Genomic DNA, 276,374 nt, shown 5'->3' with positions numbered 1-276,374 from the left:
TGCAGCAGGCGGCGGCTCTTCCTGCAGACAGTTCCCCAAAAGCCTTCCTGGTAATTCTGCCCACTTACAATCTATGAAAAGATTTTGTAATTGAACTTGGGGATTACACCCTGTGCCCCTAGCCAGGTTTTTGATTGAGTCTGAGGCCAGGTAAACTCCGCTCTAATTAAAGCCGAGTTTGTAACTTGGTGTTAGAGCTCAGAGGCCCTGGGAGGTCACCTACAGAGAGACTGATTATAAGGGATTTGCCATTTCCCATAGGAAAGCCATCAGGGACCTTGAGTGGTGGGAACAGTCAACAGGGAGTTTGTCAAAGTAGCTCAGGACCAAGAATATACTTGTTAAACAACAACAGCACAACTGTTCGGTTTCTTTTCTCACACTATTGGGGACCTACTAAACAACTTGAGAATGCTGAGCCGCTGTTTGAGACTGATGCAGAAACAAGCATAAACTCCATCTTTCCTTGTAGCTGTAAAATCCCACAGCTGAAGTGAAGTGCAGGTAAGCTATGTATAGACCTTCTAAAACAGAGTAAGTTCCCTTTTCAGACGCGGAAACAAATAGGCTTGTCTAAGACACACACCCCGAATCTATATACAATAATAAATAGCCATTACTCAGGGGTGTAGGGGAACACGATACCAACGTGAGTAACCCAACTCCACAGCTAGACAGAGAACGGCTCGACAGGATCCGCTGGTCCCTTTCTTTCATAAATGAGCCTGTGAAATTACCCAACTTTGATCCAACTTGGCTGTCTCCTCCCTCTCCTACTGCCAGGCACCAGGATGCTGGATCTGCAATGTTTAAGAAGCCTTCCCCAGGACACTGTACTAAGAGTCCCTGGAGAGCTCCAGGTCTACACTGCACAGCAGGCAGTCAATTCTGGCTACATTTTGAGGCTGTCCAACTGTTAACCCCGGACCACATGTACCTCAGGTGGTCTCAAGTTGCAACTGTCTGCTTCCACCTCCCAAACGTTGGGATCACAGGTGTATACTACTATGGATGCTTAATACATTTTCAAGATCAGCATTAAAAAAAACTGGGGGTTCTGGCTCACTGGTAGAGTGATTGTCACACAAGATGAGGACTAGAATTTAGAACCCCAACATTCACATACAAAGTAAGCCGCGCTGGGGGGGGGGGGCACAGCTGTAATTCAGGTGTTGGGAGACAGAGGCAGGAGGGACCCTGAGGTTTCTAGTTATACATAAATCATTTAAAAATAAAGCAAACAAACACTGCTGGGCAGGGTTTAATCCTAGCACTGGGGAGGCAGAGCCAGGTAGGTCTCTAAATTTGAAGGCAGCCTGACTGGTCTACAGTTAGTTCCAGGACTACAGAAACCATTAAATAAATAAAAACAAACAAACATGAATCAGAGGTGGGGTTTTATCCACACCACATTCTTCTTTACACTTTCACTCAGCTGTCAAAGAGGTCTTGGGGTATTTTTTAAAAAGATTTAATTCTGTGTGCATTGGTATTTTTGCCTGTGTGAGGGTGCCAGATCCCTTGGGATTGGAGTTGCAATCATGAGCCGCCATGTGGGTGCTAGAAATTGAACTTGGGTCCTCTGGAAGAGCAGTCACTGCTTCACCACTGAGCCATCTCTCCAAGTTTAAATTAACTTAGGTTGTGATCTGAACGAGAATGGGTCAGGTCTTGTAGGTGTCACTGGGACTGGGCTTTGAGGCTTCGAAAACCCACCCATCCTTTCTCGATTAAATCTCCACTTCACGGCCGTCTCAAGATGTCAGTTCTCAGCTACCAGTCCAGCATCACGCATGCCCGCTGCCATGCTCCCCACAATGGCATAGACTTACCTTCTGAAACTGTAAGCAAGCCCCCAATTAAGTTGCCCTGGCCATGTGTCTCTTCACATTAAAGTAACTAAGACAACTTCTCAGAATGTTTAATCATTGCCTAAAAATCACGTGGCTCACAATAGGTGTTATATCATAACAGATCTATTTTCCTGTCTGTGAAACAAAAAAGCAGCATTATAGATCAAGAGTCTCACAATCTAAATTTAGAGCTTCACCTTTAAAATAACAGGATTCAGGTATGGTAGATCTGTTTGTCAATTTCACAAACCTATCTGGGACTCTTCACACCTCTGTGGTGGTTTGAACAAAAATGGCCCTATAGGTTCATGTACTTGAGTGCTTGGTTCCCAGTTTGGTCAACTGTCGTGTGCCTTGGGGTTTCAAACGCCCAGGCTTGATTGTGTCTCTCTCTGCCCATTGTCTACTGATAAATATGTAAAGCTCCCAGTTACTTGGGAAACATCACCACCACAACAGACTAACCGTCCGAAACTATCAGCAAGCTCCCAGTTGCCTTGTTCAGTGTCTCTTCACAGCAATAGAACAATAATTAAGATAGCCTTCATAAGAGTGCCTGGTAGACAAGTCTGAGGACACAGCCACTACTGAGCTGCAGAACAAGGCATGAAAAGCAAGCAGTAAGCAGTTTTCCTCTATGGCCCCTGCTTCAGTTCCTGCTTCCTGGTTTCTATGCTAACATTCAGACCGTTGACACACTAAGGACAGAAATAAAGAGTCTAAGCTGGGCTGTGGTGACACACACCTTTAATCCTAGCACTTAGGAGGCAGAGGCAGGCAGATCTCAGGCCAGCCTGGTCTACAAAGCAAGTTCCAGGACAGCCAGAGCTGCAAAGAGAAACCCTGTCTGAAAAAAACAAAAATAAATAAAAAATGGGAATGTGGTGTTTTGTAGTATCATCTGAGAAGCATGTTCTGCATATAAAAGCACTCTGACCCTTTGGCACACTAAGGACAGAGGGAAATGGTCTAGAGTATGACATAGTAACTCCAGAGACTGTCAGGCTTGGCAGCACATACCCTTACTACCCATCTAACCTACCAGCTTGGATATATAACTCTCAAAAATACTGTTTAAAGCTTCTATCTGGACTTTTTGAGTTCCTCATAATTCTGTAAAGTTGTTTTATACAAGAGCCAGGTCTGACTCTTCCCACAGATAATTAAATCTTAGCATGGACATCCTAGTACTGTGGACATTCGATTCAAGTTCAAACCAAGACATGAAGTTCTCTGCATGTCAGCTGTAATATTCATTTATTCTTCATTCCCCACCCCAGTTCGTCAAAATAAACTTACATCATGTTCCCATAAAGAAAATTTTATATTTTATGTACATGGGATGTTTTTGTCTGCCACTAACTGTGTGTGGTGTGCTTGCCTGGTCCCCAAGAGTACAGATGTTTTTGAGGTGTCATATGCATAGTCCTGGGAACCCAATGTGGGTCTTCTGCAAGACCAGTCAGTGCTCTTAACAACTGAGCGATCTCTCTAGGCCCTGAAAAACACTCTTACCAGAGACCTTTAAAATAAAACCACAGAACAGCTCCTTTTATTTTCTAGTAAGACTAAATTTATTCAATACCCTAGAGTAAAAGTTTTGATTATAAGTATCCAACAGTATAAAAAGTACAAAACAGATCTGTAGATTTCTAATATATTAATACAAAGTGCATGACTACATACAGTACATCCTACGGCAGAGAGTGGAGGGGAGAAGACTGTGGTTGAGGTCTAGTAATAAATAAATAAATACAGAAGTAGAGATGATCCATCAAAGTATATTCTACCACCAATACTGCAGCCAAAATGTACAAAAGAAACATCCCGCGTCGAAGCAACGCGGGAGAATGGTAACGGCTGGACTCTGTACTACACCAAGGGCTGTGGAGAACCAACCCACTCACTGGGCAGTCTGTGCATGCGGTGGCTTGTACTAGGTAGGTTTTTCCAAAAAGGAAGAGACACACAAAATGTAAAACTATAAAACTATAGGATGCCACAAACGGTGGCCCTCCCCGTTGTGAAACACCAACAGACTCTTAAAAATCCAGTTTTTAAAATATCATGAGCGACAGAATACTAAGGCAGCCACACACCCCTCCCTCTAGGAGAGGTCTGAAATGGCACTATTTTTCCTGAACTTTGAAAAGAGGCGGTCGGACAACTTCAGTCTGGCTCAGCTGAGCGCCCTCACTGAGGTCTCCACACGAGGAGCTCCACTCAGCTATCTTGATGTTCAGAAGCCCAACTCCAAGAAGCCGACCCAATCCAACCAACCAACTTAGCCTCAACACACAACTCTTTTCTTCTAATCAAACTTTAAATAGAGGGAGAAAAACAGTAAGACAAAACCCAAAACCCTAATAAAGTTATAACAAGGCAAAGAGCTACTCTATAGATAAAAAAAAAAAACCTCCACAAAAGGTCAACTGAGGTAATCCAGAGCTAGAACTGAATCGTGCGGATTTCAGTGAATCCCAGACAGCTGTGTAACACCAATGTCAATTATTTACACACTGCAAGCCCTCTAAGAAATGCGTCCCAAGCAGCACCCACTGTGCCCCTCGCATCCCCAGGACTTACACATCCTGTTTAAGTAGTTTATAACCACGTGTTCTCTACCGCATGGTGATGCTTTGGTTCTGTCCCTATAGGACCTTGTTCATCCTACAGGCTGGCCTTCCCCAGAAGGAGCTCTGGTTCTGTTTTATAAGATTCACATAGGACGAGGGGAGGCGACTCGGTGCTGCCTGTGTGTGTTCAGAGATTGCTTCGTCCTCCAAGCTATTTGCAGAAAGCTCAGTCTGTCCTGCTTAATCATCAGTAGTACAGGTCTGAATCATCAGAGCCTTGGCAACACCTTAGCATTGAAAAATTCTTAACTACCTCTAGGGGGCAGGTTGTGCTACTGAGTTATGACAAATCATCATGAGGGGAAACAAGTGTAGCCAGCCATTTAAAAATGCCCCAACCACTGCCTCTCCACAGAAAGACTAAAAACTACATATGGTTTATCACACACAAATCCCATCTCTGTCCCCTGAAATTCCCCTACTTCCATTCATTAGAGGGGATTAAAAAAAAAAAAGACTTTAAAGAGCACTTTACAGCAGCATTCAGCTTTCCTATGAAATACCCAGCATCTTAAATATTATGTACACTTCTTTCTTGTATTAAGCTAGAAACTGGCTTCAAAGTTTGTTGGATGGGGAAGATGGGTAACCCATGAAACTATTCTAGAAAAATGTCTTTTGGCAGAATAGCAGGTATCCAAGTTAAAAATAGGAGGGTCAGTTTGTTGCTTTGTGGTCTTTTCAAAGTTTAAATTCGCTCTTTGTTCCCTTCTCCATGAACCTCAGTCACCACTCCTGAGTAGAAATGGGCAGAGGCGCTGGCCCCTGCTCCTCGGGCTTCTCAGCAGCTGCCTTCTTACTGCTGCAGCAGGGCTTGAAGAGATGCGTGTCGATGAGGACCTCCCCAAAGCGGCCCTTGTAGATGATCCCACAGCAAATCTTCTGTCTAAAACAAAGGAAAAACAAGACATTACGAGCAGGCGTTTTTACAACTCAAGTTGTCAAGTTTACCCACCGAGCCATCCTTCCGGATATATATATATATATATATATATATATATATATATATATATATATACACATACATATACATATACATATATACATACACATATATATGTATATGTATATATATACACACACACACATATTTTTATTGTTTGTTTAACTTCATTTTATGTGCATTGGTGTGAAGATGTTAGATCCCCTGCAACTGGATCTTCAGACAGTTGTGAGCTGCCATGTGGGTGCTGGGAATTGAACCCCGGGTCCTCTGGAAGAGCAGTCAGTACTCTTAACCACTGAACCATCTCTCCAGCCCCCCTTGCAGCTTTCTTGAAACACTCTTTGGTCACTCTTTTTAGCAAACACCACTCTACTCTGACTCTCTTCCTTTTGACTCCCTTTATTTCTATGCTGACCAATAGAATTTACGTGCATTATTGATCTTAGATACTCAGATTATTTACAAAAAACAATCCTGCTCAATCTACCTCTATACACTGCTCTAAAAGCAGTGACCATTCACCCATACACCCTGACGTGGAACGTAGCTCAACACGGGTGTCTTCCCCAACTGTTCCTCACCTTATTTTTTTTTTTTTTTTTGGTTTTTCGAGACAGGGTTTCTCTGTGGTTTTGGAGCCTGTCCTGGAACTAGCTCTTGTAGACCAGGCTGGTCTCAAACTCACAGAGATCCGCCTGCCTCTGCCTCCCGAGTGCTGGGATTAAAGGCATGCGCCACCACCGCCACCGCCCGGCTTCCTCACCTAATTTTTGTAACAGTACCTCACCTGGAGTCCACACCAATCTGGAGAGACTAGCTGGACAGCACAGCCCTGGAATCCCATCTCTGCCTCCCAGTGCTGCGATCAAGGATCAGCCTCAAGCTCACAGATATGTTCCTTAGCATGTTCCAATTTATATTATACTTTCACTTCCATTTATATGGGTTGGTTTCTACTATTTTGTTTTGCTGGATGGAACTTTCCTGACTCTTTACCTTGTATAGAATATACTTTATTTTGCTAGAGTCTTTGTTTATCCATCTTTTCGGTGTTGCTATCACCATGGTCACTAATTTGGGTTCTAGTATTTCTTTCTGTTTAGGGCCGGGCTAGGTATGGACTGAACGTAGGTCCTTACACATATAATTAGGGAACCTATGCCCAGCCCTATTCTACCACATTACTTCACCTTTTCTGTTCTACCTGTATTTACCATTTACCATTACCACCGTCGGTTTTTTAAGACAGGGTTTCTCTGTGTAGCCCTGGCTGTCCTGGAACTTGCTCGGTGAGCCAGGCTGGCCTCGAACTCAGAGATCCAGCTGCCTCTGTGTTACAAGTGCTGGGATTAAAGGCCACACCTGGCTCGGAGGTAGTATCTCCTAGCAACTGAAGACCTTAATATACTGGTTTCTAGCTTGCTTTGCCTTGGCTGTTCCTATTAAAGCAGTGTATTTTCTCTGCAGTCCTACACTGTCCTTCCTTCATATTGTGTAGTTTTAGGCACATCTACAGGAAATGTGTTAACTGTTTTCTGTGTTCCAGGGATACTACCTTTCCTTTGAAAACACTCTCCCCTTCCAGTTTATTGTCTCTTCTTGCTCTCTGGCCACATGCCCACATTTGAACTGGTCCGAGTGTCCCTGTCACCATGACAGTTTGGACCTGAGGTGGGAAACCGTGCCCACTGTGGGCAGCGCCGACCCTAGACCATGTAAGAGTAGAGAATCTGGCTGAACATGAGCACATACGGATTCATGTCCTTTGCTCTGCTCTGCCGTGGCCAGTTCTCCAGTTTTTATTACCGTGACTTCCCCATGGTGACAGACGCTGTAACCTGAACTGACTGAGAGCTAAAATAAACCCTTTCCCCTCATGTGTTTTATCATCACAGCAAGCAGAAATGAAACCAAGACACCTATTAATGGAACTTAAAGAGACTTGAACCACTTACCCTTTTTTTCAGTGGTAACTCTCAGAACAGCTAGTCTTACTCATCAATGTAAATTTGAGTCTTACACCCAAGGTCTGCTCAATGTTCAATTCCTGCTCACCCGACTTCCAGATAACCACCAGTTATCTGTCAAATATGTTTAACTGCTCTACACACGGTACGCCGCAGCCAGCGGTGGAGATGGGCTGGTTGCTTTTACCTTTTCCAGTAGGTAAGATCTAAGAAGGAAAACACTGGAGTCCTGTTAGAGCTGGACGCCATCTCTGTATCTGAGCCGTCGTCTGACTGGTTACTGTAGCAGGGAGACTGGGCTGGGGAGGCACTTGAGGTGGTGCTGTGAGCATCCGAATCTGCAAGGAAGACGGAAGACATTTGAGTCTCATCATGTGCAAAGTCCAGGTGCTGCTCTACTTCTCTAAATATTTTTTTTATTATTATGTATACAATATTCTGTCTGTGTGTATGACTGCAGGCCAGAAGAGGGCACCAGACCTCATTACAGATGGTTGTGAGCCACCATGTAGTTGCTGGGAGTGGAACTCAGGACCTTTGGAAGAGCAGGCAATGCTCTTAACCTCTGAGCCATCTCTCCAGCCCCCTGCTCTACTTCTCTCAACAGGAAAATAACCTCAGGAATAAAGGTGATTTACCAGCCTAGAGCTACACCAGCATATGTCTGCACCATGTATATAAAAGCCAGAAAATAAAGCCACACGTGGTGACACACACCCTTTCTCCCAGCACTCAGGAGGCAGAGGCACACATTTCTGTGGGGTCAATTTCTAAGTTTGAGGATACCTTGGTCAACACTGTGACTTCCAGGACGGACAGAGAAAGGTAAAGACCCAATCTCAAAAAAAAAAAAAAAGTAAAGAAATAAAAGCCAGAAAACACACCTTTCGGTTGACGGTCACTATGCTGTAGCACTGAATATCACAACCACCATTTAAACTTGTCTACAGACGCGGACACATGGTCCTCTTATCCGGAGAAACAATTGGTATTTATGAAACAGCAAAGCTTTCAGATTTTGTGTTAGGAGAGAACCAGGCAGGCACGTCTGCCCAGTTTTGGTTGTTGCTGCATTTATCTGTGTATGTATACAGGCACACACATGTCACGTGCACATGAAGAGGTCAGAGGACAACTTGTGGAGTTGACTCTCTCCTAACACGCTGGTCCTGGAGACCAGGGCTGGGCAGAGACTGCCTTTCCAGACGAGCTCCCCTGCAGGCCTCCACCCAGCTTGTTTTATGTGGGTGCTAGGATCCGACAAGCCCTCACGTCTCTGCAGCAAGCTCTTTATCCACTCCAGGATCTCCCAAGCCCCTTTAGTTTCTCTAAGATATCAAATCAGAGTCTATTTCACAGAAATAAGAACACATTCACCAAGTCAAAAGTACCTTCCAAAGGCCAAGGCTCAAAAACAGGAAGTGGACCACCCCAGTACTTATTAGACAGTAAGCAGGAAATGGATTCGCACATACTGTAAACCGGTCAAAAATAAAACAGTGAACTCACTGTGGCGTTTAAACTCCTTCTGCAGTTTACTGATCTGGTTGCTTTTCATCCTGTTTCCAGACAGAGTTTTCACTTTCTTTGGTTTCAACGTTGTCTTCAGACTGGGTCCTGCCCTTGCATCTACCACCTGGAAGGAAACACTGAATATTTAATACCATTTAGGCCCACGCTTACTCGAGAACCAGTTTATACCAGTGTTTGAGGGTTTGCATCTACCTTTGACTGTCACATGACAAAGAATAAGCACTACTTATGACCGTTCTGCATGCTAAGCCCCAAGTTTACCAACCACAGCATTTCCTCTCCCCTGTCTAGGGTGGCCTTCAACATAGAAGATTGTCATCACCTTCAAACATCACAACTGTGATTTCCTCAGGTAAGCTATTAAAGAAAAACTTCTTTATGTATTAAGGTAATAATTCCCTAAGAAACCTATTGCAGCAATTTAACATTATCAATGGACAGAACTGTGCTGGGTAAAGAAAAACGCCTATTTATGCAAAATATTCTATGCAATGTAAATTTCATAAACCTTGGCCAGAGATGGTGACTCACACCTGTAACCCTGGTGCCTGAGAGGCAGGGAAGTCAAAACAGAAGGTCAAAGTTGTCTTCTGCCATACTGAGCTGGGGCTACATGAGACTTTGTCTTAATAAAGCAAAAGCCATGGGGCTGGAGAGATGGCTCAGTGGTTAAGAGCATTGCCTGCTCTTCCAAAGGTCCTGAGTTCAATTCCCAGCAACCACATGGTGGCTCACAACCATCTGTAATGGGGTATGGTGCCCTCTTCTGGCTTGCAGGGATACACACAGAATATTGTATACATAATAAATAAATAAATAAATAAATAAATATTTAAAAAAAATAAAATAATGCAAAAGCCAAAACAAATATCTGAAAAGCTAGCAAACATTATTAAAGAATTTAACAAAACTGTAGACGAGGGGATGTGAGTAGCACAGGTTTAATGTAGCTCCAACACCCTAGTTCCACCTCCAGCACCAAAAATTAAAAAGCGCTAGGGGCTGGAGAAATGGTACAGTGGTTAGAAGCCCTTGATGCTGTTGTAGAAAAGTGAGTTCAGGTCACAGCATCCACCTGGCGGCTCAGCACTCAGTAACCAGTACCAGGGAACCCAATGTTATCTTTTGGCCTCTACAGGCACACCATGGGCATGCGGCACACATACATAAACGTGGACAAAACACACAAATTTTTAAAAATAAAATAAATACATCTTCCAAAAATAACATTAAGAAGTGTTGTTCAGATCACCTCAATTAAATGGGGGGAGGGGCTGCTCTTCAGTGGACTCTGAATGCCATGCCTGGCATCCACATCAGACACAGCTCACAGCTGCCTGCAACTTCAGCTCCAAAGGCTCCAACAGCCCCCACCTCTGGTACACTCACAGAGTAATAATTAAAAAAAACCAGATCTAAATATATATTACATGATTCTAGCGACAGGGGCAATAAAGTGAAAAGGGTAACAGGACTCACACCGACACCGCTGACCTAATCACAGCCTACACAACAGTGTCCACCTTGTATTTTGTTTTATAGGCACTGCCTCATTCAGGTAGCTCTATGGATAGCTGACAGCTTTGTAGCCAGAAGCCTACAAGTAGTAAGTAGTAAACACAAAACACAAGACTAAACTTATGTGCTCACGCGTTCAAAGCAACACGTCATTCTAAGGGGTGAAGAGGGATCCACGTGTAACATAAGGACACTGTAAACATCCCGGGAAATGCTACACCAGGCTAGTGTTTTTCTTTATTCTTGTAGTCTTTTCTATCTTCCTAAATTGGGAGTGCTGACGTTAATGTTATTTTAATAGAGATAGAAAAAGACCAACTAACGTGATTCCAGTTTTTTTTTGATCCCGCCGGCAACTTCTTCCATCTTTTCACAAGCAGCACACAGGCATTGCAGATGTCTCCCGAGCGAGTCTCGTGCAACCTGACAGGAAAACAGAGCATTATCTCGCTTTCCACTCATGAGGCTTCAGATGTGGGTACTTCTCTTGGAGAAAAATACATCTATTTACGGCTCATGGATGTGATTTCTGACTACCCTAACGCGATCTATTCCACTGTTCCTCCACTGCATTTCAGACACGAAACTAACACACCAGCAAGTCCTACACCCATGTACATACATACAGGCAGTACCATTTTAAAAGAAATTCTTCTCTTACTTTTAACCTATGTGTTTTATTTATTAGTCACCCCTGGCTGTCCTAGAACTCAATTTGTAGATTGGTCTGAACTTATATTCGTAGAGATCTGCCCGTCTGTCTCTAGAGTGCTGGGATTAAACAAACGCATCAGGGCTCTTCAGAGAGAGAGAGATAGAGAGAGCGAGGAGCCTATGTAGATGAAGTTGGAAGAGAAATATGACAGGGAATGGTGGGAAGGAATGATCAAAATACGCACACAAACACACACACACACACATGAAATTTTCAATTCTAAGAAACCATTAGCTTCTAGAGACCCAGTCAATATCAATGTATTCCATTTAAAAGTCTCTTTTAAGCCAAGTATAGTGGTGCATGTCTTTAATTCCAGCACTTGGGAGGCAAGGGCAGGTGGGTCTCTGTGAGTTCAAAGCCAACCTGGTCTAGAATAGTAAGTTCCAGGACAACCAAAGCTACAAAGTGAGAGCAGAAGGGGGGGGGGGGAAATAGAAGACTCAATCAGATTTAATGTTTACGTGTATCTGTGTGTACCATGTGTATGCCTGGTGCCAGAGATTAGGATTAGGATTTCCACCAGGGTCCCTGCAAGAGCAGCAAGTATTCTTAACTGCTGAGCCATTCCTTCAGCCCCAAGATTTAAAACTGAAGAGTGCCAAGTATGAGCTGTGGCGATGAGACCCTACAATCTCAGCATTCAGGAGGTAGGGGCAGGAGGGCTACTATGAGAAACATGGGCTAGCATGATACACACTCTTTAAAAACACACAGGAGGCCAGGTATAACACACACCCCTTCAATCCCAGTAGTCAAGAACTTACCTACACGGCAAGTTCATCCAGTCTCAAAAACAAAACAGCAGGACAAAGTCTAAGTCTAGAACTAACAATGAGCAATCAGTAAGCGCTTAAAGAAAAAGTGGTGTGTGGTCTGGGGCTCAGTGGGTAAAAAGCACTCGCTGAACAAACTCCAGGAGGATCTGGGTTCAAATATGCAGAATTTACATAAAGCCAGGTGTGGAGGTGTGCAACGCAAAACAAAACACCACCAAGCATGGTCATGTGCATCTGTAATCCCAGTTCTCATTGTAAGTAAAAAGGTAGAAAGAGGAGAATCTCCGGAAGTTCACAGGCCAGCTAGCCTGGGCCTAACAAGCAAGGAATAAATAGAACGACCATCTCTAAGGCAAGGATCAACACCAAGGTTGCCCGGCCCAGCATGAATCACAGCACATACAAGCACTCAAATGTTCACATTCAAACAGTGGTGATGCACGCCTTTAATCCCAGCACTCAGGAGGCGGGCAGAGGCCAGCCTGGTCTACAGAGAAGCCCTGTATGGAAAACCAAGTGCACATGCAATCAAGCAAAATCAATCTCATGCAAATGCACGCTCTCTCAGGCATACTATCTTCTATCATAGGAAGTGGTTCAACATTAAATATTTTATTTCATCTAGGTATCCGTTGGAAAGATACCCCGGTAGCATTCCCTGGTAAATTTCAGGACAGAATATTAAGTATAATGCTATCATCCTCCTCAGCAAGTTAAAACATATAAACACAACGTAGAAACAGCACTGGAGGCCCACTATTGGTAAGAGAATAAGGATACATTTTGAAAATTTACTTATACATCCTACAGTTAAGAACAAAAGGGTCTGTCTAATTGGAACCATAAAAGACTTCACAACTAATTAGGCTGGGTAAGCTGTCAGGATCGTATCATTTTAAGAGCATGGAATCCTCACTAACCCAGGTATTAAAAAATGGGTGTTTTTAGAAATTAGCACATCGTTCCCCTTGCTTTGCGTGGAAATATTTCCACGCACTTTTGACTATTTTCCTTCTAAGAATGGAACATAACTAATCTTACCCAAAACAGCTCTGGAAGTCCTTTTCGTAGCGTTTGCTGTCCGTGAACCGAGAACTGGAGGACTTGGCTCTGCAGATACAGCAGCCCTCTATACTTCGGTACATCTTTGGCTTGTGAAAACCAAACATCTTCTCTTCTGAGCAATAGCTGTAAGGACAAGGAGATTGACACAGCTTTTGTGAGGGCAATGACAAACCATGCAAGGACTTCCCTCTGCTCTGTCCACCGTACCCCCAAGTCAAACAAACTAGAAGGGCTCCCCAGATCTGCTACTCCATAGTACCAGGGCCAGGACACAGAACATGCAGAAATGCCTGGCTAGCTACACCCACCACCTCCTTTGTTTCTCCTGGCAAATATTCTAGAAAGAGGACAGAATCTTTCTTAAATTACATACCCTAACAACTAACTATACCACATCCTCAAGGAACAGGGCCCCTATCAGCAAGCCCATTCTGGACTCCAGGGTCCCTCAGCATCACAAGCACTTGCTATAGGCTTCACACTCACCCTTCTCATCTCTTTTACCCTAACTCCCTCCAGCTCAAGGTTTTCCTTCCCCCAAATATTCATCCTTATAGCTGAGCTATGCTCTCTCTATTCTCTCTTACAGAACCCTGGACATGCCCAGTTTGCCGGTCATGTTCAAACTACCTTCTCCCTCTGCTCTGGACTCTTCCAGATGCCTCTGGCTGTTCTCTCTCATATCCACATAAAAACCTTAATCAGAGAATGGAGCAATCAGTCACGTTGGCACTTCCTTTCACTGTGCCTCCTCGCACACACACGCCACTAAGAATGTGACTAAAACTTCCTAACAATTTTGGTATCTTGTGCCTTTGTATTATTAATGCAGCTCCACTCTAGACACAAGAAACTCCACGCATCAACCGTGCTCTATGGAAGCGGGGGTTAAATGGGAAATTTATCACCTTGAGCTGAAAGGAAGATATGAAAATCACAGAAACCCAACCTTAGAGTTTAGAAATGATGTCCCCGTGCACTAATGAGTGGAATTAACCCCTCTGGTCAAAATCCCGGTACTAAGGAAGGTAAAAACTATCTTTAGGTTGGAGGCCACTGAGACTCCTCAGCTAAGTCAACTTCAGCAGATGTGGATTAGGGGACACAAGAGGCAATGAATGATGGGCATGAAGGCCCACGCCTGCAATCTCAGCAGCAGCGTTAGGGACACTGAGGCAGGACTGCCACGGGTTCAAGGTCAGCTTGATCTGCCAAGCGGAGGGAAAATAAACATGGAAACTTAAACTAAACCTCAATGGACCAAACTACAGGAGGTGTACACCCAACTACCAATTACCACAAAACACCATGCAAAGAAAGAAAAAAAGTACAATTCTCTTTGCACATACAATGCTGGAATTTATAACCACAGACCATGCTTATATATGAGCAATGAGGTTTTCCTCCCGCCATTAGTTTGCGTCTGGCCTGAGCCCAGTGCTGGTCAGTGGACCACAGCAGAGTACAGAGGCTCACAGGTAATCAAGTATCCAGAGGCATGTGTATCTGGAGTTTGGTTGTTTTGGAGACAGGGTTTCTCTACGTAGCCCTGGTTGTCCTGGAACTCACTCTGTAGTCTAGGCTGGCTCTGAACTCAGAAAACCGCCTGCCTCTGCCTGTGTCACCACATCCAGCTAAACAGGCAACTGCTAATCCAGTGTTTCCCGGCGTTTACTTTGTATAGAAAGCAAAGGTGGATGAATAAGGCCACTAACACACTTATTTCAGTTACTACGTCTGAACTAACAGTTACCTGCAAAAGCTGTTAAGACAGAAAAACCAAGTAGCTGGACCACTAGAAGCGAGAAAAGTACTCTACATAATACAAAAACCCTGAAGAAGGAGACTTAAGATGAGGCTTTTTCTCTGAACCTGAACTCACAGGAAAATTTAAAGAAAATGTCCTCCCAAGCAAATAGTCACGCCACATTAGCCAAAACATTATCAAATGACAAGACTCAAGAAAGCAGCCGTGTAAATCCCTGTTTGTTCTCTAAACACCCTTGCCATCAAGGTTAAAAGTCCACAGTTCCTCTTACAATCATCAATAGCGCTAGGAAACTTCAGCCTCTTCGAGCAAGGACAAAGGAAGTACACAACAAAGCTCCAAGCTGGCAGTGTACAAACTCTACCCCCACCACGCCAAAACTACAGGGCACCCACGCGGTCTCTAAGCTGGGAGGCTAGCTGCCTTCAAGACTGGATTTGCCAAGAAGCCAGTCTGGTCCACTTGCCACACTGACAAACTGTGAAGAAACACTATGGCCAGTACTGAATCGTGAAGACAGACACAAAAGCAACCCCTCAGCCCGTCAAGACTTAGCAGTCCACCACATTCCTGTGGGCTAGCTTTGCCTTGAACAAGGGAGGGGTGGGAGCAGAAACCCAGGATCCATCCTCTTCTAGACAGTGCTGTGAAAAACAAAGCAAGCATCCAAGTTGTCTCTTACTGGATGACCACCACTTAGCCTTTAAATTCCCTTCCTAGCTCCCCCATTGCCTTAAGAGGAACCGGGAAATCTGCAGTAAAACCACAGGGGTGTTCATTGCTCTCCTTGCTTACAGCGGCCTCCTTAAGTAGTGGCTTGGTTTTTTTTGTTTTGTTTTTCGAGACGGGGTTTCTCTGTGTTGCTTTGGAGCCTGTCCTGGAACTAGCTCTTGTAGACCAGGCTGGCCTCAAACTCAGAGATCCGCCTGCTTCTGCCTCCTGAGTGCTGGGATTAAAGGCATGCACCACCACCGCCGGCTAAGCGGTGGTTTGTATTTAACCACTTTAATATTTGGGGAGCCCTGAGAACTAACTGAACATATTTTCATAAGATCTGTGGAGTCACTTATGTTCAAACCAAAACATCCTATCAGTCTCTGTAGTGAAGCCAGACACAGCACAGCCCCACCTCAAATCAGGTTATATCCGAGAAAGGTGGTGTGTAAACCTGGCGGCTGTTTTCTTCTTTCCAAGTCCCACCTTGGTAAAACAGTAGGTAGTTCCTCTGGAACTGCCCCACTTGCTCAAACAGCTTGGTCAGCTATGCGCTTATCTGTACTGGGAGCGTTCTCACCACACCATTGTGCAGAGGCAATCACCTGCCTCCTGACTGAGGGTTAAGTCCACTGCAGGTCAGCAGAACAGACACCGCACAATCTCATCTGTAAGAGTGTGTCTGAGGGACAGGAGAAAATTGAAGTTAAAAAGGACTCAAAACTGTAATTTATTTCCTAAAGTTATAGACAGTGGTGGCGGCGACAATCTAAGTACCTAAAACCAGAGAACTACAAGCATAATAGTAAATCTTAAGGCACACAAATCGCATCTGAAAGTCATAAATGCATGGAGAACAAACAGAAACCACAAGCTATGATTTCAATTTATTCCACAATTAAATAGTTAATAGCAATAATGTATTCATTCAATACACACACGCCTTCTTACAACTTCCTTGTATAAATATCTAGTATTATAGGATGAGTCGCTATAAATACTATGCTCAATAAATAAAAATCAAACAACAAAAAAAGCAAGCCAATCTCCCATATGAAAGGTACGGGCTGAACTGGAGAGATGGCTCAGGGGACCTCTTGTTCTCAGCATTCAGGAGGGTGGGCTCATGACCTCCTATAATTTCTGCTTCAAGAGGCCTCCACTACACACGCATGTGCACAGCACCTCCCTACACACACACTTTGTGGCTACAGCATTTGGAGCACAGAAGCAGAATATGCTGAAGCTCAAGATCAATATCACCATACACAGAGAGCTCAGAGTAGTTCCTCCACAAAGAGGGGCTGGAGAGATGGCTCGGCAGTTCAATTCCTAGCACTTACTGGTGGCACACAACCATCTTTAACTCCAGTTCCAGGAGAGCAAACACCCTCCCTTGGTCTCTTTAGGCACCAGGCACACACGTGGGTCACACACACACACACACACAAAACATAATAAAAACAAGAAAAAGCATCTTTTCTGTTCACCTTCACTGGTGTCTCAAATAATAAAAGAGAGGAAGGCTCAGCATCTGGGGAAAGGGTCAAAAGCATCATCGCATCCAGTCACAAAGATGGTAAAAAGCAGTCCCTGAAACAGGTCAAGGCTTTAAAGCAGAAACAAAGAGAAGGAAAAGCAAAAATCAAGGACTCAGGTTAGTGCCCAGCCCCCCTCCAGCCATAGGTAAAATTATGAAAAATAGTCAAAAGTAAGCTGTTATTTGCACCAGACACGGTGAACCAATCCCACTTTTAAATATACGGATTCTGTCTATAGCTACAATAAAGTAATATGCCGGAGCCTGTTGTGCACTGCAAAACACTTTCATTTTAGGTCATAAAGTATAAATTATATAGAAAATAATGGTGTCCCTCTAGAGAATGCAAACATGAAACTGACTTTTGCTTTATTCTCTTCTACAAGCTACCTATTCTTAACCACGAGCACCACAACCCAGATGTTATTATTATTACCCCTTCATTCACCTCAAGAACCCAAAAGGCAGAGAGCTTGAGTAAATTTCTTAAAAACCTAACAGACGGAGCTGGGCGGTGGTGGCACATGCCTTTAATATCAGTGCTTGGGAGGCAGATATACAGAGGGAGGAGGGAGGATTTGAGTTCTAAGACAGCCTGGTCTACAAGAGTTCCAGGACAGCCAGAACTACACAGAGAAACCCTGTCTTGAAAAATAAAATTAAAAAAAAAAACAACAAAGCAAACAAAACAGATGGAAAGATACCTACCTGTTAGACAACCCACTCTACTGCAAGATACAACAGGACAACAGAATAACCCGTGTAAAGTAACAAAACAGCTATGGACAAAAGAAACAGACCCAAGAAAAAAATCCAAAGACAACTTTTAAAACAGAAAAGGAAAACGGGAAAAACAACATAAAAAACCCACTGGTGACCACATGGTATGGGGATCCCCAAGTTGCTGCAACTGGTAACACGGGCTCTTTAGTCAATGCTGTGCTCTCTAACCAGCTGTGCCCACAGAAACCAAGGGTAACTGGAGCAACACCCTTCACAAAGGGGCAACAGAAGAAGCGTTTTGTTTCTCCCACTGCCAGGCCACTTGGCTGCAGAACTCACCAACAATGGAACACATTGCATCAGTGCCTAGGGAGAGCAGGAGAGCAATAGACTAATATTGTTTCCTCCCTCTTCTTCTAGGTATCTGCATTAAAGCTTTCAAATTTACTTCAACACTTTTTAAAGTGATGGACTTTAATTTGCCTGGAGGCTGAGCTCCAAACACGTACTCCATCTCTAAGAAGCCATATGCCTCAGCATTTTCAACTGTGGTTGAACTTGGCAGAGCCTAAAACTCACTTTGTAAGAAAGGGGTCCAAACTCATTAAAAAAAAAAAAGTCTTCCACTAAGACAGCACAAGTTAAAAATTAAATCACAAACCCAGGCCTCTGGAATTTAGATGATATTCAAAAACAAAAAAAGCTAGTTCTGCCCATTTGTGCAACATAAAGGGACAAATAACGGTACCACCTAATTCTAGATTAAGAGAGATGTAGGAAGGGACAGGATCTTTGTAAGCTTTAAGAGGCAATTATGTCACAGAATTTATTTAACCATACAGTAAATGGTAAAAAGGTTATCTACCAGTTCTTCACAATTAAGAAATTGCTGGACGTTAGGGGGCTAGAGAAATACTTGTACTCATGTGCACATACCCAAATGCATAAACACGCTTAGACATAAATAAAAAATCTTTTTAGAAAAAAAGAGAAAACATGGTAGCACACACCTTTAATCTCAGAACTCAGAGGTAGGCAGATCTCTGAGTTCAAGGCCAGCCTGACCTACATTATGAGTCCAAGGACAGCCAAGGCTACAGACAAACCATACCCCGAAAAAAACCAAAAACAAAAAATTGCTCCTAATTCTAAGGGCTCTTTGATAACATTAAAGTGAAATCTCACTTCTTGCCAAGTATATGAAAATACCAGGGTACATTTTTTTTCTTGAATGTGGTTAAGAGCTGCACATTACTAAAACAAACTTTTACAGTCCCAGATACATATCCTAGGAATTCAACTGAGTGTTTTCTACTCCGTTGAAAAGTGAAACTTATGGGGTGGGGAGTGTCATAGGAAGATCATAAGTAATCCACTCTTAACAAAAAGTTAAGTAGGGACAACAGGCAGGCAGACAGACAGACAGATACACACACACACACCAGACACAAACTTCAGAAACATTCCTAAACTTCGATGTCATCTTAAAATAAGGCTAAATCCCAACTCTCAAATATTTCACACCAACACACTGGACAGGATGGAACTGCATCCAGTAAGCTACACCTCTAAATGACAGTTTTGTTTTAACGCCAGCTCTTCTCTCTCTTCCTCTCATCCTCAACATTTCATTTTCCCATTAGTTTTGGACTAGTCCACTCTCAGGAAATTCTTCAATATCCCTGACCTGAACCAGTTTCTTCCTTTTGCTCTGGAGAACAAAGTGACTACCAAACCATTCTAACCTTTAAATGCCCCACACAGATGATATTATTATTGCCCCTTCAAATCTGTTGTTCAGTGTCCGCTTCCTTGGTTATGATTCACAGCAAGACAAATTCTGATCTCTTCTTACTCATGCTCTCTCCGTGGCCCTCCCATATAATCTCACAGAGGTCCTTATGCTGTTTCCCTTACCTCCTGGACCTGTCTTTGTAAGGACTGACTTCCTACAGCTCAAATATTAATCATCCATCCAGGGTACCAACTCTGGCTGCAGGATAAGCTCTGAACCCCTTGGCAAGAAATTCAAAGCTTTTCGGGATCTAGCCCTGCCTACCAGCTGCTCACAATTTTAATACTGGTATTCAAGGAGGGCCAAATCAGCTCTGATAACTAGCCACTCCAGCGCTCCGGCTGGTGTTTCTGTCTGAGATGGCTTCCTTTCCATCCCTCATCCAGGGAAGTTTACTCACAAAACTTCCATGTCTTTACTCTTTTAAAACATATTTAAATTGTATTTATGTGTATCTACATGTGTGAACACATTCTGTGTGGGAACCCAGGGAGGCCTTAGAAGGGAGTATTACTGGATCCCCATGGAGGAGCTGGAGTTGCGGGCAGTTATGTACACTGAACTCAGACCCTCTGAAGTCTCAAGTGCACTTAACTTTTGAGTCATCTCTCTAGCCCCTCATCATTTCAATATTGTTTTGGTTTTTGAGACAAGGTTTCTCTGTGTATCCCTGGCAGTTCTTGAACTCAGATCCACCTGTCTCTGCCTCCTGGTTGCTGGGATTAAAGGTGTGCGCCACCACTGCTCAGATCAATTTATTGTTTTGTGCAGAGTCCATGCCTAGGATGACCCTGAACTCAATTATAATGGAAGATGACCTCAAACTCTTGATACTCCTGCTTCTATCTCTCAGCCACAGGGATTACATGCCTGAGCCACAATGTCCAGCTCTTACCTATCAAACACACTTGCCTATGTACTGCATTGTCTTCTCTGTTCAGTAGTAAACCTGACAGGACACACTCTTGCAGCACACCCAAGCACTAACTCTACACACGGGCATCTGCTTGCTACCAACAAAGTAGAACAGCAAAGATGAACTTAAGGGCGGAGACTGAGAAACAACCACCATAAGGAAAATTTTTTAAAAAAGAGCAAGACTGTGGACATGGCTCAACACTTTTGATCACCCTAGGTTCAATTTCTAGCACCCACACGGCAGCTCAAAACCATCTATTAACTCCACCAGGCACACACCTGGTGCACATACATACACACACATGTAAAACATGTAGACACACAAAACAAATGAACATCTTCAAGTTTTCAAAAGTAATTTTTCCTTAATATTTAAGCTTTTAAAGACTTGCAAAAATGTAAACCAAACGAACTGCTAAGATTATTAATGGTAAACAATCTTCGTAACAAATAGCAGGAAGATATTTCATGCTTATTTCAAGAGGAGAGCAATTAGAGAAATGAGTCTCACAACTACTCCAATCAATTAAACTTATAATAGACAGAAACAAAATACACAGCTAGAAATGAATTATTTTAGCTTAGGTTTCAACTCTTGTGTTAGAACAAAATATCTGTAATAACAAGTATCTGTGGCCTGTGACCTTTGTATTCCTGGTGGACAAAGACAGCCTCCTCACCTGGAAAACAAATGCCTTTCTTTTTGGACTAGATGTTTGGATTTATTCCTACACTACCAAAATTCTTCATATTTCTAAGAACCCAATTCTTACTTAGTATTTCCAATTTAAATCTGCAAAGAATGCAAAGTGCAGGGACACGCAGGGAAGGGCTGTAGAGAAACCAGGAACAAAGTGGTGACATTTACTAGGTATTCACCGGACTTTTTGATGTAAAATGGTTGAATCAAATCTTGAAGGACAAACAGAAGTTGAGGGCAGTGTCTTCCCAGAACTGGTTTCTGGTGGTGGGGGAAGGGACCAAGCACCCACTTTTCCCACTCAGCACTAACCGCTTCTCTGGGGAAAGCAACTGACCTAAACTTCAGCACTGCCATCTGTAAGATACGTACTACCCACATAGCGCTCACTGTCAACACAGGTGTCAGTACCACACAAGGAAAAACTGGACAAAGTGAACCAAAGGATTGCTGCTTCCCACTTTAGGCATTCTTTTCCTACAGGGTCTCTCTGGGTAGCCCTGGCTGCCCTGGAGCTGGATGGATAGCCCAGGCTGGCCTCAAACTCAGATATCCTTCCTGTAAACCTCTGCCTAAATGCTGGGATTAAATATTTAAAAGGTGCATTCGGCCCCCATCCTAGGCATTTTTTAATCCCAGAAACTTCTGAATGTGTTACCTTTCTTCCCAGTCTTACCATCTCTGGTTGCGGGAGGTGGGGGTGCATGATTTTTTTTTAATTGTTTTTCGGGAGTTGAAAGATGGCTCAAATGTTTAAAAGATTTGTTATAAACTATGTGTATTGTGTCCATGTGGTGTTAGCACAAGTGTGAGGGTGCCCAAAGAGGCTGCCAGGAGAGACCCGCTGGATCTCCTGAAGCTTGAGTTACAGGTGCTGGGATCCCAATTCAGGCCTTCAGTAGAGCAGCAAGCAAGCCAACTCTACGGCCAAGAGGACATAGTTCTAAAGCAACAGCTATGGGGCTTGCAGTGGAAAGTTAACTGTTCTCAAAGCAAGCAGCCTTAGGAAGCTGGCTTAAGATTTTTCCATTGAGGTTGGAGAGATGGCTCAGCGGCTAAGGGGCTGCTCTTCCAAGAGACCCCAGTTCAATTCACAGCACCCACAAAGGCAGCTCACAATGGTATGCACCTGCAAGCCTAGGTTCTGGGGGGCAGGACCCTCAGACAAACACGCAGGCAAAATGACAAAGCACATAAAAATAGTCTTTGTAAAGAAGAAAAAAAGAACATTTTTTTCCTTTTAAATGTTTATTTCAGCCGGATGGTGGTGGCACACGCCTTTAATCCTAGCACTCAGGAGACAGAGGCAGGCAGATTTGAGTTCGAGGCCAGCCGGATCTACAGAGAATTCCAGAACACAAAGAATGCCCCCCCCTCGCCGGAGGGGTTAGTTATTTTATAGTTGTGGAGGCAGCACGGTGGTACAACACTTATGTGTTAAACATGGGGTTCAAAACACAAGCATACCAAGTTTTGGGGGTGGGTGTTTAAAACACAGCTACTGCCGGGCAGTGATAGGGCAAGCCTTTAATCTCAGCACTCAGGAGGCAGAGGCAGGTGGATCTCTGTGAGTTCTAGAGGCCGGCCTGGTCTATAGTACAGGCTCCAAAGCTAAAGCAAAACCCTGTCTCAAAAGACCAAAATAGGGCTAGCAAGTTGTCTCAGCCAATAAAGCCTGACCACCTACCTACCTGAATGTGATCCCGAAACTATTGTGATAGAGATACCCAACTCCTCCAAGTAGCCCTCTGGCCTCAAGAATGCAGATACAAGAGAAACCCTGTCTCGAAAAACCAAAAAAAAAAAAAAAAAAAAAAAAAGAATGCAGATACAAATAAATGCTCAAATGCTGTTTAAAATCTCCAACCACCCACAAAAACAACACAAGAAGGGAGTCAAGACCTTGCTTTTATTTTTCTCTTAACTCATTAAAGTCTCTTTTACAGACATCATTCGATTATAAGAACAGAAACATTTAGTTCTACATGGTGTGTTGACTTTCCTAGTCTTTCCACTTACGGTAAGTGGTCTATGAAATACCAAAACAAAACAAAAGAAAAAACAGGTCAAATGTTTGCAAAGTGTCCCAGAAGTCACCCAAAAGAAAGTTAAGGCCATAACATCCAAGGCTTTTCATTTTCTTGACGTGCTTTCTCTAGTCACTTAGGGGAAAAAAAGCACCCCAAGATGCTTTTTTAGTATTGTTAACCTGGTCAACCAAAACGTGAAAGGAAAGCGTTTCCCTAATAACAAAACAATAAACAGGAAAGAACTGATTTCAATTTGTGTGGTGGCATAGTGTTTCTCTAATAACAAAACAATAAACAGGAAAAAAACTGATTTCAATTTGTATAGCGCACGTGGGGCAAAGCATTTAACGTTATTTCCCAGTCAATGCCACACCTAGATGCTAACAAAGTCACTGAGACACCTGAGAAATAAGGAAAGCAGCAGCAGATACCGCCTTGGTGAAGTCTAGACTGCAGGCAAACCCCAAATACCAAAGAAGCATCCATGTGTCAAACCAGCATAATTTTTGAGCTATGCCTGGAGCCACATACCAAAAAAGTTAGGTTAAAAAAAAATGTCTAAGAGGGGTAACCCGAAGGTCAACCCAGTTCCCAGGGACTGTGAAGCTAGCAAGGGCTTCACAGCCACTCCAGCTCCAGCGCCTCCTCCCAGCATTGCCAGAGCCGACTCCCCAATTCAGAAGCCCTCAAGGTCATCTCTGAGAACTGTGTGTCCTGTAGTTCTCAATGCCAAAACACAAAACATCCTCCGAATCATCCCTTGAGTACTTGATACTCTTCTTTGCTTTGCGGACTCCAAAGCGAATTCCAGACCTTCTCTTAGAGTGGGCAATTTAAACGTGTTCAGTTTTGCAGTACAGATCACTAAAAATTAATTTCAAGTCTGGCAAACTTCAGTTCAAAAGCAGGTGCTTTCGGTACACCGCTAATAACAAGCTGCACGTCTATCTCTTACTAAAAGAAGGCAAAAGTTGCCTGAATCTTTACAAAACATGGGGCGACATAGGAGAAGAAGAGCCTACAAGGAAGGAACTCCTAACATGGGTGCGGGAGGTGTGGGGGTGGTCGGTGAGCGTCTGTCTCTGCAGTCATCCATCACCTGCAGTAATGCAAGGTAAGAATAAAATAAAAACAAGAGGCGGGCTGGGGTGCTGGTCACCAGAACACAGTGCACCGAGTCTGAAAGCCGCCCTGCCAAACCTGCCCTGCGCTTCGCCGCTCGCCCCACGTGTAAACACACAAAGGCGGCACGGCACGCACCCCTAGTTCCTCAGCCGCCACTTCCCGGAGCCCAGAAACTTCCGCGCGTGTAGTCGGAGGTCCGGGGGCAGGGCGCGGAGCTCCACTCCACGAAGGCGTGCGGAGCGCGGGGCTGCCGGGCCCCACGCGCCCCTCGCCGCCCTCACCTGCGCGGAACAACGGCCCGCGCGCCCCGCCGGCGCCGCCCGAAGGCCGCGCCTCCGCTCCCGGGCCGCTCCGCACGCTCGGCCTGACGTAATTCAAACATGGCAACAGTTCCACTTCAAAGGCGGATGCACGGACCTCCCAGACGCGGCCTCCGTGCCTCCCCGGAGCTCGGGCCACGCGTGCGCCCCGCCGAGCCGCGCTCCGTCGCGCCGCATCGGTTACCCACGGGGCCGGGGCGCCCCCACGGACACAGGCTCGCCCGTTGTGCCGCCGCTGAAGTTTCCGAGAGGACCCGAGGGACAAAAGCCGCCCCGCGCCCCGCCCGGCCCGCGCCGCTCGGGCACACACGGCCCTTTGTTGTCCGGCGGCGTCGGGGCGACAGGGACCCTGCGCGCGAGGCCCCCGGGAGAGCTCGGGCGCCCTCGGCCGCCGGCCCCCGGGGCCAAACTTTTGCCGAGTCCTCCGTCAGGAACGCCCGGAGCTGCCCCGCCGCGCGCACGCCGCGAGTTGGCGACTTTCGCTGTGCTTTGGAAACTGGCAAGACGCCATCACCAGGAAATCATATTGTCCTGCTCGCGACGGCCCCGACGGCGACCGCAGTCCCAGGCTCCCGGGGAGCCGGACACTCAGGACGCAGACCGGCCGCGGCCCCGAGCACGTGGCTTGTCAGGTGGAGCCCACACACACGCGCGCACACACGCACACACACACACAAAAAGAAAGGAAAAAGAGTTGGGTGCCTCCTGCAGCGGACTGTGTCGCCGCCTCCATCAGAACGACTGGGCTCCGCGCGCGGGCCACGGTTCCCCCCTCGCGTGACGCCCGCACCCACGCTACAGGTGACCAGACCGGCGGCGAACTTCGGGGCTGCAGAGACCGCTGGCGCCGGCCCGAGTGCAAGGGACCGCGTGCTGCGCGCTCATTGTCGCAGACGCGTCCCTGCGGACTTGGCCAACAACGCCACGCCGCGTGCGTCGCGCAGCCCCGGCGCTGGCCCTCGCCGGCTGCCCTTAGCCCCGCGTGGCCGCCGGCTCCAGGCGGTGGCAAGTTGAAGTTTCCGAGCTCCGGCTTTGTTGTGCACCCGCGTGCAAAGCCATCGCGAGCGCCGCGGGAGTGCAACATGCGGGTGGCTCCACGGCGCACGAGACCACGGCCGGAGCTCACATGGGCTCCGCGACCCCGACTCGGCTCTCGGGGTCGGTGGGGGGGGACACTACTACTGAGGAAAGTCATTGTCACCTTCAGCGTGGATGCAACTCCGCCGCTGCCCGTTCGTTTCCACGCTGCACTCACTTTCCCCACACCCTGACTTTCGGTTTACCTCCAATACCCTCCCCAATTAAGACGCGCACATCCAACACCTCTGTACAAAGGAATCCGGAGTCCGCGGAGCACGAGGACAGCGCTCCACGCAATGCCATCTCCAAGACAAAACTTCCTGTGTGTTTGTGTATGGGAAGGACGGAGGGAGGCGGGGGAGGTAAAGGGAGGAAAGAAAAATCGCAGAAAAAGCGGAGCCTCGCAGACAGTTTTGCACCACTGTCCCGGCTAGAATCACTCACCTTCCACGCGCAGCAGCGTCCCCACGGTGCGGACTGCACCAGGCCAAACCCCTGCAAGCACTCCCTCCGCCTGCGCCGAGTCCAGAAAGATTGTCTCCAGCAGTTCTTCAGTTGCTACCGCGGACGGAGGTGTAGATTCCGCTTTCGCTCTGCGCACGCGCGGCTCCCAGGGACCAAATTCTCTTGAATCGAGCTGATTTGCATACGGGCGCGTGCGCGCCGCGGGCTGGGCGGGGAGAGGGCAGGGCGTCCGCGCGCGCTCCCGCGGCCTCTATTGTCCTTTTATGGGGAGAAGCAGCGCGGCGCGGGAAACGCGGCGGCCCCGCAGGGGCGGGGGGCGGTGCCTGACTATTACGCAAAGTCACGTAAACAAACGCCCCGGGGAGGGAGGAGACGTGTGGGGGTGTGGCAGGGCGCGAAAGGCGTAAAGGTGAGCGGTTCTTCCTCAGCAACCGCACCCGTTTAGGACGCTGCAGAACTCAGAAAGTTCTGGAAGGGACTTTTGCAGCATCCGGGCACCAATGCTGTTTCTAGTTTGAGGTGGCAGAGAGGGTTTTCTTGGAAACACCCACTTAGTTTATCCCATCCTCACCTTTCCTAAATTCTGTTTGCAGGTGAGCTTTCCATTTCTTTATATATTTCTTTATATCTTTAAGGGCCTGGCTGAGTATTTATTTCCAAGACCACTTAAAGACAACCGACTTCTGCAAATTCACTTCCCCACACCCCAAACACACATACAAAACAAGATGTCAGTTCTCCAGCAGAGATTTCGTTCTTGTAGTTTTAATGAGTCATTTAATAAAGTCCCGTTTTGATACTGTCCATTACCCTTCTCAAACCCGATCCAACCCATGAGTGAGTTGTTTTGCTTTGCTCGCTTGCACCTAAGTTTCAAGCCTCCGCGAACTGCATAGTGGTAATTGCCTTGGGAATGGTGCCACTTTCTGAAAAGACACAAGTCCTCCAGCCATGAAGAGCTCCTATCCCCAGAAAAACCACTTATGAATAGAGAAAGTGGAAGCAAAATACACACCGGTCCTTGTAGAACATACGGAAATCTAACATCTAAATGATTCTAAAGAAAATAAAAAGGGAGACAATTCTAGAAGGACTTATTCTAGAGAAAACAAAATGGAGGTTCCAGAGAATGAATGGAGGGGAAAAGGGAGAACGAACCCGAAGTGACTTTTCAGATGGAAAAGTAGGAAATGAGAGAAAGACTGTGATACTGCCCTTTAGCCCAGTGACCCCAACACCAGGTCGAGTGATACTGGGAGCCTGCTGGGGAGAGGATGGGGAAAGGGGGCTTTCACTGTGGAGCCAACAATACAGGTTCAAATAAATACTTAGGAAGTGCTGCTCCAATTCAATAGCCAATTCCTAGAACACAGTTCAAACCTACTTGTGAAGACCTCAGCTTTTTAAAAAAGTGCTGTGACCCTCTTCCTACGAGGACCGGAGAAATGCCACCTCTCACTAAAATACAACTCCTTAAAGCAAAGGTGTTTTGTTATGTTTGTATTCCAGTGCCTAAAAGAATGCCTGTCACATAATCACACACTGGATTCTTTTCTCTTTTTTTTTGTTTTGGGTTTTTTGTTGTTGTTTTGTTTTTGTTTGTTTTTTGTTTTGTTTGTTTTTGAGAGAGGGTTTCTCTGTGTATCCTTGATTGTTCTGGAACTTGTTCTCTAGACCAGACTGGTCTCAAGATCTGCCTCTGCCTCCCAAATGCTAGGATTAAAGGCCTGTGCCATCAAGAGCCTGGCTACATAATGGATTCTTTATAACTCCTGTAAAATATACTTGAATTTAGCTGGGCAGTGGTGGCAGATATCTGAGTTCAAGGCCAGCCGAGTCTAAAGAGCAAGTTCTAGGACAGGCTCCAAAGCTACACAGAGAAACCCTGTCTCCAAAAACAAAATGAATATTTATTATAGGTTTGTTTCAAGTTAAAATACCTTATAGTTTTTGTTATTTGACCTAAAATGAGTTTGGAGGTTATAGAGCCATCTTTGTCCTTAGGTAAGAAAATTTTACAGCTTTAAGAACTGTTTCCAGTCTTCCATTGGTGGCAAAAGGCACTAAGCATAAATTTCTACTTTCTTCTTCTTTAGATTTCTTTCATTCTGTGTGTGTGTGGTGTGTGTGTTTGAATATGGAGGTCAAAGGACAGCTCAGTTCTCTCCTTTGACCATGCATGTCATGTGGTCCTAGGGGTTGAATTCAGACTGTTACACTTGGCCATAAGCACGTTTATGAACTTAGTCAACTCTCTTCGAAAAATGTTAGAATTTATGAATTGTGTCAAATACTTATTTGTTTGTGACTGAGTCTCCAAAACTAGTTTAAAAGTATCAAACGCCTTAAAAGTATGAAAACTGCAGTTGTCAGAGGCTGGAGAGATGGCTTGGTAGTTAAGAATACTTGCCGCTCTCCCAGAGGACCCAAGTTCAATCCCAGCACCCACATGGCACTCACAAATGTCTTTAGCTCCACTTCCAGAGGATCTGACATGCTTTTCTGGCCTATCTGGGCACCAGGCACAAACATGCATACAGGCAAAATACCCAGGTACATAAAAATAAATCTTAAAAAATTGCAAGGATCCTATTTTTAAAACTTCTATTACTTAAAAGAAATATATCTGCCTGGTGTGGGGTGCAGGCGTTTAATCCCAGGATTCAGGAATCTCTATGAAATTCAGGCCAGCCTGATCTATCAAAGAAGAACCTAGAAACTGCAAAGCGTCCTCTACTCTCAAAGTACTCAAAGTAGAGGTCAAGAGATAATTGGGGTAGTGTTCTTTTTTCTACTAGTGTTTTGCCAAGGGTTTTGGATCCCCTAGAACCAGAGTGATAGACAGTTGTGAGCTGCTATGGGGATGCCAGGAACTGACCCCAAGTCCTCTGGGAAAGCAGTCATGCTCTTGACTGAGCCATCTCTCCAGCCCACGGGGTAGTTTCCATAGGAAGAATAGCAACAAAATCCTTAAGAGAAATCTTTTGTTGTTGTTTTGAGACAGGGTTTCTCCATGTAATAGCTTTGGCTTTCCTGGAACTCACTCTGTAGACCAGGCTGACCTCCAACTCAGAGATCCACCTGCCTCTGCCTCTGAGTTCTGGGATTAAAGGTCTGTGCCACCACTGCCAGGCTAACAGTTCTATTGTTTGTTTGTTTGTTTTTCTTCTCTATTACATCCTGACCATCCTGGAACTTGAAGATCTACCTGCCTCAGGAGTGCTGGGATTAAAGTTGTGTGCCACCACCACCCAGCTATAAAACAGCCCTTAGATATCGTTTAATAACAACCAGCTATTTTTTTTGAACATCTAGGTACATTCCAAAGGTACTTTCTTCATTTTTTTGCTTGAACATGTTATAACTGGCCCTACCCAGGGCTAATAGTTCCTTTATGAGCTATCTTTAAATTACTATTACCTAAATACCCTAAGTGGATTTTCAATCATGAAGAAAGGAAGAAATGATTCATGATTATATAAAAATTTGGGTAAGTGACTGAATTGTACAATGCTAGGGAAATGCCTGTGTATTTTTAGTGGCTATAGTGCCATGCTGAACTTATGAGTTCTCAAAATGTTTTTAGTTAACTAGAGAGATACTATGGTTAACCCAGTTACTTTAATAATAACATACTGAGCCAGGCGGTGGTGGCGTACGCCTTTATTTTTTTTTAATATTTATTTATTTATTTATTATGTATACAATATTCTGTGTGTATGCCTGCAGGCCAGATGGTTGTGAGCCACCATGTGGTTGCTGGGAATTGAACTCAGGACCTTTGGAAGAGCAGGCAATGCTCTTAACCTCTGAGCCATCTCTCCAGCCCCCTGGTGTACGCCTTTAATCCCAGCACTCGGGAGGCAGAGGCAGAAGGATCTCTGTGAGTTCGAGACCAGCCAGAGAAACCTTGTCTCGAAAAACCAAAAAAAAAAAAATAATAATAACATACTGTTCTTGCTACCCGATAGCCTTAATTATGTGAATATTTGTGTTTGTTTAGCCAACATTTAATGAACATAATTATATGCCAGATAGTGAAATCGTTTCACAACTGTATGGCTCAGGCTTCCTCAACTCTTCTAATCTGTTTCTGTATAGTTCTGTTGGTTTTTCTTTTATAGAATTTATTCTTTTATTTTCATCTGCCAATTACTTGGAATTTTAATATTCTTGAAATTCATGTTATATAAAAAGTTGAAAAGATCAAATTTCTCCTGATTGTGAAGGAGATTATTTGCAACCTAGAAGTGTCTATAATGACAATTATGTCATATCTATAATGGCAAAAATAAATTCATTTTTTATTTATTTTTTATTTTTTTAATATTTATTTATTTATTATGTATACAGCATTCCTTCCATGTGTGCCTGCAGGCCCGAAGAGGGCACCAGACCCTATTACAGATGGTTGTGAGCCACCATATGGTTCCTGGGAATTGAACTCAGGACCTTTGGAAGAGCAGGCAATGCTCTTAACCTCTGAGCCATCTCTCCAGCCCCGCAAAAATAAATTTATATGCCATACCTATGACATATAATCGTGACAAAAATCAATGATTGCTTTCTAATAGCTTTCGTTTGAATTTCATTAATTTATCCAGCAAATGTTTTTTAAGCACCTGCTACACTTGATAGAGTCACTGGTAATACAGCACTAAATAAGACATTTAGCCAGGCAGTGGTTGCTCACGTCTTCAATCCCAGGACTCAGGAGGCAGAGGCAGGCATATCTCTGTGAGTTCGAGGCCAGCCTGGTCTACAGAGTGAGTCCCTGTCTCAAAAAAAAAAAAAGTGAGTGAGGGTGACCCTCAATAGAAGAGTGCTTGGCCAGCATGCACAAATTTAATTTCCTATACTGAAAGAAAAAAGGAAAGAAAAAGAAAAATCAGAACCAACTAAGACTGTTCATCAGTTATTTTTTTAACCTCATACAAAGCAAGAATAGTATTTTGTTACTTATTTAAGTCTCTTGGATGTCCAAATATCAAAGGATTTGAACAAGTCAAATGATTTTACACTCTGAGGTACAGCATCGGTTATATCATGTGAAATGCCCTGGTTCTCCCCAAACCATCAACTGCTGCCAAACAAAGATATTACCTGGAGTTGTCTAATGGTACACACTTGTAGCTCCAGCACTCCGGAGGCTGAGGCAGATGGGTCTCTGTGAGTTCAAGGTCAGCCTGGTCTATAAAGTTCTAGGACAGCCAGCAAGGAAGTATACCAGTGTTAGCGAGTGTGAGTGGCATTTATTTTGCACTCTTTAAATTTTGTTGTTGCTTGTTTGTTTTAGTTTTTGGAAACAGGGTTTCTCTATGTAGCCTTGTCCTGGAACTCACTCTCTAGACCAGGCTAGCCTAGAACTCAAAGAGATCCACCTGCCTCTCCTTCTTGAATGCTAGGATTAAAAGCGTGTACCACCACTGCCCAGCTACTCTTTTAATTTCTTTAATTTATTTTTATTTTATTTGCATTGGTATTTTGCCTGTATGCCTGTATGAGGGTGTCAGATGTTGGAGTTAAATAGTTGTTAGCTGCCATGTGGTTGCTGGGAATTGAACCCAGGTCCTCTTGGAAGAGCAGTCAGTGCTCTCAACCGCTGAGCCATCTCAGTTATAAAAACATAAACTGTTTTTTATAATTTTAAAGATTATTTTTCCAGGTATTTTTTTATTATGTGTTTGTGTAGGTCTCTGTGTGAGCACACACACTTGAATGCTGCTACCCACAGAGGCCAGAAGAGAGAATTAGACCAGCTAGGTTACAGATGGTTGTGAGGCACCCAGCACTAGAGCTAGGAAAAACTGTTCCTTCCTAAGAGTAGTGTGTACTCATAACCACAAAGTCACTCACCCACCCTATCAAACATGGGGTTAGTGTTTGACGATAAGTACCTACCTCTGTGCTGAGCCACTGGAACAGGCTTGCCCCTCCCTGGTGCAACCAAAGGCTTTATCTCACTTCTTTGCCTAAAATCCCCCCAGGGACCCTCTAATAAAGGAGGCAAGTCTTTCTCATTTACATATGAAATAGGCCTTGGTAGTGTTAATCCCACCCAACAAGAGTAAAGACCATTACCCATAGTCTTTAATCAAATTATGTAAGCTTTATTTTCTGTCAGTCAGAGCTGTCTCCCTAAAGCAGAGTTTGAGAAAATAGCATTGCTCACAGAAGGTGGGGATTATATAGTCCCCAACTGCAAGGCTAGGGGGTTTTTCAAGGGTTTTGGTTATGTAGAACTTGGCAGAACATCTCGAAATTATCTGGCAAAATATCTTATCCTCTCAGGGCAGAGGTTAAGGTATAGACTGTGGAACACTTCAAATTCCAGGAAACAGGTGTAGACATGATCAAACCTAAGTTCTACAGAACACAGGAATGAATGGATTTTGACATTGTAATAAGTTGACTTTTTGGTTTTTCAAGACAAGAGTTTCTCTGTGTAGCCCTGGCTGTCTTGAAACTTGTAGACCAGGCTGACCTCAAACTCAGAGATTCTCTTGCCTCTGCCTTCCTAGTGCTGTGATTAAAGGTATGAGCAACCACACCCCAGATTTTAGTCTTTTTTTTTTTTTTTTTTTGGTTTTTCGAGACAGGGTTTCTCTGTGGTTTTGGAGCCTGTCCTGGAACTAGCTCTTGTAGACCAGGCTGGTCTCGAACTCACAGAGATCCGCCTGCCTCTTCCTCCCGAGTGCTGGGACCCAGATTTTAGTCTTAAAATAGTCAGGCTAATCTTTTTTTTTAATATTTATTTATTTATTATGTGTACAGCATTCCTTCCATGTGTGCTGGCAAGGCAGAAGGGGGTGCCAGGTCTCATTATAGATGGCTATGAGCCACCATGTGGTTGCTGGGAATCGAACTCAGGACCTCTGGAAGAGCAGTCAGTGCTTCTAACCTCTGAGCCATCTCTCCAGCCCCAGGCTAATCTTTCAGCAGTTAAACTGCTTCAGCATCTCTCACCTTCAGTGTTAAGTGGTAGGGTGAGTAAGGAAGCTACTTTCCTCTCAGTCCTTGTGAATTCTTTCTACTTTGCCTGGCTTTCTCGGGCAGGAAATAATAGTTTTCTTTTTTTTCTTTTCTTTTTTTTTTTTTTTTTTTTTTTTGGTTTTTCGAGACAGGGTTTGTCTGTGGCTTTGGAGCCTGTCCTGGAACTAGCTCTGTAGACCAGGCTGGTCTCGAACTCACAGAGATCCGCCTGCCTCTGCCTCCCGAGTGCTGGGATTAAAGGTGTGCGCCACCACCGCTGGGCTCTTCTGTATTCTTTTTTAACACTCTGCCAATACCTCTTAAGGTACAAATTAGTTTCTACTTTATATTTCAGTTATTTGTTAGAGCCCAGAATCTGTATGAGGGTGAGAGCTGACTCTCATAACTTTGGTTTTTGGAGAGCAAGAGGCTCACCTATGACTTTAAACCAGAAGAGTTGAGGGGCTCCTAGTGCACCCTGGAGGTGAAGGACCTGAGTATGCCTCAGCAAAGCTGGCTCAGTAGTTAAAAGTACTGGATGCTCTTCCAGAGGTCTTGAGTTCAATTCCTAGCATCCACATGGTGGCTCACAACCATCCTCCATAAGGATGGTGTCCTCTTCTGGCCTGCATGCATACATGCAGGCAGAACACACTATACATCATAAATACATAAAAATTATATATATAGGGGGCTGGAGAGATGGCTCAGAGGTTAAGAGCATTGCCTGCTCTTCCAAAGGTCCTGAGTTCAATTCCCAGCAACCACATGGTGGCTCACAACCATCTGTAATGGGGTCTGGTGCCCCCTTCTGGCCTGCAGGCATAAACACAGAATATTGTATACATAATAAATAAATATTTTAAAAAAATTATATATATATATATGTTAGTAATCATCTATAACAGTCAATTTTGTAGTCATGTTAGGTAAGTTTTCAAGGTCAAACAGATGTATTTTAGATAGATAGGTGGTCTTCAAACACTTCCAAGACCTACAGAACATGGCATTTAAATTATTTTGTTAAGATAAGGCTTTTCATGACTGTGAGACACCTCCACTCCCAGCAGCACCAATCGATTTCATAAAAGGATGATGGGCATTGAAGAACCTCAGTATGGAGTTTGTTTTCTTTGTGGCAAAAGCTAGTCATTTGGGCTAGAAACTGTCCTTGCCTCGCCTGCTGACAGTAAAGAAAGTGACTGCTGAACTTTGCCATCACAGGGTAGAGAAGTCCTTCAAAAATCCCTGCTTCACAGAACAGTCTGTCAGATACTCTAGACCCATAGGCTGAAGATGGATGCTGTAATGTTATAAAGAAACTTTGAGTGACTGTTCAGGTAGCCAGATGTCTCTGCCGTTTCTATGTTTTGGGAAGTTATTTTCAATGCACTTTGTTTATTCAGGTAATATTTTATCCTTCTGAGATCGTTCATGGAGTAGAAGACTAGATAGTTAAAGCTATATTTTTCCTTAGTCATGATAGAAGGTAAACTAGGTACAAAGCATTGGACTCACCAAGATAGGATAAATAATAGAGTATTTTCTTTGAAATTGCCAAATACAAATGGATGGAGCATTGTAAATGTAATTCTTACCTGATAATTGTTCTTATTGTACATAGTTTTACTATGTCAAAGTTAAAACCCTTTCCTCTTTATTTAGACAAAAAGGGGAAATGTTGCGAGATACATGATTACATTGTGGAAAAATATGTCACTGTGATTGGTTTAATAAAAAGCTGAGCCAGGCGGTGGTGGCGCACGCCTTTAATCCCAGCACTCGGGAGGCAGAGGCAGGCAGATCTCTGTGAGTTCGAGACCAGCCTGGTCTACAAGAGCTAGTTCCAGGACAGGCTCCAAAACCACAGAGAAACCCTGTCTCAAAAAAAAAAAACTAAAAAAAAAAAAAAAATAAATAAAAATAAATAAAAAGCTGAATGACCAATAACTAGTCAGGATTTTTGGGACAGAGAGGACACTGAGACAGAAAGGGTTGGAGTCACGGGATGCCTCCAAGAGACACAGAGGGAGCAAGACATACTGGAGGACAGATAAAATGACAAGCCAGATGGTAATACATAGATTAATAGATTAATAGAAATGGGTTAATGTAAATTGTAAGAGCTAGTTAGTAATAAGCCTAAGCTGTGGTCGAGCTTTTATAATTAATAATAAGTCTCCATGTCATTTCTGGGGAGCCAATGGAACCTAGGAAGAGGTCCAACTATAAAGAAGCCTTCCTCCCAGGGTCTCTACATCAGCTCCTGCCTCCAGGTTCTTGCTCTGATTGAGTTCTTGCCTGGCTTCCTTCAATGATGAAGAGTGATATCGAATGGTAAGATACCTCCTCAAGTTGCTTTTGGTCATGGTGGTTTCATCACAGCAATAGTAACCCTAACAATTCAGGGGTTGGGGGTGTGTCTTACCCCAGCCCCTGGCATCCATATACCCAAAGAGTCTACAATGTTTGGGTTCAGACTTTGCCCCAGCCCCTGGCATCCATATATCTAGAGAGTCTGGAATGTTTGGGTGGAAGTTCCATCCCAAGCCCTCTCCCCTGGGAATTGCCTTAGTCCAGACTCCACCCCTGAAAAAGCAGGCCAAATGATGACCCTTCCCAGAGATGCTCAGAACTATTTCCACAGGGCATTTAAACTGCCTCTCAGAGAACAAACCTAGTTTTCTAGTCTTCCTTCCCCAGCTCCTCTGGGGGTGGGGGTGGTGTTTGGAAGGTCATCCTGGAGTGTTAGTATCCTTTAAACCTGGGCTTTTTCTAATTCGATTTGATTTGGTCTGATTTGGATTATTGCGTTCAGAGGAGAGGCTTATCAGGGTGCAGGAACTTTTCACTTACATGTGGGCAAAACAGTCATAAACATAAAATTTAAAAAAGAACGTAGACTCATATAGCTACTATAGAAGTAAGTAAAGCTGAAAATAGGGGTTGGCAAGATTGCTTAACAAAGGTGTTTGCTGCCAAGGTTGACAGTCTGGGTTTGATTCCCAGGATCTACACGGTGAAATAGAGAACTGACGTCTGTCTGCAGGTTGTCCTCTGGCCGCTACAGACACACCTTGACACACCACATACCACACACACAAACAAATGTAATTTAAGAAAAAATTTTAAGTTGATAATAAAACCACTATGTGACCCAACTCTCCAACTCCTGTGTGTGTACCCAAAGGACCCTAGGAGGTCCCTAAACCCCATGTTCACTGTGATAGATTCACAATAGCCAGGAAATAGGAGCCAGCCTAGCAGCCAGATGAGTGCATAAAGAAACTGTGATACAGACACAATGGAAGCTTTGAATGTTTATTTATTTTTAATATGTGTGTCTTATTTATATGTGGGTGGCATACCCCTGGGAGTAAGAGGGTAACTCGGGAGTTAAGTTTCTCCTTCTCTCATGTAGGGTCCAGTCATCGAGGTTGGTGACAAGTGCCTTTACCTGTTAAACAAATACATGCAAAATTGAAAACCTTTTTAATTGGTGTGGTGTGGTGTGCGGGTGGGTGGGTTGGTGGAAGTGTGTGAGATGAAACTAGAAAGGGGATCTTGAGAGCAAAGGAAGAAACGTTCTGCGAGAAAAGAGAAGGTAACAGGATACACCCAATAAGAGGACAGAGAGGTAGATTGTCTGGGGGCACGAAAAGGGACCAGCTGATCAGGACATGGGTCCAGAGAGAGGGCCATGGAAGAGCCAAAGGACAGCAAAGTATAATGACAGATGTGTGTGAAAACGGCACAATAAAACCCAGCATTTTGTAAGATCATCTAAATTCATAGAAAAAAGTTCATAAACCCAAGTGTGGAATGAAAGCGGCCTTTCTGAGAAGATAAGCCCAAATAGGTGAGGGGCTGCTCTGAGGATGGAGGGGATTACAGAGATCAAGTTGGACCGTAGGCTAAAAGGGTGACGTGAAGGTATGCACAAATATACCTGAGATGTCAGCTAGAAAGCACCACAAAAAAATGAAAACAGGCTCCCTGGCTGTGCTTAGTCTAGAAGCCTCTTTGTCATGACAGTCTTTTTCCTTTGAAGAATATTTATTTTGCCCAGCTTTTATCTGTTTGAAAATGTTTATGACCGTGGAAGAATAAACACCTTGCTCAACTCCCTAAACTCTTCCAAACTTGTAGGATAACAAAAATACTAGGTCATGCTGACTGCACTTTGAAAAGGAATCGTTGATCTAGGCTGGGGAAGGGGATTAAGGAGACCAGGGCAGGAATGTGGTTGAACAGAATGGACCATACATGCAGTGTGTAAAGACCTTTTTTATCCAAGGAACCATTTTAGATTAGATCACTGTTTCTCCACTAGTAACTTTATAACAACAAAAACGTGTGTGTGTGTGTGTGTGTGTGTGTGTGTGTGTGTGGTTTGGTGTGGTGTGGGAGGGAAGAGGGAGACAGGCGGGGGAGGGAGGAGAGAAGAGTTTGCTTTTTCTCAAACAACCTTGTATATTAAACATCACGGGCTGTGAACATAGCTCTGTTGGTACAGTGCTTGCCTAACAAGCAGCAAACCTGGCCGATTCAGTTCTCAGCTCTGCAAATACTGGGCGTGGAGTCAAATGTCTACCATTCAGCGCTAAAGAACTGTTGGCAGGAGGATTAAGAGTTCAAGATCAACCTGGGTATATGTTAAATAAGAAACTAACTGTGGTACCTGAGGCCCTGTCTCAAAAATAACAAAGACCACCATAGCCCATAGTCCTTGTTATTGGCTAAGTGACAAAAACAGGAGACTAAAGCTGGTGTTGTTGGCCTCAGCAAGAAAAATCCCTGACCTTCTCTCTCCCTTTCACCTGCTCCTTTCCCCCTAGTCAGGGCTTAGAAATGCTTATCTCCTCCTGCCCTGGAACTGGCTAAGAGTTCCTTTGGCCCTTTGGCTGATGGGGGATGATAAGACCTGCTTCACAGGGGCCCTGTCCCAAACAGAGAGGAGAACGGCTGAAGAATCCCAACCAACAGGCCTGGCTGGGTTTCCTACCTGACAGTTGTCTGTTAGGACTTGGTTATAATTATCTTCTTTTGGTTCAGTCCCATTGCAATGTTGTTGTGCCTTGTTTGCTCATGCCTACCCAGGGAAGTTTCCATAAAGACCAAATGGACATAGTTCAGAAAGCTTCATTTTGGCTAAGCACAGGGCAGCTGGGACTGAGGCTTGTCTGGCAAGGGTAGGGGAAGCTCTGACCATTGCCCCACACTGCCCAGTGTATCTCATCCTTTGTATCTTTCTCAGTTTTCATGACGAACGTGTTTCTCTGAAGTCTGAGAGCATTCAAGCAAATTAGTTGAAACTGAGACATTTTGAAAACACTGGCAGTGACTGGGGGGAAGCTGTTGAAACTATCTAGGGCTGGTGATAAATATTCACCTTTAGGGTTGGACGCTCTCTCCAACAGAGAGTTGAAGTATTATGTAAACTAAGGGAAAGGAGGTGGGCATGATGGTTAATATCTGTGATCCCAGCACTCAAGCAGCTGACGCAGGAGGATTGACACAAGTTCCAGGACAGCCTGGGCTACGCACTAACTGTGAAGAGTAGACGTTCAGGTCATACTCAGCTTCCTAGAGAGTTCAAAGCCAGGCTGGCTTACATCCTGAGTTAGAGAGCTCCCAGGCCTACTAGTGAGTGACCCTCTGCCTCAAACTAAACAAACCTAGGGGACACAGTAGGCTCTATGTAGCTCCGTAATAGGGCACTTGCCTACTTCTGGGTAGGTTACCTGAAATGCCCTGGGTTCAGTTCCTAGGACCACAAATAAACTAATAAAACAAATTAGGACCCAGCCAGCCAGGGCCAATTACAGACCTGCTTGCTTTGTGTCTTAGCAAACCCCACACATCTGGTAACAGAAGTGACCGATGAGTGACAGGAGAAACTGAGTCTGGTTTTGAGCTGTTTTTTTTTTCTTCTCCATCTGTAAGTAGGCCTTTCAAGGCCATACACCTGAAAGCTGACGTTGGTGTCAATATTTTTGTAAAGTGCCGAGATCTGAGAATCAACCGTTATAGGGAAAAAAGCCTCCTTGGCCCTTTCCCGCCTGACTGAAAACAACTTCAGGGAAATGGAATCACCTTACATCCTCTTCAGGACTGAAACTTGCCTGAGTTTCTCCTTCAGGGAGCGGCAGACCACAGGAGACAAACCTGTGAGACTCCCAGAAGTCCTTACCTCTCGTTCTGAAAACACTCCCCATCTTTCCCCAAGTCACTGGCTTTGCTCCAAGTGTCTGCCTTTCAGACAATAGAAACAAGGAACCCTGACTGCCCTCTCCAGTAACTCACCACTAGGTGCTTCCTCTTGCATGCCTATTGGATATGAAATAATAAACCGGCACTTCACCAGCCCCACTAACGTATTTTGTGTATATGTAAATTTGTCTCACAGATCTCAGCTAATCAATCAAAGAATGAGGAAATGTTTCTCTCAAAGACACTTTCAAACGATTGGGTAAGGTTTACCCCCACAAAATACCTTCTCAAGGGGGCCTAATTCTATTAAGGATGGTGCTAAAACCTAGCTAAACTGATACATGAAACTACTGTTTGAGGGAGGATTGATGATCCCTTCCTAAAACACCCCCCCCACTGAGGTATGCATGCTCATGCATACATATATGTTTTAAAAAATGGGACTACAGAGATGTCTCAGTGGTTAAGAGTACTTCTTACTCTTACAGAGGACCAGTGTTCACACAGTGGCTCACAACCATCTGTAATTCCAGTTCCTAGGGTCCCAGTGCCTTCTTCTTCTGTCCCCCACAGACACCAGGCACACACAAATGGTACATACACTCACACACACATATACATACATGCAGGAAAAACACACACATAAAATAAAATAAACAAATCTAAGAAAAACTTTTTTTCTGTTCTTTTTTTTTTAGAAAAACTTTTTTTTTTTTTTTTTGGTTTTTCGAGACAGGGTTTCTCTGTGGTTTTGGAGCCTGTTCTGGAACTAGCTCTTGTAGACCAGGCTGGTCTCGAACTCACAGAGATCCGCCTGCCTCTGCCTCCCGAGTGCTGGGATTAAAGGCATGCACCACCACCGCCCGGCTAGAAAAACTTTTTAAAAAGACAACAAAACCCCTAAAGAAATAATAGAATTTATCAATTGGCCAAAAACAAGGAAAAACAAGAAAAGAAAGTTCAAGGTTTTGAGGCTCGGTAGCAACGGTTCCCAGCTATTCATTTTTATTCTTGCTCAGTCTTGTCCTTGAACACTGTATATATGCCTAACATCTGGCTGGTTACAGATGCAGTGGTGGCCAAGTGACAAAGTTCCACACGTTGATAGGCAGGGAACCCCAGTCCCATGGGTGCCGTGGTGGGGGGTATAGTCCATCCCAATGGATACTCTCGTGGCTGCTCTAGAAGGGCACTATGTTACCTGAAGACCAATAAGCACACAGGAGGAGACAAGTAGGGAATAAGAGGAAGACATTTTCCAAACTGTGAGGCTTGCCAGCTTCCTTTGGATGGTGGCAGACTGGCCAGGGAGTGCAGCTGCTTTAACCAGTTGGGATTTAAGTAATTAGTGTAACCCTGAGCACAGGTTTATAGGCTTTCTCCTTTGGACATAGATTTATTTATCTGTGTTTTCCTAAATGAGATATGGGTATGGCTTGTATATGGTAAACTTGGCACTTGGGCAACTCTAATAAAGAAAGCCGGCAGCAGGAAGATTAAACTACCACATGACACGGTTGTAAATTGAGTCTGGATCTACTTCACTTACTCGGTAAGCCGGTGTACGGTAACTTGTTGCCAACAGAAACCTAAAGAAACACTTTCTGCAATTACTACGTTAACTAGCATTAATGGCTTTGTTTTCTGCAGACCAGCCAACAGCGTTGGTCTTGGTCTTGATAAACAGGTTCTGAGCACATGAGCTCGGGAAGAGCAGGACCAGCAAGGATCCAACTGTACGTGTTGCCCGCTCCCCAAGATGAATAAAAGACTCAAAACTTAGAGGCACTGCGACTTCATCTCCTGTGTCAGGATTGATTGGCTGCCAGCCCCAGATTTTCCTAAACACACATATCTTTTCCTGCGATCCTAAGGATCGTGTGCCTCTCTTGTATGCGCAGCTCCTCAGTTCTCCAAACAACACTCCTTCCACTCCTTACCCCTGAATCATTCTCAAAAGTTCACAGGAGCCGGCTAGGGTGGTGTATGCTTTCATCCCAGTTCTTAGAACCTCAAGACAGGAGCTCAAGACCAGACTTGGCTACACGAAATCCTGTCTCCAAAAACAAAAAGAAGGAAAGAAGACAAGGAGTGGGAAAAGGAAAAAAACACTCTTGAATTCCCAGTTCTTCCTTGGAGGTATGTGAGACCCACGGCTAAAGCAGACCTAGGAAAGAGAAATTAATGCTGACAAGGAACCCTGAAAACAAAACACAGGACCAGTTGATCAACTTGATCTCATTAGGGCACACCTGCCCTGGGTGCTAGGCATCTAATCTTGATGCTCATTTCTTGTATCACTGCACAAAATGAGCTTGGGAGACAGCACAGCTCTCATGACTGATGAGCGCAGAATCAGTCTTTTCACACTGGTCTTTATATAATGTGTGTCTGTGTGTTCATACACATGGAGATGAGATCACGGGACAAGCCACAGGAGCTGACTCTCCATCCCCTCTGTGTGCCCCAGTGATGGAATCCTATCAACAGGCTTGACAGCAAGTGTCTTTACCTTCTGAGCAATCTCTTCTGCCCAGTGCTAGTAACTTTTGATTTTAAAACATCCTAGGCTTAATTCGGCTGCTTTCAAGCCAACATTTTGCCTACTTAGTGTTTATGGACACCTTCCTGGGAAAGGGCCGCCTCTTTTCAGCCTGCGGCTTATTACGAAGTACGTTGAGATTGGTAGTATAGCTTCACTGTGGAGGACACCTCCCCAAGCACATTGGTTCGCTTGGTACGGACAGGCCACCTTGGACTTCTGAACTGTTCTATTGGCATTCAAAGGACACAAAAGAGATTTCTTTTCTTTTTGTTCTTTTTGTGTGTGTGCTGTGGTGGAGGTGGTGTGGTGAGAGAATGGAAGGGAGGGTGATTGGTCTACCACCTGCACCCTACATAGGCCAGGCTGGCCTTGAATTTACAGAAATCCTCCTTCCTCAACTTCCCTGGTACTAGAATTACAGGCAAGCACCACAGCCACCGAGCTCACACCTCAGCTCTCCTTCTCCTGTCTGTGGTGAGAAAGACAGGGTCACATGGCAACACGACTCTTTTACACGTCAACCAAACAGACACCCTGCTCTGAACACAGAGGTAGGAACAGCTCCCCTGACAAGGATACCAGCATGTTCCTAGTAACTGCTGCAGGTAAATGCAAGAATCCAGTGTGACCGAGGAGGGACCTAGAATGCTTTGTGTTGCTGGGACTTCCAAAACAACGGCTGAATTACAAGAAGCAAGGTTCACCTGAGAAAGAACCCTAAATGATGAATTCAGGACCCTCACACACAGCCACCTTTCCAAACTGCACAGGACTGTAATCCCTGCACTCAGCAAGCAGATTCAGGTTGTCGCAAACTTGAGGCTAGCCTGATTGACACACATGGGTGGGTTCTGGGCCAACAAGGACAACATAGTACGACCCCATCTGAAATAAGCACTCCTTTCTTTTCTTCTTCCTTTTTCCCTTTCCAAGCCCCTCTTTCTTACCACTGAGATGGACTCCCAGTCCCCATTTGACTCTTATTTTGACACATAGGTTTATGAAGACACCTAGGCTGATTTTGAGCTTTCTCTTCTAACTCAGCCTCTGAAGTAGCTGGGATTACAAGTCTGCTCCATGGAGCCCAGCAAATTTTTACATTTCTTCTTCTAGCTTCTCTTTTTAGATATTCTTGGCTGATGGATAGTCAAAATATCTGGGATTACCTCAGAGATATCAGCTTCACGTGCCATGACACTCCATGTGGAAAGATCCACCAGGAACTTTTCTTGACATTTGGGTTTCTGTTATCCAGAATCTGCCATGACACAGGATATGTGACCTTACAAACCCTGAGGATCTGCAGCTCAGCTTCTTCATTTCTACAAAGAGACAAGTATTATATGAAAGGAGAATCTATTTTTAATAAGATTTATTTATATATGTATATACATACATATATTTAAAGAAAGGGATAACAAAACATACTTCACAGAATTACTGTGAAGATTAATGAGGAAATATCTGTGGCGTTAAGATGCTTATTAAATATAACTCCCCTACTTAAGGTTAATTATTTTTAGCTCTTATTAAATGATACTTGAGGGAAGATAAATTTTACTAGGTTGTTGAAATCACACCTGAACAACTGTTTGCAGAACACAGTTGTGTTGGGGCAAGAACGTTCTCACCAGTATAGTATAACTAAGACACTGGAAATGCTTCTTAAAGAACTAAAGTTGGTCATGGTAGAACATGCCTATGGTCTCCATACTCAGGAAGCTAAGGCAGGAGTATTGTTGTAAGTTTGAAGCCAGCCTGGGCTACATAGCAAGACTTGAAAGTGAAAAGAAAAGAAAATGAGCTCCTCCTATGATTTCTCATTACTCTCCTTCAGAATATTTACTACAGTCGGGCAATGGTGGCATACGCCTTTAGTCCCAGCACTTGGGAGGCAGAGGCAGGCCGATTTCTGTGAGTTTGAGGACAACCTAGTTTCAGGACAGCTAGGGCTGTTGTACAGAGAAACCCTGAGTTGAAAGACCAAATAGATATATGTATTTCCCTCATAAATGAAGCATTCAATGATTAGAAATCACATATCTTTTTTTTTTTAAATATTTATTTATTTATTATGTATACAATATTCTGTCTCTGTGTATGTCTGCAGGCCAGAAGAGGGCACCAGACCCCATTACAGATGGTTGTGAGCCACCATGTGGTTGCTGGGAATTGAACTCAGGACCTTTGGAAGAGCAGGCAATGCTCTTAACCTCTGAGCCATCTCTCCAACCCCCAGAAATCACATATCTTTTGTTATTTTATACTACTCATCTTTTCTAAGGTAGCTGGGATACACCTGTGTTATTGATCTTAGCAATTCTGACAGGTAAGATGGAATCTCAAAGTAATTTTGATTTGCATCACCCTGATAGCTTAGAATGTTGAATATTTCTCTAAGTGTTTCTCAATCATTTGAGATTCCTCTATGAGAATTCTCTGTTACACTTTTTGTTTGTTTGTTTGAGACAGGGATTAAAGACATGTGCCACAGTGCCTGGTGTACCCTATTTTTAAACTGGGTTACTTGGTTTGTTGATAACTATTTTCTTGAGTTCTTTCTATATTAGATGTGGAGTTGGTGAAAATCTTTCTTTTTTTGGCTCAAAAGATTTATTCTTTATTTCTAAATGTTTAACACAGACATTTGGAGAGCAAGATGCAAGTCACCTGCATCATCTATAAAATATGAGTTCAAGCCGGGCGGTGGTGGCGCATGCCTTTAATCCCAGCACTCAGGAGGCAGAGGCAGGCAGATCTCTGTGAGTTCGAGGCCAGCCTGGTCTAGAAGAGCTAGTTCCAGGACAGGAACCAAAAGCTACGGAGAAACCCTGTCTCGAAAATCAAAAAAAAAAAAAATGAGTTCAATACATGTTTAAGTTAAATTAACCTCAGTTTGAGTTTGCTGCTACAATATTCAGCAGATGACAGAAAATATATTTTTAGAGAAGAAAACTGATTTTTTAAAGAAAATATAGATCAGAACTGAATACAAAATTATTCCATTTCACCCCAATTTCAAGGCTTTAACCCCTCAATATTATTTTATTTTTAAACTGTTTTGATTGAGTTATATATTTTTCTCTGCTCCCCTCACTCCCTTCCCCCTCTTTCTTCTACCTTCTTCCATGATCTCTATACTCCTAATGTACTAAGGAGATCTTGTCTTTTTCTACTTCCCATGTAGATTAGATCCATGTCTGTCTCTCTTAGGGTTCTCTTTGTTGTCTAGGTTCTTTGGGATTGTGAATTGTAGGCTGGTTTTTCTTTGCTTTATGTCTAAAACTCATTTTTGAGTGAGTGCAGATTATATTTGTCTTTCTGGGTCTGGGTTACAATATGATATTTCCTAGATCCATCCATTTACCCACAAATTTAAAGATGTCATCATTTTTTTTCACTGTGTAGTACTCCATTGTGTCAATGTACCATATCTTCTTCATCCATTCTTCAGTTGAGGAGTATTTACATTGTTTCCAGGTTCTGGCTATGAGAAAAAATGCTGCTAAGAACATAGTTGAGCATGAGTTGGTAAAAATCTTTCGCATTTTGTAGACGGCAGCTTTGGAGTCTTTTGCCTTACAGAAGGTTATTGGATTCATGAGGCCCAATTTATTAATTGTCGATCTTAGTGCCTGTGCTACCCATGTTCTGTTCAGAGGTTGTTTCTTGTGCCAATGCATTCCAGGCTATTCCCCACTTTCTCTTCTATCAGGTTCAGAGTTTCTGGTTTTATGTTGAGGTCTTTGATCCAGTTGGACTTGAGTTTTGTGCGGGGTGATAAACATGGATCTATTTGCATTCTTCTATATGCAGACATCCAGTTAGACCAGCACCATTTGTTGAAGATGCTGTCCCAGCAAGTGTGTCTGTTTTTATGCCAATACCATATGGGTTTTATTACTATAGCTCTGTAATAAAGGCTATAGCTCTGTAATAAAGCTTGAAATCAGGGGTGGTGAGACCTCTGGATGTTCTTTTATTGTTCAGGGTTGTTTTAGCTATTCTGGACTTTTCGTTTTTTCCATATGAAGTTAAGTATTGCCCTTTCAAAATCTGTAAAGAATTGTGTTTGGCTAGGCAGTTGTTACATAAGCCTTTAATCCCAGAACTTGGGAGGCAGAGGCAGGCAGATCTCAGTGAGTTTGAGGTCAGCCTGGTCTACAGAGTTTCAGGACAGCTAGGACTGTTACACAGAGAAACCTCGTCTCGAAAAACCCAGGGGAAAAAAATAATAATCGTGTTGGAATTTTTATGGGCATTGCAATGAATCAGTAGATTGCTCTTGGTAGAATGGCTGTTTTTACTATGTTAATTCTACCAATCCGTAAGCATGGGAGCTCTTTCCATCTTCTGCTATCTTCTTCAACTTCTCTTTTTCGTGAATGAAGAAAGATGTAAAAAGGAAACCAAAGGACATGACTGGAGGCCAGGTCCCAGCTTTGATGTTAAATAGGAACAGCAGCCATTTCTCCTGAGTTTGAAACTTAACACTTCAAACACTAGAAGTTTGTATTATACAAGTCTTTAACTTGCTTGGTTAAAGTTACCCCAATGTATTTCTATCATCTGTGGCTTTGTGAAGGGTGTTACTCCCCTGATTTTTTTCTCAGTCTGTCATTTGTATATAGGAGGGCAACTATTTTTGTTTTTTTTGTCTTTAAAGTTGATCTTGTATCCAGCCACTTCACTGAAAGGTGTTTATCACCTCTAGGAGTTCCTTGGTAGAATTTTGGGTGTCACTTATGTATACTATCATATCATCTTCAAAGAATGAAACTGACTTCTTCCTCTCCAATTTATTTACCCTTGATCACCTTCAGTTGTCTTAGAGCTCTGACTTGAACTTCAAGTACTATATAGAATAGACATGAAGAGGGGAAATAGCCTTATTTTAGTGGAATTGCTTAGAGTTTCTCTCCATTTAATTTCATGTTGGTTATAGACTGGCTGTAAATGAGGCACGTTCCTGGTATCCCTACCGTCTCCAAGATTTTTATAATGAAGGGGTGTTGGATTTGTCAAAGGATGATCATGCAGGTTCTTTCAGTTTGTTTATATGGTGGATTTTGTTGAATTTCATGTTGAACCATCTCTGCATTTATGGAATGGTGTTCTTAGATGAGTATGAAGTGTCCTTCCCCATTCCTTTTGATTAATTTTGGTTTGAAATCTACTTTGTTAGACATTAGAATGGCTATGCCAGGTTGTTTCTTGTCTGTTTGCTTGGAAGATCTTTTCCCAATCCTTTCTCTGGGGTAGTGTTTATCTTTGATGTTGAAGTGTTTTTGTATGCAGCAGAAGGATGGATCCTGTTTTCCCATCTATTCTGTTAGCCTGTGTCTTTTAATAAGGGAATGGAGGGGCTGGAGAGATGGCTCAGAGGTTAAGAGCATTGCCTGCTCTTCCAAACGTCCTGAGTTCAATTCCCAGCAACCACATGGTGGCTCACAACCATCTGTAATGGTGTCTGTGCCCTCTTCTGGCCTTCGAGCATACACACAGACAGAATATTGTATACATAATAAATAAATATTTAAAAAAAATAAGGGAATGGAGTCCGTGGATATTGAGAGATATCAATGACCAATGGTTGTTAATTCTTTTTTAAAAAAAATATTTATATATTTATTATGTATACAATATTCTGTCTGTCTGTATGCCTGCAGGCCAGAAGAGGGCACCAGATCTCATTACAGATGGTTGTGAGCCACCATGTGGTTGCTGGGAATTGAACTCAGGACCTTTGGAAGAGCAGGCAATGCTCTTAACCGCTGAGCCATCTCTCCAGCCCCCGGTTGTTAATTCTTTTGTTGTTGTTGTTGGTGGTGTGTCTGTGTTTCCCTTCTTTTGGTTTTTCTGGTGTGATATTACAAATTGACTGTGTAGTTAATCTCCTAGGGTTGGATTTTTTTCTTCTAGCACCTTCTGTAGGGCTGGATTTGTGGCTAGAAAATTGTTTAAATTTGAATTTATCATGGAATATCTTGTTTTCTCAGTCTATAGTGACTGAAAGATTTCTGGGCTGGGCATCTTTGGTCTCTTAGAGTCTGCAGGACATACGTCCAAACCCTTCTGGCTCTTAGAGTCTCTAGTAAAGTCGGTGCAATTCTAACAGTCTGCCTTTATAAGTCACTCGCTCTTTTTCCCTTGCGGCTTTTAATAATAGTTTCGTTGTTGCTGTTCTGTATGTTTATTGTTTTGATATTATGTGGTGAGGGGACTATCTTTTCTGGTTCAATCTATTTGGTGTTCTGTATGCTTCGTGTAACTTTGCACTATAATACTATTTCATAGTCTGAATTCCCACATATTACAAGGAAGGCCTGCTCGGTCTCATGGTTTTCAGCTTCCATCTAACTTCCATCATCCCAGGGTGACTTGGTTTCTGTACTGTTCATAGTATTGATGTTGGGAATCTGGGCTAACCATCTGCTCTTTTTGGCACTAGATTTCTTACTACATACTGTAAATTGGCAACTGTTCTATAAATACATCTCTTATTTATTTATTTATTTTGATTTTTCGAGACAGGGTTTCTCTGTGCAATCCTGGCTGTCCTGGAACTCGCTCTGTAGACCAGGCTGGCTTCGAACTCACAGAGATCCACCTGCCTCTGCCTCCTGAGTTCTGGGATTAAAGGCATGTGCCACCACTGCCCGGTTTTTTTAAAAATGATTTTATTTATTTTATGTGCATTAGTCTTTTTCCTGTGTGTATATCTTTGTGAGGGTGTCAGATCCCCTGGGGCTGAAGTTACCGACAGTTGTGAGCTTCTGTGTCTTGCTATAGATGGAGTCTAGAGTCTCATGTGTGCAAGACAAGCATTCTTCCAACTGAGCTACATTCCCAGTCCCTCAACGTGTTTGGATCTTTTTCTGATCATGCTGGGCAGCAAAAACACTGTCAGGTAATAACCATGGCTGATTTGAAGAAAAACAAACACACACACACACACACACACACACAAAACGGAGTCAATGATCTTCCTCACAAGTTCTAATCTGAATAACAAGCAGACACTCAAATGTGCTTAGCATAGAAAACAGGTTTGTTGACTTGAAAACGGAATAATGCCCGTAGGCCAGCTGAGTGTGGTCCAGGAGTCTGTCTCTCTGTTGACAATGACAGCAGAGACGATTTCATCACCATTGTACTTTGTGTGGCTCGGGATCTGCCATGGCCACTTCCATCTGTGGCAGGACCAGACAGCAAAGGTGCCAAGGAGATCTCACTACAAATTGGGGAAATACCTCCCCTCCCGAGAGTCAGGGGCAGGTTCAGACATATCTGTTCTTTGTGTTAGAGCAGCTGGTTTCAGTGAGGCTGAAAAACCAACAAAACAGGGAGAGCGCTCACCTAATGGGAACAAGGCTCAGGGTTTGATCATCTGTATCCAAACAAAAAGTATCAGAAAAATAATATAAAAAAACAATAAAACAAAAGTCATAAAGTATGATGGCACATGCCTTGTAGGCCAGTATTCACAGGCAAACCCAGAAATCTGAGGCCCACCAGGCTACATACTAAATTTGAGGCTAGCCTAGGCTACATAGCAAGACCCTGTCTCAGAAAACAAAACACAACACAACCTGCAATACAAATACAAAAGTTCCTTAGTGACATTCAGCCTTTTCCCAGTACACAAAAACAAAACAAGAAAGTGTCACCTTGTCAACTAGACAGCAGAATCTGTTAAAGGCTGGTGGTTTCACTCAGCAGTCAATACAAAAAATAATAAGATTGTTACGCTCCCTTTAAAATATCCAAGAATTTTCATACCTCGCAATGTCGTACCTGTGGTTTAATTTTGTTTCTGAACAATCTTGGGAAATTAGCTTCCCAGCCAACCCAGAGAACAGAAGGTATGGTGGTCAGGTCAGGTCATCGTATGTGACAACACTGGAATTCAGAATTCTCTCCTTCTAACCCATTCCCTTTTGTAAAAATTCAGCCACGAATGATTAGCACAGTTCACACTCCCTCACAACCTCAGTATTAGATATCCCAGGAATGCCAGGACGACCCAGGACACCTGGGTGCAGAAGCACAGCAGGACTTCTTTTGTGTCCTTGTAGAGCTGGGGAACCACTGCATTCCAGCCCAGCGGAACCCAGCGACAGACAGGCCAGGTCAGGTCAGGACTCCGATGCCCTAGGGCCCTTAGTGTGTGGCAGGGGTGGGGGTGGGGGCCCTGCTATGCAAGCTCCAGAAAGTGAAAGCGGCAAGAAAACACCCAGGTTCCACGTTCCAGTTTCGCTTTTGCAGGAACCACACTGTCACGGAGCTGAGCGCTCCTGCCCCACCCAGGAAGGCGCCCTCCCTACCTCCATTCAGAAAGTCGGAGCGACCAAGGGGCTAAGCGAGCTCCTGTTCACATTAAGTGGATCCGTGTGTCCCAGGCACTATTCTCCCTTTCACTACAGTGTCGCAGTCTGGAGATTTGGGTATGGACTGGACACTGGTCGCTTATGGGAAAGGCCACGGCTAGAAACGTAAGATGCAGACATTTGGCGCTAGAACTCAGGACAGTGGATCTGGTGTGGAGGCAGGCAGGGCTTCACTGGATTATCCATTACTGGGTAATTAGCTTACCAAACACACCAGGTTTAAGACACCAGGCTTGCTTGGTTGGGCACTGCCTGGCTGATCTTCCCCGAAGCAGCAGCCTTGCTGGGGGCTGGGATGCTCCTTAGAAGAGAAAGCACCCAGTCCGGGTCCACACACAGCTGCCGCGATTTCTTTTCCTGAGTGCTGCAGACTCCACTGCTCACGGGTAAAGGCTGTGTAGAGCAAGGGAGAGCTACAAGAAAAAAGCTACAGTTTCCTGATACTGCGTTGGTATACTGTTATTCAGAATTGCACCCAGAAACACAGGCTTAACAGGCATAATTCAGTGCGGCTGAGTGGAGAGGTACCCACAGGTAGAGATGGAGCGGGCAGGTATGTAGATCTGAGACGTGCAGCGTCTTTTTTACAGAAGCACATGGAAGAACTGGCTTTTTTCTTTTTCAACCTCTTCAGGGTCTCAGCGTAATTCTAGAGCTAAAGTGTTATTACACATCAGCAAAATTCAGATAATACATGCCAACACATCGTTGACCAAGAACAGGCCTTTAAAATATTAACCTGGGGTGGGCGTGGTAACGCAAGCCTGGAATCCTGGCAGTACTAGACAGACTGAGACAGAGGCAGGTGGATCTCTGTGAGTTTGAAGCCATCCTGGTCTACAAAGTGAGTTCTGGGACAGTTAGGGCTGTTGCATAGAGAAACTCTGTCTCAAAAACAAAAACAAAACAAATCAAAAGATTATGCTGCTTTGGAGAGAATAGATTGGAGGGAGTAAAATAAAAGAGAAAGCCAGCTGGTTGTGCTGGCACTTGCCTTTAATCCCAGCACAAAACAACACCCCCACTCCTCCAAAAACAAACAAGCAAAGACAAAACAGAGAGAAAGAGAGAGAGCACCGTTAAGTCCAGATGGCAGCATCCGCAGAAACTTGCGAGGAGACTGAGTTCCTTTGTTCAAGTTTGAACTCAGGACCCCTGATTGACATTTGTCTAGGGGTGTCCTGGTGAAAAGGGGATGGGTGTGTGCTGGGTTTTGGAATGTTAGGTATTTTCTCTTGGGTGGTGCCTGGGTGGTCTTTCTTGGAACCAGGTTTTGCCTTAGGGTGAACTGAAACTCAGGCCTCTGTTGAGCGTGTTGTGGCTGGGTCCTACAAGTGCCAACTGTAATAGTAAACCAAGCTGGTGACGAAGAAAGACCAAGAAAGGACTGGGGATCAAACTCAGGGCTGCACGTATGCTCAGCAGGCACTCCTACCAACTCCCAACCCTGTTCCGAGACTGTGTCTGACTCCTCTGAGTCCTAAACGCTGGGGTTATGGGTACAGCACCATGCCCAGATGAAAGAACGAAAGGTTTGGGTAACTGGAAAAAGTCATTCTCTGAAACGAAGCCCAGAAGATGAGCGTGGTCAAAAGGAGTCCATGTTGAGGGGCAGATGAATAGCAGAGATCTGGAGAGTTCCTCAGAGGAATGGGGAGCGAAGGAGGCCAGAGCATCAGAAGTATCAAGATGCCAATTGTGGGGATAAAAATACAAGGGAGGCAAGGTATGGTGGCACACACCTTTAATCCCAGCGTTTAAGAGGCACCGGAGACAAGCAGATTTCTGAGTTCAAGACCAGCCTGGGCTACATAGAGGGACCCTGTCTTTAAAAGCAAAGCAAAGCCGGGCGGTGGTGGCTCACGCCTTTAATCCCAGCACTCGGGAGGCAGAGGCAGGCGGATCTCTGTGAGTTCGAGACCAGCCTGGTCTACAAGAGCTAGTTCCAGGACAGGCTCCAAAACCACAGAGAAACCCTGTCTCGAAAAACCAAAAAAAAAAAAAAAAAAAATAAATAAATAAAATAAAATAAAAGCAAAGCAAAGAAAAATACAAAATAGACATTAAATAATGAATACATTTCTTTCTTTTTTCTTTTTTTGGTTTTTTGAGACAGGGTTTCTCTGTGGCTTTGGAGCATGTCCTGGAACTAGCTCTTGTAGACCAGGCTGGCCTCGAACTCACAGAGATCGGCCTGCCTCTGCCTCCCGAGTGCTGGGATTAAAGGCGTGCGCCACCACTGCCTGGCTTAAATTTCTTTCTAAAAAAGAATTCATCTTTAAAAACAGAATAAAGTCCTAAATCTGTCAGAGGCAACTCAGGAGCCATGGTGACGCCAGAAGGGAACAGGAGGGGTGTGTGGGACAGCACTGTGCTCTAACGAAACCTAAAAGACAGGATAATTGAAGCCCGCAAAGAATGTAGAGAGAGAAGAGAAGGAACAGTTTAGAATCATAAAGTATTACTAAATACTTCAGAATGCAAAAGCATCATTTCCAATCCTCATTAAAACAATAAGCCAGGAATCAGGTGTGGTGGTACATGTCTTAAACCCCAGCATCCAGGAGGCAACAGCAGGAATATCTATCTCTGTGATTTCAAGCCCAGCATTGTCTACATAACAAGTTCAGGCCTGTCAGCAGTACATGGACCCTCTCTCAAGAAAACCCAGAACTAAGTCAGGAGCTGGAGAAACGGCTCAGCAGCCAAGAGCATTTGTTCCCTTGCAGAAGGTCTCTGTTCACTTCCCCCACAAGGTAGCTCACAATTGACCACAACTTCCCGTCCAGGGCATCCGGTGGTGCCTTCTTCTCAGCTCTTCAGGCACCAGACATGCGCGTGATATACATACACACTTGCACAGGATGAATGAAAATGAGGACATGGCCACTCCAAGATATGGTTAAGGAGGTTTTTATCTTAGACATGAGGGCGTGAGCATCCAGAGGTATTTTTAAAAATCTAGATTGAACAGAGCCAGCAGGACAGACCCAGACCATGAGAGGAGAGAGTGGGGGAGAGCAAGAGAGGAAAAGAAGAGAGGGGACTAGGAGAAAGAGAAGAACCAACAGAGTGTCATGGTCAAAGTAAAACAGTGCCAGCGAGCCACGAGGAGCTGCAGTGGTAAAATGCTGTGGTTTCTGAGTGGCCCACGGACAACAAGGGCCAGCGGGTCCCAGGCTGGGAGCTGCTCCGCAGGTGGGACACAGAGACACAGAGAAACTGGGTATTTATTTAGTAGATATGGAGGGGAAAGGGAAAGAGGGGAATGGGAGAAGGGAGATGGGGGGGATTGTGAGAGAGAGAGAGAGAGAGAGAGAGAGAGAGAGAGAGAGAGAGAGAGAGAATTGGTGGGGGAGAGGAGAGGAGCCATGGCAGCGACCCCTTCTGGAAAGAAACAGAAAGGAGGAGCTGGAGAGATGGCTCAGAGGTTAAGAGCATTGCCTGCTCTTCCAAAGGTCCTGAGTTCAATTCCCAGCAACCACATGGTGGCTCACTACCATCTGTAATGAGATCTGGTGCCCTCTTCTGGCCTTCAGGCATACACACAGACAGAATATTGTATACATAATAAATAAATATAAAAAAATCCAAAAAAAAAAAAAAAAGAGAGAAGCAGAAAGGAAGGAACTCAGACTGGAAGCAGAAGGAAGATCTGCTTGCCTCAGCAGATGGGGGAGGGAGTGGGTGGGACTTGTTTCTTAAAGGAACAGGACAGACCAATACAGAAAGCACAAGGTCAAAATGGCTGGGTTATGTAGGAGACAGAAGCTGGGGGAAGACAAGTAAACAAGTAAAGCTTAGGGACTGGAGAGGTTTTGTCCCGGCCAGCGGGACAGGAAGAGGAAAGGTAGGGCAGGGTGACAACTGCTTAGAGGACCCAGGACTCTGTAACACATACCAGCTATGCTGGGAGAGCCTGGCAGCCATCATTCACTTTGATATGCTTTTTTCTTTTTTCTGGTTTTTCGAGATAAGACAGGGTTTCTCTGTGTAACAGTCCTGGCTATCCTGGAACTCATTCAGATGACCAGGCTGGCCTGAAACTCACTGAGATCTGCCTGCCTCTACCTCCCAAGTGCCGAGATTATAGGTGTGGGCCACCACTTGAAATGTTAATAGGCACCTCTGTTAGACATTTGTCCAGGTTTCTTTGGGACCAAACACAAGCAAAACACTCATATACATAGAGTAAATAAATCTGAAAAATAAGATTGAAAATGAAAACCAAACCAGACCTGAAGCAAGCGCGAGCGCGCGCGCGCGCGCGCACACACACACACACACACACACACACACACACACACACACACACATCTTACTCAAAGATGTAAGATGGGGGCTAGAGAGATGGCTCAGCAGTTAAGAACACTAACTGTTCTTCCAGAGGTCCAATTCCCAGCAACCACATGGTGGCTTGCAACCATCTATAATGAGATCTGGTGCCCTCTTCTGGTCCGCAGGCAAAACAGGGTACACATAATAAAGAAATCTTCAGAAAACAAAACAAAGCAAGGAGAACTATATTGGAGACTAAAGGATCTGTGACATTTGTAAGTCAGTCATCCTCCACACAGGGTTTGTAAGTGAAGGGCAGGGAATGTCACGCCCACGTCTGAGGGCTCCTCTAGCGAGGGAACTCCCAGTCCATTCCCACTCTGTGCTCGAGCGCATGGCTTCTTCCACTGCTTCTATGCTCTTAAGTTTTTTTAAACCTTTGGATTATACTATAACCACATCGTTTATTCCTTCCCTTGCTTGCATCCGAGCTTGCTCTTGTCAAATTCATGGTTTCTTTCTTCTTTAATTTTGATTATACTCATATATGTATAGACATGTGTTTCTAAACACAACATTCATAAATACATAAATACAACCTTCTCAGTCTGTATAATGTTACACACACACACACACACTTTCAGGGCTGTATAGTTTTTCTCAATGGGGGACCAGGCTGTACAATTCTACATTTTGATTGGCTATGGTTTTCTGTAATAGTCCCTGTTGCAAAGAGAAATTTCCTTGATGAGGGGTGAAGACTACACTTATCTGTGGGTATGAGGACTAATGTTTAGATTGTAGTTAGGGATTATGCTGGTTTAGTGCTTGTGGATTCTCCTCCAAGTCTCAAGACTTCACTAGATGTAGGTTTCCAGTACCAGGCATGTTTTTCCTCTTGTGCAGTGAGTCTTAAATCCAATTAGAGAGCTGTTGGTTACAGCCAGGGTATATATGCCACTACTGCACCCTTGGGGTATCACGCCATGCTGGTCATTGGTGTGGCTCATAGGTGGCATAGCTGGGTAGGAGTGTTGTTTGCTTCTCTCCTTTGGAAGCTTGCATGATGCCCTCTGGTTCCATGAAAGCTAGTCTTCAGGAAGGAGACTTTCAGATCAATTCAGGCGCAGGAACTTCCGGGTCCTGTGTTTGAAGTACATGGTATCTTCGCCAATAGGGACTTACTTTCTATTTCTACGAAGCAACCAAGGGCAGTAGCAAAAGGCTGTATGTTTTGGGAGTCTCTTGGACAACATTGATCAACAGCTCAAAAGGCCAGTTTTATCTGGATTTTATTAAGTAATCTTTGGCTTTCGGGTGAGCACTGTTGGCCCAGATGAGCAAAGTTCTTTTTTTGTTGTTGTTGTTTTTTTTTTTTCCGAGACAGGGTTTCTCTGTGGCTTTGGATCCTGTCCTGGAACTAGCTCCGTAGACCAGGCTGGTCTCGAACTCACAGAGATCCGCCTGCCTCTGCCTCCCAAGTGCTGGGATTAAAGGCGTGCGCCACCACCGCCCGGCTGAGCAAAGTTCTTTTAAAACATGTATCTATACACAGAATTACATGTGTTAAGCTTCTTAGATAGTTAATAGTATGATTCCTTATGATATTTTCAAATATCCTGCTATTTTGCACTACTTCCTTCTTCTGTATTTTCTTCCCTCTCCCTCTCGCAAGAGCCTCCTCTTTTCCCATTTTCCTGATCCGATCACTTGTACTCTGCTATTTCCCTTTTTATTGCTTCCCAAATACCCTACCCCAGCATTGGTCTCTTTTATCTTTCCTAGTCTCTGCAGTTACTCCCAGATACCTGGAGATTTGGAGCTAGGAGCTTCAGACGAGAAAGAACATTTGACATTTGTCTTTCTGGGTCTGGAGTACCTCACAAAATAAATACATGTTAAAAATACTGCAAATATTAATTAATAGGGTTGGGGCTGTAACTGTGCAGAATATGTCACCAATGTTCATGGAGACCCTTTATCTCCAGAACTGCAAATTTTTTTTTTTTTTTTTTTTTTTTTTTTGGTTTTTTGAGTCAGGGTTTCTCTGTGGTTTTGGAGCCTGTCCTGGAACTAGCTCTTGTAGACCAGGCTGGTCTCGAACTCACAGAGATCCACCTGCCTCTGCCTCCCGAGTGCTGGGATTAAAGGCGTGCGCCACCAGAACTGCAAATTTAATAAACAAATTTAATAAACAAATAAGCCATCTTAAAATTACAAAAAATATTTTTGAGGTAGTTTAGGGTTGTCATGAATTCTCTGAATTGTACACATGTATGTGCTCACACCATGCAAACACGTGCACTTCCTTGTAAAGGCATTTGAGATCTTTGTTATAGAAGAAATATGCCTCCTCAGTGAGAAGTCAGTCTTTACTAACGCTCCTGTCCCACCAGGGCTGAGGCCCAAACAAGCGTTGGTGTTGAACAGAGGTTTTACTTACCTATCTATGCCATAGGCTCATACATTCCACAAACACTGTCATCCATAAATCTTTTTCGGGTGTCTGCTTCCAGGTTACACTTCAAACATTTAAACAGAGATAGGAAGCCAGCTGCAAGTCTGGTCGCTTGGGCAGATGGGAGTTTTACACAGCGTAGATATTGCCACAATTACTTCTTACATATACCAGAGTTGTTCTTTTTAAATAGTTGTTACCTGGGTCATCTTGCCCACTTGATAGAATTATATGTTTATGTATCTGTTCCTAGAACTAGATACTACAGTAAACAATGAAGACAGTGTTAAGTATTTCTTAGGACGAGCCTCTCCGTCGAAGCAAATTCCAATCGGACCAAATCTGACCGAATAAAAGATGCCCATGTTTAATGGAGTGTTCCCGGGTGACCCTGGCAAAATGTGGAAAGGAGGAGAGAGAGAAAGAGAGAGGGGGAAGACTACACAAAACCCAGAGACCACTTAATCCCAGCACTCGGGAGGCAGAGGCAGGCGGATCTCTGTGAGTTCGAGACCAGCCTGGTCTACAGAGCTAGTTCCAGGACAGGCTCCAAAGCCACAGAGAAACCCTGTCTCGAAAACCAAAAAAAAAAAAAAAAAAAAAAAAAAAAAAACCCAGAGACCACGAGTGTTCATTCTCTGGGGGGCAGTTTAAATACCCTGTGGGAGTGGTCCTGACCTTCCCTGGGGAGGGGTTACTGTTTGGTGGGCTTTCTCGACCTTCCCTGGGGAGGGGTCACTGTTTGTCGGGCTTTAGACTAAGGCAACTCCCAGGGGAGGGGACTTATGCCAGGAGCTGGGGCGAAGCCCCCAGCCAAACTATCCAGACTTTTTGTATAAAGGGGTGTTAGGGAGCTGAGGTGACGCTTTGGACCAAACAGACAGGTACAGTTCTAGGCACCAATAGTCTATAGAAAGTCAAATAATAAGATTTCAGAGAGAGATAATGACAAACTCTAGAGCCTTGGCTGGTATGAATAGCAGAGTTTCAGTCTCTGTCAGAATAGTTCCGGAAGCTAGACGTTCAGCCATGACAGAATAAAGCAATGGATAATGAATGTAAGTAATTGAAGGAAGGAGAGAAGACGAGAGGTGGCTCACGGTCAAAAGTACTTGATGCTTTTGTGACAACAACACAGTTTACTGGGATTAGAGCACGTGGTCTAATTACAGCACACTGGGGAGGGAAGCAGGAGGGTCTGGAGTTCAAGATCATTTTCCAGAATGACTAGCAAGTCTCTGGCAACACGCGACAGTTTTGTTTTTAGTGTCTTTGAGTTATGTTTTAATTTGTCTTCTTGTTGCTGGGATAAAATACTCTGGTTAAAAACAATTTAAAGAATAAAAGGTTAGCCGGGCGGTGGTGGTGCACGCCTTTAATCCCAGCACTTGGGAGGCAGAGGCGGGTGGATCTTTGTGAGTTCGAGGCCAGCCTGGTCTACAAGAGCTAATTCCAGGACAGGCACCAAAAGCTACAGAGAAACCCTGTCTTGAAAATCAAACAACAACAACAATAAAAAAACCCAAAAAACCAAAAAATAACCTTCACACTGTAGACCAGGCTGGTCTCAAACTCAGAGAGATCTGCCTCCTAAATGCTGGGATTAAAGGTGTGTATCACCATACCCTGTCATTTAAAGAAATAAGTTTATTATTCATTTTATTTATTCATTCACTTGAGACTGGGTCTCTCTGGCTGCCCTGGAACTCACTCTGTAGACTAGGGCCTCAAACTCAGAGCTCTGCCTGCCTCTGGGATTAAAGTGCGTGTCATCACCGCCAGCATAAAGGCAGAGCTCCGTGATAGGATGGTTATCTAGCATGTGGAAGCCCTTGGGTTTGACTAAAGTGTAAAGGCAGAGCTCCGTGATAGGACGGTTATCTAGCATGTGGAAGCCCTTGGGTTTGACTAAAGTGTAAAGGCAGAGCTCCGTGATAGGATGGTTATCTAGCATGTGGAAGCCTGTTGGTTTGACCCTATCATCCCACCCCTGCACCCAAAAAATTGGATTTACGTTGAGTAAAGCAGAGCACCTACCACAACATGGGTAGAACTCATCTAATTAAACTGAAACCCTTAATACAGCAATTCCACAAGGAACTGACTTTTCTATCTACATGGGGTAAAGCTGACTTCATGTCTTAGCTAGGGCTTCTATTGTTGTGAAGAGACACACCATGACAACAATAACTTTCTTTTTTGTTGCTTTTTTCTAAGACAAAGTTTCTCTGTGTAACTGCCAGACTGTCCTGGAACCAGGCTGGCCTTGAACTCAGAGATCCCTTGCCTCCCAGGTCCTGGGATTAAAGACATGCACCATGCCTGGCTGACCATGGGAATGTGTGTAAAGGAAAACATTTAATTGACTCTGGCTTACAGTTTCAGAGGTTTAGTCCATTACTGTCATGGTTGTATACAAGCAGAGATGGGGCTGGAGAGGTAGTTCAATGTTGGAAGAAGGACCACTTGTTGGTTCCTGGCTGCCTGGCTAGCTAAGACCCGAAATAATCACACAGAAGCTGTATTAATTAAATCACTGCTTGGCCCATTTGCTCTAGTTTCTTACCTGTAACTCTTACATCTTAATTTAACCCTTTTCTAAATAATCTGTGTATTGCCACGTGGCTGTGGCTTACCCACTAGTTTCAGCACATCTGTCTTTGGCAGAGGCTCCACAGCGTCTCTGAGTCCGCCCTCCTTTCTCCCAGCACACAACTTAGCTTTCCCTGCCTAGTTCTGTTCTGCCCTTGCCAAAGGCTCAAAGCAGTTCTTTATTCATTAACCAATAAAAGCAGCAGGTAGACAGAAGGATCTCCTGCCCCAGTTCAGAGTTCAACATCTTGATCCACAGGCAACAGAAGTGAACGGTGTGTCCTACACTGGGTGCAGCTTGAATACAGGAGACCCCAAAGCCTGCCCCCACAGTGACGCACTTCCTCCAGTAAGATCACACCTCCTAACAGTGCCACTCCCTATAGGCCAAACACGCGTCTGTGGGAGCCTTACCTATTCAAACCACCACACCGGACAATCATATGTTCAGCAGGTTTCTCCGGTCTTCCTTTTCTATGTAATGATTTTAGTTTTATCTCTGCATTTTCAAGGGTCTTATCTTGTGAAACTTAGTAAATCCTCCAACAATGAAACAAAACAACAAAGTATCAACCCCACCGTTTTATTTGTAAAGAACAAAGCATGAAAAGTCATATTTAAATCCAAAACCTGAAAAATCCATGTCAGTTTGTTCGATATGTTAAAGTGCTTAATATCACAATACTCTTCAGACTTTCTATTATGTTCAGATGGGGGAGGGGGAGAGAATTCCAGTTGTGACATACAGAGTTAATAATACAAAGGGAAGCAATATAATTTAAATGGAGAACTATTAAAAAACAAACAAACAAAAACACAGGGTACCTTTACATGTGGTTCAAGTGCAGCACATTCTTTTCTATGTTTTATATCCTCATTTGACCTTAATATTCCTTTCCACATCAAAATGTGTTTAAAATATACACTGGGTCCAACCCACAAGTAACTGGAACAAGCATGGCTCCTTCCTAAATAACTAAGGATATGACAGAACCCTTTCAGAGAGGGGGGACATTTACTTGATATAAATATGAATACCTCAGTTTGTCTTTCTGAAGTCAGTTTTGACCCTATCCTTGAGAGAGGCATCAGATTTGGGGAGGTATGATCACTGTTGAATTTCCTGTTCTCTTTTGCTGGGGTGCTGAGCCCAGGCCTGGGTATGCTAAGCACACGTATCAGTGAGCTCCACTCTAGCCCACCCTTGGGTTCCTTTCCTCATACTGTAACAGCACACGACTTCAAAAAGCTTCAAATTCGGTTTGATCCAGCAGATTTGTATATGTATTTTAATAGAAATAAGGGACATCTGTCTCCAAGTTATGCTAAATGATAATGCAATCGATACATTAGAAACAAAGATTTCTAAAAACACAGATGCTTGCCCAGTGTGGTGGTGCACACCTTTGATCCCAGTGCTGGGACGCAGAGGCAGGCGGAGTTCAAGGCCAGTCAGGTCTACCTGGTGAATTCCAAGACAGGCTCCAAAGCCACACAGAGAAACCATCTTGAAAAATAAACAAAAAACCAAACCAAATCAAACAAAAATATTAATTAATTAAAAAATAATAATAAAATAAATCAAACCAACCAGAGGCAAAAGACAGAGGCTTGGAAACAGATGAACTCTATCAAAGCAGAGGAGAGCTCTGCTGTCAATCAATCAAGGTGTGCTAATACTGAAATATGTAAGTTCAGAATGCTCTGTCAATACCATGAAAAGGGTCGACTAGCCTCTGTAGACCTCAGAGAAAATACAATTCCCTAAAAAAAAAAAAACCTATTGAAAAGACATCATTCCTAGATATTTTACGTTATGAGGAGCTCTGTCCCCAACGCCGTCAAACATTTTCCTGGGGATTTGATACTCTTGTCTGCTGCCTCATATTCTGAAGTACTTTAGAGATATTAACACATGCTATACAGGAATTATTATCTCCATCTATTTTTCTTTACATTTACTTATATGTGCTTACTGTCAGAAAAGTAGAAGCAACTTGGTATTATTCAGTGTTATAGCAGTTCATTAAAATAATTTCTGAAAAAGTCATGTTAAATAAACCTCACAGAGCTAGAAAAGGTACAGTAAGTATAAACATTTAAAATGAAATCTGCAAGTTTTAGGTTTCCTCTATCAGTGTTCATTCCGAGCGGGAAACAAGGTCATGCTGGGAGGCTCCACTTTGCTCTTGGGCAGTCATGGTAAGGTGCTGAGGGTCCCCTGCCTCCTGGAGCACAGACAACTTCTCATATGTAATATGCAAACCCAGTCACCATAGAGGTGACATGAAGGTGCTTGAAATTAGGGGCTTTAGTATTGAAGAAAAATACTTGGACAGTAAACTTGAAGAACTCAAGATTTTGGCAATTTTATTTTTGCCTGCTGAGGACAGAACCCCAGGTTTTGTACATGCTACCTAAACACTCTACCACTGCACCACATCTCCAGGCATAGCAAATTTAATAAAAATTAATAAAAGAAGCAGTTTTGATTTTCATTTACTTTGAGGTGATTCTAAAGTATAGTACTAGTTTAAAAAAACACACAAGAAGGGTGCCTGTTGTATGGTCCTTACAAACGTGGGCATGGAGGGCTATGTTTTGAGAAATCTGCTTCTGTTGTGATGTAAATATTTTCCATATTGACTCAGTTTGTTATAAACCACATGATAAGTCTTATCATTTGTGAGAGGTAACTCCAAACTCAGTGGGAGCATTCTTATCTATCACATCCGAAGGTCTTTACGGTGTTTCTACTCATTGATTTTATTCCATAAGGCAAAGGGAAACTCAGAGGAATGGCCATACGGGTCAGTCAGGATGCTCCCAAGAGGCCTACCTGTGTGAGCAGGTGCCGCACCTGGGAGAAGACCAGCCTTCAGGAGGATGTACGGTGGTTTTAACCAGTCACTTCACTAGTCCACCCAAATGACACTACACGGAACAGAACTTTATAGGTATTTGTTTGTTTGTTTGTTTTTTGGTATTACTGTAAGTAACAGTTTTAAGCGCACAAGTGGGAATGCAAGAGATGCAATGCCTAAGAGATTAAGGACAGTTTGTTGGGCAGGGCACTCGCTTGAATCCCCTCACTCAGGAGGCAGAGGTAGCTGGATCTCTGTGAGTTCCAGGTCAGTCTGATCTAAAGTGGAATTCCAAGGACAGCCAGGGCTACACAGGGATATTCTGTTTTACAAACGAAAAACAAAACAACAACAGAACCATTTAAGTATCAGTCCTTATTAAGTACTACAGGAATATTGCTTCATATCTGTACAGGTGAATGAAGATTCAACAGAAGAAATACGATTAGGTAAGAATGCTTTGAAGGTTGGTCTCAAGCAGCCTGGTGTGGTAAAATCCCTGTGTTGTCAAGGGGAAAAGGGCAAGAATGTAATCTTTGATTCTGTTCCCACGTATAAACCAAGAAGCCGTACTGGATGACTCAACTGTATAGCATACTAGCTTAGAATCTTCCTGGTGCTGTTTCAGGACGGTGGCCCTATGGGAAAAGGGAACAATAAAAGCCTGAAATGGACCGTTTATAGCTCCTGGATGTTTCCCATAGTAGGTTCGTGTCTCTAGAATACTTATTTTAGGTAAACAAATCTCTGGTTCACCCAGGCCATCTGGAGCCCTAAACCCTCCCTTCCCTTCCCATTCCCAGGAGCTGCTCCTCCTTGGCTGAGCTGTGTCTGATACAGGGAGGTCCCTCATCTATTAGCTTCTTCCTCTATAAATAAGGGAACGGCGCTGTTGGCAGGAGCCCAGGACCCTCAGGGGCTGCAGCCCCGCTCTTCGGCTACAAAGGGGAATAGACCCGGAGCTCTGCTGAGGCAGTTTTGCTACTAACAGGGTATCAGCGCCTAATTAGAGGTCTCCGACTTAGCAGAAGATGAAGACTTATGTAATTGCTAACATATTTATTCAGCGGCAGGGCCTGAACTGCCCTGAGCCAATCGCTTTACATTTCCCTGAACACCCAGAAAGGTTCCACTCTTTCTCCCGGCTTCTGTTATTTGCATTATCATGGTCAACAAATACTTTCACAAAAGCATTCCAAATCACACAGAGACCTCCCCTTCTTCCACATTCCTTCCATTTCCTGAGGGGGGCGGGGCAGGCGGAGAGGGTGGCTGGAACCTAACAAAAACAGGGCTGGTAGTCTAACTCTGGTTACAGACTTTAGATGGCCAAGTTAAAGTACCGAGTCACACTGGTTTTTGCAGTTATTATGACTAAACGGCTAATACTGAAATTCATTATCTCCACAGTGCTCTCAAATAACAGTAATAAAAATTCCAAGAACGAAGCTACTTCAGGCTAATCTTTCCAAAGTAAAGTAAAGAAGCTATAATCCCACACTTAAACACACTTCTCAGGACTTTCGTGTTTTCTTTCCGATGAGCCAAGCCCTTGGGACCTGGCATTTGCTGTCTGTATGTGTGTGCCTGTGTTCGGAGACAGAGCCTCACTTTATAGTCCTGTCTGGCCTGCAACTCAGAAAGATCTACCTGCCTCTGCCTCCCCAGTGCTGGGATTAAAGGTGTGCGCCACCTTTTAGTCTGCTGGAGTCTGGTATTTAAAATACTTTAACATTTCCCCAAACTGGAGAAGTGACTCATAATTCAAACGTATTGAATGGTTTATAACCCAAAGGTAGATGAGGACTCTTGTACAGTATGTAAAGCTGTGTACATTCACCACACACAGGACGGAACTCCAGGAAGGACGGCTGCTTCACAACGATGCATTATGGGTTCCTTTGTGATACCTGGAGGGTTGCGCTAGGGACACATTTACTGGCTTCTTCCTGACTAGCACCGCTCTCCCCACCCCCGACATTTTTAAGCTACTTATTTTAAGTCACAGGAATATTCAATCTAAGAAAAGTATCTTATTAGAGTAATATAATTTCTTAAAGATAGCATATTTACACACATCTAACACATGAAAATACTCTGTTTTATACTAAATTTCAGGTTCAAATGAACTACAATACAGCACTTTGCCTCGTGTGCAGAGTGGAGATTGTTCAAACTGGGCTTCTACTCCAGCACCGCCCAGGCAGTGCTCACTGTGGTCAGACCAGTCCAGAGGTCCCAGAGCTGGGGAGGGTTCAGGAGCCAGCGCAGGATGAAGAGTTTCTGTCAGCCGGTTACACGTCTACTCCTTTGATTAGAGATCCTTCCAAGACTATGGTGAAGTCCTGAATAGTCTGTAGAATTCGGATAAGGGAGTTGACAGTCATGTGGTCTCGGAGAAGTGCGCTCTCCTCATACATTCGGGTGATGGCGGGACACTCCGCTAGCAATGGAATCCACTGTGGGAGCAGGTGATCCCTGCAGATCAAACAGAAACAGCATCTGAGCGCCCTCCTGTCTTTCCCTTTAATTATCAGCCAATTGAAACAACAACACTACAATAAATTAAGAGTTCTCCTAGGAGCAGCTGTGGTGACTATGCCTGTTTAGTTCAAGCACTTGGGAAGCAGATGCAGGCAGATCTCTGAGTTTGAGGCCAGCCTAGTCTATATAATGAGTTACAGGTTAGCCACAGCTACATAGTGAAACCCTGTCTTAAAATAAAATAAAATAAAAGTTCCCCAAGGAATCTTCTCCTGGGAGGAGGCTGAAGTCTTGGGTGCAGTCAGAGGAAGAACTCACTCAAAACAAATACAAACAAACAAAAAAAAGGCAACTTGTCAAGTGACCTTGTAGGAGAGACTTGGCTCCTGACAAAGGTGGGTGGAATCCCACCTTGGTGGGACTACTTTGTAGTTATGATCTCTTATCTCTTATTCAATCCTTTTCCTTAAGTCAGAGCCTCTAGGAGATATATTTCTGTCTCTCTTCCTAATGTGGCTATATTGAATAAATAACCCTTTTTCTGCTTTTCACTACGTTTGTGAGCCTGTGTGGGTTTGTGCCATGTGCACACAATGCCTATGGAGGCCAGAAGCGGTGGCCACACCCTCTGGATCAGGGTTAGTGCTTATTTGTCGCTGGATGTGGGTGCTGGGAACTGAACTTGGGTGTTCTGAACTTCCAGAGCTGAGTCATCTCCCAGACCCTGATTTCACTATTAATTTGGCTTTTATTTGGTTTAACCAAGTAGCTGAACCTGGCTTGTAGCACAAGCTGTGACCCACAGGTCAGGCAAGAACAAAAATCAATGTACACACATTAGTATTTTCAATTGGCAGGGAAGGAGTTAGATGGTGACCAATCTGGCCAAATTCTGTGCTAATGTTAGCATACTTAGGAAATGAGTTTACATATTGGTCACACCCTGTTCCCCACCCTCCTGCCTGTCTAGGAATCAGGGTGCCCAGCTGCAGGCTTGTAATGAAAAAACTTCTCCATTCTCAGAAAGACGTAGGAATAGAACATACTTCCATCATCTGGGCTGATTCCCCTCCTCAGAGACCCTGCCATGCTGTCTGCACACGCAAGGGCCTGACCATGTAAATGTTAGGTCTCACTCCATGCCGACGGCTCCTCCCAGCACTTCTCCCCCTGCCCTTCCTTAAACCTCTCCATCTCAGGGGCTTTGCTTCCCTTCCCCCAGCCACCTCTCTTGATCACAGGGTCCTCTCTTGCGCTCTCTCCCTATGGTCCAGTTTAGTCTGTTGGCCATGTTCAGCCTGGACTCTTCCCTCTGCCTGCTTTCTCCCCGACACCTACAGTAAAAATCTCCATACTTTAGGAGTCATATCATCCTTTTATTTCATTTTTGTTGTTGCTGTTGTTTTTGTTTTTCTGAGACAGGGTTTCTCTGTAGCTTTGAGGCCTGTCCTGGAACTACCTCTTGTAGACCAGGCTGGTCTCGAACTCACAGAGATCCACCTGCCTCTGCCTCCCGAGTGCTGGGATTAAAGGCATGCACCACCACCACCTGGCTCTTTTTATTTCATTTCTTTGTTCACTTAATAACTTTGCCAATTAACTCAGCATCCCTTGCTGGGATCCACCTCAGTGTCCCTCTCAAAACCTCCTGTGTAAGTGCTGGCTGGGAAAGCTTTCTCTTAGCTCTCCTTATTTAGTTCATTCTAGCACCAAATTTACCCAGAGATTTGGGGTGGTGGTGAGAGAAATAATAAATGAGTTAAGGGCAGACATTCATGACTTCAAAGTTAAATAGTTTATCTCCTTTAATCTCCCCCCACCCCCAGGATTTCTTTATGTAGCCCTGGCTGTCTTGGAACTCACTCCGTAGACCTTACTGGCCTTAAACTGACAGAGATCCTCCTGCCTCTGCCTCCTGAGTGTGGGGATTAAAGATGTTCACCACCACCACCTGGTTTCTTTTGATTTTTTTTTAAGATTTATTTATTTATTTTGTTTACAGTGTTCTGTCTGCATGTGTGCCTGCAGACCAGAAGAGGGCACCAGATTTCTTTACAGATGGTTGTGAGCCACCATGTGGTTGCTGGGAATTGAACTCATGACCTCTGGAAGAGCAGTCAGTGCTCTCAACTGCTGAGCCATCTCTCCAGCCCTCTTTTAATGTTTTTTATATTACTACTATTATTATAAATATTTTTAGTGGTGCTAGGGGTAGAACCCCAGGGTCTTGTGCACGTTAGGCAAGCACTCTGGCACTGGTTTACATTTCAAGATTGTTTGCTTAAAAAATAAAATATCAGAGCCGGGCGGTGGTGGTGCACTTGGGAGGCAGAGACAGGTGGATCCCTGTGAGTTCAAGATCAGCCTGGTCTACAAGAGCAAGTTCCAGAATAGGCTCCAAAACTACAGAGAAACCCTGTCTCAAAAAAATAAAATAAACAAATAAATAAAATATCATGGCTCAGTGGGTAAAGGTGCTTGTTGCCAAGTCTGATTATTTGAGTTTGAGACTTGGTTCCCATATGGATTCTCAAAAATTGTGTTCTGACTTCCATTTAGATTCCTGCCATATCTGAGGCTGGAGAGACGGCTCAGTGGATAAGAGCATTGCTTGCTCTTCCAAAGGTCTTGAGTTCAATTCCCAGCAACCACATGGTGGTTCACAACCATCTGTAATGGAGTCTGGTGCCCTCTTCTGGCCTGCAGGCATACACACAGACAGAACATTGTATACATAATAAATAAATAAATAAATATTTTTAAAAAAGGGGTGGGGGCTGGAGAGATGGCTCAGAGGTTAAGAGCATTGCCTGCTCTTCCAAAGGTTCTGAGTTCAATTCCCAGCAACCACATGGTGGCTCACAACCATCTGTAATGAGGTCTGGTGCCCTCTTCTGGCCTGTAGGCATACACACAGATAGAATACTGTATAAATAATGAATAAATAAATATTTAAAAAAAAAAGATTCCTGACATATCCCCAACCCCACGCCCCTAGACACACACACAGAGAAATAAACAAATGTGGTGGTGGCACACGCCATTAAACCCAGCATCCGGAGGCAGGGGCAAGCAGATCTCTGAGTTTGAGGCCAGCCTGGCCTACAAAGCAAGTTCCAGGACAGCCAGGACTACACAGAGAAACCCTGTCTCAAAAAACAAAAAAAGAATTCCAGTACAATTAACAACCACTTAAAGCCTTTTTCTTTTTTCTAGTTGTAAACCTACAATATTCTACTATTCCAGGAATCTGGCCAGAAGCCCTATTTATAGGGAAGAGGCATATTCTAAACCCCTTATTGCACACCAGTGACTCTGGATTTTACCTAAACAGACTATAATTCCATCTAAGGCATCTCCAGAGCCACCCTATAATCTTAGCTTTATCAAAAGACAGAAAAATGGGGGCAGGGAGTAGTTTCTGAGACACTTTTTGAGATGTAATTTGAGACCCACCAAAATGCTAAAATATTATTTGAAGAGTTTCCTTGAGAAGCCTGGAGCCCGTACTCATCCTGGGCACACCTTACTCCTTACTACACAGCTACGGTTCTCCCTTGAGGAGTCCAGACTGCACACTCAGGTGTTTCTTCCACTTCTTTACTTATGTGCGTCTCTTTCTCCTAAGCCTAGCGTCTAAGATCTATATTAAGATATCTTGTTTTAATAACAAACAAAACAAAACAAAGCAAAACAAAACAAAACAAAACAAAAGAGCACACACCTGTAATCCCAGCACTCAGGGAGGCAGAGGCAGGTGAATTTCTGTGAGTTCAAGGCCAGCCTGGTCTACAAGAGCTAGTTCCAGGACAGGCTCCAAAGCTACAGAGAAATCCTGTCTTGAAAAACAAACAAACAAACAAACAAAAAACAAAACTATCTTGTTTTAAAAATGCTTTTTTTTAAAAAAAATTATTTTAAGCAAAGCATGGTGGCAAATGCATTTAATCCCAGCACTCAGGAGGCAGAGGCAAGCGAATCTCTGTGAGTTCGAGGCCAGCTTAGTCTACAGAGCAAGTTCCAGGACAGCTAGGGCTGTTACACAGAGAAACCCTGTCTTGAAAAACAAAAAGCAAAAGAGAAAACAAAAACAAACAAAAAACCCCAAAACAAAAAAAGTATTTTAATTTTTCCTGAATCTATTTATTTATTCCCCCCCCCTTTCCACCCAGTGCTAGGGACCGAACCCATGTCCTTTTGCACATTGGTCGGGGTTCTACCACTAAGCTCCACCCACCCCCAGCCCTTTTTCTGTATTTTGAGGCAGTGTCTCACGAATTCCCTAGTCTGCTCTTGAACTTGCTCTGTGGCCAAGGCAATGCCTAAACTTGTGGTTTGTCTGTCTTTGCCTCCTGAAGAGCTGGTATTACAGAGCAGTGCCATGAGGAATGACTGCTTTGTTACTATGTGATTTTGGGATAGTTTGCTAATGTATTTGGGTCTCATCTCTTTCCTATTTTCTCACTTATAAAACAGGTAGATGGGGGCTGGAAACATGGCTCAGTGTTAAATAGTACTTGCTGCTTTTGCAGAGGATCTAGGTTCAGCTTCCAGGACCCACGTGGTACTCACAACTGACTCCAGTGCTCTCCTCTGGTTTCTACAGGCACCAACCACTTAGCCCATATACATATGCAGGCAAAAGAACATACATGTATTTATTTTTGGTTTTTAGAGACAAGATTTCTCTCTGGCTGTCCTGGAATTTGATTTGCAGACAAGGCTGGCCTTGAACTCAAAGGTCTTCCCTTCTTTGTTTCCTGAGTGCTGGGATTAATGGTGTGAGCCACCACACCTGGCAAGGAAACCATTTACACACAGAATAAAAATACAGAAATCTTTTTAAGAAATGGGTATATCAGTTGCTATTGTAACACAAAGTTAATGAGAAAACAGCAGTCTCATAATAAAAGTTGGAAAGAAGAAACCCAAGAAAAATGGGCATAACCCGGTATAACTTTCCTAGACTCACGCTACCCACACACAGAAATAAGAAAAGCCTAACTCTGACTCTGTACCTTGTTCCAAGGCAAACTAGGATCTGGAATTTGCCGTCCTTCCCGATGCTCCTGGGTGCAGTATTTATAGCGTTCACATAGTGGCAGAAGGTTTTGCAAGATGATTTCTGAATGAGCACATCATCTTCATTGTCTAAAATCTGGTCAGTAGTTTCAAAATAAGCCACTGCTTTCTCTGAGGAAGACAAGCAGAATCACACCACATTACACTCTATATGTAGAAAAATCATCTGATTTACTCTGGAAACTCTACTGAGGCTTGGCACCATTGTTAGCCCTCTAATCCAAATCATGACTTTTCACTGACTTCAGAATGAATCGCAGAGATCTGTGGTTCGTGACATAACACTGATTTGGTGCCGGGACCTAAAGGAGCCTGGTGGAGCACTGACTAAATCAGCGAACAGAGATGCAGTAAACAGACATCAGAGCCAGGAGAAATAAAATAAATTCTAAGCTTTCCAGAAAGGGGGGAAACAAATCACTCTTAGCTGTCTTGTCAATTTTCCTTTCTTTGCTTAAAAGTTCTGAGTTCATGTAGGCCTGCTTTACAAACACAATACGGCTCACTGAACCTTTAAAGAAACTGGGAGCTAAAATTCTTCATAACTAAAGAAAAAAATCACAAAACTTAGGATCCTTTTAAAAAGATTTATTTATCTTTATTTTATATGTATGGGAGATTTGCCTGCCTGCCTGCCTGCCTGTCTGTGTACCATGGGAATACAGTATCTTCAGAAGCCAGTGAAGGGCATTAGATCCTTGGAACCAGTTAAGGAGAGTTGTACGCCATCATGTGGATGCTGGGAACCGAACCCAGGTTCTCTGGAAGAGCAGCAAGTGCTCTTAACTGCTGAGTCATCTCTCCAGACCCCTCCTTTATTTTATTAAATACTTATTTTATGTGTGTGTGAGGCAACTTGTGGTAGTCAGTTCTCTCTTTACACCTTGTAGGGCCCTGGGATCAGACTCAATTCTTCTACTCGTTGAGCCCTCATTACTCTAAAAACATATGAGTGTATACTGCTTTTTATTTATTTAAAATGTTAGCTTTCGGGGTTTTTTAAAGAAACATTTCAGTGGCTTTATAATAGCAAACTTCTACTTAATTTACCTACGAAGTCCCAGATGAAGACATTCTTGTGAAAGATGCGGGCAGATTTGAACCCATGATGGAAAACTTGTTCCAGTGCAGCAACCAGGCCATTTTCTCCACACAGCAGCACCGTGAGGCTTCCTCTCTGTAAACCATAAGGTTAACACAGTGACAAAACAAAAACAGAAACAACACTAGAGGGGCTGGACAGATGGCTCAGAGGTAAAGAGCTGGCTGCTCTTTCAGGACTGGGGTTCAGGTCCCACAACCACATTACAGCTCACAACTACCCTTAACTATAGCTCCAGGGGAATCACTGTTCGTTTCTATCTTTCCAGGAATCAGGCACGTATGTAGCACACAGACATACATGCAAGCAAAAAACTTATATCTAAGAAATAAAGTAACCCCCACCCCACCCCAAACAATGACCACACTAGAGAAACAAGAGCTGAGTGAGGCAGCCAGGCGGGGGTAGTGCATGACTTTAATCCAGCACTCACGAGCAGAGACAGGCAGAGTGAGGCCAGTTGGTCTGTATAAAGAGAGCTACAGGAGAGCCAGGGCTACACAAAGAAACTGTCTCAAACAAAACAAAACAAAACAAAACAAAACAAAACAAAACAAAACAAAACAAACAAAAGGGTCTACCCATAGGAACATAACAGTTTCACTGCCCCATAATACCTCCTTTTCAGGTTTGTGGAAGTGCTTCACGATGTTGTTCACAGCTTCTCCAATCCCTTCCTGGATCTGTCCAGCATTGGGCTCTGCAAAACAATCAATATTGTTGACATTTAAAAAAAAGATTCATTTATTATGTATACAGTGATCTGTATACATATATATGCATGCATGTATATGTGTGTATGTATATATGTCCTATTGTTTACATTCTTGTCAGAAATAAATAAACCAAAATACTATGGGATGATTAACTGTAAGTCTCTGTAGGAAAAACTCCATCTTAAGCAAGCTAGCTTTTTCCAGAGACTCAATGCAGTTTGCCAATGGACAAAATGGCCAAGTCCAAGGGTTTGATGCACTTGAAAGGAATCCAAGAAATCCTCAAATCCCAGCCACACTACCTACAAACTATAATTCAAGTCAAATTGGTGCGGGACAATTAATTGTCTGTATTCTGTTAATTATGCCTTAAATAAATGCTGACTGGCCAATAGCCAGGCAGGAAGTATAGGTGGGACAACCAGACAGGAAGTAGAGGCAGGTCAATGAGAACAGGAGAATTCTGGGAAGGAGGAAGCCCATTACTTCCCAGTCCTGCCCAGACACAAGGCAGAAGATAGGAAGATGTGACCTGCCCTGCTGAAAAAGGTACTGAGCCATGTGGCTAACACAGATAAGAATAATGGGCTAATATAAGTTATAAGAGTTAATAAAAAGCCTGAGCTAATGGGCCAATCAGTTTATCATTAATATAGACCTCTGTGTGATTTCTTTGGGGCTAAATGGCTGAGGGACCTGGTGGGAGAACAGAAATCAGGCAGGTTAGAAACTCCACCAACATCAAATGTCTAATTTTCTCTGGTTTTTCTCAATTGAAAATAACTTAAAAACAAACAAAAAAAAAACCTAACAAACTAACAAACACTCAGCCCTGAGAAAACAGAACAAGATATTCAATGCAATCACCTGGCACCTATCATGAAGCGCCAACAACTCTCTAGATGTGAGGGGTGGAGTGGGAAGACCCCTTCATCATTCATCATTACTCAGAGGTTCCCTGCCAAGAATCTTGTGGGTGTGTGCTAAGACAGCTGAGGCCCTCAATGACCCACGTGAAGTTCTGCTGCTGTGGTTTAAGGGAAGAGGCCAGGTGATGCCCTGGCTAGAGGTTAGGCTTTCTTCTCTTCCTGACTGGTCACTCTCCTTGCTCCATTTTACCCATGAGCACTTGTTCATCTAAGCCTCTTTCTAGACAGCTTGGAAGGCTGCTGGAATGGGACCTGAATCACTGTGGTAGTTAGAATGACTCCCATAGGCTCATATATTTGAATGCTTGGTCCCAAGTTGGTGGAACTATTTAGGAAGGATTAGGAGGAGTGGCCTTGTTAAAGGAAGTATGTATGTCACTGGTGGTGTGCTTTGAGGTTTCAAAAGCCCCCCCCCCCCCCCGTATGCCTCAAGAATGCAGTTCAAAGTACAAGCTTTCATGTACTGCTTCAGAGCCTCACCTACCTGCCTGCTGCCATGCTTCCTGCCAGACTGTCATGGACCTACCCTCTGAAACTAGCAACCCGAATTAAATGCTTTCCTTTAGAATTTGCCTTGGTCATGATGTTTTAATCACAGCAACAGAAAAGTAACTAAGGTAAAACAACCTTGCATACCACATACTAAAACTAATCATTTATTTTTAGGGTCTTATGTAGCTCCAGCTGCTATCAAACTCACTATGAATTTGAGGATGTGGATGGCTTTGTACTTCTGATCCTCTTACTTGGACATTTTGAACAGTGGAATTATTAACCGGAGTCACCATGCCTGGTTTATGTGATGCTGAGAACTGAACCAAGCACTTCCTTCTTGTTAGACAAGCCGTCTCGAGAGGTATGACATCCACGTCATGGTTTGGAGCAGAATGGCCTCCACAGCCTCATATATTTGATTTTTTTTTTTTTTTTTTGGTTTTTTGAGACAGGATTTCTCTGTGGTTTTGGAGCCTGTCCTGGAACTAGCTCTTGTAGACCAGGCTGGTCTCGAACTCACAGAGATCCGCCTGCCTCTGCCTCCCGAGTGCTGGGATTAAAGGCATGCGCCACCACAGCCCGGCCAGCCTCATATATTTGAATGCTGCATGTCTGGTTCCCAGTGGTAGACTGTTTATGAAGGAGTAGGAGGTATGTCAATGAGGATGGGCTTTGAGGTTTCAAAGATTTGTTTATTTGTATATATGGATGTTTTGTCTGCATCAGATCCCACAGGATTACAGTTATAACTGGTTGTGAGCCACCATGTGAGTACTGGGAATTAAACTCTTAACCATGGAGCCATCTTTCCAGCCCCATGGGTTTTTTTTTTTTCTGTCCTCATCTTGTGAATCAAATGTGAACTCTAAGGTACTGCCCCAGCACCACTGCCAGACGGTCACCATAGTAACAGTGGACTAATCCTCTGACACTGTAGGCAAAGTCCCAATTAAATGCTTTTCTCTCTTTCTCTCTCTCTTTCTCCCTTTCTCCCTTCCCTTCCCTTCCCTTCCCTTCCCTTCCCTTCCCTTCCCTTCCCTTCCCTTCCCTTCCCTTCCCTTCCCTTCCCTTCCCTTCCCTTCCCTCCTGTCTGTCTTTTTTTGAGACAAAGTTTCTCTACGTAGCCTCGGCTGTTCCGGAAGTTACTATGTAGACCAGGCTGGCCTTGAACTCCTGAATGCTGGGATTGAAGGAATATGTCACCACAGCCTGGCTTAAATCTTGCTTAGATCATGGTGTTTTGCCATAGCAATAGAGCAAGCAGTAACTAAGACAATCCTTGATTCCAAGAATAGTTTTAAAATAAAAAAAAGGTAAGCAAATTTTATCTAGAGTCAGAAGTATAGATAAGCAATAAGAGAAAAATGGGGTGTCTGTGGGCAGAGGTAGGCAATTCTTTGTGAGTTCAAGGACAGCCTGGTCTACTTAGTGAGTTCCAGACCACATAGGAATACAGAGTGAGACCCTGCCAAAAAAATAAAAAAAACAAAAAAAGGTGTGTGTATCTGTAGCTTGCAGCTCCAGGGGATTCACTACCCTCTTCTGGCCTTCAAGGGCATCCCCACCCCAGCCCCACAGATAAAATAAATCTTAAAAGGGGAAAGGAAGCTGCTTAGTTCTACAGCAAATGCTTGGCACACAAAGCCTTTCTTTCAGAGACCACGTGATATGATAGCTTCTTAGGCAAGGCATGGTAGGCCACACCTTTAACCCCAGCATTTGGGACAGAAGCAGGTGCCTCTCTGTAAACTCAAGGTCAGTGCCAGGGGTGGGGTGGGGTGTGGGGTGAGATGGGGTGAGAGGATGCATGCAGGCACACACAGGCATGCTCTTGCACACGTGAAGGTATTGGGTATCTTCCTTTAACAATCTCCACCTGAGGCTCCAAAGCCACAGAGAAACCCTGTCTCGAAAAACCAAAAAAACAAAAAAAAAACAAAAAAAAACCAATCTCCACCTGAGACCTCACTGATCTCAGAGCTCTCAGGCTGTGTTGTGTTAGGCATTAGATCTCTGGTTACAGGGTTCCTCTGCCGCCGATGCAATAAGCCAAATCAAGCAGAATTAATAAACCCAGATTTAATAAACAGGGCAATGCAAAGCAGAGCAGCCCTGGGTTACTCTTAGAAGTGCAGGAAAGAGACCACAAGGCAAATCTATGGGCTGGGCCTTAAACAGCCTGTAGGCGGTCTTGAGCAGTTCCAGGGGAGCAGCTGCCAATGGCAGGCTTTCCCAGGGGCGGGGTCTGGGATAGGAGGAGTGGGTGCTGGCCTGTGAGATACTTGACTAAAGACCATCTATCTTACTTGAGATACTTGACTCAAGACCATTTATCTTACTTGTCTACTTATTTACATTTTTTCTCCCCAAACAACTCCTTGAATCTTGCATTTTAAAATTTATTTTTATTACTTTAGCTATGTGTATGTATGTGGTTGGGGTCAGGTGTGTGCATACGAGTGCACTCTGCCTGTAGAGGCCAGAGGTGGTTGTGTGCTGCCTGATGTCTCTGGAAGAGCGGTATGCTCTCCACTGCGGAGCATCTCTCCGGTCCCCTATTTACCTTACATTTCTGAGACAGGGTCTCTCACGGAACCTGGTGCTCATCAGTCTGGCTAGGCCGGCTGGTCAATGAGTTCTACACCTCCCACACTGGGAATCGAACTCAGATTTTTATGCTTGGGAAGAAAGCATTTCACTTTCCGAGTCACTCCCCAGCCCCTTGTTTTTAAAACCCCTCATCATAATCCATCAACACAACTGGAAGATGGGCCACAGAAGCCTACAACACCCGAGGTACACTGGAGACAACTCACTGGCAGGCTTCCCCGTTAGGGAAGTAATACTGAGTCTCCTGGTTGTCGTGGGAGACTTCTGCTGTGGTGGAGTCCGACACTGCTTTCCCAGGTCTTCATCTGAAGCCGATGTCATCAATTCTCCAATAAGAATTCTCTCCAAACTTCCATCATCAATGCCTTTCCCCAGCCACCGCCCACATGGGAATCTGATAGGGTAGAGGGAAAAAAATCTTTTGAATCTACTTCTGTTGTTGTTGTGAATTTACTCCAGTCTCCAGAGATCCCATGAATCTCCATTTTTAAAACTAGATTTTAGTTTTCTTTTCATTTTGAGATAGGAGTCTTACTATGTTGCTAAGGCTATCCTAAAATTTACTATGTGAAGGCTATCAGGCTGGTTCCTACCTCCAGGCAATCTTCTGTCTTAGTTTCTAGAATACTGGGATTACAGGTGTTTCTGACATGACTGGCTTCTACTAGTTTTAATTAAAGGTTTAAAAATGGCATTGTAAGTAGCACAAATAATAAAAACCCAGAGGCAGATACTGGGGTTCAAGCTGAAGATCAGAAAAGCAAAGCAGGAAGGCAATGGTGGCACACACCTTTAATCCTGGCACTTGGGAGGCAGAGGCTGGGGATCTCTGTGAGTTTGAGGCTAGCCTGGTCTACAAAAGCTAGCTCCAACAGAAACTCTGTCTCAAAAAACCAACCAAAGTGGGGGGAAGGGGAGAGGGGTGGGAGGAGGGGGAGAAGAATGGGAGGAGGGGGAGGGAAATGGGAGGCTGGGAGGAGGTGGAAATTTGTTTTTTTTTCTTTCTTTTCTTTATTCTCCTTTTATCAATAAAAAAAAAAAAACCAACCAAAAAAACCAAACAACCAAACAAACACCCCCCCCCCCAACCAACAACAACAAATCAAAGCAGCCATGCCACCAGAGAGTTCTCACCTCTACCAAGGCTCAGACAAACTGAGGTGATCCTGTCCTCAGCATAGTGCTCTCCACCAAAGCTCAGACTGCAGACTGAGCCCTCAGCTCCTGTCTCCTCCCATCTCTCTAGTGCTGGAATTAAAGGTACCCACCACCACTGCCTGGCTTCTAAGGTAACCAGTGTGGCTGCTGGGATTAAAGGTGCGCACCACCACTGTCTGGCCTGGATGGCTGACTAGTGTGGCTGCTTTGCACTCTGATCTTCTGGCAAGCTTTATTTATTAAAACACAAATAAAATATCACTATAACTGTAGGTGGAGTCCATGATGCTAATATGAAAACACCAAGTCCTCTTAACCATCAAGCTGTTTCTGTAGCTTTCACAGTCCTGGGGCTGGACTCACAGGCAGTTGTGAGCTGCCTGAGAAGGCTGCTGGGATCTGAACCTGGTTTACCTGCAAGAGTATCAGGTGCTCTTAACTGCTGGGCCATCTCTTCAGACCCCGTATTAATTATTGTTATTATTATTTTCTCTCTATGTAGCCTTGGCTGTTCTGGAACTCGTTTTGGAGACCAGGGGCCTCAAACTTACAGAACTCTGCCTGTCTCTGCCTCTTCGGTGCTGGGATTTAAGATGTACTCTACCAGGGGCTGGAGAGATGGCTCAGTGGTTAAGAGCATTGCCTGCTCTTCCAAAGGTCCTGAGTTCAATTCCCAGCAACCACATGGTGGCTCACAACCATCTGTAAAGAGGTCTGGCGCCCTCTTCTGGCCTTCAGGCATACAGACAGAATATTGTATACATAATAAATAAATAAATAAATATTTAAAAAAAAAAAGATGTACTCTACCACACCTGGCCAATTTTAGGTTCTATAAATAGAACAAAATACCCCCCCCCCAAAAAAAAACAAGTTCAGGAGGTAGTGGCAATGCTTTAGGAAAATTTAAAACATTTAGCTACCTAAGAGCTCCAAGACAAAGATTCTGCTCCTCCTGAGTCCATTTACTCACCTGTATGTGTGTCCTGTGATTTCATTTCTGACCATGACACAATCCACCAGCCATTTAGCTAACAGTCCGGAGTTATCGTGGCCGATCTGAGCGGTGGTGAGCTTCCCCAGGTTCTGGCACTGTACAGACAGGACCACACATTATTCTGTACTCAAGTCTTTTCTACTCCCTTTCAGCGTTGGCAGCGGACTTTGGCTCTATCCAACACTCACAGAGACCTACCCTGTCCAATGTGCTAGGTTTAACGCCACAGACAATCTCCGTGTATTCTTTGCTCCGGGGCCCTCATACAAGGAGGCAGGGGTGGACACTGACTATGGGGTGAGGGCTTGAGGTGCTGGACTAGAGATGCAAACAACCCTTAGAAGAATACTGGAGAAGTAGCATTTGCTTCTACTGGAGAAACCCAGAAACAGAACCACTGATAAAGATTCACGCCTTGCCTGAAGGGTGAAGATTTCAGTAAGTAGGGAGGGGTTTTATTTAGATTGGCTTACAGCAAATAGCTCATTTAAAGAAACCACTAACTGATATTTGTACATTTTTAACAAGGGACTGGGGGTATAGTTCAGCAGTAAAGAGCTTATCTAGCATGATCATCTCACCTAAGAGGGATATTTTCTCCCAGTCTGTGCCTGAAGCTGCCCTAATAGCAAACCTACACATACTGTATTTCCCTACATGCACTGTGACGTGTCACAAATACCAGGTCTTTCCACGCTCTACGCTCTGGGTCCTTCTCTGCAACACTACTCTTAGGCTGTGGGGCCACTAGTAAGTGAAGTAAAGGCTACAACAACACAAGGCACTGCCACACCTAAATACTTAATCTGATAACCTAAATGCTAAGTGATGAATGGAAGGTTAGCACACACACACACACACACACACGCACACAAACACACAGTCACGCTAGACAAAGGCAGAATTCAAGGCCGACACGGGAACAGCCTGTCACTGTGCTAATCATAACAGTGCACAATCAGAAAACTTCTAATGTGGATCGAGGGTGTAGCTCAGTGGTAGAATTCTTGCTGACCATGTGTAAGGTCCTGGGTTTGTTCCTTTGTAACAAAAACCAAGAATGTGTAAACAACTCTCACACTCAAAATCTTTAATTTTTTAATTTAATTTAACTTTATTTTAGAGATAGGGTTCCTGTGTGTAGCTTGGGAGCCTGTCCTGGAACTCGCTCTGTAGCCCAGGCTAGCCTTGAACTCACAAAAGATTCATCTGCCTCTGCCTCCTGAGTCCTGGGATTAAAGGCATGAACCACCACCACCCGGCTTTTGTTTTGTTTTTGAGACAGTTTCATTATGTAGCTGAGGACGGTTTTGAACTTGCAACAATTCTTCTGCTTCTATCTCCTGAGTGCTGGGACTCCAGGCATATGCCCCCATGCCTGGCCTTTTATTTTTATTATTTTGCTTTTTGAGACAGGAACTCATGTTACCCAGGCTAACCTCAAACCTGCTACTTAGCAGAGGATGGCCTTGAACTTCTGACCCTCCTGTGTCTGTTCTCAAGTGCCAAGGTTACAGGAATACACCACAGTGCTCAGCTTCTATATTTCTGGACCACAACCGCAGAAAGTGAAATTATGAATGAACTGTAGAATAAATGTTCCTACATTTATGCTCTTTGTGGACAAGTAAAAAACAAAGCAATAGGCCGGGCGGTGGTGGCGCACGCCTTTAATCCCAGCACTCGGGAGGCAGAGGCAGGCGGATCTCTGTGAGTTGGAGACCAGCCTGGTCTACAGAGCTAGTTCCAGGACAGGCTACAAAGCCACAGAGAAACCCTGTCTCGAAAAAAAACCAAACAAACATAAAACAAAAAACCAAAGCAATGGTAATAGGAATTATAAAAAATGGATGAGAATTAAATTCTGACTGAAAAAGTCTGATAACGAAAGGATCACAGACGGACGACATGCTGGACTGAATGAAATGTCAGAGCTCTAAGTTCTGAAAGAATTTGCCTTGTTTATCAATGGAAGGCATCATGTGACCCAGCTGTGAGGGACATGCTGACAGTTTTTGTAAACCCTCAAGGTTTTAAACTTTTACATGCAAATAGATGTGAATCTGCCACATACATAAAGCCAAATGGACCGCTGGGCTATGGATTATGATTCCAAGTAAAAAGGGCTCTTCCTAGACCCCAACAGAAATTAATCAGAACTACTTCTTTTCTGAAATGCAAACAGGTTATCTTAGTCCTCGCATGTCAGGACCAACCCGAATGCAGGCTCAAACATATGGAAATACCTTACTAGTGATACGCAAAACTGCAACATGAAAAGTCATATTTACAGGGGCCGGGTGTTAGCGACACAGAGGCAGGCAGATCTCTGAGTTCAAGGCCAGCCTGGTTCACAGAATGAATTCCAGGACAGCCAGGGCTGTTACCCAGAAAAACCCTGTCTTGAAAAGCAAAGCAAAATAAAACAATATTCTTCTATAAATGCCACTATGTGCTTCAAAAGCCATAAGCATGGACGTCAGTTCTCTGGGTCTGAGGAGAAACCAGGGAAAACACTTATTTAATTACAGTTTCTGTTTGTCATGTTCTGTGTTAGGCACTGGGCATCAAGGAACAGGACCTGGTAAAGCCTACAACAAGTAGAAAAACGGGGATTAGCAATGAAACAAAAAGCAAACTAGTGTAAGCTGCTCCAGACAATTATAGGGACATAATAACAAGATGATCCTGTATGCTCGCATATTCCTTTATTTCATTTGCTTCACAAAAAAATGAAAAAACCAAACCAGAGTTCTTCTGTAGAAGTAAAAAGGTATTGGCTAACCTACCTCAAAAGTCATCTCAAGTAGGTTTTTTGGAATCTGCATTACTCCGGTGTCTCCAAGCTCTCCCGAAACACAGATCCACGGGTTTGATGTGATGATCGCATTGCTCAGCTTTTTAATTGGAATTATCACTGCTCTATAAGGAATCACTGAAAGAAAACCATGGAAGTGAAGTTAGAAAAAGTCACAATTACCCAGAACTAGTTGCATTTAAGATATATTTTGCTTTTTTATTGTTTTTATGTTATGTTTTGCCTGCATACATGTATGTACCTCACATCCGTGTCTAGTGCCCTCAGAGGTAAAGGAGAGAGTCGGATCCCCCAGAACGGGAATTATGTTACTAGAGTTGTGAATACCATGTGGGTGTTCAGCAAGAACAAGTGCTCGTAGCCACTGGGTCATCTCCCTAGCCCCTGATATTTGGTGTATTATGATCTTTTTTTAAACAAATATATATCTATATATATATTTTAAGATTTTATTTATTTATTGTCTGCATGTTTGCCTGCAGGCCAAAAGAGGGCACCAGATCTCATAGATGGTTGTGAGCAACCATATGGTTGCTGGGAATTGAACTCAGGACCTCAGGAAGAACGGGCAGTGCTCTTAACCGCTGAGCCATCTCTCCAGCCCTTATGATCAGTTTTTATGATACACTCATGACGGGCAGTGATTAAAGGCACTTGCCGCCACGCCTGACAACCCGAGTTCACCCTGGAGTGCACATGGTGGATGGAGAGAACCAACCCCACAGAAAGACAGGATTAGGTTACTGAGGTGAGTCCTGTGCAGGGGGAGTCTGGGAGAGCCAGACATGTCACCATCCTGTCATAGACCTTGGCTAAATGTAAAGTACAGGAAAATTTGGAATTTAAAGCAGAAACCATAGGGAAGGCTGCTGACTGGGGGGGTCACCCACAGGCTCATACGTAGCTTTCTTACACAGCCAAGGACCTGTGCTGGGAACAGTCCCGCCCAGACTAAGCAGGGCCCTCCTATATCAGTGTACAATCAAGGGGGAAAAGAAAAAGAAAATGAAAAACATTGCTCACATACATGGCTACAGGCTAATATGATCTGGGTAATCCCTGAATTCAGACTCCCTTCTTAGGCTGGATGAAGCTGCCAGTTAAAGTGAAATAGGGCGCTCACCTCTTAGTGGACAAACCAGCCCAGCCCAGCAGCCCTCCAAGGTTTCGCTTTAAGAATTTACCTGTTTGGGTTTCTTGCCCTGACTTACCTTGGTGGCAGACTGTAACCTCTAACTGGAATAAGCTCTCTATAAAGTCTGCATTGGTCACGGCAGACTGTAACCTCTAACTGGAATAAGCTCTCTCTCCCCTAGTCTGCTTTTTTTTTTTTTTAAATATTTATTATGTACACAATATTCTGTCTGTGTGTATGCCTGCAGGCCAGAAGAGGGCACCAGACCCCATTACAGATGGTTGTGAGCCACCATGTGGTTGCTGGGAATTGAACTCAGGACCTTTGGAAGAGCAGGCAATGCTCTTAACCTCTGAGCCATCTCTCTAGCCCCCCTAGCTTTTGGTCACGGCATTTGTCACAGCAGCAGAGAGGGCTGGGACCAGATTATCTCTTTACACATCCCAATGCTGCAGACAGAAGTTTCTCAGAAAAGGAGAAACCACACATAAGAATATCTTAAGAGATTATTGCATCTTATTATAGTGTCTGTGATGTGCCTACGTGAATGCTGGTACATGTGCTTACAGTTCATGTGTACATATAGGTTACAGGACAATTCTCAGAATTGGTTTTTTTTTTTTTTTTTTTTTTTTTTTGGTTTTTCGAGACAGGGTTTCTCTGTGGCTTTGTAGCCTGTCCTGGAACTAGCTCTGTAGACCAGGCTGGTCTCGAACTCACAGAGATCCGCCTGCCTCTGCCTCCTGAGTGCTGGGATTAAAGGCGTGCGCCACCACCCCCCCGGCTCAGAATTGGTTTCTTTCCATCTTTCTATGGGCTCCAGGGATTGAACTCAGGTCACTAGGATTGTATGGAAAGTGCCTTTTTCTGCTGAGATATCCTGCTAGTCCTTTTTTTGTTTTTTGGTTTGGGACTTGGTTCATATCCCATTCTTGCCTTGAAAATAGCTGAGGATGACCATGTTTTTAGTTGTCTTAAGTGACTTCTATTTTTCTTTTGAAATTTTAAAAAAAACATTTATGTGCTGGGTGGTGGTGGTGATCTCTGTGAGTTTGAGGCCAGCCTGATCTACAGAGCAAGTTCCAGGACAGGCTTCAAAGTTCAAAGAGAAACCCTGTGTGAAAAAAACCCCAACAAAACAAAACAATCCCCCTCAGCCCCCACAAACCCTTCTGTATGTGTGTGTGTGTGTGTGTGTGTGTGAGAGAGAGAGAGAGAGAGAGAGAGAGAGAGAGAGAGAGAGAGAGAGACAGAGCGTGCGTGAGAGAGACAAAGAGTGTGCGTGTGAGAAATAGAGAGTGTGCGTGTGTGTGCGCGCACACAAGTGTGCATGCCTGTATGTGTCACCTTGGTGCACGTTTGGAGCTCAGAGGACAACCTTCTACCATGGGAACTAAACTCCAGTTGTCAGGCTTTGGGGCAAACACCCTTACCCACTGAGCTATCTTGCTAGAGCTCCCTTTTTTGAGATAAAACTTTCCTATGTAGGCTAGATCAGCCTTGAAGTTTTGATCTTCTTGCCTCAGCAGGGATTACAGGAGCTACATGCCCGGTCTTACCTTTAGCAACTTAGATTCTTGTATGTGTACTAACTGAATGAACTGGAAATTATTAGGTTATTACTTATTAGACATTTTAAGTTGGTCCTCCTCAACTCCCTTTTTATTTATCTGCTTTTTCCAAAGACCAGAAATCAGAGCCTTCATAATTCCAGCCAGTGAAATGCCAGTGATGTTTACTGAGATTTTGGAGAGATTATGCTTCTTTTTTAAGCCGCAGTTGTGGGGGGCAATGATTTGTCTCTTGTACTTGTTTAATAAAATGCTGATTGATCAGTAGCCAGTCAGGAAGTACATGCAGGGCAACCAGGATAGGAGAATTCTGGGAAGAGGAAAGATTCAGTTTACAGTCGTCACCCAGACATAGAGGATGCAGATGTGACTGCCTCACTGATAAAAGGTACCAAGCCACATGACAGCACAGACAAGAATAATCGGCTAATTTAAGATGTAAGAATTAGTTAATAAGAAAAACTGAGCTACTAGGCCAACCAGTTTATAATGAATGTAGACCTCTGTGTGTTTCTTTGGGACTGAATGGCTGAGGGACGGAGTGGGACGGAAACCTCTGTCAGCACCACAGACTGCAGCTTTACGCATCTCTCTTTTGTCCTAGGTGACATTTTCTGTCACAGATTGGGTTTTGTGGGGAGCAGATGCCGAGTCAGAAATGAGCTCGCACGGAGCCTGTGAAGAGGAAGTCAAGACTGACAGTGAAATGCTGAGCTTTGCTTCACAAAGTCTCAACAAACAGTGAGCTGTGAGCCGGTCCTCTGATTAGGATGCAGGCTGGACCTGGCAGGAAGATAACAGCCCAGCGTAGTTGTCCATCCCCCACTCCCCCAGACAGGGTTTCTTTGTGTAGCCCTGGCTGTCCTGGAACTCGCTCTGGAGACTAGAGATCTGCCTGCCTCTGCCTCCTTAGTGCTGGGACCAAAGGTTATATCACCACTGCCTGGCTAGGGTAGTTTTGTTTTTTCTTTTCTTTTTGTTTTCAGTGAGGCATTTGCATAGGCTGGTGGTAGAGGGCTAGGAGTCTCCTACATCCCTAAATGGAAATTGAGGGGTCACCAGTGTTCTCCACATACTACCATAGGTCTCACTTTTGAAAATATAAATATTTTTATTTTTTTTTTTTATTTTTTTTTTTGGTTTTTTCGAGACAGGGTTTCTCTGTGGTTTTGGAGCCTGTCCTGGAACTAGCTCTGTAGACCAGGCTGGTCTCGAACTCACAGAGATCCGCCTGCCTCTGCCTCCCAAGTGCTGGGATTAAAGGCGTGTGCCACCACCGACCGGCTTTTTTTATTTCTTCTTTCTTTCCTTCTTCATCTTTTTTTTTTTTTTGGGACAGAGTTTCTCTGTAGCTTTGGAGCCAGCCCTGGAACTAGCTCTTGTAGGCCAGGCTGGCCTCGAACTCACAGAGATCAGCCTGCTTCTGCCTCCTGAGTGCTGGGATTAAAGGTTTGCGCCATCACCACTGCCTGGCAATTACTTTTATTTCAAGAGGGACTTGAGAATTTCCCTACCCCTAAGTCAGGGTTTCTTTGTTTTTTGAGAAAGGGTCAGGATATATAGCCACACTCACTGGTTTTGAACTGGCAATTTTCTTGTTTCAACTTCTGAGTGTCGGGACTACAAGTATTTATCACATGCCTGCTCACCCGGAAACTGATCACGTAAAAGTCACTTCTTCATACTCACTGATCGTGGTGAACACACTGGTGAAGCAGAAATAGTCCACAGCATTGAGGGAGAGCAGGTGGTAGAGGAACTGCTCTCTTTCCTCCTCGCAGCGTAGAAAAGCGTACCGTTTATAAAGCTTCCTGAGAAGGTAAACACAGGCACACATAGTGGTTACAATTTTCATTCTTAAAATCACGATGTAAAGTTAACACCTTCTGGGCCAGGGAGGGGGTTCTCTACCATCTGCCAACTCTCATGCCCTAATTAAATCCCTGAGACTCACATGGGAAGGAGAGAACACAACATCCATCTGATTTCTACACATGCACTTGAGCTAAATAAAAACTAAAGATCAATCAAACAAAAAGTCCCCCTCAAGCACCAGGCTGGAGAGATAGTGTAGTGGTTAAGAGCACTGTCTGCTCTCCCAGAAGACATGGATTTGATTCCTAGCACAAACATGGCATTTCCTATCTGTAAGTCCAGTCCCAGGGGACTGGCATTCTCTTATGACCTCCTGTGCACTGTACAATCTGGGACACAGACACACATACATTAAACAAACAAGCAAACACTCACCTTACCACGTAGGCGCTGGGAATTGAACCGAGCTGTGCTCTTACGTGCCGAGCCATCCCTTCAGCCCCCTCTACCTTATTTATTTGCTTCAGGGATCCACCTGTCTGTGCACCACCCCTTCCACTCCGAGACACACAACACCAGGCTGGGATTGCAAGCTTGTGCTGCCACATCTGTGTGGGTGCTAGGGACCTGAACATGGGTCCCTATGCTTACCTGGCCGGGCCTTTGACTGACTGAATCATTTCCTCAGGCCCCACTTTTATTTTATTTAATTATGCAATGCAGCCCAGGCTGCCTCAAACTTGCTATATTGCTAAGGATTACCTTGAACTTCTGGTCCTGTCTACAACTGGGATTAGAGGTATGTACCATCATATCCCATTTAATCAGTGCAAGGGAACAAACACGACTTCATGTATGCTAGACAAGCATTCTACCAAGTGAGTTGCGGCTTAATCCCTTATACTATGTTTTTTGTTTGTTTGTTTTGGTTTTTTTTTTAAAAAACCAACGTACTCTTTGGACATTAAGATTTATTCTAAGCTTGGAATGTAGCACTCATGAGGCTGAGATAGGCAGATCTCTGAGTTTGAGGTCTACCTGATCTAAGTAAGTTCCAGGACAGCCAAGGCTATGTTGTAAGACCCTATTTCAAACAAAACAAAACAACTCATTCTACAACGCTCCAGGGCCATAGATGTGAGTGTAAGAGCACAAACAGTCCTGGTTACCATGTATGGGTCCAATAGAAAAGCCACGGCAAGGTTTGAATCAGGTTCTTTGCAAATCTTTGCTCAAGAACTCTAACTTCTTAGCGTTCAAGTAAATCCTAATGTTCTTATCATTTAAATGGATTTCTGGCTAGGCAAGGTGGCTCATACCTAGCACTCAGGAGCCAGAAGAGGGCACCATATCTCATTACAGATGGTTGCTGGGTATTGAATTTACAGCCTCTGGAAGTGCCCTTAACCACTGAGCCATCTCTCCAACCCAGTATTTTCTTTCTTCTCTTTTCTCCTCCCTCTCTTTCTCCCTCTCTAAGATTTTTATGTAGTGTAGGAGGGTCTTCTGTCTATGTGTTACTTGGCCTTTTGATAGGGCAGCCCTTAGGTGGGCGGAGTAGACAGAACAGAATGCTGAGAAGGGAAGTGTGGCAGACGCCATGATTCTCCTTCCTGAGACGGACGCTGGTTAGACTCATGCCGGTAAGCTACAGTCAAATGGCAATACACATTAATGGAAATGGGTTAATCAAGATGTGAGAGCTAGCCAATAAGAGGCTAGAGATAATGGGTCGGTCAGGCAGTAATTTAATTAATACAATTTCCATGTGGTTATTTCAGGGGCTAAGCTAGCAGGGCGGCAGGACTCAGTCCGCCGCTCCTCATTACAACAATTATGTATACAGTATTCCGCCTGCATGGCAGCAGACCCCATTAGAGATGGTTGTGAGCCACCATGTGGTTGCTGGGAATTGAACTCAGCCAGTGCTCTGAGCCTCTGAGCTATATGGCAGCCCCACGAAGGTATTTTCTGAAGCACACCTGTTATACAAGAATGTATGTGTTCATGAATCAGGATTTATGATGAAGGAGCTAGTTTCTTAGCTTATTTAATTTCCTTTGTAAGCACACATCACAAAAACAAATGTCTTGAAAGGTGATGTCTTACTTGGTCAGTAGTTGGTTGGAGAGCAACTGCTTGAGATGCTGTGACAGAAGTTTCTTTTCTAGAGACAATCTTATCCATGCCCGGGCTCGGCCAACATCAGTCTTGATCTCACTCATGTTTTGAACATGCCTAAAAATCAGTACCAAAAAATAAGATTTTTTTTGCATTTAAATACATCTTGTTTTTAGACAACATATATGAAATGCCTTATTCTTAAAACAATGCATCTGATTCAAATAAATCACAGTCAAAACAAAAGTTCTGTGTAGCCCTGGCTGTCCTGGAACTCACTCTGTAGACCAGGCTGGCCCGTGAACTCACAGAGATCCACCTGCCTCTGCCTCACGAGAGCTGGAACTAAAGGTGTGTGCCACCACCACCTCCCAGCTTAGTCCCCTTTGTCCTGGTGTTGCTTGGATAACAGGCAATAGCCAGTCACGGTGAAGGGGGCAGATCAAAGGTAACTGATCAATTTGTTAATTTGTTAGTATTTTTCCATTTCTAAATTATCCTTAAAGAAAGTCACATATAGGATCACACTGTCTCTATAGACGTCCAGGAGAGCAACACTGCCATCTAGATTCATGTTTTCACAAATAAACAACTGGTAACTATTGAAATTAGCAAGGATGTGCTTAACTTGCTCTTCAGCCCCAGTCATAAAATCCTAGAAGAGATTTTTAAGGATAACTTTAAGATAGAAAAGAACTAAAAAATATTAACAATACTGGGACCAGAAATTTTTTTTTTTTTGATTTTCGAGACAGGGTTTCTCCGTGGCTTTTGGTTCCTGTCCTGGAACTAGCTCTTGTAGACCAGGCTGGCCTCGAACTCGCAGAGATCCACCTGCCTCTGCCTCCCGAGTGTTGGGGATTAAAGCCAGAAAAATTCTTTTATATTTAGATGAAGAAATAGGTAATACACATCTTTGTTGTTGCTGTTTAATTTTTGAGAAAGAGTCTTACTATGTAGCCCCATCTGGCCTGGAACTCATCATGTAGACCAGGCTAGCCGCAAACTCATAGATCCATTTGCCTTAGTCTCCCGAGAGCTGGGATTAAAGGCGTATTCCACCATGCCTGACTTGAACTCTGTAGACCGGGCTGGCCTCTCACTCTGCTTCCTAAGTGCTGGAATTAAAGACATGAACCACCAGCACTGTAACACACTTTTGAGGGCGGTCAAAGCCTCAGAGATTTGAATCTCAGATCTAGTTGTACACCAGAACTGACATTGTAGCTGGCATGGTGATACATGCCTGCAATCCCAGCATTCAAGAGGCAGAGGCAAGCAGGCTACTCAAGAAAATAAAAATAAGCCGGGCGGTGGTGGCGCACGCCTTTAATCCCAGCACTTGGGAGGCAGAGGCAGGCGGATCTCTGTGAGTTCGAGACCAGCCTGGTCTACAAGAGCTAGTTCTAGGACAGGCTCCAAAACCACAGAGAAACCCTGTCTCGAAAAACCAAAAAAAAAAAAAAAAAAAAGAAAGAAAGAAAATAAAAATAAAACAATAAAGTGTGCGCTAGGAGGTGGACTGTATATATTTACACATGAGTGCAGGTGTCCAAAGAGACCACAGACAGTGTCAGATGACCTGGAGTGGAGTCACAGGCATTATAAGCTGCTTGGCTGGGTGCTGGGAACCCAACTCAGGTCCCCACAAGAACACTATAGGTTGGGGCCGAGAGCACTGATACCACAGAGAACCCAGGCTCAGTTCCCAGCATCCTCCCAGCAGAGAAAAGGAAATCCAGAAAAAGAAAACAAAGTAGACATAAAAAAACAACTCAAGTGAAAAGTCTTTGCTCATGTGACTCATCACAAAACACACACACACACACACACACACACACACACACTCTCACACTGAATTGTGCTTATTGTTAAGTAAATGTAAAAGTTAGTAAGGAGCCTGAGCTATCAGCTGAGCATTTATAAGTAATATAAGCTTCTGTTGGTAATTTGGGAAGCAGTTGCTGGATTCTTGGAACTGGAGGGAGGCAGAGAAATGTACATTTACACACTTACACACACACGAGGTGCTTGTAATCCCTGTGTTTGGGAGGGGCTTCCTAGCTAGCCCACCCAGCCCAACTGTCAAACAGAGATCCCCTGTTTCTGCTTCCAAGTGTTGAATTCAACACATGCTACCACAACAGTCTTTTTTCCTTTATTTTCTTTATTCTCCCAAGATTTATTTTTACGTGTATTGTTGTTTTGACTGTATGTATGTCTGTGTGAGGATACCATATCCCCTAGAACTGGAGTTATAGACAGTTGTGAGCTGTCATGTGGGTGCTGGGAATTAAACCCAGGTTCAAATCTAGAAGACTAACCAATGCTTTTAACCACTGAGCCATCTCCCTAGCCCCTGGACAAAAAGTCTTAAGTATCACGGTTATTTTATATTTTATGTACACACATTTTAAAAGCTCATATCTTAAATGTTGACTAAATATTGTGCTGAAAATGTTTATAAGGAAAAAGCCTAACCATTTTCGTTCTTTTTTTTTTGGTTTTATTTTATTTTTTAATAAATTTTTTAAAGGTTTTTTTAATTTTTTTTATTATTTATTTATTTTGGTTTTTCGAGACAGGGTTTCTCTGTGGTTTTGGAGCCTGTCCTGGAACTAGCTCTTGTAGACCAGGCTGGTCTCGAACTCACAGAGATCCGCCTGCCTCTGCCTCCCGAGTGCTGGGATTAAAGGCATGCGCCACCACCGCCCGGCTAAAGGTTTTTTTTAAAAATATTTATTTATTTATTATGTATACAATAATCTGTCTGTGTGTATGTCTGCAGGCCAGAAGAGGGCACCAGACCTCATTACAGATGGTTGTGAGCCACCATGTGGTTGCTGGGAATTGAACTCAGGACCTTTGGAAGAGCAGGCAATGCTCTTAACCACTGAGCCATCTCTCCAGCCCTGGTTTTATTTTATTTTTTTCGAGACAGGGTTTCTCTGTAGCTTTGGTGCCCGTCCCGAAACTAGCTCTCATAGACCAGGCTGGCCTCGAACTCCCAGAGATCCGCCTGTCTCTGCCTCCAGAGTGCTGGGATTAAAGGCGTGTGCCACCACCGCCTGGCTTTTTTTTGGTTTTATTTTGCTTTTTTGAGACAGCTGTAACAGCCCTGGTTGTCCTGGAATTTGCTTTGTAGACCAGGCTGCCCTTGAACTCAGAGAGACCCGCTGGCCTTTGCCTCCCAGGTGCTAGAATTAAAGGCATGCACCAACCACTCCCTGGCAAGAAATGCTAATTTTAATATTTGTATTTCTAAAGCTATATCTTGTTGGGTGATGACGGTGACTCACAACTTTAGACCCAACACTTGGAGGCAGAGACATGTGGGTCCCTGAGTTTAAAACCAGTCTGACCTACAGAGTGAGTTTTATGATAGTTAGAGTTACACAGAGAAACTATCTCAAAAAACAAACAAACAAACAAACAAACAAAGATAAAAAGAAAAACTATCTTTCAGAGATCAATTTTTCTGCCAAGCCACCTACTGTTATTTTTTGGCCTGTATCTATAGATAACATGCACTTAAAGAGATTCAGAGCTGTTTTAGAACACTCTTCCCCAACTGCATCTCCCCTTTTATTCAATGTCAGAAGAAAACAACAAACAGTACAATAGTAAAACAATTAAAACTGAGGCTGGAGAGACGGCTGTGCAGTTAAAGGTGCTTGTTGCTCTTCACCCAGGTTTGTTCTCAGTGCCCACACACAACATCCCTGACGCTGGCTTGAGGAGATCTAGTGCCCTCCTCTGAACTCCGTGGGCACCAGGCATGCATACGGTTTACATACATGTAAATGCAGGTCAAACACTAAACTCATACAATAAAAATAAATAAACCACATCTATAATTAGGAAAATACTTTCTTCAGAATATGCAAACAAAAGGTATGGTTAAAATCACGTGAGCAATCTGGGTGAAAAGCTATGCTTCACAGTTATCACCGTCCATTAACATGTGTAACAAATACCTCATGTCTTGAATTAGAGAGACCCTGAGTGTTGGTAACATAACTCCTGAGTCAGATTTTCTTCTTTCTGGTCCAAGGGCAACTATGTAGAAAAATATTAGCAAAGTATTAGGAAAATAACAGTGAGCATTTATACTTTAACTTTTTTTTGTTTTTGGTTTTTCGAGACAGGGTTTCTCTGTGATTTTGGAGCCTGTCCTGGAAGTAGCTCTTGTAGACCAGGCTGGTCTCAAACTCACAGAGATCCTCCTGCCTCTGCCTCCCAAGTGCTGGGAATAAAGGCGTGCACCACCACCGCCCGGCTATACTTTAACTTTTAATCTTTTTGAAGACAAGTCTTTCTCTGTTACCCTGGCTGGTCTTGAACTCACACAGATCCACCTGGCTTTGCCTCCCAAGTGTTGGGATTGAAAGGATGTACCACCATGCTTGACCTATTGATACATTTTAAAAATAATTTTTAAAAAATGTATGAGTTGGCTGGTCAGTGGTGGTGTACACTTTTAATCCTAGCACGTGGGAGGCAGAGAAAGGAGAGTCTCTGTAGAGTTTGAGGCCAGCCTGGTCTACAGAGTGAGTTCCAGGACAGCCAATGCTACAGAGAAATCCTGTCTCAAAAAAAACCCCAAAACCAAACAAATTCTGAGATTACAATCTAAATGTATCATTTCCCTCTTCCCTTTAACCTCCCAATGCACCCTGTTCTCCACGCCTTCGCTCTTTCAGGTTCACAGCCTTCTATCATTGGATACGTGCATGTATATATACTTCTAAATACATAGATACAACCTGCTCAGTTTGTACGCTACTTGTATGCATGCATGTATTTTTTTAGGGATGGCCATTTAAAACAGCAAACGTGTGTTCTTTATAAACAAGCTGTAGCTATATTTGGAAACAAAACAGATATTTTATGCAGTATACCTGGTAAATAATGCAGTATGTGCAGGCTCTGGCTATGAGGTCAGCTACTTGGCCATTCGTTCTCACAGTGCTGGATAGTTACTCAAAAACACTGTCTCATGCACCCAAGGCTGTCCTCTGACCCTGAATGTTAGGGTTACACGTATGTGATATGATTCTGGGGACTGAACCTAGGACATCCTCAGCCCAGAAAACATTTAATATTAAACACGGGAAGATCCTTTTTTTCTTTTCTTTTCTTTTTAGATAGGGTTTCTCTGTATAACAGCCCTGACTATCCTGGAACTTGCTTTGTAAACCAGGCCTGCCTCTGCCTCCCAAGTGTTAGGTTCAAAAGTGTGTGCCACCATGCCCAGCTTTTTAAAATTTATTTATTTATTTAACACTACTGTTTTGGCTATTTAGGCTGGTAAAGTCTTCCTTCAAAGTTCAGAATTCTAACTACCATAGCATGCAAAGTGAGCATTTAAACTGACTTCTAAAAGTGTAAGGTAGAAGAATGATTTTCTTTTCTTTCCTTCTTCTTTTTAATTTTGAGACATGGTCTCATGCTGTACTTGACTGCCTTGGAACTCACCATGTAGTCTAGGCTGGCTCAACTCACACAGATCTATCTCCACTGGCCTCTCAAATGCTAAGATTAAAGGTGTGCACCCATCATACTTGGTGAGTAATTCTCTTATAAATTAAATGGTTAAATGTCACATTTATTTCACTTTATTAAAACTTTGAAAAATTAGATTGATATGAGTTAGAGTGTTTTGCCATCATGTCTATTGGTGTACACGTACACACACACACACACACACACACACACACACACACACACACACACACCATGTGCATGTTTGGCATGTGTTTAGTCCACAGAGGTCAGGAGAGGGTACCAAATCCCCAGGAACTAGAGATAAGGATGGTTGTGACCCACCATTTGGGCTCTGGAAATCAAACCCAGGTCCTCTAGAAAAGCAAAGGTATTCTTAAGCATTGATCACACTTTCCAGTTCCACAGCTAACATTTATAAAGGAAGGAAAATGACTCTTACAGCAAGCATCAAGCACACAGCCACAGGCTATGAAGTGGGAATGGGTCTCACTTTTGATGAGAAGCGATGGGATTTTATACCCTTTCTTCATTTCTGTAAACGGAAACTGAGCTGAAGCACCACAGTTAGCAAATACACTGATGAAACTTAAAATGTGGACTTTGCTTTATATTACAGCTACTTTTTCTCTGATTTTAGCTCCACTGATGTTGAGAAGTAGAGATGCAATACTGGCACAGATGTCTGTCTCCTGCCCAGGCCTCCAAGGAAGAGTCAGTCAGTTTTACTGTATTAGACCTTTCTGTTTTTGTGCTTGGTGGAAAGGCTGGACTCATATCTAGTAGACATAAATAATCTCTGTGGGACTGACATGGAGGCTCCAGTGGTGGTCAGGGTCTCCTACACGGCCCTGGCTATCTTAGAACTCACTCTGTAGACCAGGCTGTCCTTGAACTCACAGAGATCCACTTGCTTCTTCCTTCTGAGGGCTGGGAATTAAATGGGTATGCCACAACATCTGACTTAGGGAAGGCAATTTTCAAACTTGTACTTTAAAGACTAATCTCTCTGATACTCAGGGAAGTAAGGCACACTGAAGAAATTGTCTTAGACACTTTCAGGGAATATATATGTTTATCTTTCTATTAAGATCATCCTAGCTTAAGTGTGTTATTAAAGTGCATTATTCTTTGGAGGTAGAAAGTCAAATGGCTCAGAGAATGACTCTTCATTCTGACATTACAATACAGCCATACAAACAGTAAGAAATAGGGTGAAAATGGTACAATGGTACAAACCAGTACGGCGAGCATTTGGAAGGAGTAGGCAGAAGGATCAGGAGTTCAAGGACATCTTTAGCAACAAGAAATTCTGTCTCAACAAACAAAACTGAACAAAATAGCAATCTCAAAACAAAATGCTGAGAAGTGGGAGAAGATTATGAAGCAGAAGAAAAGAGTTGAAACCATAATCAGCAAGTTGGCCAGGGTGAAACAACGGAGGAGCCAGAAAGCTCATGAGACTCTCGCAATGAAAAGGAGGCCCAGAGGTACAGCTCAGTGATGGGGTGCTTGTCTACTGTGTGAGGCCTGGCCACAATGCTCAGCAACAACACCAATAACAATACGTGTCCTACAGGTAAAGGGACTGTTAATTTGTCAGGAAATGTGCTCCCCAAAATTGTGTTTATGGCTCAGCCCCCAATACAGTGTTCACATTTGGGAGGTGACTGAATCATCTGGACTCTAGCCCATTCAGCAGATCAAGTCAGTGATGGGCAAACAGTCTGGTGGCACCGGAGAGTGGCAGATACGAGAAGGCAGGGCCTATGCAGGTCAAGCAGGTCATCGAGAGCATGCCATGGAAAAGTGCGCTTTCTCCAGCTCCACCTCCAGTCCCCGCAGCCCTCAAGTGGGCAATGTTACTCTCATGCATTTTTAAGTCTAAAACTTACTTTTTAATGCTCCTTTATCATCTTTCTCCCCATTTACTGTCTGTTTATCACTAGACTGGAAGCAGCTTAATGGTTGAATATGATGTTCCGGAACCCTGTAGGGAATTTAACAGGCGTCCCTGCTTGGATGAGGGACTTCAATGGTCTATAAGAGTATGTACTGCTCTTGCCAAGGATCCCAAATTTGGTCCCATCACTCATATTGGGTAGACTGCAAGTACCTGTAGCTATACCTTCAGGAGACACAATGTTGTCTTCTGGCCTCCAAAGACATTTACACACATACAATCATATAAACAAAAAAATATATATTTAGGGGCTGGAGAAATGGCTCAGAGGTTAAGAGCACTAGTTGTTCTTCCAGAAGTCATGAGTTCAATTCCCAGCAACCACATGGTGGTTTACAACCATCTATAATGAGATCTGGTGCCCTCTTCTGGCCTGCAGGCAAACATGCAGGTAGAACACTACATACATAAAAAAATAACCAAAATCTTAAAAAAAAAAAAGGAGGCTTCAGGTCCCATTGGCGCACGCTCTCTCTCTGTATGGATAGATGTGTATGTGTATGTACATATCCATATCCATATGTAAAAGTTATGCTGGGCAGGTGCTGATGCCTACCTTTAATCCCATCCCATGGGGAAGCAGAGGCTATCAGATCTCTGTACAGTTCAAGTCAATCAGATCTACATAGGGAGTTCTAGGCCAGCCAGAGCCATACAGTGAGACTCTGTCTAAAAAAAAGCTACATGGCTCTTACTAATCTTACTGAGAACATAAAACACTGTTCTTACATCGTTAGCCCTTCATCAATGTGGCAGTGCAGCAGAGACCGTAACCGCACAGACCTCTGATGCAGTTTCATTTATCTTTCTTCACTTTAGAATCTGCTGGAGGTCACTGAAGATGTTTAGGACTCGATTTCTAACTGAACCACTCAACATTTGTTCAGTGAAAGCACAAAAACTACAAGTTCTGCCCAGCAGCAGCTGACTCTAACAGCTAAACATTTTCACACACCTTTTTGGGCATAAGAGTTGAGCATGTCTATCTCATCTTAATTGAGCTTGGCTTTTCACTCCATGAACAGCCCCTTCCCAGGAATTAATTCTTGCTTGAGACAGGGTCTTACACACACCCCAGAGACGGCCTCCCACTCCTGAGCCTGCTGCTCCCACCTTGAGGTTGGTTGGGATTACCACTATGCTCAGCTCCACCTTTTCTAACCAGGGTAAAACCCATGTACTGGCCTTCAAGCTATGGTCAAGCGAACTTTAGATAAGCTACCTTGTTTATATGGTTTTTCATTTTAATGGCTACAATTCGGTTAGATACAGGACACAGACCAATGACTTCTACTTTCTACACAGCAGAAATGGACGAAGAGATGGACTTCAGAGGTCTAAACTGTACCGGTACAAATACAGTTACGGCTGAGGCCATCAGGACACTGACAAGCTCTGGAGAGGGGTTCCAGGGCAATGTAATATCAAATCCATATTCTTACTTGTCTTATACATTTAAAAAATGAGGGCGGGGCAGTGGTGGCGCACGCCTTTATTCCCAGCACTCGGGAGGCAGAGACAGGCGGATCTCTGTGAGTTCAAGGCCAGCCTGGTCTACAAGAGCTAGTTCCAGGACAGGAACCAAAACCTACGGGGAAACCCTGTCTCGAAAAATTAAAACCATTTAAAAAATGAGGTTTTTTACAAGTAAACTCTGAGGGAGGACTACCTTGGGTACAGACAGTGAAGGAAAAGGAACTGGGGATCCAAGATGTCTTTACTTCCCTTCTTTCATTGGTTCCTTCTTTTTATTTTTTCAGTATTGGGGACTGGACTCAGGGTCTCACACTTGCTAGGTGAATATTCTCCCCCTGAGCTACGTCCTCAACCTACAATATTTTATTTCTTAAGTTTGTGGGTTAGGTTATACATTTTTTTAAATTCATGCACACACACACACACACACACACGCACACATGCACACATGTGCATGTTCTGTGGTCTCTAGATTGAGGTCAAAAGATAATTTTGTTGCCGTTTGGTGGCGGTGCACGCCTTTAATCCCAGCACTTGGGAGGCAGAGGCAGGAGGATCTCTGTGAGTTCAAGACCAGCCTGGTCTACAAGAGCTAGTTCTAGGACAGGCTCCAAAACCACAGAGAAACCCTGTCTCGAAAAAACAAAAAACAAAACAAACAAAAAAAAAAAAAACAAAAAAAGATAATTTTGTGGCCTTGATTCTCTCCTATCATATGAACTCAGGGGAGCAGACCCAGGTTTTCAGGGTTGGCAGAGGAACATTTATTCACTGAGCCATACCACTGACTCTAACTTAGGAGTTCAGAAATTTTTATGGCTGGTTGTGGTGTACATGCATTTGATCCCAGCATTCTGAGGCAGAGGAAGGGGGAATCTCTGTGAGGTCTGGTCTACACAGTGAGTTCCAGGCCAGCCAGAGTTACATGGTAAGATCATGTCTCAGAAAACTTTTCTTAAAAAAAAAAAACAAACCTTTTTATTTCTGAACTTTTTGAAAGAATGTGTTATTTAAAAAATGGTTCTTAAGTGGCTAACTCACTATAAAATCTTTCCCTACCCCCTTTCAGGTTTTTTTTGGGGGGGGGGTGGATAAGGTCTAACCATGTGCCTCAGACTGGCTTAGAATGGACGATCTTCCTATTTCAGCCTGAGCACTGGGATCCTACCACACCAGCCAAACCATTTTACTTCTATTAACTTCCTACCGTTAATTCTACCTTTTATGAAACAAATGGTTATCTTAAGGAGAATCAGGCTCTGGGCTATGGATGACTCAGTGGCTGAAGCCTTGGGTTTGATTATCAGCACTGCTAAGAAAAAACAAACTCTTTATGAGAAAAAAATGCAATAGTTGTATTATTTGGCCTAAGGAATCATATATAATTCTGATTAGCATCTAGAAATTGAAGGATCTGATTCTTAGGTTGAGTGTGGTGACGCATGCCTACAGTCTCAGCTACATGTGGAGCTAATGTCTGAGGCCAGCCAGAGCATCTGTAAGACCCCCACCTCAGAGCATCTATAAGACCCCCACCTCAGAGCAACTATAAGACCCCCACCTCAGAGAGTAAAAAAACTAAGTAAAAGAATCTGACTCTTAAATAGCGTGGGGATAAATATGTACTTTTCCTGAAAGTTTATTTATGAATACAAGGTCCAGGATTTGATCCTGACATTATAAGACTCAGAAGGGACAGTGAGACAGAGCAGTAGACAAAGGCACTTGCCACCACACCAAGCAGCCAGAGTTAAATTCCCAGTTCCACAAAGTAGAAGAAGAGAACAGACTCTGGCAAGCTATCATTTGGCTGCCACATACAAAATAATTAAGATTATTGCCAGTTGGTGGTGGCACATGCTTTTAGTCCTAGCACTTGAAAGGAAGAGGCTGGTGGATCTCTGAGTTCAAGGCTATCCTGGTCTACAGAGTGAGCTTCAGGACAGCCAAAGCTACAGAGATAAACCCTGTCTCAAAAAAAAAAAAAGATATTAATGATAATCACAAACCTTTTTTATAATATTATCAGTAACAACAACAGTATATGCCATATCACACTCTAATACTGGGAAAATATACCTGTATAGGCCTTCAGAATTGTTTTCTTTTATATCAACCTGATTACTTTGAGTAGCTATCACTCTCTGTCTTATAAGAAAGCAGAAGATGGAGAGATGCCATGTAGCTGCCAAAGGAGAAAGATGCTCGCTGCAAGCCAAAACCTTACTGGTAAGGCCATAGTCTTGTGACAATACACAGATGAATAGAAATGGGTTAATTTATGATGTAAGAGTTAGCTAGAAATATGCCTAAGCTATTGGCCAAACAATCTTGTAATTAATAAACTTTCTGTGTTATTATTTGGGTCTGGCTGGCCGGGAAACAAGTAGTCTCTGTCAACAAAATGGCACCAACATGAGGCAACCACATCACAGAAAACCTGAAGGTTTGGGAAGGAATTCTAGACACAAAAGCAAAGAGTTAAGCATGGCTTCTTGGTAGCAGCACTTTCTCAGGTGGGTTCTGTTTGCTGGAGGTGAGCAAAAATGTGGATTCTTTAAGAGCTGGCTTCCTGGTTTGCTAGCATGAAAAGCTCTGGCAAATGGGTCGGGCTCTAGAGCACTTAAATAGGGCTTGTGAGCAGCTACAAATTGCTCAAGGCAACACAGACCCACTGAGTTCCTGGCGCTGGGGTGGAGAACATGGCTGGCAGAGCTGGTTGTGAATGTACCTCTGCCATGCTGGGCTGGGCAGAGTAATAGACAGGGCCGTGGAGTTGGTTCTAGCCACGTCCACTTAGCATTTAGAAAAAAAAAGCACTCCTGGTCAGAAAATGATTACTGATACACAATAAAGAAAGATAGATTAAGACAAAAATAAACCTCTAAACTGGTCACAGTGTGTTTTAAAAAAATGTACGTAGGCTTGAGAGAGAGAAGAAAAAGAGCATAGACAGTTATAAAAAGAAATTTTTGCTGGGCAGTGGTGGGGGCATGCCTTTAATCCCAGCACTTGGGAGGCAGAGGCAGGTGGATCCCCATGAGTTTGAGGCCAGCCTGGTCTACAAGAGCTAGTTTCAGGACAGGCTCCAAAGCTACAGAGAAACCCTGTCTTGAAAAACCAGAAAAAAAAATTCTTTAAAGAGACAGTATAGTCATAGATTAAAGGAGTAAAGAAAAATAAGCCATGTAAAGATGAAAAATATATAGAGTCTGGATTATGTATATTATTGTGTTTTCTTTGAATTTTTTGACTGTGAATGAGCTAAGTACAGAAAGACATTTCACTGTATGGGCTGCTAAGATAAACCAACATATATATTTTAAATGTATCTTGACTTCAAACTTTTAGTCTAAGGATATGTTGCTTTGGAAAAGTGGTTCTGCTTTTGTTTCCACAGAAAATGAGAACCTGTAGATTCCTTCTAGGCTAATATTGTTTGATCAAACAGGACCCCTGAAGTAATGGCCTCGGTGGTCCAACATCCACAACAGCATCAGGACTGTTGACTGAGAAGGACTAACCACACAGGATACCCCATGAAAGACCTGAGGAACAGCACCCTCAACCAGCAGGAAATAGTCTAAAAAAACTATGTCCAAATTCCCAAAAATTGTTTAAAAATTATTGTTTTCATTTAAAGAGGGTTGACTATAAGTGATTAATGATCACAGTCAATTTCTATAAAAAATAAGGAGGATATGATATAGAGATGAATACTTTGCATTGGTATCGATCTTGGTATGTTGATACAAATTTAAAGTTGATGTTGTTACACTGTGTATATGTATTTCTGCTTTTGTTTAGGGTACTGTGTTTGTGCAGCTCATTTAAAAATGTAATGTATAGCCGGGTGGTGGTGGCGCACGCCTTTAATCCCAGCACTTGGGAGGCAGAGGCAGGCGGATCTCTGTGAGTTCGAGACCAGCCTGGTCTACAAGAGCTACTTCCAGGACAGGCTCCAAAACCACAGAGAAACCCTGTCTCGAAAAACCAAAAGAAAAAAAAAGAAAAAAAGAAAAAAAATGTAATGTATAATTAAGAAATACAGGTTAATAGGCAGTCATTTATAATAGTCAAGCTTGTAGTCATGTTAGTTAGATTTTTCTAGATTTACAAGGAGAAATATGTATTTCAGATGGACAGGTATCCTCCAAACCTTTCAAAGACTAACAGAACACGGCATTTAAATGTTTTAATAACTTAGGACTTTCCATGACAGTGAGACTCATCTGCTCCTGGCAGGACCAATCTACTTCAAGAGGATGATGGACATCAGAGAAGCTCCTTATGGAGTTTGTTAGTCATTTGGGCCAGAAACTGTTCTTTCTTGGACTGCTTGATGTTATGCTGTATAAATTGAACATGTAGGATCCACAGAAAAATGACTGCTGAACTTGCCTAAAGGTGAGACAGTCCTTCAGGGTTCCTGCTTCATGAAAGAACTGCCAGACATTGTGCAGGACACAGACGAAAGCATCTGATAGACTTTGCCATTACAATGCAAAACAGATCTTCAAATTTCCTGCTTCATGGGAAAGTCTGCCAGATACTATGGGCCTGTAGGCTGAAAATGGATGCTCCAAAGGTATAGAAGAACTTTAGGTGACTGCCCAGGCAGTGAGATGTCTCTGTCAATTCTAGAGTTTTGGAAGTTGTTTACAATGCACTTCCTCTTAACTCAGGTAATATGATAGCCTTCTGGGGTCTTTGATGGAGTTGAAGAATAGTTATAATTATAGTTTTCCTTAGTTATGATAAAAGATAAAGCAGATACTTTATAAACATTGTAATTCTTGCTTGAAACCTGTTTTGTTGTATGTAATTTTACTATGTTAAAGTTAAAACCTCCCCTTTTATTTACAAAGAAAAGGGGGGATGATGTGGGATTTCCTTCTGCATGCTATGAATATGTTTTATTACTATTGATTATTAAAGAAACAGTTTTAGCTAATGGCTTAGTACAATAAAGCCAGGTGGGAAATCCAAACAGAATATAGAGAGAAAGTAGGCAGAGTCAGGGAGATGTCATGTAGCTGCTGAAGGAGAAAGATGTCAGCCAAAACCGGTTTTTTCAGTAGGCCACAGTCTTGTGGTGATACATAGATTAATAGAAATGGGTTAATTTAAGATATAAGAGCTAGCTAAAAATACGTCTAAGGTATTGGCCAAACAATACTGTAATTGAAAAAAAGAGAAAAAGAAAGCAGAAGACAGAAAAGTCAAGTAAGTTTCTGTAGATTCATATCTCATAATATTGCTTCTTCTATTTTATCCTTACTGACAACATGGGTAAATTTCAGATAGAGACAAACTCATCTAAAATGATTCTTCTCATTGTCTCCTACTGCCTGTTCTATCAAACCAATCTATCTCAAGTTAGGTGTGGTGGTCCAAGCCTATAATCCCAGCACTTGGGAGGTGAAGACAGGAGGATCAAGAGTACAAGGTTAGCCCAGTATACACAAGACTTGAAGGAATCTATCTTATCTCAACACCTTCTTACCTGGTGAATCTGTAAGGTGCTCTTGTTTCTCTTCTCTGTCCTGGAAATGAATTAAATGTGACCACAAGGCAGATTTCCCCTGAAAACACAAGACACATCAAATGCTCACTTTATTATTTTTTTAATATTTATTTATTTATTATACAATATTCTGTCTGTATGCCTGAAGGCCAGAAGAGGGCACCAGACCCCATTACAGATGGCTGTGAGCCACCATGTGGTTGCTGGGAATTGAACTCAGGACCTTTGGAAGAGCAGGCAATGCTCTTAACCACTGAGCCATCTCTCCAGCCCCCAAATGCTCACTTTAAAGAAACAATTAATCAAAAATAATCTATCATCAGGACCTATATTATATTGGTCACTGAAAAGTCTGGCGACTCAGGATCATCCATTCTCAGCTATGTGAACCCCCCACCTGCTATCCCCCCTCCGCTCCCCACTTTTGGTAATGCTGGAGACGGAAAACAGGAAACTGCTTTACAGGCAAGCACTGTAACACCAAGCCATATTCTCAACCTTGTGTAACATTCTGAGCATCTCATTTCATGTGTTGTACAGGTCTTCCTTTGCTTTGCTGAGAATCCTGGCAAGAGCCTGGCAGAGGGAAGCAGTTAAGAAGGCCAGGGCAGTGTTGAAGCACTCTGGACTTAGCTCATCTGTTGCTTAGTTGTATGTGACTAGGCCAGAGTAAAAAACATGGACATAAAAGACTAGTTGCATTTGTGTATCTTGGTATGAAATATCTTTAGATTTATGGAGCAGCAATGAAGGATGAAAATTAGAGAGGAGAAAGACAAAGAGCCTTTTAGAAAAAGCAACCTGAAACAAAAACAGAGAGACCATTTAAATTTCTCCACCTTGAATTACTAGATAACTTAAAATGATAAAGAACTATTAATTTTGGTTAGCATTTTTTTTTGCGGTGGGAGGGACGGACAGACGGACAAGACATCTCTTACAGAGGTCCATCTGCCTCTGCCATCCCAGTAATAGTGTAACAGGGCCCTAGACCTTAATAGGCCCCTAAACCTTAGCACAACTGACTCCATGATAAAGTGGCATTTAGGCTGTAAAACTCAGCACATACACAAAGTCCATAGTTCTGGGAAAGTCTCTGAATGCACTAACCTTGCTTTTTGGCTTCTGTAGTTCTGCTTCTGGCTAACTGTTCTTGTTAACTGAAGTGTGTCAATGCAGGACATGTTTGTCTTAAAGGCTCACCCTGAAGGCTCAGTGCTACAGCCAGCATAGTCGCCAGATGGCTAATAAACATTCCTGTTGGCTTAAGCCCATGTCTGAGCAGTCTCTGGTGAATACCCCACAATAATGGAACTAAACACAATGCATCACCACACCTGGCTTGGTTAGCACATTTTTAAAAATCTGTATAAAAGTAGATACTTACTATAATCAACAAAGGGTATAATTTCTGTAACATACTTACAATTTTTTAAAACATAATTCTTTATTGAGTCTTTGGGAATTTCACATCATGCACCAATCCCGCTCACCTCCCAGCCCCTCAATATCCATCCCTTACCTTGTAGCATCCCCTCAAAGAACCCACCCAAAAATTAACTAAAACAAAACAAAGCAGAAAAAAAACCCCCAAAACCCCCCTCACTCCTCCATCTTTCCAGCACCTCTTCATTCATCCTAGTGGCATTAAGTGCTGTGGGGTGTCACGCAGTGTACCTCTTTGTCCAGTCAGCCCCACCCACAAAATGCTCATTGCAGAGAGTCACTGGTCTGGTTCAAGGTCTCTGGCCACACAGTTGTCACTGGATCCTCATGGAAACTCCTCTCAGATATCCTGCTGTTGCCCCAAGTAACTGAGATTCTGTGACTATTGTTCCACAAGACCAGTCCCTTTATAAACTCCAGCAGTTATAGATGGGGCAGATACTAGGGTAGGCCAATCCAAGGCCCAGAATGTAGGTCTGGATGGTAGCTAAGCTGGTAGTTGGGGCCACTGGAATCGCCCCCTCAGGCAAAGGGCAGAGCCAGCCTTCCTAGGTCCATGCCATAGTGGCCAGCTCTCCCAACACACATGCAATTTTGTATCTTCCTGTGTATCACTAAAGATCCTCCAACCACCTCCTGATCATAGATTATGTTTCTTTCTTTGTCTCTTTATTTTATTTTTTTTGAGATAGTCTCACTGTTGAGGCTCAGCTGGCCTGGAACTCACTGTACGCCAGTTTACCTCTATCTTTCTCTGTCTCCCACGTGGTGAGGTTAAGGGTGTTCGCCACCACCTCTAGTCCAGATTGTTTGTTTGTTTGTTTGTTTTTCCTGGAACTGAATGGCCTGTGATATGTATCTAGTTATCTTGTGAGATCTTTTTCTTGTCGTACTTCTCATTCATGTATGGAAATTAGAGGAGAACTTCCAGGAGGGTCTTTTGAGCACCTGCCACTTGGCAGCCTCATCCTTGCCTCCTTTTCTTTTGCTTTTTTTTTTTTTTTTTGAGACAAGGTCTCTGTATAACCCTGACTGGCCTGGGGATAGCACTGTAGAACTGCCTGCCTGCCTCTGCCACCACCACCTGGCCTTCTTTCCTTCATTAGGACAGGGTCTCCCTCTATAGACCAGGCTGCCCTCAACAGAGATCCACCTGCTCTGCTTCCCCAGTGCTGGGATTAAAGGTGTGCACCACAATGAACGGTACTTGACATGAATAAGCCCTTGACTGCCCAAGCCACTATCACCTCTTGAGTTATTTACCTGCTTGACCTGTAAGCCATGGCTCCATATCCTCTCCAGTAGGTCACAGAGGCTGGCGATCAAGGTATTTTCTTCCAAGCCAGTGATGTTCGCTTCTCCATGGCCCAGCTCCACTGCTTCATGTCCCATCTTCTCTACCAACATGCGTTTTGTCTGAAAACATCATGGCTGGTCATAAATTACCACAGCAGTGAAAATCAAAATCGAGGAATCAATCACTAGCTCAGAAAATCTGGCTTCCTTCATTACAATTCTAGTTACATATTTTCAGTCACCATGGAGAAAATATCTTAATATGGTGGTCAGCTGATTAGAGTAATACTTTCTATATTTTACTATTATGTCAGAGGAGTGTTAGGGCACCAATGAAGAAATAAAATGCTTGTAAGGCATTGTGACGTTGAAAAATACATGTAATTTAGATTATTAACTTCTGTAATAATATAATTGTTCTAGATCTTCTACAATCACCTTGAGTCTAGAAAGTGCACTGCCACCAGCACCTTGAGCTATCGCGACCATTCGACCTTTCCTGACTCTAGCACCTTGGCAAACTAAAGCTTTCTGCACTTAAGCTAAAACCACAACAGAAATGAGCGACTCTATGCCTTTTCTCTTCCTCCCATTTTCTGAGAACTTCTTAGTCTGCGAGAGAACTAGGATTCTCCCTTCTCTTCTTTTTTTCTTCCTTTGCTCACAAGATGTATCAGAAAATGAAAACCAGTTTCAGGCAAATTAATTTGCACCCACCTTAGCTAGCATTGCACATGTAAAGTGAGAGAGCATACAGCTCCCCAAGCGGTGCCTTGTTTAATGACCCGTAAACACGGATATTGAATTACTGAATATGCTCACGTTACTTTAAAAAAAAACTGAGGTTTTTCATTTATATAGATACTTCATATAAAGGCAGTTCTGTGAGAGAAGAATTGTATCTATATCCACAGAGGCTGACAACAACATAGTTATAACATAGTTCAGGTCTTTCCCCTTAAGCACATGTAGTAACGTGCATGAGCACAGCAAGGCTTTATACAGGTATGTACATTGTTTGTCACATAAGAGAGTAACATTCTTTATATAACTTATGAGTGGCTTGACATCACACTGAAGAAGAGGACAAGACCTAAGGGCTGGGCAGATGGCTTGTTGTTGTACAGGCCTGACCGGGTAAGGTGACACACACCTCCAGTCTCGATGCTGATATGGAAGATTGGGATGAAGATCATGGGTCTGCTATTTTCAAACAGCCACAGTTATAGCAACAAACAAGAAAGATGCTGCCTCAAAACGAGGCAGTAAGAACTGACTCTGTTGTTCTCTGACTTCCACATATGTGCCTAGGTGCGCGTGCACACACACACCATACTCAATACAATAGTTAAAAAGATGGGCTGGAGAGATGGCTCAGAGGTTAAGAGCACTGTCTGCAATTACAGAGGTCCTGAGTTCAACTCCCAGCAACCACATGGTGGCTCTCAGTCATCTGTGCCCTCTTCTGGCCTGCAGGCATACATGCAGGCTGAACACTGTATACATATAAATAAAAAAAAGATGAGAAAAACTATGCAAGGCTCCCGTGTCATTGATGCTGGGGGCAACGGAGACTTCATGGAGGTTCACGATTTCAGTAAAGGTCATATCCAGGTCTATAAAAAAGTTTCTTCTGAGCTTGGAGAGGTGGCTCAGTGGTTAAGAGCATTGGCTGTTCTTGCAGAGGACCTGGGTTTGATTCCCACACCCACACGGTACCTCACAACCATTTGTAATGCCAGTCACAGAGGATCTGATGCCCTTTTTTGACCTTCATGGGCGCTGCCCACATGTAGCCCACAGACTCATAAAAAATAAAAATAAACAATAAACTTTCTTTTCAGAGAAGCTCCAGGCAGAACTGGGCTGACTCAGGTCAGACCCACACATGATATAATATGAATGAATGCACACCGTGTGGACTCAGGTCGGACCCACACGTGGTATAATATGAAGCACACCGTGTGGACTCAGGTCGGACCCACACGTGGTATAATATGAATGAATGCACACCGTGTGGACTCAGGTCGGACCCACACGTGGTATAATATGAAGCACACCGTGTGGACTCAGGTCGGACCCACACGTGGTATAATATGAAGCATACCGCGTGGCAGCAGTATACGTACCTTCATTCTGCATTCTTTTAATAAGCCTTCTACGAATTTCCAGTTGGTTTGTGCGATCACAGCAGGTGAGAGATCTGACAACTTCGGTTGCCTCATGTTCTTTCCTAGGCTTCGCGCCTCTTGCATATATTTCTAAAAATCAGGAGTATTTTAAATGTGTAAACATCATATATTCTTTTCTACTTAAAACTTACATCAACAAATACAACAAGCAAGATGTAAAAAAGGCCTTAAGTGTATGTGTATAACAGCAATTAAGATTTCAGTGCTCTTGATGGAAGGCGGAAGACATGTGCACTCCTCTGGAAACAGTTAACTCTTGTGAAAAGGAGAGTGAAAGAAACATTATTAAGTTGAAATTCATTCAAAACCAGGAGTTTCATTGAGTTTAGTCTTTTTAATAGGACCACCACGATTATAATTAGTTAGGATCAAGAAAAGACTCAAAAACAAAGACTTCACATCCCATAATCATCTGGGGTACTACTCTCCAGCCAAATCCTCGGCTCTACTTAACTTTCAATAGTACCAGTATTACATTGTAACTAGTTTTATGACCTCAATCATATCGATGAGCATCTAATGTTGCTGCATCTCACTGTATGATGCACGCTATAGTTCACAAAAAAGGCTGAAAAGCGTGACCTGCTGCAAACATGGGGGCTCTTGTCTGTATAAAACCTTCCCTTGCCTTGTTTGTGGTTACACACATACAAACACAAAAACATCCATTCCAATATTCTTGAAATTTGTTTAGTCAATTTCCATAAAAGTCAAAAACAGGGAAGGGACTGCAGCTCAGAGGCAATCAATCCCGAGTACCACTTCAACCACGTTTGGTGGTGCACACCTATAGCCTGGGTACTGGAAAGGTGCCGGCAGGAGGAACAAGAGTTCAAGGTCACTGATGTTTATGTGGCAAGCTTAAGGCCAGGCTGGGTTTCTCAAGACCAAATCTCAAAACAGCAACAATAAACAAGCAAGCAAACCAAACAATCCCCTTATACCTAGTTAGTGCAAAACTACAGTCTCTGTGCTTGTACGCAGCATCCAGATTACCAGGCAGAATCTGCTCTAAATCATATAGTACAACTAGCGTTTTGTTGCTAGTGAACTGATATATTCACAGGCACAGATGTAAATCTATCCTTATTATCTTAAGGGGAGAACTGAATACTATAAAATGTGTAAAATCCTTTGCAGTCTTTGAATGTAAGAGAATTTGTTTCCCCTATGGAAGAAAACCAACCTGCTACAGCTGCTGAAGGTTCTACTGACTGAGGATCGAGTGATTAGCTTCTCTCAATATACATGACAAAAGGCAACATTAACAACATAACAAGGTTCCTCAGTCTAACAATTGTGAAGAACCACTGTGACAAGGAAAGAATTCCCTGCAAGACAGGTTCTTCAGCACTTGCATGCACTTTCTGCTTTAATATTATTCAAAGGGAAAAAAGGAAAATTGAGAACGAGAAAACTATTATCAGTAGGGACATTAAATATAGCAGTGGGCATAGAAACATACTTGAGGTTACTTTTCAAGTAACTAAATGTAGGAAATAAAAGCAGTTTCAGAAAAATCAATCTGAGCTACAGGGCAGCATCTACATGAGAATTATATTTTCATTTTCTATTGTTACTTGGGGACAGAATTAAAAACTAGATATAAAGATTAGTAAAAATACATTTTTAAAAAATATTTATTTATTTATTATGCATACAATATTCTGTCTGTGTGTATGCCTGCAGGCCAGAAGAGGGCACCAGACCTCATTACAGATGGTTGTGAGCCACCAAGTGGTTGCTGGGAATTGAACTCAGGACCTTTGGAAGAGCAGGCAATGCTCTTAACCACTGAGCCATCTCGCCAGCCGGTAAAAATACATTTTTAATGTTTAAAGCTTTCCCACTGGGGATACAGTGCAACTGTAGAGTGCTTGACTAGCACGGACAGAACCCTGGTTTACCCCAGCACTGTAGAAAGCCTGGTGTGTGGGTTAGAGAATGGTCCTGAGTGTGTGCTGATTTTGGGGAGCACTTAAGTTCGGCTTCCAGCACCTACACCAGGTAGCTCAGGTAACTCCAGTTCCAGGAGTATGTGATGTCTCTGGCCTCCATAGGCCTGCACTCGAGTGCACATAGCCCCACAAACATGAAATTAATTTAAAAATAAAAATAAAGGTCAGGTGTGGTGGTCCACATCTTTCATCCCAGCACTAGGGAGGCCAAGGTATGATTTCTGTAAACTGGAGGTCAGTCTGGTCTACACAGAGAGCTTCAAGACAGCCAAGTGTACACAGTGAGACCCTGACTCATAAAACTACTACCACCACAATAACAATAATAAATACTATTACTATTAAAAACAAACCAAAATGGGTATAGTGGGGCATGTCTTTAATCCCAGTACTTAGGAGGTGGGAAAGGGGAATCAGAAGTTCAAGATCATCCTTAAATACATGCCAGGTGAGGGAAGGCTGGGATGGATACAGGAGTTCCTGTCTCAAAAACAAAAGCAGAGGTAATCACTCTTGCAGAGGACCTGGGTTTGGTTCCTGGCCCCACTTCACAGTTGGTTCAGTTCACAACCAACTGTAACTCTAGCTACAAGAGATTCAATGCCTTCTGAGGGTACTGTACTCATGTGGCATATACACACTCAGACAGGCAGACACACACACAAAGCAAAACAAAACAAAACCAAAACAAAAAAACAACAGAAAACCACCTGGATGTGGTGGTGCACACCATTAATCCCAGGTCTTGGGAGGCAGAGGCATGCAGATCTCTGAATTCCAGATCACTCAGAGTTATACGGTTGATACTCTGTCTCAAAACAACAAAACATGGACAACAAACCAAGAAAAGCAAACCAAATAAATAAATAAATACATAACATAAAAGCAATAAGCCACTAATAAATATATATGAAATTGCAATCTTGTTTAATAAACACTGAATTTGGAACTAAGTACCTTCTCCACAGTTTTCTAATAGAGATTCTAACCTTCTAATTGGAGCTAACTTACTGGAAGACAAGACTACTATAAATGTAAACTAATAACATAACAAGAAACAGTTGTAAGCCAGAGTCTTAGACCATTCGTATTCCCAGGTGAGCAGGGGTTAGAGCAAACTGGTATGTATGAACAGTGGGAAGATACCCGAGCCTGGACATTAGGAGTCCTGTGTTCAGCTCTGCTCTGTATGTCCATTTAACTGTGGGCAAACTTCTTGCTCGTCAGCTAAAATGTCAAGTTAGACAAGAGAACCTCACAGTCTATGATGATGAGTGAGGGACCTTTCAGAAACACAAAATGTAGACCAGGAAAGTAAAATGGTGTGAAAACAAACATCTAGCAAAGAAAAAGTGATACTCAGCTACTTCTGCACTTGTGGGGAAAAAAGACTTAAAGTAAGAAAGAATTTACATTCCTCTCCCACTTAGAAGAAAAGCAATTTGTTATCGAGGATATATTCACACGTGCATGTGTGTGTGTGTATACCCACACATATACATACACACCCCAATGACTCGGGATTTGAATGTCGTTTTACTGTCAATAGCATAGAATTACTTGTGTGAGCACATTCTAGCACAAACAGGCAGAAAACACAAGATGAAGCATAGAGCAAAACATGCTACATGCACTCCTGTGTGTGTGCGCCATTCCAGAAACACCAAAGACAGGATTCAGGGACATCTTGGGAAGCACTTTCAGGGCAAAAACATACCAGGCAGCACTCAGAGAAGGACTTTTTAGGAAGCCGTGCAGGAGGAGTTGGGCCCTGATCCCACTCCCAGAATGCCATGGAGTTCTGACAGACCAAAAGTTCCCCCGAAGGCTAAGATGATGGCGATGTTTCAATGACAGAAAAGTAGAAAAAGGAAAAGGAACAAGAAAAAGAAAAAAGAAGCAAAACCTGCATGCATATGATAAGGTCACAGCACAGGAGAGGGCAGTGAAGGAAAAGCAATGGACAAGAAAGGCTTCAGTTTGGAATGATGTTTTCTGTTGTATTTCTACACATTTGAGTTTATGAAAAATTGAACAAGATTTTTGTTTGCATTTTTTGATCACAAGATGAAACAATTATTTAAACATAATTTGAATTTTATTTTCAATGAATACAAATAAAGCATATAGATCTATATCTAAAAACAGTTCTGGCACTTCTAAAAAAAATGGTCAGCAAGCCAAAGAGAAAGAATACATTAATATATCTTTACTTACTAACCTTAAATTATATTTGAAATGTAGATATATGTGTACCTCAATGTTGCTCCCTTCAGGAGACCTATTAACCGAAACTTTAGCCTGAACGCAGCTTCTATTAGATTTAACACTATTTTAGAGGAATAAAAGGACAAAACTGGAGAAATGCTTTCTGTTACACTTCAGCATGAACATAATATTTTAAAGTAAGATGACTGCACCCCGGGCAGGCAGACCGCATACCTCCCGTAGGTCATTGTCTAGTCCAATGTGCTCAGAATGCTGGCGCAGGCGTTCTTTCCGGCGCTGTGCTGTGGCATTTCGGCTCACCCAGCGACTGGAAAATAAATACACCAAGACAATATAGACTAAGGAAACCATCCAAATAAAAAGACATGAAGAAATAATGGGCTGGGCAGTGGTGACACAAGCCTATAATTCCAGCACGGAAGGCAGAGGCAGGAGGATCTCTGAGTTGGAGACCAGCCAGGTCTACAGTGAGTTCCTGGACAGCCAGAGCTACATAGAGAAATCCAGTCTCAAAAAACCAAAACCAACCAAAACAAAACAAAAACCAAAAACACCAACCTCCTTCAAAGCAACTACACAAAACCAAACCAAACAGCAACAAAACAAAACACCATCCAGAAAGAATGAACCATTCTGCACAGAAGGCTGACAGCAACTGTTTTGTTTTCCCTTTGGACAGTCTTGCTGTGCACTTTTGTCTGGCTTTGAAATCATGATCCTCCTGTCTTCTGTACAACCACCATGCTCAGTTCTTTCAATCAATTTTTTTCAAAATATGCTTAAAGTTATAATTTTAGATACCATTTAACTTACCCATTCAAAGCACTCAATCTAATGGGTTTTGGATATTCACAACCATCACCACAATTAACACTTTTTAAAAACTGAGATTAGTTACTGGAGAGAGGTCAGCAATTAGGAGTCCTTGGTGCCTTTCCAGAGAACCTGAGTTTGGTTCCAGCACCTGTAACCAGTGTCCAAGGATCTGATGCCCTCTGTCAGCCCCCACGGGATCCACTCTCACGTGACACACTCACAGACACAGACGCACACAAACATTTAAAGGGGAGGTACTAAGTGCTAGATACACATAATAAACATGATAACAAGTCAGACTTTTTTTTTTTGTTTTTTTGAGACAGGGTTTCTCCACAGCTTTTGGTTCCTGTCCTGGAACTAGCTCTTGTAGACCAGGCTGGCCTTGAACTCACAGAGATCCACCTGCCTCTGCCTCCCGAGTGCTGGGATTAAAGGCATGTGCCACCACCGCCCAAATTTTTGTAAAGACATGTGTAGCCCTGGCTGTCTTGGAACTATGTAGACTATACTAGTCTTGAACACAAGATTCCCTCTGCCTCTGTCTCTCCATGCTGGGATTAAAAGTGTGCACCACCACACCCAGATCAAGTCGGATCGTAACTCAAGTTTATCCCTGATTATATCAGATAAATGCAGGTCTCCTTGATGTGTTCCAAGTAAATATAGGTAAATATTTTTAGCAAAAAGAATATTTTCAAAGTTCATAATTTATAACACCTTAATTGCAGTGTCCTAAAAGAATAAAATAAATTTATGAGTTTCTACTTTAAAAGATTAGTTTTTACTTTAACTATGAATGTACATGTCTATGTGTAGGTATGTGCATGTGAGTGTAGGTGCCCATGCATGGCCTAAGACCCTCTGGAGCTGGAGTTACAAGTGGTTATGGACTGGTCTTGAAGCTGTGCTCCTCCTGTCTCGAACTCCTTTGTGCTAGGATTGCAATTCTCAGCCATCTCGCTTGCTATAAGTTGTATCTCTATTTTTAATGCTTATTATTCTTTTTTGTTTGTTTTTTTAAAAATAAAATAAATTTATTTATTATGTATACAATATTCTGTCTGTGTATATGCCTGAAGGCCAGAAGAGGGCACCAGACCCCATTACAGATGGTTGTGAGCCACCATGTGGTTGCTGGGAATTGAACTCAGGACCTTTGGAAGAGCAGGCAATGCTCTTAACCACTGAGCCATCTCTCTAGCCCCAATGCTTATTATTCTCATGCTTGAAAATGTTTTTTATTGTTATATTCATTTCATTGTTAAATTATTTTTTCTTCCTGAAGCAGTCTTTCTTTGTAGCCCTTGAATTTGCCTCAGTTACCCAAATGCCAAGATTACAGGTATGTACCATCAAGCTGGATTCACTGTTAAATCTTTAACCAAGATAATCCTCATATATACTAATGGTACAACCAACACTTACCAAACAGATGAATGAGAACTATAATGTTCTATAATGAACTATAATGGAAATAAAAGTTGCTAGGCCAACAGTGTACTCATTCATATCAAAGCGATTCAAACAACTCTAGAACATTTACGAGTAAAAGAAAACTTGAGACCTGGGGCTGTAGCTCAGTTGGCAGAATTCTCACCCCATACAAAACGCCTTTAGATTCCTCTCCAGAATTAAATAAAACAGAAGGCTGATCAACACCTGCAGTCCCAGTACTCGAGACACAGGCAGGGTGAGATCACACCTGCAGTCCCAGTACTTAGACACAGGCAGGGTGTCTGCATCACACCCTGCCCCTAAAAGGCGCAGGGACCATTGTAGAGGGAATGAAAAGACAACAGAAACCAGGGGCTCAGGAGAAAGGTTGTGAAGCTGCTTTCCACCAGGACAGGGCCATTTCACCAATGAACTCACACTGGCTGTGGCTGCCTCTGCCTGCAAGACAGTCAGAACGCCAGCATTCACCAAGTCCCACTTCTACCCAAAGAGCGGCTGCTGGAGGAGGGAGAGTCATGTTTCCTCAGGGCACATGGTCCCTGCTAGGTTGCCCATGCTCCAGAGGCTGGTCCTATCCTCTCTCATACTGCCAGCACTCATTAGACTCAGTGGTCTAAAATATAAATAAATGTGGACATTAGGAGTGTGTGTGTGTGTGAGTGTGTCACTCAGGCAGACACACGCTTACTTGTTATTGGCCGGTCCTGCCGCCAAGACGTCGGACTGCAGCTTTGGGAAGAACCCTTGCTCATATTTGCCTTGGCCGATTTTCATATCAAGTAGATGTGGGTGAATTGCAGTGTGATCCATTTTCATCAGTCTTTGCTCAATTGACTGTGCTATAAATTAAATTTATCATAAATTAGAGGCATTTCATTCCCAAAACGCTGTATCATATATTCATGCACCTACAGAAAACTGAAATAATCCCGTCACTCAGAAACAGATTTTTTACAAAGGCCATTGATAATCAGGAATATGACTTTAGAAAGATTACTTTTAAATAAATAATGAAAATATTATATACACATACACATGTCCACAGGGAACATATAGCAATGTAGCTTTTAGTAATTATACAGCCAGTGAATCCTGAACATTCAGAAATTATCATGCCTACTTCGTGAGGTCAGAGGTTGTATACTCTTAAGGCTTTCAAGGGTTTATGTCAATACTGAGAACCAGTTACAGAACCACAGCCAAACTCTTCAGCCTCTCAGTTTCCTCGCTCACAGAACAGCAGTGCACACCCGTCACTAGGACTGCATGTGAAGGCCTATCAAGACAAACACTGCCACATAGGAAAGACTCAAATGTTGGCTATTATTTACTTAACAGAATGTATTTCACAACCAGACAAGTCCAGAAAAATTCATAATTCTTTCAGAGAAACTGGTGTTAGGGTTGGGGAAACCTTTAATTTGAATGAAAAAACCCAGAGATTATGCCAGGCGGTGGTGGCGCACGCCTTTAATCCCAGCACTCGGGAGGCAGAGGCAGGTGGATCTCTGTGAGTTCGAGACCAGCCTGGTCTACAAGAGCTAGTTCCAGGACAGGCTCCAAAGCCACAGAGAAACCCTGTCTCGAAAAAAACCAAAAACCAAAAAAAAAAAAAAAAAAAAAAAAAAAAAAAAGAAAAACCCAGAGATTTAATTTCAAGACATGGAATTATATAACTAACTGTAAAACGAAGCAAACAAGTACTGTTTTAGCTATGTAAACTAGACAGCATCTCAGATTTCCTTTTTGTTTTTATTTTAGACAAAATCTTGCCTTAAACTACTGGTCCTTCTATTTTGGCTTCCTGGGTGCTAGGATTCAGACATGTTCCACTGTGCTCTGGCTTAACTATTTTAGTTAACAGCTAGAGACAGGAGGTGACGGGTAAAGAGGCAGCATCAGTACCAAGATGGAGATTAACACTTTTTTTCTAACACAAGGAAATAACAAAAATCTGCATCTTTTGAATGTCCATAAAAATAGAAATTCACAGAAGTCTGAAGAAAAGTATAAAAGCTTCTTGATAACACTAGGACTAGTCAATGATGTCTCAAAAAGAAAATTAGCTTCAGGCGGGCGGTGGTGGTGCACTCCTTTAGTCCCAGCCACTTGGGAGGCAGAGACAGGCGGATCTCTGAATTTGAGACCAGCCTGACCTACAGAGCAAGTTCTAGGATAGCCAGGGTTCCACAGAGAAACCCTGTCTTCATAAAAAGAAACAAACTTAACTTTGTGCTGTATAACTCAACAGTCTATCAAAGGCTGGCAAATATACCTGCTTCTTTTAAACTGCTGCACTTCTGATAGATAGAAGTCCGCAGGGTGGGTGTGGGCGCCCTTACGTTATACAACCTTATCTTCTCAATCCGAGAGTCAAAGACCCGAAGCAGAGGGTCCTTCTCTTCCCACTGAGACATGATTTTATTATCAATAAAGGTGGCGAACATCTGTGTTTCAATGAAGCGTGAAAGAAATGGCAGGTAAGGCTCAGGCTGGTCAGAGAGGAAGGATGCCTGCAATGAGATAATTAGCAAATTATTAATGAGGTCACCTTAATGTTATATAAGATGGACATGAAGAGTGTGTTAAGGTTATTATTCTTCAAACTTACATAAAACTGATGTTTGACATTTAAAGTCTTACAGATCTATTTGTTTTTCCTCTAAATTTCTAGGTTTTTGGTCACTTAGGACTTTAGCATTGATCTTACCTTTCAAACCTGATTTACATTGGTATCCTGATGACCATTATGCAGAAGAGAGGAATCATCAGTGAACGATGGTGGATAAGGCTATACAATGGACTGTCAATCACCCACTTCACCTACCATTACAGCTGGTTCTTCTTCCCAGGGAGTAATCTCTTCTGTTCCCTGTTCCTAGCCTAGAAATGGACCTCTAACCAAAAGGCCGCAAGATGAGCGAGTGACTATATATCAGATTATATACATATCAAAATTATATATCAGATATGTATATATACACATATATGCACAATAATTTGCATATGTTTATGCAAGAACTTAAAAATAACAACATGGAATTTGTGCCTATGGGTAAAATTCTTTTGATCGTCAAGCAGATGTTTTTCTAACTCAAGATTAAACTCCTTTCATACCTATGTTAACACAATTGTCTGTGATTTAAAGAGAGAAAACACTGCCTTAAAAAAGAAAAAATATACAGGGAATCTTCAAAATGATACAAGCTGTTCTTCCCTCTTACTAGCTTGCGAGATGCAATAGATTACAACTGGCTTCTACCTGAAGGGCTCACACTCTTGTTTTCCGTTCATGTATACTGCACGTAGGAATTCTAAGCTTGGTTACGACGAGCTGAAACTCATAAGTGAACTCCTATTCCAGCCGCTGGGTTGGTTTTGTTTTTCATTCTTTGACTCTTCAAAGTTAAATGCGGTGTCAGAGTCAGAGGAGAAAGGGGAAAGGTAGTTCCAACATAAAGTTGCTATTGTTAGTATTCATCAAGTTTCTTCCTAGAATATTTAATTTTTCCATTTATTAGTTCAGGGGCTTTTTAATAAAAGCTTCTTTACAGAGCCCACTTTTCAACTGAAAGCTTGCATAGTTTAATGTACTTATATAAGTACACATATCCATATCCAGATAGACTCACAGCAGTCTCTAGAAATCAGTTCGTCTCCTTAATGTTATTTCATAAACATCAAATTTACTTTTTATAGGACAGACATCCCTCCCTCTGAAAATGGGTCAAACATCAGCTTTTGATGTTCAGATTCTTGTGTCCTATAACATTTAAAATCACCCAGAAGTTGATTTTTCAAGACTACTCTGCCCTGCATATTTCCTTAGTGGAAAATAAGATGATTCTAGCTTTCTGGAATCCAACACGTGAATTCCATTTTCTTAGGGGTTATACAGAAAGAAATCCACTTCTAATATAAAACTACAGAGAATAAAAAAGAACAAGGTATTAGGATATTAACTTAAATCAGAATTTGAATTGCCTCAAAGATAGATCATGAATGTGTAAGATTAGTTCTTAAAGTGGAGAAAAGTATAATAAAAACTAAGCAAAAATGGGAACAGGTCCTAGAGCAGAAATATATTTAAAAAGTGGTTTCTTAATATTAAAGAAGTTTAATCAGGCATAAAGTACACCAGCAAATTCTGATGCACATAGTATATTATCCTACAAGAAAAAATATGATAACACCAGAAAATAATCTTTGATACTACACAAACATTTAATAAATACCTATTTGTCAGATGCTTCAAAATTAAACACTTAGCATCTTGGAGTGTAATAGCTCCTTTGGGAAGGTTTTTAAGACACATTCTAACAGCAGAACCACATTTGCGCAGTGACAGCGTCCCAGTGACCTAAGGGACTCCACAGACATCTCTCCTGCTTTTGTCTGTTGGAAGAGATCTGGGGTGCATGAAGAACACTGGAGGGGATAGAGCAAACCTTAGAGAGAAGCTTCAGAGGACAGCAAAAAGTTTCCTTCTCTAAAAACTTTGGAATATAATCTTAGACTAGCAGTCATGAACCCAAATTTACCCATTTGTTCTCTTTTAAGATACAGAAGATGTGAAATTAGGCTTATGAAACCTGTTAACCTTTAGATGAACAAGTTGGGTGTTACATCACTGGGTGAAGGCTATCAGTGAGAATCTCTTAGAAAAGGAATGGGCTTAAATTTTCTAGAGTTGGTCACGAAACAAGAGTAATCAAAACTCTTACGGGAGCAGAAGACTCATGAAGATCAAGATCATATATGTGATATAATAATTTAATATTCAATTCAAAAGCCAGTTTTATGAGCGGTCAATTTGCTCTTTTGAGACTGGTCTCGGGTTTCCCAGGCTGGTCTCAAACTTACTACGTAGCAGAGGGTGGTCTTGCACTCCTGACCCTCCTGCTTCTACCTCCCAAGGATTTGCTTTCTTGTGAAACTACTTTATCTAGCATAAAAAACTTAGTGGGATGGAAGAAAGGAAAAACCTGTGCTTAAAAAGTTAAAAAGACTAGTAATGTAGGTCATTGCAACCATAGAGAGGAAAACTATGGTTCTTTTTACTTTGTCAAAGTTCTGCATCTGCTCCCGGTTGGTCAGCCAGGCCTCCATGTCCTGGGCGGTCTGAATCACAAATGCTTCATAATCCGCAAACATCTGTATAAAGCGGCTGGCAAAGACCTCTCGTACTTGTACGTTGAGTTGGTAGTCCCTCAATTCTGCCTCTTCACACTGTAATTTCAAATCTTTTTCTTTTTCATTCAGAGAAGCTGAGAGGTCAATTTTTTCCACAGTCACACCAGTCCTATCAGCAAGAGCCTGGAGGCGGGCTATGGTTTCATTGCCCTTCATTAACTCGTACATGCTGATGTTGCTGGTGGGGACATTGCCATTCTTTCTGTCGTTAACCAGGTCTTTCAGAACCATGTTCTTCAGTTTGGTGGCACTCTCGCTACAATGGAGGCTGCCTTCAGGAGGAATCCCAAATTGGAGAAGAACTTCAGACAGTTCTTGGATAAAATCCACCTTATTGGGGAACTGTGGAAATTCTTCAGGCAATTCAATAAAATGGTTGTCAATATCCACAAAACACAAATTAGCCTGAAATAGAAAAAAAAAATCACAAATGTTTTGTGAAAATGTACAAGGCTGACTTATTAAAACTTAAATGACTTCAGAGGGCTCCAATATTGTAGATCCAAAGCCAAGTTATCTTGGGCTATATTTAGCCTTCTAAATAGCATTACTGTCCACCTGTGATTGGCCTAACATCTTTGTAAGTTAGAAATTTACCAATGAGACCCTTTAGCTCCCACCAACCTTGTGGAACTATTTTATCTGCATAAAATATTTAATGGCTAAGAATTGTCACAGAATATTTTTACTGCGAAGATATGTCTTTGCCAACGCACCTTCTGGTTGACTTATTAAAGAGCTGAATGGCCAATACGTGGCCAGAAGACAGGCAGATTTCTGAGGGGAAAGAGAGGAAAAGAAATCTAGGCACATGGATTCCTCCAGAGACTCTGAAGAAGTTGGAGAGACAGTACAGAACAGCGGCAACCAAGCCACATGGCAGAATGGAAACTTTAAAAGACAGGTTAACTTCTAAGAACTAATTAGGAACAAGCCTAAGCTAAGGCTGAGCATGTCACTGTTGGGGAGCTGGGGGTACGAAGACTTGTTAGAAAGAATGCCATCAAATACTTGAGGCTGTAGCAAAGCCTTCCCTGCTTTGCTGTAACCTGCTTACCTAAATTTTCCACCAAGGCATTTGAAAAATTCATGAAACTGTTACCACATTAGAACATGCTATTTAGTGTCATTTAAATCCTGGTTCTCAGGTAAAGATCACTCATATTTATCTCCAGAATAAATAACTCTTATTCCCTTTAAGGTGAGAACTGTGCTCCTATGGTGACAACTTGAAAAAAATTTAATGTTCTAAAATATTCTATTATAAACAGAAACAAAGTATACCATGCTTAGACAATTTTAAAAATACCAGACCCCAGGCTAGCCTTGAATTTGCTATATAGATAAGATGAACATGACACTGATCTACTTCTGCTTCCTAAATTTTCAGGCAAACACCAACCAGGCCTGGCTCAAAAATTATTTTTTTACACTGCATTTTGTGGTGGGTATGCATAGTGTGGAAATTGAGACTGGAGCCTTGGGTACCCTAAGAAAGTTCTCTTCAGTACTTCACACATTACTTTAGGCTCAGAATTTTATCTGTGAGTGAGATGTCAGGGATCGTGCCCAGGACCTTCATCACACTAGGCCTATGCCCCTACACGAAGTTACATAAACCAGCATATAAGGTCAGAGTCTTTTATTTGTTAGTTTTTTTCTAGCACATAAAATAACGTGTTTCATTATAACATTTTCTTTTTATTTTTAATGATTCATTTACTATGTATACAGTGTTCTGTCTGCATGCATGTCTACACACCAGAAGAGGACCTCAGATCTCATTATAGATCACCATGTGGTTGCTGGGAATTGAACTCGACCTCTGGAAGAACAGCCAGCGCTCTTAACTTTTGAGCCATATCTCCAGCCCCTCATCATGACATTTTCTACATTTATACTTTGGTCATGTTGGCCTGTCATTTTAATGTCATTTCCTTTCATGCCTTAAATATGTGTACGCATATTTTTAAATCTAGATTCTGTATGAGACTTTGTCTTCCTCTCAGTTGCCCTCTCAACCTTCCCATTAGGTCCTTCTACCATTTGTGTGTGTGTGTATGTGTGCGTGTATATATGTGTGTGTGTGTATGTGGGGGTATGTGTATGCATATATGTGTATGTATCTGTGTATATGTATATCTATATGTGTATCTACAGGTGTGCGCATGTACATATGGATATGTGTGTACATGTATGGATATGTGTGTATGTGTGCATGTATGTATGTATGTATGCAGCATGATTAATAAAAACCCAGAGACAGATACTGGGGTTTAACCTGAAGGTTACAAAAGCAAAACAGCCACTGGCTCTTACCTCTACGTCAGTTCCAAATGGTGGATCCTGCCTCCAGGAATCTCAGTATGAGACTGTCTGAGAGCTGTCTCCTCCTGTCTTATATTCCTCTCTAGGGCTGGGATTAAAGGTGTCCACCATTACCACCCGGATTCTATGACAAACTAGTGTGGCTGGGATTAAAGTGTGTGTCACCACTGTCTGGTCTGTAAGGATGACCAGTGTGGCTGATTTACTCTCCAATCTTCAGGCAAGCTTTATTTACTAAAATATAAATGAGCCTGGCAGTGTGGCGCACGCTTTTAATACCAACACTTGGGAGGTAGGAGCAGGTGGATCTCTGTGAGTTCAAGGTTAGCCTGGTCTAGAAGAGCTAGTTCCAGAACAGCTCCAAAGCTACAGAGAAACCCTGTCTAAAAAAAAAAAGGAATGAAATATCACTACATATATGTATGTATCTATGTGTGTATGTATCTGTAGCTGTGTACCTATACGTGTGTATATGTGTCGCAGGTATGTTTGTATGTATGTATGTATATATATATATATGTATGTGCCTGTATGTATGTATGTGTTAAAAATCTAAATTCCACATAAAGAAAACACACAATATTTGTCTTTCTGAGCAGGTTTATTTCTTTAACATGATCTCTAGTTCATCCATTTTCTAACAAACGACATATTTTCCCTTTTTGTGGCTGAATACATTTCCATTGTGTATGCAAGCCATATTGTTCTTTTTAGTACATCTGTTATACAGCTATACAGACTCCCTATCTTGGCTATCATGAATAGTGAATCAACAAACATGAATATGTAGGGATCTCTGTGGCGTTCAGTCTTAGATTCCTCTGGAAGAGATCTTAACTACTGAGCCATCTCTCCAGCTAACACAGCAAAGATGAACAAGAATGGCTGAAGGTGAGGACAAGACTGTGTGATCAACATTAGTGCTGCACTTTTCTTCCCTTCCCTCCCCCACCCCTCCCTAAAAGATAACATAACAAACAGCTACTAACATCTATCATTTTAAATCATGAGGTAAGGGGGTAGGTGGTTAATTACAAGTCTAGGCAGCTATATTAGCTACATAACAACTAAAATAATACTTTCCTGAACGTGACATTCTTATAACTATTTTTAGAAACTTTCTTCCTAGATTTAGTCATTTTATTTCAGAGTTTTCAGGGGAACACATTTAAGCACATTTAAGTCTCTTTGAAAAGACTGTTTTACTTTTATTTATTATTTATTTGCTTTGGTTTTTTGAGACAGTGCAATCCTAGCTGTCCTGGAGTTCACCTTGCAGACCAGGCTGACCTCAACCAATGGATAAGAAAAAACCATAGAGAGTAATAGAGAGTCAGGAGAGTGGAGAGAGAGATGCATAGGAAATAGAAGGGAGGGACATCCAGTTGGGAGTTTTGTAGGAGAAAGCGTGGACATCAGAGAGGAGGAAGGTCAGCTGGGTACTTTCTCTGCCTCTCTGAGATAGCAGGTTTTCACCCCAGCATCTTGCTTCCAAGTCTTTATTGGCAATATTTAACATTTGAGATTTTTTAAAAAATGTCTCTCTCTGTGTAGCTCTGGCTCTACTGGAACTCTCTATGTAAACCAGGCTGGCTTTGAACTCACAGACATCTACCTTCATCTGATTCCAAAGTGCTGGAATTAAAGGTGTGCAACACCACACCTAGCTTAAAATATTTTTATGTCCGCCTTCTTAAAATTAGGTGAAGCTGGTTATTTCATTTCACTGTAAAATGCTTCCAGAGAGAAAAGAGACATGTTGTTTACTTTACTTCTAAAACACTTAGACTCTTTTTTTCTCCCCTGAGACAGGGTTTTTCTGTGTAGCCCTGGCTGTCCTGGAACTCAAGAGATCTAGCAGTCTCTACCTCCCCAGTACTGGGATTAAAGGTATGCACCACCACATCTGGTCAATGATACTCTTTAATGTTTGGTTTCCACACAGAAACACTGCTTACAATGTAGTGATATTTTGTGTTTTAACAAATAAAGCTTGCCTGAAGATCAGAGTACCAGAGGGATCTCTGTTAGTTCAAGGCCACCCTAGCCTACACAAGATTGAATTTGTCTAAAAGAGAAACAGAGCTCACACAAAGGTGATCTCAGCACTTGGGATCCCACACCTTTAATCCCAGCACTAGGGAGGTGGAGAAAGGGCTGGGCCGAGAGAGGAATGTAAGGCGGGAGGAGACAGCTCAGTGCAGTCTGAGGTTTGGTGGAGACAGCTGCAGCCTGAAGACTGTCCCCACATTCTGAGGACAGGATCACTCGCCCCTTCAGTCTGAGCAGTGGAAGAGGTAAAAGGTCTCTCTAGTGGCCGGCCGCACGGCTTCTCTGATCCCTCAGCTTTCAGCCCCTAAAATCTGACTCGGGTTTTATTTATTAAAACCAATGAGAATTTGTGCCACATGACTTTTACAGCTGATTCGCTATTTCATATTATCTCACGGATGAGTTTGTGTATTTATTAAACAATGTTGAGATCATGATTGGAAAAAAACAACTAGAAAATCACAGACATCATTTTGAGAGCTTTTAGAAATTTTAACTGGCTTATCTTTAGGGTCAAATGATACAAGCAGACAGAGAAAAGTCTTCCAACTGTATGTATTGATATACTTTAATGTATATATTAAAGTATATCAACAAGTATTCATAGAAATCAGAAAGAACTTATATATTTAAATAAATTTTTTTCTATCTTTGACAAACAATTTATAATATATAATCAATAAAAAACTAAAACATTAAGTCTTTAAAAAAAAACCAAAAAATCCGTCTGGCTAATAAACTATTTCTTTTCCTTTGAAAAATGTAGAGTTTTTAATTCATGTCAGGCATGGTAGCGCACACCTTTATTTCCAGCACTTAGGGTGAATCTCTGAGTTTGAGGTCACCCTGGTCTACAGAGTAATTTCCAGGGCAGCCAGGGCTATACAGAGAAACCATGTCTGGTGGGGAGGGGAAGACGAATTTAATTATTTTGAACTGACAAGATACATTAACATAATTCGGAAGAAAACAAGAAAATTCAGGGAATAGAGAAGATGACAGCAGTCCCCCACTCTCTCCACAGCAGACACGACAATATGCAGGGTTCATATGGCCTCAAGCAAGCTGTTTCCCCTGAGGTGGACTGAATAGTTATGGCCCTCTTATATTCATACGTCTGACTGCTTGGCCCATTTAGAGTGTCACTATTAGGAGGTGTGGCCTTGTTGGAGTAGGGTCACTGTAGAGGCTGGCTTTGAGGTCATAAATGCTCAGGCTGGGCCTTGTGACTCAGTTTTCACTTCTGCCTGTGGATCGTAGAATCTCAGCTCCTGCTCTTGCACCATGTCTCCCTGCATGCTGGCATGCTCTGCCGTGATGACAATGGACTAAACCTCTGAAACCACAAGCCAGTCCCAATTGCATGTTTTCCTTTATAAGAGTTACAGTGGTCATGGTGTCTCTTCACAGCAACAGAATCCTAAGACATCCCTTTGAATCACAAAGTTAATTTTGGCAAAGCAACACGGATGTCTGATTATAGGATTTCTTCCTTCTTTCCTTCCTTCCTTCCTTCCTTCCTTCCTTCCTTCCTTCCTTCCTTCCTTCCTTCCTTCCTTCCTTCCTTCCTCCTTTCCTTCCTTCCTTCTTCCTTCCTTTTTTTGGGAGGGAGGTTTATTGAGACAGTGTACCTCTGTGTAGCCCTAGCTATCCTGGAACTTGCTCTATAGACCAGGCTGGCCTCAAAGTCACAGAGATTCATTTGCCTCCGACTCCTGAGTGCTTGGATTAAAGGTGTGCACCACCACTGCCTGGCCCTTGTATTCACTTCTTAAAATGAGAACAAGTTAAAGTGAAGCTCAGTTAAGAGGAATTTTATTAAGAAAGGTGATAATTAAATAGCTAATAATGTAATTAATCATTATGTTTTAAATAAGCCATATCATCCTCATCAATATTTCATTTCAAGGCTTTCCATTCCAATTTTGAGTAGCATTAACAAGAGCAAAAATTTAAATTTAATATGTTTTCAATTACTCTTGATTATTTTATTCCTAAATATTTAAAAATACAATTCAGAGAAAGAATAGTACCAATAAGCTAGAGGTTAAATTTCTGTCTCACAGATCATGCCAGCATTAAGAACGGCTAATCACTGGCCACAGCCGAAGATGGCAGGCAGTGACGTACCTGCTGTCTCCACTGTCCCGCTTGCTGAGACATATTACTTTCCATTCAATGGAGGTAAAAAATAAAATTTAACTCACTTAAAAATAATTTTAAAGGAATACTAAGTCTGGACTATATACTGCTTACGATGGCTATTCGTGGTTGTTAACATGACAACATCTGGAGCTAACTAAACACCAGAACGGAGGGCACCTGTGAGGTAGTTTTGCTTACTCTGAAGTGGAAGATCCACTTACAATCCAGATCTTCAGAGGTGGGAAGACCCACTGCTAATCTGGGCCATGCCTTCTGCCGACATAAGGACAAGGAAGAAGGACGCCTCTTTCTCTGACTGCTTGCTCTCATCCTGCTAGCAAGTCTATTCCTTCACTGGCATCAAATATACATACATACACATATGATTGATATGTATATATGATGAATATATATATATACATATTCATTCTATAAATTCTATTACTTTAGAGTGCCTTAATACACTGCTCCAAAACCAAATTTATAGCATGAGGATGAAGAAAAAGTTAAATTATTTTAGGAAATGCATAGCTGTGAAATTTGTCACCGTCCTCTTTGAAGTGTATCTAACTAGTAGTTGTGCTGCATCGAGCATCAGAGAAATCGTTTGCAGGCTAGGGCTCAGGCCCTAACCAACGGTACCGGGAAGATTCAGGGTAACTACTGCACAAAGACAATGTTATGTAATAAAAGCCATGACTGAAGTCAACAAACGCTTTACCTCTTGTGGAAGTTCTAATTTAGACCGGTCAGTTCCTTCTTTTGATTGAAGACCCATCAGGTAAGGGACGGGGGCATCGAGAAAATGCAGCAGAGAGGCAGGGAGGATGGGCACATAAACATGCTGCCACTGAAACGGGAAGAGGAGTGTGGTGATGCCTTCCGCCACAGTCATCAGGCGCTGGTAATCTGTGTGGACGAGAGGAAGGAAAGGGAAACAAGGGCTGCAGCTAACAGAAAATATCAGAAAAAATTGTGCTAAAATACATATTTTTGTACTGGAGAGATGGTTCACTGGTTTAGAGTACTTACTGCTCCTAGAGGACCTGAGTTCAATGCCCAGCACCCATATGATGCCTAACAAAAATCAGCAACTTCTGTTCCAGAGGATCTGACCCCCTCTTCTGACCAGGCACACGGTGCACACGGACACATGCACGCAAAATAGTCATATACAGGATCACGGAGGAAGATGGCCAGTTCTAGCTCATCACAGGTAGCGAGTTAACTTATTTCACCTGAGTAGCTTGCACAAAGTCTGGGGGCAGGATCACGGCTCTTCCGGGAAGCTCTGGACCTGAGTCGTTTGCATCCTCTTCCTTTACAGACCACAATTCCAGAGCTGGGAATCAAAGGCATGTGCCATTATGCACACACAGCCCTGAATTCTCTTAAAATGTGGAGGAATCAAAACCTAATAAATTGGGGCTGGAGAGATGGCTCAGTGGTTAAGAGCATTGCCTGCTCTTCCAAAGGTCCTGAGTTCAATTCCCAGCAACCACATGGTGGCTCACAACCATCTGTAATGAGGTCTGATGCCCTCTTCTGGCCTGCAGACATACACACAGACAGAATATTGTATACATAATAAATAAATAAATAAAACCCTAATAAATTGTTTTTGCTCTCTAGCCTTCTGAAAAAGTACAACATTGTTGCCATGAATCACTTTCATATATATATATACACACACACATACACACACACACACAATCTCCAATTCAGAGGTTAATTTTTCTCTCCTTGTGTAGATGATCATGGCTACAACTTTGATAATCTGATTTTTTTAAGATAATCTTATTATTTTAGTGCTTATTTTGTAAGTATAAAAAAAATCAGAGCTGTGCAGGCGGCGGGCGGCTCTCCTATCTCTCTGTGACCTCCGCTGAGGCCTGCGGTGCTCTTGGGTTCTTCTGCAGAGCTACCCTGTTGCAGAGCAGGGAGGAGAACCTGCTGGGATCCTGGGTAGAACTGCACTTCAGGAATGGGAACAGGAGCAGTGTTCCAGCCTCTGTCTCCATTTATAAAGGGGATATGGAAAAAAACACTGCTGGATGCTCAGCATGAATCTGGACAAAGTAGCTCCAAGAGCTCTCATTGTGCCAGACCACCTCGCGCCCAGACACCACAATATACCAACAGATCTGAAACAGACACTCACAGCTTTGGAGAGAAAAACAGCACTCTGTCTGGGGAAGACTCTACTGAGAGAAGAGAGGTTGAAAGCATCTTGAAGAAAAACTCGGACTGGATATGGGATTGGTCAAGTGGGCCAGAAAATATCCCCCACCGTGTAGTCGTTCCCGCCCCCCTTCTTGCTTTGTAGGATGATTCCAGCCTCCTTGTCGGCCATCACTGCCTTGGGCGGTCAGTTTTGTTGCTGGCACCGTCATCATTCTGCTGATTTTAAATCCCATTGTTTGTACTTAAATTTTTGTGTGCTTTTAAAATCAGCTGTATTAGTTCGAGGCCAGCCTGGTCTACAAGAGCTAGATCCGGGGACAGGCACCAAAGCTACAGAGAAACCCTGTCTCGAAAAACCAAAAAAATAAAATAAAACCAGCTGTATTGTAAGCAAATCTGTCTACTTTAAAAGACTGGAAATGAAAATAATCTTTGCCAAATCCTTTGGAGATCACTGGATTTGCATATGGGTTAATCAGTTGCCAGTGCTTCTGTTAATCCAGGTATATTCCCAGTCTTCCTCTTTTCTACAGCGTGTTTTTAAAGCTGCCTCCTCGACATGCTGCATACATCCTGCTGTACTTGTTTCACCGTCCCACACTTAACTCAGGTGAGTTAAAATAAAACAAACTTTTAACAGTCAAAAAAAAAAAAAACCAAAATCAGAGCTGAGTGATGGTGGCGCCTGCCTTTAATCCCAGGACTCGGAAGGCAGAGGAAGATGAATCCCTGTGAGCTCAAGGCCAGCCTGGTCTACAGAGTGAGTTCTAGGCCTGTTACACAGAGAAACCTGTCATTAAAAAACAAAACAAAACAAAAAAACAGACAAAACACAGTCACATTTTCTATATTTAACTCCTAACTACAGAATATCAAATCTAAGGAAAAAAGAACTACCATATAATTAAAGGATTTTTGTTTTGTTTTGTTTTTCAAGACAGGGTTTCTCTGTAGCTTTGGAAACTGTTCTGAAACTCACTCTGTAGACCAGGCTGGCCTTGAACTCAGAGATCCACCTGCCTCTGCCTGCCAAAGTGCTGGGATTAGCATGCACCACATGCTCACCTCTGGTTGTCTTTACATGAAATTATTTGTCAAAACCAGCAATTGTCCATGATATTATGCATGCCCTCTTAAACAGTCTGCCTTAGATGTTCTGTACTTTGACATGTTCAAAATTCCTACTTAAATCCTTGGAGGCAGACAGATATGTTTTAGAATTAGATTTCTTTTTTAGACTTTGAAAGGCGATAACATGTTTAGATCATAATCTCTGACAGGGATGAAGCTTATAAACAACATTAATATTTTCAGAGCAAGCCATGTAAGTGTTTTATAGGGAAGAGAGAAAACATAAATTTAATTTGGTTCTGATCTGGTTTTGTTGATAATAAATCAGTTACAAAAATAATCATTTTCAGAACTGTTTTAGATTTGGGAATTAAAGATAAGGGATTGTGGACTCATAAGAATTTCATAGAATTCAGTGTACACAATTACATTAAAACCCGGGGAATACTTTGGTATTTGCTAAAGGTTAAGAAAAATGGTCAGCTGTTACTTGGTTCATTTGACCAAGTACAAAAAGGATGTTTTCCACTTAAAATTTTTGTGCCATTCTATCATTAAAATGTTTTAAAGATTCATTTTTGTTATTTTTAAATTATGTGTATATGGGGGGGAAGGCATGTGCATATGAGGGAAGCTACCCTTGGGGTACAGAAGGGAGTGCTGGATCTCCCTGGGTCTGGCAGACGACCCAGACTCGATTCCTAGCATCCACATGGTAGCTCACAACCATCCATGCTTCCAAGAGAGCCAACGACCTCCCTCTCCTTACATCCAAGGGCACCAGGCATGCATGTGCTGCATAGACACACATGCAGACAAAACGTTCATTCACATAAAAGAAAACAATTTTTTTTTCTTTTTCGAGACAGGGTTTCTCTGTGGTTTTGGAGCCTGTCCTGGAACTAGCTCTTGTAGCCACCACCACCGGGCTTAAAGAAAATAAATTTAAAAGAAAAAATTTAGCCAGGCGGTGGTGGTGCACGCCTGTAATCCCAGCACTTGGGAGGCAGAGACAGGCGGATCTCTGTGAGTTCGAGGCCAGCCTGGTCTACCAAGGGAGTTCCAGGACAGGCTCCAAAGCTACAGAGAAACCCTATCTCGAAAAACCAAAAAAAAAAAAAAAAAAAAAAGAAGAAAAGAAAAAATTTAAATTACAATTATGTATATAATTGGGGAGGGGAAGGCAGTCACAGAACAACCTGCCGGGAATTGTTTCTTTTCTACCACTACGGTGGTCCTGGGGTGGACTTCAGGTCATCAGGTTTAGCGGCAAGCACCTTTACCCGCTGAGTTATCTTACGAGACCACGTTTTCGGTCTGTACTTGAAACAACATTTTTAATAGATACTGTATTTTACAAATATGCTGTACTGCCTGAACTGGATGCTTCTGGGGCCCCATCTGCACAATGCTTTGTTTGCAGTTGAACCTGTAACGGAGGAACCCTCATTTTTATTGAACTTTATCATTTTTTAGATGGATGCCTAGTTATTAACAGCTCAACTATACTTGAAATCTTCATTGCTTTTTTTACTTATTAAGAATAAAATTTAGGTGGAACTTACTTAACATGAATAGCCCTAAGACAAACACTAGTGGTGAGTCACGAGTACAGAGAGTTGACCTAATTATCTGGTAGGTATGGATGGACACACACACACAACCATTTGATATTCACAGAAGCAGGACTAGGGAAGTTGGTACTAGAGGGGAAGAGATCAAAAACAATCAAATAGTTACCTACTGTTCTGCTAGTGATCAGGCAAGATGCCTGGGTGGGAACGGGAATAGAAAGCTGACCTGAAAATTCCTCGGGTTGGCATGCACTGTCAAACTAACTTTACTTCTGCAGTAGGCCTCATTATGTTAGGTACCCCATGGCACTCTCTCCTCCCCCACAAATTCTGCCTGGGAAGTGGAGCATCTGTTCACAAAGCACATCACTAGTGATGAATAAAAGTTACAGACCAGACCAAATTTATTAGTAATTGCAGAGAAGAAATATGCACACTCTTCAGGAACTGTCGAACATCTTAGTGAAGAAATACTATCATAGTATATGTGATCTATAGTGCATATAAAGCTGTAACTGGGATTAAGAATGTAGGTTAGTGGCAGAGCATTTGCTTAGTATGCATCAGAGTGACCCTGGTTCCGTGTGTGTGTGTGTGTGTGTGTGTGTGTGTGTGTGTGTGTGTGTGTGTATATTTTGTAGTTCACAGAATAACATTGTTATTCTTCTGTGGTTGCTGAAGTGTGTGTCTATTTTGTTGATCACAGAATAACATTGTTATTCTTTTGTGGTAGCTGAAGTCCTACAGAAAAGTATGGCTTAGGGCTGGAGAGATGGCTCAGCAGCTGCTAAGAGCACTGGCTGCTCTTCCAGAGGTTCTGAGTTCAATTCCCAGCAATCATGTAGTGGCTCATAACCATCTGTAATGAGATCTGGTGCCTGCTTCTGGCGTCCAGGAAGAACAATGTATACATAATAAACAAACAAATAAATCTTAAAAGAAAAGTATGGCCTAGATGTGAGCACCAGATCAGCCTGCAGAAACAGTAAGGGCTGTTGGTTCTAAGACACCAGTGTCTGCTTCTTTTTTCTTTTTTATTTCTTTCTCCATCACATGACAGGTAACGAGAAAGGTTAACTTGGAGTTTTAAGCAAATTATGCGCCAATTATTCATTAATGTCTCTCAGCTCCAAATTCATCTACTTATTATAGCTTGTTGGCCTCTAACCATTCTGACAATGGATACAATACTAAGCTTTGCCAGCAGAGGGCAACGGAGACACGCTGTCTCCTGATCCCAGCATGCAGCAGGTCTTGCTATTGCAGCCTGGAGGACCAGCAGCATGGGTGTGTGAAGACACCTGGTGGCACACCGCTATGCCACATGCCAAGAACGGCAGTCGGTGGATTCCACTTTCTATGGTCCTACAATACACTACATATTCAGACCTCATACTACAGTGACATCCAGAAAATCACCAGCCAGACAACACGGGCCTTGGACTTTGTCTTGTTAGGTCAGTGACCAAGGATCAGCTTCGGTACAGGCAACATACAGACATGTAATTGACTGGCTTTCTGCATACCTCATGAGTACAAAGTTTTCAAGAGCTCGCCACTACAGCTTTGGTGTATGGGTCCCACTTAAATGTCTGTGCTTCATCAAGTATCCTTCAGAGTTTACCCCCTTAAGGCTTGTTTTCTAAAATAATTCATATTATATATTCCTCCTACTTTATGGTTTCTGTCTCCTGGTTGAACCTAAACTGAAAGGCAAAGGAATTGGAACAAACTAAATTCCTAGCAAATTGGCTGGTTTACTTGTGATTGGAGAAATACTCAGTCTCCTGGAAAATATACTTTCTTCAAGTAATAATAGTTTGTACTGTGGTTTTTTTTTTTCTTGTTTTGTTTATAGAAAAAAACACCATGGGAAGTAAAAATAAATGACACATTTTATTATCTTCTCCTGGACCTTAAGAGACAGTGTTCATTTTTCCTTCACTAACATTTTCTCAATTGTAAATTTCTATGTCTAATCGTTTTAGTTTTGAATTCTCTACAAGATTGGTTGATATGTCATACACTTTTTTTTTGCAATGAGATTACTTGGCAGAAATACATCATTCCTTTTAGCTGAATCAAGAAATAAAAAGCAGGAGCTGGTAATACAGTAGTGGCAGAATGGTTGTCTAGCACAAACAAGACCTCTGTGTTCAATCACCAGCACAGCAAAAAGAAAATTAAAAAATAAAAAAATTTCTTTAAGCGGTTTTTTTTGCATGTCTGCATGGGTATGTAATCTGTCTTCCTTAATTGCTTTCCACCCTGTTTTATGAGAGAGGGTCTCTCATCAGAATTCACCAGTTTGGCTGCACTGCCTGGCACTGACCTCCAGAGACCTGTTTTCACTACTCCTTTCCTCAGCGCTGAAGCTGAGGTGTGTACCACCGCAACACAGGGATTTCAACCCAGGTACTCACGCTTAGTTGGCAAGCAGTTCAATGACCGAGCTGTCTTCCCACTCAGCATTGTCTTTGTCAGCACCGTTCTAAAGACCTCGATCCCAACAGTGACACACTTCCTCCAACAAGGTCACACCTACCCCAGAAGGCCACACATCCCAACCCTTTCAAATAGTACCACTCCCTCAGCATTTAAACATAAGAACCTATGGGAGCCCCTCTTATTCAAACAACCATAGCAGATTTACTTACTTACGTATTTATTTTGGTGAGACAGGGTTTCTCTAGTTACCCTGGTTGCCTGGGGACTTACTTTATAGACCAGGCTGGCCTCAAACTCACACAGATCTACCAGCCTCTGCCCTTAAGTGCTGGTATTTCCTATTTCTTTTACAACATTAATTATTTATCTTGTTAAAACTACTGTAATTCTATTATAATTGTGTAGTGTTATTTTATGTTTTAACAAATAAAGCTTGCTTAAAAAGTGCAGAGCTAAGCCACTGGAGACCAGGGAGTTCAAGGCCACCCTGGACTACACAAGACTGAATCTGTCTAAAAGAGAAACAGCTCACACAAAGGTGATCCCAGCACTTGGGACCACAGGCCTTTAACCCCAGCACTAGGAGGTGGAGACAGGAGTGACTGCTAGGCAGAGAGCAGAATATAAGGCAGGAGGAGACAGGAGCTCAGTGCAGTCTGAGGTTTGGTGGAGAGATGGAGTCTGGGGATGCAGTCTGAGGACAGGCTCACCCCTTCAGTCTGAGCACTGGTAGAAGTAAAGGACTCTCCAGTGGCTGGGATCTTCTCTCATCTTCAGCATTAACCACTGTGTCTGACTCTGGGAGTTTATTATTAATACCAATTAGAATCTGTGCTACATATTCCAAACCATGAGCCCATAAAAAAGAAAATCAAGTCAGAGGTCCTTTGATTCTGGGTAGTCACATGGTCCCCATGGTCACAGGCTGTAATCAATCACCAAAGATAAAATTTCCAATGGACCCTGGGAGGTAGTTTATAGATGCTTACAGAAATGCAAACCAATAATAAAACAACAAAATATAAACTCCCCTGGTATTTAAGATCTAAAATGAAATTAAAGGAGAAGCTTATGTTAGAACTTGATGCTGGAGGAAGCTTAGATTCCAGCTGGTCTGAGCTTGACCACCAGGCTCAAAGCCCCTCCAAGGGGTGAATCATATGGAAACAACAGGGCACTTCTAAGCCCTTAGGTCAGCAAAAAGGCAGTTCACCCAGGAGAAGAGCACCACCAAGGAGCTTCAGAGAACACACTGTAAAGTTCCTCATTCGGGGAAGGAACATCAGTGTCCTAAAGAACCTTCATCATAGTGTCTAATTTGGGGCAATATCTTTGTTTCTTACCTTTTTTGAGACGCGAGTTTTTGCCTGTATGTCGACTAGTAGGTCATGAACTTGCAGAGACCCTCACGTCTTTACCTCTGAAGTATTGGGAACACAAGCATGTGTCACCAAAATCGACCTTTTTATTTTTAAATGTTTCAGAATAGAACAAACTTGAATTGATGTAGGAGTCACACTGCACTGTGAAACAAAGACATCTGATGGAGAGGGATAGCTCACATAGGGGCTGACATGCTTGTTTAACGGTCCTGTGAGTACTAACTAGCCTTATGATAACCGGGATACTGTCCACTGATGAAGCCAGTATCTTAGCCAAATGCTGTTGTTTATGAAGGTTTATCTGATGTGGTCTCTTCATGTAGCCTCACTGTTATAAGACAATCTAAGCTTTAGTGAGTTTGCTTATGTTACAATGATAACATTATAAGGATACAGAGATCACAGCCAGTGACACGGCAGAGGGTGGAAGTTCTGGTTGAGTTTTAACTGTCAACTTGACATGATCTAGAATCACCTTCAAGAGCATCTTAATAAGGAAAGTTTTTGCATTAGTTAACCTGTGGATACGTCTGTGGGGCTCGTCTTTATGTTAACTGATATAGGAGGACCCAAGCCACTGTGGGCAGCATTCCTTAGGCATGGGATCTTGAACTGTAAAAGGATGAAGACATCTAAGAGAGCAAGTGGTATCATCCATGTCCACTCCTCTCCTCACTCAACTACCGATGTGTAGCGACACAGTAGCTTCCCTGCTAAGATGGACGATAACCTAGAATTATAAGTCAAATAAGCCCTTTCCCCCTAAATGTGTCACAGCAACAGAAATGAAAACAGAACACCAACACCACACAAGCCTGAAGATCTGAGTTTGACTTACAGCCCATGCAAAAAGCCAGATGTGTGCATCTCAGTGCTCTACAGGGAAACAAGGGGAGACAAGAGAATCACTTAGAAACCCACAGGACAGCTAGCAGAAACCAGAGAGACCTTTCTGCAACAGGTGGAGGAGAGAACTGACTTCTGAATAGTTTTCCTCTCTATTTTAAAAAAATATTTAGGACCATCCCACTGACCCTAATACACACACACTACATGCACACTCTAAATAAATAAATAGTTAGGACAGAAGTGAAAGAGGAGCCAAAGTCAGCACTGTCCTCGATCTTGGCCAGAGAAGCTTTTTTCAGCAGTTAGTGCAGAAACTCCTAAGTGGTTCAAGTACTAAGAATAAGTGACCACTGGGTGCTCGGCCATAAATGAAACATCTATATAAACCTTCACAAGGCTCACTCAGCATCACGGAAGAGAGCGAGGAAAAGAACATAAAAGCCAGGGGATGGTGAAGAATTCTGTGAGATGCTGTCTTCTAGACAGGGCACGGCCACAACTCTCATGAACTCACTGCGGCTATGTTACCTCAACAGCATCAGTCAACATTCCAGCACGAAGCATTAACTGAACTCACTGGGTTACAGAGAGAAAGGAAAGAGGACACAGAGGAGAGACAGGGGAGGGGAAGGAGAGAGAACTATAAACACGGGAAGAGACCCTGCTTAGGAGTCTTGTAGGGAGAGAAAAGACTGGGGACTGGAGAGGTGACCCAGGGGTTAAGAGCACTGACTACTCTTGAGCACCTGGGTTCGATTCCCAGCACCCACATGGAGGTTCACAACTGTCTCTAACTCCAGTTCTAGGGAATCTGATGATCTCTTTGGGCTTCCATGGGCACCAGTTATGCACAGGGCACACAGACACACATGCAGGTAAAATACTTGTCACATAAAGTAATAATAAAGATAATGGAACTGGAGAGATGACTCAGAGGTTAAAAGAACCGGCTGCTCTTCCAAAGGACCCGAGTTCAGTTTTAGCACCCACATGGCAGCTCACAATTGTCTGTAACTCCAGTTCCAGGGATCAATGCCCTCTTCTGGCCTTCATTAAGCACTGGTGGTACACAGACATATATGCAGGCAAAACACTCATACACATAAAAAAAAATCAAGATATACTATACAGATGCATGAAATTATAAAGGAATAAATAAAACATAAATTAACAATGTTGAATAGAAGATGTTGATAAGATTTAAACAAGGACTTTGTTTCTTGAGACAGGGTTTCTCTTTGTAGTTCTAGCTGTCCTGGACCTTTTTTGTTCTGCCTCTTGATTAAATCTGCCTCTAGGATTAAAGACCACTACCACTGCCTGGCTCTTAAATGTGTCTTAATAGCACAGTGGAAGGCAGATTAACTAAAGTTATTTCAGTTATAATTTATATAACTTAATATAATTTTAGTTAAGATAATTTCATTAATAATAAACACTTGATAATTTTCCACTATTAAGGAGTCCAATCAAGATTCGTTCAGTTTTCTTCTTCTTTTTTTGTCTTTGTTTAGAGAAATTTAAAGTGCTGGAAGCCAAAGTTTTCAACAAGAAACATGAAGTATGGGGCTGGAGAGACAGCTCCGTGACTGGCTACTCTTCTTGATTCCTATCATTACATGGTGGCTCACACTGCCTGTAACTCCAGTTCCAAAAGATCTGACGCCCTCTTCTGGTCTCTGTGAGCAATGCACACATGCAGTGCATATAGATACACATAAAAAACACCCATACACATAAACTAAAAAAAAAAATAGTAAAAATTAAAAACAAACTTCAGCCTGTTTGGGCCATAATCTATATTCGGGATAGATAAAAGGACTAGTGTCCCTTGGCATCGTCCCTTATAAGAGGCCTAAAACCTAATGCACAGATTCATATAAATGGTCAGGGGTAGAAAAAAAGAGTCTTCTGAAACAACTTTACAGAGATGTCTCATATACTAAGGTACCAAAATCTGTTAACAATGGCTATAATTAGTATGATAGGCATTTAAAATGTTAGGATTACACTGGCTAGTGGTGGTTCATGCCTTTAATCCCAGCACTCAGGAGGCAGAAGCAGAGGTATCTTTGAGTTCAAGGTCAGTCTATCTACATAGTGAATTACAGGGCAAGCAGGGCTACACAGAGAAATCCTGTCTTAAAAAAAAATCAAACAAAAAGTTAGGGTTGATGGAATTAAAGTTGAAGTCTAAAGTGAATCAGAATATTTAAACAGGATTTACATGTATGCTTTATGGAACCACTTTCTCTATGTAGCATGGACAGAAATTATATAAATTCACTTTTCAAGTCATACCAATTAGACATGCTAAATGGGAATGAATAAACAATGTAAGCCAGAAGCTGGAGTGCAGGCAAATTCTTCATGAAGCAGCTATGGAGTCATGTTAAATATCTTTATTTCCTAGTAACTACTGCAGGGGCAATGCACTACAGAGTTTCCATTTGTTAAGTATCTTTATTTCCTAGTAACTACTGTAGGCCCAAAGGACTGCAGATTTTCCATTTGAAGAGCAACTATGAGCTTGCAATTAGATATTAAGCCAAATAGTACCCACAACTTTAGTACATCAAATGATCTTCAAACTTGAAATATTCACGGTATCTTGTAAGATCAGAAAGACTCTCTGAAGAGAAAGTTGCACAATGAAATAAATGGAAATAGTTTATACTGAATTTCTTTAACACTGGAGTGCAAAGAGATTCATACAACACAGGGCATTTCTTTTCCTTTAGGGCTGGCTGGAAATGTGTGAGGATCTGCCAGGTTCCACTGTCACTGGGACACAACACCTCTCAACAGGCAAAAAAAGAAAAAAAAAAAAAGAAAAAGGCTACTTGGTTTATGAATGGCAGCTCCAAAGCAAATGAACACACGTCACTTTAGAAGATCACTACGACAACCGAGGAACTAAAAACCAATCAGCTCAGTGGACTGAATAAATCACACGCTGTTTCTCAAGCAGTGATAAAAGAGCAGACGTTATGGTAAAGATGTTTACTGACTCAGGACTCTATTGAAAGACCTGAATAAATCCAGACCTCCCCAGCAGGAAGAAAATAGCCAAAAATCCAAGCAGGAAGAGAAGAATCAAAAATCTAGGATTAGCCGGTTAGTGACTGCGTTTCAGGTTGTAATCTTGAGAATAATCTTGAGAAACAGGGAGTTTCCCCCTTGTGATTGTCATTGTAATGTGTTTTAAGAACTAGCTGATTATGAAGTTGGGAGTGGTCCTGAGAGGCAGGGGGCTGCCCCCTTGTAATCTTCACTGGTGTTTTCGGAATTTTCTGTGACACACTCCATGCCAATTCCGGATCACTGGGCTGAGGTTTCTTACCTTAAAAATCAGTTCTCCCGGTCACTCGGGGTCGAACTCTTCCCGTGCGTGGGTTATGAGTCTCGGCCCCAGTGCACTGGTTCCCCTCTCATCTCATCATTAAAGCCTCGTGTGATTGCAGCAAGGATGGTCTCTCATGAGTTACTGGGGGGGTCGTGTTATCCCGAGACTTGAGTGAGAGTCTCCCCAGCACTGGGGGTCTTTCACTGTCATATGTCAGATAGATGGGCAGTGTAAAATCAGACTATTAAAGGCTTCCTTGCTTGCATAGGGTAGTCCCATACATCTATCACAATTGGCTATTGGGGGGCCTTGAGTACCTGCCTCAGTACCCCTCAGGGCTCGGAATTAGATGTCTGTGGCAGGCAAGGATCTGAGGGTAAAACAGATGAAACTCAGGTTTGTTACCTCTGCGTGTTCCTTATCATGCGAGGGGAGAAGGTGAAGTGAAAGAGCGTGGAGAAGAAGAAGGGGAAGAAGGAGAGTAAGGGAGGAGAAGAATAAAGAGGAAGAGGAAGAACTGATCCCATGAGGTTTCTAGTTTTTATAGCTGTAGTTGGAAAATTCCATAGGCAAGGACAATGACACTATGACAAAGCAGTACTTCGGAGCGGGTGACCCGGCTCAGGGAAGAGCCAGCATCCAAGGGGAAGTACCTGACGTCCCAAACCATCCCTGAATCCTGGGTTCACCCTTTCTCCTCATCTAATCTCTTTTCTGATAACCAGCTTTGGGGACGCCAGGATTTATTTGTTAGCAAAGGTGGGGCATGCCGCTTTCCTGCTCAGTGCCTGTCTTCTATAGAAATTTCTGTGTGGTCTGTGAGCAGGTAATTTTAAGGGATGATTCTATGTAAATTTGTCTGCTAGAACAAAAAGTGAATGAATTCCTTCCTTCCAAGGCCTCCTGGTGTGGAGGAGTAGAACAAGATCATTCCACTTCCAGTGCAGAGGTTACACTGCTGAGCTGTTCTGGGAATGAATCCCATTTTGAAGGGAAGAACCATGGCTTCACAAGGTTTCCACAGATATGACAGCGACTTTTTCAAAAGCCATGTGTTCCCACAGCTCTGCAAAACGAGTTATTCCACGTGGACGTGTATGTAGTAGACATGTGCGTACACACTTCCCGTGGATCCGTCTACTGGTCTGTCAGCTGTGCGTTCACTGTGCAGTCTTGTGGGCTCCAACAATAATAAACAAACATTATTGGCTTGAATAAAATCTTCCTTACCGCTTTAAAAACAACACAAATAGAGCTAGACTTGGTAACACACGCTTGTAACCCCACTTGGGAGGTGGAGAAATGAGAATTAGGAGTTCCAGGTTATCCTCAGAGATACACAGCGAGCTCAGCAAGCTCAAAGCCAGCCAGGGCCACAAGAGACTCTTATCTCAAAAAAAAAAAAAAAAAAAAACAAAACAAAACCATTCACTGAATGGCTCACACCTTTAATCCCAACACTTCGGAGGCAGAGGCAGAATTTGAGGCCAGCCTGGTCTACGTAGTTGGTTCCAGGACAGTGAGGGCTGTTACGTAGAGGAAACCCTGACTGGAAAAACAACAACAACAAAACAAACAAAAAGAGAAACAATTCTAACGACACTAAGGTAAATTTAACATAAAATAGCACATGGAGATGTACTCACTGGTAGAACACTTGCCTAACATGTTCAAGGCAACTCCTAACCCCCAACCCCCAAATCTAGTAATACTAAAATATTAGTTGGTTAAATTATATTGCTTTTTGCATCAAGGTCATGGAAACATAGCTTCTTTCTATCAAAATATTTGGTTTGTTTTTATGATTAATAAGGTATAACCAGCAAGTGCAGTCTACTTTGGCATGACTGCAATATACAATGAAGACTTCCAACATTCTAAAAAAATCTCCAAGTAGCTTCTGCTTTCCAACAACTAGTGACAGAGAAGAGTACTATGGGATGGCAGAGAAGCCCCGCAGAGGCACGGGAACAGGAACAAGAGTTGGTGTAGGTGGCAGTAACTGCTTATTTCCTCTGTGAAGAACCAAAGGAGTACGTAAGCAAGACCCAAAAGTGTTCTGGAGGCTTTAATTATTGATACAAAAAGCCAGACACTGGTGTTTAAATTCTCCATCTTTTGTATTAAAGAGGATCATGTCTGGCTTCCTGTAACCTCCAGACTCTTCTGATATGAGGTACTAGGAAACAGTCTTGACTTCCTGGGTGCATTCTCTACTTAAAAATTTATAGCCACTGAAAAAAGATTGTGACAGAATTACTCTCTAGATAACAGACTGAATCAGTCTAAATAAATTGTGGATTAAAATTTCAAGTCAGTTTAATGAACACTTTCATCACTGAAATCCATCTACTTACAGAGTCATGGGTTTCCATGGTAACTGTCTGGTTCTTAAGCACCTTTAAACCATATGGCATATATTTATCAATATGTAAGGAATGAAGTGGCAAATATACTTAAACCCCTTACACAGAATCACAGAGGGGAAAAAGAGCACCAGAGGGCAAATCAACGTAAAGACTCCTTTTAAAATGTGTTCATTTTAGTGTCTTTCTCTAAGGGGAGAGACATTATCAATGTTAAAAACCACCAAAATTGCATCTACACAAAGCTTTTGTTTCATATTTTACAACTATTTAGTATGATACATTTACCATATAGTTGAAGAATGAGCAAGTAATTTAAAGGTAAGTATTGAGACGTAGGGAGGTTATGTGTAGGCCCAGTACAGTTACCAACATGGGTTAGTTGTCAGGAGAGGTGGATGGAAGCCTACATTGGACTATCCCATTGCTTACTTGTGCTAATTATCCCCCCTGGGCCTCAATTTCCCCCTGGATAAAAGGAGCATCACATATAGTCTAAAAATTCTAGATGGGTCTTCTCATTTAACTTCCGCAATTGATCAGGTGTGGGTGGCAAAACATCCAGGAGATATGGGGACCAAGACTTCTGAAAATTAAGTCAGTGACCCACAGGGCCTATAGTTTAATAAAGGACAGAGCAGAGATTTGAAACCAAGGCATTTATGACTTCTAAAACCAATACTGGTTAAACGTTTTAAAAAGGTTATTTTTTTTTTTAGGTGTATGAGTGCTTTGCTCGAGTGTATGTCTGTGCTTCGTACGTGTGCCTGATGTCCTTGGAGATCAAAAGGTCTTAGATCCCCTGACTGGAGTTACAGACTGTTGTGAGCTGCAATGTGAGTGCTCAGAATCAACCCACGTCGGCTGCAAGGGCAGCAAGAGTCCAGCTTTTAACCACTGAGTCATTTCTCCATCATTTAAACATTCTAATCCCCAAACCCTCACTGAGAGCTGGCATGGCTCAACTCTCCACCATCTCTTCAGGGAAAAGAGTAACAGGTAATGGTGAGCACTAAGAAAGAGGGCAAAAGGAACATAAAGGACTCAGATGAGCCATGGGAGCACTCCCTGATAACAAAGCACAACACTGAACACATTATCAAAAACTATTACGTAGGATAAACTGAGAAACCTCATGAAGTGCTGTCAACACACAAATAGTGTCAACACACACACAAGATGGAGAAGCATAAATATAGCCTGCTTGGCTCAGTTTCACTTATAATTTAAAATAGAAAAATAAAAAAAGAAAGTGAAAAAAATAAACATGACAGCAACAGTGGGAGCCTGTTCCACAATTCTGCCAACCTAAATACAAAGTAGCAAAATGCTAATCCAGATATCTGTGCCATATTTTCCAAAGTCTCAACAGTGCACATGGCTAGTTTACAGTTTCCAACCATTCAGTAGCTTTATGACATAACATCTCTGCTTCTGTAAATTCATGTTCAGATGGGAACAGGTAGCCTAGTCTAGGCTCAGTACCAGTCATTCACTAGTCACATACTAGTGAAACAAAATTCAACTTGTTAGTATCTTAACTAAATCTGTGTTGGGAGACACTGAATAAAAGATACAATAAAGATAATACCATCTGGGACTTGGAGGTTAAAAACACAATTACACACAACTCTAGCAGATCTGTTGCTAGGTCTGGGGAGGCAATCTGTTTCCTACCTGCATATCTCTTTCTCACTCATAAAATGTTCCTACAGGCAAATGTCCAAAGTTATCTGCCTCAGGAAGTTGCAGAGTAAACATTATATTTATTACTTTCAAATGCCACCTGAATTTCCATGTAAAACTTTGTCAATTTGTAAATAAAGCAACAGAGTCCAAACTGGGTGGTGGTGGTGGTGGTGCAAGAAGGCAGAGGCAGGTGGATCTCTGTGAGTTCAAGGCCAGCCTGGTCTACAAGAGCTATCCAAGACAGTCAGGGCTGTTACACAGAGAAACCCTGCCTCAAAAAATAAAAAAAGTCCATTAGTCACTGCGAGTAACAGGTTTCAATGTATCTAATGATTATATGTTGTGGGTAAAGAGTTTTTTCATTTAAAAATATAAACAAATAAATACACCCAAATACAACACAACAATTTCGATTCCTTCCTGTGTATCTCTGCAGTCACTGTCACTTCAAATAGAAACAAAATAGTTTCTCATCTCACCCAAGCCTATTCTCTTTATGCAAAACAGAAGAGACTTTGGGTCATTAATTGAATCCACAATGAAATAGGGTAGCACAGGCATAAGTACTTGCTTTTAGAAAACAAAGTGCCAAGGACACCTACCTTGTGAGTAGAGAAGGATCTGCATCTCTAGAAGGACACAGGTAAACACTTGAACGAGGTTCTCTAATCCCAGGAGCTCGAAGGCCTCTCGGAGAGGGTAGTCAGAAAGAGGGAGTTCATTGGGCCCAGGCCTCTGGCAGATGACAGGCTCATAAACACCATAAAACTTTAGTGACCTCCCAGGAGGTGGAAGGGGTACCTCATAGAGAATATTATGGATGTAGCTCTCAAGGGGCAAGGGTGGTGGCTGCTGAGAGGTAACAGCCTTGTAAAGTTGGAGGAGGAATTTCTTGCAGGCTTGCATGAAAGGCAGAGGTGTGATCAAGCAAATACTTTTTGAAACATACAAGGTGTCTCTGTTGATGTCGTAAGAGTTGTATCGCTGGAGTTTCAAAAGAGAGGTTGCGTCTCCCTCATCAATACTGCTTGCCAGCGAGTCCATGCTGCAGGAGGAGGAAGCGTACACACTGCCGTGCTGCTCGGCATTGTGCATCTGGTACAGCGTCTGCATCGCTGTGCAGATCTGCTTACTTGTGACTTCTTCATAAAAAGTGAGAACAAAGCCGTAGGTGCGAGAACCGTCTTCGCGGGTGATGATGAACGAGTGGAACTGGGGCTCCTTATTGTCCGCTTGTGTTCTGAAAGACAGCCCTTTGGGCATGCACAGCTGTGGAGACAGGGGACCATCAGAGCGCAGTACATGCATCACTTCAAAACAGAAAAAAGGAAATTATTTTCTTTTTAACAGGATATAAAGGGTTAGTCTAACCCAGATTTAACTTTAGCGACAGCTTCAAATTAGAATCATAGTGTAAGTTCTTCACTTACACGTAGATAAAATATTCTCAAAAGAAATAGACGAGCGGCCGACTGGGCTCAGCAGCTAAGGTGCTATCTCCAACTGCAAGTCTCAGCCCTGGTTCAACTCCTGGGACACACTCAGTAAAAAGAGAACTGACGTCTACAAGTTGCCCTCTGACCTCTACATGCGTGCACACACACAAACAAAAAATGTATTTTAAAAATAGATGTAAACATATGTGGAAAAAATAATCACGGTGTGGGTATTACACAAAGAGGGCTTTATTAAGGAGATGAGAGTCAGAGAGACTGCTCAGCAGGAAAAGTCAAGGTCGCTGTCAAGCTTGAGTTCTACCACCAGAGCCCACGTGGTGGGGGGAGAAAGCTGTCTCCTGACTTCCACAGACAGACAGACACATTATGCACGCAAAACCTCACACTAAATATATGTAAAATATCTTTTAAATTTTAAAAGAGAGTGAGATCTTTGATTTGGATTAAGTAACTCAGAAAAAAAAAGCGCCCTGATCTTGAACAAGACTTGAAGACAGAACACGCTGGGATACTTTACAATCTCTGAGACAGAGTCTGTACAATCCTGGCTGGCGTGGACTCCCAGTATAGACCATGCAGTCCCGGAACTCAGACCCATCTACCTCTGCCTCCTGAGTACTGGGATTAAAGATGTGTGCCATCATGCCCAACTTTAAGTACTATTTTTATAGTGATTATGACAGAGTTTCAGGGGGAAAGGTGAAGGCCGTTTTGATTAGTGAAAAAAATAAAAACAACAGTTATCCTATGCAGGACAAAAAATTAAGAAGACATTAGAAAAGAAAGGAGTCCCCATGCTCCAGAGTCTGAAGAATTTGTTAAGTGAAAAATAAGAAATCCATCATATGGGACTGGAGTGATGGCTCAGCATTTAAGAGCACTGGATTACTCTTCCAGAAGACCAGAATTTGATTTCCATTACCCCCACGATAGATTACAACCATCTGCTCACTCCGGTTCCAGGCGATCCTAAGCCCTCTTCTGGCCTCCATTGGTACCACATGTACATATACTGCAGTGTACATTACGTGTACACAAAACACCCGTGTACACAGAATCATTTGAAACATCATCTCCTCTGCAGTCCTGTGGCCTGGGGTGGTTTTCTTTCTCAAGCTTACCACAAGTTTACCACAGCTCTCACTCTGTGACCTCACTTTTAAGTTAGTTCTCTGGCAACTCTTTGAGCTACAACTTCATATGATACCAATAATGTACATTTGTCTTTATTTTTACATTGGGGGGGGGCACACAGACTCACTATGTAGCTGTGGTTGTCCTAGAATTTTGTTCTCTATGTAGACCAGGCTGGCCTCAAACTCACAGAAATCTGCTTGGTTCTGCTTTTGCCTGCTGAATGCTAGGATTAAAGGGGTACATCATCACACCCCAGACACAGTGGCTATTTTAAAGTGTGATTCTCCCTTAAAAACTGGATCTATTTTACTCTTTCCCTAAGTATCTCTATGTAAAAAAAAAATCTCTTAATATATTCCAACTCTGCTCCATATAGGCCAATCATGAAACTTCTTCTAGGGACAAAGTCAAGGATTCTAGGTTTTTGTGAGTGGAAATCTCTGAAAAGATGTGTTTCTGGTTGAAGGGCACTGCAGATGCTGACATCGCTTTTGCTATTTTGAACAAATATGATGCTTTATCCTAGAAAAATAAACTTTGATAATGAAACCTTTTTATTTACTAAAACAGAAGAATAAAACAATAATTTTCAATTATTCATAACAGAGATTTTAAAAGACCTAAATAAGGTTCATTTTGCGACAGATTATACTTCTCCTACAGAATCAGATAACTATTTGAATCTCTGGACAACCAAATCTGTCACACTGACTCAACTCCACCATACAGTGTGAAACACACAGAGGCTTGGGGTGGCTTTGTTCTAACATGACTGAGTAAGAATAAACAGTTAAATTTTGTTCAATCCCTATAATAAAATTCAACAGCAGTGACAACGGATACAAGGTTAAAAACGACAGCTCCACCTCTCACTGGCCACACGTTCTGTAAGTTCTGAAGCAACAAATAAGAAAACAGGTGACGATGGCCATGTCTGTGGCCCGCAGCATCGCAGTGGACCACAAGGACACCATTTACAATGTGTCTTTCACCTTCCACAGGTTCCCGATGGCATCTGCTCCAGCAACTGACCAGAAGGTTGAGGCTTAACGGTACTTGACAAATGTCAGTGCCCGCAGGGAGAGGTGGTTCCCCGTCTCAGGAAGGTCTGAGATAAAGTGAAAGTGGAGGTTGGCATTGCACTGCTGGATGGAAGACACGCAGTGATCTGCATGCTGTGGGACACGGCGCATCCTGAATGTGGACCGGTTTCGGCCTCCTGTTCTTCTGACTTAACAGCTGTTGTGTGGGAAGAAAGAGCAGGAGAATCGAGTGATAAACTGTGAGGACGGAGTCACTGGGTGAGGAGGACAGCACAGCATCCATTACCAATGTGAAATCTGCTCCCACGCATATGGGTCTGACTTCAGCAACCTGTCCAGCAGATGGTGTGGTAAGAAGATGCGAGACACCAGATGTTGCAGATCTCGGCCAGCGCTCTGCCGAGTGACAGCTCATGTTTCCTGGACCACTTCCAGCTACTGCACTCACCCCTCCAGACAGCTGTGGGAAGTGGTAGCACTAGTCCATTCCATGCAATGGCTGAGGTGCGGGGGTTTTCTTTTGTTTGTTTGGGTTTTATTTCAGTTTGGTTTTGGTTTTACAAGACTAGGTTTCTCTGCGTAACAGATCTGTCTGTCTTGAAACTCGATTTGTAGACCAAGCTGGCCTCAAACTCAGAGATGCACCTGCCTCTGCCTCCCGATTGCTAGGATTACAGGCGTGCGCCATCACCGCCCGGATCAGAGTTTTTATTACAGCTAAAACACCATGAATAATGCAAACTGAAACTCTTATGACCATCACTGATCCTGTTCATGATATTGTACTTGCTCCAAATTTGGAAAGACCTTTCCACATTCTGGCAATAGCAACTAAAGATATAAGAATTTTCACATTAAAACTTGTGAGGAAAGAACTTACTTCTGGTGGTTCAACATAATTTAAATCCAGATTGTGGCTCAGTTTGGTGATCATAATTCTCGTGTCTGGCAGGTAGCTAGAATATAACAGGAACAGTGCTAGCATCTTCAGGAGATGACAGCTATGTAAGGTTGTGGAAAGCTAATTACACGGACAATTAGAAGTATTCTGAAGGGTAACGAGAGCCCAGCAAAGGGGAGTTCTCAGCACCCGAGCACAGGCTGGAGCACCTTTATTCACTGCGTGTTGCATGGACACAGGAATGGAAGGCAAACACCTTTTCCCTTCCCCAGCACCACCTGAACTCTACCAAGACACATTAGCAGCTAAAAATACACTGTATATAATTTTTTGTACTAGTCAGTTTGTCCGCATTATAAATGGAGAGACTTTTTGTTGAGACATTATCAAAATAATTTTGTTTTTTTATTCTTTTGAGACAGGGTTTCTCTGTAGCTTTGGCACCTGTCCTGGAACTAGCTCTTATAGACCAGGCTGGCCTCGAACTCACAGAGATCTGCCTGCTTCTGCCTCCCAAGTACTGGGATTAAAGGCACGGGCCACCACTGTCCAGCTGAGACAAAACAATTTTTTGTAAGTGTTCTTGAAACATGGGCTTAAAAACTAAAAAGATTGGGCTGGAGAGATGGCTCAGAGGTTAAGAGTACTGGCTGCTCTTCCAGAGGTCCTGAGTTCAATTCCCAGCAACCACATGGTGGCTCACAACCATCTGTACTGAGATCTGGCGCCCTGCTCTGGCGTGCGGGCACACATCGAGGCAGAATGTTGTATACAAAATAAATAAATAAATAAATATTAAAAAACCTAAAAAGATTGTTAATATCCTCATAAATAGTTGGGAGAAGGTAAAATACTTTATTCCTTTGGAAGAAATTAGGCATGTGTTCCATTTTCTAAAATAAGCTGATAGGTTCTTATAATTTTTATTTGAAACTGAATAAAAGTTTTTTATAAATTAAAACAACAACAAAAACCTGCCTGACTTGAAGCTGTCAGGCTGCTGGCAGATCAGATGGAGACTAAGCTTCATGCCCAGCCTAGGAAACAGACCTGAGAGGATCCGTCTTCACTGGATAGCCCTCTAGTCTGTGAACCATTCCAATGGGAGTGCAGTCTGACAAATCTACCCAAATCATACATTTCTATGCCAATTATCTTGCTTGCTTACTTATTTACTGTTTGTAAAACATATCTTACGTGGTCAGGCTTGTTATGTGGCCAACAATGGTCTTGACTTACTGATCCTCCTAGCGCTACCTCCCCAGGGGCTAGAAGTAAAGGCTTGCTATCATGCCTGGCTCTCTGTATCTTTTTAAAAGGGACTTATTTATTTTTATTTTAAGTGTTTTGTTTTTATATATGTATGCACACCATGTACCTGCTTGGTACCTCAGAAAGCCTAAAGAGAGTGCCAGGTTCCCTGGAACTGGAGTTACAGACAGCTGTGAGCTGCTACACTGTGTGCGGAAAGTAAACCCAGGTCCTCTGTAAGAGCAACAAGCGCTCTTAATTGTGGAGACATGTCTGTAGCTCCCCAGAAGTTCCCCTTTTATATCAAGTGGGCAGTGTGGAAATGCAGCGACAGGCAAAGACACTGCTTTTAAAAAGGTCAAATTTGATTTTTTTTTTTTTTGGTTTTCATGTTTTTTGTTGTTTTTAATTATTGTTTTTGTTTTTGTTTTGTTGATAGGGTCTCATGTATTCCAGTCTGGTCATGAACCTTCTATGTAGCCAGCCAAGAATGAACTTGAACTCTTGATCTTTCGGTCTCTATCTTCCACGTGCTAAGGTTATGTCACTATGCAGGCTAAGACTTAAGTTTATTGACAGCTTTCCTACCATCCAAATCAGAGAATCAAAGCTCACAATTTTTTTGAAAAGTGGCCAGCTATTCAGTTAAGGGTTTGTAGCTTTCTTGAGCACACATTCAAACATTTACAAGGAAAGCTTGCCAAAAGTTATATTCAAGTGAAGAAAGACTTCCTATGACACAGATAACAGATGTAAGAATTTTTCTTAAATGCTTTTCTACAAACTAAAAAGGCAAAATTTGTATTTCTAATTCTGGGAATTGTGAGTTGGAAAATATGATGAATTACATAAATTACCAGGAACAAAGACATATTTCTCAGACAACCTGAGAGATAATCACAATTTGCTTACCATGGCTCTTAGGTCTCTTGTTAACCAACAATATTGTTATTTACCAATAATATCCTCTTCAACTAACAATAAGATAACTAACAATAAGATGTGTCTTGTAACCAAACACTGGACAATGCTGTCCATATCCTTCTTCTAGTATGAGTGACCAAGGGTCCTTAATTATCTCACCTTCTGGGCAGTTTGGCTAGAATTTTATTGAATTTATTTTTTTCCATTTATTTATTTATTTGGTTGGGTGGTATTTTCAAAGAGTTCTATGTAGTCCTGGCTGGATTTTAACGAATGAGTAGATATAATGAACTCTACTGCCTCTACTTCTCAAGTGCTGGAATTACATTTTTTGGTTTGAGTTTTAGCAATTCCCCTTTCCAAATTCTATAATTCTAACACTCCATATCCTTTTTATTAGAAAGATTTTTTTTACAGAAGCTTTTCAGTTTCAGGAGGTCCCATTTATTAATTGTTTCTCTCACTGTGATGCTGGGGTTATACTTAGGAAGTGGTTCCCTGTGCCAATGCATTCAAGTGTACTTCCCACTTTCTCTTCTTTTTTTTTTTTTTAAATATTTATTTATTTACTATGTATACAGCTAGCCAGAAGAGGGTACCAGATCTCATTACAGATGGTTGTGAGCCACCATGTGGTTGCTGGGAATCGAACTCAGGACCTTTGGAAGAGCAGGCAATGCTCTTAACCACTGAGCCATCTCTCCAGCCCCCCACTTTCTCTTCTATAAGGTTCAGTGTGGCTGGCTTTATGTTGAGGTCTTTGATCCATTTGAACTTGAGTTTTGGGCATGGTGATAGATATGAGTCTAATTTCATCCTTCTACATGTTGATTTCAGTTATGCCAGCACCACTTGTTAAATATGCTTTCTTTTTTCCATTTGATATTTTTTGCTTCTTTATTAAAGATCAAGTGTTCAAAGATGTGTGGATTAATATCCAGGTCTTCTACTTGGTTCCATTGGTCCTCCTGTCTGTTCTTATGCCAATACCAGACTGTTTTCAGTACTGTAGCTGTGTAGTAGAGTTTGAAGTCAGGGATTGTAATGCCTCCAGAAGTTCTTTTATTGTACAGGATTGTTTTGGCTATCCTGGGTTTTTTGTTTTTCCATGTGAAATTGAGTGCCCTTCTTTTGAGGTCTTTGAAGAATTTTGCTGGGATTTTGCTGGGCATTGCGTTGAATCTGTTTAAATGATGCATCTAAGTTCCTTACCAGCACAGCACCTGAGAGGCTGAGGCAGAAAGACTGCCAAAATCACAAGGCTGTCTGGGCTACAGTGAAATACTGTCTACTGAAGAAAAAAAATATTGTTGGCAAGATGGCTCAGTGGGTAAAAAGATACTTATGACCGAACCTGACAACTGAGTTTGGTCACCAGGACATACATGGCAGAAAGAGAGAAAGGACTCTTCCTAGTTGTCTTCCATTTCCACGGGCATAACCGAGCCCATGGACATATATACACAGTGTAAAAGTTCCTTTCCATCTTCATGATGCCTGTGAAAAATGACAATACAAACCCACCACACATTATTCCTTGATATGTGGAAACACTGTGTTCCGTCCCTCAAGCAGAGTGGTTCATCACTGTTTACCAAGCATCTATGTATTAATACAAACCCCAAACAGCTTAACAGTAGGAAATGAAATGGACTTGAGGTTCTGTATTCCTAACAAGCAATATACTGTGAGAACTGCTGTGGAAAACCTGAGAAAGTATCTTCTCTGAGACTCAGTTTCCCCATCTGTAAAAGACAGACAGTATTGTATTTCTAGGGGTCTGTGCAGAGAAAGAGCATTTGATATTCTTCCAGAGGACCTGAGCTGACCCTCTAGCTCCAGCAGGTCTGATGCCCTCGTCTGGCCTCTGTGGACACTCATACACATGTAGCATACAAAAAGTAGACATGTACATTAAAAAATAAAATCTTAAAATTACTATTTTCACAGAATGTAAAGGATTAATTGTATCAAATAATACAGACATTTACCATTTATATTCTATTCAGATAAAAGGAATGCTAAACAAATAGGAGAGAAAAAGAAAAAACTATACCATGTTCACTGCATCTTGATCAAAAGGGTTCCATTCTATGCTCTGAGGATAATGGGCCAGAACTTTTGATTTGAACGTTCTTCTCAAAGGACTCTGGTCAAAATTTTCGCCTACAACAAATAATTAATAATCAATGAATAACTGGAACTTAAAAAACAAAATAATTTAAAAAATAATTTCTATATGTATTTTTTTTCCAAGACAGAGTGTCTCTGTATAGCCCTGACTGTCCCAAAACTTGCTCTATAGAGCAGGATGGCCTCAGACTCAAATCTCCCTGCCTCTGCTCAGTGTTGGGATTGAAGGTATGTGGTACTGTGCCTGGCTAATATACATGTATATTTTTTAAAACATTTACTGATTATACTTAATAACCTTATTTTAAAACTATTGTCAACTGAGGAACTATCAATAAAAAGTCTGCACTCAAGAGGCAGAGGCAGGTGGATCTCTGTAAATTCTATATAGTGAAAATCCCAGGCTAGTCAAGGTTACATGGTAAGACTTTGTCTTAAAAGCTCAAAAAAGAAATAGTAAACAAAAATTTAAAAAATAGGGGGCTGGAGAGATGGCTCAGAGGTTAAGAGCATTGCCTACTCTTCCAAAGGTCCTGAGTTCAATTCCCAGCAACCACATGGTGGCTCACAACTCTCTGTAATGAGGTCTGGTGTCCTCTTCTGGCCTTCAGGCATACACACTGACAGAACATTGTATACATAATAAATAAATAAATAAATATTTTTTTTAAAATTTAAAAAATAAAAGACAAAGAAAAAGAAACCTGTACCTAAAAACTTTAGAATTTGAATTTTTTGTTTGCTTGTTTTGTTTTGTTTTGTTTTTTGAGACAATTTCTCTGTGTAGCTTTGGCTGTCCCGGAATTTACTTTGTAGACCAGGCTGGTCTTGAACTCACAGAGATCCAGCTGCCTTTGCTAACCCAGTGCTGGGATTAAAAACCTGTGCCGCTGCCACCTGGACTAGAATCTAAAATTTAAAATCTCAGCTATATTTAACCTAAAAATCAAAATATGCTAATAACAGTGGTGCATGTAATTATTATACTCATTTCAACATAAGATGATAAAAATGTATACAGAAACACTTCACTGAAGAAATCTTGATTAAACCTGATTTAAACTGATGGTTATGATATTGAAGTTTTATACACAAACCCAATGCTGCAGTAGAGTAGGCGATTTTGTTTAAGTTGCCGCAAAAGGGTCTGACAGACAGGGTTTTACATACAGGTTTTCAGTGACCAAATCAGCAAAACCAGAAACATCACTGCGGGCTGTCTAATGGGTAAAACACATTAAATACATTAACTTTTTAAAGAAATAAGTAATTCTATACCCAAGTTGTCACCTGCCAAATTTCTAGAAAGTTAACAGTAGAAAATATAACTCCATAGGGGTGGCACACACATTTAATCCTAGTACTTGAGAGGCAGAGGCACGTGGCTCTCTAAATTCAAGGCCAGCCTGGTCTACAGAATAAGTTCCAGGATTGCTAGGATTTCATAGAGAAACCCTGTCTTGAACCACCTCCCCCAGAAAAAAAAAATCGGTGAGAATAATCAGACTTGTTTGTCATCTCCATAAGACTGTTACTTACCCCCAAATAGCTTAGTTTCATAAAATAGCTCGATTCAGATGGATCTTAAATACTCAATGTCAAAAAGTTAGTATCAAGGGATTAGAAGACCTCAAAGGAATTTCACCATTTCCTGTGTTTTCCTTTCTTTTCTTTTCTTTGGTCTTTTTGAGACTATTATCAGCTCTAGCTGTCCTGTATCTATCTGTCTCTGCCTCCTGAGTGCTGGGATTAAAGACCTGGATGCTTTCTACTTTTTAGTTCTAATTTAGTACAAACTACAATCTTAGAAAGATATAAATGTAATTTACCAGAATTTGCACAATTAAAAGAATCACAAAGCAGTCGGATTTAGAAGTGGCACTGACATCTTTTTAGACTTGACTCAGTTTCCACTTGGGATAAAAATAAGAAAAGATAAGATACTAAAACAGCCTTGAGTTGTGTAAGTTTTAAAAACTCACATAAAGGAAATGTTACACACAAATACCTTGTTGGAAACAATATTAAATGTATAGGAACTTTTATGAATAAAGCACATAATTTAAATGTATTTTACTGAAAATAAATAAAGTATGGCTTCTAATTGAAGACCTTAACAAACGGTCATTTTCTTTGGATTCTCCTGTATCTTTCTAGTATGTAGTTCCATATTCTAAGAGTTGAGAGCTTCTACTTCCAGGAGAGAAACTGCTAAAGGAACGCCAAAACTAGGTGTGGTTTTTTCAAGCCTATAATTCCAGTAGTTAGTTGAGAGGCAGAGGCATGAAGATCACTGTGAATCATAGGCCAACTTGGGCTACATAGTGAATTCCAGGCCAGCCTAGGCGACAGAGTTGAGTTCTTTCTCAATAAATAAACAGACAGACAAATAAATAAATGCTTTAAGAAATTTATCAATTTGTATGCCCTGCTCATAGGTTACCTAATGAGCAAAAGTTGAGATAAACGTTACCCTGTCCATGAGTCACTGTGAATGAGGAACACAGGATTCAGGATTCAAAATTGTTGACTTCTGGGTAAATGATGTTCTTAAGATACTAGATGTTTGTGTGAACAGTAAGATATTTTATATCTTCTTGGTTTAAAAAAACAGTAGATTTCACATCACTTTAGGTCTTTAAATAATAAATAAGCAAATAGACAAGAAAAAGGTCCTCTGGTTCTAAAAACCTATGCTACTCAGCTGAGCACGCCAGTACACACTTTAATCCCAGCACTTGGGAGGCAGAGGCAGGCAGATCTCTGTGAGCTCGAGGCCAGCCTGGTCTACAGAGTGAGCTCCAGGACAGTCAGGACAAAATAGGCAGACCTTGTATCAAAAAACAACCAGTCAAATGTCTGTTTTTACCCATAACTATAAGCAAACTGTAAAATACCACAGAAATAGAAACAGAACATAACCCAGGATATAACTACTTGTAATATTTACCTTTTAATGAATTTCTGCCTATGCAAGGTTAAAATTAACATCTTCATCTAGACATCAAGTTATAAATGGGGCAGAAGATAAATAAATGAAGTCATAATAGCTTCTTTCTTTTCTTTTCTTTTTTTGTTTCTGAGACAGGGTTTCTCTGTGTAACAGCCCTGATTCTCGTAGATCTCAGACCTGGATGGCCTGAAACTCAAGAGATCTGCCTGCTTCTGCCTCCCAAGCGCTGGGGTTGAAGGCATGTGCCACCACACCCAGCAGCCAATAGTGTTATTTTTAATATAATTGTTCTGTTGCCTGTGGAACCACTAGCCTTCTCAAGGCACAACCAATTTATCCCCATAAAGAATTTCACAAAGACACAAAACACAAACAGTAACATGTATCCTCTACAAACACCACCTCCACCTCCACCTCCACCACCTCCACCACCACTTCCACCTCCACCACCACCTCCACCTCCAGCACCTCCTCCACCTCCAGCACCTCCACCTCCTCCTCCACCTCCACCACCTCCTCCTCCACCTCCAGCACCTCCACCACCACCTCCACCTCCAGCACCTCCACCTCCAGCACCTCCACCTCCTCCTCCACCTCCACCACCTCCACCTCCACCTCCAGCACCTCCAGCACCTCCACCTCCTCCTCCACCTCCACCACCTCCACCTCCACCTCCAGCACCTCCAGCACCTCCACCTCCTCCTCCACCTCCACCACCTCCACCTCCACCTCCACCTCCAGCACCTCCAGCACCTCCACCTCCTCCTCCACCTCCAGCACCTCCACCTCCAGCACCTCCAGCACCTCCAGCATCTCCAGCACCTCCAGCACCTCCACCTCCAGCACCTCCACCTCCTCCTCCACCTCCAGCACCTCCACCTCCACCACCTCTACCACCTCCAGCACCTCCACCACCACCTCCACCGCCACCTCCACCACCTCCACCTTCACCTCCACCGCCACCTTCATCACCTCCACCGCCACCTCCACCTCCAGCACCTCCACCATCGCCACCTCCAGCACCACCACCGTTACCTGCACCATTAGTAACACCTCCACCACTCTTAACTCTGTCACCACCACAACCATTAGCACCACCAGCACCAGTTTCTCTTAATATTGTGTGAAAAAAAAGAATAGCAACAAGAAAGATCACTGCTGTATGTACAGCTGTCTTGGCAAATAATATTTTGAAAGAAATTAGGATAGAATCTGGCATCACTGGTAAGGATTCAGAAATCAGTAAATGCAGTTATTCTATTCTTACTAACATCAGTGGGAGAAAAAAAAGAGTTCTAGAATTACCTTAGGGACCTGGGAGCTGGAAGAACAACCTACTCTTTTCATTTTGAATGCATATTTTGTATGACACTAGTTTAGGATTTATAAGCAGAAAAAAGTTATTAGGTTTGAGATTTTTAGATTCACATAAAATAGAAATCACATATTAACACCCTTAAATTAAAATTCACCTTTTAACTATAGTCCTGAAATAAATAAGGAGTATAAATTTCTTCAAGTATTTATATACTTGTAAGGACCCTATGTTACATTTTTATCATTGCCAAAACATAGCTACAATGTAAGTATCTTTGCTATAACTATATACAGGACTAATTTTAAATAATATTGCAAAGTAATCTAATAAATTTAAGCTTCAATTAAGCCTCTCTTCCTAAGGGAATAGAAACTACATGCCAAGGCAGCTTAGACTAGTAAATATTTTTTTTCAAGGCTTGAAGTGAGGTCTTTATGAAAATTAAGATGCAGATGAGAGAACAAAATACAAATATCACCTATAATTTTGTCTAAGAAATTTAAGAGACATTCACAATGGGACATGGGGTAAATTAAAATTAATGATTTCTAATACCCCATTCATTTTTAAACTACTTTTACCTGAAGTCGTATTTGTAGTTTCTTGGCTCTTGCCATGACGATCTGCTTCTAGCCATTGGTACAAAACTACATAATGTAACAGAAACAAAAATCTTTATGAACAAAGCAAAAAACAAAAAACAAAAATGATACTGAAGAATGGAAAATGAGAATACAAAATTAAACAAAAGCAATTAAATTTGAGACATTCAAGTCAAGCACACAGCTTAACACTAGTGATATGTAGCTTACAAGCAAAAACCATGTAATTTTAACATAACAAATACCAGTCAGACATCTGTAACACTTATCTGTATAGGTGAAAAGCACATACATCTTAAGACTAATTTCAAGAGAAATATTAAAACAAAGCTAATGAAGTGTGATGGTAAAATGAATTGGAAAGGGTGTGGTCCAAAAATTAGTATCCCAAAATGCTAACAAGGATGCTGAAAGACAAGAAGCTCAACCACGGCCATTGGGAAAGGCAGTTTAATACTTGCTTATAAGATCAAACATGCTTTTGACATACAACTCTGTAAATCTAGTCTCATGAGTAAACATCACATTCAAGAGGGTTCATATCTGGTAAATACTCACCAAAACTATCAAAGAAACCAGAAACAACAAAGCCTGAGTGATGTGGGAGTGTCATATATCAATCTATTGATTTCATTGGTTAAGCAATAAAGAAACTGCTTGGCCCTGATAGGTTAAAACATAGGTGGGAGGAGTAAACAGAACCGCGAGCTCAACAGCTCTCTGGAGCAGAGACGCCATGCTCCCCTCTCCCGGGCAGACACATGCGATGAAGCTCCGACCCAGGATGGACGTAGGCTAGAATCTTCCCGGTAAGCACACCTCGGTGCTACACATTATTAGAAATGGGCTAGTCCAGGTGCAAGAGTTAGCCGAGAAGAGGATATATATAATGGGCCAAGCAGTGCTTAAAAGAATACAATTTGTGTGTTGTTATTTCGGGTTTAAAGCTAGCCATGCGGGCGGCCGGGTGACAGGGACGCAGCCCACCACTCATCGCTACACCTGAGAAACTATCATAGCCAAGAGGAGCTTAGGGAAATGTGACAATTAAATGCCAAATAGAACAAGGATCCTTTAAGAGAAAAAGAACATTGGGCCAAAACTAAGAAAATCCAAATAGGGTTTTCATCCCTCAATTGTCTTGTATGAAGGAGTTCTAGAAGCCAGGGTCTTCAAGTGTGGCTATGAAATCTCCAGAAACCCAAAGACAGAGTTCCACTCCACTAAGGGTCCACCTTACACCTTCCGTCAGACCCAGAACTGAGTAAGAGACACATACATGTAGAGTATCTAAAATGCCATCTCTGAGTTTTTAAGTATCATTCAAACATCACTTTTACTAGAATTATTAGCAAGCACGTCTTTTACATGACTTTTAACTAAGCCTTTAGGACTATATATTATCTTCCCAATCCAAAGCAACTTAAAGATCGCCTGAATTAAGTATTCAGTCAACCTTTCAATCCCATTAGATTCATTATCAGATAACTGTTAATAACTTCACTGCGTCATAATTGACTAGTATGGCCTGCTCCTCTCTTCCCCGTTCTCTCCTGCTCATGCCATGCTAATTTCACCTCACCTTGGTAAACAAAATATGATCTCCATGTGACCCACCCTAGATTCCAACTGCAGTTGGACCACATGCAAACTGATGATTATTCTTTATCCTGGCATAAAACCTGGTTCTAGAATTGTCAAGGGACTAATCAGCATTAAACCTGTGCCAGGAAGGTTGCTGAGAGCAGCTTTAGAGCAAGGCTCAGTAACAGGGATGTTAGGGAAATAGATTAAGAAAAAGCTGGCTAAAATCTATGTGAAAAACTTTGTTCATGACACTTCTATGGAAATAACTTGGATGGAGACATAGTAGGAGAAAACAGATAAACCAAATGTATTGTACTTCTTTCTGAATATGAGGACTAGTCAGGATGTGTCACTAACTTCAGAAGGTAGCAAATGTGAAAGAAATATTAATAAATCTACATGCATAGCTATGGAGCTGCTATCTGAAGTTAAAAACACTGCATGCCTTTCCTGGTGATCCTTTCAGTTCAAACAACACAGCTTTTCTATAGGATGACTTTGAAGTACCAGAAACAGAGGACATACTAAATAAGTAAATAAGATCTGAGCAGATAAACATAGGCAGTTCTGTCCACAACATATGTGAAAGAACCCGTGCAAGGTATTACACCTAGGAGACTGAGGCCAGACTGGGATCACTCACACACTCACACACACACACACACACACACACACTCACACACAAATGACAAAATTCCTCAAAATCAAACTATCAAATAAGAGTTCAGCCTATATTTTCCAGTATATCACAATCACTTTATATTTTCAATGAGAATAAAATAATCTTTCAATGCTTACCTTAATATATGCAATTAGCAACTTCTAGGTCATTAAGATTTCCTAAAATACAACCAGATCTATTGACTTTTGTTTGCTCATATAATTTCCCATTAAATGACTGGAAAGTTAGTAACAATAACAGATGTGCATGTACAAATTGAGGTTTTTTTTAAAAAGCTTTACTGAGATATATCTTAATATTTACCCTTTTAAAATAAATGATTCAGGGATTCTTTAGGATTTTTTTAATGTTTATTTATTTATTATGTATACAATATTCTGTCTGTGTGTATGTCTGCGGGCCAGAAGAGGGCACCAGACCTCATTACAGATGGTTGCCAGGAATTGAACTCAGGACCTTTGGAAGAGCAGGCAATGCTCTTAACCACTGAGCCATCTCTCCGGCCCTTTTTTTTTTAAGTTTTAATCATCTATTTTTATTTATGTGCATTGGTGTTTTGCCTCAATGTATGTCTGTGTGAAGGTATTGGATCCCCTGGAGCTGCAGTTGCTGACAATTATGTGTAGCACGAATTCTAATTGCTCTTAATAATAAAAACCCAGAGTCAGATACAGGGGTTAATGCTGAAGATCAGAGAAGCAGAACAGCCAGCCACCAAAAGGGCATCCTGCCACTACGAATCCTCAGACTGCTGCTGTTTTTATAAGACTTTAGACCGCATCTCAGACTGGATCCTCAGACTGCATCTCAGACTGAATTCTCCCACCTGAGATTCCTCTCTCCGTCCAGCCACATCACTCCTGTCTCCACCTCCCTAGTGCTGGGATTAAAGGCGTGGGATCCCAAGTGCTGAGATCACCTGTGTGTGAGCTCTGTTTCTCTTTTAGACAGAGTCAATCTCTCAGTAGCCCAAGGTGGCCTTGAACACACAAGGTGCCTCTGTCTCCTGGGATTAAAGGTGTGCACCACCACTGCCTGACCTCTATGACTAATGGCTTAGCTCTGCACTCTGATCTTCAGGCAAGCTTTATTTGTTAGATTACAAGCAAAATATTACTACAAATTATGGTGGTTTTACTAAGAATATTGGGTTTTTTGCTCTTATAGAAACATAATGGATCTGGGCCTGGTATTTTTTTTCGAATTGAGTGTCTTCTGTTCCTCTGAAATATTAGCACCTTAAAGCTGAATCTTTTTCAAAATTTTTTCATTTCCTATGTGCGTGTTTAGCCCACATACATGTATGTATGTGCACCACATGCATGTGCACCACACATATGTGCATCACATGGTGCCCACAGAAGTCAGAAGAGGGTATTTAATCCACCTGGAACTAGAGACAAGATGGCTGTGAATCATCAGGTGGGTGCTGGCAGTTTAACTCAGGTGTTTTGAAGAGCAACAAGTGCTCTTAATTGATGAACTATCTGCCCAGTTTCAAAGCTGAATCACCTTTAACCTAGAGGTCTAAGATGATATTCAGACATGTCTTTTTGCTGGTTTGACACAAGGTCTCATGTAGCACAGGCTGGCCTTAAAATTCCTCTGTAGCTGAGGAGGACCTTGAACTTCTGGACCCTTTATCCACCACCTCCCAAATGCTCGGATTACAGGGGTACATCATAACATCTGGTATAATATTTAGCAATTGTTACATCCCAGACATGCAATATTAAGATGTGTTAAATTCTGGAGTCTATTTCTGCACTATACTGGACCAGCTACTGCTCCAGTGCCATGCCTTCCTATCCGATGTCACGCTCCCTGCCATGATGATCATGGACTCTAACCCCCTGAAACCACAAGCCCAATTAAATGCTGTATAAGTTGCTCTGGTCATGGTGTTGTATCACAACAACAGAAATGTGGCTAAGACAAGTTGTTTATTAGGTATTTTGGCAGAGCAACGAAACAAGTAAGGAATATACCATCCTATTCTACCAGTCAGTGAATTTACTTTATTCTCTGTTTATAAGAAAAGAGAAAGACATCTATGGTTAAAAAAACGTTATCAAGTCTTCATAGTAAGGGGTAAAAGAAGACCTCTGGGGCTAAACTACACTTGGGCATTTGTGAACTGAGGAGGCCTCTCAATCTGTCCTCCGACGATACTTTTAACTAAACCGTATCAAAGGAGGCAGAAGCAGGAAGATCAGTTTTTGGTTTTGGCTACAAAGCCCAATCAAGACCAGGCTGTGCTACCCGGGACTCTATCTTAAAATAACAGGCAGGGTAGTAAGATGGTCCAGTGGGCGAAGACACTTGCATTACATGCCTGGAGACCTAGGTTCCATCCCCAGAACTTACATAAACATGGAAGGGGAGAAGTGACTCCCAAAAGTTGTTCTCTGACCATCATATTAGCACCATGGCATGTACAAACGTGACCTCCCCACTCTGTAATAATAATAAATAAAAAATTTAAAAGCCTGAAGGTAGCTATACTGACAAATAGTTTAAATAAAGGACTGCATAGTATTCATTTATGTTTGACATTCCAGTTTTATACAAAGCCTGAGGCCACCGGCACTGGCAATTTTGCTGATTTGATACCTAGCTGTAGGTTCTAAGTATCTCCTAGACCAATCAGGATGGAGTTGTTCACTATGGCCCAAAAGCAAGCATCAGCACTCATCTGGTACTTAGCTGCCATTCTGAGGTGTTACTGCTCCTTGCTCTCCAAGGGAAACTGACAATGCTATCCAGCTTCCTGTTCACCTGTGGGAAAATGGAGACACCAAGCTTCATCCAGAAGTTCATATTAATGCGAGGCTAGAATTTTTGTGTCTTGTAGCCAACTACAGAGTTGCTCTGGATCACCTGAGGCTTTACACTCCTAAAACTCATCTAGCAGCCCGGCAGGCAGCCTTTCACAGCGTCAGAGCACCCCAGACAGAGGCTTCTGATGTCAGGTGAGAAGGATAAACCAGGTTATCTTGTCCAGAAGTAGACTGGTCTTCCACAGTGCTCTCAATGCCCTACAACGTTTTCTCTGTAAACATCAGGCTGTACTAATCTACGGTACTTGGTGTCCAGACTGTTGTCAGGCTGTTGTTCAAGACTGCTGTCAGCTAAGCCTGAGCTGACAACCTCAATCCATTCTTAGATTTTCTTTTTAAAAACTGTGGGGGAGGGGCTGGAGAGATGGCTCAGAGGTTAAGAGCACTGCCTGTTCTTCCATAGGTCCTGAGTTCAATTCCCAGCAACCACATGGTGGCTCACAACCATCTGTAATGAGATCTGGTGCCCTCTTCTAGCCTGCAGGCATACATGCAGACAGAATACTGGGAATACTGTACACATAATAAATAAAAAACAAAAACAAAAAAAAAACTGTGTGTGTGAATGTGCTTAAGAGGCGGCTCAGCAGATTCCCAGAGGACCCAGGTTCAATTCCCAGCACCACATGGTGGCTCACAACCATATGTAATACCAGTTCCCAGATCTGTGCTCTCTTCTGGCCTCTGCAGGCATCAGGCACATAAATGATGTACAGATACACCCATTAAAATTTAATTAATTAAATATTTTAGAACACAAAACTTGCAAGTGGCAGAACTAGAATCTGATCTCAGGTACTGTCATCTCTAGGATCCACTTTTACAACTATTTATGCTAAATTGTTTATTTTAAATGGCTTCAAGTTTATTAGGCAAAAAGATAGAGGCTGAAGAGATGACTCAGCAGCTAAGATCCTGTATTACTTTTCCAGAGGATCTGAGTTTGGCTCAGAACTACCTGCAACTTCAGCTCCAGAGGATCTGATACCCACACAAGACATATAAATAAAAATATTTAAATAAATGGTATATCTGGACAGTCCTACTTCTTTATTGTCCAGAAGTCTAAGTGACAAATACAGATGATAATTTGTCCACAGATTAGAAAATACGTATATTTTAAGCCACAGATTTACTCATTGAAGGCCAGATTTATTATTATTTATATATTCTTTTCTTGTACTGCTAGGGATCATCTTGTATATGCCAGACACAGTGAAAAGAAATATTATTTAATGATCAGAAGAGATTCATATAGAGATGTTTAAGTATTACACATATCTTAAAGCACAATAAATTATAGTGATTACCTTGGTCATTGCTTCCTAGTCTCAAAAACTATGCTATTTACTTTGCTCCATGGCTTAGTTTGCCAAAAAGAAATTAGATATCCAATTTTTTCCTCGAGTGTCTACGTTTTATTGATTATATCCGAAGCAGCATGGAAAGAAAACAAGGCCAACCTACTGTAAACCCACAGCAGTCTCTGGAAGATGAGACCATGTAAGAACCTAATGGAAACAAGGCAGGGACTGTGGGAGCCCATGAATATTTCAGAAGAATAATGAAAAAGTATGCCAGATGGGCTCACTCGCAGCTGACTAGCAGCTGAATTTCTGACCAAAGCCAAACGCTTTCCTTACATAATTTATCAGCACTTTCCAGTCCTCCCCGCTACTGTCCTGTTCTTTCTCCTTTTTATTTTTAAATTCCAATACTACCATCACTCTCCTCGCAAGTAAGATCATCATAAACTATAAAAACAAGCAACAACGACAACAACAAAAATCCATGCCTAATTGCTTTTCAAAACCTGAGAATCCAGGTGTCTTCACAAAGGCTACAACAGACAAAAGAAGAGCTAAGAAAGCCTAATTAGGTCAAGGGGGACGCAGGGATCCTCCGGGAAGGGAACCGGAAGAGATTCTGCAGGTGAACTGGTTTGATGCTCAGGATGGAACACCACACTTCATTCATGCTAAGCACAAGTTCTACAGCATATGCTTGAGAGTGCTAAGTTTTGGAGTAACCTGACAAGGTAATAGCAAACTAATAAAAGAAAGCAACCACACCGACAAGTTTGCTTAAGCTTTTTTGCTTTTTGGGTTATTTTTCCTTAAAAGAATGTCTTATGAGAGACAGAGACAGACAGACAGACAGACAGAGAAAATGTTTTACTCTACAGCCCAGGCTGGCCCTTGAACTCAGAGCAATCCATCATCCTTAGAGTACTTAATTATGGGCATACACCACCATATCCAGATGACAAGCTTATTTATAATACAGATATTAAAAGAAAGAACATCCTAAGATTTTTAATTAAAAAAATGGAATAGTCCACATTCAGTAACTGGTTGATTTCCTAAAATCTACATGTTAACCTAACTTTAGAAACATTAAAAGCAGGGGGCAGAGAAACTGCCTAGCATTGCACAAAGCCTCAGGTCCACTTGAAAGTACTGCATACAACTAGGATCCTTGGTTGCACAGAGTTCAAGGCCACCCTGCGCTATATGAGACTCACTTTTAAAAAAGTTCAAACGGTCTGTCCAGCTGTATCCCTCTGTGATTCTGGAGGCAGGGAGGCCAGGCTATGCTGTTGCCTTTGCTTCAGCCCCAACTGCTACTGGCTCCATCCTGCCACAGGCTCCAGCAATATCTGACCTGGACAAGATCACTGTAGATGAACTAAAGCAAGTTGTTACCAGCGCCAGCAGCAAGGCAGAGCTACCCTAGGGTACCTACCTCTCTAGCCCAGTCTCCTGACGGCCAGACCCTGCTGGCTACACAGACAACCTCGTGAGATGTGGAGGAGACTATTGTCACTCACTAGAAGTTAATGACAGATTTTAGAAATAAAAACTGTCTTTCTGAAAAAGAAAAGCTCAAATCTAGGAAGATACATTTAAGATTATAATATGTCACAGTACACAAAAATACCCATGGCAATATAAACAATAAACAAGAATGTGGTAACTACTTCTGAAGGAAATAAGTAAATGACTGGAGACAGATATGAGATTTGTTTTCCTCTGTTTGATTGAGACAAAGTCCCTGCTATGTAGGCCATGGCGACTTTGAAGTTACCGAGTAGCCCACACATGGTGGAAGAAAAAATTGACTTCAGAAAGTTAGCTTTTGACCTCAACACTTGAACACAAGCACCCTGCACAACTGCACGCACACACTGTCACAACTTTAGGAACTTACTTTTGGATGTCTACACAAGAGTTCCAAGAATACTTTAAATCCCAGTGAAGAACCTGAGGATACTTCAAACAACTATGATAATGAAAATATAGCTAGCGTTTTATGAGCAATTATATCCCAGTGAACTCCATACTAAACACTATTCCTGTATTACCAACCAAAAGCAAGTAGTTAGTCAAATTTGTCCAGAGATAACTGGCAGACATTCTAGAGTAGTTCCAGATGACCTAGGGTATTAGCAATGTCAAAGCAAGCATCTGACACCCTTTGAACTGGTGTTTGTCTTTAATCCGAGCAGCAGGGAAACAGGTAAATAGGTTTCTGTGCGGTCAAGCTTGGGAAGCAGAAGCAGGTGGATCTCTGTGAGTCTGAGGCCAGCCTGGTCTACAGAGTGACTTCCAGGACAGGCTCCAAAGTAACACAGAGAAACCCTGTCTCGAAAAAACATAAACAAAACCAGACTGATCTATTTCAAGTTTCAGGCAACCAGGACTACAGAGTGAGACTCTGTCTCAAAAAAATCAGACAAACAAAAAGGTTTTAATTAAAATAAAAAAAAAACATGCATGCAAGCAAAACCACTTATACAAATAAATAAATCTTAAAAATCAAATTCTACATGTACCACTTACTTTCAGTGTGTATATATATGTGCATATATATATATATACATATATGTGTGTGTGTATCTATATATATACACACACACATATACAGTTAACCAATACTATCAAGACAAATGTGGAGAAAATCATTCTAATTCTCACTGATATAAAGGAACAAAAAATATTAAGAGGGAAAAACTTAAAAGTGTTTATTACTACTATCATCACCATCATAAAACCAAAACCGACTTCAACACGCACCACCTGAAACTACCTCCCTGCGTTCCTTCCTCATAGAAACCACTGTGTCTATATGGCCTAAACCCAAAACCTGTCATGAGGTTACTCTCAGAAAAAAAATGCAAATATTACCTCTCTAAATAGAAGCTAACCACTCTGCGTTTGTTCATCTTCTCTTTCCCTTCCTGCCTCTCCCCCACCTCTCTAGTTTAGCAGTCTGGCCTCAAAATCATTATGTAGCACAGCTTGTCCTGACCTCTGGAGCTTCTCACCTCAGAGCCTCCGAGGGCTGAGACTAGTCAGGTCCAGCTCCCCCTCATTTTTAATGTATTTTTTTCTTTTAGGAGTTTTGCCTCATTTACTCAAAGTAAATAAGTAAACCAACAAATCCCAGAAGGCACTACTATGCTAATGCAAACATATTCAGAATCAGGTGTGATGGGGCACATACTTAGTCCTGGATTCTGAAGGCAGGGGCAGGCAAATCTCTATGGGTTTGAGACTAGTCTGGTCTACTTGAGTTCCAGGCTAACCAGGGCTCCAGAGTGAGACCCTGCCTTAAAAACAAAACAAAAACAAACAAACAAACAAAAAACTCTGCAGAGCTGGAGAGGTGGCTCAGAGGTTGTGAGCACTGGCTGCTCTTCCAGAGGATCCAGGTTGGAGTCACAGCACACATATGACAGGTCACTGTCGTCTCTAACTCCAGTTCCAGGATCAGGCATGCAAGTGGTATGCAGACATACACGCAGGCAAAATACCCATACACATTAAATAGATAAAATAAATTTTAAAAAGTCTGCAGATTTACTGAAAATGATAAACGTCTACTTTTGTCTAAGTTTACTATGACAAATGAACCTTTTCAAATTCTCGATTATTTTTGAGTGTCTTTAAATTAAATTTCTAGGCTGGCATACAAAACTGTGAGGTCTGTCTTCTCATCTGAAACTCATATTGTGTTTTAGTAGGAAAGTCATTCACAGAAGGGATCAAAAATCAGAGCGTCCTTATATAGACAGCATGGTCTGAGAATTTTAAAGTCACCAAGGCAGATATTCTCTCCATTCTAGGACTAGTGCCCAGCATGGATCACGAAATGTTTCTACAACCCTCTTGAGAGTCAGGAGGGTCTGCTGCTATTGCTGGGTAATCCAGCCTTCAAACACTGTCTAAGGCAACCCGTAAGGAAGGGACAGCCAAGTGTGAAGCTTCTCATAACATCTACACACGGGGTTCTGCTGGACAACAAATGGATCTCGACACTTCCTACAGACACACATCAAGAGTTTATCTTCTCACTGAATTGCCTCTTCTGCTCACTAAGCTTTTCTGTCTTCCCATTATCATCAGTGTTTTCCTTTCTCCTCTCCATTAAAGAAAAAAAAAGCTAAAGAATAGATTATTTTAGTGTTAAACTCCTGAGAGTCAGTTATTCTTTCTTTCCCCACTGTATTTTAATACGATGGTATGGAGGAAATCTGAAGAGTAAACAGCTGAGAGAATTCCATTTTACTTCCCTCTTATTCTTTGAACCAACAACTATACATTGAGATCTTCACAAATGTCATGTGACAAATTAAACATTAATAATTTGGACAGAATATTTTACTGATGCAACTAGAAATTATTATAATTAAATGAAATATGCCAATTTTAAAGACAAAAAAACATGTTTTTTCTCATTTATCATTCCTAGATTTTTATATAGATACATAAATCAAAATATTTGTCTCACATGAAAATAGAAGTAAGGGCCAGGTGTGGTGGTACATGTCTTTAACTCCGACACTCGAGAGAACAGGTCTGTCTGGTCTATGTAGCAAGTTCCAGGATAGCCAGGACTACACAGAGAGACCGTATCTCAAAAATAAAAACAAAACAAAACACCGCCCCCCACCCCCAAAAAAGAAAGAGTTGAGGGACAAAGGGACAGGACACAAAAGGGGGAGAGGGGAGAGGGATACTGGCAGGACTTTGCTGGACAATATATACAGTTATAAAAATAATTTTAAAAAAAATCTTACTAAGGTTTCCTGATTGACGCTCAGCTCATTTAACAACAATAAAGCGGTCACTCTGGCTTCTAGCTAAAAACCGGAAATGAGGAGTTCTATTTTTATTTTACATTCTGTCTCTGAGGAATAACAGGTGGCAGCTATTTTCCTTAAAGCATTCTTATACCCACTCCAAGTTTAAACTTGAGTGTATTATTACTGTTACAGGCGAAAATCCACAATTCTTCAAAAATAAAAAAGCACTTACTGCCCACTGTTATTTCAATCAATTATTATTTATCCTTACTCATGGTGTGATAGTAAAGAGCCGTGAGAGCCAAAGCCTAGCAGCCTCACTGTAAACCTTCAGGTGGTATTTAAAACATTTCTCAGAAAACCCTATTAAAACTGCGGAAACATACTAGGTATGTAATCCCAGCACTTGAGAGGCAGGAAGATCCAGGCAAAAGAGCAAGCAAATAATTGAAACAAACATTCAGTTTTTAAATAAATCTAAGACAGGATGCAAAACAACAAAACACAGAGAATCCTCAAACTCTTACTGTGTTTTAATTTTTATATTTATTATATTTATTGACTTGGGAAAGGGGCACCTGTGGAGGTCAGAGGACAATGTTCAGGACTTGGTCAATTCTCTCCTTCTACCATATGGGTCTTGGGATTGAACTCAGGTCATTAGGCCTGGAAGCAAGGGCTTTGCCTGTTGAGTTGAAACTCTTTTATTACTATTATTATTGCTGTGTGTCTCTGACATGTACCTGTGGAGGTCAGAGGACAACTCTGTGGAGTTGGTTCTCATCTTTCCTCTTTATGTGGGTCCAGGGGATGGGAGTCAGGTCCAGGGGACAGGAGTCAGGTCCAGGGAATGGGAGTCAGGTCCAGGGAATGAGGGTCAGGTCCAGGGGATGGGAGTCAGGTCCAGGGGATAGGAGTCAGGTCCAGGGAATGGGAGTCAGGTCCAGGGAATGAGGGTCAGGTCCAGGGGATGGGAGTCAGGTCCAGGGGATGGGAGTCAGGTCCAGGGGATGGGAGTCAGGTCCAGGGAATGAGGGTCAGGTCCAGGGGATGGGAGTCAGGTCCAGGGGATGGGAGTCAGGTCCAGGGAATGAGGGTCAGGTCCAGGGGATGGGAGTCAGGTCCAGGGGATAGGAGTCAGGTCCAGGCAATGGGAGTCAAGTCCAGGGGATGGGAGTCAGGTCCAGGGGATGGGGGTCAGGTCCAGGGAATGAGGGTCAGGTCCAAGGGATGGGAGTCATGTCCAGGGGATAGGAGTCAGGTCCAGGGAATGAGGGTCAGGTCCAGGGGATGGGAGTCAGGTCCAGGGGATAGGAGTCAGGTCCAGGGAATGAGGGTCAGGTCCAGGGGATGGGAGTCAGGTCCAGGGGATAGGAGTCAGGTCCAGGGGATAGGAGTCAGGTCCAGGGGATGGGAGTCAGGTCCAGGGGATGGGGGTCAGATCCAGGGGATGGGAGTCAGGTCCAGGGGATGGGGGTCAGGTCCAGGGGATGGGAGTCAGGTCCAGGGGATGGGAGTCAGGTCCAGGGAATGAGGGTCAGGTCCAGGGGATGGGAGTCAGGTCCAGGGGATGGGGGTCAGGTCCAGGCGATGGGAGTCAGGTCCAGGGGATGGGGGTCAGGTCCAGGCGATGGGAGTCAGGTCCAGGGGATGGGAGTCAGGTCCAGGGGATGGGGGTCAGGTCCAGGCGATGGGAGTCAAGTCCAGGGGATGGGAGTCAGGTCCAGGGGATGGGAGTCAGGTCCAGGGGATGGGAGTCAGGTCCAGGGAATGAGGGTCAGGTCCAGGGGATGGGTGTCGGGTCCAGGGATGGGAGTCAGGTCCAGGAATGGGAGTCAGGTCCAGGGGATGGGGGTCAGGTCCAGGCGATGGGAGTCAAGTCCAGGGGATGGGAGTCAGGTCCAGGGGATGGGAGTCAGGTCCAGGGGATGGGAGTCAGGTCCAGGGAATGAGGGTCAGGTCCAGGGGATGGGTGTCGGGTCCAGGGATGGGAGTCAGGTCCAGGCGATGGGAGTCAGGTCCAGGGGATGGGGGTCAGGTCCAGGCGATGGGAGTCAGGTCCAGGGGATGGGAGTCAGGTCCAGGGAATGAGGGTCAGGTCCAGGGGATGGGAGTCAGGTCCAGGGGATGGGGGTCAGGTCCAGGCGATGGGAGTCAGGTCCAGGGGATGGGGGTCAGGTCCAGGCGATGGGAGTCAGGTCCAGGGGATGGGAGTCAGGTCCAGGGAATGAGGGTCAGGTCCAGGGGATGGGAGTCAGGTCCAGGGGATGGGAGTCAGGTCCAGGGATGGGAGTCAGGTCCAGGGGATGGGTGTCGGGTCCAGGGAATGAGGGTCAGGTCCAGGGAATGAGGGTCAGGTCCAGGGAATGAGGGTCAGGTCCAGGGATGGGAGTCAGGTCCAGGGAATGAGGGTCAGGTCCAGGGAATGAGGGTCAGGTCCAGGGATGGGAGTCAGGTTCAGGGGATGGGGGTCAGGTCCAGGAATGGGGGTCAGGTCCAAGGGATGGGTGTCGGGTCCAGGGGATGGGTGTCAGGTCCAGAGGATGGGGGTCAGGTCATCAGGCATCAGTCCCAAGCTCACGCTTGTCACTAATTTTCCCTTTCCCCCAAAAGCAACTTATTAATAACAAGTAACAACTGATATTCTAGTACTAACAAGTTCATCTCTTTTTCTTTTTCTTTTCAATAACCGATAAAGACAACTTGATTGTTATAGAAAGCAGTGATCTTCTTTGACCATGATCAGTTGCTAGCCATGCACGATCCCCTTTCAATCCATGCTAAAATCCCATGCCTACAGGGATATCTAGGGGAATAAGCTCTGTAGAGTTTCTTAGGAGCGCCGTGTCCCTGAAAGCTCTAACTTCTAGCTTCTCCCTAAATAAGTAATTTTATTTTATGAAACTTTCCAAGAATATTTTATTCAATGAAGGGAGTGGGTATATTAAGTCTTTCACAAACAAAATGTTACTATTAGAAATATGATAATTTGGACATTAAGGAAAAAACCTTTTTTAAAAAAAATAAAACCCATCCACATGTAAATCTAAGTTGTTTTTTCCAATTCTAAAAACAGCTTTTTAAGGAAGCCTAAGCTTTCCGTTGTGCAAGGAAAACTGAGCAGACTGAAGAGACACTCAAAGGCCCATAATCTCAAAGCCTCCATTTCTTAATGATTCAACAAGGTATGTCTAGTTAATGGCTATATGTCCACACTCAGAAAATGTCATATTTTTACTCCTGTTTGAATGAGATTTAATTTCACGAGCAAACATAATTTTGTTAAACTTTCAGTAACAGGATGAGCAATTGTAGAAGAGACCCTGTGTAGTCTTTGACCCAGTCTGTATTACATCTTTTGTCACTCTGGGGTTATAGAGCTCTGCTACGTAAATGTTACGTCATAACAGGATGTGGGGAGGATCACAGAAACTGGGTAAATGTAGTAATAAGGGCAGCGGGGCTGCGTCCCCAACACCCCAGCTGCCTGCTCGGCTAGCTTATGCCCCGAAATAATTACACGGACACTGTATTCTTTTAATCACTGCTTGGCCCTTTGTCTCTAGCCCTTACTGGCTAATTCTGATATCCCGATCAACCCATCTCTAATAATCTGTGAGCACCGGTCTTACCAGGAAGATTCTAGCCTAAGTCCATCCTGGGTCGGAGCTGGGGCATGGCATCTCTCTGAGGCGTCTGCTCTGGAGAGGAGAGCTGTGAAGTCTGAGCTCACTTCCTCTTCCTCCCGGCATTCTGTTCTGTTTACCCCACCTACCTATGTCCTAACCAATAAAATGGGCCAAGGCAGTTCCTTTATTAGCCAATGACCTTCCTCCATCAGGTAAACACTAAAAGGATCATGGACGGGAGACAACTAAAAACTAATCAAAATTAAATGTGTAAGGAATCCAAGTGTTATTGGCTCTATTGTACAATTTCATTGTAGCCTTGGTTCTGAACACAAGAATTACATTTTTGCAATGCACAAGATGTCTCGCCGCCAAACACCAATGAACACTGTCTCAAACAACTTCGCTCATAGTCAAGACTAGTGTATACATGAATTAAGATGGCTTTACTGTACATGAAGTTGTCTGCTCTTATAGAAACATCATGGATCTGGCTCTAATGGTGCAGACCGGTAATTCATCTATTTGGGAGGCTGGGGCAGGAGGATCACAAATTCAAGGCCTAGCTGGGTTACCAAGTGAGTTCTAGCCCAGTCTGGTCAACTTGTGAGACCCTGGATGTCTGCCTTCTCTAATCATGTGATCCGTCCTTAAGTTCTTCCACCATTTCCATGCTAGTCTATAATAGGCCTTTACCACAGGATCGCCTGGATCTTGGACTCTCATCTTCCAAAACTGCGAGCTAAATAAACTTCCTACCTTACCAACATACCCAGCCCAAGGTATTTTTGTTACAGCAACAGAAAACCAATTAATACACTGCTTCCTGATTTCCAAATGTAGCTCTAATTGAAACGACACTGCCTTAACCCACCCACCTCCCACCTGCTGTCAATACTATTTCCCGTCTGTGCCTGTTGGGTTACCCCCACCCCGTTCTCTCCTGTCTGTGCCTGCTGGGTTACCCCCACCCCGTTCTCTCCCAGCTGTGCCTGTTGGGTTACCCCCACCCCGTTCTCTCCCATCTGTGCCTGTTGGGTTACCCCCACCCCGTTCTCTCCCGTCTGTGCCTGTTGGGTCACCCCCACCCCGTTCTCTCCTGTCTGTGCCTGTTCGGTCACCCCCACCCCGTTCTCTCCCGTCTGTGCCTGTTGGGTTACTCCCACCCCGTTCTCTCCCCAGGACTCAATCAAGTCTCCTCCTCTATTCCATTTACTCAACACATAAGCGGTTTCATGGTTTTAAATTTATATCTGGGCTTTCCCCTGAGAGAGATCTTATTTATTTAGTAACGCCATTAAAGTCTAACAGGCACGGCCACCTTAACATGTCCAAAATGAAACTGAACTGACTTCAGTCTGATTCTCCATTAATCTTCTTTCCATAGAGAAACTCAAAACTGGTCAGGCCAAAATTCTTTCAGTTACAACTGATCATGTTCCTCGTCTATGACTACTAAATTAATAGAACTCGATCATAGTGAGTGGTTGTGGCATATAGCTATAAACTCAAGAGGCAGGAGGACTGCCACAAGTTCAAGGTCATCCACGGCTAGATAGTAAAACTGCCTCAAAAGAACAAAGTCAGACACAATCATCCAATTCGTTAATAACTCCTGATGGTACACAAGCACATATACACACACGCATGCATGCTCATGTGTGCACACCACACACACACACACACACACACACACACACACACACAATCCAACTCATTACCACCAATTCCCCAGAGGACTTCCACATCAAATAATGAAACAGTACAATGAGCTTCTTGCTTCCACTGTTTCCTCACATCTGTAACCTGGCAGCCACAGAGATCTTTTTATTTTTAGAAAATTTTGTTTACTGGGGCTGAAGAGATGCCTTTAATGGTTAAAAGCATGGCTCTCTTCCAAAGGTCCCAGGTTCAACTCCCAGCACCCACATGGCAGCTCATAACCATCTATAAGCTCAGTTCCAGGGGATCCAAGGCCATCTTAGGTTTCCTTGGGTACCAAGCACACATGCAGGCAAAACAGGGATGCATATAAAATGATAACTTTATTTCAAACAATTTTAAGTCTATTACATGTATTTATTTATGTGTGTGATGCATGTGCTCTTGGGCAGGCATACACCTGTGGCAATCAGAGGCGACTTGGGGGAGTCTGTCCTCTCCTACTAGGGGAGTCTCAGGGACAGAACTCTGATTGTCTGCCTTGTGTCAAATACATTTGCTGAGCTGTCTCACTGGCAGACAGTGATCCTCTCAGAAGGTATGTCAGATGATACAACCATTCTGTTAAAAATCTTTCAGCATCTTCCCAACTCAAAGCAAAAAGCAATGTCTTTGAAGCCCTGCCATATTTCTTTTAACCTGTCTCTGTGATCCTGCCCACTCTATTCACATTGGCATCCTAGCTATTACCTGTTGTAGAGTATTACTTTAGCTATGTAAAGGTGTGTTACACTTGTTTATGCTGTGGAATATTACTTTAGCTATGTAAAGGTGTGATACACTTGTTTATAATGTGGAATATTACTTTAACTATGTAAAGGTGTGTTATACTTGTTTATGCATTTATTTAATCGCGAAAAAATGTGTTGCTATTTCACCTTGTCTGCCTAAGGCACTTGACTGGTCTAATAAAAAAAAAAAAAGGCTGAACAGGTGGGCAATAGCTAGGCAGGAGAGGGAAAAGCGGGCTGACAGGCAGAGAGAATTAGAATAAGTAAAAGGAGAATGTAAGAACAGAGAGAGGAGAGGAGAGAAAAAGAGGGAAAGCCCAAGGTCAGAAACCAGGCGTCTGCCAGCCAGATGGACACTGAAGGAAGCAGGAACGTCGCACAAAAAGAAAGGCAAAATGCCCTGAGGCAAAAGGTAGATTAAGAGAAACAGGTTAATTTAAGTTAATAGAGCTAGCCAGAAACAAGCCTAAGCTAAACCGAGCATTCATAACTAGTAAGTCTCAACGTCACGATTTGGGAGCTGGCTGGCAGCTCAAAGGAAAAATCCTGCTATAGTTACCCACATAAACCAGTCAGTGTTCCACTTCAGGGTATCTTGCTGTTTGTTCTGCCTATAATGCTCTTTCCCTAGACCAGGCATTCTCAACTTCCCTAATGCTGCGACCCCTTAATACAGTTCCTCATATGTGGTGACCGTCAACCACAAAATTATTTTCACCGCTACTCCATAACTAATTTTGCTACTATTATGAATCATAATGTAAATATCTGATATGCAGATGGTCTTAGGTGACCCCTGTGAAAGGGTCCTTTGACACCTGGGGGCTGCGATTCACTTGTTGAGAACCACTGCCCTAGAGAGTCCACTGCCCTAGAGAGCCCACTGCCCTAGAGAGTCCACTGCCCTAGAGAGTCCACTGCCCTGGAGTCCACACCGCTTGCTCTTCCGCCTCCTTCACGGCTGCGCTCCTGCCCCTTTCTCGGGGAGGTCTTCTCCAACTGTTTCATTTAAAGCCAAAGGCTGAGCTATCCCAGAGATAGAGCACATGCCCGCGCATTTCCAGGGCATAACTCCCACCAACAACATAAAATAACCGCAATTCTGATCCCATTTTCCTGTTCCATTTTTTCTCGTATTTCTTTATTAATTTGGACATAGAAATTGGACCTGTTGTGGAAAGCCTACAATCGCAGCTACTGGGGAGGCCGAGGCAGGAGGATCCCAAGTTCAAGGCCTTTCTGGGATACAATGCAGGTTTCAGGCCAGTGTGGGTAACAATGTAAAAAATGTTTTAAAGAGGTGGGGAAGTAGTTCAGTGCCTGGCGAATGAGGCTTTATTTTCAATCTCCAGTACTGAAGGGGGGGAAAGGTAAGGAAAAAAAAGGGTATGTCTTCACTGTTTGTTCATACTAGGATGTAGCTCCAATATGGAAGGGACTTTATTCTCTCTACAGATGTTCCCTGAGCTTCTTGACAATCTACACCAACCTTTTAAAAATACATAATTATCTGGAGCTCTCCAAATATTGTGAACAGAAAGGTCAATTACATGTTACTGCAAAAAAGAAAACACAATTTGTATCCCAAAGACTATATAAGAGAGGCCAATGAGGTGTTCGGCAGGCAAAGGCACCTGCTGCCAAATCTGATGACATGAGTTCAATTCCTGGGTCCAACACAAGCGGGAGGAGAGAACCCAGTCTCAAGGTGTCCTCTGATCTCCTCTCACGCCACAGAAAACAAGCATGCACCCATACACACATAAGATACATAAACAGATATAATTTTTTTAAAATGCACATCAGAAGGGGCTGGAGAAACGGCTCAGAGTTAAGAGCACTTGCTGCTCTTCCGGAGGACCTGAGTTCAGCTCCCAGAACTAAATAAACATCAGATGCCTCACAACCCCCTGTAACTATAGCTCCAGGTGATCTAATGTGCTCTTCTGGCCTCTGCTGGCACTTGCACTTTTGCACAGGTACAGATAAGTGTGCACATACACATATGTATATCTATCTATCTTTTTAAAAAATACGCATTAAAGGGTTAACACATTAAAGGGTTTGCAAGATGGCTCAGAAGGCAAGAGCATTTGCCGCACAAGCCTAGAGACCTGACTTCAATTGCTGGAACCCACATAAACATGGAATGAAAGAATTTGGTTCCATAAAGTTGTCCTCTGTCCTACACATGCATGTTGTGACACATGCGCCATGACCCCCCCAACACACACACACACACAACACAGGGCATACACACACAGTAATAAACGAAAATGCACAGAATCTTTGTGTGTGTGTGCCTCGCATTTTGTCATTTCTACAGAGTTTGTAGCTGTCTCTTCCTCGGGTACTGCTTTTTCTCCAGTCTTGTTTCTCTAACCTCCCCTGCCCTTTGTTGTTTCTGAAAAGGGGTTTCTCCCTCTGTAGCCCCAGCTGGCCTCAAACTCAACACCAATCCCCTTGCCTCAGCCTGGTAAGTACTGAGACTACAAGCTCGCAATACCATATTCAGCTGTGACAAAAAGTGATGAAGAGAGAATATTTAAATTACATTAAAATAAAATGTTTTACGCCATCTGCATCACACTTGGAGAGTCCCAGGACACACTTTTTTAAAAGGCGTTGTTTTGGCGTTAGCAGACAAAGAGAGGACAAACAGGCTTTTTTCTTTCAGTCACCTGGCATAGAAGGCCTCCAAGAAATCCCAGTTGTTTAGAGAAGGGATTGTTTAGAGAAAGAGAATTTTACTAACCCAAGAGAAATCTTTCTCCAAAATCACTCTGCAGACACTTTCCCTCAACTTCATATCCCTCAGCAATGCCATTCATAACATGTACACGAAATCTTAGCTGAAGAAATAGTATGTTACATAATTAATTACACACACAGGGGAAACCTGGTACTCTATTATCCTTTTTTCAGTAAATAAATAAAACTACACTTAGTTTTTGCTGAAAAACATTTTCTCTGAAGGTGACTTAATAAAGATTCTCAGCTAAGACGTGGGACTGTATTTTTAAAGACTGAACAGTTTTGTTTACTACCATTTATTACTTAGTAAATTCTTCCCAATCCTCTCCTCAATGGAGAGAGAAAAATCTATACTGGTGCAATCAATGAGGGCCGCTATGTTCCAAAGCCGCTGTTCTGAAAGGCTATGACCTAAGTGTTTAGCACTGACACAGATAAAGTTCAGGTGGTAGGTGTCACGTGTCTCACCTTTAAAAAAAAATCACGATTCAGATCCCACGGAGGAAAGGAGAGTGAAAAATGCAATCTGTTATTTCTCCCGTTCTGCTCCCCACACTGCGCATCCCCCCACCCCCCGCCCCCATCATCATTCAACGGCCCGGGTTCCCAGTGCCGGTTCCCCAGCTCAGTCCCGCACTGCGTCACCGAATCAAGTCAAATGGGGACCGTGCTCCTACAGGGACACCTCGGTGATGACTCACGGTGCGCCCCTCTCGGGAAGGATCGTCCCACTACGTCAACTCAGGAACGGGGCGCGGGTGGGGGGGAGGGGGAAAAAATCAACAAAGCACCGGGCCGCATCCCGCGCCAGCGTCCAAAGGTCCTCGCCACCGCGCGGCACCGGCGCTGCCAAATCCACCGGATTCCAAAGGGTGACTCGGCCGTCATCGCAGAACCGGGGGGAGGGGTGGCGCCGGCCGAGAGCGGTCGGTCGGGGCCGCGGCTGCTGGGCCTCCCGCCCGAGCGGACCTCGCCGTTGCCCCGGGGTCCCGACACAATTCAGCCTCCAGGGCCAAACTTGGCGAACCGCGGCACAGCCCGGTCGCGCGCGCCGCGAGCAGCGGAGGGGTCCGGCCCTCTGGCGGCCCGCGCCGGGTACGCGGATCCCAGAGCCCGCGGGCTCAGCCAGAGCGCGGAATTAACAACAATGTCATTACATCGCCCACGAGTGCCCGTCGAGCCCGAGTGCGGTTACGGCAGCCGCCGACTTTTTGTCTGTGGAGCCCGCACCTCGCCTCCCTTGCGCCTCCGCAGCCAGCCCGGCCTTACCCGCCAGCTCGTCAGGCTCCAGTCCGCTGTCCGCATCGATCCCGCACAGCACAAAGTAGTGCGCAAAGCGACAGGCGGCCGGGGAGGACCCCGAGCCCGGGCCCGGCGCCGCGCCGCTACCGCTCATCCCGCCGCCGCCTGTGCGGTCGTCGCCGCGGCTCGCGGAGGTGAACCGAAGGGGAGCCGGGCTCGGCAGCGTCGCAGGCTTCGCTCGCCGAGGAGGCCACCGCTGCCGCTCGGACCCTGAGGCGACCCCGGCGCGCCCAGGGCCGCGCAGTCGCCGGTACCGGGGGAAGCGGCCTCGGGCTCGCGCGCAGGCAGGCAGGCGGGCGGGCGGGCGGGATTGCGCCGCGGCGGGGGAGGGGCGCGCAGGGGGAGTGTCAGCTCGGGAGGCCCGCGCCGCCGCGGCTGCGCCCGCCGGAGCACGGCGTCTGGCGCCCGCGGGTCAAGCGGAGCCGAGCTGCGCGGTGGGGCGCGCGCGCCGAGCTCGGTGGCGCGCGATCCGGGGCAGGCGGGCGGGCGCGCGCGCACCTGCGAGTTCGGAGGTCTCGCGGGCGCGTCCGTCCCCGTCCGGGTGCGAGCCTGAACCCCCCCCCCCTCGCCCGCCCGCGGTGCAGCCTCCTGTCGCGGCCGAGCGGAATCCTGTCTTCCCCCAGGGGATGTCGCCCAACCCAACCGAACAATAACAGGGCTTTGGAGAAGGGAGGCTGCACGCTGAGGTCATTTCCCACGACGTCTGAACCTTTCTCTTAAATCTGCAGGCAGATGCCTAAAGCATTTTAAGATCTTAGTCCCTGGCGGGGCGTGGTGACTCACGAATTGTAATCTCAGCATTCTTGAGGCTGAGGCAGGAGGGATCCGGTGTGGGTAACTGGGAGACCAGACAGACAGACAGACAGACAGACAGACACACACACACACACACACACACACACACACACACACACGGGGGGGGGGGGGGAGGCTCAGGAAGAGTAAATTAACAACCTGGGTAATTGACCCTTAGCTACCCTTCAGTAAGTTCTTGTAATGAATTCTCTTACCTTCTTATCTGGCTTGTACTTGGGGTGGGGGGTAGTTTTGCTGCTTGGTTTATTACCTTTCCAGTATCTACAGAATCATGTTCTCACTTTGCCTGCCATTTGTGAATGAAAGAATGATGTTAATCTAGGTAGTAGGAGGTTGGTGCTACTGGGAAATTAGCAAAGTTTGATATCTGCAATGTTTGCACTTATTGCTTCTGTTAAAACAGGATATGCACAAAAATATTTTACTGTGTGCTCCTAATTTTGTTGGTGCTTTTTGTAGAATGTTTGTTAGAGTCTAAGCTAGTCGAACAAATACAACAGAAAATTAATTTATTTTTTGTGCTAGGCAAGAAACGAACCATTGTTCATTTGAGCAGTAACTGGTTATGAGATTGTAAGCATTAATGACTTAATTTTTGTTTTTATTAGCATATATTATATATAACACCAAATTTAATTATGACATTTCCATACATGCACTTTGTTTTGTTTTGTTTTTCAAGACAGAGTTTCTCTGTTTAACAGCCCTGACTGTCCTAGAACTTTTTTGTAGTCCAGGCAGGCCTCGAACTCACAGAGGTCTGTCCTCCTTTACTCCCAGAGAGTGCTGGGATTAATGGCATATGCTGCCACGGACTGGCTTCATGAACATATTTTGAGCATACCCTTATTACCCCCTTTGTCTCCCCTCCCATTTCCTCTCATCTTCTGCTTTCATGTCTTTAACTTTTTTGGTGAGCCAATGAGTTCCTTTTTGTAGTGATATTTTATTTGTATTTTAATAAGCAAAGCTTGCCTGAAGATCAGAGTGCAAAGCTAAGCCACTAGGGGCCAGGGAGTGGTGACGCACACCTTTATTCCCACCTTTATTCTAAGGAAGACAGAGGCTGGTGGATTTCTGTGAGTTCAAGGCTACCCTGGGCTATGCAAGATCGATCCAGAAACAGATCCAGGTGGTAGTGGCTCACACCTTTAATCCCAGCACGAGGGAGGTGGAGACAGCAGCAATGTGGCTGGGCAGAGAGGAATATAAAAGAGAAGAGACAGGAACTCACTGGAGTGTGAAGTCTGAGGTTTGGGAGACAGAGAGCAGTATAGACAGTCTGGGGATCACCCCTTCAGTCTGAGCATTGGTGGAGGTAAAAGGTCTCTAGTGGCTGGCTGCTCTGCTTCTCTGATCTTCAGCTTTAACCCCTATATCTGCCTCTGGGTTTTTATTATTCGTGCTACACTTTTTGTTTAAAGATTTTTTTAAATGGCAGTGTGTGTGTGTGTGTGTGTGTGTGTGTGTGTGTGTGTGTGTGTGAGTGTGAGAGAGAGAGCGCATGTGTAGAGATCAGGATTCAGTTAACTTTGATGATGTGTGTCCTAGGGCTCAAACTCAGGTGGCCAGACTTGGTGGCAAGTGTCTCCTTACCTGCTGATGCACTTTCTGATTTGTGAATTTCATTACAGTTGCATAAGGAGAATGGGCACTTTGTCAGTAACTGCACCACTAAAGATTTCTCTCTTAAAGCCAGATGTGGTTGGGCACACCTTTAATCCTAGCAATCAGGAGGCAAAGGCAGGTGAATCTCCCTGAATCTGATGCTAGCCTGGTCCACATGGTGAGTTCCGGGACAGCCAGGGCCATGTTAGAATACTGCCTTCCTTTCTGTTGGGACCCCTTAGTGCAATTGCTGCCTGAATGGAAAACCTTCAGTGGAGTCAGACATCTCAGCTTTAACCTCTAATTAGCACAGAAACATGCCAACCTGTCACAGTTCCAAATTCCACAAGGAAATCTGGAGTGACATTTTCCTGTGCCAAGATTTTGACTTTTAGGAAAATCTTATCATAACAAAGGCTATTTGGAAAACCAGTAACTGTATTCCTCATTATTTCGTTTTTTATATTTCTATTACATTTCTATTTCTTTTGTGAGCTCTGTGGTGTGTGTGTGTGTGTGTTTATGTGTGTGCATGCGTGTGTGTTTGTGTGTGTATGTGTGTGTGCGTGTGTGTATGGAGGCATGCTTGAGGAGGTCAGAGGACAGTTTGTCAGAGTCATTTCTCTCTGTCTACCATTGTAGGTCTGAGGGAATGAATGAAGTCGTCAGACTTGGCAGCAGGTGTCTTTACCTGATGAGCCATTTCCAGACCCATTACTGTAGTGGCATTTGAACTGTATTTTAATAAATAAAGACTGCCTGAAGATCTGAGAGTAAAACAGTCCCACTGGCCAGCCTTACAGACCAGGTTATGGTAGCACACGCCTTTAATCCCAGTAGCCACCCTAGTTGCCATAGAAATCGGGTGGTGCATGCCTTTAATCCCAGCGGTGCAAACCCTTAATTCCAGCACTAGAGAGGATTATAAAACGGGAGGAGACAGTTCTCAGACGCAGTCTCCTTCTGAGATTCCAGGAGGCAGGATCGCCATTTCAGACTGAGATTGAAGTAAGGTCCAGTGGCTGACTGTTTTGCTTTTTGGATCTTTAGGTTGAACCCCAATTTCTGACCCTGAACTTTTATTAATTGTACATCACATTATGCTTTTAGAAAAGGGGTCAATTTATGCCAATAACAGCTGATTTAAATTTTTGTTTAAATTGTTTTCTACTTATATATTTCTATTCCAAGTATCCTCAGCTGGAGAGATGTTAAAATGTTTGCCCTATATATAACTTTATTAAAGAACTCATGCAACTCAGAACTATAAAAACAAACCATTGCTACGCTGGAGATGGAGCACAGGGTCTTTACAGTGCTAAATACGGGTGTATACGTGGAGGCCAATGGTCAATTTTCAAGAGTCAGTTCTCTCCTACTACGTGGGTTCTGGAGACTGAACTCGGGTCTTCAAGTTTGAAAGTGCCTCTATTCACTGAGCTATTTTTGCCTGCCAACCAAAACAATTAAATTTGTGTTTCTATTTATTCATTTGTATGAGTGTATTTCTGCTCATCTGTATGTATACCATGTGTGTGCAGTACCTTGAAGAAGGCATCAGATTCCCTGGAACTGGAACTACAGGGAGTTGTGAGGTGCCTGGTGTGAATGCTAAGAATCAAGCCAGGTCCTTTGCAAGAGCAACAAGTACACACAACCACTGCTATCTTTGTATCTACAATACAATTTTTCTTTTGCGATGGGATCTCTCTATGTAGTCCTAGCTGCCCTGGAACTTGCTATGCACACTATGCTGGCCTTGAACATAGAGATCTACCTGTTGGCAGAGGCTGCTTGCTCGTTTTCCTGACCACCCAGACTTGAAATATTTACACAGAAACTGTATTAATTAAAAATCACTGAATTTCTTCTTCTATTTATTCTCTCTGCCTGCCAGCCCTGCCCGTCCTTTCTCCTGCCTCTTTATTGGCTGCTCAGGTCTTTATTAGGCCATCAGTGCTTTAAACAGGCAAAGAATCACATCCTTAAGTCATGAAACAAATGCTCTACAGTATAAACAAAAGTAAGAAACCTTAATGTTCTACAACAGACTGGTCTTGTGATATTTTGGTGAAGAATGTGGCTGCCTTTTGCCATTGTCCAAAGAGTCTGCCTGAGGCTAAAGTGAAGAGTTTTTGAATTATCTGTTGGCAGAGGAAATCTCAAAACAGCCTAGTATAAACTGTTGTGTGGTTATTAATGAAGATAAAAGGAGCAAGATGAGTAGGGTGAATTACAAAATGTAAAATTTAAGGAGAAAGGAAACACCAAAAAGTGGAACGGAACTAAATCCTGTGTTCAAGGAGACAGATTAAGAAAAGAAATAAAGGGAGTGGTGACCTCAAGACGAGATTTCACTCAGCTAAATTTCCAATTTGTGAATTAAAGAAAAGCTTAGAGCCAAGTACGGCAGTACACACCTTTAATCTCAGCACTTGAAAGGCAGAGGCTGGCAGATCTCTGAGTTCTAGGCTAGCCTGCTCTAGAAATCCAGTTTCAGGACAGCCAACTTAAGCAGTGAAGGTAGAAAACAGAAAGCTGGTGAAGATAGAATTGAAGGAGGGGGCCGTGTTCCCGTCCCAGTAAGCGGCAGAACCTGGCAGCTTTGGCCATGAGGTTCTGACTTTAGAGTTAAGGATGGAAGACTTTGCCTCCATGCCTAAGGAAAGCCGCTGAGGCCAGGCGTGAGTCAGGGGTGTCCCTGAGTGGAGGAATAGAGAGGCCATTGCGTGAAGCTGTGAAGTTGAAGCCTGGATTGCTTTGGAGAACCCAAGATGTTAGAGATGGGCTGGTTACACACCCTAACAGCAGCTCTCCCTGGCAGGTACCCCACAACTCTGCCATCTCCAACATCTTAGGATCTTCAAGGCAATCCAGGCTTCAACTTCACAGTCCCATTCCATGGCCTCTTTGGGCCTCCATGCAGGGACATCTCTGACACATGCCTGGACCCAGAAGCTTTCCTTAGCACAAAGGAGATTCTATAGCCCCTTTCTTTTATCCTTGAACCATGTGACCAAAGCTGCCAAGTTCTGTCTGCTGCCTGTTAGGGCAACACGGCCCTCTCGTTCAAATACATTTTCACCAGCTTTCTATTTTCAGCAGTTCCTTTCACTGCTTAATCTCGGCTGTCCTGGAACTCAATCTATAGACCAGGCTGGCCTCAATTGCAGACATCTGCCTGCCTTTTCCTCTGGAAGTGCTAGGATTAAAGGTGTGAATCACCACATCCAGTTTAAACTTGTCTAATTCCTTTTTACAAATTGGAAGTTTAGGGCTGGAGAGATGGCTCAGTGGTTAAGAGCATTGCCTGCTCTTCCAAAGGTCCTGAGTTCAATTCCCGCAACCACATGGTGGCTCACAACCACCTGTAATGAGGTCTGGTGCCCTCTTCTGGCCTGCAGACATACACACAGACAGAATATTGTATACATAACAAATAAATACTTAAAAAAAATTGGAAGTTTAGCTGTGTGGGGGTCTTGCTCTGAGGTCACTGCTCCATTTTTCCATTTAACACCAGGCTTTTCTTTAATCTGTTTATCTCCTTGAGCATAAGATGTAGCTGCCAAAGACCTGCTTGGGTGGGGAGTCAGGGGAGCAAGAGGAGACCATCCGAGGGTCTGAGGGTGAATCAAGATGCTCCCATGCTCCCCACCATGATGATAAATGCTGGCAGCATTTAATTGGAAAAGAAAGCTACATCTTGTATACTCTATAGTTGCACAGAGTATTAAATGGGAGACAAGAGGCCTGCGAACTATTGCGGCTTGAGGAAGCTAACCTTGGCCTTGATGATAGGCACCAGTCCCGTGTTAAGGAAAGGGCCACCAGTTCCCCTTGCCAGGGATAAGGAGAAGAACTGCTTTAATCAGCAGGGATGGAGACTCTTACCTAATGCCTAACCCTAGGAAAAAGTCTTCTTCTGGGTAGCAGATATACTACAATTTTTTAGTCTTACTATATGGGCCTGTTCCTCTCATAATGCTCCCAAAAGGGAAGGCCCTGATGTCTTTTCCCACTATGCCATACCATTCTGATTTCTATTTATTCACTGAACTCTTGCCCTTAATGGCCTCAGGCTCTGGATCTGAATTACAGGCATTTCATCTTTGGGATCAAGGATGAATCCTTGGGATCAAGGTCTAGTAAATCTCTAACTTTCCTGTTTGTTCTTGGTGTAATTAGGAGGGCACAATGGAATTCCTCGTTCCTCGGTGGTGAGGATATTTTTCCAAAAGAATTATTTTGTTTAGAGAGGCTAGCATTGTACACATATGTATCCTTTCCCAGATCCTGCACAAAGGGAAAGGCATTAATACTGAGAATCATTTAAAATGAGAGTGAAAAGGTGGTGGAGAAGTGTGGTCTGCGTGTCAAAGTACTGGACCTTTGTCAAGCAGCAACGGTCACCATGCGGTCCACACCACTTAGCTCCATTCCGCTCCCTGGTGTCCCTTTTCTCCTCAAACTACATTTTGTATTTTCCCCTTGCTCAGCTTGTTACTTTTCATTATAGGTCTCCATAAGCATGGGCACCAATAACCAAGCGATACAGTCAAGACTAAGCTGTTTTGAAATCTCCTCTGCCGATCAGAATCAATCAAAAACTCTTCAATTTAGCCTCAGGCAATTTTTTGGATAAGGGCAAAAAACAACCACATTCTTCACCAAAAGAATGATCTCTAGGCTAATATTCTATGAAGTCTCCTGACCTGGGCACCCACAGTTGAAATCTCCCTCAGCACCACTGTCTTCAATGCTTCCACTAATATGGGTCATTAGGACCCCTATTAAAGCGTTCAACTGCCTTTCTAATCCAAAGTCTCAAAGCCCACAGTCCCCCAAACAAAAGTGTGGTCAGGCCTATCGCTGCAATACCTCCTCCTGGTACCAACTTCTGTCTTCATCAATGTTCTATTGCTGTGAAGAGACACCATGACCATGGTAACTCTTATAAAGGAAAATGTTTAATTAGGGCTGGTTTACAGTTCAGAGGTTTTGTCCACTATCATAATGACTGGGAAGTAAGCAGGCAGAGACTTTGTAATGAGCACAGGTTCAAGGCCAGCCTGATGTATGTCCAACTGATTTACAGTTGGACAGTACTACATAGTGAGATCACATCTCACTTTTAAAAAGTTAGTTGGCTGGCCATAGAGACATGCACCTTTAATCCCAAGACTGCTTCTACAGAGGTGGCTCAGCAATTAAGAGTTCTTAAGAGTTTAGTTCCTAGCACTTACATCAAGGGAGCCGTGATCGCCTGCAGTTCCGGGTTCAGGGGATCTAACACCCTCCTTGGGTCTCCAATGGTACTTGCATAAACACATTTTAAAAAGAAAAAAAATTCCCCCTTTAAAACAAAAATTATCTCCATAATTATTTCCTTTCACTTTAACTTTAGAAAATAATTAAAAACAGGCAAAGAGCTCTCTGCTTCCTATACGTGGATGGAAACGTATTTAGCCAGTTTCCTGTTCCATTCGCCATGTATGCCTTCTCCATTGAAGATGAACTCTGTCTCCTTGGGAAATAAACCCTTTCTTTCTTAAGGAGAAAAAAGAGCAGCCAGAAACATGCTGGGAAAAAAGCCAAGCTAATTGTGCTATCCTCAATAGCTGTTCCTTACTTCTAGTTTGTTCACTGTTATTTTGTTAAGAAAAAATAATATTAGACTCCGACAATCTTCAAACAAAGAAAATTATAATCGGGTAGGTGGCTATTTAAAGTAACAGAACTCAAGGCAACATAAAAGGCTTACTTCTGAAGATCCATGCTATTAACCAAGGGTGGGAAGGAACAGCACCTAATGGTAAGGTCGGGAGTGTGAACCAAGCATTTCAGATACACGCTCCCATTTCAGGGTTCAACGACCTGTAATTAGCTTCCCTGTCTTTCAGGTGCAAGGAAACTTGTCTTTTGGTCTCTCAGGACAGGGTTTCTCAGTGTCCATTAGCAGGGTTTGGGGTGACGGGTTCACCTAGCTGTCCTGGAAACTCACTCTGTAGACCAGGCTGGCCTCGAACTCACAGAGATCTGCCTGCCTCCACCTCCTGAGTGCTGGTATTAAAGTTGTGTGCCATCACATCCAGCTTTATTGTTTTTGAGACTGCCTTACTATGTAGTCCAGACTGACCCCTAATTATTGTTGCCTTTGTAAATTCATTTAAAAAAATCAAAGAAATTGCTTTTTAAACAAAGTACCTTACACAAATATGGAATTTTTCCTTTTAAGAGAATGAAGCAGACTTGGAGTTTATTAAAGATATTTTAAAATAAATTTTAGAACTAAGAGACAGGCAAGTGTTCAGAAATAAGAAGAAAACCATACCTGAGAGCACTCTCTTGAGAGAGTACCCTGTTGTGGAATAATTTTTCTGTACACTGTGAATATGTGCCACTCTGATGGTTTAATAAAAAGATGAATGGTCAATAGCTAGGCAGGATTTTTGGAGCAGAGAGAAGGCTGGGAAGAAGAGTGGAGTCACCAGACAGACACAGAGGAAGCATGAACTGAGGTAACAAGCCATAGCCATGTGGCAGACATGGATTAATAGAAATGGGTTAAGTTATAAGAACTAGTTAAGCTGGGCAGTGGTGGCACACACCTTTAATTCCAACACGAAGCAGGCAGAAGCAGGCAGATCTCTGTGAGTTAGAGGCCAGCCTGGTCTACAAGAGCTAGTTCCAGGACAGGCTCCAAAGCTACAGAGAAACCCTGTCTCGAAAAACTAGAAGAAGAAGGAGGAGGAGAAGGAGGAGGAGGAGGAGGAGGAGGAGGAGGAGGAGGAGGAGGAGGAGGAGGAGGAAGAAGAAGAAGAAGAAGAAGAAGAAGAAGAAGAAGAAGAAGAAGAAGAAGAAGAAGAAGAAGAAGAAAGATAGAAATAAGCCTAAACTATAGGCTGAACCTTCATAATCAGTAATAAGTCTCCATGTCATGATTTGGGAGCTGCCTGGCAGTACAAGAAAGACTGACTACAGACCCCAAAGTGTAATTTTAATTAAAATTGGTATGCTGAGCCTTGAAACTGGGGCCACTAAATTTTTTAAAAATGAAATATTATTATTCCTGTTTGATTTTTTTGAGATAGAATAACACTGCATAGCCCTGTCTTGACTAGAACTTGATATTTAGATCAAGCTAGCCTTATTTCATCAACCACACTGTCTGTACCTCCAGAATGCTGGGGTTACAGGCTACTACACCCATCATGAACTCTTATTTAATTTCCTTTTTCTTGTTGTTCTTTTGAGATGGAGTTGTATGTAGTCCAAGCTGACCTCAAATTCAATTTGTAACTGAGAATGACCTTGAAATTCCTATCCTCCGAGTACTGATATTACTAGCATCACCTAAGGACTGAAAAAAGTTAAGCGTGTTTTATACGTTTGCCTGATCTTCTTCACTTCAAAAAAATCATTAATAAATAAATAAATAAATAAAATAAAAAAAAAAATAAAAAAAAAATCATTAAATGCCTGGTTTTTGCTCAGCAATACATTGCTTGCTTAATAGAAAGCTCTGGTTTCAGTTCCTAGAACCACAGTGGAAAAAAAGGAAAAAACCTTAAACCAAGTATTGTGGTTCCTCTTATAATCCCAACACTTGAAAAGAAGCAGGAGGATCAGGAATTCAAGACCACCCTGGGCTAGTTTGAGGATATTCTGGAATACATGAGACTTTCTTAAGAAACAAACAAAAAAAATTAAAAATAAAACGAACAGCTTGCCGTGATGGCACAAGCCTTTAATCCTAGCACACAGGAGGCAGATGCAAGCAGATCTCTGTGAATTTGAGGATAACCTGGTCTACATAATGAGCTCCCGACCAGCCAGAGTTGCATGGTAGCACACTGCCTCAAAAAATAAAACAACAAAAGTAAGGATCAGGAAGATGGCTCAATGGTTCAGAGCATTTGTTGCTCTTACAGAGGTCTTGATTCCCAGCATCTATGTGATGGTTCACAGCTGTCTGTAACTCCAGTTACTGGATACATGCACATGATACACTTATATACATGCAGGCAAAACACTCATACATATAAAATATAAATAAAGCCGGGCGGTGGTGGCGCATGCCTTTAATCCCAGCACTTGGGAGGCAGAGGCAGGCGGATCTCTGTGAGTTCGAGACCAGCCTGGTCTACAGACCTAGTTCCAGGACAGGCTCCAAAGCCACAGAGAAACCCTGTCTCGAAAAACCAAAATATATATATATATATATATATATATATATATATATATATATATATATAGCATTAAAGTTTTATAGAAAATAAAATAAGCAAAAGAACCAGGTGTTGCTGTCCATACCTATAATTCTAGAACCTAGGATGTGAGGCAGAATGATGACAAAGCTGTACACCTGAGCTGTACGGATCTGTCTCAGGCAATGATGGTAGCATGCACACCTTTAACTCCAACAGTTGGGAGGCAGAGGCAGGTGGATCTCTGAGTGCAAGGCCAGCCTGAGCTATATAGCTAGTTCCAGGACAGCCAGAGTTACACAAAGAACCCTGTCTCAAAAAACAAAAAAGAGCCAGAACCCAAAATTATAACATAAAATAAAACAGAAGGCTGTAACAGTCCAAGGGTGTAGAAAGCTTTCCTAGAACACATGAAGCTGTGGGTTGTTGCATCCTGGACACAGGGGAAAAAATCAGTAGAGGAGATAATAGACAGCTCTCAAACATACATTGTTTTTCTCGAGTTTTAAGTTATTAGGAACATACAGGTCAGGGCTGGAGAGATGGATCAGAACACTTGTTCCTGCAGAGGACCCAGGCCAAGCTCCCAGCACCCAGTATCTGTAGTTCTTGGGGCTCTGACACCTTCTTCTGTTCTCCCTGGGCACCAAGCACTGAGGTCATCATACACATGCATGCAGGCAAACACTCACACACAAAATAAAACAAATAAATCTATTTTTTTTTTGGTTTGGTTTTTTCGAGAAAGGGTTTCGCTGAAGTTTTGGTGCCTGTCCCGGAACTAGCTCTTGTAGACCAGGCTGGCCTCGAACTCACAGAGATCCGCCTGCCTCTGCCTCCCGAGTGCTGGGGTTAAAGGCGTGTGCCACCACCGCCCGGCCTATAAATCTATTTTTTAAAAAAGAGAGAATATAATTTGTGCTTAAAATGACCATTTAAACCCTTTCAGCAATGCTCCTTTCACAAACACATAAGAACTATTTACGTTTTTGTTTTATAATTTTTTACATTGTTTTTTATGAGGTTTTCAAAGATTTTTAAAAATTTTATTGGTGTGTGTCCAAGAATGTTTAAGATCCTGAGCCCTTGAGAACATTGAGAAGGCAAAACCTTCATATTAGGTTACTATTTGTTCATCCTGTGATGTTAAAAAAAAATGCCTGTGCTTTGGGAGATTGGGGGGGGGGCTACTGTAGAGATGACTCAGCAATTAAGAGCACTGGCTGCTCTTCCAGAGGTCTGGGGTGGCTCACAGCCATGTGTAACTACAGTTTCACGGGATCTGAGCCGTCTTCTGGCCTCTGTGGGTATTGCATACATACAGTACACATGCAGATGAAACATGAAAATATGAAGGCTTTACCCAAGGGCAAATTGTTGAAGGAGGCCGCTTATTTGTCCTGGCCACCCAGAACCAAAATAACCACACAGAAACTGTATTAATTAAATCATTGCTTGGCCCATTAGCTCTAGCTTCTTATTGGCTAACTCTTACATCTTAATTTAACCCATTTCTAGTAATCTGTATATCACCACGTGGCTGTGGCTTACCCGGTAAAGTTCCGGCATCTGTCTCCGGTGGGGCTACATGGCTGCTCACTGACTCTGCCTTCTTCCTCCCAGCATTCAGTTTAGTTTTCCCTGCCTATCTCTGTTCTGCCTTGCTATAGGTCCAAAGCAGCTTTTTCATTCATGGATGGTAATCACAGCATACAAGGGGAATCCCACATAAGTAAATTACTCTTCACTGGGACTCTGGGGGGACTGGTCAGTTGGACTCACGCCTCCAGTTGTGTCTGATTTTGTGTTTTATTTATTTGTGCCTTGCTGTTTGTTCTTTTACTATTGTATGCTACAGACATAATAAACTCCAACCTGCCAAAATTTTTTTATTAGTGTGTTTGTGCAAGAGTGTGCACTTGCACAGGAAAAAAAGTGTCCTAAGAGGCCAGAAGAGGCCTGGAGCTGGACTTATAGGCAGTTGTGAACTACTCTAATGGGGTACTGGAAACTGAACTCCAATACTCTGCAAAAGCCATCTCTCCAACTTCACGTTTATTATTTAGTGTGTGTCTATGTGTGTGAATGAACATGTGAAACAATTTATATGTGAAAGTCAGAAGACAACCGGGTGAGATTTCTCTTCACCGTGTGGGATCTAGGGCTCAAACTGAGATCATCAGTCTTGGCAGCAAGTGCATCTGTCTGCTGAGCTATCATGCTGGCCCATTAGAGCTATTTATAAAGTAGCTGTAATCGTTACCAGTAGAGAGAATTAGTATTATCCTGGGGATAGGGATGCACACTATATAATTTACAGCTAAAAACTTAAAAATATACGCAACTACCTCATCAACACGGTTGAGTCAAAGTGTCTTTGGACACCAGCAACACACGGCTTAGCTGGATTAAAGGGCCAAATCATTTTAAACATTTTGGCTAAAAATGTTACTGAAATATGGAAATATTGCTAAATGTATTTGTGAATGTAAGGCATTAAAGTATTGTCTTATAATGTTTTCAGTGTAATCATTGGCAACAAGCTGGCAGTGGGCTATACAAAGTAGCAATTACTGTGACAGCATTGTGCTGAGGCCAAATTAGGGGGAATTATTTACCCTCCTTGCTATGGTTGGGAGTGTTTATGAGTTCCAGAATCTAGATAAATGAGGTTGTGGTTAAATACATGCTACTTTTTATATTCATTTTTAAATGTACAATTTGATTTTTTTTTTCAAAAAAGACCATTCCAAAGCAAGAAAGATAGGAAACAGTTCACAATCTTTTATCTTGTGTGTTTTGAACATCATCCAAGACCCCAAACACTGGCAAAATATTGAACACATTCTTGCTTTTTGTTGTAGAAATTCCAAACACACACAAAATAATAGACTAATGAGCCTTCGAGCATCTGGTGTGACGTATCTATATGTCTCAATATATGGCTGACCCATTTCATTTATAACCTCCATTTTAGTTTATTTGAAGTCAACTATTAGAGCTAATGGTATAGCTTAGTGAAAAATCTCTTGCTGTGGTGGTTTAAATGAGATTGGCCCCCATAGGATCATATATTTGAATGCTTGGTTATCAGGACATGGCACTGTTTGGAATAAATTAGGGGGTGTGGCCTTGTTGGAGAAGATGTATCACTGGGGGTGAGCTTTATGGTTTCAGGAGCCCAAGTCAGGTCCAGTAGACATCTCTCTCTTTCTCTTCCTGCTGCCTGTGGATTCGGATGTAGAACTCTCAGCTACTTCTCCAGTACTGTGTCTGCCTGCGTGCGACTGTGTCCCCTGTTATGAGGATAACAGACTAAACCTCTGAAACTGTAAGTTGCCCCAATTAAGTGCTTTTTTTTTTTTTTGGTAAGAGTTTCTGTGATCATGGTGTCTCTTCACAGCAACAGAACACTAAACAAGACGCTTATGTAACATATCAAGGACCTGGGGTTCAATTTCCAGCACTACACAAAATATAAAATAAAATCAAAGGCTATTTTTGGTTCATTGGTCTTTTAAAAAAATAATTTTGGGGGCTGGAGAGATAGCTCAGTGGTTAAAGCACTAGCTCCTTTCCCAGGAGACCCAAGTTTGATTCGAGACTATAGGTATATACATAGTCTCAAACATATATATATATATATATATATGTATACACACACACATATTTTTTTTTCAAGACAGGGTTTCTCTATGGCCTTGGAGCCTGTCCTAGAACTTGCTACGTAGACCAGGGTGGCCTTGAACTCATAGAGATCCCCCTGCCTCCGCTGGGATTAATGCAGTGTGCCACCACCACTCTGCTTGATTTGAGACTAAATTGAAGTTTCAGCATTTGTGCTGATGTTGCTCATTTTGGGTTTTGTTTTTTCCTGGGGTTATAGCCCAATTGGGTGAGTGGTTTTCTAGCAAGAACAAAGCCTTGGGTTTATTCCCAACACTTCCTAAATCACCACTGAGGAAATGGAGGCAGGATTATAAATTCAAGGACATCCTTTGGTACAGTAAATTTGAGGACAACCTGAGATACATGATATCCTGACTTTAAAACAAAAGTTTTATTTGTCATTGATCTAATTTTGCGTCAGAAAGAAATAATAAAAGCCATGCTGACCAGTTTGTTCTAAACAAGGCAGTTTGCCTGGGAAGCATGAATGAACCTCCACAGAGGCTTGCTCCTGTGCACAAAGACCCTGGAGTCTCCAGGTCCAGTGAACACCTGCCATTCATCCTTTATCTGAAACACAATACACGAAACAGGAAATAGAAAGTCTACCACTGTCTTTTATGACTTTTTAAAAATGCTGGCGGGTCCCGGGAGGTTCATGTGGTGGCAGGCAGCTGGCTCTGGGAGCAGCCAGTCCCAGACAGAGACACGAGGCCTCACAATTCTTTGCTTGATAAACAATCAATGATTAGCTCAGCTGCTTGTTCTCAGTGATCACCAGGAGCAAAGGGCTTGTTAGCCAAACTTTGGTCAATCTCTTTTCCTTCCAGGTCCCTGAACCTTGGCCCACACTCAGTTTGAGTCAACAAGTGTCCCCTAGAGGACAGTTGGCCTCGGGGTCATTCTCAGATCGGCCCACACACCCTTCCCATGTCATCTTGGCCCTGGTTACTCTTTGGCACCACAGAAAACTTGATTAAGGCACAAAGACCACAGCATTCTCTGTTGAAATAGTTACCCTCTTCTTCTGCAGGGGCTCCCTGACCTTTAAATATTACCTTTAGATGAAAGTCTCTTTTTACTAAGTCTGGATTTTTAAATTATTTATTTATTTTTAAGGATTTATTTATTTATTATATATACAGTAGACTGTCTGCGTGTATGCCTGTAGGCCAGAAGAGAGTACCAGGTCTCATTATGGATGGTTGTGAGCCACCATATGGTTGCTGGGAATTGAACTCATGACCTCTGGAAGAACAGCTAGTGCTCTTAACCACTGAGCCATCTCTCCAGCCCCTATTTTTATTTTTATCTTTTTGAGACAGGGTTTCCTAGCTGTCCTGGAACTAGCTCTTGTAGACCAGGCTGGCCTCGAACAACTAGAACTTGTAGACCAGGGATTCACCTGCCTTTGCCTTCTGAGTGCTGGGATTAAAGGCATGTACCACCACCGCCTGGCCATTGGATTTTTAAATTTAAAGACACGGAAGTACCAATCTTTCAGTTCCTCTTTTGAGCGCCATCTAGTGTACGAATTATTAATACTGGCCTCTTCAGCTGCCTGGGTGGATATCTAGTGTTGACCATTGATTGACTTGCCAAGAACAACGACCTCAGACAAATAATGATAAAGACGGACAGCCACGTTAAATGCTTACTATGGCCTATATACGGTTTCCATCGTCTTATATATTATTGTATTTAATTCCCCCAACTTCCACAAAAGGTAAGTACTGTTTTTCAGCTGTTTCACAGGTGCGGACGAGTTCAAAACTTTCTCACCCAGCCAGTGAATGGTAGAGTTGGGTGCAAATCTGGATCAGTCTGAGGTCGCAATTGTTCAATGTTGGAAAATCTCTTCATTGCATTTGTTACAGATCCTGACTGTGCAGATAACAGTCTCCACAGTGGAGACCGACTGAATCTCTCCTCTTGGCATCAGAGTTTGAAGGAAGATGTTTTTGTGACAGTAGCCAAAATCAGAAATTCATCATCTTATACAGGTTTGGCAGCGGAACCCTTCATTCTGTACTGAGGACCTTCCTGGGTGTTGATTGGGTGATGGCGTCACCACAGACAAGAAGCACGTGAAAAAGGACCGCTCAGCTAGGCTCTAGGTCCATGACAAGGAGAGCACATGTCCACCTGCTGAACATAACCCATCCTGGAACTGATGATGCAACCGCAGAGGCTGCCAGGCCACGCTGCCACTGCTCTGGAGTGAGAATAAACAAACACACTAAAAAACAGTGTGAATCACAGAAATGAATAAAACACCCCCTCTGCTGGCGATCCTGAACATTGCAGCTGCCCTGTTATCGATGGTTTGGTTAGGTCTGGTCTCTGCCACAGACTAGGTATTTTAGAGTTCCGGCATCGTAGGGTCATGAAGGTGCTAGCCTGTAAGACTGCACTCAGGAGACCAAGACAAGACGATCAGAAGTTCAAATCTCTCCTGGCTACATAGCAAATTAGAGGCTCAGTAGGAAAAAGTGCTCCCCACGAAACCAGAACAAGCCCGTTCCATCCACGAGCTCCAGAGGGAAGGAGAGAACGGATCCCCACAAGTTTTCCTCTGACCTCCGTAGGAAAGTCACTCCCGCTACAAACACGTATAAACAAACAAACAAACGAACAAAAACTTTTTAAAAGATGCCCAACCACCAGACGGCCCCCACTTTCTGTCAGCACCCAAAGCAGTGTTCACCTTCTTGAACTTTTCCTCCAGTCGTAAACCTGACTCCCATTACAAACGTCTCATAGTTCATCTCCGTGTTGTAGTTCCCTAGCTTTGCTACAGTGAGGGCTAAACCCAATTTATTGACTACAGCTGTGGACACTTTGGGCCAGCGACCTTCAACACAGCTTGTTTCTCTTTCCCCCCACAGCTGGGTGGACCAGGAACTAGCAGGAGCTCTGAACGTATGGTTGTCCTGGAAGTGTTTGTTTCTTTGCTCATAGTACTTTTCCTTCTCTTCCTATTCCTTTTACTCTTCTTTCTTCTCCAAACATATGTGTGTGTATTTTTATTTTATTATATTTTATTTTTTTGAGAAAAGATCCAATCCATAGTCAGGTTGGTAATGAGTCAGCTATGTAACAGAGGGCAACCTTAAGCTCCTGATGCTGCTGCCTCTGCATCCCTGGTGCTGGGATTACAGGCGTGCGCCACCACCGCCCGGCTGCACATTAATATCTTGTTAGCTGCTGCCACCTCCTTCTTTTTTTTCCTCCTGGATCTTGTTATATACCCAGGGTTAGCCTGGTCCTCTTGCCTCAGCTGCCTGCTGGGATTACAAGTACAAACGATAGTAAATTTACTCCAGATACACATAAAAATAAAGAGTACAAAGAATTTTTGTAGTGTTTTTAAATGAGTTTATGGGTTCTAGAATCGCTGAAAATTTTGAGAATTCTGATTTCTCAGTTTGAATCATTAAGGCTGACAGCTTAACCTTGTAACTTGCTGTAGATTAACAGAGTGAGAGCAAGCAGGGTATTTTTCTCAGCCAGTTCTTTTACTGGCAGTTACAAAGAGGATATAAACCACTCTATTACTTATCTTGAAAGGTAGTCTTATAAGGATTTTTAAAAGAATCATACACCTAAACTTTATTTATTTATTTTATTTTTTTTCACCTAAACTTTAATATATAAAAAAACAGTCAGCTCTACTTTAAATCTTTAGGGTATGTACCCACCCATCAACATTTTTTATATCTGGAGATTGAGGGTGGAAATAGGTACAAGGAATTATCACCAGTCAATCCTAGCAAAGGAAGGTACATCACTAATAATAATTGGGCTGCTTCATTTTTGTCCCCTAACCTTAATGAATCCATCACTCAGCTTTGTGTCCTTGTGAACTTTAGATTGTCTTCTTGGGTTTTTCACCTCAAAGCTATTTGACAAAAACATCTTAGTCTAACCTTAAGTTATTTTCAAAGCTTTGTTTCAGCTATGATGCACTCTGAAACCTGTGAACATGTCTCCCAACATTAACATAAAAAGGATTTAAGCTAGCTGGGATACTGGGACTCACTTGTTTTTTTTAATAACCTAAACCACAGTCTACATGGCTCCTCAGTAGAAGCTCATGGGTTCTGACTTTGTGACACTTCCTTGTTTTATTTTTTATCCTCTGCCATCTCTGCTTGTCAGAGGCAGGGGCAACATTGTATCCTACCTTTGCTAATGTGAATTTTCCCACTAAACTAACCTCTATCATAATACCTTCAAAATCCTGTTTAAGCTAACACTATCTTTTTTTTTAGTAAGATTTTTAATGAACAAAAAAGTTAAATACAAACTTTCATATGCGGGGCTGGAGAGATGGCTCAGAGGTTAAGAGCATTGCCTGCTCTTCCAAAGGTCCTGAGTTCAATTCCCAGCAACCACATGGTGGCTCACAACCATCTGTAATGGGGTCTGGTGCCCTCTTCTGGCCTGCAGGTATACACACAGACAGAATATTGTATACTAAATAAATAAATAAATATTTAAAAAAAAACAAACTTTCATATGCAAATTAGATGAGTATAAAACGGGTAACCTCAGAGCTAGGTACTAAATCTCTCTCAGGCTCAGTGGGACTGGAGTAGGGCATGCTAATGAGCCAAGAACTTAATTTTATATCTATATAATTCTGAGGAAAGATAGGCTTAAATTAGGGAGCATCTTCTGAAATAGACAGTTCAGACTAGCCCTTAACCATTGTGAGGTTCATACTCAACCACACTTAGGATGAAGCATTCATGGTCACAGTGACTTTGAATCCAGTTTCTTTTTTTTTTTTGTTTTTTCGAGACAGGAATTCTCTGTGGCTTTGGAGCCTGTCCTGGAACTAGCTCTGTAGACCAGGCTGGTCTCGAACTCACAGAGATCCACCTGCCTCTACCTCCCGAGTGCTGGGATTAAAGGCGTGCGCCACCATCACCCGGCATTCCAGTTTCTTTTTTTTTTTCTTTTTTTTTTTTTTTTTTTTGGTTTTTTGAGACAGGGTTTCTCTGTGGTTTTGGAGCCTGTCCTGGAACTAGCTCTTGTAGACCAGGCTGGTGAATCCAGTTTCAAGAGGAAGCCAAGCTACTTCAGTTCTAGAAAAGGAAGTCTCTAAGATGAGCACGCACTGTTCTGAGGCTGCACAGACCGAGTTCCACATTTCCATGAACTGTGCTTCTCTAAAAGGCAGCAGATGCCTACAACACATCATCGTCATTTCTTCCGACATCTTCAAGTCTCAAAAGAGAGAAACTTAGCTCCATGCGGGCAGTTCCTACTCCAGCATTAGAGAAGCTGATGAACACCCCTTCCTGCCCTGCTGATGTCCCTCGGCATCAGGGAGTGGCAGGTTTGATTAACATTCTCTTCAGAAATAAATAGTTCAAGCAAATTATTTATCATTAATTATAAAAGAGCAGTGAGGAAAGGGCACCGCCCAGTGTTTGCAAATGAGGGGGTGAGTGAGTACACGTGAACAAATATACAGAACCAACAATCCACAAAACAAATCCTGCATTTCCCACATCCATATGGAAATAACACTTTAAAACAAAAAACATTAATGAACATTTGTTCTTGGTTGGGGTGAACAATCTAGGGCTCTGAGCAAGCACAGCCTTAGAAACAGGGTTGCAAGCAGCCTCTCCTCACCTAAAGTCAGGGCTGCTGTGGAGAGGCCTTCATGCACTCTTGATGGCTCAGTACCTATGAGAGAACAGAAATGATATGGGAACCTTTTGACCCACAATGCATAAGGTTTATGGAAACCTCCATGAAAGAACCACCAGCAGCTAGAAGGCCGGGCAGGGCATTGTCACAGCAACTATTGGTGAAGGATTTCCCACACTAGAGGCATCTGGTGCTGAGTAACTGTGATGGGTTTGTCCCTAGAAATATAATCTGCACATTTGCAAGTAAATATTCCACAATCACTCTCACTCCACTGTTGAGGAATCCCATGTGGCTTTGTGCTGTAGTGGGTCCACTCTAAGAGACTGAGGTCTGTATTTCTTTTGGTCTTACTTTCACCCTACAAATACTGACGAGGAATCTCACAGATCCTGTGGCCTTTCTGTCCCATAGACTCCAGATATTTAAGACACTTTTTTCTTAGGTCCATCACCACCATGTTCCAATGCACCTCCTGATGAATAGGTACCAGAACAAGCTCTTGTTCAAAGAGATTTACCCCTTTGGTCCATCTTTTCATTGCTTGGTAACCTCCAGACTTTAATTTGGGATAGAAAAATGTACTGAATGCATGAAGTGCTGGTTGGATAGCCTTACTTTTTACTCCTTTCCTCTAGAAGATTCTTGTAAAAATTAATGACCTCATCATTGAGCACTGATAGTTCTTGAAGGTCTGAATATCTCCTCGAGTAATTCGCAATTTGAAAATGCTGCTTAGGATCTCGTCTGGCGGACCATGGCCCAGGGCGTTACTGGTTTCCTTTTCCATGTCCTCTGTAAGTTCAAAGAGATCTGTTCTTCTCTCCTTTTCTCAGCTTGGGAAGTTCTTTTCCTTTGCCTCAAGCACTGACATTTTCCTCCTGGGAAAGCCATTTCACCCACTTCCAAGGAGTAGCTGGGCAGACAAACCAGGCTCCCATTGGTGTCCCCTTGTACCCTCCTTTTCAAATTGGAGTCTCGCCTTCTTCTCTGTATCTGTTTTCCCCTTTGAGTACCCCTTCTCACTTCTCCTTAAACAGAGAGGCCCTTGTTTCAACAACTCTGTACTGTTTTGGAACAAAGTGGGTTCTGCCTCTATGACTCTGCTGCTCCACCTAGCCTGTAATGGTCTGCTCTGTCCCTTTAAGAGACAAGCCAAGTTCACTCCATTACCCACTGTCTGTGGAGGCCTCCTGATCTTCAGCTTCCAGCCTGACTCTCTCAAAGAGGCAGCTTCTGTCTCTCCCTTCTCCCTACTTCTTTTTATTTATTTATTATTTATTTATTAAAGATTTCTGCCTCCTCCCCGCCACCGCCTCCCATTTCCCTCCCCCTTCCCCAATTAAGTCCCCCTCCCCCATCAGCCCGAAGAGCAACCAGGGACCACCCACCTCCATCCAGGTCTAGTAAGTTGAGCATCCAAACTGCCTAGGCTCCCACAAAGCCAGTACATGCAGTAGGATCAAAAACCCATTGTCCTTGTTCTTGAGTTCTCAGTAGTCCTCATTGTCCACTATGTTCAGCAAGTCCGGTTTTATCCCATGCTTTTTCAGACCCAGGCCAGCTGGTGAGTTCCCGTTAGAACATCCCCATTGTCTCAGTGTGTGGGTGCACCCCTCGCGGTCCTGAGTTCCTTGCTCGTGCTCTCTCTCCTTCTGCTCCTGATTTGGACCTTGAGATTTCTGTCCGGTGCTCCAATGTGGGTCTCTGTCTCTGTCTACTTTCATCGCCTGATGAAGGTTAATATTCAGGAGGATGCCTATAAGTTTGTCTTTGGATTCACCTTCTTATTTAGCTTCTCTAGGATCGCGAATTATAGGCTCAATATCCTTTATTAATGGCTAGAAACCAAATATGAGTGAGTACATCCCATGTTTTTCTTTTTGGGTCTCGCTTACCTCACTCAGGATAGTGTTTTCTATTTCCATCCATTTGCATGCAAAATTCAAGAAGTCATTGTTTTTTACTGCTGAGTAGTACTCTAATATGTATATATTCCATACTTTCTTCATCCATTCTTCCATTGAAGGGCATCTGGGTTGTTTCCAGGTTCTGGCTATTACAAACACTGCTGCTATGAACATAGTTGAGCATATACTTTTGTTGTATGGTAGGGCATCTCTTGGGTATATTTCCAAGAGTGGTATTGCTGGGTCCAGGGGTAGGTTGATTCCGAATTTCCTGAGAAACCGCCACACTGCTTTCCAAAGTGGTTGCACAAGTTTGCATTCCCACCAGCAATGGATGAGTGTACCCCTTTTTCCACAACCTCTCCAGCAAAGGCTATCATTGGTGTTTTTGAATTTAGCCATTCTGACAGGTGTAAGATGGTATCTTAAAGTTGTCTTGATTTGCATTTCCCTGATTGCTAAGGAAGTTGAGCATGACCTTAAGTGCCTTTTGGCCATTTGAACTTCTTCTGTTGAGAATTCTCTGTTCAGTTCAGTGCCCCATTTTATAATTGGGTTGATTAGCCTTTTACCCTTCTCCCTACTTCTCCCCTTCCCCCTTCTCTGTTTCTCTCTCTCTGCATGGTGTGCCTATCCACGTCTCTGCCTCTCGCCTGCCGCGTGGTACCTGCCATGGACCTTTGGAGACCTGTGGCATGGTCGCATGGCGTGCCCGTCTGTCTGTCTCTCCTCGTGGAACTAACTACCCCATCGAAGTTTCTCACCCACCATGCAGCTCCCTGCCTAGGACTCGTGGCCCACTGCAGCCATTTGGGGAACTGCAACATCCCTGCCTGGGACTGGGGCTGCTCTCAGGACCCGCTGTCTGTTGCCTGCGGCCACTTCAGGAACCTGCGGTCTCATGGCCCCGCTGCCCGCTGCAGTCACTCAGGGACCTGCAGCATTTTACTTAAACCATAACAGAGCCTCTGGTCTTTAATGTGTCCATCTGACTTCTCTGAGAACTATGATGTGAAGCTACAGGAGGGAGAGTGTTTCCATGACCTCCTTCTTTAAGTCGCTCCAATAACTTTCGGTATTTTTCCTTTTCATCCTTTTGGACACCCCAAAAGAAGGCTGATCTCGGGACCCTGTCACTCTGATCTTTCAGCCTGCTGTTGCAGGATCCAGAACCCGTCAGTTCACAAGACAAAGACTCGAAAATACCTCTCCTGCAGGGGCCACTTTCCGTGTTCCGTTACGAGCAGAAGACACCATAGGTTTTGTGGTCAGCTGGCATGGTAATCCAAATAAATCCGTAGCATTGTAGAAACTGTTTTTCACTGGGTGAATGATGTAGTTTCCACTGTAGGAGGAAACAGTGCTGCTTAAGCACCGCCTCTTGAGCAGGGCACTGGCCCCCGGCCAGGGCAGCTTGCACAAGTGGAGAATGGTGCCAAGAACCCTAGCCAGCCTCCTGTACACGCCAGTGGTGGCCGACACACCCCCGAGAGGCTGCCCCTTCGCTGCTTCCGCAGCGTCCAGTTCAGGCACAGGCTTGTGAGGCTAACACTATTATAGTATAAAATCATTGTTTCAGTTAAACAGTACAGTTGAGGAGGAAATGATCTTCATAATAATCCACAGGTTAAAATGTCCAGTAGAACAGAATATTTTCAAGAGAAATAAAGGCAGTGGTGTCAAGGACCAGCCTCAACAAAAATACCTCTTGCCAGTGTAGGGGCATGAGGATTTAGAAATATAGTAATGGATATGAAGATGCGAATGAAAATAATCAAATGGATAAACATATAGGACAGTATTGGGAGGGAATTCCAGTGAGTAATGAAAATTCGTCCGCATTTAATTTCCAACTGCTTAAAATACTCCTGACCCCAAAACATAGGAATTAGACAAAAGACTGCATTAACATGATACAAGGAAATGAGCAAACCAGTTGAAGGTCTCGGGCTACATTCACAGTTAAACATTCTGTTGCTAGAACAAAACAAGTCACGCTTCTACCCTAGACCAAAACATTCTTGTAGGCAAACCACTCCCTGGGTGGAATCTAACCCCGTCTCCTTAAGGGAACTGGAACTTAGTTGGATCCTTAGACTTTTGTTTGAGGTAGGAACAGATCTACTTCTCTATTCCTGGAGCACAAGGTCTGGCTATAGCCTCACGTGTTGACAATAACCTTGAGAGAGCAGAACCCGCTGATTTACAACCAGGTGGGACCTTTGTATGAGGTAGAAGCGTAATAACCTTGAAGGATCTAGAGGTGAGTTCCAACTCTCTGATCAGTGCAGAAATAGGCTCCTATTCTCCGGCCTCCACTCGGAGTGGCTCTCCCCACCCCCATTCTCACCGTACCAGATACTAGATAGAAATGGCAGCAGCAAACATATATAGACACAGCAGTAGTAAGAAACAGTCTAGGTCTGAGGCTCTCAGGGCCTTGCCTGTCTGAGATTCTCCCATCAGGATTTTGTTTCCTAGTGGGCCGATACCCTGAGGTCAATTGCTACCCGCTGACATTCCTCTGTCCACCATAACACACACACAACAAATACATATAACTAAAAAAAAATGACTCTGTGAAGCTCAGTACTATGTATATGAAACATTTGACAAGAAAGAAAGGGAGGGAGGGAGGGAAGGAAGAAGGGAGGAAGGAAGGAAGGAAGGAAGGAAGGAAGGAAGGAAGGAAGGAAGGAAGGAAGGGGGGAAGGGGGGAAGGAGGGAAGGAAACAAAACTCTAAGGTCAGTTTTCCAGATTTCAAAGGAGTAAATCATTGGCTCCAGCAGGTAAAAATCTTCCATGGTGTGCATTGACTGGAATCATTCTGTAGGTTCTTGAAAGAGTAAAGTGAGTCAATTCACCCCAAGACTCCATTTTAAAACATTTGAAAACTTATGTCAGAGAGGCAGCAAAAAACCAATTACATTCTGAATCTCTACAGTCTGACAGTTACAGAGTTATTTGCAAACAACTAAACACATTAAACAGGTTGTCCTTTCCTTTTTCCTCTTCTTCCTTCTTTTCCTCCTTTCTGTTGACTCAGGTCTTACTTTGTGCTCCAGGCTGGCCTCAAACTCAAAGTGATCCTTTACAATCTGCTTCTATCTGTTTATTTATTAGATTTTTTGTTTTTTTAAACTGTGTCTCATTATACAGACTCAGTTGGCCTGAAATTTGATATGTAGGCCAGACTGGCCTCAAACTCATAAGAGATTAGACTGCCTTTGCCTCTGGAGTGCTGGAATTAAAGACATCACAATTCACCGTTATTTATTTATTTTAAAGCTTTTTTTTTTTTTTTTTGATGTGTTTGAGACAGGGTTTCTCTGTGGCTTTGGAGCCTGTCCTGGAACTAGCTCTTGTAGACCAGGCTGGCCTCCTGCCTACCTCTGCCTCCCAAGTGCTGGGATTAAAAGCCTGCTGTTTGTTATTAATTCTAGTTCAGTTCAGGTAGCCAGGTGTGGTGGCAGGCACCTATAATCCAAGCACTTGGGAGGCCGGAATAGTCAGATCTCTGAGTTTGAAGCCAGCCTGATCTACAGAGCATGTTCCAAGACAGCTGGGGCTACGCAGAGAAACCCTGTCTTGAAAAAGAAAAAAAAGAAAATTTCTAGTTCAGGCTGATCTGAAACTTAGGTTACCGCCAGCGATGTGGCCTTGACCTCCAGGTGAGACAACACGCCCAGCTGCCAAATGTTTTTGTTTTTTTTTAACTGTTTTTGTTTGTTTAAAACAACTGCCAACCAAAAAACTACAGAGAAACCCTGTCTCGAAAATAAAAAAAAAAAAAAAAGAAAAGAAAAGAAAAGAAACAACTGCCAGAGCTACCTGGAACTCATTAAGTAGTCTAGGAACTCATTAAGCTACCTGGAACTCATTAAGTAGTCTAGGTTGGCCTCAAACTGGGAGCAGTCCTCCTCCTGCCTCTGCTTCCCAGCTGTCAGGCCATCAACATGAACTAGCACACCCGAGCCTTCTCTTTTTGACCTTAAAAAGAATAAAACAAACAAAACAAAACCAGTTTTATTTGTTGCTCTGACTGGCCTGGAACTTGCTATATAGATCACGTTGGCTTGAACATGCATTGATTTCTGCTTCTGCCCCCCACATGCTAGAATTATAGGCATGTTCTGTCACACCTACCTAATGGATGTTAGTGAACATCCACCTGTGCCTAAATGTACTGCTTTGAGGACCTTTTGTATTCTGTGTTTGTAATATACAGAATCTGTCGTTTTTATTTTTTGTATGGTTTTCAAGACAAGGCTTCTCTGTGTAGCTTTGGAGCCTGTCCTGGAACTTGCTCTATAGACCAGGCTGGTCTCATGTAGTCCACCAGCTTCTGCCTCTCAAGTGCTGGGATTGAAGGCGTGTGCCACCACTGACCAATCAGGATGTGTCTTTTGTATATGTGTGTGTGTGTGTGTGTGTGTGTGTGTGTGTGTGTGCGTGTGTGTGTGTACGTTGTGGACTGAATTTAGGGTCTCAAGCATGTGAGATAAATGTCTTACCAATGAGCTACAGTCTTGCCCCATTTTACTTGAAAATTTTAAATTTTATTTTGTTTATTGTTGTTGTACATGATATGTGTGCCCGTGTACGTGTGTGGATGCACATGTGTGCCCGTGTACGTGTGTGGGTGCACACGTGTGCCCATGTATGTGTGTGGGTGCACATGTGTGCCCGTGTACGTGTGTGGGTGCACACGTGTGCCCGTGTACGTGTGTGGGTGCACACGTGTGCCCGTGTACGTGTGTGGGTGCACATGTGTGCCCGTGTATGTGTGTGGGTGCACACGTGTGCCCGTGTATGTGTGTGGGTGCACACGTGTGCCCGTGTATGTGGGGGTTGCACACGTGTGCCCATGTATGTGTGTGGGTGCACATGTGTGCCCGTGTATGTGTGTGGGTGCACACGTGTGCCCGTGTATGTGGGGGTTGCACACGTGTGCCCATGTATGTGTGTGGGTACACACGTGTGCCCGTGTATGTGTGTGGGTGCACACGTGTGCCCGTGTGTGTGTGTGGGGTGCACACATGTGCCCGTGTATGTGGGGGGGTGCACACTTAGAGAGCCAGGGAATGACTTCCAGGAGCTGTTTTTGCCTTCTGCTGTGGGTTCTGAGGATGGAATTGAGGTCATCGGGACTGTGCAGCAAACACTTTTAGCTGATGAATCATCAACTATGGCTTTTTTAATGTTTTATTTTGAAACAAGTCACACTGGAGTGGCCTTGAATTTACTCTGCAGTCCAGGCCAGCCTTGCTTCAGAAGCTGGAGTCAGTGAGATAAAGGCCTGCACCACAAGGGCTGGCTTACATATTGCCTTCATTAATAAATTGGTTTCTCATTTTCATAAGCTCTATTTGAAATTACCTGTGTGTGAGTGAGTGAGAAGGAAACACAGAACATGCAAAAACCCGCTTAGGAGTTTATTATTGGGGGTGCCTACAGGCCTGGGGAATCAGTGTGCAGAGAGAGAGGGGGAGATGGTGCATTCAGCTTTTTAAAAGCTGCCTAGTGCGTGCGCACAGGGGGTTGGCGTGGCTACGTCATATGCAGGTGATGCAGATGATGGGCTCACACCTGCATATGACACCTCTTATGTTTCTCTTATGATTTCATGCATAGATGAAAAACCATTTTTAATAATCGATGGAGGACAAAAAGGTCACACATGATGATGGGTAAAACAGGACTTTATAAAACCAAATCAAGATAAAGCAACACAAATCTAGTTAAGTGGTTCTCAATCTTCAAAAAATATTTACATTACAATTCATAACAGTAGCAAAATCTCAGTTATAAAGCATTATAAATGAAAATAATTTTATTTTATGGCTGGGGGTCATCGCAGTATGAGGAGCTGTATTAAAGCGTTGCAGCATTAGAAGGTTGAGAATCACTGCCTAGAGAACTCCCAAAACCTTTCAAGTTTTCAGATTTCTCATTTCACCTTGTCAGATTCATCATAATCCATTTAAAGCCTACTCTGTTTTTTCTTTTTTTTCCCCAAATGCCAAGTTTCAAAATAAATAAGTCATTGGCTGGAAAGATGGCTCAGAGGTGACAGGCACTTGCCGCCAAGTCTGACAACCTGAGTTTGAGGTTAAGTCATTTGCCTGACATTAATTTGCGGTAGGCTGGAAATGATAGCACCAGCCTGAAGTTCCGGCTTCTGTAGAGACTACAATACACCATGGGTGGTGTTAGGATTTCAGCCACAATAAGGCTGACACCTGGGGTTCTAGGGCCACGTATGCGCAGACAAGCCCTCAGGCAGAAGTGCTTAATGGCCCTGGGGCCCTGTGTGACCCACATGCGTGTGTGGTTGCGTCGTCATCCACGTGTGACTCAGCTAAGCCCTTGTGTGCATGTGTGGTTGCATCAACCCCCTGTATGTCTAGGCTGGAGCCCCCCCCTGCACACTGACTTCCCCAGGCCTGTACGCGCCCCCCTAATAAACTCCTAAGCGGGTGTGTTGCGTGTTCCGTGTTTCCTTATCACTCGCACCACGTAATTTCAAATGGTTGCTTGAGTCTAGGAGTTCAAGGATGAGTTCAACATAGTGAGATCGTATCTCAAACAACAACAATTCTCGGTAAAGCTAAGTAGCCGCTTGTGCAAGAGCAATGCACTTTTAAACAGCATGTCATATCCCATTACCGGACTTAAACCCAGCAATGAGAAAGAGAGCTATTTCCAGCACACAGTCCAGCACAGGAATTCATAGGTTCACTGTGGATAGAATAAAGAGCTCAGCCTGACTGGAGCGGAGTTTTCTGGGGGCCGGTAACGGGAGATGAAACGAAAAGGATAGGGTGAGGCCAGCTGATTCAGGACTTCCAGTGCCAGGCTTAGACGCTTGGATTTGGTTAGGAATTTTAATTGAGAGTCACGGTAGGTGTACAATCAAGGGAGTTAAATGAAAATAGCAGTTCAGTAACTGTCAGCATCTAATGGCTCTAATAATAAAGTAGACAAAATATGGAGTGTTGTGAGGGCGAGAGAAAAGCTTTCTTGTCAACAAGTTCAAGCTACTCTTTGCTGCCATGACGTCTTGTGGGCAGATGAAAAGGTAATCCAGCCATGCTCACCAGCTTCCTGTCTCCTGCAGACAGACACAGAGGTTAAAGGCTATAATTTGTCACTGTTCGTAGTGAAGATACCCACACCTGGAATCCCCTGAAAACGAACGTATGCTCTGTCCAGTTTCTCCTTTGATCTGTGCAAGAGCTCATTCAGAAGAGGAAACCAAAGAAGAGGGTGGTGTGTGTCTCTCTGTTTTCCCTAGAATCACAGATATTAGTCTGGAAAGGAAACTTTAAGGTGGTATGGTGGCATAGGGCTGTAATTCCAGCGTTTAGCGGACGGAGGCAGGGAAGCTGTGAGTTCTGAGACTGTGGTGTGTTGAACCATCTTTCCAGTCTCCCCCTCCTTTCTTTTTTTTTTTTTTTCTTTTTTTTCGAGACAGGGTTTCTCTGTGGTTTTGGAGCCTGTCCTGGAACTAGCTCTTGTAGACCAGGCTGGTCTCGAACTCACAGAGATCTGCCTGCCTCTGCCTCCCAAGTGCTGGGATTAAAGGCGTGCGCCACCACCGCCTGGCAATAAAAAACACTTATGACTAGCTCAGTAGTCAACTGTTAGTCACCTTCTGATACTCAGCTAAAGGTAGGCACTCTGGGAGGAACAAAATGTGTAAGGTTTTAGAGTCTCCCTCAAGCGTTTTGCATGAATCTAAGTTGTTTTAAAGTGTGCATATGAGATCTAAGGAAGGTCTAGTTACAAAAGAAATTCTGTTGAATAGTATAGCACAGGCTCAGCTGTCTCAGTCTCTAGTACCTCCATGAGCTATAATCACTTGGCTTCACTGGGCCATGTCCTGTCTGTAAATGAGATGAGGTCCCTGCAGGGTTGTGGTGAGGAGAGCTTGGAACATTCAATACCTATTACTAATAATCATTATATTACAGATAAATATTATGTTTCTTCATGAATCAAATCATCCAGAATGTATCATACTATATTAAAAAATTCTATGCTCTATCAAGAGTTGGAGTCAGACGCACTACCATTGAGTCACAAGGTCACGCTCTATCAAGAACTGGAAGACATCTTTTTGTATGTGTTTTATTCTTGTCCTGGAACTTGCTGCAATTCTGCTGTGTCTGCCTCTCTGGTGCTAATATTACAGACCTGCCATACCAAGCCTGGCTTGGAGAATATCTTCAAACAAAAACATTGTTATAAATGATACTTGGTTTACAGGTGTGTGTGTGTGTGTGTGTGTGTGTATGACAAAATTGTGCTATCACCTAAGCCTTGCATGTTTGCAGTTTAAAAACAAATGTGAAGGGCTGGAGAGATGGTTCAGTTGTTAAGAGCACTGGCTGCTCTTTCAGAAGACCAGGGTTGGAGCCCAACACCCACATGGCAATTTGTAACTGTCTTGAACTCTGGTTCCAGATGATTTGATGCCCTCTTCTGGCTTTCACAAGCATTACATATCCATGGTACACAGACATACTTGCAAGTAAGACATCCAGACACATAAAATAAAAATAAATATACCTTAAAAACAAACAATTTGAGGGACTAAGGAGATGGCTCAGTTAGCAAAATGTTTGGTGAAAAAGCATGAGGACTTAAACCCTCAGCAAGTTAAAACACTGTTAATAGACTATTCTATTGTAATAACATCAAAAAATGAATCAAGATAAAAACATAAGTAGTAATTTTTAAAATTGTTTTTATTTTAGTGTGTGTGTATGCATGTGTATCTGATGTGGGATTCCCCTCTGCATGTTGTGAATACCATTGGTTAATAAAGAAGCTGTTTTGGGTCTGTGATAGAGCAAAGTAGAGCTAGACAGGGAAAACTAAACTGAATGCTGGTAAAAAGAAGGTGGAGTCAGGGAGAAGCCAACATTAAGTTAAACGAAGAAAAACTCAAAGCCATCCCACTAAAATCAGGAACACGACAAGGATATCCACTCTCTCCATACCTCTTCAATATAGTGCTGGAAGTTCTAGCAATAGCAATAAGACAAAATAAGGGGATCAAGGGGATTCATATCGGAAAAGAAGAAGTTAAGCTCTCGTTATTTGCAGATGATATGATAGTATGCATAAGCGACCCCAAAAACTCTATCAAAGAACTCCTACAGCTGATAAACACCTTTAGTATTGTGGCAGGATACAAGATCAACTCCAAAAAAATCAATGGCCTTCCTATACACTAAGGATAAGGAAACAGAGAGGGAAATCAGAGAAGCATCACCTTTCACGATAGCCACAAATAAAATAAAATATCTTAGGGTAACTCTGACCAAGGATGTGAAAGATCTATTTGACAAGAACTTTAAGTCTTTGAAGAAAGAAATTGAAGAGGACACCAGAAAATGGAAGGATCTCCCTTGCTCCTGGATTGGGAGGATCAACATAGTAAAAATGGCAATTTTACCAAAAGCAATCTATAGATTCAATGCAATCCCCATCAAAATCCCATCAAAATTCTTCTCAGATCTGGAGAAGACAATAATCAACTTTATATGGAAAAACAAAAAACCCATGATAGCCAAAACAATCTTATACAACAAAGGATTGTCTGGAGGCATTACCATCCCTGACTTCAAACTCTACTACAGAGCTACAGTATTGAAAACAGCTTGGTATTGGCATAAAAACAGAGAAGTTGACCAATGGAATTGAATAGAAGACCCTGACATTAACCCACAAACCTATGAACACCTGATTTTCGATAAAGGAGCTAAAAGTATACAATGGAAAAAAGAGAGCATCTTCAACAAATGGTGCTGGCAAAACTGGATGTCACCCTGTAGAAGAATGAAAATAGATCCATATCTATTACCATGCACAAAACTCAAGTCCAAATGGATTAAAGAACTCAATATCAGTCTGAATACACTGAACCTGATAGAAGAGAAAGTGGGAAGTACTCTACAATACATGGGCACAGGAGACCACTTCCTACGTATAACCCCAGCAGCACAGACATTAAGGACCTCATTGAATAAATGGGACCTCCTGAGACTGAGAAGCTTTTGTAAAGCAAAGGACACTGTCGCTAAGACACAAAGGCAACCCACTGACTGGGAGAAGATCTTCACCAACCCCGCAACTGACAAAGGTCTGCTCTCCAAAATATATAAAGAGCTCAAGAAACTAGACCCTAAAAGGCTAATCAACCCAATTATAAAATGAGGCACTGAGCTGAACAGAGACTTCTCAACAGAAGAAGTTCAAATGGCCTAAAGACACTTAAGGTCATGCTCAACTTCCTTAGCGATCAGGGAAATGCAAATCAAGACAACTTTAAGATACCATCTTACACCTGTCAGAATGGCTAAAATCAAAAACACCAATGATAGCCTTTGCTGGAGAGGTTGTGGAGAAAGGGGTACACTCATCCATTGCTAGTGGGAATGCAAACTTGTGCAACCACTTTGGAAAGCAGTGTGGCGGTTTCTCAGGAAATTCGGGATCAACTTACCCCTGGACCCAGCAATACCACTCTTGGGAATATACCCAAGAGAGGCCTTATCATAGAACAAAAGTATATGCTCAACTATGTTCATAACAGCATTGTTTGTAATAGCCAGAACCTGGAAACAACCTAGATGCCCTTCAATGGAAGAATGGATGAAGAAAGTATGGAATATATACATATTAGAGTACTACTCAGCAGTAAAAAACAAGGACTTCTTGAAGTTTGCATACAAATGGATGGAAATAGAAAACACTATCCTGAGTGAGGTAAGCCAGACTCAAAAAGAGGAACATGGGATGTACTCACTCATATTTGGTTTCTAGCCATAAATAAAGGACATTGAGCTTATAATTCGCCATCCTAGAGAAGCTAAATAAGAAGGTGAATCCAAAGACAAACATATAGGCATCCTCCTGAATATTAACCTTCATTAGGCGATGAAAGGAGACAGAGACAGAGACCCACATTGGAGCACCGGACAGAAATCTCAAGGTCCAAATCAGGAGCAGAAGGAGAGAGAGCACGAGCAAGGAACTCAGGACCGCGAGGGGTGCACCCACACACTGAGACAATGGGGATGTTCTATTGGGAACTCACCAAGGCCAGCTGGCCTGGGTCTGAAAAAGCATGGGATAAAACCGGACTCTCTGAATATAGCGGACAATGAGGACTACTGAGAACTCAAGAACAAGGACAATGGGTTTCTGATCCTACTGCACGTACTGGCTTTGTGGGAGCCTAGGCAGTTTGGATGCTCAACTTACTAGACCTGGATGGAGGTGGGGGTCCTTGGACTTCCCACAGGGCAGGGAACCCTGATTGCTCTTTGGGCTGATGAGGGGGGGGGGACTTAATTGAGGGAGGGGGAGGGAAATGGGAGGCGGTGGCGGGGAAGAGACAGAAATCTTTAATAAATAAATAAATTAAAAAAAATCTATTATACCAAAGTTAAAGCTGGGGCCTTGTACTTGCCAGGGGCTGCCTCACTGTAGGTGATCAAAGTGAAAGCACTGAACCAGACCAACTAGACCCAAGGGCTTAACTGCTGAGTAGTCTCCAAGAATAGAGAGAGAAGCTGCTCAGAGGGAAAACAAGTGGAATTGATATGATAATCAGCAGGGTGGGGGTCTGTAAGCCGCCGCGGGCTGTCTGGGTTAATCAGGAACTCTGAGGAGGGCAGAGAAAGGAAGCAGTGGCTTTCCTGACAAACCCCTCTCTCACAAGGTCTCTGAGGGATGCTGAGTTGTTGTTTCTAAGGTTTTATTTTAAGATGCTGTTTTTAAGATTATATAAGATTATATAATTTTACATAATTTATTATATATCATATAATCTTACATTATATAATCTTACATATATGTATCAATGTGTATATGTATGTGTGTACATGTATTTTGTGTATGCGTATATATACATATATGTAAATACCTACACGTGTGTGTGTGTGCTCTATCTGCATGTACAACTGTATGCCAGAAGAGAGTCCCTCTCACTATAGATGGTTGTGAGCCTTCATGTGGGTGCTCTTTGTTGAATCATCTCTCCAGTACAAATGCTGAGTTTAGGTTTCTATAATTTGCTAAGCATCCAGCCTGTGTTGAGCCCAGGCTGCTGTCATCTTAGGACAATGTGAGCAGTACTGCCAATCTGGGGCCTACTTATTTATTTATTTATTTATTTTGGTTTTTCGAGACAGGGTTTCTCTGTGGTTTTGGAGCCTGTCCTGGAACTAGCTCTGTAGACCAGGCTGGTCTCGAACTCACAGAGATCCGCCTGCCTCTGCCTCCCGAGTGCTGGGATTAAAGGCGTACGCCACCACTGCCCGGCTCTGGGACCTACTTTGTGACCTAATAATGACAATTTTTTTAAATTTCAGATACTTTTAAAAATTTTATTTTTGGGCTGGAGAGATGGCTCAGTGGTTAAGAACATTGCCTGCTCTTCCAAAGGTCCTGAGTTCAATTCCCAGCAACCACATGGTGGCTCACAACCATCTGCAATAAGGTCTGGTGCCCTCTTCTGGCCTGCAGGCAGACATACAGATAGATTATTGTATACATAATTAATAAATAAAATTTAAAGAAAAAAAATAAAAATTTTAGTTTGAGATGGGATTTTGCTATGTTGCCAGGACTAATCTTCAGGTCTCCATTCCTGAGCCTCAGTCCTTCCATTGCTTGGCTCTACAATTTTTTTAAGGGTCATTGTGGTTTTTCTGTAGAAGCTAGTGTTATGCCCAGTCTGTGGGGATCCCAGAAGACCACCAGGGAGACGACTTACTGAAATGGAAAAACAAGGTTTATTGTGTGCACAATACTATCTGGCAGGAACTTTGTTAAAGTAACAGACATAGCAGCAGCAAGAGGGGGTACCGGCCCTTCTAGAGGGCACTATTTAAAGGCAAAACTCAGAAAAGTTACATTAGCAGGTGTGGGGTGACGGGTTCAGTCCTGATTGGCTCGTGTCTAGGGACTTTTCAGAAACTTTATTTTCCAACCTCGCCTATTGCTTGTCAGGTTTTCTTATTGACTGACCTTGGGTGGGGGGAGTGGACATTCTGCGGTTATCCACACCCTCCAGTTTCTTTTGCCCCTAGCCATTTCTGAGAACTGGAATGTTTCACTTAAGACACAAGATGGAAGCAGAGGTAAAAATGGAGGAACTTTGGTTCTTCACGTAGAACAAAGGAGGAAGGGTGGAAATTGAGGAGCTAGGGTACAATTGTTATAATTCAGGTGAAGTGGCACAAGAGGGAGAGGGGAGAGGGAAAAAACAACGTGATAGGGATGATATCAAATTGTTCTTAAACTTTAGGGCATATCTACTTATCAGTAATACGTATTTCTGCAATTTCTTACAACTAAAGAAACATGCACCCTGTAGTAATATTGCTGGATAGAATTTGTTACACATCACACTGTTTATTTCTTTTCTTTTTTTAAATTTTTAATTCTTTTAGGTAGAACTTGGTGCTCTTTAAATTAAATGACCACTAGGTGGCACCACACCACCAGTTACCTAAAGATTGGGCTGGGTTTAGTTCTGCAGCAAGGGTTTACAGGTGTGAGCCTGTGCTGTTTGCAGACCAGGAACTAAATACAGGAAATTCTCAGATATCCACAGAGCTGGTGTTAGAGATTTGTCATTAGGCAATTTGTTGGCGAGAGAAGCTGGAAGAATGAAGCCCTAGAAAACCAAACTCCCCGCAGGAGTTGGTGTGGAGGTTATTCTTGCATTGCACGGGCAATCTTCGGTACTGAAAAAAGAAAAAGGAAAGAACATGGTACGGTGGAGGAGAAAGTTTATTGTAGATAAAAGAACATAGTCAGAGGCAGGGACATCTGGGAGAGTCCAGAGTGGACATGACCAGGCTCAGTTGGATCGTGTGCAGAGAGGGAGAGAGGAAGGGAGAAGGGAGAGAGAGGAACCCGTGAAGCAGCCAACAGGCCAAAGGTCCTAAAAGGGAGGGTAACCAAAATGTCTGAATTATATAGGGAAGAGCCTCTGAGGGAATTACAGCCCAGTCCCTGGGCTGGAGAGTTCGGGATCGAGGGCACAAACCAGATCCAGCTTGATATATTAAATTCGCACTTCAGCCTTCGACCCAGGATGGAAACTTAACAGGTACAATTTAACTTATTCATTGCTTGCATCTGGACTCAGTTGTAAAACTGAGCTGAGTTATTTATTAGGAAGATAGCTACCAAGCTACTCGTTGTACAATTAGGAGCATTTACCAAATGTTCGATTTATAAGTAATATTACCCCTCTGCCCCCAAAAAGGGCACAGGATAGAGGAGAAAGGGCAAATGCCCAGCTTTCCCAATCCCAACTGGTAGGTTTCACATCCTGTCCAGACATATCAATTAAGAAAACAATTTATAGTGAATGAAGGTCTAGAAATAAGAGTGAAAATATAGGAATAGAAATATAGACACCAAAGGTTTGGATATAGAAGCTTAGGCTATAGGAAGAAAGACACATAAAGCTATAAACCCAGGCAGACTACCAACAGCTTTCTCAGCAGATCAAGGGTCAGTCATTCACAGTGAGCTATTTTCTCAGATGCTTAAGAAGCTTCTATAAGCGTAGGTATTCATCTTACAGCTAGCTGTTTTATTTGCAAGGCTGGAGCTTCTCTCTGCAAACTGAGAGTAGTTTCCTGGCCATCCTTGATCAACGACAGATAGGAGCTTTAGGAGACAGAGATCTCTGAGTTAGGCACTGTCCCTGCTATGGGAAACTGGCAGCATCAAAGGGAAAACTAGGGGCTTCAGCAAACACTATCTAGAAGTACCAAGGAACTGAAAAATGAAGATTGTAAAGTAAGGCAATCTGTATCTGAGTTTTACCCCCGGACTGTAAAAATTCCTTTATTCAGACCTGATGCCTGATGCTCCTTACTGTAAGAAGGGGACCTCGAGGACCCATTTTTTGCCACCGTGTCAGAAGCCTGAACTCTGTCTGTGGTCTCAGCTCTTAAGCTTCTGTGCCCCGCGGTCTTTTTCTTTTTAAGTTTGTTTCTGGTTTTCCTGGAATCTGGTTTCTGGAATAAAGTTTGCTTCTGGTTTAGGCTTTGGTGGTGTGTCCCCATCTTTGCGCGACCCCCTGGACCCAACAGTGGAAAGCAGAGACTTATCAATGTGGCCATTGATAAGTTAATTTTAAAAAATTAAAAATGACAAACTAGTGCCATAGAGTTTTTTGCCATGGAAGTAATATGCCTTCCCAGTGAGAAATTGTCCCCCACATTTAGAGATTAATAAGGAAAAGTCTCTTTAATAATAGCCTTGACTGGGTCTGGCTAATGCACAAAAAGGAACCAGGCTTAAATGGAAAATGTTGCCAGCTTATATATCATCTCACATACACTGTGTTATTCCTTTGGTCCACGCCCACTCCCAGCAACCGCTGATCTCTTGTCGCCATCTTGAACTTCCTTCCCTTCCTGCTGTCCTCTCTTCCTGGAGCACGCGTATTCCTGCTTCTCCCCTCTTTCTTTCTCTTCTCCTTCTTTTTCTACTCTCTCTCTCTGCCCCCCATTCTTCCTTTTCCCTAATCCCCATAACCCCCTAAATAAACATTCAACATGTTTTGTCTGTCCATGTCTCTGTCTCCCGCCCGCACAGCGCGACCAGGTCGCCCCTCCGCCGCTTTCAGGACCCGGCCCCAGGTTACACTTTGAACAATTTAAATAGAGACAGGACGCCGCAAGTCTGGTTACTTGGACAGAAGGGAGATTTACACAGCAAAGACATTGCCAGGATTACTTCTTATGTACCCCAGTATTATTCTTACAGTTGTCACCCAGGTTCATCTTGTCTACCTGATTAGAATTATGCTTTTCTTGGTAAAAGCACAGGAAACTTAGTGTCAGACTTAATCATGGCTATGACACCACCCTGTCTCCAAGCCACAGGAATTGAGTCAGGTTTTTTATTGAGTGGTAACTAAACTAACTGTATGCAGGCACCTCATGTCAAATCACCCCATTTCTGCATATATGGTTTGTTAAATTTTGTCCGCAAAGTCTCCCAAAACCAATAAGGAGACCGAATCCCATGTAAAAGCAAAGAGCCTTTAATTTATTAAAGTCTGCAAACTCGTTCTCTCCGCATGTCCATTGTATTGGAATAAATGGAGAGCCCTGGGCTCAGTTAGAGTTGGGTTTTTAAAGTAGTAAAAGGTGGGGGTGAGGGTTTTTGAGGCTTATGATTCCTGATTGGCTGACATTTGTCTAGGGGTGTCCTGGTGAGTGTGTGCTGCAGTTGGAACGTTAGGCATTTTCTTTGGATGGTCTGTTTTTGGGTGGTGCTCAGGTAATCTCAGCTTGTGGTCTTCCTGCAACCAGGCAGCACTTGACTCAGGCCCCCACTAAGTCCACGGAGGGCTGAGTCCCACTCTGGCAGGTGACGACAATGGCTGGAAGCAAAGAAAGAACTTCCTTCGGGTGATTTGTTCACATTTGGTTTATCATGGCAGGCTCCTACAGAGCCAGTCCTGCCTGGAACTCACTCTGTAGACCAGGCTGGCCTCGAACTCACAGAGATCCACCTGCCTCTGCCTCCCAAGTGCTGGGATTAAAGGCGTGCGCCACCACCACCCGGCCAGATTGTTGTCTTGAGAATGTGTACCCATGTCTATCATCTTTTAGCTTTGTAAGGACAGGATGGCCTAGCTTGATATTTAGCCAAGCTAGCAAAATACTGAGCATTGTTTTTGGTTTAAAAGTTGGGAAACACATGTTTATTTTTGCCTGAGGTTAATGATGGGGGGGCATATTTATTGTTGAAATATATATAAAGCTGGCTTGAGCTATTTTGGGCTGCCACTTATGTTAAATTCCATCTGGAGGTCAGACTTTTCTTTCTTTCTTTCTTTTCTTTTTTTTTGCACCAATGTCCCTTCCCTGTCTCGGGATCTGAACTTGGCTGGGACAGCTCCCCAGAAGACTTTTTCTTCAAACAGAATTAGAATTTAGAGTTACTGAGGACGTTTCTGTTAAAGTCTTGCTCATTAGGTCCTATTCCCAATGCTTCTGCCTGGCAGTTCAGAGAAGATGACCTGGCTAACAGCTGCTGTTAAGCTGATAAGCCCCTTGCCTCTTATCAGGAAGAGCATAATTCTGCCTGGCTGACAAAGGTCCAGGTTAACAGCTGGCCCAAAATGCAGTTCTGGCCTGGACTGTTTTAAGATAACTATGACAATTACCCATTTGTCCAAATGACCAAAATCTGCAGGTTTTGTCTCTGAAATATTGCGAGGACTTGACAGCCAGCCCTAACCTGATAACCCTGTGTTTTCGCCTGCCCAGAAATGAACAGCTCTATCCCAGTGATAATTTACACAGGTCCCTGGGATGACTAAAGAAACCTAATATGGAGCCAGGCATCCCTAAAGGCTGTTGACCTTTTGCTCTGGAATGTCTGGAGACCCTAGTGGCCTACAGGTGAGGTAAGAATAGGATAATGGCTGTGAAGTATTGACAGCCACCTTTGCTTCTGTAGAACTTGCTTATAGGTATGGGAAAGGAATAAAATGGCAGGGAAGTAAGAAACAACCGAGGAAACAAAACAATTTTCCAGCCCAGCTGTGAATTCCATGGGTAGCTGTAATACACACCTTTCTGATTTCTGCCTTAAAACCCCATCTTAATCCTTTTTCTGCACCTGCATGCTGTTTGGCTCTAAGGCAAATCCTTCTGCAGTAGAATAAATTCATTTAATCTAATTTTGAATTGAGCCTAAGTCTTTGGTTTCTCCCAGTGGATTCGAACACCACAACAACATGTTTGGTTGCTCAACGTGTAATTTGGCGGCAGGAACCTATACACAATTTACAGGTAAATGCATATGTAAGACTACAAAGTGACAGTACAAACCTGCAGATGGTCTGGAAGATTTCTGGTCCAGTAAATCCTCCCTGAGCAATAATTAGGAGTTCAATAAAGCCTTTCTCCCATTATCTGGGTGCTTAGAGCGACTTTGTCTTTCAAAAAAAGATTTATTTGTTTATTATGTATACAGTATTCTGTCAGCACGTATGTCTGCATGCCAGAAGAGGGCACCAGATCTTATTACAGATGGTTGTGAGCATGGTGTGGTTGCTGGGAGTTGAACTCAGGACCTCTGGAAGAGCAGTCAGTGCTCTTAACTGCTGAGCCATCTCTCCAGCCCCTATTTTTATTTTTTTGTTTGTTTATTTTGTTTTCCAAGACAGGGTTTCTCTGTAGTTTTTTCGATACAGGGTTTCTCTGTGACTTTGGAGCCTGTCCTGGAACTAGCTCTGTAGACCAGGCTGGTCTCGAACTCACAGAGATCCACCTGCCTCTGCCTCCTGAGTGCTGGTGTTAAAGGCGTGCACCACCACCGCCTGGCCTGGAGCAACTTCTAGATGGGTTAAATGCATCTGTTACTTCAGGAGCCTGGCTCAGGGTCACTTTCATGGTGAACTCTCCTGGAAGTTCCAGCCTCTGGCTATGCTCTCCCTTTTATCTACAAAGCTCTCCCTATTCTACCACACCAGGGACCCTCACGTCCTGCCTTATCCAAACCCAAGCAGGGCTGCTTCCCACTACTCTGTATGGGACAGTAGGTGGAGAAGATATATAATCCACATAATTTAACTTATTTGGGCCTCTTTTGGGGTATAAAATAATAGTACAGATAGTGTAGATGTTGTCTTAAACCCTGGGTCAAATGGCTGAGGTGTCTATCTAACCTATCAAAGAGGATCTGGTCACCAGGTACTTCTGAAAGACCCCTACCTAGTAGCATTAAGTTAGCAGCAGCAATAACGAGCCCAGCCGCCCCCACCAGAACCCACAGCTGGCCGGCTCTCATGAGAACATCCTGTCCGCTTGAGACCCTCAGGACCCTCTCAGGGCCTACAGCTAGCCGGCTCTCATGAGAACATCCCGTTTGCTTAGGGAAACAGGATGCCTATAGTCAGCACATGTGCCCAACTTAGAATATCAGCAATTCACAAAAGAAACAATTTCCCCTATGAAAGATCCCAGCTTAGCTGCTGTAACGTCATTTCACAAGGCTTTTGACGAACAATGTAAGTGCAGAGTGAGGTCAGGGTTCCAGGCTGCAAGGCAGGATATCTATATCTATAGAATAAGACAGGACATCAATTAACAGGAAGTCTGTTGCCATACATCTGTGCTGGGAAAGGAAAAACCACCTATGCCCCTTGCCCCATTCCAACTGACCACTAACCACGCATTTGCTTCTGTAATCTGCTTCTGCTGTCCTCTTTGCTATAAAAAGACCTTCCCCCAGTCTGCAGGCGGGCAAGCCCTCTGAAAGACTTGCTGCCCGCAGGTACCTGTGTTTACTCAATAAAACCTCTTGCTAATTGCATCCTGTGGCCTGGTCTCAGAGTGTCCTGGTTCTGGGGTCTTCATCAGAAAGGAAAGGTCCTCTCTGAGGATCTTTCACTTCCAGCATCCCTTGGTCCCTAGTTGTTATAGTATATGTCTGGTATACCCTGTCCTCTACTGGATTGCCTGAAAGCAGATATTCTATAGAGACACTGTGTCTCCCAACCTATCAGACTACTAAACAATGGATACAAAACACATGGTAATGTCCCTAGGAATCTCATGTCAGGAGAAGGAAAAGTTTCCAGCCAGAGATTTCACACAGTTTTAATAACTTGCCAGACCATTTTACAAGACAAGACAAAAGTCCAGATAATGATGGTGAAACAATAACCCTCTTTGACCAGGGCTGTTTAGACGTCCATACTGCTAAGCTTTGATCTCACTTCAGGACCCGGAAGAAGGACTCTGAGGTAGTTCACTACATCTCTTTGTCCTTCTTCCTAATGTAGCTACACCGAATAAATCTCCTTTCTCTGCTTTCTAGTTTAATTTGGCTCCTTCAGTTGGCTTATTGGGGATGGGTACTTGGATCTGACCCGGGAAACAAGATGTGACCCCTCCGAAGTTAGATACCAATGGAGACGTAGGTTTGGAAGAGAAATTGAGACAGGGATAAGAGGCATGCACAGTTAAGCATTCATGATGAAATGCCAGAGTCCAGCTGCAGAGGAGGGCAGGGCCTGACACGGGAGGATGGAAGAGGGGTGAAATCGGAGAGAGGATACTTTTTAGTTTTACGAGAGATGGACGGAAAGGAAGCACATCTAGCTCTGGTGCCCTACTCCGACAACCTGCGTCTCTCATAGGCTTTATTTATACCTCATAGATCTTGATCATTGATTACAAAACCTTTCATAGTACATCACCTTTCTAAAGTCTTCCTTGATTAGACAAACATATCAAAGTAAAAGAAGGGAAATGAGCAAAAAGCAAATTTCTTTTATTTTTGCTTCTTTTTTATTGTTTTTATTGAGCTATACATTTTCCCCACTCCCCTTCCTTCCTCCCCTCTGCCCTTCTACCCCCTCCTGTGACTCCCATGCTCCTCCTGATTTATTCAGGAGATCTTGACTTTTTCTCCTTCCTACGTAGATCCATGTATGTCTCTCTTAGGGTCCTCTTTGTTGTGTAGGTTCTCTGGGGTTGTGGACTATAGGCTGGTTTTTCTTTGCTTTAAGTCTAAAAGCCACTTATGAGTGAGTACATATTATATTTGTCTTTCTGGGTCTGGGTGACCTCCCTCAATACGGTTTTTTCCTAGATCCATCCATTTGCCGCCCTCCAGTCTTAAAGATTAGATCTGCATTAGGTGCTCCCTTTGGGTGTTGGCTGCTGCTCACGATTGGTGTTTGCTGGAGCTGGGTGCTGTGCAAGAGACTGCAACACTTCTTGATAATCTTCTAGCTCTTGTTCATTGATATCTAATGTGAGCTTTTCCATTCTCATCCTCTCCTCTTGTTCTGCTTGCTGCTGGTTCCAGCCATTTGCAGCAAGCTGGGACAACAAGGGCACATTAAGAATCTGAAACTGCTGCTTATTGCCTTTTCTTGTTCACATGACAGATGGCATTGTGTCTGCAGACTCAGTCTCTCCTTCCTCCCCACCAAGTGAGGGCCCTTTCCTCAGCTGGCTTTTGAGATGCAAAGGAGTAGCAACATCAAGTTGGTGCACTTTAACAGATTCACCACTCCTCTGATGAATGTTTTCTAGCATCGTTGTCCAGAGACTGAATGAACCCTCATCTTCTACATGAGGAACATTCAGTCCACCCCCTTTAACCATCTTCTCAGCACTCTCTTCATCTGTTTCATTCTCTTTGGTGAATCTGTGAGGCGTTTATATTTTCCTCTTCCTCTTCTTCTCCCTTCTCCTCCTCCTCCTCGGAACCCTCTTCTTCTGGCTCATTCACTTCACTTTCATTTCCAGACTGTTCTTTAGTTTCAGCTCCTCCTACTTCTTCTTCATCATCCTCTTCAAGATTTTCCCCTTCTCTCTAGAATCTTTGGACTCCTTGTCATTTACTAGGCCTCATTTTATTAAGAATTCTCCTTCTAAGTCTTGTTCCTGCCTGATGGATTCTTCCAGGGAATTACAGAGTTTGATCTTTGGCCTCAGTAGTTCTAGTTTATCACTGAACATGTAATCTATATCAGTAGGAGATGGATGGTCTTTCGTCCAAACCACCAAACATAATGCTGAAAACATACAAGGAAGCAGTCAAGCTTTTGTTTACTGGAGCCTCTGTCAAAGCACTGGTCACAGGTATCCAAAATAATGCGTACTAGTCTACTTCTGAACAATGGCTCAGGAGGGTCCAGTGAACTTGGAGAACCATCAGGGTTGACACCAAATGAAGTAAAAGAATAAAGAGTTCTAAAAACAACAGATGATTCCCCCATTCTGTAATTATAAAGTTCTCCTAGAACTTGGCACTACTGACACATCTCTGGCTAAAGTTAGGTTGGTTAACCTCCATTTCCAATCGAATCTCTTCAAGTACTCCATCTACAACATGGATTCCAACGTCCTCCTGGTAGAGTACTAGTCTTACTAAGAGGTTGGCCACACAGTGAATGCCAGATGTTTATCATACAACAAATAACATAGTCTTTTCACATCTGTCTCAAAACCTTCTCAGTAGTGACCTCAGAGAGATCTGTACACAAAAGTTTTCTGACACACTCCTGAAGTGGAGGACGTTTCTTTCTCACAGTCTTTCCAGCTGGAGGTGGGTTGCAATAGTAATATGCATTCTCCACCATTGTAACATACCATGCATCAGCATGCATTGCTCATTTTTTTCTCATCATTTGTTCCAAAAGCACACTGGTCCTCAGGTGTGATTCTGGAGATCTGAAAAGAAATCGTCCACAGGTCTCCAGTAGAGTACCTGCCATTCAATATGATGATGAGAAAAGTCTGACAGAAGCGTCTTTAAACAATGCAATGTATCATTTTTGGTGAACATATTAAACTTGATTAGTTCTCCTATAAAACCAACTGCTTTGTTCTTTGTTTCAATGCTGATTTGGTCCCCCCTCAGCATGGAACAAAGATCCTCTGCTGCATCAGACGTGCAGGGATGAAATGTAGCCACCAAGCTTGCATAAAGCGGTAGCAAATCCAACCTTTGTCTAGAAACTATGAAGAGTACTCATATCAACTTTTTCCTGTTTGCAAAAATCCATGGCTGCCTTGTCAATTAGATCTCGGTTGACATAGGCAACGCTGGAGGAAGGCACCTACTGTGAGTTTGAGGTGAGATCCAGAGCTGGCTTCTTCATCTTCTTGTTCTTGTTCATCAAGGAGTTTCTTTGTACGGTCTTCAGCTTCATCTCCACCTTCTAACTCCAGCGTATCATCATTAATCTTTAGATTCTCCAACTCAAGTTCCAACTCCATCAGGACTTGATGCCTCCTTATTATCCTTTGGTTCTTTCGCCTCTTTGGAATCGTCTTTGTCAGCATCTTTGTTCTGATAAACAAGATGGCTGGAACAAATGCTTTCAAATCAATGAGATTTTCATAAAAATTCCAAGTGTCTTCATCTTATCATATACCACCTTCTAAGTCATATTCTCCAGGTTTACGAGGTGTAAATATATCGATTCCAGGTCCATGCTCTTCTGGTATTGGTTTGCCCTGAGGAAGATCTGACATATTTTCATCCAGAGGTCTGCTAAGGATTGAGAATTTGCCAGCAGCTTCTGGTAAGATATTGCAAATTCCTCATATTGTTTATGCACATCTTCACTTAGCGCGCCTTAGAATGCAGAATGCGCCTGTTTTGCCCTCAGTATTCTGAAGCTCCCTGTGTTCCCTTTTCAGGTGTTTGGTCAAAGATGTAAATTGCTCCTTGAAAAGATTCTGGAAAAGCTGTTGCTTCTCTGGACTCAGGAGGAAAGTTCAAATTAAACTTCTCTGCAGCACTCTTGACTTTCCTTGGTGTGAGCCCAGCATTATCATCTCCACAACGGCAACAGAAGCTGACTAATCACCACAGAAACATGAGTGTGGGATTCTCGATCAGCATTAATAATACTTTTTAGCTCTTCGTAGATCAAGGAAAGACCTTCCTTGTCAGTGAAAATTCTATGTCAATTCTGCAATGATAAACAAGTCAGTTCTTAGCTTGGTGATGTTAGGCATTTTCTCCTCTTTCCTTGCTTCAAATGCTTTTTCCACACCTGAAGAAGTGAGGGCAGGAAGTCAGCCACCGCTGGTGAAAGAGGTGCTCTGCACAGTTCACACTAGAGACTTTTAATTTTGCTTCCACAATGGACAGTACGGCTTCTGCAATATATTTGCTTAAATTCAGGCCATTAAAATCATGAGACAAGAAGTCTCTCTGTTCCCTAATTGTTTTTAGTTTCTTGACAAAAGTAGTGCTTTTCTTAATGCTTGAATCTAGGCGGCTGAAGAAGTTTTCCTCTGGTCGGTTGTCTGGAGCATTTTGGTTTTTGCTACGGATTTCCTTTTGTAACTGATGCTGTTCCCAAGTTTCCTGATGAAGCTGAAGGGATTCTTCTTTCTCTTTCAGCTGAGCAGCTGCTGCTTCTTGCTGCTGGCAAACAGCTAGTTTCACGAGAACTAAAATCTAACATCAGTTCTTTTAACTAAATGTCTTTTTTCTTAAAATCAGTGCCATAAACCCTTGTGGTTACAGAAATACTAGACAGGATTTCTCTAAGTTTGACTAAGTTAATAGATCAGAAGTTATATCATCTGTTATATCAAGCTTATCCTGTATTATTTTATTAATCTACTATGATGAGTATCTGATCTTTCTACGGAAACCTAATCCCTCAGTCCCCTGTTTAGTTTTTTCTTTTATTTTTCCCTTTTCTTTCTCTTTTCTATTTTTCTTTTATATCTGACATAGACTGTTGGGTCCGGGTGTCACACAATGATAGGGGACAGACCACCAAAGTCTATTAAACCAGAAGCAAACTTTATTCCAGAAAAAGAAAAAAAATCACCACGGGGCACACAAGGCTTCTCAGCTATAGCTGTGACCACAGCCAGAGATGGGGCTTCTCTAGCTGTGGCTATGGGGGTTTGGGGCCTCCTCTTGTAGTAAAATCAAGCACCAGGTGTGGGTCAAAGAGCTTTTACATCCTCGAGGTCAGGCTTAAAGTCACATTACATTTTAAGTTGCATAACTTTTGTTTAGGACATTAGAATGTTAACTCAGAGCGTTCGTGAAGGCCTGTGACAGTTTTCACTATCCCTGAAAGAATTCAAGGCAGAGAGTCACAGCTGAGGACAGTTAAAAATGAAGGGAATAGGAGCAGAGGGCCCCCTATAGGCAATAGCTAGAAGATAACCTTTGTTTGCAGGACCTGACTAGCTGGGAAGCTGAAAGGCAGGAGACAATTGTCAAAAGTTTACCTCTTTACACAGTGGCTGCCAGATGTCTGTTCTTAGGGCAGAAAGTGTTTGTCCAAGGTTAACACTGGTGGAGCACGCCTTTAATCCAGCACTAGGGAGGCAGAGGCAGGCGGATCTCTGTGAGTTCGAGGCCAGCCTGGTCTACAAGAGCTAGTGCCAGGACAGGCTCCAAAGCTACAGAGAAACCCTGTCTCGAAAAACAAAACAAAACAAAAAAAACCAAACAAGCAAACAAAAAAGGTTAACACTGCCAGTTTTGTTTATCATTTTTTTTCCCAAAATGTGTTTGGGCTTACAACTCTATATTTCTTTTTTTTGGTTTTTTCGAGACAGGGTTTCTCTGTGGCTTTGGAGCCTGTCCTGGAACTAGCTCTGTAGACCAGGCTGGCCTCGAACTCACAGAGATCCGCCTGCCTCTGCCTCCCGAGTGCTGGGATTAAAGGTGTGCGCCACCACCGCCCGGCTACAACTCTATATTTCTATATTCCTGGACCAAACCTTTTATTTGTATTTTATTCCTGGACTCTTTAAGACCATCTCCTTCCTTTGACCTTTGAAGTGCTGTTCTCTGTCCCTTATTCTTTCTACAATTCCAGAAAAGTCCTGATCTGACCAGTCTTCTCAGGAAGACAAGGCGGTTCACTGAGCCAGAACGTGCCCTTGTCATAAACTCTGTCGCAATATAATCCCTACAATCCTCAAAAGGCAGAAGAACGTCAAGATGCCTAAGATGGGCATATTTGTCCTCAAGAGGGTATCAAGGTTTGTTATTAGTTTTATAATCAAAATCTTTCCCTATCCATGCTAATTCCATATTTCTGAGGCAGAACAAGCAAAAACTGCTTAGCAAATTCCACCGAAGGGCAGTGAAGGGTCATTCAAGGTCATCTCCACACAGGGATCCTTGTCGAAGTGCCCGCAAGACCTTGGCGCTTGGCATTGCCAGTGAAGGTGTGCTCTGGTCCTCATTGTCTCAGGTCTGGTCCTGAGGAAGTTATTATCTCTGTCACATCCTGAGGGAACAGTCTGGTTCTCCTGAGATGATTACTTCTGCTCTGGAGTAAGGGCCTCCCAATCAGGGATAATTGTTCCCATCTGGATATAGCAGGCCCTGGGGGTAGTTTGAGCCCCGGTTTACAAAGATGTTAATCAGTCATAGAATCTAGGTGACTCCAGAGGAATAAAGGAAGCCATAGAACCAGAAGGACAAGATGGGGGTTATTCAGGCAGTAACCTTCATAACCAGTTTCCTGAACTATTCATCTACAAACTGAATAAAACAGGTACAAATTCCTATTTTTAGTGTCCCTTGCTGGCGTAACAGACAGAAATGTGCAGTGTCTTCCTCTGTTAGGTCATGCTGGTGGCAGCTCCATGGCTTCTCACTGACTCTGCCTTCTTTCTCCCAGCATTCAGTTTAGTTTTCCCCGCCAAGCTCTACTCTGCTAAGCCACCGGCTGAAACAGATTCTTTATTCATTAACCAATAAAAGCAACACATATACAGAAGGACTTCCCACACCAGTAAGGAAGACACTGATTGAGTGAGACAACCTCTAGCCTCTGCATTCTTCGACAAGCACACCAGCACACACCTGTATATATCATATACATAAATGCAAGCTACTCATCAATAATGTAGGCCATTAAAACATATTGGTACTATAGAAGAAATCTAAGACGACACTGGAATTTCGGAGTGTGGGTCCTATTAGCAGGAGTAAACACACCATTCATCTGAGGCAAATGATGATACATTTGGTGCTGTTACTTGGTAGATGGTGTCATCCTTCTTGGAGGCTCCTAGAGATTATAGTTATGGACAGATGGAAAACCATTAATAGGATGGTAAAAAGCCTTGAACTGAAGGTTTGGCAAATCATTAATAAGCCTTGAACTGAAGGTTTGGCTCTGGTAGTGTTGGCTATGGTTGGACCCCAGATAGGCCCCCTTATTATGTAGGGATTGCAACTATACCCACCCCATGGTATAGTTAGTCCTACAGAACAGAAGAGGACTGAATCTATTGTTTCTTAAGGATGGAGGTCTCCATATGGCATTGTGGGGAACTTGTTTTTATGCCAATCATTAGTCCGAGATACATTAGCAAAAATAAAAGAAAACCTGATGGATAGGGAGGAACAAAGGAGACAGGCCGGTAACTGGTTCCAGAACCTCTTCTATTTTATTTTTTCTTTATTTTACATTCCAGCCAGAGTTCTCCATCCCACCCCTCTTCCCTCCCCCACTTCACCTTTAGCCCACCCCCTATTCATTCCTCCCAATGGGTAAGGGATCTCATGGGCAATCAACAAAGCCAAAATCTCATTGTTTGGTTCCCTTAGCTAACCACCTTGCTCACTGCCTTAGCGAGACCACTGGCTCTCCTTCTTCTGCTTCTCATAGGGCCTAGCATTCTCAATGTTTTAGTTAAATTTGTTCAGTCTAGAGTTAACTCAGTTAAGTTCATGGTCCTAAGGATCCAATATAATCCCTTATACTTGAAAATAGATAATCAAGGATTTGAATAATATACAAAGATAAGGAGGATAATGTAAGCCATTTTGAGTAAAACTTCCATTTTGAATAGGGGTCAAAAAAATATAAGTTCCCAAGACCTCCCTGGGTAACTGACATCCTGTTTGGCAAGCTGAGTCATGAACATGGGGAAGCCACACAGTCACAGGTGAATCAACCAACAAGAACAGGATAAGTGTACCACAAAGAAATGTCCCTAGGAAAGTCTCCAGTCCCTGAATCCTAACTGGTAAAATCCTGGAATTCCGATTTGTGGCTTTTGTGGTTTTTGTACTTAAAAAGCTGTGTAGCATTTTGGCTCGGAGTGACAGTTCAGCTCCCAAGTCTGTTCTGTGTCCCTGACTGGTCCCAGATTGATGACAATAAACGTTTTGTGCACTGAGTTGGCGTTTGAACTGTGTTGAATCCAAGTGGACCCCATAACAGTAGCCTTTATGCTTAGCATGGAAAGACAAGATAAGCGGGTAAGCCATAAATACTAACTCTTAAAATTTTTCATTTTAATTAATTAATTTTTGAGACAAGGTTTCTCTGCATAGCCCTGGTTGTCCTGGAACTCACTCCGTAGACCAGGCTGACCTTGAACTCACAGAGAGCCGTGCGCCAGCCTCTGCCCCACCCCCGAGTGCTCAGATTTTTTTAAAACCTACCCCACCCCCCCTTTTGAGACAGGATTTCACTAAGTCTGGAATCTTTCTGTAGCCCAGGCTGGTCTCACAGAGCTTCACCTGCTTCTGCTGGCTAAGTGCTGTGGTTAGAGGCGTGAGCCCCTACACCTGGTGCTTAGAACGTTTCATTTCTACTTTTAATTACGTGCATCTGTATGTGTCTGCGTGCATGACTACAGATGCCCAAAGAGGCCAGAGGCATTGGATCCCCTAGGGCTGGAATCACAGGCAACCGTGAACTACCTTGTGTGCGTGTGAGAGGCAGACTCAGATCCTCTACAGGCACCACACATGTTCAACCACCGTGCCACATCTCCAGCCCCTAAATACAGACTTCTAAAGTTTTTATTTATGTGGTGTGTGTGTGCTGTCGGAGGACACTTGTAGGCTCTGTGGAATTCAGGTTGTCAGGCTTGGCAGTGGGCCTGACACACTGAGACACTGGATGGGTCCAGCTTTGGTTTTTGTTTTTCTTTTGAGACTGGGTGTCCAGAGCCCTGGCCGAGTATGACCTTGAACCTCTTCCTTCCACTCCCGAGGGCTAGCTAGGATTAGAGGATGACTCCCAGGTCTCAGGCTACATAAAAGACTCTTAACAACCGAGCCAGGTCCCAATTCAGATTTTGGCCAAGCATCTGAAGAGCATTTCTCTTAATTGTAAATTTGGATACAACAACATAGCTGGTCATTTTCTTAGTTTGGGATTTTTTTTCTTTCTTGTACATCATAGCAGATTTTCATTAATGAAAGTGATATCGGTTAATTTTGGAGTCGTGAGTTGAGGGACCAGTGGGAAATCTAAACTCATTAAAAAGGTGGATATAAGAGATTCAGAACCTGAGTCCTACAGACTGAAAATCGCCTTAGGTTGTGACTTTACAATAGGGGAGCCATATACTATGATGTATCGCAACTCAATGTGTTATTAGAGGTTCATTCACTACTCCAGATTCAGACTCTTAGAAGTGCTTGGCATGCAGTGCTGACTGCATGCAGTTCTGCAGGTTTTATAAATCAGAATTCGCCAGACAGGGCGCATGGAAGCTGTGCAGTTGCGCTCCGGATCTCTAGGGACGGACCTGAGGTCTGAAGATTGCAAGGTTACAGGATTTTTAACGTTCTCAGCTGCCTTGAGAACTGAGGGAGGTCCGAAACAAAATACAGCTAGGAAGAGGGGCGGAGCTGGTGTGTCCTCGCGGCTGCGCAGTCCGCGTTTCTCCGCCTCCACATTCCTGCCACAGTTTTTCCCGCTGCTGGTTCAGACTTCCTGTCCCGAAGTCCCACTCCGTGCCCTTTTTTTTTTTCTTCTTCTACGCGTGAAGCTCCAGCAACGTCAGGTAAGGCCACAAGGATCGCACTATCCTTTTAAAAGTAGAGTCCTGTCCTTTTTTTCTTTTTTCTTAGAAAAGTAACGTGGTCACAAGCATTGTTTGGAATTTAACCTTTTTATTTCTTTGCTTGAGGATAAGGTCTCACTTTGTATCCCTGGCCCTCAATGCAGCCCAAACTGGCTCGAATCCCAGACAGGTACTGCTGTGCCCTGCATTGTTTATTGTTTCCTTACACCTCTGTCTCTCTCTGTCTCTGTCTCTCTCTCTCTTTCTCTGTCAGAGGTAAAGAGCACTTGCTGATCTTGCAGAGCACCAAGGTCAGTTCCCAGTACCCCCACGTCATGTAGCTTGCAACTGCCTCTGCAGACAGTCACATACACTCGGACACAAATAAAATTAAATCTTTAAAACAACAAGCCAGGCATAGTGGCTCATGCCGTTAGTGTCCGCATTCTGGAGGCAGATGCAGGCGAATATCTGTGAGTTCAAGGTGTGAGTTCCAGGACAGCCAGAGCTGCATAATAGAGAGATCCCGTGCCAGAAAACAAACAAACAAAAAATGGTATTCCTCACTTTTCCTTACCAAGGTATACTTTGGGTTATAAATTTTTTTTTTTTTTTTCCGAGACGGGGTTTCTCTGTGGCTTTTTGGAGCCTGTCCTGGAACTAGCTCTGTAGACCAGGCTGGTCTCGAACTCACAGAGATCCCCCTGCCTCTGCCTCTCGAGTGCTGGGATTAAAGGTGTGCGCCACCATCGCCCGGCGGGTTATAAATATTTTAAGTTTAGGTTTGGTAAAGTCGAATCAGTATTGACAGTAATTTAGAAGTTGGTGTCCTTGTATTACAGTGAAGTCCACGCTGGGTATGATGGCGTATACCTGTAGTCTCAGCCCTAGAAGTTGGTGTCCTTGTATTACAATGAAGTCCAAGCTGGGTATGATGGCGTATATCGGTAGTCTCAGCCCCAGAAGTTGGTGTACTTATATTACAGTGAAGTCCACGCCGGGTATGATGGCTTGTACCTATAGTCTCAGTTCTCAAGAGACAGAAGCAGGAGAATAGCCGCAAGCTTGATGTCAGATTGGTCTGCATAGTGAATGCCCATGCTGCCTGGGCTCCAGTCTAAGTCTGTATTTGATGGATATGAGTGTTTTGTCTGTCTGGTGCCTAGCAATGCCAGAAGAGGGCACCAGATGCCCTGGAACTGGAGTTATAGTTGTGAGAGGCCATGGGGGTGCTAAGAACTGAACCTGGGTCCTCTGTGAGAGCCTCAGGTGCCCCCCCCAACTTCTGAACCATCTCATTAGCCTCAGCTCAAGTCTGTCCTAAAAACAAAACAAACAAAAAGGTATACCTTATTTCATTTTCTTGAAGATTGTTGTGAAATAAAAAGCCCTGTGTATTTTTGTGATTATGGATTACAAAAAGGATTTCACAATAAAAAAAAAAAGGATTGTTTTTACCCAAATTGATAAGCCAAAACTGTCCTCTGACATGAACTTGCACTTGTGAGTTGTTAGAGCATAACTAGCCTATTTTCTTGTTATGTTGAAGGATATGGACTAAGAATTTTCAGTATTGTTTGTTTGTTTGCTTGTTATAGAGATCCAAAATTCCAGTGTCATCTAAGTGGAGAGGCAGACCCTCATTCTGTCTGTTTGGGGAGCAGTCCTTTTAGTAGCGACACGGACAGACACTGAGCTTTGGAAAAGTACTAATGGCTTTCCGCCTGGGTTGGAAAAATTCCAGGAGCCAACGGCATTTGCTGCAGACTGTGAGCGGTGGGGTCCCCCTGTTTTCCTGGAGGACAGCAGGGAGCTGTTTGGACCCTGAGATGAAAGCCTACCTGGAGGAGAATACTGAAGTCATCAGCAGTGGCAGCCTTACCCCTGAAATCCAGCTACGGCTTTTGACCCCCAGGTGCAAGTTCTGGTGGGAAAGGGCTGACCTGTGGCCCTACAGTGACCCCTACTGGGCAATCTACTGGCCAGGAGGCCAGGCCCTCTCTAGGTATGTCTCATTAAATGTGACTCTTTACAGCTGTTGAAGAAGAGCCTTTCTCCTTTCAGCACCCGCCCCCACCTCCATTCCGTTCTTTCTGACCCTATAACATTACAGCAGAACCAGAAAATCACTGGGCTTGTGCAGATCCCAGCTTGTGTATGATGTGGACTGCTATCCTTCTCATAAAATTAGAAGATTTGTCCTGTGGGAAGACCAAAAGTCACCTCCAAAACAGCATCCTGTAGTGATCTGTGATGTCGTTGTGCATCCTTGTAATCCTAGCACTTGGTAGCTGAACCGGGAGGGTTGGAAGTTTGAAGCTATCCAGTGATGTGTTGGAAGTTTGAAGCTATCCAGTGATGTGTAGAGTTCTTTAGAAATTTAAATAGTCTCTGTGTACTGACATACTTGACTTTGACATTACCTACAAGACACACCTCTGAGAATGGCTACTAGGGTTTGCTTTTGTTAGGTAATTACTGTAATAAAAAACACAACCAAAAGCAATTTGGGGAGGAAAGGGTTTGTTTTGTTTTACACTTCCAGGTCACAGTCTTATCTGGAAGTCAAGTCAGGAACTTGGAGGCAGGAACTGAAGAAAGGGCCATGAGGGAGCCCTGCTTTCGGGCTTGCTCTTCATGGCTTGCTCAACCTTTCTAATACCATACAGGACTACCTGCCCAGTGCATTGTCCCCAGTGGGCTGGGCCCTCCCATAGCAGCCACTGGTGTGGACCCTATAGGGACCATTGCTGCTTGACAAAGTTCCAGCATTTCGACTCCGTGGATCACAATTCTCCTGTACCTTTTTACTTTCATTTTTAATAATTCTCACTATGTTTTATGGGAGTTAGTTCCCTTATGCATTTTCCTTTGGGAAATTTTGTGTGGGCTTTGAAGGATGAAAATGTATAAAATGGCAGCCTCTTGAAACAAAATAGTTCTTTGGAAAAAAAACCTTCCACCAAGGAACCATATAGCTTGATAACTCTGCCTGCTCTCATACAAGTTAACACCGAACTAGAAAGTTTAGATAAATAACATATGCTTGATAAATAAGGTATATTTGATAATCAAGATTTATAAATTCGTAAGGTCTACTCAGGTTAACAGTAACATTTGTCTAGCTTCATCTTTGCTTACCTTAAGTTTTAGCTAGTTGGATAAATTAAGCCATATAAAAAACTGTAATAATCTATAATGGAATATCTGGTCCCCCAAGAAAGTCCTTTTCCCAAGGTCAGGCATTTAGTTTTTTTTTTTTTTTTTTTTTTTTTGAGACAGGGTTTCTCTGTGGTTTTTGGAGCCTGTCCTGGAACTAGCTCTTGTAGACCAGGCTGGTCTCGACCTCCCGAGTGCAGGGATTAAAGGCGTGCGCCACCACCGCCCGGCCAAAGTCAGGCATTTAGACAAAGCACCTGTGGTAGTTTGAATGTAATTGACCCTCATAATCTCATAGGGAGTGGCACTATTAGAAGGTGTGGCCTTATTGTAGGAAGTGTATCACTGTGGGGGCGGGCTTTTGCTTCAGCTTTGCATAGTGTCAGAGTCTACTTCCTGTTGCTTTCTGATTGAGATGTGGCTAGCACCACATCTGCCTGCACACCACCATGCTCCCTGCCATAGAAACCGTAACTAAGACAGAAGTTGGTACCAGGGACTGAGGCATTGTTGTGATAGGCCAGACCGTGATTTGTGTGGAGGAATTTGGACTTTGGTAGTTTGGGTTAGTGGAATACTCTAAGCACTGCTTACTGGGTCATTCTATTAGGAACATGGAAGACAATAGTGTTGTTGATGATTTGACTGTCTAGGGCTAGATCAATAGAATCAGAGGAGAAGAATTCTAATATGTTGCCTAGAAATTGTTCTTGTGATGTTTTGGTGAAAAATGTGAATGCTTTTTGTCCTTGTCTGAAGAGTCTTCCTGAGGCTAAAGTGAAGAGCTTTAGATTAATTTCGTTGGCAGAGGAAAACTCTGATGAAGATTTATAATGAAAAGGAGAACGCTAAGGTGGAGAAAAGGAGCACCAGGAAGTGGAATGGAGTTAAGTCCTGTGTTCAAAGAGATCAACAGAGTAAAGAAGAACAGGGTATTAAATGAAATAAAGGGAGTGGTGACCTCAGGGTAAGACCCCACCCAGCTAATCTTCCGATTTGTGAAAAGGAATTAAGAGAAGTTTAGAGCCAGGTGTGGTGTGCACATCTTTAATTCCAGTACTCGGGAGTTTGAGGTCAGTTTGGTCTAGAGATCTAATTTCAGGACAGCTACGCTTAGGCAGTGAAGGACAGAAAGTTGGTGAAGATGTGGTTAAACAAGGGGGTCATATTCTAGCCCCAATAAGCTGCAGAACGTGGCAGCTTCTGGAGTTAAGTATAGAAGAAAGAGGCTGTGGGATTTTCCTGTAAGACTAAGGCAAGTGGTGAGCCCAGGCATGTGTCAGGGGTGTCCCTGAATGGAAGCCTAGAGAGGCCATTGTGTGAAGCTGTAAGGGGAAGCCTGGACTGCCTTGGAGAACCTAAAATGTTGGAGATGCCAGAACCATGGGATACCTGCTGAGGACAGCTGCTAACAGGGAGTGGAACCAGCCCAAGAAATGTGTTGCAGTCAGCAAAGGTGAAAGGAGTTGGAGATCTCAAGAGCATTTTGACATCAGTCATGGAGATGCAGAATTTGGAGTTTGCCCGGCTGGTTTTTGGCCTTGCCTTGGTCCAGTGTTTCCTCACTGTGTTCCCTTCCCTCCATTTTGCAGTGGTAATGTATATCCTGTGCCATTATATGTTGGAAGTATGTGATCTGCTTTTTTATTTTGATTTTTATAGTGGGTTATAGTTAAGAGATTGCATGAATCTCAGAAAAGACTTCGGAGTTTGGACTTTTAAACATTGTTGAGTCTGTGATAGACCGTGGGGACTTTTGAAGTTGAACTGAATGCATTTTGCATCCTGATATGGTTACTAGCTTATAGGGGCCAGGGAGTGGAATGTGGTAGTTTAAATGTAATTGACCCCCATAATCTCATAGGGAGTTGCACATTAAGGGGTATGACATTGTTGGAGGAAATGTGTCACTGTGGGGTGGGATTTGAGGTTTCCTACGCTTAGGCTACCACCCAGTGTCTCAGTTGACTTCCTGTTGCCTGTAAGATGTCAGACTCTCACCTACTCCTGAACCGTCATGTCTGCTTGCACACTGCTTTGCTTCCCACCGTGATGATAATGGACTGAACCTCTGAACTGCAAGCTACCCCAATGAGATGTTTTCCTTATGAGGGTGGACATGGTCATGGTGTCTCTTCCCAGCAATAGAAACCCAAAGACAGATCCCATCCCCTCAGGGGCTTGAAGAAAGTTCCACCTTGCTAAAAACAGAATCATTTCTATCTCTGACGAGAGGAACTTGTAGCCCTTCCATTAACACATAACTGTGGTGACTACGTGACTATTAACTTGTCAAGGTCAGTACTAACTTTCTCCTTTCTTCCCTTTAATCCTCTGTGCAATTATAGAGTATAAAAGGTGTGTAGCCTTTTCTTTCTTTCTTTTTGTGAAGTGGCAGCCATCCAGACTCACCCTCTGATCCTGTCAGTCCTCACCAACGCCACACCTCCTCTTTGGGACCTGGACCCTGATGGAGCTGGACCCCAGGAAAACATTAAAGAAGAAAATGTTTCCTAGGCTTGCCTGCCCATAGGCCAAACTTCTCGACTGAGAGTCCCACTTGTCTCTAGCTAGTGTCAAGTTGACAAAAATCAAAACAAGATTGGATGTTTCCAGTGAAGCTTAACAGAGGGAAGGCCCATCTTGAATGTGGGTGACACCGTTCTCACAAAGAGAAAAGGGAAGAAAGCTAGCTGGGTCCTTGTTGGGATCCATGTGCCAGCCCCAGCATAAACCATCTGTCTGGACCTGCGTGGGGGCGCGGGAGTAAAGGCACAACTCGCATAGCTTTATTGGGAGGGAGATTCTCAGGGATCCCTCATGAAATCCTGAGTTCACCTTTCACCTCCTGAAAATTCCTCTGCGTTTATTCTCCAGACAGCCTTTATACCAAACCATAAACTGAGGGGGAAATTCATTAGCATTCTGTTTCCTAGGTAACCAGGTGAACGGCTTTAGTCACGCCCACATCTACCCATGCCTGCTCTGTCAGTCACGTAGGCTGAATTAGCATCTCTATCCAGGCATCCTCCAAATTATAGAGAAGGAGCAGAACACATCCTGACCCCTTGTTAGGGTAGGGCCAGCCTGTCTGGAAGGCTACGTGACCACCTCAGGTGTGGTATGTATGGCTTGAGAGCCTGGCTGCCACACCATGTAGAAATATGAGCCCACAAGTCCTACAGTTCTTTTCTTTTCTTCCTTATTTATACTGATGTGAGCAAGCACTCGCATACTTTGGCTGTCACAGCCCCCTCCTGCCAGGCCTTCCTTCACCCTGACAGACGGTATCTCCAAACTGTTCCTTCAGAAGAAACTCTTCCTCACACCTTACAAGTTTCCTGTCAACTTTAAAAAAAAAACTGTTTTGTGTATGACTGTTTTGCCTGAATGTGTGTCTGTGTACCTTGTGTATCTGGTGCCCATGAAGATCAGAAAGAGGCATCAGATCCCCTGGAACTGGAGTTATAGACAGCTATGAGCTGTCATGTGGGTTCTGGGACTTGAACCTTGATCTTCTACAAGAGCAACAAGTGCTCTTAACTGCTGAGCCAACTCTCCAGCCCTCAAACTAACTCACCTCCAAGGTATTGTTTTGATAGCAGTTTGACCAAACCTTTGGTGCTTCATTGCATAACTTTACCCCCTTACCTGTAGCACAATAATAAAAACCCTAAAACAGGTATTGGGGTTCAAGCTGAAGATCAGAAAAGCAAAGCAGCCAAACACTAGAGAGACCTTTTACCTCTACCAAATCTTAAAAACAAAAAGACAACGGGGCTGGAGAGATGGCTCAGTGGTTAAGAGCATTGCCTGCTCTTCCAAAGGTCCTGAGTTCAATTCCCAGCAACCACATGGTGGCTCACAACCATCTGTAATGAGGTCTGGTGCCCTCTTCTGGCCTGGAGACATACACGCAAACAGAATATTGTATACATAATAAATAAATAAATATTAAAAAAAAAAAACAAAAAGACAAGATCCTGGCTCCACGAATCCTCAGACTCCACACTCCAGTGAGTCTCTTCCCCTTTATATACCTCTCTCTGCCCAGCCATATCCCTCCTGTATCTACCTCCCTAGTGCTGGGATTAAAGGTGTGTGACTCCCAAACACTGGGATTAAAGATGTGAGCCACCATCACCTGGATCTGTTTCTGAACTGATCTTGTGTAGCTCAGGGTATCCTTGAACTCACAGAGATCCATTTGCTTCTGTTTCCTGAGTCCTGGGATTAAAGGTGTGTGCCGCCATTGCCTGGCCCCTAGTAGCTTAGCATTGCACTCTGATCCTCAGGCAAGCTTTATTTGTTAAAATATGAATAAAATATCACTACACGTACAGTAAGATTTTTTTATTTTTATTTATTTTTTTTATTTTTTTTTATTTTTATTTTTTTTGGTTTTTCGAGACAGGGTTTCTCTGTGGCTTTGGAGCCTGTCCTGGAACTAGCTCTTGTAGACCAGGCTGGCCTCGAACTCACAGAGATCCGCCTGCCTCTGCCTCCCGAGTGCTGGGATTAAAGGCGTGCGCCACCGTCGCCCGGCTCAGTAAGATTTTTTTATCCATAAGTAAAGCGTCTACCCTATAGGAAACTAATGTGAGCTGTTAAAGAACCTACATGGTCATGAAAGATTCATATGCCTTACTTTGTGTTCAGGTCTGTGTACACATTGACAGTACAGAGTTCCTAGATGGATCCTAAAGACCCAACCCTTCAATGATCCTGCATTAATACTGCAAGCCCCACCTTCTCCTTGAACTGTCTCTTTGCACACAGGAAGTATGAGTGATTGGGATTTTCTCTGTGGCAGCTTAAAGACATCTTAAGTGGACCCTGCATTTGATTCTTCATTTTTTAAGCTCTCATCTTGTTTTTCTTTTTTAATACATTTTTTTATTACGTATATAATATTCTGTCTGTGTGTATGCCTGCAGGCCAGAAGAGGGCACCAGACCTCATTACAGATGGTTGTGAGCCACCATGTGCTGGGAATTGAACTCAGGACCTTTGGAAGAGCAGGCAGTGCTCTTAACCGCTGAGCCATCTCTCCATCCCTCTCATCTTGTTTTTCATATAGCTGTAACTGTTCTTTTTGTTAAGAAATAGTAGCTGAAACAAAAGCAAGTCCTTCTACTTTGCTGTAGCATTGGTCATGATTTCATCTGGTTATGTCTTAAGGGGGTGTAGTGGTCAAACACAAGGTATTCCTGTTCCCCAGGAATAGTATTGTTACTCCGGGTCTAGGTCAGGTATGTTCTATACCCTGGGGAAAAATTACAATTAATTGCTTTGTGTGTTTGTGTGTGATAGCACAGGCATGCCATGGTGTGCATGTGAAGCTCAGAGGACAACTTTCATGACTTGTTCTCTCCTTCCACTATGTTGAGGTCAGGTCATCAGACTCGGCAGCAAGTACTTTGACCTGCTGAGCCATTTTGCCTGTTTCTGTTTATTTTTATTTTTTAATTATTCTTTCATACTCCTCACTGTTTTTTCCCACCCTTTAGGTATTTTCCCCTTTCTCTCTAATTTAGGTATCTTTTGGATAACCCTGATGTTGTTAGAGGAAAGTCGGTCTTAGATCTTGGGAGCGGATGTGGAGCTACAGCAATTGCTGCTAAGATGAGTGGAGCATCAGAGATCTTGGCCAACGACATAGACCCCCGTAAGGACTGCGTGTTTTAAAACATGTAAAGCTCGCTACTTTCCCTTTCAGGGTGTATTGAGATAGCTTATTGCCTTGTTTGTAATCTGATATTGTGAGGTATGTTCAGTGGGACATTATCTGGGGTCTGACAGTGCCTTTCCCCAAGAGGAACTGATGTGTTTGCAGAAGGATACAAACATGGGGACATGTATGCTAGCTTCTGGGTTGAGAATTCCATGAAAGGTGTAAGTAATGTTGATTTGACACAGATTCGAGTACAGATAAGCTTGTGTCTTTAGAGGATAATTTTTTACGTCATTAAGACCCAAGTTGCTGGGTATGGCAGAGGCAGGTAGACTCCAGAGTCCCAGGCCAGCTAGGGCTACAAAATGAAACCCTGTCTCAAACAAAATGGAAGGGAGGAAGGGAGGGAGGACAAAGGCCTACGTGGTGACAGGTAAGCTTTTATTTCATCTGATTTTTTTATGATCCTGTCTTTATTTAGGGTAGAGCCCTCCAGGAGTCTTATTTTATTAAGAGGTTTCAGTTACAACTTAAACTCAATATTTTTTTTCTGTTTACAGCAAACAAACATACGTAAAAAAAATAATAACCAGAAAGTGTTCCTAAATATCCTACCATTGCTGTTCTATGTTCAATATATAGCTTTAAAAAATTCCCTATAGGGGCTGGAGAGATGGCTCAGAGGTTAAGAGCACTGACTGCTCTTCCAGAGGTCCTGAGTTCAATTTCCAGCAACCACATGATGGCTCACAACCATCTATGAGATCTGGCGCCCTCTTCTGGTGCATGGGAAGCAGAATATTGTACACATAATAAATAAATAAATAAATAAATAAATAAATAAATAAATAAATAAATAAATAAGAAATTCCCTATAATCCACGTGAGAAAGCTATAGATCACCATGAATATAAGGTCAGATAAGAGTCTTTTATTTAAGCTAGAGTCTGAGAACTGGCTTTTGTCACAGAGAACTCTTGGCTCCTGTATTAAACACTACAGAATTTATAAGGACAAAAGACCACAATTGAATCACACCAGGTGCAGGCTAGGGGAGTTTTTACATTAAACAAGGGACCATTTCCCAGCAAGGAAAAAGGAAACTGATCTGTTAAACATTTGACAAGCATCATTTCATTTCTCAGAAGGAAGAAACTGTTCTGTCTAGCAGGATGTAGTTCTGAGAGGAGGGTATGGAATCAGGATAGCTTAATCTCTCTTAGGCCAATTCCCCTTCTCACTTTCCCTCTTTCTTTTTTTGAGACAGAGTCTCATATAGCCCAGGATGGCCTCAATTAACTATGTAGCTAAAGATGACCTTGGATTTTTGATCTTCCTATTTCCATCTCTCAAGTGCCACAATTATGGGCATGCACCACCACACACAGCCTCTTTGGTTTGTTTGTAGTTTGTTTGTTTGAGACAAGGTCTTATGATGTAGACCCAGCTGGCCTGGTATCTCCCTCTGTAGCTCAGGCTGGCTAATACTTGTAGGGATCCTACACATCTTGGAGTCAGAGGTATGCATCATCATGCCCAGCCAGTATATAGTTTATATTGACATAAACTCTGAACTTCTGTGCTGAAAAGACAACAACAACAGGGGCTGGAGAGATAGTCCAGTGGTTAAGAGCACTGGCTGCTATTCCAGAGGACCCAGGTTCAATTCCCAGCCCCAATATGGCAGCTCACAACTGTTTGTAACTACAGTTCCAGGTATTTAACACCCTCACACAGACATGAATGCAGATAAAACACCAATGTACATAAAGCTAAATTCAACCAAAAATCCCTTTTAACAAAGAAGATAAGTATAAGATTATTCTTACAATTATTTATTTATTCATCTGTGTGTGTGCCACAGTGCGCACCACATGGGGAGATGAGGACAGCTTGTGGGATTTGACTCCCTCTTTCCACCATGTGTATTTTAGGCTTTGTTTATTTGATTTGTTGAGATAGGTTCTTTCTGTGTAGTCCTGGCTGTCCTGGAACTCCCTATGTAGACCAGGCTGGCCTCAAATTCACAGAGACCTCCCTGTCTCTGCCTCCTGCGTGCTGGACTTAGAGTTGTGTGCAACCATGCCTGGCCTTCAGATGTTGAACTCTTTGTTAGATGTAGTGGCAAGCATCTGAACCTGGAGAGCCATTTCACTGGCCCCTATTGTAAATTTAAAAAGGTGTTTAACCACAGAAACCCAGGGGTATGATATGAAAGACATTCTCTTTCCCCAAAAGATGACCTTTTGCAACAAATTACTTCTCTCATCAGTGTTAAGGTCTCGGTTAAGAGGTCTAAATAGCAAATGATACAGACTTTGTACACAAGGCTTACATATCATGGAGTTACAGGATGTTCTTATGAGTTTTTAATAATTAGTAAATTAATAATTACTAAATTGGAAAAAATTTTCTAAATATGATTGCCTGAGGAGTAGAGAAAGAGGCATATTGTCTGTTAAAGTTTTTATCTCACTCAAAGATAATAAAATTGTTTCTAAGCCAAGTTCAAGAACTCTTTATGCAGAACTCATATTAATCATTGTTGATCAATACTGTTGGTTTAGGAAAGCTTGGGCCAAAACAGAAAATGAAATATAGAGCTTATGTGGGGGGAAATGTGTTTTTAAATAATAAGAAATTAATTAGCTTACTAATATATGCTTATAGACCAATTTATCATGTTTTGTAAAGTTGCAGGAATGGCGATTACACTAAATTGCAAATTAAATGGACTGAATCCGTTTCCCATTTTAACCAAAAACATTTTGAATACGCAACCACGTAAGTTTGATCTCATTGTTCTTGGAGATATGTTTTATGATGAAGACCTTGCAAACACTCTTCATTTGTGGCTGGAGAAGTATTTTTGGACCCACGGAACCCGAATATTGATTGGGGACCCTGGGAGGCCCCAGTTCAGTGGACACAGCATTCAGCATCAGCTGCACCAACTAGAAGAGTACACACTTCCAGAGCCAACTCAGCAGGATAACAACGGCCTGACCACGAGTGCAGTGTGGGACTTTCATCCCTGATTTGTCACAGTGCTTTCAAGTGTTTGGATTAAACTCTAAAAATTTCCTCTGTGGGACGTAGTTTAAAGAATGCAGTTCAGTGGGGGTGGGTGGCTTGAGGCTTAAATACCACCACGTGGGAGACTGAGGTGGGTTGATCGCTCTGAATTTGAAGCCAGGATGGTCTACATGGTGAGTTAGTTCCAGGACAGCCAGAACTACATAGTGAGACTCTGATGGAGGGAGTTATTTAAAATTTCTCTGTTCAGCCCTGCACAGTGGTGCCAGCTTGGTCTACAGAGTGAGTTTCAGGACAGCAGAGCTACACAGAGAGACCTGGTCTCAAAACAAACAAACGGAAATTAGTAAATAAAAAGAAAGAAAATCTCACCTTCCTTGACTGTTCTCCCTTGCATAACTGTATGGTTTACTAAAGTTAGTAATGGTTATGCTTCCATTTCATATACCAGGTTGGCAGGATTTTATAAGAACACAATACTCTAAGCAAAAATAATGTGAATAATACATTTCACACACAACTGATTAGGTAGAAGGTATATCTTATATGTATGGATATACACAACGTGCTACAATATTAATAAAATATCTCTGGAAAGATAAGGAGCTGGAGTGTTATCTTTCTGTTACTGTAACAAAATAACTGAAAAAGAAAATCAGCTGAAAAGGAGGAGTGGTTTATTTCAGCTCCTCCTTGGTCTGCTGGCTCCATTGTTTTGTGTGGAGGCAAGGTGGGATTTTAGGGCAAAAACAGTGTGTGGTAGAATTGGCTTCCCACATGGTGGCCAGGAAGCAGAGAGAGGAAGACCAACTGCCTAGTCTTGCTTCTGCAGCCGTGCTTGCTCCCCACCTTGCAGTTTGCCCTATAAAAGAGGTGTGAAGGATTGGCCCAGGGCTGGTCTCTTGAACCCTGTCTTTGCAGTAGTCCATTCAGTTATGAATCCATTAATGCACTAATCCATTGGTGAGGTCAGAGACCTCATGATCCACTTATGAACATCACTGCATTGGGAATGGACTAGGCTTTTGGTACAAATTTTGGGCAGTTACTACAGATTAATACTATAACTTGTTGGAGGAAGCCACTTGTAGGTTCCCAGCCACTTAGCCCCGAAATAATCACACAGAAACTGTATTATTTAAATCACTGCTTGGCCCATTAGCTCTAGCTTCTTATTGGCTAGCTCTTATATACTAATTTAACCCATTTCTAGTAATCTGTGTATCACCACATGGCAGTACTTTACTGGGTAAAGTTCTATCTGGCTCCAGTGGGGCTACATGGCTTCTCTCTGACTCTGCCCTTCTTTTTCCCATAATTCGGTTTAGTTTTCCCAGCTTACCTCTTATATTGCCTGCACAGGCCCAAGACAGTTCCTTTATTAACCAGTTGTATTCACAGCATACAGAGGGGAATCCCACATCAACAGCTGGTTAAAGAAGGGTGGTCTGGTTATTGTCTGCTAGGGCACTGCCAGGAAAGAACTTGCTGTGCATTTCATGATGTGAAATCAATAGAGCTTCAGCAAACAATCTCTGTAATGCTCCTTTTCCCTTTTTTATTTATTTGCTTTTGAGACAGTCTCACTCTGTAGCTATAGCTGGCCTAGAACATGCTATGTAGACCAGGCTGGCCCCAAACTCACAGAGATCTGCCTGCTTCTGCCTCCTGAGAGTTAGAATTAAAGATGGGCAGCTACCACACCCAGCCCTATAATGGTCTGTCGTATTTAATTTTACACACTTACGGGACTGGAGATAACGGTCTAATGGTACAGTACCTACCTAGCATACACATAACCCTAAGTTCAATACCCAGTAAAACATCACACGCACCACCAAAGAATAAAGAAAAATAAAAAAGAAAAAGAAAAAAATAGAAAAAAAAACATCATACGCGCTTTTATGAATCCGATTTTGCCAAGGAAGAAGCTCATAGGTAAATTATTCTTTGAAAGAGCAGCTGTAAAGTCCAATGAAGTTGCCCTGAGATACAGCTCGGTGGTAGCATGACTGCCTCGTATGTATGAGGCCTTGAGACCAAGCCCTAGAACTGAGGGGGGGCAGGAATCAATGAAATGAACATCTGAGCAAAAGCCTCAGTAATATGAATGTATTGAATGGCTGCCCCCCTTTTTTGTAAATTTTAATTTTTTTTTTGGTGTTGACAATTCAACACTAGCATCATGCAAGCTGGACAAGTGCTCTACCACTTAGTCACTCTGCAGCTGAATGTCTCATTTTAACGTGAATTATTACCATTGATTGCAGTGAAACAGGTATATCCATTTCTGTGAAGAGGTAACAGGCTTTATGCTCCACTTTGCTTCTGGCTGAACATTTCATGCAGGTAAAAGCTAGAAATCAACTCAGAAGGTAGTTACACTTTTAAAGCATCTTTATTTAGAATTCAACAGCTCAGATACCTACACCAGAGAAAGGACTATAAAGGGGAAATGAATCATTTGAAACTGTTGTTATTAAAGAAACAAACCCAGTCTCCTCTCCATCAGGTACAGTTCACACCAGGGTCACCATTAAAACAAAAAGATGGCTCATCAAACAAATACGGGATGATAGGAGTGCTAAATGCTGAGTCTGGTTAACTTAAAAGCACAAACGTTCACATTAAGATTGAACTGGTTCTCTGGGAGTTACAGCTTAACTAAGACAATAAGTAATAAATTAGTGTTATAATAAGTTCCTGGGAAGGCTCCTGTAATCAGCCTCAGTAAAATCAATAAACCGACCACGTCACTTGCTTTAGTTTTCTTGATCCTACTAATTGCTCCAAGACTTCTCGTGAATGATCTATAAAAGAAAACGACAATATATCAATTTATAATAATAAAAGATATTTAATGTTTTTTCATATGTAAACTGGATGTAACCTGGGTGTGATAATGCATGCCTGTAATATTAGTGCTTGAGAGGTGTAGGGAGGAGAGTCAGGAATTTATGGCAGATCCAGCTCATAAGGCTAGCCTGGGCTATATAAGATGCTCTCTTAGCATAAACAAAGAAAAACAAACAAAAACGAGGTGTGATGATAGCTATTACAGGTTATTCAAAGGATTGAAAATAAAATGAACTGTAAAATGCAGTGGGGCTGGTGAGATGGCTCAAGGGGGAAGTGCAGTTCCTGCCAACTGAGAACCCAGGTTCCATCCCTGGGAGTCACATGGCAGAGTGAATAGTCTCACCTCCTCTACACGTACCCTAGATGACAATCTACACACAAATAAATAATTTATAAAATTTATTTATTTTGCTGGACATGGTGAGGTGCACCTTTAATCCCAGGATTTGGGAGGCAGAGGCTGGCAGATCTCTTAAGAATTTGAGGCCAGCCTGGTCTAAAGAGTGAATTTCAGGAAAGCTAGGGCTACACAGAAAAAAATAAATCTTGAAAAACAAACAACAAAAATTATTTACTTTAAATTTTATGTGCTTAGTCTGAATGTATCCTGGTGGACCAGTCGTGTGCCTGGTGCCCACAGAAGCCAGAAGAGGGCATCAGATTCCTGGGAACTGGAGTTAGAGACATCATGCAGATGTTGGTAATTGAACCTGGGTCCTCTGGAATAGCAGCTAGTGCTCGTAGCCCCTGAGCTGGATTGCCAGCCCTGGTAAATAAATGTACTTTTTTTTTCCCCCGAGACAGGGTTTCTCTGTGGTTTTAGAGCCTGTCCTGGAACTAGCTCTTGTAGACCAGGCTGGTCTCGAACTCACAGAGATCCACCTGCCTCTGCCTCCCGAGTGCTGGGATTAAAGGCGTGCGCCACCACTGCCTGGCAATAAATGTACTTTTAAAATGCAAAGCATAGCATACAACTGAATAACTCTAATAATTAATTAATGGTACTCTTCACTATCATTAGATTTAGCCCACCTAACAATATGATTATTATTATTTTTTCTTTTGAAATAGGCTCTTTTCTATGTAGCTCAGACTGGTATAAGTTTCAGGCCAGCTAAGAAAACATAATGAGAAACCCTGACTTAAAAAAAAAAAAAAAAGATTTGCAGGTGGAGACAGGAAATCCCTGGGGCTCAGTGGATGACTCCGGAAGAAGGACAACTGAGGTTATCTCTTGCTTTCATAGACACACAAACATGTACATTTACCCGTCCACACACATGTGCACCTCACATATAGGAACACACAACATTTAAAAAAATGTAAATTAAAAAGCAAAACTAGAGATTACAGGTTAGGGGTGTAAGTCAATGGTACAATGCTTGCTTAGCATGTGCAGGGTTCTGTGTGCAACTCCAGCACCCCAACAAATGAATAAAAGCACATGTTAAAAGTAACGAAACAGTCAAATACGTAGCATACAAAGAGCTACTCTACAAAGGTGGAGAGACTTTGTAGAAGGAAGTTCGTTCTGTTCAAGGCCACTACTGTCTTGACGTGCTGTAAAGTCAAAGATAATCGCAAAAGAAAGGAAGAAAGACCTGGGCCGTTCTGGTGCACACCTTTAATCCCAGCACTTGGGAGGCAGAGGCAGGAGGACCTTTGTAAGTTTGAGGCCAGCCTGGTCTACAAAGTGAGTTCCAGTACAACCAGGGCTGTTACACAGAGAAACCCTGTTTTGTTTTGTTTTGTTTTTTTTTTTTTTATTTTGGTTTTTCGAGACAGGGTTTCTCTGTGGCTTTGGAGCCTGTCCTGGAACTAGCTCTGTAGACCAGGCTGGTCTCGAACTCACAGAGATCCGCCTACCTCTGCCTCCCGAGTGCTGGGATTAAAGGCGTGCGCCACCATCGCCCGGCGAGAAACCCTGTTTTGAAGAAACAAAACCAAACATCTCTCAAAGCCTGCCCTCAGCGACATGCCTCCTTCAAGAAGGCCACACCTCCTAGTTCTTTTTTTTTTGTTGTTGTTTTTTGTTTTTCACGGTTTCTCTGTGGTTTTTGGAGCCTGTCCTGGAACTAACTCTTTTTTTTTTAAAATATTTATTTATTATTTATTATGTATATGACAGTCTATCTGTGTGTATGCCGAAGACTAGAAGGGGGCACCAGACCTTATTACAGATGGTTGTGAGCCACCATGTGGTTGCTGGGAATTGAACTCAGTACCTTTGGAAGAACAGGCAATGCTCTTAACCACTGAGCCATCTCTCCAGCCCCCTGGAACTAACTCTTGTAGACCAGGCTGGTCTCGAACTCACAGAGATCTGCTTGCCTCTGCCTCCCAAGTGCTGGGATTAAAGGCATGCGCCACAGCCACCCGGCCCTCCTAGTTCTTTCTGGACGTTTCCACCCATTGGGGCTCACGTATTCAAATATATAAACATGAACACATGAGCATCAGTCTCATTTAAACCACCACATTCCACTCCCTAGCCCCATAGGTTTGTGCCCATATCATAATGCAAAATATTTTTAGTGCAATTTCAAAAGTCTCCACAGTCTTTCAGTCTCAACACTTTTTAAAAATTCAAAGGTCAGAATCAATTCTAAGATTCAAAGCAATCTCCTAATCCTACCCCTTCCAGGGCCTCTCTACAAACTCAAACTGCCTGCTTCTGCCTCTGTAGTTCCAGAATTAAAGGTCTGTATACCTAGAGCATACTCTTAATTGTAAGCCTTATAAAATAAAAATGCAAATTATATACTTCTTCCTTACAATGGCACAGAATATATATTACCATTCTATTTATTTATTTATTTATTTATTTTTTGGTTTTTCGAGACAGGGTTTCTCTGCGGCTTTGGAGCCTGTCCTGGAACTAGCTCTTGTAGACCAGGCTGGTCTCGAACTCACAGAGATCCGCCTGCCTCTGCCTCCCGAGTGCTGGGATTAAAGGCGTGCGCCACCAACGCCCGGCTTATATTACCATTCTAAAAGGGAGGAATGGTCATACAGTGAGGAAACACTAGACCAAAGAGGGACAACTCCAGATCCTGTAGCTCCATGTCAGGAGTCAAGGCTTAGATGGCTCCATCTCTTTAGCATTGCTTCCTGCAACTTAGTTCTCTCTCTAGGGCTGGTTCAACTCTGTCTGCAGCTCTCCTTTGCAGACGTCTTGGGCTCTGGCCCCTTTAACATCTTGGGTTCTTCAATGTAACCCAGGCTTCACTTCCACAGTTTCACAAAAAGGGGGTAGTCCTTTTTTTCCCACCTCCACAAGCATACCACCACTCACCCCTTGGGTAGTTGGCATGGGAGGTCCTTTTGTCTATGCATTGCTGGGGTTTTTTTCCTTCCTTCCTTCCTTCCTTCCTTCCTTCCTTCCTTCTTTCTTTCTTTTTTTCTTTTTTCTTTTTTTTGGTTTTTCAAGACAGGGTTTCTCTGTAGCTTTGGAGCCTGTCCTGGAACTAGCTCTTGTAGACCAGGCTGGTCTCGAACTCACAGAGATCCGCCTGCCTCTGCCTCCTGAGTGCTGGGATTAAAGGTGTGCGCCACCATAGTCTCTATGCATTGCTTTTATTGGTTAATGAATAAAGAAACTGGCTTGGCCTGTTAGGGTAGAAAAAAGCTAGGTGGGGGAAAACTAAACTGAATGCTGGGAGGAAGAAGGCAGAGAGAGAGAAGTCACGTAGTCTTGCCAGAGATGGACGTCAGAACTTTAGCTGGTAAGCCACAGCCATTTTGCAATACACAGATTAATCGAGATGGGTTAGTTTAGGATATGAGTTAGCCAGAAATACGCTTAGGCTATTGGCCAAACAGTATTGCAAATAATATGGTTTCTGTGTGATTATTTCGGGGGGCTGAGCTGCTGAGCAGCCGGGAACCAACAAGCGGCCTCCTCCAACAATCAGTACTTTTAAAATTTTCATTATTCTTAAGTGTTATGATATTTATTTCATTTTTTAAACTTTAAACAAAATTTTATTACATGAAGGTTGTCACATAATTGAATATTTCTCTATTTGGTATGGTATTTATTTTAAGCTGTTGGGGGCCAGTGAGATGGTTCAATGAGTAAATTTCCTTGCCATTGAGCCTGGCAGAGTTTGATCCCCCAAACTCATAGGCTGGAGGGGAGAACTGACTGCAGCAGTTACCTTCTGACCTGACATGCCTACCATGGCGTGTGAACACATACACAAATAAATAAATCATTTTCCTCATTGACTGTATATATTTTTCCTGCCTTGGTTTCTATTAAAAATAGAAGGGAAAATACCAGTTTGATTATTTCCAGATCGTAACCAGAACAATATTTAAAGCAGAATTAGCAGAGATGAATTTTATAACATGTTGTATATGCAAGCTACCCCTAGACAAAGCATATTAAGACAGAGCTATTTCAGCTAACAGCTGAAAGCCAGAAACCTCTGTCCACAGAGTTCATTTCACAGTCTGATGGCAGTCTGCTTGTTCAGCATTCAGATTGTAGAGACCACAGGAGTTCATCGATCTTAAAGTAGGGGAAGTGTCAGAACAGGGAGCTGGAGCGGCTAAGAGTACTGGCTGCTCTCTCACACAACTTCAGTTTACAACTGCCTGCAGCTCCAGTTCCAGGGGATCCAGTACCCTCTCCTGGCTCTGAAGGCACTGAACACACACACACACACACACACACACCTTTTTTTTTTTTTAAATATTTATTTATTTATTATGCATACAATATTCTGTCTGTGTATATGCCTGAAGGCCAGAAGAAGGCACCAGACCCCATTACAGGTGGTTGTGAGCCACCATGTGGTTGCTGGGAATTGAACTCAGGACCTTTGGAAGAGCAGGCAATGCTCTTATCCTCTGAGCCATCTCTCCAGCCCCACACACACCTTTTTTAAGTGGGAAAGAGAAAATTAGAAATCAAAAAAATCTTTGGAGACAGCTGTGACTGGAGTATTAGTTAGAATTCTGAAGGTGTTTTTATTTTACCTGAAGTCTATTAAGAATGGCTCTAAGTTCCCTTGGGGAGGGTAGTATGTCCTTGGAGCTTAGAGACTCGGCATGCTGTCCAGGAAGGTGAAAAGGTGAAGAGAGGACCGAGGTTGAGAAATACCTACATTCTTACTATGTAAGACTTAGGCTTACTATGTAAGACTTCCCTTAGGCTGAGGGAACTGCTGTGGAGTTGTCAAATCACATAGAAAGCCTAGGTAGCAAATTCTTAGACTGAGGGCTACAAGAATCCCTCTACTCCTTTTCCCCAGGTCTAGAGTTCTGGACTAGCATAGGGTCAATGATCATAATCATGATAATAGTTTACAAGAGATGTAGGAGTTACTTTATAAGCACCTTTACTTATTCATTATATAAGACAAGTGCATACATAACTCAATGGAAAGGCTGATTTTTTTTTGTGGTTATTGTTGCATATGTGGTGTGTGTGTGTGTGTGTGTGTGTGTGTGTGTGTGTGTGTGTGTGTGTGTGTGTGTGTACATGTGTATGGAAGCCTAAGGTTGACACTGGGTGTCTTCCGGATTGATCTCCACCTTATGTATCTGATCCAGGAGCTTGCCATTTTAGCTCGTTTGGCTAGTCAGTTTCTTACAGGGATTTCCTGTCTCTACCTCCTGTGTGTGCATAAGCTAGAACTACAGGTGGAATCTGGGAATCCAGACACTGGGCCTCATTCTGTGCAGCAAGAGCTTTACCTGGTGAGCCATCTCCTCAGCTTTCAATGGAAAAATTTTTTGTTATGGTGGTATTTAGGACAGGGTGTTTGTAGCCTAAGCCAGCCTAGAAATTACTACATAGCTCAGGCTAACCTTGAACAAGAAGCCATCCACCCCACATTGCCTTATGAGTGTTTGGATTACAGGAATAAATCATGATGCCTGGTGAAATTGCTCTCCCCCAAACCCCACCCCAGACAGGTTTCTCTGTGTCATCCTGGTTGTCCTGGAACTTGGTTTGTAGTCCAGGCTGACTTGGAACTCACAGAGGTCCAGCACCTTTGCCTCCCAAGTGCTGGGATTAAAGGCGTGCTCCACCAAGCCCCACCCCCACTGTTGCGGGATATTTGATCACACTGTGAACACCAAGTTTGCATTTAGTTAAATAAAACCTTGGGTCAAAAGGTGGAGTCAACAACTAGTTGACAGGAAGCAATCACAGACAGTTTGAGGGAGTCTGGAAAACAGATAAACACACAGGAAGTAGAGTGTGGTGGTCCTTTTTTGGCTTGGGATTGCAAAAGAGATAATCTCTTGCTGGGTCAACAGCTAAGGAGGAAGGTCAACTGGTTTGATCTAGCAGGTTTTCACCCCAGTATCTGACTCCCAAGTCTTTACTGGCAAAATAGAATGATAGAGACTTAGTTAAAAACTACATTTGGCTGCAGAGGCAGACACGGTTCTGGGGGCTGCAGAAGTCCTGCCAGGCCTCGGCTTGAGCAGGGGGCCGTGATTGTGGGGCTGCAGCCAGTAGCTGAAACAGTAGTAGATTCAGGTGCAGTCACTGTGCTGTTGATAAAACAACACCGGACTGTTAAATTGCTCTTACTCTCACTTTCTACATCTTGAGGAAACAGCAGTCAGCTGGTCATTTAGCGTCTCTAATAGATGTAATAAGCTTGACATTTTTATTGTCTACATAGACCATCATCTTAACACTGTGCTCATGACCACTGCTGGCATCATCATCCTTCTGTGGGGAGCACTGAGCCTTACCAACACCATCACCACCACCATCACCACCACCGTCACCACCACCATCACCTCCACCATCACCACCACCATCACCACCACCATCACCACCACCATCACCACCACCATTAACACTACCGTCACCACCACAGTCACCACCACCATTAACACCACCGTCACCACCACCGTCACCACCACCATCACCACCACCATTACCACCACCCTTGCCATGACTAGTACCCGCTTTGTGACCCCGATAGATCAGATAATCACCACGAGTAAAAGCCTATGAAGGAGGAACATCACTGGATCATTTAATTGATAAGTACAATGAATAATGGAATTGAAGGACTAAGGAATTGTCTCAAAGTTCTACAGTTGGTAAAAGAGGAAGTCAAAATTAAATACAAGCAACCTGTCAGACTGACCTGTTATTAAGGGGCAGCCATGGAAAAGAAGTATACGTATCTGAGGACAGGCAGTCAGGACAGCTTCTACAGCCTTATCGGTTAGATTTATACAATATCCCATGTTAATCTCCTACGGAGAAAACAAAATGAAAGAAAAAATTAAAACTAAATGCACAAAAAAGTCTGGAATATAATTTTATATAAAAAAGTACTAAGGTGATTAATGTAAGTCCATCTTGTCCTGACTCCACTTTGTGTCTGCGTAGACGCTTCTCAGCCCTCTGCCCTGCCAACAGCCATGTCTGCCTTGGCAACACATTTGGGGTTTTCCAATACTCTGACCATGATCCAAATGTGTTAACCAAAATAACTGATGTCTATGTAAATTAAATATGATCTAAAATAACTGCTCTTCCAGGGAACCTGGATTTGATTCACAGCATCCACAGAGTGGGCCACAACTGCCTTCAGCTCCAGTTCCAGGGGATCTGATATCTTCCTTCGGCTCCCTCAAGCATCAGTCATGCATGTGGTGCACAGATACATATGCAAGCAAAACAACCATTTGCATGAAATAAAAATAAATTTGTTTTCACACAGGATCTCAATATGTAACTCTGGCTGGCCCTGAACTCACAGAGATCTGCCTGCCTCTGCCTCCCGAATGCTGGGATTAAAGCACATGAGCCACCACAAACACACTTTTTCTTTTAAAAATGTACATTTGGTGCTTGGCCTGCATGTATGTCTGTGTGAAGTTGGATGCACTGGAACTTTAATTACAGTCAATTGTGAGCTACCATGTGGGTGCTGGGGATTGAACCCAGGTCCTCTGGAAGAGCAACCAAAGCTCTTAACCATTGAGCCATCTCTCCAGCCCCAGAACACGAATACTTTTTTTTAGAAAGAAAATAGGGCGAAAGCTTGGTATGGAATCACACTTGCTGCAACTTTACCTGTGGGAGGATTGAGGCAGGAGGACTGCTGCAAGTTCAAGGCCAGTGTGGGCTCAAAATAGAAAGAAAAAACAAACATTCAAATAAGCAAACAAACTGCCCCATAAAAGGGCCAGAGGGAGAAGATGTCTCAGCAGACAGAGGCCACAGAGTTGCTCTCTGGCACCTGCCCTCCAATAACCGTAAGTTTTTTCTTTAAGATAAAATAAACTTTAGTGTTTTCACAGACATTTAAAACTTACCTCTAATTGTTTGGCACATGGTCCACTAACGAGAGCAGCCACACCACTGTCAGACACCTGAACGAAAGGGAAAGGAAATACACGCTGTGACGGAGACAAGAGAAGTCCTCAAGTGCGTTAATCGTGAAGAATGATTGCCTCTCATCCAGCAAACGGGCATTTTAGTCACACATTCTCCCCATCTTTGTTACTTAAGATGTAAATTCTAGAACAATCACTAACCACCCATGGCAGTGCAGCATGAAAGAAATTGACTCCTGGAGTTGTTTACTCAAGTGTGAGCTCGGTGTCTCCTAACTAAGGACCACACTTTGTTTATTGAAAAGCACACCAAGCAAGGTATAGGAGTGAGTTTTGTTTTGTCTTTTACAGGAGTTTTACAAGGGAAGAAGTAATTTCTCTGACCCTATAGACTCAGAACAGCAAGCAAAACCACAAAACACGTTATCATACCTTACACACACACACATTGTTCTGAGTTGGGGACATGGAAGGATTACAAGGGAGACATATACATCATTCTGAATCACAGCACAGAGTGGTTATGGGTAAGGAATATAGTTTGAGATCAAAGCTATGTGTTCACCGTAGCTTTTAAAAGTTGAGTTACATGGAGAGTACAAAATACAGTAAGATTATGTTGTTTTTCTTAAAGGTAAGTTGTATTTAAACTGAATATACAGTATATAGCTTTAAATGATCTCAAAACATATGACTAAATTGGCTACCATGTCAGGCAAATGCTCTGTGTCTGAAGGCCAGCTACAAGAGGAATTCCAGAAAAATCATTCTCATTCTGCCTATATCATGAGATGATCAACAGCCTCAACAATAATAAAAGAACTAATTATGATATTCTGATTAGTCATGGATAATAGAGACAGCACATAATTTGTGTCGAGTTATATCTCACCTGAGTAGTTGAAAAGTCAACACACTGCAAAAATGGGCAGTTTTTTCCTAGTGCATGTAAGGACATATCAGTGATACCTAGGCAGCCACCCAAGTCAATGATCTTTAGCAGCTGGCAGTTGAGTGCAAGAGCAAGGACTCCTTCATCAGTGACATTGCAGCATCCTTTCAAAGAAATTTCATGAAGGTCGGAACACGAAGAAGCTACAGCTTTTATTCCTAGGGGAAACACAGTTACTATCAGTGAACTAAATGGTTATAAATGTATATCACAAGATTAAAATGCCCCAAAATTGTCAGAATAGAATTTCTTTAAGCATCAGATGGACAAGGACTTCCTCTCTGAGATATCAACACAGGCAGGCTTACCGGAAGCCTGCAGGAATAGATTCCAGAGGCTGTCTTTTCTTCTTTTAGGTAACCTCTGTGTATGCATGTTAGCCATACCTACCTTGACAAAGAATAGACTCCAGACTTGACTGTACTACTTACCACACTATGAATGCTTAAGTAAGATGCTAAGTCCAATGGTCAGAGTTTCTTTGCTTTACCTTAAATTAGCAATATGATTTATGTCCACGAAATGTAGTCACTGGATGCAATGCTATACGGTATTTTTGTCTTATATTTTAAAAAGTCATTACAGTTCCTTTTACGTTGGAATACTATTTTCTAGGAAATTGGAATCAGTATCTTAAGCTACCCATATTTGGTTCTGAATAAAATATTTCCTTATCTTCTTCAAGTGAAGCCATTATTTTGCATCATATAAAATAGGCAAATGCACTATCATTGAGCTGTATTGTGTGTGTGTGTGTGTGCGTGTGTAAGAAATGTGACTAGGATGGATTTACATTTTAACAATAACCAATTGTATGTTTTTTAAAGATTTTATTTATTATATATAGTGTTCTGTCTGCACGTATGCTTGCATGCCAGAAGAGGGCAGCAGAACTCAGTATAGATGGTTGTGAGTCACCATGTGGTTGCTGGGAATTGAACTCAGGACCTTTGAAAAGGCAGTCAGTGCTCTTAATTGCTGAGCCATCTCTCCAGTCCAACCAATTGTATGTTAGTCATTTTTAAAGTAGTCTATCCCACAACAAAGTGTAGACACAAGGAATGTAGATGCGTGGAGGTTGCGGTTTTGTTAGTGGTGAGGACTCATGGGGGAATTCTTAGAGGTAAAAGCCCAGATGAGGTCTTCTACTAGGTATTTCCAAGTTACTGTCACTGGCAAAGAATTCAGAGACCAACTAATAAATCAGGAGAAAGTTTTACTACACAGGAAGGGTAGGATTCTCAAGAGAGCATCATAACTTACAGGCTTTTCTTGGTAGGCCATGTGCTATAGGGAGGGACAGGAGTGTTTGTCACCATGCATCATCCTGTGTTTCCTTTATTTTTCTTTGACCAGAACATTACAATGGACATAGGCCTTCTGTAGCTACTTCTTTTATTTATACATTCATTAATTTATCCCCTTTCCTCTTGTTTTTCAGACAGGGACTCACTGTATAGTCCAGGCTGGCCTTGAACTCACAACAATCACCCTGTCACAGCTTCTAGAGTGCAGGAATTATAAATGTGAGTCACCATGACTGGCTTTCTGTCTTAAGATAGACATATTCTGTATGTTAAGTTCATGAGTATTAACTAAAAACTAAGGACGGGCATTATGAAGTCTAGATATTCTGGTTCTGAGGCTCTAGAGAAAGGTTTGGCAATTGACATCTTTTCAGGTGGCTTTTTGATAGGTGGAAACAAGGAGTCTGTTTTTACATTCCAAAGGACTGATCTTTAGATCACACACAGAGGAAGACAATAAATGTCTATTAAGAAAGCTAAGAGTAACTATAATTTGCCTCTGGATGTACAACATTCAAAACTTTGCATAATCACTGAAGTTCTGATCAGTTACTAAGTGTTTCGATTCAGTGGAAGGTGTGGCTCTTCCTAGGAACTTTCCCTTACATGTCTATAACAAGAAACCCTAGGCTATAGTCAATCTTGAAGGTATATCCCTCTAAAATTTGTACTTTGATTTCATTCTGAATAAAATTATCATACTTCTTTCTTTTGCAAATCTGTGTGAGCTGTCCCCTGCTTTCAGTTCTTTGAATAAGAGGCCAAGAATCTGCAAACACATTGCTCCGACCTACTTGAAAAACTGACTGAAAGTAATAAGTAATAGTAGTAAGTAATTGCCCTAAACCTGCAGGCATCTTTGATTTAAAGAGCCAAATCTCAGAGGGAAACTATTTGAGAAAGGGAGAAGTACTCATTGGTTCCCTAGGTTATTGCAGCATTAACCATTCAACTACCTTGAGGTACCAGAGTAGAACTGATCAGAGGTAGGTGGAACCTTATCTTGAGCAGGACAACTAATTAGGCATACATCTTGCTATCCTGCCCTAATTCATTCTCTACTTGAGCCTAGGCTTATGTCAGTACCCCCAAAGATGAATTTGGGATTGTTGGACCTCTTTATCTGTTCCTCTTTCTAATGTACACTGATTAAGTTTCTTTTCTCTGGTTTCATCATTACTTATTTCCTTAGTTGGTAATTTGGTATGGGTGGCAGAGTCTAGATTTCTGGGGCTGCCACAGCTGGCTATTGCCTTAAAACTCCAAATCTACTGGAGCAAAAGCTCCTGTCTTGGGGACCCTGCTAGACCCTCCCCTACGTTCTCCTTGTGTGGCTCTTCATCTGTGCCTTTTATAAATACCATGTGTAATCAACCAGCAGACATGCACTGCAGTGACTGAGGTCACACCATCTTGTCCTGACCTTACCTTGACTCCCTTTTGTGTCTGCTGAGGTGTACTTTCCACTGAAAACCCATTCATTGAATGACTTTATCTATTTTGGCAGCACATTTCCATGTCCCTGACCATAACCCAGATGTATAACCAAATAACTGCTAAATATATAACCAAAACAACCATTGTGTTCTGTCAAAATGAATGTTACAAGGCTCTCCTAACCTCCACCTAACAATGATGCTACTGTGGTTTTTTATGTGTATCAGTGTTGCATTCCTGAACTTCTGGCCGAGAATTCTTTGTGACAGGAGCCCACTCTGGCTTAAATAAAGGACTCTCATTTGGCCTTATAGTCGTGATGGTCTGTAACTTTCTCACATGAACTGTAACAAAGCAAAGTGCATTCCTGAGTTTTGTGAGCCATGGTGACAAATTATTGAATCCTGAGGAATGTTGTAGGGTTGAGACCCAGAGACCACTCAGCACCACAAAGTCTGAAATGGAGAGTCTTTATTGAGCTAGAAGAGAAACAGTCCTCACAGAGCATCCTCAAATACATTTTACTTTTAAAGCTTATAAAGGCAAAAAAAAAAAAAAAAAAGAAAAGAAAAGAAAAGAAAAAAAATCACAGAAAAACAAGAGTCTGGTTGGCAGTTGCAGGGGGAAGTAAGGCAAGCAAGCAGTTTAACAGAAGCCAGAAACATGCAGTTAGCTGGGGACTTTGATTCTGAATTTCTAGAATAGGATTGGTTACTTTCTAACGGGACTTTTCACTGCAGGGATAGGAAAGGAGGTTGGGGTCAGTTAAACCAAAGGTGGTTCCAGCTGAGACAACATGTAGGAACCTTTGCCTTGTCACAAGGAATAACTTGCAGAAATTTTGTATAGCTGATTAGACAGAAGTACCTACTGGAGGCCAGGACCTGGGACTGGCATATAAACTGGAGACAGTCTTGCAAGGCACACTTAGCTGTGGGATGTAATACTAACTCCAAGTAGAGAATGACAGAACCGAATTAAATGATAAGAAATTCAACTGGGGCTGACAAGATGGTTCAGTGAGCAAATGTCCTCACTGTTAAATTCCTGGGATCCAGATTGTGGGAACAAAGAACCAACTCCCCCAAGCTGTTCTCTGACCTCCACAGGACATTACAGGAAATAAAAATGAAAAAACAAAACAAAACAAAAACCAATCTAGCTGGTATATGGAGAGTAAGATAATTGCTTCGTACAGAGAAACATACTTACTATCAGATAGGCTATGCTTTCTTTTTTTTTAAATATTTATTTATTTATTATGTATACAATATTCTTTCTGCATGTATATCTGCAGGCCAGAAGAGGGCACCAGACCTCATTACAGATGGTTGTGAGCCACCATGTGGTTGCCGGGAATTGAACTCAGGACCTTTGGAAGAGCAGGCAAGGCTCTTAACCACTGAGCCATCTCTCCAGCCTCAGGCTATGCTTTCTTAGAGCCCTTTTTTAATGAGTTAAACATTTCAAAACGTATGTTTGTTTACAGTATTTTTTTTTTTTTTTTTTTTTTTTTTTTTGGTTTTTGAGACAGGGTTTCTCTGTGGCTTTGGAGCCTGTCCTGGAACTAGCTCTGTCGACCAGGCTGGTCTCGAACTCACAGAGATCCGCCTGCCTCTGCCTCCCGAGTGCTGGGATTAAAGGCGTGCGCCACCACCGCCCGGCTGTTTACAGTATTAAGAATATCCCAAGTGGATAATCAAAATGATTGAGATATACAGTCAACTAGCCAAACAATTATCCAGAAACCTACTTATGCAGAGAAGTCCTGCCCTCCTCCCTGCCTGCCTTCTGTTTGTTTGAGACTACCTCATTACACAGCCCACGCCAGCCTGGAACTCCAGATCCTCCCGCCTCAGACTTCTGAGTGTTGGGATTATAGGTGAGTGCTACCATATCCAGCTAGTACTTCTTTAGTATACTAAAAAGAAAAAAAGTTCAAGTCCTAAACTGAAAAGTGATTTATACTAGAAAAAAACCCAAACTTAACCAAATATAAAAATCCATCATTTCATGTAATTACTCTGAGAAAATAGTTTGGATATAAAACATACTGCAAGTCATCTTTTAATTTTTATTTTATGTGTATATATGTTTTTCCTGCATGCATGTCTGTGCACATGTGTACAGTATGTGGTACCCAAAGAGGTGGGGAAGGTATTGCATCCTATGGAACTGAAGCTACTGACTGGAAGCAGCCATGTGGGTGCTGGAACTGAACTTGGTTCCCCTACAAGAGCAGTAAGTACTCTTAACTGCTGAACCATCTCTCAAGGCAAAGCCTCCTTAAGAGTTTTGGTTTTGGTATTGGACAGTTTTATAAAGATTGCCTACTTTATCTGATTTGTCTTTTTTTTTTTTTTTTTGGAGATAGGGAATCATGTAGTTCACCTGGCCTAAAATTCAGTATGTAGCTGAGAATGCCCTTGCTTGATCCCTTGATCTCTCTGTCTTCACCTCTCAAGTGTTGGGTTTACAAGTAAGAGCCACCCCACCCATCTTAATCTGAAGATTGTTTCTATTATAATACTGCATCAAAAACGTGGTGGTAAAAGCCTTTCTTCCCAGCACCCAGGAGGCAGATGGCAAGAGGATCTCTGTGAGTTTGAGACCAACCAGGGCTAGGTAGTGAGAGCCCATCAATAAACAAACAAGCAATAAACAAATGATTAACTAGCTAACTGCCTTAACCACACTGGAGGTTGAGGCAAGAGGATTACTAGGAGTTCCAGGATAAACTAGGTATTCTACAACACTTTGTAGAATACAAAGTCAGCCAACAGCAACATACTAAGACCCAACCCTAAAAACCAAAACAATAGTTTTTGTTTTCTTTTTGTGACAGTTTCATTGTATTCCAGGCTGATCTCAAACTGACTATGTAGCTCAGGCTTGCCTTAGACTCTTTTTGTTTGTTTTTGTTTTTGTTTTGTTTTGTTTTGGAGGCGGGGGTTTCTCTGTGTAGCTTTGGAGCTTGTCCTGGATCTTGCTCTGTAGACTGGAATTACAGTTTTATGCCTGGCTCATATTCTCTATCTCCCTTTTTAAAAATTTAATTAACATACAAAATAATGTTTCATTTTTAACATTTTTATACATTATACCATTGTACCTTGCTCATATTCCCAAACTCTAACCTCTCCCCTCTTTGCTGGTGCCTTTATGTTCTCCTCTAAGATATTTTTTCTTCTTTGCTCCAAAACTGTATCAGGTGCTAAACATCAGTTGCCCGTGTACTCAGTGATCATAAACATACCTTCTGAAGTTATGCTATTTCTATGTTCTCTGGATGATTTCAGGTTTAGTGCCTTCAGTTTTCTGCATCTGCACAGGTGCTGGAGAGCCAAGTCAGAGATATCACAGCTCCTGAGATCTAGTCTTTGGACTTCAGAATGTAGCACCTGTAACAAATATATGATTTTGAAAAAAAATTCTTAAAAAGACTTTTGCAACTGTAAGTCATCTCTCTAGCCTCCAAATTAAGTTTTCTGTAAACATAATTCATTCCATAGTTAGTGATCATAACAGGCAAGTGGCTGATGGAAAATATAGCCAAAAATATAGGATTTAATCTCTGTGTAGAAGATAAAGCAGGAAAAACAAACAAACAAACAACAAAAAACAAGTTAGCTTCTGGCTGAAACTGCAATACCCAGAGCTTAAAGTCGTCAATGCTGAAACAGAATGCTAGTGCAGAGAAAGGACCCTGGGGAGCCACAGTACTGGACATCTGCTGACATCTCTGACTCATTCAACTGGACCTATGCGGTTCTGTTCAGCAGGTATCGCTTCCAAAGAAAAAGACCTGCTCCTCTGAAACATTTTCAGTCAAATGACCTGATATTAGGCAATCTGTACAAGGATAACCAATCCCTTTCGGATACATATCTCTCCTTTACTGTTTCTGAAAAATTAAACATTCCTCTAGCATTGCCAGCTCTTAGTTGAGTGAAAAATCAACATTTTGGAGGTCACATAGCTGAGCAATATGAGGTAGAAAACACCACTCCACTAGCCTTGAGGAAGATAACACCTCTGCCCTGTGGGTTGTGTTAGCAGTCACCTAGACTACAGTGCAGGGACTGGACAAGTATTGCTGCTCACAAGTGTCTGATGGGTGAGTGGAACAGAAAGCAACACTTGCTATCTGTTTACATATTATGTCTGTCTCCTTTATTGCCTTCGTCTTTGTTACACAGTTCTGTATGTAGACAAGCTGAACAGCTGAGAAATGCAGGGTTAACTTGACCTAGAGTTGTCTAGTCTTTCCTCAGACCCACTTAGGGCTAAAGATGCCCACCTGCCACCATGACAGAGATCCCAGATCATAAAAGGAACAAAAAGAGGTGGCACCTGAGTTCTTGGAATGTCTTTGCCTATTCCCAGAAAATATATATACTCTCTCGTTATCCCTTGCAGGCGAGAAGTTGATTTGTGAGCAAAGCTCCCACTTCATTCTTTAGTCACTAAATAAATTCTTGCGTCCCAACATTTGTCGCTTAGGTACTAGATATTACAGGTAAGGTATTTAGTTATAGGGTATTAGCCCTGGCTGACCTGGTTCTCTTATTGGTGTGTGTGTGTGTGGTATGTGTGTGTGTGTCTAATAGTATATTGTAAGGACATGGAAAAATTTAAGAAACTTTGCTTGATCAGGAGTTGGTTAAGACACTGGGTTCAAGAACTTTGCACATCAAGAGCTAGTAGAAAACAGGAACCTCTGCAAAAGTATAAACCACGAAATGTTCCTAGCAGCTAGCCACCTATCGATACCCAGCTTTGTGGTCTAGACAGAAGCAGATGGAACTGCTTGGTGGCGGGGGGCAGGGGGCATGCACAGAAGCAGAAGTAGCTGCTTACAGGAGGAAGGGGGTATGCAGAAGGAGTCCATACCCTTCGTTTAGCAAGACCAACCCTCTTGACCCAAAATAAACCTGGCTTGCAGTTTTTGTCTATATATGTCAACCCCAAATGAGGAACGGGAGCTCTCCCCACTGTGCTGTGTCTTGAGTAGTGGCTTTGAGCTCCCAGCTAGCTGAACTATGTGTGGGCAGAATAAACCTTGCTTTTGCATTCTGGACTTGACTGGATTCTGGTGGTGGTCTCAACTTGGGTACAACACGTGTGTAGAGGTCAGAGGACAACTCTGGAGAGTCAGTTCTCTCCTTCCATTGTGGGTTTTGGGGACTGAATCTAGGTCATCGGGCTTGCCTGGCAAGTGTTTTCCTCTACTGAACCCCAGCTTCTTTTTTGATTTTCTGAAACATTCTCACGTAACTCAGGCTATCCTCAAAGTCACTATTTAGACAAGACTGGCCTCGAACTCCTGATCCTCTTCCCTCAGCCTCCCAAATATTGGGATTATAGGTAAACACCACCAAGCCTTTTTATTGTTGTTTTGAGACAGAATCTCTACATAGCCTTGACCAGGCAGGCCTCAAAATCATAGAGATCTGCTGCTGCATGCTGGGATTAAATGCCTGAGTCACCATGTCTGGCCTCGCCATGCACATCATGGCTTTTTTAAATCTTTTTTTAAAAAATTTATTTATTATATATAGTATTCTGCCTACATGTATGCTTGTAGACCAGAAGAGGGCATCAGATCTCACTGTAGATGGTTGTGAGCCACCATGCGGTTGCTGGGAATTGAACTCAGGAACTCTGGAAGAACAGCCAGTGCTCTTAACCCCTGTGCCATCTCTCCAGCCCCCTCACCATGCCTTTTTAAGATTTTTTTTTAATATATGTGTGACTAAGGAGGCTTGGCACTGGATCCCTACGAACTAGAGTTACAGGCAGTTGTAAGGCTCCTGATGTGGATATTGGCTACTTAACTCTGGACCTCCAGAAAAGTCGCAAGCACTTTTAACTGCTGAGTCATCGCTCCATTTCCTTCTTCTTTTTTCTTTTTTTGGAGACATACTGACCTAGAACTCACTATATAGCCCAGACTGACTGGAAACTCACAGCAAATCTCCTGCTCTGACTCCTGAATATTGGAATTACATACATAATCTACCATGCCCAACTGTCCTTCATTGTTTGGAGTAGTTAGTACATGTTGGTTGTTTTGGGGGAGCTACTGTTCAGTGTTTCCTTGAGGTCAATAAATAATGGCCTAAATTCTAAGCAGGCAGATCTTCATGGGTTCAAGGTCATCCAGGGCAGAAAGACCCTGTCTCAAAAGCAGCAACAATAAAATGGTTTTATTAATATATACTTAAGAGTAGGGAAGTGAGGAGAAGAAAAGCAAGGGGAGGGTAGTAGAGGGCAGTACATACACACCCAAGGGTGGGTACCGACTTCTCAATCACAGTCCTATTTTAACAGGACTAACAATCTCACTATATACTCCTTTTTTGTTCAAAAAACATGAAATTAAATCTGAACAATGAAGGTCTACAGAGCTAGTTCCAGGACAGGCTCCAAAGCCATAGAGAAACCCTGTCTCGAAACCCCCCCCCCAAAAAAATTTATAGCTACACATTCTTACCTCATTTATATTGGAATCTGTTATCCGGCCCCGTGTGCTCATTATTTTAATCAGTCTATCTTTGATGTTGGGAGGCAAATATTTGATATTTGAGATATACCTGGAAATGTTGATTATTAGGCACCGAAGACATCTGAAATACACAACACAATATAGTAAATTACACTGCATCTGCACTGGTAACCAACACTTATCAATACTGCTTGTCCGCAGTTAGTCCTTTCACAAAACAGTATTTTTATTAACATTTACAAATTTAGCTTGACAAGATTCATAATCACTGCCTATGTAAAATTATATAAGACATTTTCCTTCAGCACTTTACCTCTGCATACCCGTTGTCAATATGGATTTTAAAATTTTGCTTTGAAACAGAGTGTCATTTAGCCTAGGCTTGCCTCCAGCTCACTTTTCTGTAGCATAGGATGGCCTGGGACTCCCGGTCCGCCTACCTTACATCTAGAATTCTAGGGTAACAGGCCACCATCCTTGACTTTATCAACATACATTTTAAGGCGGGCATGTTAGTGTACATCTGTAATACTAGCACCTAGGAAGTGGTAGGAGATCAAGAGTTCACAGCTATCCTCAGTGAGTTGGAGAATAACCTGAGCTAAATCAGACTCAGGCTCAAAAAACCAAAACCAGGACTGGAAAAACAGTTCATCAATTAAAAGCACTGGCTGCTTTTCCAGAGGACCTGGCTTTGATTCCCAGAATGCATATGGCAGCTTATTTGTAATTACAGTTCCAGGGGATCTTATGCCCTCTTCTGGCAACCACAAACACCAGCTATGCATGTGGTGCACCAACATACATACATACAGAACACCCTACCCATATACATAAAATAAAAACAATTTCCAAAAACTATATGTGGGCAATAATGACTAGAGGAAAAACTATAACCACAGAGATTCTATGGATAGTACAGATCAGTTACCTGTATATGCAATTATGGGAAGAGGTAACAACTAAGACCCTAAAGCAGCTGAGGACAACTTAATCAAGATTTCATTTTGGCACATTATTTCAGGATAAATGCACTTGATAAATGCAGATTGCAGGAAGGGCTCTCTGACCTATCCTATCCTACACTAGCAAACCACAGAAATCCCTTTGAGCAGGAAGCCTTCCCTGAACCATATCCAGAAATGACTGTATAACCCCAGAGCCTCGGCAGTGGCAGTGTAGTTGCCAAGGGCCATACAAACTTTACGTGTCCCCCCACCCCTCCCCGCCTTAAAGCTCCCACTCCCTAGGTCAAACCCTTCTGTTATTGCTGTTTTTCAGAAATGAGTATTCTACTTTGGCTATTTCTCTGAAAGAATAAAGACTCTTTAGGATGGGTAGAGGACTTCTTTAGCCTCTTTTAAAACAATGTGACCAACGTGTCTTAAAGCCTCAAATTCCAGCTATCTAATAAATTCATACCTGTGTCAAGCAACCACAAATTCTGTTTACAAATACCACTATATATACAGAATTTTAATTCATGAATGACAATGATCATATACTTGTTATCATTTTTTTAGTTAAAATTTTTTTCCTTTCCTCTTTTGTTTATTTCCATCTTCCCCTTTCTGACATTATCTGACCTCCATTAGTATCTTATGTTAATTTAGGACATAGTCTTTCTTCCTCTGTGCTTGTATACACAGCCCACACAAACTTACAAAAGGGTGTTGTGAAGGGAGGTATAATAGTTACCTAGAACAGCATCCCAGTATAATCTCTTCTCAATATCTTCTTTTTCATTCAACAATCTCTTGCGAAAACCCTTCAAGGCATTTCAGTACTCACAGTGGATATCTTATTTGGTTACTTGCCTTTTGAAAAGCATCCATATCATTCTGGGGTATGGTAACAATACTGTCAGATTTCTTTAAGATCTGTAACTATATCGTATTGGAAGTATGGAGGGGTTCTTTTCCTCCGCATCCCTCTGGCAATGAATATTTTTCCATGTATGACCATTTTCCCTACTATCAGATGTCAAAACTTTCCCTGGGGAGATGCAACACAACTTACCCCAAATAGGGAGCTCATGAAAAACTGAAGTATAGATGATACCAAAGCCCAACTTGGTGAACTGATGTGGGCTTCCCCTCTGTATGCTGTGAATATGTTTTATTATGATTGGTTAATAAAGAAGCTGCTTTGGGCCTATGGCAGCACAGAATAGAGCAAATTGGGAATTCCAAGCAGAGATAGAGGAGAAAAGAAGTCAGAATCAGAGAGATGCCATGTAGCTACAAAGGAGACAGATGCCCCCCCCCCAACCTTACTGGTAAACCATGAGACTCTTGGTAGGTAATAATAGGAATGGATTACTTTAAGATGTAAGAGTTAGTTAATAAGAAGCCTAAGCTATTGGCCAAGCGGCATTGTAATTAATATAGTTTCTGTGTGATTATTTTGAGTCTGGGCAGCTGGGAATGAACAAACAGTCTCCTATTACAGTGAACCATGAGTTTTATTGGGGTTACAGGAATGTGGGTAAGGGGTTACTTACAGGAGCTGAAATGACTCAGACAGCTGCATCACAAAGCCTACCCCAACATGGGTAAAAGTTCACAAAAGTTGAGTACCTGAAGCACAGTACAGAGTCTACAAGCAGCTCGATTGGTTAGAATGTCCTTTCCAGATGACACAGTTGTTCTGACCCTCTTCCAGGCAGCTAGTCTCTACTTCTTTCCAGGTGACACAGTTGTTCTGACCCTCTTCCAGGCAGCTAGTCTCTACTTTTTTTCAGGCCGCTGGTCTGGCTCAAATTCTGTGTAGCCTGGCTTGACCAAGAGTGACTCAGCTATCTTTGTTGTTTACTCTTGGAGTGAGGGGGGTACAGCAAATCCGGTGGGTTTCAGGGACTTCCTGGTTACCCTGTGTTTTAAGAGCTTCCCTGGAAGATGGTATGTTTCAGTTTCAAGGAAACTACTACAAATCTCCTACTCTCCAACACTACCAGAAAAACAATGAATATCCTTCTCTTTTATTGTGCACTGTCTTTCCCCAGTCCCTACTTTACTTTTCATTTTGGGTTTTGATACAGGGTTTCACTGTGTATTCTAGGTCAGCTGTACTCAGGGCAATCTTCTTGCTTCAGTATTTCCAGTGCTGGAATTATAGTCAAGAACAACCACACTTGGTTGAACTTCCTTTTTTATTGTTGTTTTATAAAAGTTCAGTCTGGCATCGTATTTGCAAATGACCTGGCTCAGCTTCCCAAGGACTGGACATGTGTCACCACACCCAGGTTAACTCAGATGAGCCCATTTACTCACTGGCTCACTGTATCATTTATGGGTGAGACGTGTGTGTGTGTATGCATTATATATCATATATATATATATGAATGTCGGGCATTCATAACTAAGAATAAGTCTCCATGTGTGATTTATTTGGGAGCTGGGTGGTGGGGCCCCCCAAAAGCCAGAAGAGTAAAACATCGCACAAACAGATACAGTTTTATTTTTCTATATGCTTTCCCAGAACCAGCTGCCAAAAGGACTGTCTCTTTTCCAGTGTGTATTTTTGACCCTGTTGTAGTCACTTCTATTTCTATGAAGAGATACCATGACCACGGAAACTCTACTTAAAGAACGCATTTACTAGGGCTTGCTTACAGTTTCAGAGGCTTAATCCATTATCATAGTGGCATGCAGGCAATTGCTGAAGCAGTAGCTAGGAGCTACATCCTGACCATAGGCAGGGAGAGGAAGAGTGTCAACTGGGTCTGGCTTGGGCTTTTGAAACCTCAAAGTCCACCCCTCAGTGACAGACTTCCTCCCACAAGGTCATACCTTCTAATCCTTCTATCAAATACTCAAATTTATGAGCCTATGGGGACCATTCTTATTCACTTCCAGCTTCCATAGGCTTGTAGCCATAGCATAATGTAAAAATGCATTCAGTCCAACTCCACAAGTCCCTATAGTTTGTCAGTCTCTACACCTTTTAAAAAACCAAAGTTGGGCTGGAGAGATGGCTCAGAGGTTAAGAGCACTGACTGCTCTTCCCGAAGTCCTGAGTTCAATTCCCAGCAACCACATGGTGGCTCACAGCCATCTATAATGAGATCTGGTGCCCTCTTCTGGCATGCATGCATACATGGAAGGAATGTTGTATACATAATAAATAAATAAATCTTAAAAAAAAATCCCAAAGTTCAAAGTCTCTTCTGAGACTCATGGCAATCTCTTAAGTGTAACCCCCTGTAAAATCAAAGTCAAAAGGCAGATAACAAACATCCATCATACATTACCATTCCAAAAGGGAAGAAAGAGAGCATAGTGAGGAAATACTGGACCAACTTGAGACCAAAAGCCAGCAGGGCAAACTCCAAATTCAGCTTTGTTGACTGCAACATATTTCTATGTCTTGGGCTGGTTCCACACTTGGTATACAGCTTTTCTTGGCAGGTATTCCACAGATTTGTCATTTGTCCAATAATGTATTGGTGTTTCCAAAAACAATCCAGGCTTCATCTTCACAGTTTCATACAGTGACCTCTCTGGGCCTCCATGCAGGGACACCCCCGTCCTTAGTGGCTTGGCCACAGAGGGAGATTCCATTACCCCTTTCTTGTATCCTTGACTCTGAAGCCGGAAGCACGTGACTGAAGTTGCCTAGTTCTGCTTGCTGGGGATAGAACATGGCTACTTCAATGACTTGCACGGCTTTCTGTTGTGGATGCTTTCCTTCACTGTTTAAGCTCCCTTTAGTTCCTTCTCAAAAGTAGGAAGCTTAGCTGAGTGGGGTCTTGCTGACATCAGCACTCTCTTTATTTAGTGCCAGGCTTTTCCTTAAACTTTTTATCTCCTTGAGGACCATGACATTTCCTGGCGCTCCTTTTCTCTTCAAACTGTATGCTTGGTATTTCTCTTTGTCCAGCTTGTTCTTTTTTCATTATAGAAGTGCATATGACATCTATAATAACCACATGACATATCAATGCTACTAGGCTGTCTTGAAATCTCTTTTGCTAAAGCTCAACTTAGCCTCAGGCAGATTTTTTGGACAAGGGCAGAAAGCAGCCACATTCTTTGCCAAAATATTCTAGGAATGGTCTCCAAACCACTTACTAATATCCCTCCCCACTGAAACTTCTTGCTGGGCACCCCAGAGTTCAAACTGCCCGCAAATAGCATTGTCTTCAATGTTCCTACTAGGACTAAGCCCAGTAACTCCCACTAATGTGTCTAACTACCTTTCTAATAAGTCTCAAAATCTTCCATATTTTTCCAACAAACAGAATGACCAGGACTGTCAAATAAGACCCTACTCCCTGGCACCAAAATTTGTATTAGTTAGTGTCTTTGTTATGGTTTCTATTGCTGTGACAAAACATCATGACTAAAAAACAAGTTGGGGAGGAAAGAGTTTATTTAGCTTATACTTCAGCATTGTTGCTCATCACTGAGGGAAGTCAGGACAGGATTTCAAACAGGGCAGGATCCTGGAGACAGGAGCTGATGCAGAGGCCACGGAGGGGTGCTGCTTACTGGCTTGCTTCCCATGGCTTGCTCAACCCACCGACTTATAGAACACCCAGGACCAGCAGCCCAAGGAAGGCACCACCTACCATGGGTTGGGCCCTCTCCCATTGATCACTAAATGAGAAAATGCTTTACAGGGGGTATTTCCTTAGCTGAAGCTCCTTCTTTGGAAGACTCTAGCTTGTGTCAAGTTGAGAAACAAAACCTACCCAGTACAGTCAGGGTTCTCTAAAGGAACAGAAATTATAGTATATACATGAAATTTATTAAAATAACTACAGGGTGTCAGTAGATTAACAATGGTTGTCTATCAATAGAATCCAAGAATCAGTAGTTGTTCAGTCCATGTAGGCAAAGGATCACAGCTTCACAATGCTAAACAAATGCAACATACACAAAAATAACACCTTATGTTTGCATGGCACTGAGCTATCTCCCTTGCCCTCAACATTGGTTTCTCCTCAAGACTGCTTTGGCTATTTGGGCGTTTTTTTATGCTTCTATATGAAATTTAGGATTTTTTGTTTTTCAAGACAGAGTTTCTCTGTAGCTTTGGAGCCTGTCCTGGAACTAGCTCTGTAGACCACGCTGGTCTCGAACTCACAGAGATCCACCTGCCTCTGCCTCCCAAGTGCTGGGATTAAAGGCGTGCGCCACCACCGCCCAGCCAAAATTTAGGATTTTTTAAAATGTTTTTTTGAGACAGGATTTCTCTGTAGCTTTGAAGTCTGTCCTGGAACTCGCTCTGTAGACCAGGCTGGCCTTAAAGTCAGAGATCCACCTGACTCTGCCAAGTGCTGGGATTAAAGGCATGCATCACCTCCGCTTAGTTGGATTTTTTTTTTCTATGAAGAACGTCTATTTTAGGGTTTCTATTTCTGTGAAGAGACAGCTGTTATAAAGGAGAACATTTAACTGGGGCTGCTTTACAGGTTTAGGGGCTTAGTCCATTGTCATCACAGCAGGAAGCATGGTGGCTGCAGGTGGACGTGGTGCTAGAGATGGCCTAGAGTTCTACATTAGGAACAGCAGTCAGCAGGAACAGAGGGCAACACTGGGCCTGACTTGAACACTTGAAATCCTCAAACCCACTCACTGGCACACTTGCTCCAACAAGGCCACACCTCCTGACAGTGCCACTCCCCATAGGCGTCATTTTCATTCAAACCACCACAATGTCACTGGAATTTTTAAGACTGCATTAAATTTGTAAATTGCTTTTTATTTTTATAGTATAGCCCCTTTCCCATTAATTCTGTCAATCCATGGGTAAGAGGAGTCTTTGTTTTAAAGTTTTTGAGGCTATCGTGAATGGGACTGTTCCCACTGTCTTTTTCACCACAGGTGCTACTGGTACATAGAAAGCTACTTTTGTTTGCCTTGTTTTTAAAGATAGCTTCCCACTATATAGTCAGACCAGGTCTGGAACTCACTGTGTAGACCAGGGTATCCTCAAACCTACATAGATCTGCCTGCCTCTGCCTCATGAGTGCTGAGATTAAAGATCTGTGCTATAAGCCTAACGAGTTATTGGCTTTTATGCGTTGATTTTGGATTCTGTTACTCTGTTGAAAGTGTTTATAAGCGTGAAAGTTTTCTGATGGAGTCCTTTAGGCCCGTTAAGTAAAGGTTTTACCATCAGCCAACAATAATAATGAGGATGCTGTGACTTCTTCTTTCATTTCTTCCCCCATGTCACATAGCTCTGGCTAAGACTGCTAGCATGATGCTGAATAACAAGAGGCACCTTTGTCTTTTTTTAATTTTAAAAATATTTTTGGTCTTTGAGATGGGTCTTGCTATGTAGCCCTAGCTACTCTGGAACTAAGTAGCTCAAGCTGGCCTCTGATTCATGGTATCTTCCTGTTGGCCTCCAGAGAGCTGTGATTACAGGCATGGCCGTCCATGCTCATCCTGCTTTACTTCCTTATCCATGGATCTCAGTTCTTTGGACACAGATCCTTTTAAGCATCAAGCAATTCTGAGTGTCATTTTATTGTGGAACAATCTTTTTATACACTGTTAAGATGCGTTGTTCTCATTGATTTAATAAAGAGCTAAGGCCGGGTGGTGGTGGCGCACTCCTGTAATCCCAGCACTTGGGAGGCAGAGACAGGCGGATCTCTGTGAGTTCGAGGCCAGCCTGGTCTACCAAGGGAGTTCCAGGACAGGCTCCAAAGCTACAGAGAAACCCTGTCTCAAAAAACCAAAAAAAAAAAAAAAAAAAAAAAAAAAAGAATAAAGAGCTAAATGGCCAATAGCTAGGCAGAAAGAGGTTAGGTAAAAATATGAGTTGATTTGCGTTGTAAGAGCTCGTTAGAAACAAGCCTAAACTACTGGTTGAATTTCCCTAATTAACAGTAAGTCTCCTTGTCATGATCTGAAGCTGGCAAGAGGGACAGAAAAATCCACCTACATAACTTCTAACAGAAAGGGCCAGTCATTCTGTTAAGTGTAAGCAAACAACTTGGCAAAAATATGTTTCCTGCTGCCCAGTGTAGTGAAACCACATCTTATTTTTTAAGTGTATTTCTCTAAAAATAAACCCCAATATGTACAGGTATTTACCTGGGCTCTGTGTCACCCCATGAGTTCTAGGAACAAGCTAACACTTGTGCTGCTTGGAGTGCTAGGAAGAATACACTTTTTCTTCTTTAATCTAGGAAGCGTAGCTTCTGCCAACCTCTATGAAAGAAAGTAAAAATCTAACCTATTATATGTAAGTGACATAAGTTAAATCCCAGATCTGACAGTTTGATAATGAATGTTGACAGAAACATGGAAGAGGAACTGTAACAGGTCTCCAGGCCTTAGCACAACTGATGTGATGTTAGAAGCACCATTCAGGCCTTGAAACCCAACAGCAACCTGCAACACCTTTCAAAACAGGAACAAAGACCTACACCACCTGCCAAAAGAGGAACAAAGACTAAGTCAATAGTTAAAGACACCCTCCTTAGGTATCAGAACCATGGAAACTGTAGCTGATAATTAGATATACATGCATATAACAGAAAAGACTAGAAATTCATTATTCATCAAGTATGCACCATCTAGATAGCTGCCATTTCTGCCAGGATTCATCTTCATATCAAAAAGGGCAATACATCCACCATTATAACCTGGGCACAGACAAAAAGCTGAATGTGTCTTATGCTGAAGCTACTACTGCTTGCCAGTCTTGTGCCTTAAAAATTACCATGGGGTAGGGATGTGGCTCAGCAGCAGAACACTAGCAAGTGAAAGTTTCTAGGTTTGATCTTCAGTACCACAAATCAAAAACTCAGCTGTCCTTGGGTCTTTTCTTCCCTTTATGCCTGACCCTTTACCTATCATCTATGATTTAAATCCAGTCCAGTCTCAACCCCCATCTCTCTTTCAGATTCAAAATTATATTCCATCCGTCTCCTTGATACTTCTACTTGCTGTTGTAATGTATTTTCCCCTAAAGATATTTCCTCTTTCATGAGTCTCTTTACCACCCTCCCCTTCTAGCTGATCAAAGCTCAAAATTTTAAGGTGACTTCTGATTCTTCTCTTTCCTTGGTGCCTCTATTCAAACAGATGCCAGATCTAAGGGTTTTCTTAGGTAGTGCTACTCCAGGTGCTGGTCAGGGAGGAGCTAAGGAGCAGAAGGCAGGATGTAAACCAAGCCCTGTTTCTTTCATAGACAGTCTCATCTGCTGGACTTCTGTGCTTTTTGGCAGAGCTGAATGCTACTCTGACATAGATCCTTACTTTGTTATAAATCAGAAACAACTGGCTCGACACAAGTGTTAGTTTCAGGCTGTAGTTCCTTCCCAAAGGAGTACAAACTCTAGATCTAATGACAAAAACGACCTTTACAAAAGGAACGATATCTAGTTAAGACAATGCAAATCTTGCCTAGGTTTCAATGTTTTCTTCTGAATGTGCTCATCCTTTTATTTCCAGTATTTTTCGACTGTTACTTTATTTCATTTTCACTAACTTGTGTTTGAAATTCTGTCCCACACAGTCAAGTGTGGCAATGTATATTTGCAATCCCAACACTCTGTGGGAACAGGTAGGAAGGATCTGAAGTTCAGGGTCATGCTCTGCCTCAGCATGAGTCTGAGGCCAGCCTGAGCTACATGAGACCCTGTCCTCAAAACCAAAAAACACAAGCTGGTGGTGGTAACAGAAACCTGTAATCTCAGCACTTGGGAGGTTGGGACAGAAGGTTCAAGAGTTCAAAGTCAGTCTGATGTGAGGCTGAGGCCAGCCTGGGCTACATGAGATCCTGTCTCAAAACAAAAGAGGTTGGGGATGTAACTGAGTTGGTATAGGCTTATCTAGTGCCCAGGAGGCCTAAGCAAACCGGGTATAGTAGTGTATCCCTGTAATCTCAACATTCAGAAAACAGAAACAGAAGGATCAGAAGTTTAAGGTTATCCTCGGCTACACAGTATGTTTGAGGCCAGCATGGGCTACATGAGACTGTCTCATGGGGAGAAACAGCAACAAAGAAATTCAGAAGAAAACGCTGGAACCTAGGCAAGAAATATCATTTGCTCATGTATTTTTTTCTTATAGTTTTTTTTTCCTGTGGTGGCATTTCAATTGTATTTTAATAAAGCTATTTCTATTTTTAAAAATAGAAACAATAACTAACACTGAAGCCAGCCTCTAACATACTAGATAACTGAGGAGGGTCTTGAACTTTTCTTTCATCTCCAAGTCGTCTTTGCCACCATGCCCAGTGTCTTTTTACGGGCTTTACATAAATTAAGCTGTTTCTCACAAAGACTCCCTGAAATAGGTACTATAACACGAATTTTCAAAATTTTATTTATTTGTTTTAGGGGAACAGTGTCTCACAACATAACCCCACTAGCCTGGAATTCGTGGCAACCCTCTTGTTTCCAGAGGGCTGGAACTGCCATGCCCAACTGTTACCCGCATTTTAGGAAGCGCTCCAGCCCTGGGAGCGTTGGGTTACTGTCCATGGTCCCAAAGATGGCGAACCGCCCGCATTTCCTGAGGTCTGTCCAGCCCGGCTAGTGCTCTCTTTTGTTCTGCCTGGGTACTCAGCGCCCATCGGGTGGAGCCGCCCGCTCGCTCCGCGGTGCACCACGGTCCTCAGCGACCAGGCGCCATTCCGGCCCGTGACTACAGTAGTGAGGGGAGGAAGGGGCTGGGAGCTGGCGCGGACGGACGGACGGAGGGACGGACGGACGGAGGGGCCGGGGCGGACTCACAGTTCCAGCAGTTGACTGACGAGTTGCGATGAAGGCATCGCGGCCGCCCTCGGGAGCAGGGACCGCCGCGGGACTTCACAGCCAACTTCCTGCCGTGCAGGACGCGGAAGCCCAGATGACGTCACACGGAGTCGGGTCTGGGGGTTGGAGAGGAGGAAAGCCCAGGGCGCTCTGGGGGCGGAGCTTCTGAGAGCGCGCGAAAGGTCTCCTGGGACTTGTAGTTCTTCCTGCCCGCGCTTGCCGGGTACCGCTCCTCCTGCGGACTGCACTCCGAAAGCCTGTCCAGGCAAAGGTTGCTGGCAGGTCACTGCTTTCGCTAGTAGGTTGCGGAGCTCCGTGATACACACCGAGACTCCAGTCAGATACGGATGCCGCCGACGTCAAACGCACGTTTTACAGGATGCTGTGGCCGTCTCCACTGAGTACACATAAAGCAAGAGGTGAGCCATGCACTCTTGTGTGATTTCAGGAATGAGCCATATTCATTATAATCTCTCTAAGTTGAATTGTTTAGTCTATTTTTCAGATGAGGACACTCCATACCAACACATAAACTCAGAATGTCATTGTGCAGGAGACCATCTCTTCAAAACAGGTTGTGAAGGGGACCTGGCTCCCCTAGGTAGGTTTCTTTTCTTACAGTTCTGCTGTAGAATATTTGCGGCTTTTAAATGCTATTTTTCATTCTTTCTTACAGAGTAATTTATTGGTCCTATGTCAGAGCTTCCTTTGTAACACCTTGAATATTGCAACCATTACAGCCATCTCTTCAGAATGATGCTCAGTATTATACTCCTCATAACCCTAGCTAACCAACACGTTTATTAAATACTGAATGAGGGCACAGGATTGGGTTGGGCGCTGAGAGTTCAGTGGTGCACACTTCCCTTAGACAAGGAAATGTTGGGTCCAGGGAAATCGCGCACAGATGGGGACAGACCACCAAAGTCCAATAAACTAGAAGCAAGCTTTATTCTAGAAACCAGATTCCAGGAAAACCAGAAACAAACTTAAAAATAAAAATAAAAAAACACCACGGGGCACAGAAGCTTATCAGCTAGCTGAGACCACAGCCAGAGGCTGTGGCAAAAATCTGGATTCTGAACCCATCTTTTTATGGTAGGGGCACCAAGCATTAGGTCTGAACAAAGGAATTTTTACAATCTTGCCCCTTGCCCTGACCGATGGGTCAGTCAACGGAGACCTAAGGGGAGGAGTGAGAGATGAAAGGGACAAGAGATACAAGGAATGGAGACAAGACAGGATTCTGATCAAGTCCTGTTTATTAGGGGGAGTAAATGGGGGTAGATATAGGGTAATGGGAAGAAGGGAGTGGGTTCTAACATCAATGGGTAACTAGGCAGCTATCATGAAATATGTTCCAGAGGAGATTACAGTGAGAGTCATTAATCACAAGGAAACATGTTTTTAGCAATTAGTCAGAAAAAGGGATTGCTAGTAATATCAGAAGGTTAATAAATCAGAATAATTGGTTCTTAGGCTGGGAACTTAGAAGACAGCAAAAAGCTTCTAACACAATCTCAAGGTAAAACTCAGATACAGATTGCCTTACTTTACAATCTTCATTTTTCAGTTAAACTGATGTTTGTGCTTAACCTATTGCCTTCCTTGGTACTTTCAGATAGTGTTTACTGAAGCCCTGTGCCCTCCCTTTGATACTGCCAGCTTCACATAGCAGGGATAATGTGCAACCCAGAGCCCATATATCTAGTTCCTAAAAGTTGACTCAGCTCATATCTGAGGCTAGCTCTCAGTTTGCAGAGAGATGCTTTGGCCTTGTTAATAGAGCTATGGGTTGTAAAACGGAGTAACCCAATGTTAATAGTTAACCCTTAAGCGACTGAGAAAGCTGCTGACAGTCTGTTCTCGTTCTCCTAGTCTTACAACTTTATATATTCTTCATTTTTACATTCCTGTTTTTGGAATCTACATTTTCATATTCTTATTCTTGGAGTCTTCAAAAAGGACAATTAGAATTAGTCCCCAGGAGGAAGCACCCATCCTGTGTATACAAGTATAGAGTTCAGAGACAAGAAAGTGCACTATAGCCGTTGCTTCATTATTTTCTGCTATTTCTTGGCAAAAATGACAACAAGTGAACTAGAGTCAAAGCAAAGCGCACATAAAATCATTGAATGTCTTAAGCTACGGGTTGCTCTTCTAAAGGAGAAAGCATTTTGCAGAAGAGATGTTGGGTTGAAACTACTACAATGAGCCGGGCGGTGGTGGCGCACGCCTGTAATCCCAGCACTCGGGAGGCAGAGGCAGGCGGATCTCTGTGAGTTCGAGGCCAGCCAGGTCTACAAAGGGAGTTCCAGGACAGGCTCCAAAGCTACAGAGAAACCCTGTCTCAAAAAAAAAAAACTACTACAATGAGCTGGGCAGTGGTGATGCACGCCTTTAATCCCAGCACTTGGGAAGCAGAGGCAAGTGGATGGAGGCCAGCCTGGACTACAAAGTGAGTTCCAGAACAGATGGGCTATACAGAAGAATCTTCTCTCAAAAAATCAAAGAGTGAGCCAGGGAGAAAGAGCGAGAGTGAAGCATGATTAATAAAAGTTCAGACTGATATTGGGGCTCAACCTGAAGATCCAAAAAGCAAAGCAGCCAACCACTGGCTCTTACCTTTGACCTCAGTTCAAAATAGCAATCCTGCCTCCAAGAATCTCAGGATGAGACTGTGTCTGAGCTGTTTCCTCCCATTTTATAATCCTCTCTATAACTGAGATTAAAGGCATGCATGGCAGGGCTGGAGAGATGGCTCAGTGGTTAAGAGCATTGCCTGCTCTTTCAAAGTCCTGAGTTCAATTCCCAGCAACCACATGGTGGCTCACAACCATCTGTAATGAGGTCTGGTGCCCTCTTCTGGCCTGCAGGCATACACACAGACAGTATATAACATAATAAAATAAATAAATAAATATTTTTTTTAAAAAGGCATGCATGGCCCAGTTTCTATGGCAACTAGTGTGGCTAATGGGATTAAAGGTGTGTGTTACCATTGCCTGATCTGTAAGGCTGACCAGTGGGACTACTTTTCTCTCTGATCTTCAGGCAAGCTTTACTTACTAAAATACAAATGAAATGCCACTACAGTGAGAGAGAGAGAGAGAGAGAGAGAGAGAGAGAGAGAGAGAGAGAAGACAATACTACGCTAAAGAAAGAATTTAAGAACACCCTCTAATTCCTCTAATTCAAGGAGACATTCAAATTAGAATGAAGCAAATACATTCTCATCTGGTAACTCTACTGCAAGCTAATTCTACAGATTCTGAAATGTGATGTTATCTACCAATAACAGCTACCCGTTCTGACACAAAGGAACATATAGAAGGAGAAGACAAAGAAAGTAAGGTGAAAGAAAGTTGAAAAGAAGTGAAAGGAAAAGATAAAAGAACAACAATTAATAGCAAGAAGTGCTGACTCTAAGCCAATAGGTGCATCTTGCCTGGCTCTTTGAATTGTTACTTTGTAACTTCCAAGAAACATCTTAATGAAGATTCTTTGTATGTAGAAATAGATGTTGAGAAATTGCCCCAAAAACAGTTGTCAGTAGACTCCAGTGAATTATGTTCCTCATGAACGTGCAAAAGCAGATGGTGATTTTACATTGCAGGCAGAAGCCTGCAAACATGAAGAAAGTGCTGTTTCAAGCAATGAATTGTGCTGTTTTACCAGAGAATGCAGATCTTAAACTTTCTGATCTTATATTTCCTGAATGCTGGGACTATTAGTCTTATGCCACCATTTCTAGTTTATGCTGTGCTGGGGATCAAACCAAGGGCCTTAAACCTGCTAAGAAAGCAATCTACTGACGACGATACACCACTTGCTCCAAGAATGTGTCGGGGACCAGGTTTGACAAGAACATCTCTTACCACAGTTGTTATGATTGTTTGTCACTTTAAGAGACAAGCCATGCCCACTCCCTGTAGCCCCTCCCTCCTCTCGCCATCTTGGCTACTCTCTCTGTTCCCTTTCCCCTTCCCCCTTCTCTCTCTCAGTCCTCTTCTCTCTCTCTCTCTATCCTCTTCTCCTTCTTCCCCCTCTCTCTTTCTCTCTCTCTGTCTCTCTTTCCCCCCTTCTCCC

The 276,374-nt window shown here is 42.8% G+C and overlaps 4 protein-coding genes, 1 non-coding gene and 3 pseudogenes across 15 annotated transcripts; 2 read left to right on the top strand and 6 right to left on the bottom strand.

Moving 5' to 3' along the window:
- Positions 1–3,412: 3,412 nt before the first annotated feature.
- Sinhcaf (SIN3-HDAC complex associated factor) lies at positions 3,413–26,289 on the bottom strand. 2 transcript variants are annotated; one of them, XM_075982224.1, is made up of 6 exons: positions 26,170–26,289; positions 12,989–13,135; positions 10,777–10,876; positions 8,912–9,038; positions 7,590–7,740; positions 3,413–5,375 (listed from the first exon to the last, which is right to left on the bottom strand). In XM_075982224.1, exons 2-6 carry the CDS (start codon positions 13,114–13,116, stop codon positions 5,216–5,218), a joined length of 666 nt encoding a protein of 221 aa, XP_075838339.1. In that variant the 5' UTR covers positions 13,117–13,135; positions 26,170–26,289; the 3' UTR covers positions 3,413–5,215. The 2 variants fall into 2 exon arrangements, with proteins under 2 accessions (XP_075838339.1, XP_075838338.1); XM_075982223.1 differs by lacking the exon at positions 26,170–26,289 and adding an exon at positions 22,862–22,944 and having other exon boundaries at positions 5,126–5,375.
- Positions 26,290–50,942: 24,653 nt separating this feature from the next.
- Positions 50,943–51,024, bottom strand: LOC142856671 (small nucleolar RNA SNORD45). The gene has a single exon (XR_012911709.1). It is a non-coding gene; the product is annotated as a small nucleolar RNA SNORD45 (small nucleolar RNA).
- Positions 51,025–60,205: 9,181 nt separating this feature from the next.
- Dennd5b (DENN domain containing 5B) lies at positions 60,206–177,604 on the bottom strand. Of its 4 annotated transcripts, XM_075982219.1 has the most exons (22): positions 177,050–177,604; positions 155,727–155,792; positions 150,798–150,907; positions 142,631–143,297; positions 125,841–126,028; positions 118,463–118,999; positions 115,677–115,914; positions 114,090–114,240; positions 111,341–111,434; positions 106,878–107,009; positions 104,716–104,868; positions 101,986–102,064; positions 91,513–91,594; positions 87,524–87,652; positions 85,289–85,410; positions 80,865–81,010; positions 78,052–78,170; positions 76,127–76,314; positions 71,788–71,870; positions 71,119–71,245; positions 70,005–70,179; positions 60,206–64,980 (listed from the first exon to the last, which is right to left on the bottom strand). In XM_075982219.1, the coding sequence occupies exons 1-22, from the start codon at positions 177,174–177,176 to the stop codon at positions 64,797–64,799; spliced, it is 3,897 nt and encodes a 1,298-aa protein (XP_075838334.1). In that variant the 5' UTR covers positions 177,177–177,604; the 3' UTR covers positions 60,206–64,796. The 4 variants fall into 4 exon arrangements, with proteins under 4 accessions (XP_075838334.1, XP_075838335.1, XP_075838337.1 ...); XM_075982220.1 differs by lacking the exon at positions 155,727–155,792 and having other exon boundaries at positions 177,050–177,602; XM_075982222.1 differs by lacking the exons at positions 150,798–150,907; positions 155,727–155,792 and having other exon boundaries at positions 177,050–177,600.
- Positions 145,553–146,632, top strand: LOC142855680 (nucleoporin SEH1-like; annotated as a pseudogene).
- A 19,593-nt stretch (positions 177,605–197,197) lies between the features above and the next one.
- Positions 197,198–214,405, bottom strand: LOC142855738 (sentrin-specific protease 2 pseudogene; annotated as a pseudogene).
- Positions 214,406–219,607: 5,202 nt separating this feature from the next.
- LOC142855737 (regulator of nonsense transcripts 2 pseudogene) lies at positions 219,608–224,726 on the bottom strand (annotated as a pseudogene).
- A 3,434-nt stretch (positions 224,727–228,160) lies between these two features.
- Etfbkmt (electron transfer flavoprotein subunit beta lysine methyltransferase) lies at positions 228,161–240,770 on the top strand. 6 transcript variants are annotated; one of them, XM_075982212.1, is made up of 4 exons: positions 228,161–228,299; positions 229,898–230,304; positions 236,996–237,126; positions 239,827–240,770. In XM_075982212.1, exons 2-4 carry the CDS (start codon positions 230,012–230,014, stop codon positions 240,168–240,170), a joined length of 768 nt encoding a protein of 255 aa, XP_075838327.1. In that variant the 5' UTR covers positions 228,161–228,299; positions 229,898–230,011; the 3' UTR covers positions 240,171–240,770. The 6 variants fall into 6 exon arrangements, with proteins under 6 accessions (XP_075838327.1, XP_075838328.1, XP_075838329.1 ...); XM_075982213.1 differs by having other exon boundaries at positions 228,186–228,299; positions 230,044–230,304; XM_075982214.1 differs by having other exon boundaries at positions 228,186–228,299; positions 236,969–237,126.
- A 1,777-nt stretch (positions 240,771–242,547) lies between these two features.
- Amn1 (antagonist of mitotic exit network 1 homolog) lies at positions 242,548–272,406 on the bottom strand. 2 transcript variants are annotated; one of them, XM_075982211.1, is made up of 8 exons: positions 272,265–272,384; positions 265,812–266,476; positions 261,548–261,680; positions 258,308–258,452; positions 252,248–252,465; positions 251,335–251,391; positions 250,155–250,266; positions 242,548–242,978 (listed from the first exon to the last, which is right to left on the bottom strand). In XM_075982211.1, the coding sequence occupies exons 3-8, from the start codon at positions 261,587–261,589 to the stop codon at positions 242,905–242,907; spliced, it is 648 nt and encodes a 215-aa protein (XP_075838326.1). In that variant the 5' UTR covers positions 261,590–261,680; positions 265,812–266,476; positions 272,265–272,384; the 3' UTR covers positions 242,548–242,904. The 2 variants fall into 2 exon arrangements, with proteins under 2 accessions (XP_075838326.1, XP_075838325.1); XM_075982210.1 differs by lacking the exon at positions 265,812–266,476 and having other exon boundaries at positions 272,265–272,406.
- Positions 272,407–276,374: the final 3,968 nt, after the last annotated feature.

This window comes from Microtus pennsylvanicus, chromosome 8 (genome assembly GCF_037038515.1).
Source record: "Microtus pennsylvanicus isolate mMicPen1 chromosome 8, mMicPen1.hap1, whole genome shotgun sequence".
NCBI lineage: Eukaryota > Metazoa > Chordata > Mammalia > Rodentia > Cricetidae > Microtus > Microtus pennsylvanicus.
This window is presented reverse-complemented; position numbering and strand designations above follow the sequence as displayed.

What these genes read in the sequence shown, in the direction of transcription:
- Sinhcaf (XM_075982224.1), bottom strand. Translation starts at nt 13,116, where the DNA reads ATGTTTGGTTTTCACAAGCCAAAGATGTACCGAAGTATAGAGGGCTGC. An exon ending in GACTTCCAGAGCTGTTTTGG is followed by an intron (nt 10,877 to 12,988) that starts GTAAGATTAGTT and finishes TTTTCCTGTCAG; the next exon opens with GTTGCACGAGACTCGCTCGG. An exon ending in GAAGGAGTTTAAACGCCACA is followed by an intron (nt 7,741 to 8,911) that starts GTGAGTTCACTG and finishes TCTTCCTTGCAG; the next exon opens with ATTCGGATGCTCACAGCACC.
- Etfbkmt (XM_075982212.1), top strand. Translation starts at nt 230,012, where the DNA reads ATGGCTTTCCGCCTGGGTTGGAAAAATTCCAGGAGCCAACGGCATTTG. An exon ending in GGAGGCCAGGCCCTCTCTAG is followed by an intron (nt 230,305 to 236,995) that starts GTATGTCTCATT and finishes TCTCTAATTTAG; the next exon opens with GTATCTTTTGGATAACCCTG. An exon ending in GGCCAACGACATAGACCCCC is followed by an intron (nt 237,127 to 239,826) that starts GTAAGGACTGCG and finishes TGTTTTGTAAAG; the next exon opens with TTGCAGGAATGGCGATTACA.
- Amn1 (XM_075982210.1), bottom strand. Translation starts at nt 272,302, where the DNA reads ATGCCTTCATCGCAACTCGTCAGTCAACTGCTGGAACT. An exon ending in AAATAGCATAACTTCAGAAG is followed by an intron (nt 252,466 to 258,307) that starts GTATGTTTATGA and finishes TGTTTCCCCTAG; the next exon opens with GAATAAAAGCTGTAGCTTCT. An exon ending in TTGACTTTTCAACTACTCAG is followed by an intron (nt 251,392 to 252,247) that starts GTGAGATATAAC and finishes CCTTTCGTTCAG; the next exon opens with GTGTCTGACAGTGGTGTGGC.
- Dennd5b (XM_075982219.1), bottom strand. Translation starts at nt 177,176, where the DNA reads ATGAGCGGTAGCGGCGCGGCGCCGGGCCCGGGCTCGGGGTCCTCCCCG. An exon ending in CAGCAGTTTAAAAGAAGCAG is followed by an intron (nt 114,241 to 115,676) that starts GTATATTTGCCA and finishes TTTAATTTATAG; the next exon opens with CACAGTCAATTGAGCAAAGA. An exon ending in TCCAACCAACTACTGACCAA is followed by an intron (nt 85,411 to 87,523) that starts GTAAGACATCAC and finishes TTACCTTCTCAG; the next exon opens with GAAGCTTTATAAACGGTACG.